This window comes from Musa acuminata, chromosome BXJ3-11 (genome assembly GCF_036884655.1).
Source record: "Musa acuminata AAA Group cultivar baxijiao chromosome BXJ3-11, Cavendish_Baxijiao_AAA, whole genome shotgun sequence".
Classification (NCBI taxonomy): domain Eukaryota; kingdom Viridiplantae; phylum Streptophyta; class Magnoliopsida; order Zingiberales; family Musaceae; genus Musa; species Musa acuminata.
The window spans coordinates 31,731,567-31,969,906 of NC_088359.1; the positions used below are offsets into that span (position 1 = coordinate 31,731,567).

General features: G+C 39.9%; 27 protein-coding genes, 1 long non-coding RNA gene, 1 other non-coding gene and 1 pseudogene across 44 annotated transcripts; 15 read left to right on the plus strand and 15 right to left on the minus strand.

Moving 5' to 3' along the window:
- Positions 1-1,005: 1,005 nt before the first annotated feature.
- Positions 1,006-5,578, minus strand: LOC103972390 (ATP-citrate synthase alpha chain protein 2). The gene is made up of 11 exons (XM_009386715.3): positions 5,420-5,578; positions 4,998-5,174; positions 4,673-4,915; positions 4,475-4,526; positions 4,037-4,151; positions 3,869-3,950; positions 1,987-2,082; positions 1,753-1,854; positions 1,529-1,645; positions 1,339-1,455; positions 1,006-1,253 (listed from the first exon to the last, which is right to left on the minus strand). The coding sequence occupies exons 1-11, from the start codon at positions 5,516-5,518 to the stop codon at positions 1,182-1,184; spliced, it is 1,272 nt and encodes a 423-aa protein (XP_009384990.1). The 5' UTR covers positions 5,519-5,578; the 3' UTR covers positions 1,006-1,181.
- Positions 5,579-8,396: 2,818 nt separating this feature from the next.
- On the plus strand, positions 8,397-13,610 carry LOC103972394 (shaggy-related protein kinase alpha). The gene is made up of 13 exons (XM_009386721.3): positions 8,397-8,538; positions 10,214-10,402; positions 10,537-10,629; positions 10,777-10,836; positions 10,943-11,215; positions 11,480-11,554; positions 11,990-12,046; positions 12,132-12,272; positions 12,510-12,560; positions 12,648-12,743; positions 12,854-12,937; positions 13,031-13,133; positions 13,255-13,610. The coding sequence occupies exons 2-13, from the start codon at positions 10,289-10,291 to the stop codon at positions 13,335-13,337; spliced, it is 1,230 nt and encodes a 409-aa protein (XP_009384996.2). The 5' UTR covers positions 8,397-8,538; positions 10,214-10,288; the 3' UTR covers positions 13,338-13,610.
- A 1,190-nt stretch (positions 13,611-14,800) lies between these two features.
- LOC103972393 (uncharacterized) lies at positions 14,801-20,242 on the plus strand. 2 transcript variants are annotated; one of them, XR_010502108.1, is made up of 7 exons: positions 14,918-15,122; positions 17,252-17,633; positions 18,450-18,646; positions 18,778-18,919; positions 19,475-19,631; positions 19,805-19,919; positions 20,043-20,242. XR_010502108.1 is itself a non-coding variant. In XM_009386720.3 (6 exons), the coding sequence occupies exons 1-6, from the start codon at positions 15,055-15,057 to the stop codon at positions 19,825-19,827; spliced, it is 969 nt and encodes a 322-aa protein (XP_009384995.2). In that variant the 5' UTR covers positions 14,801-15,054; the 3' UTR covers positions 19,828-20,242. The 2 variants fall into 2 exon arrangements, 1 of the variants encoding a protein (XP_009384995.2); XM_009386720.3 differs by having other exon boundaries at positions 14,801-15,122; positions 19,805-20,242.
- A 954-nt stretch (positions 20,243-21,196) lies between these two features.
- LOC103972392 (uncharacterized) lies at positions 21,197-23,918 on the minus strand. The gene is made up of 2 exons (XM_009386719.3): positions 23,402-23,918; positions 21,197-21,691 (listed from the first exon to the last, which is right to left on the minus strand). The coding sequence occupies exons 1-2, from the start codon at positions 23,831-23,833 to the stop codon at positions 21,446-21,448; spliced, it is 678 nt and encodes a 225-aa protein (XP_009384994.2). The 5' UTR covers positions 23,834-23,918; the 3' UTR covers positions 21,197-21,445.
- A 1,103-nt stretch (positions 23,919-25,021) lies between these two features.
- On the minus strand, positions 25,022-37,697 carry LOC135653290 (probable serine/threonine-protein kinase SIS8). The gene is made up of 13 exons (XM_065175111.1): positions 37,041-37,697; positions 35,551-35,971; positions 34,740-35,391; positions 34,380-34,420; positions 33,421-33,489; positions 32,192-32,292; positions 27,903-27,981; positions 26,899-26,997; positions 26,745-26,813; positions 26,586-26,635; positions 26,400-26,481; positions 25,771-25,865; positions 25,022-25,681 (listed from the first exon to the last, which is right to left on the minus strand). Exons 1-13 carry the CDS (start codon positions 37,409-37,411, stop codon positions 25,522-25,524), a joined length of 2,289 nt encoding a protein of 762 aa, XP_065031183.1. The 5' UTR covers positions 37,412-37,697; the 3' UTR covers positions 25,022-25,521.
- A 6,374-nt stretch (positions 37,698-44,071) lies between these two features.
- Positions 44,072-46,111, minus strand: LOC135585320 (uncharacterized). 2 transcript variants are annotated; one of them, XM_065172931.1, is made up of 2 exons: positions 46,031-46,111; positions 44,072-45,123 (listed from the first exon to the last, which is right to left on the minus strand). In XM_065172931.1, the coding sequence occupies exon 2, from the start codon at positions 45,078-45,080 to the stop codon at positions 44,283-44,285; it is 798 nt and encodes a 265-aa protein (XP_065029003.1). In that variant the 5' UTR covers positions 45,081-45,123; positions 46,031-46,111; the 3' UTR covers positions 44,072-44,282. The 2 variants fall into 2 exon arrangements, with proteins under 2 accessions (XP_065029003.1, XP_065029004.1); XM_065172932.1 differs by lacking the exon at positions 46,031-46,111 and adding an exon at positions 45,252-45,598.
- A 535-nt stretch (positions 46,112-46,646) lies between these two features.
- Positions 46,647-74,786, minus strand: LOC135585328 (uncharacterized). 3 transcript variants are annotated; one of them, XM_065172929.1, is made up of 26 exons: positions 74,513-74,786; positions 71,541-71,621; positions 70,686-70,785; positions 70,496-70,580; positions 70,339-70,388; positions 70,195-70,260; positions 68,271-68,350; positions 66,671-66,730; positions 64,596-64,695; positions 64,425-64,502; positions 60,473-60,540; positions 60,328-60,396; positions 60,171-60,248; positions 59,983-60,078; positions 57,036-57,106; positions 56,067-56,144; positions 55,839-55,932; positions 52,238-52,336; positions 51,432-51,631; positions 51,228-51,342; positions 48,603-48,734; positions 48,396-48,503; positions 48,129-48,238; positions 47,967-48,062; positions 47,408-47,664; positions 46,647-47,292 (listed from the first exon to the last, which is right to left on the minus strand). In XM_065172929.1, exons 1-26 carry the CDS (start codon positions 74,552-74,554, stop codon positions 47,213-47,215), a joined length of 2,493 nt encoding a protein of 830 aa, XP_065029001.1. In that variant the 5' UTR covers positions 74,555-74,786; the 3' UTR covers positions 46,647-47,212. The 3 variants fall into 3 exon arrangements, with proteins under 3 accessions (XP_065029001.1, XP_065029000.1, XP_065029002.1); XM_065172928.1 differs by having other exon boundaries at positions 46,647-47,298; XM_065172930.1 differs by having other exon boundaries at positions 47,177-47,315; positions 74,513-74,700.
- Positions 74,787-83,635: 8,849 nt separating this feature from the next.
- LOC135653337 (calreticulin-like) lies at positions 83,636-88,990 on the plus strand. Of its 2 annotated transcripts, XR_010502394.1 has the most exons (15): positions 83,636-83,808; positions 84,469-84,576; positions 84,727-84,919; positions 85,030-85,288; positions 85,380-85,436; positions 85,981-86,028; positions 86,115-86,201; positions 86,285-86,342; positions 86,422-86,489; positions 86,562-86,657; positions 86,737-86,784; positions 88,421-88,450; positions 88,538-88,615; positions 88,714-88,797; positions 88,831-88,990. XR_010502394.1 is itself a non-coding variant. In XM_065175217.1 (14 exons), exons 1-14 carry the CDS (start codon positions 83,706-83,708, stop codon positions 88,723-88,725), a joined length of 1,245 nt encoding a protein of 414 aa, XP_065031289.1. In that variant the 5' UTR covers positions 83,636-83,705; the 3' UTR covers positions 88,726-88,990. The 2 variants fall into 2 exon arrangements, 1 of the variants encoding a protein (XP_065031289.1); XM_065175217.1 differs by having other exon boundaries at positions 88,714-88,990.
- A 553-nt stretch (positions 88,991-89,543) lies between these two features.
- Positions 89,544-93,428, plus strand: LOC135652423 (GTP-binding protein SAR1A-like). The gene is made up of 3 exons (XM_065173339.1): positions 89,544-89,904; positions 90,021-90,152; positions 92,841-93,428. The coding sequence occupies exons 1-3, from the start codon at positions 89,776-89,778 to the stop codon at positions 93,159-93,161; spliced, it is 582 nt and encodes a 193-aa protein (XP_065029411.1). The 5' UTR covers positions 89,544-89,775; the 3' UTR covers positions 93,162-93,428.
- A 714-nt stretch (positions 93,429-94,142) lies between these two features.
- LOC103972400 (uncharacterized) lies at positions 94,143-100,857 on the minus strand. Of its 6 annotated transcripts, none has more exons than XM_065175206.1 (12): positions 100,778-100,849; positions 100,536-100,655; positions 100,307-100,410; positions 100,143-100,226; positions 100,023-100,047; positions 99,840-99,922; positions 98,069-98,101; positions 96,091-96,169; positions 95,943-95,995; positions 95,430-95,490; positions 95,150-95,232; positions 94,143-94,511 (listed from the first exon to the last, which is right to left on the minus strand). In XM_065175206.1, exons 3-12 carry the CDS (start codon positions 100,325-100,327, stop codon positions 94,419-94,421), a joined length of 615 nt encoding a protein of 204 aa, XP_065031278.1. In that variant the 5' UTR covers positions 100,328-100,410; positions 100,536-100,655; positions 100,778-100,849; the 3' UTR covers positions 94,143-94,418. The 6 variants fall into 6 exon arrangements, with proteins under 6 accessions (XP_065031278.1, XP_065031277.1, XP_009385007.1 ...); XM_065175205.1 differs by having other exon boundaries at positions 100,502-100,597; positions 100,778-100,824; XM_009386732.3 differs by having other exon boundaries at positions 100,502-100,597; positions 100,687-100,788.
- Positions 100,858-100,947: 90 nt separating this feature from the next.
- Positions 100,948-101,019, plus strand: TRNAP-CGG (transfer RNA proline (anticodon CGG)). The gene has a single exon. It is a non-coding gene; the product is annotated as a tRNA-Pro (tRNA).
- A 595-nt stretch (positions 101,020-101,614) lies between these two features.
- LOC103972401 (uncharacterized) lies at positions 101,615-106,976 on the minus strand. Of its 5 annotated transcripts, none has more exons than XM_065173670.1 (6): positions 106,671-106,976; positions 106,270-106,436; positions 106,131-106,192; positions 104,399-106,048; positions 102,599-102,740; positions 101,615-102,505 (listed from the first exon to the last, which is right to left on the minus strand). In XM_065173670.1, the coding sequence occupies exons 2-6, from the start codon at positions 106,379-106,381 to the stop codon at positions 101,808-101,810; spliced, it is 2,664 nt and encodes an 887-aa protein (XP_065029742.1). In that variant the 5' UTR covers positions 106,382-106,436; positions 106,671-106,976; the 3' UTR covers positions 101,615-101,807. The 5 variants fall into 5 exon arrangements, with proteins under 5 accessions (XP_065029742.1, XP_065029741.1, XP_065029740.1 ...); XM_065173669.1 differs by having other exon boundaries at positions 101,616-102,505; positions 102,599-102,746; positions 106,691-106,976; XM_065173668.1 differs by having other exon boundaries at positions 101,616-102,505; positions 102,599-102,746.
- A 1,984-nt stretch (positions 106,977-108,960) lies between these two features.
- Positions 108,961-112,125, plus strand: LOC135652390 (phosphoribosylformylglycinamidine cyclo-ligase, chloroplastic/mitochondrial-like). Its single transcript, XM_065173266.1, has 8 exons — positions 108,961-109,323; positions 110,359-110,453; positions 110,534-110,635; positions 110,789-110,848; positions 110,947-111,119; positions 111,238-111,349; positions 111,435-111,593; positions 111,785-112,125. Exons 1-8 carry the CDS (start codon positions 109,026-109,028, stop codon positions 111,953-111,955), a joined length of 1,170 nt encoding a protein of 389 aa, XP_065029338.1. The 5' UTR covers positions 108,961-109,025; the 3' UTR covers positions 111,956-112,125.
- Positions 112,126-113,936: 1,811 nt separating this feature from the next.
- Positions 113,937-114,604, minus strand: LOC103972403 (uncharacterized). The gene is made up of 2 exons (XR_670786.3): positions 114,276-114,604; positions 113,937-114,106 (listed from the first exon to the last, which is right to left on the minus strand). It is a non-coding gene; the product is annotated as an uncharacterized LOC103972403 (long non-coding RNA).
- Positions 114,605-115,178: 574 nt separating this feature from the next.
- LOC135653028 (putative pectinesterase/pectinesterase inhibitor 28) lies at positions 115,179-116,988 on the plus strand. Its single transcript, XM_065174437.1, has 2 exons — positions 115,179-116,217; positions 116,297-116,988. The coding sequence occupies exons 1-2, from the start codon at positions 115,179-115,181 to the stop codon at positions 116,986-116,988; spliced, it is 1,731 nt and encodes a 576-aa protein (XP_065030509.1).
- A 1,112-nt stretch (positions 116,989-118,100) lies between these two features.
- Positions 118,101-118,523, minus strand: LOC135653029 (uncharacterized). Its single transcript, XM_065174439.1, has one exon. The coding sequence runs from the start codon at positions 118,521-118,523 to the stop codon at positions 118,101-118,103; it is 423 nt and encodes a 140-aa protein (XP_065030511.1).
- Positions 118,524-121,338: 2,815 nt separating this feature from the next.
- Positions 121,339-125,077, minus strand: LOC135652731 (serine/threonine-protein phosphatase PP1-like). 2 transcript variants are annotated; one of them, XM_065173922.1, is made up of 4 exons: positions 124,801-125,077; positions 122,194-122,753; positions 121,909-122,112; positions 121,339-121,745 (listed from the first exon to the last, which is right to left on the minus strand). In XM_065173922.1, the coding sequence occupies exons 1-4, from the start codon at positions 125,000-125,002 to the stop codon at positions 121,725-121,727; spliced, it is 987 nt and encodes a 328-aa protein (XP_065029994.1). In that variant the 5' UTR covers positions 125,003-125,077; the 3' UTR covers positions 121,339-121,724. The 2 variants fall into 2 exon arrangements, with proteins under 2 accessions (XP_065029994.1, XP_065029995.1); XM_065173923.1 differs by having other exon boundaries at positions 124,059-125,004.
- An 837-nt stretch (positions 125,078-125,914) lies between these two features.
- On the minus strand, positions 125,915-130,496 carry LOC135652447 (NADH dehydrogenase [ubiquinone] iron-sulfur protein 5-B-like). The gene is made up of 2 exons (XM_065173378.1): positions 130,271-130,496; positions 125,915-126,266 (listed from the first exon to the last, which is right to left on the minus strand). Exons 1-2 carry the CDS (start codon positions 130,418-130,420, stop codon positions 126,162-126,164), a joined length of 255 nt encoding a protein of 84 aa, XP_065029450.1. The 5' UTR covers positions 130,421-130,496; the 3' UTR covers positions 125,915-126,161.
- A 415-nt stretch (positions 130,497-130,911) lies between these two features.
- On the plus strand, positions 130,912-133,078 carry LOC135652541 (large ribosomal subunit protein eL22z-like). Its single transcript, XM_065173537.1, has 2 exons — positions 130,912-131,231; positions 132,662-133,078. Exons 1-2 carry the CDS (start codon positions 130,990-130,992, stop codon positions 132,804-132,806), a joined length of 387 nt encoding a protein of 128 aa, XP_065029609.1. The 5' UTR covers positions 130,912-130,989; the 3' UTR covers positions 132,807-133,078.
- A 987-nt stretch (positions 133,079-134,065) lies between these two features.
- LOC135652123 (dormancy-associated protein homolog 3-like) lies at positions 134,066-135,031 on the plus strand. The gene is made up of 3 exons (XM_065172840.1): positions 134,066-134,264; positions 134,365-134,547; positions 134,665-135,031. The coding sequence occupies exons 1-3, from the start codon at positions 134,129-134,131 to the stop codon at positions 134,769-134,771; spliced, it is 426 nt and encodes a 141-aa protein (XP_065028912.1). The 5' UTR covers positions 134,066-134,128; the 3' UTR covers positions 134,772-135,031.
- A 2,236-nt stretch (positions 135,032-137,267) lies between these two features.
- On the plus strand, positions 137,268-140,847 carry LOC103972703 (leucine-rich repeat extensin-like protein 3). Its single transcript, XM_065174440.1, has one exon. It carries the CDS (start codon positions 137,317-137,319, stop codon positions 140,653-140,655), a length of 3,339 nt encoding a protein of 1,112 aa, XP_065030512.1. The 5' UTR covers positions 137,268-137,316; the 3' UTR covers positions 140,656-140,847.
- Positions 140,848-144,882: 4,035 nt separating this feature from the next.
- Positions 144,883-145,678, minus strand: LOC103972409 (protein RALF-like 33). The gene has a single exon (XM_009386743.3). The coding sequence runs from the start codon at positions 145,441-145,443 to the stop codon at positions 145,084-145,086; it is 360 nt and encodes a 119-aa protein (XP_009385018.2). The 5' UTR covers positions 145,444-145,678; the 3' UTR covers positions 144,883-145,083.
- A 1,061-nt stretch (positions 145,679-146,739) lies between these two features.
- On the plus strand, positions 146,740-149,372 carry LOC135585356 (small ribosomal subunit protein eS21-like). Its single transcript, XM_065173578.1, has 4 exons — positions 146,740-146,810; positions 147,098-147,199; positions 147,297-147,429; positions 148,982-149,372. The coding sequence occupies exons 2-4, from the start codon at positions 147,150-147,152 to the stop codon at positions 149,045-149,047; spliced, it is 249 nt and encodes an 82-aa protein (XP_065029650.1). The 5' UTR covers positions 146,740-146,810; positions 147,098-147,149; the 3' UTR covers positions 149,048-149,372.
- A 4,462-nt stretch (positions 149,373-153,834) lies between these two features.
- On the plus strand, positions 153,835-156,296 carry LOC103972411 (small ribosomal subunit protein eS4z). The gene is made up of 5 exons (XM_009386747.3): positions 153,835-153,950; positions 154,682-154,759; positions 154,841-155,021; positions 155,234-155,331; positions 155,649-156,296. Exons 1-5 carry the CDS (start codon positions 153,948-153,950, stop codon positions 156,084-156,086), a joined length of 798 nt encoding a protein of 265 aa, XP_009385022.1. The 5' UTR covers positions 153,835-153,947; the 3' UTR covers positions 156,087-156,296.
- Positions 156,297-157,128: 832 nt separating this feature from the next.
- LOC103972412 (polyprotein of EF-Ts, chloroplastic-like) lies at positions 157,129-167,558 on the minus strand (annotated as a pseudogene).
- Positions 167,559-168,473: 915 nt separating this feature from the next.
- On the plus strand, positions 168,474-169,331 carry LOC135653030 (DNA (cytosine-5)-methyltransferase DRM2-like). The gene is made up of 4 exons (XM_065174441.1): positions 168,474-168,608; positions 168,777-168,873; positions 168,944-168,990; positions 169,143-169,331. The coding sequence occupies exons 1-4, from the start codon at positions 168,474-168,476 to the stop codon at positions 169,329-169,331; spliced, it is 468 nt and encodes a 155-aa protein (XP_065030513.1).
- Positions 169,332-169,530: 199 nt separating this feature from the next.
- LOC135653031 (DNA (cytosine-5)-methyltransferase DRM2-like) lies at positions 169,531-171,153 on the plus strand. The gene is made up of 3 exons (XM_065174442.1): positions 169,531-169,576; positions 169,806-169,909; positions 169,993-171,153. The coding sequence occupies exons 1-3, from the start codon at positions 169,531-169,533 to the stop codon at positions 171,151-171,153; spliced, it is 1,311 nt and encodes a 436-aa protein (XP_065030514.1).
- A 3,372-nt stretch (positions 171,154-174,525) lies between these two features.
- On the plus strand, positions 174,526-176,043 carry LOC135653032 (uncharacterized). Its single transcript, XM_065174443.1, has one exon. The coding sequence runs from the start codon at positions 174,526-174,528 to the stop codon at positions 176,041-176,043; it is 1,518 nt and encodes a 505-aa protein (XP_065030515.1).
- A 24,911-nt stretch (positions 176,044-200,954) lies between these two features.
- On the minus strand, positions 200,955-208,170 carry LOC135653393 (probable serine/threonine-protein kinase At1g54610). The gene is made up of 7 exons (XM_065175318.1): positions 207,452-208,170; positions 207,077-207,361; positions 206,683-207,000; positions 205,773-206,000; positions 204,167-204,264; positions 203,486-203,606; positions 200,955-201,636 (listed from the first exon to the last, which is right to left on the minus strand). The coding sequence occupies exons 1-7, from the start codon at positions 207,833-207,835 to the stop codon at positions 201,301-201,303; spliced, it is 1,770 nt and encodes a 589-aa protein (XP_065031390.1). The 5' UTR covers positions 207,836-208,170; the 3' UTR covers positions 200,955-201,300.
- A 6,160-nt stretch (positions 208,171-214,330) lies between these two features.
- On the minus strand, positions 214,331-233,552 carry LOC103972414 (phytyl ester synthase 1, chloroplastic). Its single transcript, XM_018820623.2, has 13 exons — positions 233,107-233,552; positions 232,904-232,955; positions 232,598-232,653; positions 230,545-230,703; positions 230,343-230,447; positions 227,144-227,250; positions 224,447-224,568; positions 223,804-223,912; positions 223,258-223,388; positions 222,802-223,171; positions 221,152-221,265; positions 215,056-215,141; positions 214,331-214,922 (listed from the first exon to the last, which is right to left on the minus strand). The coding sequence occupies exons 1-13, from the start codon at positions 233,474-233,476 to the stop codon at positions 214,625-214,627; spliced, it is 2,079 nt and encodes a 692-aa protein (XP_018676168.2). The 5' UTR covers positions 233,477-233,552; the 3' UTR covers positions 214,331-214,624.
- Between the last annotated feature and the right edge of the window lie 4,788 nt (positions 233,553-238,340).

Sequence of the window (238,340 nt, forward strand, 5' to 3'; positions counted from 1 at the left end):
CGACGTGGATGAGCTCTGGTTAGTGCCCAACGCCATGCCACAGAAGGTAGCGCCCATCGTGTGGGAGGCCATTGGAGCAATTTAGTCGACAATGGACATTGTTCTCTATGGCACACTGTCCATCGTGTAGGAGGTCATTATAACAATTGGGTTGGCAATGGACGTGATGCCATAAAGGGCAACATCCATCATACGAGAGGCCATTGGAGCAACTGGGTTGGCGATGATTGTTGCCCTCTATCGCATGTCATCCATCGTGTGAGAGGTTAATGGAGCAATTGGGCCGACGATGGACGTCACCCTCTGTGGTGACGCATTGGGCACTAACCAGAGCTCATTCATTTCATCCCTCGACGTGGATGAGTCGAGGGAGGCGATGGAGAGTTCGAAGTGGGAGCGTACCAGGGGAGAGAGGGGAAGGAGGGGGTAGGCAGAGACATTCTTAACGGCAATAGGATGAGAGAGAGATTTGAGGATTCCGGGATACTGCTCCTAAGAGAATGAGACTGCGAAAAAGTCGAAGGATGGGGAGCGACCCCCACCATATACGTTAGGTAGAGCGGGAAATGATGAGGTTAGCAATGTGTTCCTCGTGGAGGCATATGACATCACAATGAGAGACGACCTTATTATCGTCAGAGGTAGCCAAGTAACTGCATCGTCATCGATGCTAGTGACATTGTTGTGCGCAACCACTAACATCGTCCGAGATGTTTTACTTCCATAATAATAAAAATGCCAATGTAAAAATCAAAACACAAACTACAAAGGATAACATGTAATTAACCAGTTTTATCCGGCTGATGACTGCTGTACCTGTGCAGACTAAGTTCTGCTCTTTTGGTCGGTGGCTAGAATACTGATCGGTAAGACTCGGTTCTTCTCGATAGGAGCGTTTGGCGACGACTGTTAGAAGCAGCAGCAGCAGCAGGTACCACGCACCTTATCTTTTTTCCTATGCAGATAGGCACCTTCATGAATCACACAAGCTTTCACATCAGACACTTCAAAAAGGAACCTTAATTTATTTCCATGATCAAATTAACTTTGAAGCTCAACAATCATGTATTCTAATGTTCACATGTCAAATTTCTCACTGAAGCTACACATTGTTCCTGAAGCATGGTTTTGATTAGCAAGACAATGAAGGGTAGTAAAAGAAATGATCGATGCAATGGTAGTTATGCAGCAGACATGACACAGTCAATAGCTTCTTTGCAAATTCCTGTCATCGTGGCCTCCGGTCCATATACCTGCAACAGAAAGTCATTGGATGAGCATATGGCCATCGAATTCGATAAGCGTCTCCCCTCATAGAGAAGATGTGCATCGAGTTACCTCCAGAGGAACTCCGAGCTCCTCGCCCACTTTCCTCATTTTTGCCAGACCAGTCTGATAATTTGGTCCCCCTCTTCTAACATAGATGTGCATCCTTGCTGCCTTCAGCTTTGATTCCTGTGAATAAATATGGAAGAAGTACATCATGAGTTGGAGAAGATACAAAACGGCTGTAATTTGGTGAACTAACCTTCTCTTTCAGTGCCCTGATGATGCCATTGAATGTAGCAGCAACGTCAGTAAAGTTTGCTATACCTCCTCCAATGAGAAGAGCTCTCTTTCGGCCATCTGGATCGGCGGTTGCACACTGATACAGAGAAAAACATCGTGTTCAATGTCGATGCTAAGGAGAAGTCGAACAAAGAATGAACCCAAAAGAAGAGAAACAAGAAGGATGAGGGAGGGAATTCATACATCAAGAACGACTCTGGCATATTGAAGAACCTCTTCCTCATTTGGAGCACCACTGTACTCCGCATAGTTTCCAAGTTCAGATGCATAGCCCAGATCTCCGACCTAATAAACGATGAATTCAAATTTCAAGGTAGAAATTTCTGTCATAAGGCTTAACAGACTGAAGCAATCTAATGTGATCAAAGTCCTACATAAATTTTGCGAAAAACTGAGATGTGATGGAAGCAAGCTAACCGTATCAGCATAAATGACACTAGCACCACCACCAGCTACCATTGTCCATATGCGTCCTTTTGGATTTAGAACAGTGAACTTCAAGGAGGCACTGGTCTGCAACAAAGTAATCAAAATCATTTAGTTTGCTCAAAACGGAACGGAAAAACATCATGATTACAACTCCAACACACAAAATTGGTTGGTTTGTTAGAACAGGATAGGATTTGTACAGCCAGAAGAAAATTAAATGATATATGCAATCTCCGATCCTGTGCAAGGTCTAGCATATTCTAAAAAAACTACGTTATCTATATAAAGAAAACAGTATCAAATCAAGCATAAAGAATTCTCATGACCTCTTGCACATGTCCTGCATCTTCTGACAAGAAGATGCTAGATGTCACCAGAAAAGCTCCATAAGGCAGTATCAGTTGGTCAATGAGTAATTACCGATTGAGTTGAGACAGCTTATAGAGGTATCTCAAAGTAACAATAATGGATTGGCAAAAAGAAATGTAAATGCTTTACTGGATATCAGAAACCCTCAGTCCTGCAGCTGTTCCTTTAAAGGTAATGGTGAATTCCTAAACCTTACAGCCGATGGCTCATTGAACAGATCTATCTTTACATTGTAGCATGCTGGTTCACCATTAGTATCATATATAGAAAAGTTAATCCGTATGATTGCAATTATAAATTGTTGCAGATTTTACAGCAAAAGAAGAGAAGCAACTAAACAGATACAGCATGGAAACATACACAGAATATCAACAAAGAAAGCTTAAACTACATAACAGTTGTCATGCACAGATTAACAATTAATGTTTAAAACCATTCTCACTAATATTTTATGGTCAATATACCATAAAGGTTGAATGTAGAAAGAAAAATATCAAAATGCAAATCCTTTTTCATCATCATTATTGTGTTCAAAATATACTTGAATAGCATAAGAAAGAAGCTGTTGTATGACTGGAAAAAGATATCCAAATCAAAAATCACCATCTCCTTCCTTTTTTTAAAGGACAAAGAAAAAAAAACCAAAGATCCCCTCCAGACGTCTTAAGCCCATAGTCATAGCATCAAATAAGTGACCATCAAAGGCTGCAAAGAATTACAAATAAGACCTCTTAGACTTCCCCCAAAACTCTCATATACCTAAGCCACACGAGTTCACGATATTTTCATAATCAGATGCCTCCAAAAACATACATGTCCACAAGTAACTCACTGCACTACAGTAGCTGATAGATATAATTTGTTCTTACTGCACTACAGTAGCTCATAGATATAATTTACTTTTATATCATCCAGAAAGTGAAAACCAAACTTCAAAATGTCCAGGAACAAGAAGAAACAATGGGGATGGATCAAAGCACAACAAACCAAATACAATTCAAACAGCAGGCAAGCTAGTTAGCTTTAGAAAAGTTCAAGTAACATTATCAATCCAATTAATATCATTTCCAGCATTTTCATGTCTGATAAAAACCAAAACTACTGATAATTCTTTTCTAAGATTTATATCTGCACTCAAATTCAGTTTTGATTCAACAGATGGCATGATTTGGTTTGGAGGTCTCCAAAAAATTTAAAAAGCTCGTTGCATAAAGTTTATTACGAGTAAACTGTTGGACCAGCTAAAATGTCAACAACATCCATCATAATGCTAAATACAAATGATAAGCTAGAGCACAATGAAGTTGGATCTCAAAAGAGGTGAAACAATAAGGAAAATGAAAGAGTACAAAGCAATGCGCCAAACTGTAGAGTATACATGACCACACAAAATTAAGATGTTTCTAATAACATGGGCTATTATAAATACAAAACTTGTCAACTTCCTGTAAAAGGTACCAATTAAATAGAAATGAAAAGATGCAATCATCAATGCTGCTACCTTCTCATCGAGTTCATGAACAAATTTTTCTGTAGGGCTCAGGACTCTTCCAAAAGGAAGTGGGAAGTCAATGCCTCCCCACCTACACAGCGTGTTAAATTTCATCGAGAAGTTAGTCAAAGAATGTCTTCCATAAGCCAATCTTCAAGTGAAAGAATTATAGCCTACTTTTTGAAGTTCTTGAAAGCAGCTGTATCATCCAATTCTCCTCGCATATCCAGTGGGTATGGTTCACCATTTACCAAAGTAAATGGGTTCATCTCTATAAAACTGAAATCCAAATCTGTAAAAGATGCAAGGGACCAAATCAATGCTAACTATGAATCATGAGCACAAAAATGAAACAAGGGGTGAACCAAAAAACATATCTACAGATTAAGGACACTAAGTAGCAAATAGAAAGATCTATTTAAATATGTCATCAAGAAGAAGACTTCTGTAATAACCTATGAACAGTCTACTTCTTAACATATGTGCATTACCACCTTCTATATCTATATATTGCATATAACATATTTGGAGACAAGAACATAGAAAACAGTATTGTGTGGGAATCTATTATTAGGTGAGCATATACAGTCAGAGATGTTTAATTTCCTGGCTTACCTTGGAACACAGTAAAAACTCCCTTAATAAAGTCCCCTATCTTCCCTCGTACCTGAGCCAATTAATGCAACAAGGCATCCTAGTTATAGCAACAATGAAGTATATCACCATAGTATATAATTTCTGATGGTTACTAGTATAATAAGAAAAGCAAGCAAGCGATAATTTGATGTATAGCTACGAACGAGTGCACCTCACCTCCAATGGAAGCGTTGCGATCAAAGGAGCACATGCCTCGCCTGTCATAGGCTTCTCTGTAGGAAGATATACCGTCTTGACCTTGTCCCAGTTCTCCTCTATTTCAATGCCTCCACACTCTGAGAAGCTGACGGTGCAACCCAGCCTCTCGGACACAATAGAGAGGTAGTATTCTTGATCGTGGGGAACAAATGGCTCGATTATGAACGTGGTGATCGGAGCCTTGCACCCTCCCATCTCAACCTTTGAGCAAAAAGAAAGTATATTAGATTCCATCACACGGTTATCTCATTGCATAAGAAGATCATAAAACATCATAGATCACCTCCACTCCCAGACGTTCCTTGACAAACTGAGCCGCCTGAGCCAGATCTAGGTTGAGAGCCACCAAACCGCTCTTTCCACGCTTGCCGAACAGCATGTCGGGCTTCACGACCAACTTCATGGACGAAAGCCATGGTTCCTTGTTCACCAACTCATTGAAGTCCGTCGATTCCGTCACCTACATCAACTCAACGATCACGAAAAATAGTCTGAAACCCCTCATTTTGAGGAGCAATTTCGACCGACGCGCGACAACTAGAACGCGTTCATCATCCCGTCCAAAGAAATCAGATTCAAACTTCACAGGAAACCATACGAATCGATCATCGAGAACATAAAACGACCAAACAACCCCGGAAACGGACGATCGTAAGAGATCGATAGACCGAGGCTCTGTTATCGATTGGGGACGGATGAGAGCACCTGGACGGATCGGATCTGGAGATCGATGCCGGCGAGACGCTTGAGGTGCTCCTTGAGGAGACGCTTGGAATCGTACTCCCGGATCTTCTTCCTGGCCATCGCCTCCCTTCTTCGGTTCTTCCGCCCGTGGCTCCAACGGACACGATCACCACGCCCCTAAGCAACGCTAGACATCGCTTTAAATAACGTTCGGAGATGATCAACTTGGAGTATTGGACGGCCCAGATTCGTTTGGCGGGTAGGTGGGCGCTTCGCATCGATGGGAAAAGACGGGTTTGCTTTGGCGGACGGTGGCCAATGCATCCACCTACCCCTCGGCGGTCGCTAATTGCCGCCGCATAGTTTAATTAATAGTGGAAACTTTATGCGAGATCCGACATCCACCGTCGGTATCGTTCAGGAAAACTATATGAACCGTAGGATTCGGGTGCGCAAATATTGTGCAGGTTATGTATGTCCCACTTTTTTCTTTGTTTTAATCGAACCGTTCATCTGACGTGATCGAATTAATTTGGAAAAGATAGACGGTGGAGATTAGAAAGTAAGGTGGGAGTACCGTTTTGGAGGGATTACTTAGTAACTCTTTAAATCATGTGTTGGGAGGGTTAGGTGGCCTGTTAGTGGTGGTTGGGAACTGGATCCTCTCCAGTTATGTTTTAAAATAGGATCTTCCAGTTGTATCGTGGCGATGGCACAGGACACTGTCCGCTGCGTTGGTAGGCGCACGTGCTGTGATGGAAGTTCTCGATTGGGCCGCAAGAAAGCATCTGAGCCAATTTGTAGATCCGAATTAAAAGTGGCTAAACTGATTACTTTTTCTATTTATTTCATCATTTGCTTATTTGGCATTTGAGTAATGGATTATTGATGGTGTTAAAAGAAAAAAAAATCATTAACGTCTTGAGACATGCTCCAGACCCATATACATAAAGTTATCCAACGTGAAAATATTAAACTCCTGAAATGTCACTTGCATGAAGACTGAAATCGAGAAAGGTATTCCGATCCGATCTTCTTGACGTTAAGTTAATAACATGAAGTATATGAGTGTAGATGTGAGTGGTTGAAAAAATAATCTCTTTTTTCATTGTGTTGAAAATCATATTTTATATCTAGTCATAAAGAATAAAATATTTTATGAACGATTCCACGAAGAAGTAGCATTTAATAATCTCCAACGACCTTCCTAACCTATAACCATTTATATTAGACTATTGTTCACATGGGCAAACGGGTGAAAAGTGACATTCGTCTTCTTCTTTTACCATGGACATCACGTGAAGATTATATATTAGATGATGATTAACCGGTAATATACTTTCTATATGACCAATATAATAAAGAAATCGATACGTTTAAGAATCTTATATTTTAATGATATAAACTAATGTGGACCTCATGAAAACTAATCAAACTACATCCTTGTTCCTTCTACAAATTGTCACCATATTTTCTAAACACCTTTGTTCTCTTTTGTAGATGCAAAATATCTCCCTGCTAATAAAGAAAGTCAATAGTATCAAACTTTAACCAGCATTTGATAAATGTAAGAATATCTTCAAATAAAATTTGCATTATCTTCTAGCAGTCAGCATGACACAATTAATTAGTTGATACATTAGAAGTCAACTTTTTGTTATCTAGATATTACTTTCTTGCACTTGTCCAACTTTTATTTATTACCCTTACCCCTTCCTCTTTCTTCTATCCCTTGGTTTCACTGTTTTTTTTTTTTTTTCTCTTACCGTCTGTTATTTTATTCGTGCTCTGGATGGAGAATCAACACGATTATCTTTGAGATATGAGCTTATCTATATAAGATGATCGGAGTCGAAGAAGATTCGATTGGGGGAGATTCCGATGTACTGCTTGTATGTTCGAGATGGGACTTTGATGATCGATCATATTTCTGAGTCTCTTAGGGATTCTAATATGTCAGGATACATCTTGGTTTCATTAGAGATCGTGTATAAGCGGTCAATAATAGAGAAAGTTCTCCATCTAACCTTTCCTATGATATGAAACAACAAAAGTTTTCGGTCCAAGATTTTCATATAAATTTAGGGAATTAGCCTTTATACGTGAATAGTCAATGAAGGGAGGCTAATGATTGATCCAAATAGACTTGTATATTCTTTCGAGATTTATTCATGTCAATGACGGAGAAAATTCTCGATCTAACCCTTTCGATAAAATTAATAGAAGTTTTCGATCCAAGATTTTCATTTAAGCTCGGGAGATTAATCTTTATACTTGAATGACTAGTGAAGGGAGACTAATGATTGATCCGAGTGGATTTTTATGTCCTTCAAAAGTTTATTCCGCATCATTAGCGAAGGACGATTGCAAGTACATCACTCATCAGAGCGTAAGATAAGCGGATAATAATCGTTGCACTAAGCGAAAAGAGAGAAATAGGCTTTGCCATCAGGAGTTCTCTTCCCACGATGAGTTACCAAGTGAGTTAGCATATCACTGCTTATGTCGGAGAACGTTCTTTGGCGTTCCCATGAATCGTTTCTGCAGAAGTCGTACATCTACGTAGATTCCAGTGGATGCGTGTCTTGGCACAAGCTTCATCTTTATAGGATAGGAGACATTAATTTGATGCTTTGAGATGCGTGAGACGAACTCGTGATTCGTATCTCTCGACCGATCGGACAATTTTATGGGCGATTTTATGAAAAAGTCCTTTGAACTTTCACTTATTCTCACTTATAACCGTGACAGCCAAATGTTGCATAGAGAGAGGCCTTAAGTGGGAATAAAACCCAAAGGGAGCCTTAATTGTGAATATATAGTAGCAGAAGAGGTGAAATGTCACCGGGATCTGTAAATTAAGTTTATACGAAGGTTTCAATTGAAAATTTTAAACCCCGACGTTCACACCCTCAGTAAATAAAAAGCCCGTAAAGGTTTAAAGCGAAAAAATACTAGAAAAAGACAAATGAAAGTTCGACCTCGTGTTCACACGAGTCTCATTTCTCTCCTCAACCCCCGAGGCGAGAGTGCGAAGGTCGAGAGAGAGAGAGAGAGGGGGGAACGTCAAGTCTTCGATCTCTTGATGATCTGTTTCCCAGTGATTCTCGTTGCCTGATCGGTGGCTGAATTTCTCGTCGGTGAGAATCGCAGCCCGAACTCTTCTTTCTTATTCTGTTTAACAGGTTTTTAGGTTTGAGCTTGCTATGATCTTCTCCCAGTTGTTGATCTTATGGATCCGTGCTCTCTCGACCTTTTGTGGTACTTTCTATCCGTCTTTGTGTTCAGATCTGTAACGATTTCGACTGTCAGAGCAGATCGAAGGAGATCTTATTAGGGTTTGACGCTTTACATTTTTTGGTCCTTTGTTGCCTATGGAAGCTCGTTGCTTAAACCTTGTTTTTTTCCTTCTAGGTCCAGGGTCTGTGTTATGATCTGAATCAGTTGCTCTTGTTCTTCTAGCTCTTAGATTTTTTTTTTTTTTTTCTGTTTTCTCCTAATATAGAGTATTTCGTTATAGTTGCTGCAGATATGAGTTAGATATGCTTGAGCTTCCCTAGTGATCATGGAGCTCTATTTCGTTATAGTTGCCGCAGATATGAGTTAGACATGCTTGAGCTTCCCTAGTGATCATGGAGCTCTTTGTTTGACTGACGTTCGAACGTTGTTTGAGGATAGCATAATTACATGTTTGTGTTTCATGATGAAGAAGTGAAATGATTGCTGCAGAGGTCATGGATGATCTTTTATGGGAATCTTAGTTTGAGAAGACCAGTTACGTGGTTGAGAAGTTTCACAATGGATTCCCTTTTCAGTGGTATTCACGGATGGCAAGTTTGGTAAAACTGGAACCTAGATCAACCGAAATGTCTAAGATGATGCCCATTAATTAAGTGGTTGACGATTTCGTTTGTTAGTCTTTTTAAGTTGCTAAAATTAGGTGAAGCTGTAGACTGGGGATTTGGTCCTTTATGATCTGGGAGATCAGGGTTCAAGTCTTGGAAATAATCTTTCTAAATATAGAAGGAAGACTGCATACATTGATCATCCCCACACCTGATATTAACAAGAGCCTCATGAACTGGGTATGCCTCTTTTATGGGCTGGGTATTTCTGTGTGATTGTCATCTGATATTGCTTTTAGGGATATGTTTTCAAGAATGGGTTTGTTATGATGGGGACCAGTAAGTTAATTTCTGTGGCTGATTAATGATGCTGGAAATTAATGACAGTTAATTTGGTCAAAGGCAACACACATTGACTCGTCGCATGAAATTTAGTGTTCCTTTGCTAGCTTTTGCTGCACTTCATTAATTTCTGTGGATGATTAATGATGCTGGAAATTAATGACAGTTAACTTGGTCAAAGGCACCATACATTGACTCGTTGCATGAAATTTAGTGTTCCTTTGCTAGCTTCTGCTGCACTTTACTGCTGTGTTGTATCTAAATGGAAAAGATATAAGACGTAACGTTGTACTTATTTTAGCTGTTTTATTCTGTTGTTTGGTAGCTATTATCAATTCGATGTAATGTGAGCAAAGTTGAGAGTTGGTTAAACATTTTGTTGGCCTCCTCTGTTGATCTATATAAACAAGTTCTATCTTTTACATGCCTTCGGATATAAATTTGTTACTCTTTATCTGTTTGAGTATCTGCTTTGATGTAGATGTTTGTAAGCACTGTATGTTTATGAGAGCCTAATTCTCAATTATTTGTACAACATTGATCATTGCATGAGGTTCTTTTGAATTTGCATTCCAGAAATTATGCCTCAAGGCTCGTCTTAATGACATGAATTCTGGTTTCTTTATAGGTACTTGTTCTCGGGATCCGTTTCTTTTACATGAGGAACTGGTTACTGAGATCATTAAATTACCTTCTGTACTGAATGGCTTCAATTAGCTTGCCACCCTCATCAGGGCTGAAAGATACCACTGGTAGTAGTGTTTCTGTGGACACTTTGCCACATGCAATGAATGTTATGAAAATAAAAGATGATAAGGTAAGTAAATACACTGAGTGATGAATTGAACCAATACTGCTTTATCTATTTCCCATTATTGTAAGTGGAAAAAATGCTGCAATTATTTGAGAAGCAAACATGTGGATCAGTAATTATTTATACGGTAATTGTAGGAAGTGGAAGCTACTGTAGTTGATGGCAACGGGACAGAGACAGGCCATATAATTGTGACAACTATAGGTGGCAGAAATGGCCAGCCAAAACAGGTAAATCTGCTAGCTCTGTGAATATTTCCAAGTGAATTGATTCTAAAAATACCTGTTACCTGATGTTGCTCATCCAATTCATCATCATTGTTTTGCATTTGTCAGTTTCTACTCCTCCTTTGTTAACTTATTTTGGATGCCTGGCAGACTATAAGCTACATGGCTGAGCGTGTTGTCGGGCATGGATCATTTGGAGTCGTATTCCAGGTGAGTTTAGCAGTTTCCTTGTCTGCTAGAATAGTAACTTAGGATTACCTGTAGCTCTGCAATATTTTGTATTTATCTGTTCTACTAATCATTTTTCTACCTTTAGGCAAAATGTCTAGAGACGGTTGAGACAGTAGCTATAAAGAAGGTTCTTCAAGACAAGAGGTACAAGAACCGTGAGTTGCAAACCATGCGTCTTCTTGATCATCCAAATGTTGTTTGCTTAAAACATTGCTTCTTTTCAACAACTGAAAAAGAAGAGCTCTATCTTAACTTGGTTCTTGAGTACGTACCTGAGACTCTTCATCGAGTAATCAAGCACTATAACAAGATGAATCAGCGTATGCCATTGATATACGTGAAACTTTATATGTATCAGGTAAATTTAAACTTCTTTTGTCAGGCTTCATTTGACAAATCGTTTTATTGGGAAAGTTCATTTGAAACAAACTTTTTCCATTTACCGTGTTTACTTTCAAGTTTCAACATTAGATTTGTGCTCGTTTGAGTCATTCTCAGAGGCTGCTCTTGTTATTTTCTTAAAGTGCTATGATGTTATTATTGCCATCCAGTTATTAATTGAATGAACCAACTCTGGAAAGTACCAATGGAACATGCCCTGATTCTTCCTTTGTATTGACAGATTTGTAGAGCATTGGCTTATATTCATCGAAGCATTGGAGTGTGCCACAGAGACATCAAACCACAAAATCTTTTGGTATATATTTTACCATTTTCTTGTGTCCATCTTTCTGGATAGAAAATTGAGCTTCATAACCATTTCCCTGTCTTCAAGGACAAGGAAAATAGATGTATTTGATTTGATGTTCATAATGTTGTTCAAATAAGGATTACTTGGAATCTTTAATTTGTGTCAAACTAACACATGGAAGTTAGTTTCCATATGAAAAGATGTATGTGTATTTGTTTGAGATGTTGAAGTGCATATATAATTGTTTTAGTTGTTCTACATGGTATTTATTGTATATTTACACAGTATCTTTTGCCTATACCTTTCCCAGGTTAATTTATATAATGATGCATATAGCTATATATGTTGATGTGCTTTTGATATGTATTGTTATACTTCTGTAATTATATTAGGTTTTTGTGTTTAAGTAATATAATTTCTTTTAACTTTTTCCTGTAACAGGTCAACCCACATACACATCAGTTGAAACTATGTGACTTTGGGAGTGCCAAAGTTTTGGTACATCTTCATCCTTTCTGTCGATCCATCAATATTTTTCTTGAATACCTGTGTCTGGATATAGATGACTTTTTTGTTTTAACAGGTGAAAGGGGAAACAAATATATCATACATATGTTCCAGATATTATCGAGCTCCTGAGCTTATATTTGGTGCCACTGAGTATACAACAGCAATTGACATCTGGTCAGCTGGTTGTGTTCTTGCTGAACTTCTTCTAGGACAGGTATTACTGCCTTGTAGCATGTTTTGAATACCATTTTGGTATCAGTTTCAATGTGTTGTTGAAGTTGACACTGACATGTACCACCATCTGGTGTCATTTGGTTCTATACTGATTATTGGTTGGCCTGGTACAGACCAATCAATCTGTACTCGGTTCAACCTGTATCCTAAACCATGTTTTGTAGTACTCTAGAAGAATATGAAAAAATGCAAATGATTTCTTTGGACATGTCAACAGCCTTTGTTTCCTGGTGAGAGTGGAGTCGACCAACTCGTTGAAATTATCAAGGTGCCATTCGCAGTTTGCATTTATTCTTTTTAGATGTATCATTGGTACCACGATTTTTATTTCATCTGTTCTTTTGGCATGGTGCAGATTTTGGGTACCCCAACAAGAGAAGAAATCAAATGCATGAATCCAAATTACACTGAGTTTAAGTTTCCACACATCAAAACTCACCCATGGCACAAGGTAAATTTAGTTAGCATTTCATCATCTTATTTGTTTTCAATTTCAAATCACTTCTATTTTCTTTTATCTCTCCTGTCTACAGTTTTAACCAGATATTGTACTCTTGTCAGATTTTTCATAAAAGAACACCACGTGAAGCAGTAGATCTTGTCTCTAGGCTTCTTCAATATTCTCCAAACTTAAGGAGCACGGCTGTGAGTTGGCACACTTTTTAACTACTGTAGCCAAGGACTTAAATTAATCCACGTAGAAATTTGGGATGTCTTAGTAAGTTGCTATTCGTGCAGTTGGAAGCACTGATCCATCCATTCTTTGATGAGCTTCGAGATCCAAGTGCTCGATTACCAAATGGTCGTTATCTACCTCCACTCTTCAACTTCAAGCCTAATGGTAAGTCAGGGATGGAACATCCCTTCTGCATAACATTATTCTTTTGCTACCCTCTTTTCATTCATCCTTTCGCCCTCTTGAAAATCATGTTTCTTTATTGGCAATGCATGATTATAAACAGAGTTAAAGGGTGTTCCGACGGAGATTGTATCAAAATTGATTCCGGAGCACGCAAGAAAGCAATGCGCCTTCTTAGGGCTGTGATTTGTTGAATCATGTCACTAGAAAATAGTTTGTGTATCTATATACGGTAGAAAGGAAAAATACTTATTTCTTAATTATTAGCATCGTGTGTGACCTCTTAAGTCTCTTTCTTGTTGTTATTGTCATTGACATCTCTGTCCTTCTCCTTGTCTTTGTTTAGTCTACTTTGTATTACTGTATTGTGGAGTATCAGCACTGCAGATTGTAAGGTATGCTCTTGGGTCCTTGAACATTGTTCAGTATCTTTGCTAACCTATGCTTTTTCTCACACTATATTTGGGTATTGTTAGAGAAATCTTGTTGTTTGCTTAAGACTTCAATCAAAACAAATCCTTGCCTCTGTTGTCTCTATATATTTGTATTCAAGTTGATCGCGGAGGTATTGTATTGGTAAAAGGATCACACTCTAACCACTATGAAAGACCCATTTCCTGTTGTATAATTATGTCATGGATTTGGTTAATAATGTGAATCCAATTAAAGTTTGGCTTTGGTATGATATTTTGCAGAGTCTACTGTATTACTTCCTTTCCTAGTTTTTTCCATAAAGTAGCAGACTATAAATCATTATTGGATATAAATGCCTCCTTTTCAGCAAGTTTGTTTTTTCTTTACTTGGTAATTAAATATGTTCCTTGTTCTCTTACCAAGTGCTCATTCTCAGTGCTGTATTGTCTTGATTCTCAGCAGTATCACTGTAACCTTTGGATAAGATTTTAGATTTCAAGAAATCTCAAAAATGTCCATTGAACTCTTTTTTTTTCTTCTATAATATCTTAAATAAATGTACTTTTTAAGGATTTATTGATTCTAGCTGTTCTTGTGTTTGTTGGTAGAATTTGCAGTCTCTTTCGTGGTTGTCTGCATCTTGGCAAATGAATCCAGTTGTAGTTGGATTTCTAGGTTCTTAGTGCTATATATTTCTCCAGAGAGCAGCTGCTTCTTTTCTGTGCCACGTTGTTCTGGCTCGATACTTGGCTGATTCATTTCTTGTTAGTTGAAGCTTGCTTCGACACCTTCACTGGTTTCCTACAAAATTTGCACTCGAGAACCTAATTAACAGGTGGGTACTCGCCTGCTGCCTTCCTTTTTGACCTTCTAGTGGTCCTTGAAATGAATGGTTGACACCTTTGGCTCGAACACAAAAAGAGGAATGCTTCGCGTCCACACGTGACACAATTTCTAGATGTTTGATCGGTTGTTCAACATATATTACGGGGAAATTATTATAAAAACTCCTTTTTGAATAAATAATACTTGTCTTCATTAAAATTCAACGACTCACACGAGTAGTGTAATGTCTTTTTTCTTATTGTTCCCATTAGTTGACCAACAAAGTGACACAATCGTCGCTACAGCACATCACCCAATTGCTGAGCTCAGAGATCCGCAGCTGCATGGCGCCCGCGATTGCGACCTATGAGAACACTCTGACGAACCTCCACGCAATCACCCACGAAAAGTCATCCGGGCGGTGTTTCCTCCACGGAGCCAGATCAGCAGCGGGGCGTCTCGTCTCTCGCCCCTATTCTGGAAGCTTCTCCATCCTACCCTCGTGACTCCGTTTTGTAGAAGGTGTCCATTCCCAACAAAGCAGGGAAGAGACGAGTCCGGTACGAGGCGCTCCTTTGCTTGGCCACCAACACGAAGCAAGCAAGCGCCAAGAAACAGCCCCCGTGAGGGCAGCTGCTGCGGTGGCGGCGGAAGAAGGTGACCGATGGCGGTGGAAGCAGAGGCTTCGGCCGCGGACTTCGCCCTTTCCGAGACCAATATCAACTGGGACAGGTCCGCTCCGCTTCTTCCTTTCATCCTTGTCTCCAAGGTTCACATTCTTTTTCTTTCGACTTCTTTTGGAGGATATCTTGATCGTATACTCGAGCCAAGGAGTCTGTAGTTCGTTACCCGGATTTCTTGATCGTGTATTCTAGACAAGTAGTCTATAGTTGTTCGTTTTATTTCTTGATCGTATACTTGAGCTAAGTAGCATGTACTCCGTTTCTTGGATTTCTTGATCTTGTTTTTGAGACAAGGAGTCCGTAGTTCGTTTCTTGGATTCCTTGATCGTGTATTCATGTAGTGTATAGTTGGTTCCTTCTTTTTCTTGATCGTATACTTGAGCCACATAGCATGTAGTTCGTTTCCTGGATTTCTTCATCGTATAATTTGAGCCTAGTAGTATATAGTTCGTTTCTTGGATATCTTGCTCGTGTACTTGACCAAGTAGTCTACAGCGCTTGGCGGATGGGGAACAAAAAGGAAGTTAAAACCTAATAAGGTCTCGTCGTACGAGCCAGGATTATTTACACAACTTCACTTAAAACATCCTAGCTAGCGATCACATATCCATTTACGAATTTTTGGAGTTCAAACAAACATCATCAATTTTCTTTTTACCGTTCAGTAGTATTAGGCAACAATGTAGCCATTCTAGCATAGATTGGTTGAGATAATTACTTTTACAAAGATGCGATCATTCTCTCTAGATCAATTGACTAATAGCAGAACCCTAAAACCTCAAACTGAAAGTAAGAATGTCGCTCTGCTGCCTTTAAAATGCAGGAGATTTTGAAAATAAATCGCTTTCAACAATCGAGTCTTAGATCTCATATGATTTCTTGTAACTGCTGTTTCCAATTGGATCAAAGATCACACTGATTAGTATGCAACAGTTCTGTTAATAAGTTGTAAATGTTGTCCGGTAGCAAAATTCACAAAGCATTATTATGAGAATCACCTGTCATATCATCATTGACAACATCTGATCCCTTTTATATCACATTCAGGTTATTGACAGCATAACTCCTCGAGTTGGGAACGCCTCACAGAGGGTTTTTAGGAGAAGTGACTATGAAAATTAGGCGTTCAGATAATGACGTTTTTGCTGTTGAAGAAATAATTTCTGTGGGATAAAAGATTACTTCTAAGGCTATATATATATATATATGTATATATATTTATATATATATGTATACATATATATATGTATACATATACATATATATGTATACATACATGTACATGTATGTGTATGTATACATACATGTACATGTATGTGTATGTATACATACATGTACATGTATGTGTATGTATACATATACATATATATGTATATCTGGCTTTTTCAGTGAATCTTGTCCTGTCATAATATATCTAAATGCTGCTGATTTGTGCTGTGTGCTTTTTTACTCATGATATACCTAAAGGCTAACACTTTCTTCTCCAAATCAAGATCTTAGATCAGCTAAGGCAGGACTAATAAAGTGACCCAGGGGATTGCATTAGATGTATCCTAGATTTGTGTCTTAAAAGTTCAAATTTAATCCAGACTTGAGACCATGTGATGTACATGGAAAATATATTACCCAAATTGAATTTGGCTCATAAAAACCTAATTATGTTAACCAATCAATGCAATTGGAATTATCCAGTTTGTTGGGTGCTCTAAGAGCTAATTTATATAATGTGTTGAATGATTTAAAATGACCCTTAAAAGGTCAGTGTAGACTTATCTAAGAGCTAATTTATATAATGTGTTGAATGAGTTTCTGCTTTATTGCTGATCTGTGTTGTTAGTATAGAGCACTTCATTCTGATAAATATGTACATCTTCAACTCCACTCACTGAAAAGTGGGAGGTCTAGAATGTTTCTGCTTATCTATTTCTGGTTTTAGAAGTCACTTCTCAAAGCGTATGTCTCATGTAGATGGAAGTATTACTCTGCTTAACTATGTGTGTGTGCATGGAGCCACAGACATCTGTGTTTTTTTCTCTTTTTCCCTCAAACATAGTTCTTTTGATGTTGTTCATTGACATATCATTAATCTCTTTTGAATTTATAAGAAATGTCAGTTTGTCTGGAAGCTTCTGACAGTCCAAAGATCTAACTAATTTTTTGTTTTACTTTGGTGTTAAGGTTGGACAAGACAAAGTTTCATGTCATTGGTGCTGTCCTCTTTACGTTTCAGTCTGGGTTATTACATCCAACAGCCGTTGTTAAGACTAGAATGCAAGTTACTGAAGCTGGGTTATCGCACATGCGTGGAATCTCTGTGTTTAAAAGAATACTGAGACATGATGGAATTCCTGGACTTTATAGAGGTTTTGCTACCTCTGCCATTGGATCATTGCCAGGTCGAGTGCTGGCTCTTACATCACTTGAAGTATCTAAAGATATAATTTTCAAAAACACAGAGGGTCTGAATGTCTCCGAGGCAACACGTATTGCTTTGTCTAATGGAGTGGCAGGATTGGTCTCAAACATAGTTTCATGTATTTATTTTGTACCCTTGGATGTGGTAGGTTCTCTTCATTCCACTCATTAATTGTTTTGCAATTTGGAACTCCAAACATCCAATTTACCTTTACATGTTTTTAAACGTACTAAAATTGATTCCCTGATTAGGGACCATGAATTCACATTCTTCCAGCTTGTCATAGATGATAACAAAGGGGATAATAATTAATTTGTGCTTGGGCACATCGTTGATGTTGTTATAGTTGTTACCTATTTGCTGTTGAAGTTGAATCAACAAAAATATGATCATATGTTGCATGATCTGGACTCCCTCAATCCTTCCTTTGTTAGAGCTTAGACTCTTCATGTTGTTGTCCCATTCAAAAATGTTAGGATTGACCACTTTGGCATAGATATAGTATGTGATCCTTCTTTTAGGGGAAACTGGAAAGAGCAGTGTAGTATCCTTGTCTTCAAAATTTCTAATAATTAATTAAGAGTCAACATCGTTTAGGGTTGTAGAGGAAAAGGTTGAATTTGTGCCTTGTTAAAAATGTCCTGGTTTCATAAGTGTTATTTGTGCACAGCCTTTCTTCTCTCTACATGAAACCAGAATCTAAGTAATTTGGTTTGTTGCATTGCTTTGTTTATTCTTGGTAAAATCAAAGTCAGTTTGCAAATTAGATTAGTGCTATTTCAAGGGTGTTCCTTTTTTGGGGGAGGGATGGAATGGTTGGTGCACCTCAAAAGGGACAAAAAAATTTATGAAAAGCATAGGTGTCATGGGGGGCAGTTGTGATCAACACAAGCTTACTAGATTTACCTGAGGATTCTGCACATTCTTGTACTTAAACCTAGGTTCTGTTGGTGTTTCTAGATTTCCCAGAGACTGATGGTCCAAGGCCTACCTGAAATGACTACATATAATGGCCCTTTTGATGTCATCCGCAAAGTGATGAAGAAAGAAGGAATTCGTGGTCTTTATAGAGGGTTTGGGATAACAGTAGCAACCCAGTCACCTGCAACTGCTCTTTGGTGGGGTGCTTATGGTGCTGCTCAACATGTTATTTGGAGGTACATTTATCACAATATGTTCCCTTTATTTATTTAGGTTGGATTTGTTCAGAAATTACATGCAGCATGTATATCTTAGGTTGGCTCATAATGTGTATGCACAAACATCTGTTATCATTTTTCTTGGACAGGAGCCTGGGCTATGGAAATGATGTGGAGCAAAAACCATCTCAGTTACAGCTAGTAACTGTTCAGGCAACAGCCGGAACACTGGCTAGTGCTTGTTCATCAGTTATCACTACTCCGATAGATACAGTCAAGACACGGCTGCAGGTATATTTAGTCCTATCTTGTTCAAATACTCACTGATAGTGCCAAACTTTATTCTTTTGAAGAAAATAATGTACAGATAGGTGTCATAAAACATGTTTGCTACTCTGCTGCAGTCACTTTGACATTCATAATATCAGAAACTAAGAGGCTGATGATCTTGGTTGTTCAAGAGAGTCATCATGTCTCAGTCAAGAATACGGATATCTTCTTTTCTCTTAAAATAACAGCTTGTTTCCCTTAGAGGTAATCATTCGACATAAATTTTCACTGAATCCTCTAATGGAACCCAAAGTGCACAGTTTTGAAGGGCACTTAGCTCCAAGTCTTTTAACATGGTGCTTTGGAGGGGAAAAATTGAACTTTTATTGTATTTCATCAGAATATTGTCTCTGTCATCTAATGGTTCAGAATCCCCTTTGTACAACAAGATTAGTTGCTACAGTTTCTTGTTATAGAAGTAGATGGAGAAGTGAAATAAAAAGAGACTTTTGACCTTAGAAAATCATAGCATCATCATAGTTGCTCGAAGCTGAAGATTTTCTTCCTATGACCTAGGTCATGAACGATTATGCGGGAAGGCCATCAGTTATGAAGACAACAAGGAGGCTCCTCGAGGACGATGGTTGGAGAGGGTTCTACAGAGGATTCGGACCCAGGTTCTTAAACATGTCACTTTGGGGCACCTCAATGATCGTGACGTACGAACTAATAAGTGAGACTTAAAATTCCCACTGATAAATCTGTTGCAATTACACTTTCGGAATCGTTACTTATGAATTTGGCTCTGTATAGTTGCATCTATAGTTTTTTGTTTTCTTTTTTATTTTTGATTTGCAGTGAGAAATCTTCTGAACTTATCTTTTGTTTTCGATGCTGTGCTGCCAGAGCGGCTGTCCTTGAAACACTGAGTAATAATTGCAACTGGCTGAGATATGAGGCCACATGGACAATGCTGTTCAAGGGAGAGGTGTGCTGATGGGCTGCTGCTTTTGAAGTTGTGGTAAGCTGATGTTGAAAAATGCCTTGCTCTCTGCACTTTGGAGGTCACACGGGGGGATGCCACTTGTGCCATGCTTCTGTTGATGAGGGCAGTAAGCTGACCTGTTGTGGCCAAATGATCCAGGGTGGTTGATGGCCTTAGGTGCAGCTCGCGCTGACTGGAACTCCTGCTAATCCCCGACGACTTTGTGCGTGCCTGGTCGATCAATTACAAATTATTCGAGTAGAGGTTTCTGTAAGAAAATCCAGAGGTAACCGGATTACAATGCTGAACTGGAGTTTCCCTTGAAAAATAGTTAAGAAAAAGGAAGCAGTTTCTTTTGATGGCTCCAACTTTGTTTGGATGTTACTAATACACTTGAAGCTGAGGGTTCCGAAGAAAAAAGAAATACAAAAATAATATTTGCTAGAAATATGCATAATGGATAGGGGTATTGACAAACACTCGAAGCTCAAGTAGCGTTGATCTCCTTTGTGAAGGGACTTTTGTTGCCTCTTCTTTGTCAAACACTCGGAAGCTCTTTCGATGCCTCTTCTTTGTCTTGCTTAGTAGATTTGCTCTTTGGATGAACCATCCAATCTCTTGAAACATGGGTTGCAACACTCATCAATGGATCTCCATTCTCTCCATTTGGGATGGACGACCAAAATCTGATCGAGTAAAGTTACTCATGAATAGCGAGCAGTCGAGTTCAAGAGAAGCATGTTTCAACAATAGGAAATTTTAGTCCCAAGGTCGACCTACCATCGACTGTGTTCCAACCAGTTGATATTTGAGTTTCTGTTTCATATTTATTCATTGATATATTCTCAAAATACCTCGTTATGTCTGAAATATTTTTAAGCATTCTTAGGCCTTTGATATACAGTAAGTACAATCCATTTGCATCGCCAATTCACTGTGAACATCGTTTCAGAATCAAATCCTCGATTTATGTTCATATCACACAGTATCAGCACTCAAAATAGATGGTGAAAAGAAAGACTAGTGTACTGCATAAGACGAGGACGATGATAGAAAGGGTCAGAGATAAACGAATAGATCAAGCCATAGTAGCAGCACGTCAGCTGGACTGATTCATCAACGAAGACTAAGACGAAGACCTACAAAGAATCGGTGCTTTTAGATATCCCTTCGCAGCGTCAGGTGCCTTAGGATCGGTGCAAGCATGATGTGAGTTGCAAACCGTCGGATCACGGGCACGCTTGGATCAATGTTCATCCAAAAATCATCAGTAAAACTTGGAAACAGAAAGGTCAATCAAAAGATTCCAAGGGTCACGAGGAATGCAAACATAGATTTAAGATGTGATCTTAGTGAAACAACTGCCACCTATCACCAACACATGAAAGTTCCTAACTTGTACAAAGCCTAACTAACACACTGTCAAACAATGCATGCAGATCCAATCTATCATCCCCAATCAGGCTATCTAAAACCCTAATAAACACCAAGTAATGGGGGGCTTTGCTCTTATAAAAAGTTCAAACAAAAGTCATTTGGACAACAGGTAGATCACCAATGTACTATCGCTTTGGTGGCCTCTCGTCATCATCGTCGTCGTCGCCTTTGCTGTCGCCATCTGAATCATCCTTGGTTGATCTTTTCCTCTTTGATGAGGTACCATCCTTGATGGAACCACCACCACCGTGACCCTGATGATCATCTTCATCATTGTCGTCGGTTTCTTCACCCGGCTCAAAGTCGCTTGCATCTTCCTCTTCCTCTGCACGACCCACTGGCGGCACAAGGTACTTGGTTCCCAGTTCCTCCTAGTGTTAGATGGCATAGAAGATGTGAGCAAGAGGAGCATCGAGTACAAAAGACCAATCATGTGTTGGAACATGAAATAGAGCCAAACATGTGCCAATTCATCAGGTTACTAAAATAATGCAACATTCAGAAGGCACAGAAACTACTAAGATCTAACACAGCAATGATTTTAGGTGATTTTGCGCTTTAGAAAAAGAGAGTAAATCAAAGCACATGACATGCTTGGTAACGCTGGTTTAGTCTAATCTCAACTCTGAAGGTGAAGTGTTCACTGCCAAAATTTTTTTGAAGATTATCATGATGGAAGCTACTTTTTGTCCGGGTTCATGTGCTGTGCTTTTCTCAAACAAATAATTCTCCAGCCTCCTTTTGTTACCAAACTTGCTTTTACTTCAAGAAACAACAAAAAAAAAAGGGGGGGAGGAGAAATCGATGTTTCTGTTTCACTATAACCAGATAAGGAGCTTAGGTAACTTTCGAAGCATCATAAAATGAGCCAAGATAAAAGGAAATAGTAGCTTAATATGTACCATGGAGAATCCATATAAAGATGGCGGTAGTGCTGAATATTTCACAAAGCATCGGCATCACTTTGGAAAATTTCTCTTTAGAATCGATTCTTATGCGAAAAGAAAATGAGAAAAGAACAAGTAAACATCAGGACACAGGACAAAATTGCCAACCATGCAAAATATGGCAAATGAAAAAAAAGAGAGGAAATAATCAGACATGTTTAATGCTTGAAAACTTGAAGTTTCAATAGGATCATCGATGAGCCCTAATTTTTTTTTGTCTCAATATGCAATAAGATGATGGGCAGCAGCATCCCTCAAGGGAGAAAGAGAAGATGAATGGCAGCAGAGGAAGATTGTATTATGATGTGTACATGCAGGCAAAGAGGTTCTGACATAAAGAACGTAAAAGAACCAAGTCTTACTTTGGAAATTAAAAAAAATAAGAATGTAAAGAACAATAAGTGGGAAAGTTTTCCAGAGAAATTAAAGGTTCATCATATTAACCAATGAACAGACCAAATTAGAGTATCCATAGTCGAAAACAAATTTGTATGTCAGTGCACTGAAGGAGAGAGAGCTTTCCACAAACTAAAAGAGACTCAGTTATCTGTGGTTACTGCTTAAGATCGATCTATAACTACGCTAGATATGATTCAGCAGAGCAAATCGACATATAGGAGGAAGCAACATAAAAATTGAGATATTACAAGATATGACTACAAAGATGCAAAGAAATTTTTGGCAGGATTGTTGTAATGATCTATTTGGTTCACAAAAGAAATCACACCAAGGAGGGCATCATTAAGGAATACGAAAAGAAGCACAAATACATGATCATACCAACTGATTTATCATTGTGAGTCCAAAAAGTTGATGTATGAACAATCAGAGACTTCGATGGATAATAGTACACAGTACCAATTTGGACTTAGATACAACCCAAATTAGGCTAATTGCAGGATGATCTCCGTGCAGCATCAGCTAATTTTGCGTCGAAAGGCATAGTTTTGTTTCACCAATAACACATTCCAAGAACAAAACTAAGATCTTTATGTATACAAATGTCTAGATCTACAAGAACTAAACGCAGCTGAGCAGAATCCAAGCACGGTAATTAGATCGAGTAATTAATGAGCAAAACAAGCAAATATGAAGTAGATAAGAGAGATTTATACGAAATAGGCAGAGAGATACCTCCTCTTCCTCACCCCCGCCATCGTCCTCGTCGTCGTCGCTGTCATCGTCGTCGTCATCTCCGTCACCGCCTTCGTCCTCATCCTCATCTTCCTCCTCGTCATCATCCGCCGCCTGCACTTGGGGGCGATGCCCCTGCGGTGTGACTTCCTCCACATCGTCATCTTCTTCTTCTTCCTCGTCATCATCATCATCAGCATCGTCGTCATCATCATCGGACCCCTCACCATCGTCGTCGTCGTCATCCAACTCCACGATCTCCTCCGGCTCCTCGTCGTCCTCCCCATCCTCCTCCACCTCATCGTCATCGACTTCATACACGTCGGCTTTCCCGTTAACGCCTTTGATCTCTTCCTCCCTCTTCTTCTTTCCCGCGTCCATCTCCCTTTTCTCCTCCTTCTCAGCCGCCCCCTCCGTCGCTGCTCCCTTCATCTCCTCCTCCTCCTCGGATGCAGAACGAAATTAATCGAAAAAAAATCAAGGGAAAAAGGGAATCAAAATCGATCGAGAAATAGAGGAGGAAGACGGCGGGAGGAAGGGTTTGGGATCCCACGAGCGACCGGCTTCAGGGACGGACGATCTCCACCGTCCACTGCTCGCATCGCTACGCGGATCGATGACGTGGAGGCCGATCCGCTGAAGACGACGAGCGCGGAGTTGTGCTTCGCGGCTCACGTGATCTGGTCGCCTCCCTCAGTTCTCCCTGCGGGAGTGTGCTGCCGCTCACGTGAGCCCATCCTAGGGCTCACGTCACCAAGGATAATTCTCGCATAAAATGAAGTAAAAAAGAGGTATTCTCACTCGCGGGTATAATCGTGTTCCGTGTGAACCATCGACACTGTAAAGAAATGGATCTCCAATGGAAAGACGACGCGTGGACCTAAATAAGGCAATGGAGGATGTCCACACAGTCAAATCATCAGCTCATTTGCCACGTCATTACAACCAAATCAAAAGGAATAATATTCTTCACAATTATCTAAATTAGAAAAAATTCTTCCCACTAATTAAAAATCTCCTATTTCTAAGATACATATTTTTCCCACTAATTAGAATCTCAATTATAGTAATTAAACATACATATTTTTCTAGTTATAAATTTATAATTGATTTTCACGTTTTTTTTTATTTGAATATTGGAGGAGAAGTTGTCGAACATATTTCTAACACTCATCTCCTTTTGCATGTTTTTTGGTTTGAATTATTCACTCCAATATATTATCATCTCGTGTCCTCCACTTCGGCATACATGTAAATGTGTTTCATATAAGAAAATCATATAAAGTTATACAACATCAATATACAACAAAATCATAATATCATAATTATTTGAGACTGATATTTTGTCATTATTAAAATTTTAAATTGATTATGATTCTTGTTCATCACAACTATAGTTTTAGTTTTGTACGAGTTTTGTGATGATGTTGGATAACGTCAATCCATCTTCATTATATATATATACATATATATATATGTATATATATTTATGTATATATATACATATATGTATATATGTATGTATATATATATATGTATGTATATATATACATATATATATATACATATATATATATATATACATATATATAGAGAGAGAGAGAGAGAGAGAGAGAGAGAGAGAGAGAGAGAGAGATTTTGTTCTCTTTTATTTTGAAAAGAACATAGCAGTTACAAAGTGGAGCCTTTCTCTTCATAGTACAAAATCTTGGAAAGGTTCAATGCAGTCTCTCCTCTATTTAGAGCTGATAGATATATGCTGCCAGTGGCACAAGGAAAACACTCCTCAGTAGACGAAGCTCAAGGCTTAACCCCCCATTAGCTATCCTCCTGTCATTTACTGTACATATTCAAGGCCCTAAATTTTCCTGAATTATAGCAAACCCGACACCCTCCTTATCGATATCCATTTTCTTTCACACAGAAGAATCTCAGATGGCCACCGCAAATATTTCTGAACTCACAATGCTTGCATGGCTTAAGCAGAATAACATGTAGCTGAAGCTACATTCTTGTTGGAGGATCTAAAACCAATTCCTAAATTCTTAGAATGCACTCCTAAAGAGACAAAAGCAGCTTGATTCCCCATCTCAGGTTGGTATGGAAATATAGATCATGATCTAGTCAAAATCATTACTCTCCTGAGAGCTCATTTTTGCGGTGGTTTGTGTGGTTTCACTCGGTGTGGCACGCTGCAGGTGAGACTGGATGGCATGTTGTCTCTGCAAATCTTTAAACCTTTCTATAAGTTCTTGGAACGTTGGTCGACATTTTGGTTCACTGTACGAAAAAAATATAGAATCAACCAGGGATGATTAAGAAAATAAGGGCAGGAACTGTTTTAAACTATTTATGGGTGATGAAACAACCTGTGCCAACAACTCTCAATTATCGAGACCCACTGTGGATCCAAATCCTTTGGGAGATGCAACCTTTGGTTCATGAATCCTACAGCTGCAACGACCTGGATAAACAAAAATCATTATGTGAGATATCTGTGGAGGGTAATAGGAAATCAGTCCAAGACCAGAGGCAAACTTGTTAAGAACAGCAAAATTGTCAAGCAACGATCACTTTCAAAATAAATGAAGGTGATATGAATGATTGAAACTACTATCAGTGAATTTAGTAGATGCAAACATACCAGGAAACTTGAAAAGCTGGATAACCAAACATATTTTTTGTCAAAAGTTAATCTGCAATCCCTGACTCTCATGAGTTTAAATAATAATTTATAATAGACAAATGATGATACTAACAAAACTTCATGGCAAGGTGGCTCAGAGAAAATGGAGATCTAGCTCATTGATTGGTTATGCTAGAAATGTCAAGCCATCGTAATGCATCGGGCTTCGGCCATCCACTAAGAAGTAGCTAAGAATGCTAGAAATGTCATATTCCATAATGATATACCAAAGTTTCAAGCATTCGGAACATAAAACATTGTAGAGCATCAACAGTTGAAAATAACTTGTACTTAGTTGAAGCGGTGCATTACCTGCATTGAATTGAGATTATCCCAAGGGATTTTCTCGGTGACAAGTTCCCACAGTATTACGCCATAGCTATACACATCCGACCTATTTTTCCATAGACCAAAAAGAAGTGTTTCATTCTTTTTGAAGCAGCAAGTAAAATAACAATGTAAATCGTGTGCTAAAATAAAATTAACATCTGCATGTACTTTTCATCTGAAGGTTCATTTCGAAGAACTTCCGGTGCCATCCATTGTGGCTAAGAAACCATATAAACATAACATTCTTAGTATCACAAATAATCAAATACTCAAGAAGCCATCAATGACTGCTATGGGTTAAAAGGGAACATAAGAAAATGTTAATACCGTTCCTTTCCCAGTTTTGGTAATCAAATAAGTTTCGTGCTTCAAACGCGAAAGACCAAAATCACCAACCTGCTAGTCATAAAGAAATTAATAAAGGATAAAATGTTTCTGTTCGGTTGGCATAGGCCACTGATATTTATAAATAGAATGCAACCTTGACTGTCCAATTCTTATCGACCAACAAATTCGATGATTTCAAATCACGATGGATGATAGGAGGGCTGCTATGATGAAGATAATTTATCCCCCTTGCCTGTCGAAAAAGTAAGAACTTCACAATAAACTAAAATCATCTGCAACAATCACAACATTAAGGGTCTAAGATGCATTTCATTCATTTCAAAGGTCATATACACAAAAGCTGTAATACAAATTAACAAAAAAAGCTTGAGTTCAATTCCGTCTAACCTATAGCTCTTCTGAGCTACACAAACCAATAAAACATCTTCTCTTGCCTAAAAAAATTACTACTTTTGGAAGAACCAATTGCTAAGACTCATCCTTGCCAACCAACTCCTCCCTTCTCTGTGAATGCTGTTGGTGCAACCTACCACTGGAACACCTTAGGATATTAACATCTACAGCCCAATAGCAAAAAATAAAAAATAAAAAGCACCCATAATGACACCATCAATTTGTCAGCAACATTTCCTGCCTCCAAAATCCTGCAGTATAAGCTTTCCACCAAAACACTCCTAAAGCCTTTCTCTTACTTTTTCAGTCTGGCAGATCATCAACTTTGCACCAATTCTCTCTCTGCAATTTGCCCACTTTGCTATATTCTACTAACCACTATCCACCTTCAGTCCAAAGAGTCCTACATAACATTTGCCCTATGCTCCCAAACTCCCACACTATCTCAGATGTCCAATTCAAGATGAATAGCATTGACCGAGATACTTCTTTTTTGTAACATGATTCCCAAAAAAATGAAAATAGTTAACCATATGGACTTGGATGATGCGCTGTTTCCTGGATCTGATTTGGTGCTTATACAGTACATTCCTTTCCGTACTTCAATTCATGTAGAACCAACATACTACCACTTTTAATGTCCCTAGGAATGTGTGCACTTTGGGTTGTTGTATGTGAATTACTAGATTTGAACAGATATGAAAAAGAGTAAGCGTCCATTTTGGATTGAGGAACTATACTTACAATGTCTAGAGCCATGTGAATCCGCCGTCTCCAGTCCATCCTCCCTGTGTTTTTTTGCAGTAAATGGAACAAACTCCCACTGCATTCAAGTTATGTCCATGTAAAGTGAATGGATATCTAAAAGTCTCAAAAATGTATATCACACTCCCATATAACTAAAAAATGGATTCCATAAGTGGGACATATATATGAAATTGATGAACATTTTTCTATATGCACTTATACAGTAAATTTATATTGTTTTACTTGTAACTTTGAGTGCAACTTTAAACAAATGGTTGAGCATTTACAAGTTTCACCTATAGCACATGATATAGAGTTGTGTTGTACTTCAACTTTCCACCAGCAACAGAGTTTTTCCTTTTGCTATATCCCAAAGGTGCAGCTCAAGGAAATTAAAATGTAATCATCTTCTATAATCATACAATTATTGCAAAGTTCAAGTCAAGGAAAAAGAAGTATTGGATGTACCACCAAGGTTTGCAATTTTGTATCGTATCGGAGTATCGAGCTCAACTCGGTATGATATGGTACGAGTTTATCGAGTGGTACGCTCTAGCTTACTGCTCGGTATATATATATATATATATATATATATATATATATATATATATATATGTATATATATGTATATATGTATGTATATGTATATATATATATATGCTATATATATATATATGTATATATATAATAAAAAGTTAAAAAAAAAAGGAAAAAAGGGCAACTTCGCTTCGTTTCTTCTCCCCACGTGGGGAGAAGCAGCCTCGTTGTCTTCTCCTTACGAAGCCTCGGCGGCGTCGCTGAGGCTTCTTGTCCCCGCGTAGATGAGGAGAAGTCGCCGACGACACCGAGGCCTCGTCGCCTCAGACAAGGAGGCGACATCTCATCTACGACATCCGGCGAAGGAGGGCGGCCATGGACCAGGATCGTCAAGGGAGAGCGACACCGGATCTCTAGGTTCTCCCTTTTCTTCTCCCTCTTTTTCCTTCTTCGGCTAATACCACCCCATAGCGGGCGGCGACGGTCGAAATCGACTGTCACCGACCGATTTTGTGTGATAACGGGGCAGAAACAGCCCTAATCAATGGTACCACTCGGTAGCGGGCGGTCCGCGTATCGATCTGCTGGCAGACTGGGTGGTATCATTCGAAATTAAAAACCTTGGTAGCAACATTTATCACACACCATGAAAGTTTTATAAATCAGCTCCATAGAGGGCTTCAATATGTTGCCAGCATGATCCAGCTGACACAACTCATTGCCAAACAAAACAAGCCAAAATTGACCTGGCAATAACATAAAATATCCTGCGTTGGCAAGGCTCAGCAAGAACCTTATGCCAGCCAAAATTTTAATTCGTGCATAAGCGGAACAAAAAGTGGCACCTTTGCGCCATGATGATGTTGTTCATCTGAAACCTGGCATCTAAGGGTAGAACCATGGAGATTTCTCTAATTACGAGCATAAGAGTGTGTATCTAAATGCTGCATTGGCACAAGCTTTGTGCCTTCCTATGGCTCATTCATCAGGTGAAGCCATACTGAGAGACTAATTGATTTCCCACACTGCACTTATGGTGGAATTCCATTGAAAATCAACAGGAAAGGCATCGCTTGATGCTACAATTGAGGTATTTTCTGTGGATTGACTAATTTCAGGTGGTGCAAGAATATCCCTCCCAAATACTTTAATACTAACAAATTGATCTTATTTGGATTCCAAGTGCCAAATGTTCTGGATGATTTGATTTATGATTTTAGAATCTAAAATGTACTTCTTTGCATTCCACGTTTGACTAGAAATTAATTGAAGAATTCCTCATAATATTGGCTAACTTGAAACTTAAAGTTCATTAAGGTTATTCATATTTCTAGTCAAGGTTTATTACCTAAATATGCTACAGATCATGGTCTGCAATACCGGACCGTACCGCCCGGTACAGGCGGTACGTACCGGTCCGACAGACTTCCGGTACGCGGACCATATGTTACCAGTCCGATACTGTAACAGTACTGTAGCAGTGTAGCAATACTGTAGACTTCCGGTACGCGGACCATATGTTACCGGTCCGACACTGTAGCACTGTAGCAGTGCTCGGCACACCTAAATATACCGAGCGGTACACCTGGGTGTACCGCTCGGTATACCGTACCATACCGGTACCGAGCCCAGGTCGAAACTCTGGTATGGTACGGTATTGCGGACCTTGCTACAGATACCAATCCACAGACCGACTGGTAGGTTATCCATTCTGATCGGCATACCAACACTCAGTATGGGCCAGTATCGCCTGAACAAGAGAGAGAGAGAGAGGGAAAGAAGAGGGGGATAGGAGGAGAAAGAGGAGGTAGCAATGCTGTGGGGAAGAGGAAGAAGCCATGCTACAGGGGGGAGCAGAGGGTGAGTTCGTGAGAGAAAAGTGAAAGAACCAGATAAAAAATCACATGAGAGGAGAGAAATAAAGAAAAAAGGAAAAAAAGTCAACATATGGCCGTCACCTATCACAAAAAATAAAAGATGTTGATACAGGCAATAAATCAAACAAAGAAAAAAAATATATATAGTAGCAACTGGTCACAATAAAAAAGGGATATTGATACTAAGCAATAGACTTATCACCTGATACCACCAGTTCCAAGAGAAATTATATAAGATGCACTAATTAATCCCTCACTAGGAGATGTTGAATCTAATTTAAGCATAAGATTTCCTATCTTTTTAATAATTTAAGCTTAAATATTCGAGCCATATGGTCAAAGATTCATCCTACCCAAATTAATGGCCCAGTGGGTCTATCAGGCTGGGTCATGACAATTGATAAGAAAATAACTTTAGGGACTCTGCATATAGGCTAACACCTTCTAAGAGTTGGATTTTCACGATTTTGACCTAAGATCAGGGTTTGCAATACTGTATCGTACCACTCGGTATGCGCAGTACGTACTAGTCCGCTAGCAGACCAACACGTGGACCTCCTGCTACGGGGCTGTACCGGGCCGAATGGTAATAGTGCCTCCTTAAGAGTTTTTAAACCACTTCCTCCCTCTTATTTCAGTTCATTTCACTCTCACACTCTCTTAAACTCTTTCAACCTAATTTTTTCTCACTCTCTCTTATTATCACATTTTCACTCTCCTAAACTTAACAAAGCAACTATTTATGGATTAACTCAAATTTAGGAGGCTAATTTAGGAGGATTAAGAGGAAGAACTTTTTAATCAAGAGATATGTATTCTCTTTCTAGATTTATTGATTTATGAGATGATTAAACCTATTATGATAGTTGGTCATACTTCTCCGAGTAACAGTATGATATGGAGCAGCAGATTAGTAGCGAAAGTAGAAATTATGACATTCACCAATACATACCTTAGGAGCTGTCTCGAACACATGTGATTCACGATGATCAACCTACAACCATCACCACATTGATGCGCCAATGATATATGATGTATCAATACACTTTATCGTGGGATCAATTTCAGGATTGGGTCCGACAAACATATTGGATTGATATATAGATACATAGAATCGAGGACCCCGATCGACCACTCGTGGAGGCCGATCGTTTGTTTCGGTGGTAGAATCATGTATATCTACACATGTGATTACTTAATTCATTTAAATTTTAAAGTTTAAGTTGTATGCAAAATAATCTAACAATTTAAATAATTTTCCTGTAGACAATTCAATATTAATGGAAGGACAATCCAAAATTGCGAACCTTGCACAAGGCTACTCCTCAAAAATATGTGACACTATTCTTACCTAATTTATATTAGTTTAGCTAAAACTATACTGAATGTATATTTATTTCTAACTTAAAAACCCTATCTTAACTTTGTTTTTTTTTTTTTCAGGTATTTTTGGAGATTTTTATGCCTATTTTAGGCATACCGCTCAGTACGCCATATCGAACAAAGCTCAGTACATCGATACGATATGAGATTAAAAACCTTACCTAAGATTACTGTTTACTTATTAGTTACACATAGATGTATATACTACCAGTAACCTTGATATTTTGGCTTATGTGGTTGAAGGCTTCCCAATCCAAATTATTAGGCTAGTGTTTTATTGAGCCAGGTCCTAACATCATCTTGTCCGGTTACCTTTTATGCAAGAGTGTCTCTGTGGATATCAAACCCAGAAGATTGTTGTTCTTAACAGGATGCAAATACCCTGCTAACTTCCAGACTACATGATGGGTTTATGGAAAAACGCATTCACACAAAAATAATGCTCACATTGTTTTACTCTAATTCAAAAAGAAAAGGTCAAGACCCAACCGTGGAAGAAATTCTGTCACAATGCAAAGATGACAGGGAGAAGTAACTGCACCCATAAAAAGTAGTATGTTTGGATGTCGTAGCCTCTTCACCAATGACACCTTGTAAAGCAAAGCAATGTTTAGATTGTATACAATGTGAAACATTCAAAAGAAATTCGATGACATCATGCCAAAGACATCTGAATAGTAAAAGCAGACGATAAATAGAAATCAATAATACAATCTGGAAAAGAGGGACTCTTTTCTACCATGTCAACAGAAAACATAGATAATCTTCAAGCTATCAATTTAAAGAAACAAAAACATCAAACCTTTAAAAACTGTAACTTTATAATGATAAAATAATGGGCAGATATTCAGTGGAACTTAAAACAAGTATATGAAAATCAGTATTCAATGGCAAGGTAAAATATAAACTCCAACAGGAAAAACAAGCATTCACAAGTATTCTTTGATTAGCAAATTATTAAATTTGGCTTAGCTAGTATTACATACATATGCATATCTCTGTGGAGCTTCAACAGCACACATTAGTTTTGAGATCTTAGAAGTCTGGGATAGCTAATGAAAAGCCATATGGGGCTGTCAAGCATGATAATTTGCCAATAAAAGTATAGAAATTAGGCAGGTCGTAAGCCCCATGAGATTATGAAAGCCAACAAGGTTACACATGTTATTGTAGCAGATTATAAAGAGAATTAAGATCAGATAAGCTCTAAAACCTCATGTCACGACAACTATAAATCATTGATCAAGTACCTTTCTAGTGCATACTTATTTTAACTTGTATTAGCTAATATGACTCGGTTGAAGTGACAATGCTGTCAAGACTCAGAACCATGAAGTGAAAACCTTCAAAAGGTGAAGAAGCACAGTAAAAAAAGAAATATAAGAGAGAGACATTTTTCTAAGATCTGTAATTTCTAATCTTATGAACTTCTGAATAAATTTCTCAAACAAGATAGTTGATGAAGAAGTCGAACACTTGTAACTTGTTAGAAGATGTGATAGCTAAAATTTCAACAGCTGAAAAGATAGAGGAGTGATGCGATTGAAAGTCTTGAAGTAAACATAGTCTACAACAATGATACTATTATTTAAAAGATAATAATAGAACTACTAAATTAATAATAAATAATCAATGTGAACCACAAATTCATGAGAAGAGGTTTGGGAGCTTCTCAAATCTCAATATGCCATATACATGAGTCTATAAGAGATCACTACCTCTTGTCTAAATGAAAGAATCACCTCATCAGAATATTCCTGCTTTGAGAATACTTTAACTGCCACATCCTACAAGAAAAAGTACATAAGTTTAACTCCATAACAATAGGGACAAGGCAGTTTGAACATCAGATTGATCCATTAGACGTCCATGCTCATGTAGAAAAAGATCTATGGTATGAAATTGAAAGTCCACATATGAGATTAGACAAGATAGAACATGCCTAATTTCATCCATGCTTTTCAATGGTTCCTTATTTTAGAGTGGGGGAATAATATGTGACAAGGCAGATGGCCCTAAGCTAAGTACTAGCAGATCATTCATCTCTGTGCAACCTGCTGGCCAGTCAAGATTCAATTCTAAACTGCAAGAATATATCATGCACATTTAGATATTTAAGATGTTGCACCATTATCTGGCTAATGGCCAAAAAGAAACTATTAGTATCCAGCATTAGGAACATCAAATGTTCAGATAATCATTTCATAGGCAGCTTAAAGAAAACCAACAAGTGAAAAATCTTTTGACTTATTAAGAAAAATTCATGACTACCGGAGATGAACTGATACATTAGTTTTATTTTTTTCACAGAACATCACAATCGACTATAGCATACTACTTCATTTGAGCATCAATCCAAGGAAAAATAATTTTATTCCTATGAACAACTCTTTCATTGAATATCAAAATATATATGCATGCATTTGCATTATATATCACAAAGTTCATATTACATAGATTCTGAAGATACTACCTACGTCAAAAGAAAAACATCAGCTTATTTTATGCATTTAAAAATCTATTTAAATCAGCCTGCAAGGTCAGATTTATGTCTCTCCACCATAGATCACAACTACAAGACTTGTAGGCATGGAATACGGAAACATAATGTATGAAAAGCAAGCTATGCTGAAAACACCTTTCTTGGGTCACATTATATGAAATGAGAGAACCTTACCGAGCCATACCATAAAGCATGATATACAGTTCCACAAGAACCTGCAGGAACAGAAGATATTCAAAGTTAGAGAATGGCATTTAATCAAGAAAAAAAGGTGATAACATTATTAGCCTCTGCCTTTTCAGTGCTATAGGTTGGATCAATTAGGTAACCAATCCAATTAGGCAGTAAGCGGAGAATAATGTTGTCGGTACTTGTTAAAAAGGTTCCTCGGCAATCATCGCATAGACATACATGCACATGCAAAAGAAGATAATTGGTCCAATTTGTGATTATTGCATTAAGACATCTGATCTCATTAGAGGGATTTCCGAAGCAAATGCCATCTTGTTATTGCACAAGAAAGAAGATGACTACCTTGACCTATTTGTTCTCCAATTGTGAGATCTTCCCATAAGATCTCATAGTCTAAGCAATCAGTATCTATATCCACTTTGTGAACAACAGTGCTGCTGGTGCTCCCGCAGCTGCTAATGCTACTTGTGCTATTAATGTTAAGAGAGGACCAGGAGCCTGAAGCTTCATTATTTCCTGTCCGGTTGTTTTCAGTTGCTTGATTTTCTGTTTTTGTGCCAGACTCGGATGACTTTGGATAACTGTAGTCATTTTCTTGATCACCATGCAACCATGGCCAGACCAAGCGATTCTTTGCATCATTACCATCCTGGTTGTGCCCTTTCCAGGGCGATAATATCCCCCTATTGGCAAATAATGCCTCGGTCTTGCTTATGATCTTGAAGATGCTTGTCTTTCCGTCATCTTCATCATTCTTTACTTTGGTTGCTTTGCCAGGAGATATTTCCTCCACTACAGCAGAGGGCTTACCAGAAGCAGAGGGTGGCACCTCACCTCTAGATGTGCTAGATCCACTGGAAGCACCATCCTCCTTATGGTCTGATGACATTGCATCATGATCAGAAGACTGGCTATCTCTGTTTCCAATTTCACGTTCCAGGTTATTTTCACCTGGCTTTATTCGACAGCGAACTTTGTTTGTAACTTTAGTAGCCTGTTTTGGTGATTCTAAAAATCAAGAAAGAATAAACTAGAAAATAAATTAACAATATATGCCAGACTCATCTAAAATGAAGAATGCTCCCAAGAACTTCTATGACATGAGATTCTATTGCATTCTTCTGGTCATGAAATTACAACAAGTAACACTCACCGGGTTGGTAATTTTGGATGCAATAACAATTTGGATGGGCTGTTGAGAAATAGAACCACCATTGCTTGTAGAACCTTTTCTTGGGCGACTTGCAGTGTGGCCGACAGAAGCTTGTGACTCGGTAGAAGTTGGAGAGGATGGCAAGTCCTGAAAGGACCTTGAATCACTTGAGACACAAATGATGCCAGCCAAACTACCATCATCATCATCATAAAAGGGGGTGTTTGTGGAAATAACTAAGAAACATTCCCCAGACTTGTTCTTCACAGGAAACTTTCCTGTCCAGCTCTCCCCCGTAGTTACACATTGAACTATGTGACCAGCAATGTTGAAATTACGGGCATCAACAAGCAGCTCGATTGCATTCTGACCAAGAGCTTCTGATGCAGCATAACCAAAAAGATTTTCTGCTGATCGGTTCCTTAAACATCAAAAAAGATCATCCTTGAAGAGTCTTTGTGTTAATCATGTGAATAAACTAGAACAACTACCTAGTTTAACATTTAGAAGCCAGAACGATCAAGTCTTTGTGTGTTGACCAAAATAAAACACTTGCCAGCACAATATTATAAGCATAAGATAAACATAAGATAAAATTTTCCAAATATCACATGGAGAGGATTATGTGGCACCTTTCATTATAAAGAATGAAAAAAACAGATATAGCACCAACGCATAATAAGACACCTAAATGGATAAGAAATGACCACAGAAAATGCAAACCACCGAGGGTTTGCTTTATATACACCAACTAACCAGAAGCAATCATAAGATCAAGTTCCATCTAGATCTCCTTTGCAGTTCAGCTATGTGAACTTGCTAGAAAGCAAAGACAATATAGTAAACAAGTAATATTGGTTATGCCCATTCAGCGTATTCTTCAATAATTGACCAAATTTTAGTCATAAAATTCTCTAGTTCCCAAACCTTACAAATCGATGATGGCTAAGCATATTTGTCTTGACATTCTCCTCTGATTGCAATATCAAAGCTTTCAAGAAGAATGTCAATGAGAATACCTGATCACATAACAATTAAATTATTTCTTTTTATAGTGAGTGCCACCTGCTGACCAACCCATTAAATCGATGTGCTGAAGCACTATAGTGCTTGTCGAGGTGCTCTCAGTTTGTTCTGCCTATAAATTGCTTTCACTTACAAAATCTGAAACAGTAGCAGACCATAAAGATGACCTTTCCCGACCAACAATTTTCTTGCAAGGTTCCATATGAGCATTCACCGAATCAGTATCTATATAAATTTTATCAGAAAAGGGTGATAGCAGAATTAAATCACACCCATTGCCAAAGTTTTGAATATTATCATGCAAATCGTCAAAACATCATAGATAATAAGACACCTGACCAGATTAGTAGACTGTCAACAACACATTACCTAAGGATCCAAAAAGAAAACAAAAACATTTGATAAATAAGAGAAGGGAAAGGCGATGATCAAAGAAGAGAGAAAAGCAAGCATAGGCAACTGACCAATAAATGATCCTGCCATCAAGATCGAATATATGGACCGATTGCCCCATCGACTGCAAAATGTTCAGGTACTGCCTTTCCGAGAGCCCGATCCCAGCGGCGCCGTCGGCAGAGCTGCTCGCCCCCGGGCTCTCCCGCTGCAGACTCGACGAGTGCCGGAAGAAGCGTGAGCCCTCGAAGCCTCCGCTGTTCCTCCTCTGCGGCGAGGCCACCGTCCTCTGCGGCGACACCGAGTGGGACCGGCCGCGGTTCGGTCGGCGTGCGCCGCCCTCGTTCACGTGCATCAGCTTCGACATCTCCTGCTTCAGGCGGGCATGTCCGGCCTCCAGCTCCTTGATCTTCTTCAGCAGCTCTTCCGCCGGGGTTTCCATGCACCAAAGACGGCTCCTTTTCGCCTCACAGTGGGAGTAGCAGCAGCAACGCAGGCAGTGATGCGAGAAGGAGGGCGTTCATCACCTGTCCTCGAATTCCCGGGCGGTGGAGAATGGGTGTTCTGCTGAAAGAAGCCTCCTTTTATGGATCAATGATGCCCTCTCTCTATCTCTATCTCTCTCTCTCTCTCTCTCGGTAGGCTGTGGCTTGTGTGGGGGGCATTTCTTTTCTTTCTTTAATCAAGAACAACTCCTCCCATTGCCTTCTGAGACTGCTGCTGCCATTACAAGTGGGTGAAGCTTTTTGGCATTACTGGTTCAGCATGTTTGACACTTCACTTCACTCCAAATTACCACCTTTGGGTTTCCAACAGTTAATTTTGGAGTCTGATGCTGATGCATTGTGCAGAACAAAAGAAATTGTGACTTGCTAATTCACAATGGATAGACCTTTTTTAAGGTAGTGGATTAACCTTTTTTTTTAATAGATAGACAATGAAGATAAAATTCAATCTCAGAATTTTATTATTAATCATTATTTTTTTTTACCAAACTAGCTAATTCAATGTAAGAGATTTTATCATTTAAATTAATATTTTTTCTAAAATAATCTTTTTAAGATATCGAAGAATTCAATACTCATACAAAGGTTTATACACAGATGATGGATTATCTATAGTCATCCTAAGATGATTAAAATGTAGTATCATAGAACTTGAAAACTTTTTTCTACGTTAGAAGAAAATGTCTATAAAAGACTGAAGTTTGCAATAAGGTCTTGAGAGATACAATAAGGGCTATATCGACGAAGTTGCAATCTAGTAAGTACGTTCGTGATGACAGAATAGTATACGGTTTGTTCATCAAAGCAAAATAGTTCAAGAGAATGATAGTCTTTGAAACTTTCAGAGTGAATGATGTAAAGAGAAAAATTACCTCAATCGGATGGATATCTAGGAATGATAAGTCTCGATTCTCTAGATGAAGAATTGTATACAACAAATCATACATATTGAGGGGGTAACTCAAAACGATAACTCCATAAAGCTCAATAGAATGAGTATAGAATGAATGAGCAAGCAACGGTGAGTCATCATATGATCTCGCATAAGATAATACATTGGTGGGCACATTGTAAGATTATTAAGTGAGAGACCAACCTTATGCAACACTAAACGAAGGCACACTTAAAGCTAATGTGAAGATTAAACTCAACGGAGGGCTAACCTATAGAATAATAGGTATGAAAGTCATCATCAACTCAATGCAAACCGAGAAGAAAAATAATTTAGGTGAAACTTATGAAGTGTATAAACCGCACAAGAGAATCGACATAAATGACAAATAGAGCCATGAAACTTTCATGGAGAAAAAGTCAAGAACATGAAGTCAATACGATTGGATAAACCTTTGAGACAATATCCAACATTGATTTTGTCTTATTTGACTTGTGCAAGATGTCTCGTGTGTATCTCTCTTAGAAAAATTGCCTTTTTCATCTTTTGTCTTCTCTTCAACTTTTATCTGCTTGTATTTTATTTCTCCTTTGGTTATCCTTATCCTTTGAGGTTTTTTGTTTGCTTGCAAGCAAGTTGGTGGTAGTGTGGTCCACCCACTTGCAAGGAGAGAATGCCAGTTCCTTTGTTTAACTTCCTATACTCTCCAATTCATATTTCCACATCAACCATGAGTCAATTGCAGCAGCTATGAAAAGAGTCAATGTTCTTTTAACATGCACATTTCTCAAGTTTACATCAGATTTAACTGCCATTAGATGAAGAATGCAATCTTATTGTTCATGATATATTTGACAGAACTCATGAGAACATTGTCCCAAATTTCATTCTTCATATGGGTTAGGATTTTTTATTTTCGCTCGATCGAATCGTAGATTAATACATGATGATCTATCAAAATCTAATGATAAGTCTTAACGAACTCTCCTATATTTTTTTTATTTTAACTTTTGGTCATTGTTATTGTCTTCTTATTAATTTTTTTTGCTCAATTACTCTTTCATATATTGCTCTTGCAAATATTTACGATTACTTGGTTACAGCTCATAATGACATATATTAATTACATCAAGAATTTTTTTTGAGATTTTCTTTACTATGTAAATTAAACATCTTTACATAGTGACATCTCATAATGACATATATTGCATCAAGATTTCTTTACAAAAGATAAGAGGTGAATATGAGAATTTATAATCAAACATCTTTATCAACCAAATAAGCTGATATCTAGTACTATCACCATTTGGTTATTGCTCATGATAGTTAAACATTTTAATTTAATCTCATATTGGATATGAAAAAATAAATTATTTATATAGCTAAATTGATTGATTGATTATTATTAATTTAATTTTAAGTATTTATTTAGACTCATCAAATTAATGGATTAATTTTTTGTTTTCGATGATGGATAAAAATAATGATAATAATAGAAATAGTGATGGATAAAAAGAATGATCGAAATTGCTTCCTAAATAATCAAGAAGAATAGTTCCTTTTCTTATAATTTTCATTTTCATTTACAATTCAACATAGACATTTCCAATTCATGGAAGAAATAGACAATGCCACAGCTAACTGCAAGACATCCTCCTCATCAACTTGTGTGCATCATAAATGCATTTGGAACATGCTTTGAAAGCCTACTCTTCTGACTGCAATCCTGCCTGCACAGGTCCCTATCAACTCTTATGGCATGCTCATGCATTTTGAACTTTCTTTCTACACAGAATTTGATGAACTAAAAGCCCTTCTGACTGCATAAACCCTTTTATAGCCTTCTTTCAGTCTTTTTTTTTTCTTTTTCAAGATAGAGCTTAATATAGGAATTCTTAATATTGTGACTGCAGAATACACCACTTGCAAATATATCAATCTGAATTATGTCTACTCTATAGAATATTTCTTCCTAATCTTTGTTAGTGATTCTCATAAGCTGACTCAAGTTTGCAAGGAATTGAGTATGACTATCTATTAGGGAGTCTGCTAACTATTCCCTTTTCTCTAAATACATGTAAAGCTCATCAGCTCACTGGTAGTAGCAATCTAAGTCCAAGTCCTATCCTCATTACTTATCCTTCAATAAAAAGACTCCATATTAGTCACTAAGACTGAGCCTCAAAATATCATATTAAAGGTTTAAATTTTTATCCTAAATAGTTTAAGAGTTGATAGGGAAAGACCATAGAATTTGACCAGTCTAATGTCCAACTTGTGTTATGAGTCTTTGGATTTAGACTCATGATATGATTCATTTGACAATCAAATTAAATTCTCAAAATTGATTAGGTGTAAATTAAATGACACATACTTCCCTTTCAAGAATTATTATCATTAATACTTATTTATTCAGCATATTGACATTTGTTATTTTTAGATATACTCCTACTTTCTATTGGACATTAGTGCAGATATATATATATATATATATATTAATGGTCTTTAGATTCAAGTTGGTTGAAGAGAGAGAATATGTCAACAAGGTCAACTTTGTGAAATCAACGAAACCTATCTCGAGTACTAACTGCACTCAGAAATGGAAGAGAGGATCGATAAAGACAATCCAAAGTAAGCTCAGCAGCACTCAAACACGTCCGCCGAGACCAAGATGGGCACGCCCGGGCGAGGGGACTGCCCAGGAACAGGCGGCGGGATCTCCGACACGTCCTCCATGTCCGCCCCGCGGACGTCGTCTACCAGGCGGAGCACCGAGCTCAGCGACTGCAGCCTCTCGGCGAACTCCACCGCCTGCGCCCTGAGCGCGCTGTTCTCTGACTCCAGCAGCCACCGCTGCTGGGTCACCCCGGCGGCCAGCGCGACCATCCGCGTCTTCTCGTTCCTCATCTGCACCACCGTGCTGGTCAGGTACTCCAACCGCTGCTGCTTCCTCGTGCGCGACCGCCTCGCCGACTCCCGGTTCGACAGCTTCCGCTTCTGCCTCCTCTCCGCCGCCGCCGGGTTCTGTGTCATCCTGATGATGAGTGAGCAAGCTACGAGGAACACCACATAGAAGACGAACAAGAGCAGCGGCGTTGATATAGGTAAGAGGGAGTGGGCTCGAATGGAAACTGACCACACACCATTAGGACAACGAACGGGGATCCGGGAAAGAAAGCGAATCATGCGACGAGGACGAGGATGGCGTCTTCGGGGGTCGGGGGGTTATGAAAACCCACCGAAAGGAGAGATTTGGGAACAGGGACGAGAAATCGAGGTGGCAGAGGCTTGGATATGGGAACAGGGATTTGCTTGCTTCCCCCCGGATAAGACAGCAAACCGATGTCTTTGTTGGGTGAAGAAACAAGAAGTCGAGCTATGCTGTTGGACCAATATCCAAGGAAGGTGCTCCCAACTTTAGCAATAAATAGCTTATACCTATAAAATAATTAATATATATATATATTATATTGTTATATATATATTATAACAATAATTAAAAAAAAATTTTACTCACCTCATTTGTTCTCCTCTTAGATCCTATTAGTGTAAACAACCTTAAGCCGTGGTCTCGGGACCGACGCGGCTTAGTTCGGGTCCGGATGATGGGAATCTCCCTGGGACGTTCCTCGAGACTGCTGAGGTGGCCGATTACGATGGTCCGATCGGGACGGGGTCGTCGTTTCCTCCGAGCAAGAACTCCTTGCCTGCGTGTCCAGTCGAGACCTTCGACTTTGCACCTGCACAAAGGTCGGGTCGAGGTGCTCGATCCGACCCCTTCGACGATCAAGTCGATGGATAGTAAAGGGAGTTTCTTTAGCTAAGTTCTCTCTCTCTCTCTCTCTCTCTCTCTCTCTCTCGTGCGCGAGGGTTTTTATAGTGAGAATTACCGTTGTATGATGTGCCTGCCCGCAGGAAGTAGGATCGTACTTCTGGTTGCGTCTGACATTGTCGTTAGCGTAGCGTGAAGGATCGAGCCTGATAAAGGTGTTAATGTGCCTCGGCAGGCGTTCCGATCGACGTTGACCGGGTGCCTCATCAAGTTGACAGAGACGTGATATGTCACCCGGAGCAGTTGACGTCACGTGAGTCTTATCGTAATTATAACCCTCATCAGATCCCTTTCGATTGGATCATCAATCATCTAATCAAAAATAGACACCTATTATAACAATTCAAATCTCCTCTTCTAATAAAAATTTTAGATACAGTAATTTCATCTTTCTTTATCTCTAAGATATTGCTTTGCCATCTTTATTTATAATAATAATAATATCTATACCTTTTCTATATGTAATATCTTAATTAACATCAAATCAGTATTCGATATGATTAATATTCCTAAATTTTCATCCTAGTCTCCAATTAATTATGTTAAATACCTATATTGTAAGTTGCCAACATAATTTATGATCTTAAAACTGCTTTCGATCCAAGACAACACTGTCTCTTATTTTGCACATCATCAGGACACCAATGTGACGAGTTAGCTTCCATCTACTCTTCACACCTGTGGACAATTACAACTGTGAAGATGACTCGTTACTTTCGGCCGACAATCGAACTAAATTATGACAGTTTTACACGTGACAAAAAATATAATTATTCATCTCTTTCATCTGAACTCAAAACAAATAGTGGGAGTTTTACTATTTTAGCAATCAAAAACAAATTATAACATCATCGAAAAAATTAGTTGCACAGCATCAACCGAAAAAAACACACGACATTTAAGTATCCATCATCAAGCTGGACCAAATGGAGAAGGAAAATTATTGAGACGATAAATACATCGAGAAAACATAGGTAAAAACAAGAAAATCAGCAACATTATGGAAAGATTAAAAAGAAAAAAAGAGTACCGTAAGAACTTTAAAATAACATAAAATAAGAACGCCAATAAGAAAAAGAAAAACTTTAAAATAACACAAGCAGCAGTAGTAAGGATACCGATAGAAACATCAACATAAACAAAAACAAGAAAGTCAACAACATTACAAAAATATTGAACAGTAATGTTTAAATGCAGATGGAAAAAATGATTGAGCATTCAATAAAGACATAGACAAGATCAAGAAAAAAAAATTAGACAGATGGAAAATGATTGGGCGGATAAGAAAATCACTTGAAACATAGACAAATCATGAAAAGATTACAATAACAATGGGGAAAAAAACAACAATTACAATAATAAAACTTTTAAAAATTTCAGAAAAACTTTAAAAGAACATAAGCAGCAGCAGCAGTAAGAACATCCATGAAAACAGACAACAAAAAGAAAATCAGTGACATTGCGAGACAATTGAGCAGTAATGTTTAAACGAAAATGGAAAAAAAAAAGATTAAGTAGGTAAGAACATCGATAATAACATAGTAGACAAGAACAAGAAAATCATCAGTAAGAAAAGAATTTAAACGGAGATGTAAAATGATTGAGCAGATAAGAACATTAACCAAAAAAAAAAACTAAAACAAGAAAATGAAACACTATGAAAAGACTCGAAAAAGTGCAAAGAAAAAAATAGAGAAACAAGGATATGGATGGGAATGTGGATCTCATTTTCTTCATAATGCTTTCAGCAGTAAGTTAGCTCAAGTACACTACTAAATAGTCTAACATTGCCCAATATATCAACTACCATCATCAAAATGCTACTAGAAGCATAATTTAAGTACATTCCTTATTTTCCACATATTTCTCAAATTAACAAGCAAATAAGCAGATGAAATTCATATATTTAATTATGTAGCCACACATGAAAAGTATTAAACATTTGCTCAGACGATACTGCTGTAATACAAAACAAGCATAATTTGGACACTACATTATCACCATTAAAGGTCAGAATAAGTAACAGAACAACCACAACAAACATTAATAAAAAGAGTTAACTTACCATTCCTATGAAATCAGCCTAATGCCTACGGCTGTGTCGCCTGCTCTTCCTCCGGCTGATTTTCTCATCAGAGTCACTGTCCGAAGCAGATTCGGTCTCAGACGAATCAGAAGACGAACTGCACCTTCTATGTCTCCTTTTCTTATGCTTCTTTCTCCGCCTCCTCCTTTCCTCTGAATCAGATGAACTGGAGCTATAGCTAGACTCACAGGATGAGTCTTCAGAACCAGTCACTGAAGACTCACTATCTGTTTCAAACACGGAGGCCTCACTGCTGTCCTCATCCGAATCAGTACCAGATCGGTGTTTTCTTTTGCTCTTTGTGCCATTCTTTCCCCCGATCTCTTTCTTATCACGCCCTTCATCCCTTACTTCCTTCCCAATGTCAGGGTTGTCCAATTCATACGACACCGAGAGGGTCATCTTCAGCTTCGGGTTCTTGAGCTGCTGAGTTCTTGACGGCCGGGAAATATAGACTCGTTCGTTCTTGCATTCATAAGTCCAATGACCAGCTTGATAACACTTCTGGCACTGGGAGGTGACACCAGCAGAGGAAACGGAAGATTTGATATCCTTCCTTTCACCCAATTTGACAGCTTTCTCTGTGCTCATCAGATACATTTGGCGCTTTGCTTCCTTCCTTTCCTGCCATCGGCTAGGTCCTTCTTCCTTCTGCCCATAGGCATTCACATTTCGGGCTGCTGCAGCAGCAGCCCGCTCGGCTTGAGCCCGACTAAGACCCTTGGCAGCTGACAGTGCCGCTGCCTTGATCCGTTCAGCTGCAGCCTGCGCTTTCTCTTCCTTCTTGCTCGACATATCTATGACTGTATAATTAGAACGATCTGTAACTCCTAATATCCTGGAAAAAAGAAAGACGTAAATGGATTAAGAGGTCCACTCCATGGTGACCTAAATTTATGGCTGGAAAAAAACAAACAAAACCTAGTCCTAATTTTATTGGGAGGAAACACATCCGAGCTATGAAACCTTGATTTCGAATGGGAAGCCAACCAAACATAGTAGAAAGTAGAAACCAAGGCATCAGTATCTTTTAATCCTACAAGTCATAGAAATGCACATCAACACACATCTAGACTAGCGGAACAAGGCTCCGAAAGCAAATAAAACAAAGAGAAGGCACAACTGCGAGCCCCAGAAAACAACAATAGCAAGCGAATAAGTCCCGTCGAGAAAAGTTGTACTTTCGAAAGCCGGATTCTTAGGAGAGAGGAACCCCTCGACTCCTCATCCAGTCTAGTCGACCAGATCTTTCATATCGTTCGTCAAGAACCAAAACATGAACGACCGACTTCAGAAAGCAAACGTGCGAAGGGGTGAACGAGATGCACCCATCTCTTGGTACAGATCTTCCAAATCGACCATCAATAAGCAAAAAAAAAAAAAAAAAACGAAATCGATCAATTTCGGAAAGCAAACGCGCAAAGAGACGAACAGAGAGGTAATCATCTTCTTGTCCAGATCTTTCAGATCGATCATCAACAAGCATAAAAGGTAATCATCTTCTTGTCCAGATCTTTCAGATCGATCATCAACAAGCATAAAAGGTAATCATCTTCTTGTCTAGATCTTTCAGATCGATCATCGACAAGCATAAAAGAAGGATCGATTTCAGAAAACAAACACGCGAAGAGACGAACGGAGAGGTAATCTCAGATCTTTCAGATCGATCGCCAAGAAGAAAGCAAACACCGAAAGAAACGGATGGAGAGGTAAGACAGGAATGCGAGAGGATCGAATCGAGGTACCTGTGAGACGAGAAGGGCAGGGCCAAACCCTAGACGATGCAGAGGGACGGAAGGAAGCGCGTGTCGGAAAACCGTGTAATACTACTAATAGTATGAATAATTACCATTAGATAATTATTTTTAATGATAATAAATATAACGATAAAAGAGAAAACCATTTCAATATTTGTAATTTGAGGTCTTAAGACTAAAAATTTCAGCATGTAAATTCGAAAAGGTTATTCATGCCACTGTAGAATAAACCAAATTTACGCTTTTAAAAATATTAAATTCTTTTTTGGCGTTGTCGGATGTACGTCGTCACAGTGTTGTTAGTGCCGCCGTACGCAGTTCGATCGATTGGCCGGCCGTCATCCGATGGCATTGTCATAATCGTTCTCGAACTAACATGTTGGCATAACGCCTCAGAACGAAGCCCTTGCAATCACATCTAATCACCCTCCCACTGCCCTGACACCTCTCTAATATCGTGTCCTTGTTCTCCGACCCATCATGGTTTGGACCAGCCTAGCACAGCACGCCAATACCCAAGTACAAAACCATCAAAATAAATTTCACAGTGGTCTGTCAATGAAGAAAAGACTTGATAAGAACCAGGACAATACACAGGTTAAAATGGAGAAAAAGAAGCCTTAGTAAGGTTTATTCTACTCTTTAAATACAAGGAAAAGAAAGAAACTAGTGTCACCCGTACATAATTGAATATTACCTCTGAACTGAGAGACACTCCACACCAGTTCAAAAAGCTAGTGCAGAGAACTGGTCTCCTTACAGTAGTTATATTTTTAAGTTGTACCCACAATTTTCTTTTTTTTTTCTGATAAACAAGTGATGGTCTCTTTCATCGTTCACAAGATGTATTGAAGTTCTGACTGTTCTACAAGTGAACAAGAATAAATACATGCTGATGCTAATGGCCCATCGCTCCGCCAGCAAGAAAATAATTCATGCTGCTCCAAAGAAGACCTATGCTTCAAATATACAGTTTACAGACTTGTTTCACCCCTTCCAGATCCAGCCATGGTTCGACCATTCTTCTTGTCCATCTTCCTCCTTGAAACGAGATTTAAAAATGTCTACTGCAACCTTTGTTGACTTCTTGTGCAATGAGAGTTCATTGCTTGATAATTAAGCCAAAACTATGACTTCATCATACTCAACATGGCTTCAAACCATGAACGGTTAGCCATTCACAACACCCGCTGATGAAGAATTATTGACAGGTGCTGACGGACAATCCTCTCCACTTGACTGTCTGGTATCTACAGCTTCAGACAGATACCACCTTAGGGACACAAAGAATCTTTTCCTAATAATTAATTCATCCATTTCATTTTGTATACAATCCATAGAAGGTAAGGGGTGACCTCATATTACCTGTATTGCTGTCACTGCAGGTTGAACTTGCAGCAAAGATGGCAGCCTTAGCATCATTTACACGTAGATCCATCTTTGGTTTCTTCACTAGCTCAGGCTTCTCATCTTTGCAGTCAGGCGAAGTGGTGGACTTGCGCTTGATTCTGGAAAAAGCCACACCGTCCTCATCCTCTGCAGAAGCTTCAGATTTTTTAGATGGTGGATTATAGTCATCGTCGTCATCATCGTCATAGTCAACAAGTCCAACAGATCCAGACCTACAACATACATTAGTGATCCATATACATTAGCTATAAATGAAGATTGTTGAACAACCAAATGCAGAACACAGTTTCATTAGAAAACAAACTGATAACTAAAGTATCAGCAGCTTTCTCATTCTCCATTGTGAAATGAATTATACGAGTCTTTTAGAACAATTTATCTGACATAATCACAAAATTTATGTATAAAGACTCCTACAGCATCTTACCTGTATTAATTGACTGAAAAGTGACAAGCTATGGAAGTATTCAGCAATAGAATGATTTAAAGGTAATAACACTGTGCTAAAGGATACCTTGAAGATGGGTGGTCCTTGGTTCCATTAGGCAGCTTTGATCGTACATTTTGGTTTCGAACATGCAATGAATGAGCAACGGAGTCTTCTTCATCACTGGATTACACACCAATTAAACTCTTATGTTACACACGCAACATTACTATTATTAGCATAACATACCTGTCCTCATTAAAATAGTCTTCTTCCTCCTTTTCAAGAGCACGGTCCTCGGTTTTTCTTCGAGGGTCTACAGTGATAGTAGCATTTTTATTCTCAGGATTCTCCAGCAGCTGACACAAGATAAAGGGACCAGAATAAACCAATGCAAAAGTAGAAGTAATATCTAAACAATCAAAAGTAGTAGCATGATTTTCCTTCCATTATTAATTTAATTGACATCAACCTAAAAAATGCATCAAAAAATCAGTCTGAGAAACAGAATCACACCTGCTCATATTTGACCTTTAGGGCCTGGACAGTCCCCAAGTGCTGAAACTCCAGCAGTTGATCCCAAAAGGAATCAACTACATACAAGACAAGAACTTTTACATTCTCCTGCATATATTTCGGATAGCCATGAAAACGAAATTATAAAATAAAATATATAAACATCCTCAAAAACACTATCAGAGAAGAAACCAGAAGGAAGATCACCTTCCGGATATACTCCAAAAGTTCAAGAACTCCTGAATGCAGCATATTGTAGCGATCACCATTCTCAATGAATGCCTCGATGATTGGTTTTAATAGATTGTTTTTAACAATGTGACGAAGAAGATGTTCATCCTGTAAGACATCCAGATTCACTAGTCATTCAACATTTATCTGATGTCACTAGTAATGGACTAATGCATACAGTTGGTTTAAGTAACAGTACTGTGACTTAGAGCATGCAATGGACACAATTAGCGCAGAAAAAGAAAGCCAATAAAAACAATTTAGTTATCCACCATAAGACCGGAGGACTAGACCCAACCTATTCTACAGTCAGAGGCGCAAGCATAATCTAATCCTAAATGTCTACCAGGGGGATTGTTTTTGACCAGGGAGTATGTATTGAAGATAGCTCATCCTTTCCATGCATTACAATATGATCAAGAGATGTTGGAAATTCATGGAATGACATTTCACCTAGAATGGTATGAAACAAGTGAGACATACCAGTTACATTAACCAGTCCATGGACCACTCTCGTTTCCAGTGATTGAACCAAGACCCATTAAAAAAGTTATAAAGGAAACCTTATAGTTTACCCCTCCAATTACATGGGGAGCACAAAGTCACTACTAACGCCCAATGCTGCTTACCTCCCCACCACCCACCACATGTTACTAACTACGTAAGCTTCCTCCTCTTCCTCCACTGCTTCTTCTTAGTTTTTCCTCCTCCCTCCTCTTTCTCCATTGTCTCCTTTTCTTCCTTCCTCTTCCTTCCTCCTTCCTCTTACTCCTCTTCCGCCACTGTCATATGTTCCTTCCTCTTCTTCATCTTTGAGTCACCAGTAGGTATCAATGTACCATGTATCAGTATATAACAATACCAACCGATACATACCGGACGCAGCAAGGACCAATATGGGTCCATACCTGAAATGGCATTCCTTGGGTGGGATTTCAAACAAACTTTTTGTCATGTCTATCCCAGCATGATGTAGCAGCCTAAAAAACAACCCATATATCGAAAAAGTTGTTTGAAATTTAAAATAATTAGTTGTGTATGGGCAAAAGAATAAAATGACAAATGGAGTCCAAGAATAAGTCTGGGTCCTAAGGTCTAAATTATCTGCCTCCAATCTTCAGCAATTAATGGTATTCATCAAGCTTATAGGTTTAGTTTGGATTTTGTTGGCTTTAAGTTTTTAGCTTGACCGGAGATTAGACCAAGAACAATCAATTTTACTGTTATCAGTCCTGAAGCTCAACAATTCTCAACATGATTAGAAATGGATATTGTTTCTCATCCCAAAGATTACTGACTTACCTGTAACACATATAGTGAGAGGCAGCAAAATAGCCCCATTAGTGGATTTTGGTTGGGTTGCATTTAGCATAGGTCCTCAGTAGAAAAACTATTGGAGTCCCATCCTACTCCAGGAATCTGCCTCCTACACAGTTCACACTTAGTGGTCGAATTGGCTGACATATAAGTTGCCTCATGGTTTAGTAGGCATATGCTCACAACTTGATAATCCAGAATTACTAGGAGTGTACACTTTTATCCAAGTAGCACTTCAATCTGAGAAATAACCCACAGCTATGAAACTTCATGCTGTTTATCCAACATCGCCTTCTAATATGTTATTATTTATTCTAGGCCTAGATCCAGTTTAAATAGAAAGCCAAGATACTTCAATGTTCTCAAATAACATTTTTTCCAAGATCCATAAACAAATACCAGCATATTAATGACCATGGGACAAACAGCATGTTGAATTTTGATCTTCAGAAGGAACAATGACACTCCAACATTGTTTTAGAACAGACAAGGTAATCAGCGTAGAGTTCTCAAAGTCATTACTTCTTCAAGAAACCATGTTAACAACCAATTTTCAGAACTATGTTAACCAACTAGACTAAAGTTACTGGTTAGTGCATCTTAAGGCCCAAAAGATACTTGGCAAGTATCACATTGCAAAATTTTAGTGACTAAAACCTAAAAGCACCTTAAGCAGCCAGTAGGCTCCCCAGAAGTCGAGTCCTAATAGTCCAAATCGAGCAACCCCAATCGTTATTGGGCTCATGAACACATAGGAGGCACACTAACAGATTAGAATCCATACCAAACTAGAAGATGATGAAACTGAAGTAGATCCAAGAAACATCCCAAGTCAAAATCTGTAATAAGACCTGATTGAATCTCAACTAGCTCTCCTGCCTAAGGGATGCCATAGTCCTACTTGATTTAAGAATATGATATTTTCAATCTTATTGTTAGAGACAATTTTGGAGAACCTCTAGGGTCTTATTTACAATCAATTTAATGTATAAAATTCCAATACGGTATATTAAAAGCTAGAGTGTTTATTTATCTTGTTAGACTAATATTATAAGTCTACAACAGTAACCAGAAGAAGCCGTGGGAGGCAACTTGATAAACAAGTCTTGATTTCCTTGTTAGTATATCAACATCTTGCAATGTTTGTTATGCTTAACAAACAAGCAACTAGTCAATATTATCTGCACTTGTGATAGAGCACAAATATGAGGATATGCAGATAATATATTTGTTCAATATCTGAATGATGGAAAACAGTTACTAATGCAAAACTGGAAGACACACCTTGTAGGAGACAATAGTACGCATGAAACGGATAGCAGCCACCACTAGAAACTTTTCTCTTCTGCGTGTTAGACACAAGACCTTCTCTATGGCATTATTCACAAGAAAACTACACCTGTATATACAAGAAAAGCAAGCACCTCTAATCTGAGAAGATTATCAAGCAATATAGTTAGCAACATAGAGATTTGATCATATTCTCACCTTGTTCTATAGGGGTGATGAATCACACAGAAACACAGCAGCTCACAGATGTTTGATAAAATTTCTGGTTTCGTTAAAGTAATGGTTGCAGATGATTTAGCAATTGACCGGGAAGTGTTCTGTGGGGGACACGCTGATGCTATGACATCTACTAACTGAGGCAGATGAGTTTCATAGAAGATCTCTACAATTGTGTCTCGCTGCAGCGAACAGAATAATAATCAAATATTATGAAAGCATTAGCATATGAACTCAGTGATCAAAGAAGTTCCTTGCAAGATAATATAAAAAGAAGATTTTCAAACAGTTTCTAGAAGGGAAAGATAGTCAGAAGCAAGCAAACAGTAAAAAGCATCAAACAAGATAAATGATTAAAGAAAGCTTATTGCAAGTTAATATAAAGGGAAAATTTTCAGAGTCTATACCAGGAATGATTGCTTAAAGCAAGCAAACATTAAAAAAATCCTTGTCAAGATTGGATACGACTCATGAATCAGTTTAATTCTGTCATTTCCCTTAAAGATATTTATTAATTATGAGAAGATAGTACCAAGAAAACATGATTTGGAAATTGTTGCAAGAACATAACGCTTTGTACACTGATGAAGCGACCACTGCCGGTATATATTTAATGTTTCTGATAAGCTCATGTTTAAAAACAGGGAATAAATGAACATTCAAAGAAACTCAAAAATCAACTGACATGATATGTGTGAAAAATGATGTTTTAGATGTTCACACAAGCAACAGGTAGGGCAACAAAGAAATAAGACAATATAAAATCATAATTTTTTTTACTCGAGTACCTGTGAACCAGATGTAGTGTAGGAGTCAACCAATATTCGAATAACTTCAAGGAACTGACAATGCATATCCTCCCCAATATCAGTAACTATACCCTTGACCTGGAAAATTTTTCATCAGTAAAATCTATTTTTACAACAAAAAATAACATAGATTTATCCATCCAGGTCAAGACACAAATAAGTAAAACAATAATTAGCTAACCTTGCAATATAAAGATGAACACAACAAACATAATTGTAAAAGGAATATATATAAGGATTACTATACTGCCCGAAATGGTACGGTTTTGGTGGTACATACCGGTCCAAGCGTGGACCGATACTCGGACCACCCCGTTTTCCGGCGATCTGCATTAAAATAATAAAAAATCAAAAAGTGGTGGGCCCAATCCATTTCAGCGTTAAAAAAAACATATTAGGGCTCTTCTCGCGCACAAAGCTGTGGCACTGCCTCTTCACCGCTGCGATGTTTCAGCGGCGCTGCCTCTTCACCGCTGCAGCGACGCTACATCTTCACTGATTCGCCACTGCAATGCTGTAGCAGCACTGCCTCTTCGCCGCTGCGATGCTACAACAACACTGCCTCTTCAACATTGCGATGCAGTAGCAGCACTGTCTCTTTGCCCCTGTGAAGCTACTGCTTCCCTTCGACACTACCGCTGCTTCCCAAGTATCGCTGCACTTCTTCTCCTCTTCCTTTTCTTTATTCTTCTTCCTTTCTCCTTCCTCTTCTGTTCCTCCACCAGACCTTCCTCTTCAACCTCTTTTTCTTTCTCATCGAAACATTGGTACGCATCGGCATACCATGTGCCGATACACTGGTACGGAGCAAGACATGTCCTGCCATCGACCGGCCGACACACTGGCTCGGACCGGTAAGTCAAACTTTATATATATATATATATATATATATATATATATCTTGAAACAAAACAAAAAGTTCAATCCATCCACATATGATATTATAATGTTACCACTACAAATGTCTAGAGGCATCATTGTTGATGTTCCTGTTAATTAGTTGACTCTAACATGAAAGATATAAAATTCACCACTAATTTGCATGAAAACATCAAAGGTAGGATATAGATACTCATCAAAGTTCGTTTAAAAATTAAGTACAATGAACAGTGTTGTACCACTAATTTGGTGCAAGAAACATATGCTGCAGAAATCTATTTTAGATTATATTAGCTAGTAAGCATGAATGAACAGTATTGTACCCCTGCTGATTCATGTAATATCATGGAGCCTCTGAGTCCCTTTTGACATGTAAGAGAGATTAGGGTCCACGATATCCTTTTAACTCTTCTACAGTTCTACTTATCTAGATGTATACAAGGGAAAATCAGCTTTAAGCCACAATTGTTGTTTTAAAATGTGGCACCATATATGTAAGTTGTACAACAATATGTAAGTTGTACTCTTAGATGTCATAATGTGGCACCATATATGTAAGTTGTACAACAATCAAGTTTATCTGCTTCACTCGATGTCGGTGGCAATATAAAAGCTAAAGTTGTCGGTGACAGTAGACGTGATGCCCAATAGTCCCAAACTAAGAGTTTATATGTTTCTGCCATGGGTAAACATGCACTACCAATAAACATTGGACTTAGAAGACTATTGATTCCAGGTGTAACAAGTCGAGACTGCTCAAAACAAAATAACAAGCTCACCATGTCCCAACTTAGCTTTATCAGAAATATAAGATCCCCAATATATTGACCCAGATTTTAGCGCATGCATTAGATAATGTGTTATGCTTAACTTTTCCAGCTAAATTCAACCATGATTGATAACTTTAGCCTATAACTAATCTCTTTGTTAATCTTGTGCCTCTAGAACTTATTCTTTCCTTATCTCCATCTGTTCAAGAAAAGAAATGGTAACTCTTTGCTTAAATGATCAATTTACAAATGAACATAGCATAAGTTGCATTAATTAATAATTTTCTGTATATTATGTCAACAACTTTGCTCTTATAGTCTCAAAATTTGAACACTGTGGAACTGGACCTTAACCAAGATAACAACGCCAGAGGCAATCCAGATAGAACCACAAAGTGACCAGGTGTCAGATTTGAAAGGTTCGAACATAGTAGCATCCCCAATTCATTAAGATCTCTTTACTATCACATAATATGATCGGTCAATCATTACAGCCAATAAGATCTAAAGCCAATAAGATCTAACAATTTTTTTATCCAAAAACAACATAATCACATGATAGGATGTTACAAAACCTACATGAAGATCAACCAAATCTAAGGCAATCCTGATTAAAAGATTGAAAGGTAGATCATAGAAAAAATGCACGTAATGTCTAGGTTTATTAAATGTAATCTCTTGCTACGGCCAATAAAAGCTATAAAATTCTAAAAACATGTTGTAACCATGAAGGTGCAATAGTGCCGATTACATGCATCTAGTCAAAGAATGTAATATAGGTCAAAAGTACATGTAAATGCAAATATCTTGCTGAGGATATGGTGGCACATCCATATCTAGTATGCATTCCACATGAATCATGCAGCGCCTAGTACATGATATAATGTACTTGAGTTGTCCAAACTTTGGCACAGTTTGGACACTATTCATGCCATTTTCCGGTTCCATGGACAAAAAATGTAATTGATGGTACTATATTAGTTCTGACAATTACAAAAATGATTGGCTAGGAAACCCAAGGTCTAATATGAAACTTTTTATTTGTTACACATGTAATTGTAAAATACATCGAGCACAAACAGAACTAACAAACAGGCTTATGATGTTTGTGGAATGAAGCATATACCTCTTCCCCTATAGGGATATCACAGAAAAACATCAGAGAAGCCATTATACATACCAAATACATTAATGAAAAAATATGTCTAAGCCTTTCAAGAAAATTAACTAATGAAATTCAAAGTACTTAGTAATTTATCTTGCATAAAAAAACAAATTTAGTTACTATTTATGGGACAAGGCCAATCAAGGTTTTATTGAGCCAAAATCATAAGAATTCAAATTATCATCAATCAAATAAACAAAATCCTCAATGACAAATAGGCGCTTAGGTCTAAATAACAATAGAAAGTCAGGTCATTTAGGAAGGCCTTTCCGGTTACTTATACCACTCTGGTTGCTGATCCCACTGGTGCTGTGCACAAGTACGTTAAAAAACTGATAAGAAAAGAAACACAAGAAAACAGCAAACTTTCTCTTCCTAATCTTCTCCCTATTCAATTGATCAAATCGACACATTTATTAAACTAGAAGCCCAGTTCACATAATGAACTGAACTGATGCTTTTAAAAGAAACTGATCAAAATTCAACGATTTTCGACCAGCATTGGTTAAGTTTTGATGTTTCACCAAGTTCAGCCAATACCAGGCAGTTCCAACGAAATCAGGGCAGTCCATGTTTAAGTCTGGACTAGGACCAACACCAACATTTTAGTCTCACAAGTCACAACTAATTGTGTCTCACGTTAAGATATTAAGATATTACTGACATCCTTGACATTTTTCAAGAACGAAAAGTGCTCACTAGAGATAAATAAATATAAAAAAAATGTGCATTTTAAGACAGACCATATAGCTATCAACTTGCTTACCAATAGTCCAAGAAGAGAATTTCCCTCTTGTTGGATGACATAGGATCTAACAAGGTTAGGATCTTGGTTAAGAAAAAGGATAAGAATCTCTGTCCTGCATTACAAATAGATAGCTGCACAATTTAGCATATGCCAATAAAAATTAAAACAACTGACATAGATCCCTACAATTTGGCTCAGCTAGAAATAGCTTAAAAGAATATTAACAGACATAAGGCTACTTATTACCCAGCAGAAACAAGCTTTTTGTCCTGACTCTGCAACACATCTGTAATGATGTCAAATAAGCCTTCAGCAGCAAGATCCCTGTTGGTAAAAATATCATTGGACTACAGAAGACTATCAAAAAGGCATTTACAAGGATAAATGTAGACTTTTGTTTCTTAAATAAATTTGATTCTAAACCTATATAATTAACTATTATCTCAGTTAAAATCATTTTAACGATTATGTATCAGAAGGTAACCAATAGTTTCATATGTATGAGGATCCTTTTATGTTTGGCTTCCTCAAAACTGCAATGATTACAAGAATTCAAAATCCTAAATTTACAACAATTTTAAATTGCTCCAAGAAAGATACCAAGTCTCTCTTGTGGTACACAAAACCAAACATCTATAGTTGCAGCCAAAGAGGGGATCTCGAAACATGCAACAATTCACATGCAACGTATGGTTGCTGAAAACTCAAATGTTGCTAAATAATTTTAACTTCCAAATATAATTCAATTCAATCAACACGAATTATCATGCATAGATACAAATTGTTTCTTGAACACAGTTGCTTATACACTACCACTACTGTAACTGCATTTGCAAGAAACCTCAAGCTTTGTGGTTTTCTTATGTCAACCAACTTACAAGAGATGGCTATTTTCTATTAGAATAATAAAGCACACTTAATGATAATGAGACTTCAATTTCTTAATCAAACTTCAGGACTTGGAACAATTAGATATTTTATTCCAAAACATGTATGGCATCCCATCCATTTCATTGTTTAGCACAACATTACATACTCAGATATCCATTAAACGTTTTTGTTACACCTCCCCATTATAAAATTAACAAATATTTCAGCCAAACGTTATTTGAAAGAACCATAACAAAGCTATATGGCAATCAGTAGACTGGTTGCTTCAAAGCTATACTGCAACATAAAAAAAAAACATCTCTATAGCTACAAACATGAACTTACCGAAATAACCGCAATTGCTGAACCTGTTGCAAGCTTTTACTCAGAGAACAAAATTCATGCAAGAATAAAACCTGGTACATGGAGGAAAAAAATAATGTCACATTGGTCTCTCAAGTCAAGGCACAAAGACTGTGAACTACAGACATCCAAATTCCACAATGCATCTTACAGAAACACTTCAGGAAACATACCGATGAGAAAAAAATTAAAATCTGATGAAAAGAGTTATTTCTATTTATAGATGGAAACTTATGAGTCTATAATAGACACATACTCAAAGTTGATATTCACCAAGAATAAGAATCACCAACTCAACCACCAATCATGGATACTTCAAATTGTTTGCCATACAAGATAAAACGAGGAACAATTCCCTAAAATGGTAATTGACATATTTTAAGAAGATCTATAGATAAAGTTAGGATAAGTAAATTGGTACCTATGGTGTAATAAGAGACACGAGGAGACCTAAGAAAACTGTGAAACAATAAAAAGATATTTGAATGATCTTGATTTAACTAAAGATATTGTCTTATAAAGTGCACAACCACAGAAAAAAAAAATCCCTGTAGCCAACGTTGTTGCTGCATCAATGTCGTTCTGTTTCCTTTTATCTTAAAGATTATATATATATATATATATATATATATATATATATATATATATATATATATATATGTCATCACATCCATATCCAAATCTATGCCCGTGCTTCATAGTTAATTTAACTAAATAAAAAACTAAAGTTTCCTCAGCATGAATTTTTTTATTAACCAAAAAGCAATAAGAAGGATTGAGACATCATTTTCATTAGGGGTAGGATGAAGTAAGAAAAGAATCATACAAATTATCATTCAAGAGGATAGTACCCTTCATGATCAACACAATCAAATTCAATTGACACCAAAAGGAGCTATTGCTGAAACAACATGTTTCCAGAAAAGCTAGAACACTTTGGCGTAAAAGTTCAATGTCTTTAGATTATATGGCTATTCCACCAATAAAACCAAGATAGATAGGTGAGAAGAGGGGAGGAAGAAGATGATGCAGATCTTTCCCCATTTTCTGTTAACACTTTCTTGAGTTATTTTTTTGTAAAAACTTTAAATAAAAATATAAAAATAAATTATATGCTGCAATAATTATTATTTTTTCTATTTTTTATACAATTAGCTTTATCATTTTTTATGTTCTCTTTTTTGGCCAATTTCAATGAGCCAGTCCAAACGATAGGATTTTAAACTAAATCCCAAGACTCTCTTATGCCCAACAAACCTTGAATTATGAAGATCATCTCAAATGGCTACTCATTCGGCAACAAAAAACCATCCCGTTTCCACATATTCCGACACAAAAAATTATGTCACAAACTTGGAATTCAAACAACACAATTGCTGAAACTAATTGGACTCTGGATTCTAGAGCATAGTAACATGTCCAAATATTTGGGCTCAGCAGCGTGGATCTTCACCCACCATCATTAGGGGTGTTCAAACCAAACAGAACCGGTTTGGTTTGAACCAATTCATCAATAGTTCAATTTTGAAAAAGATAAGCGATCTCAGTTCGGGAGAGTACTCTTCCGCAGTTTGGTTAACTAGTTCGGACCGAACCAAACCGATTTCAAATATGGAAGATAACAACCAATTACATATTATCAACCTCTCCAGAATCAAATTAAAAATAAACGTTCATGGAATTGTGCAAAATCGATATGGACAAGGCTTCTAAGCTTTTTGTCATGTGCATGAGGCATCAAAACTAGTATTACTAAACTGCAGAAAGATCTGATGTAACCACTAGTATTACTAATCTACTAATGAACCGCACAATTTACATGATAAAAAATCAATAAGCAACACACTTGTCACAAGCATATGGGACAACAATTTAACAAAATACATTCTTACATTAGGAATCAATGGATTATTGAAATTAATTTTTTGCATTTGTAGAAGAAGGCATCTAGCTTATTTTCTCTCATTTTTTCTTATCTATGTTGTCATCTTTCCCTCACCTTAATCAACAAGAAATTCTGCATTGGATTGGGTGCTAGATAGAAACCTTTTTTTAGAATATTTAGAAAAAATATTTTTTTTTTTTAATTGCTTGAAATTAGAAACCAATTAACCAGTTAACGGAACCAGATTAACCAATTTTGAACCAGTTTAGTTAGGTAGGTCCGAACTGGTTCTGATTCAAACTACCTTATTTTAACCAAACCGAATTGGTTGTATGGCTCTGTTCGGTTCAGCCCATAACAGTTCGGTTCGAACCGATTTTAACATCCCTAACCATCATGCTATGTTGAGGGCAAGCATCACTAGTCAAATTAGGATCCACCAAATCACAATTTAAAGTTTCTAATTACATTTTTCTAGGCCTTCTATTACCCTTTAAACAAGTAAACTTAATTGACTTACCTCAGTCACTGACTCATCAACACACTTCTTCAAACATGTATATACCACCTTAAAATGACTTCCTCTTCATTTTATCCTAAATTAAAACTATTCCCACTTGTTCGTAAGTATTTATTATTCTGTTTTTTTCTAATAACCTCACTATCTACGTAAACATCTTCATTTGGCATTGTGTTATCAAAATACTTCAGCAATATATAGCTTTAAACAGCATGACACTTGGAATTTAGTAAAATAAAAGGATAACTAAATAAGTTACATGGTAAAACAAGTATATTATGGCTCTCGGAGGACAATATCATACACAATGAATTATTCCCAATTCAGCTCAGAAGAAGTCAAACTAAAAAAGAACAAATGTATTCCATAAGTAAAGACCAAGTGCTGCTAGGATCCTAATGCAAATTCATATAACAGATACCCAGTTAAATGCAGAAATTACTTGATTCATATCAAATTAAACATTATTAAAAGTATGCTTGTATAACAGTTAGATAAAGTATTTGGGAATAATTCTGTGTTACCAGGTCCCTCTTTGATTCGACTGAGGTGGAGGTCGACCTCATCCTTGCAAATATTTCTTGAATAAAAGATGCATCATCTTTCAACAAGGAAATGACCTCAAAGAATCATATAACAAAAAATAAATGTCAGAGAAAAAGTTTAAATGAAATAAACAAAGACCAAAAGGTTGAGATGTTGAGATCCTCACAACACCATTATTAGCATGAATCATTGTGTTGAGACTTGCCATTACAGCATCATCTAAAACCCGTGGTAGAATCACATCCTAAAATTGTCACAACAATAGTGAGATGTCACTTAATGCAAATTAAGCCAATAGCTTGAATTTAGGCAGCGTTATTGACCTTGAGATAACCAATTCTGTAAGTTTGATGTATTTTTGAAAGTACAGAAGAGTCTTTGATGGGGATGGCCTGCAGAGGACCAAATCTTTGAAACACAATCAAAAGATAAGATTATCAGTTTGGTGGTGACTTTCAACTAACTGACCTCCTTAAAAACAACATGCTCCTTAAGAAATGCACGGTGATGCTGCACTTGAGGGACCTCAGGATCATCTACACGAAGTTTATAGAGAATGAAGTTTATATAGAAAATAAATTATGACAAATATATCATTTTGCAAAAGAAGTTTATATAGAAAATAATACTCCAACTAAAAACCTTCCTGTGTTACAAACATCAAGTCACAATTATCATGAAAAATATTCATCACAACCATTGCATGATATATTGAAGAACATCGATGTAATAAGGACAAGATCTTGATATCTGATCATTTATACAAAAGAGGAGTTACAACAAAGTCATTGCCTAATCCAAATACATGTGTAATAACATGATCAAAGCTATCCTGACCATCTCAGAAATCAATCAGAGAAAATGTCAATCAGCAGTGAACAGAGACACACAAAGGCTAAAAGTGAAAAATGAAAACATGCAGAGAGGTTCTCTTTAAAACCAGAAACATAGTCACCCAAGCCACAGAGGAGCAACATCACCAAATTAACCTCGATTATGTCTTAAAAAATATGCAGGCCTATAATATTAGAGACATCCCTTCCAATGAAAAAATAACAAACACCGAATATGTTTGTGAACATCACACACTCAATCCATAATATGATTAAAAAATAATCCATATCTTTTCTATCAGTCCTTGCTTATTTATTTCTTTTCTTATTCCTCGAAAGCATCATCAGATCTTGTATTATTTTCTCTTCCATCCGCTCAGTTTTACTAAGCAACAATTATACAACAAATTTTAGCACCTTCACCAAGATATTTTTTACCCTTCCTCCCCTTCCTTTTGATCTCGTGTAAATAATGAGCAAAAACCTTTATTTTCATTTAATTAAATAGATGATTCTGTCCTTTTGTCTTCTTGACATCAGGTCTACCAAGGGGGAGAGCATATGGTGGCACTGACAGTTCCACAAATCACTAGTTCGATTATCACCATTGCAGAGAACGGCAGACCAAAATACCACCAACACCTTCAGCAAAGGGGGTGTGGTGAGACCATGATTCCCTGGGATCTGCCAGCATTACCTCTCATCAACTAGTCAGTCCCTTGCCACCTCCTGCTCTGGCTGGATCATGCAGGTACTCATGACTTCATAGAAATCATTATTCTACAAACCCGTAATTATCACCAACCACAGATTTCTCAGTGTCCTCTAACTCTAAGGCGGTCATGTGAAATGACTTGATCTTCCAAGGCCCAACCACAACTCGATGGGCAATGATGGACATCCCAAAGGCAGTAAAGAGGTGGGAACTCACCTAATCATATTGCTCATTATACTCTGCATTGGAGGTTGCCCCACCATCTTCTAGTGTTGTGATGGAGATGAGTGACAGATAAAAGCAGGAGCATAAATCACATATCATAAACAGAATAAGAGTGTGTTAAGTTGCATGCAAAAATATTTTTCCTGGAGAACTTTTTCATGTTTATTAGGTAGGAAAACTGTATAAAAATCAGCAACTGAGTACCCAAGTAAGCAGGAAAGCTAACCATTTTTCCGAGCAATTCCTTAGGAAAACAAAAAGAAACTTCTTTTAGACCAGAATCCTACGACTTTTCAAGATGTCTTTCCATTAAAAAGAGCATGTTTTAGAATTTTTCCTATATCCTATACACCAGGAAAGAAAAAGGAAAGAGGTTTTGGTTTCCTATATCCTATACACCAGGAAAGAAAAAGGAAACAACTTGCTGTTATTTTTTATGTATTTCTTTTTCAGTCAAACCCAATTTGTGTCCTTTTCCTTGCAACCAATGAACCATAATAATAATAATAATAATAATAATAATAATAATAATAATAATAATAATAATAATAATAATAATAATAATAATAATAATAATAATAATAATACTAATTTATATCAAGGCCAAAAGCAACAAAATCAATATTAGTATAACACAATAGGTATTAAGAACTGTAGTAATATCCCTCAGTGTGGATAATATATATTTGTAACACCTATGTAATTTTACCAGAATTCCCAACATTTGGACAAAAACTACAGCTTCCGAACAAGATGACCATGAAATAGGGTTCTAGCTGCAAAACATGTACCAGCAGCGATTGCCTTAAAAAGCAGATATGAATAAACTTGATTGTAAATAGAGATATAAATGTTCAGGTCCAGAAAACAATGACTTCAAAACAGTTGATAAGTCAACATGCCAGATAGCTAATTATTAAATGTTTAAAACTTCATTAAAACAAAGAATAACGAAAAGTCTGTGAGAAAAGTATCGATTTTATACATTATATCCAATACTCTAGAAAGCACGGCAGTTAGGTATGCTGCCAAAAAAACCAAAAACTTAACTAGGTTTATGTACTTCATGGCTACCATTTAAGATAATTATATACGGTCCAATGACAATGGATTTTTCAATCCGAAGCAAATTGTATCACCAAACATCATATTGACTATTACACAGTACAAATGCCGAATGCTTAGTACTCGTATCACCAGTTTCACCAGATTCCCATCTTGTTCCCTTGGTGAATAAAGTCATAAGCACAGGATACAGGAACAACTGTTGTGTCCACATGTTAGCAACAAAGATACATGATCCAAAACTGAAAAACTTCACATGATCTTCCTAGTGCAAGAGGAATTCAGCAATGGCTGAAATGCATGAGTATATCCTACTCCATGTTGGAGCATGCACATCAAACAGCACCAATATCGACCCCTCAGGCATACATCAATTTTATGCGCAGATCACAGTAACAAAGTCATGCAGGGCATGCAGTCATATGCCATGATAGCTTCAAGAATGAGAGAGACTACCATGGGCTGGCGTAGCAAAACATGTTGAATAGTATGGCTGGAGGACTTTTTTTCATTTAATCAATCTAAAATGAAAAGGAACAATGCAAATGTGGCAATACATTAGAAAACATGGTCATTAAAATGCTTAAAAAAGAAGGCATTTCACCTTTCAAAGCATCAGAAGGCATTACTTCAGAAAACATGATGCTATTGGACGAAAGCATCCTACTTCTACCTAAGCATTTGAGAGGCCAAGACCAGCTAAAAAGCCAGTGTGCCAAGCTCAGTTATCAAGATCAGGAACCTATGTTCCTGCATGGACTAGGATACCGCATCATTAATACCCATGACCATATTAGACCACAAATACGGGCAAGCTGGCAAATGTTTACTGCCATTTTTTTCTCTCTTATATCAACTACTAACAAGTTAAACTGATGAACCTGAAATAATTAAAATGAAGGCCTAATAGAAGTTCTCTTGGCATTTCCTTCCAATTAGATCTGGATGCGTATTGGTAGGTTACCACCACAAGGAGGCCTCACTAAAAATTCATCAAAGATGATCCACAGGTGTCTAGAGATTGTCAAAGATCACTGGAGGTCTCCTCTCGTTGGAGGTTTATTCTTCCATGTCGACATTTTTTAACTGTTATTTCCCTCTCTCATCCTCTTTATTAAATTTTCCACCACCTACCGGCATTATGTCATAATGTCAGAACAGCAACATGCCTGACCATATGTGGCTACAGAGCCATTAATCAAGACTCCTACTGTATACCGCATACGCTTCTTGTGCATTTTATTACATAGAAGGATCATCTTAAGTGCTGTAATGAAATTATGAAAATAGAAACAAACAAAATCAATAGCAGTTTTTAGGGTACATATCCAAAAAGCAGGGTTAAATGCACAAGTATGAACTTTATGCCAGCTAAATTGGGAACAAAGGAACCCAAAGCATGGAGTAATAAGGAGTTAAATAAATGACAGCTATCATTTAGCTAACCCAGATTTAACCAGCAAGCAATATTAGATAACATATTAAGAAGCATATATACAATCAAATTCCATTCATCTAAAAACATATACACTTCTAAAAACAATAGTAAGAGAGAAAACAGGAGCTGAAAAGGAGAACCTACATTCTAGGGAACCAATAATGTCCAAAATGTATTCTTCCACAAAAATTCTATCGAAGATCTGAGGGTTGTTTAGTAAAACTACAGATCACCAAAAAAAAACTATCGTTAGCATAAGAAACAAATTGAACATAAAAAATGTATTGATATAAAGCAGAGGTTCTCAGTACTCACAAATACCCTTGACCAATTTAAAGATCATGTAGAGGCCATCCATGTTTTCCAAGTCTTCGCACATTCTGAAAAGATCTACTAGCTTGGAAAAAAAATCTTGCTGCACCACACAAGTGGAAAAAAACTGATTAAATTTTTCAATGTAGATCTGGTTAATGCAAGTATAGCTTCGATGCATTCCTTGCTAAACATGAACATATATTTTTTGTCTTACCTTGTGATAAATCTAGGTACTGTTTCTTTAAGTTAGGATTATATAAACACTACCCACCATAAACATGTTTTATTAAAGATAAAGTGCAGTTCTCATAACTCTAGCAAACTTGTCAAGACCTCTTGAAAGAATAAATTTTGTTATTTAACACAGAATGTTGCTAGATGTCTCAATGATCTATGACCCCTCGTTGAACATAATTTTCATACTTCCACATCCTTTACAAGGAAGGAATTCTCGAATCTTAAGCCAGTTTCAGCTGCTGCAGCTTCATTGATCAAAGTAATGCTTCTTTTTTCATCACCTTGTTCTGTATATTCCTTAGCTTCCGAAGGCACAAATTCCTCTTCAGCCCAATTTCTTAAGGCTCCCGCTCTGGTCAGAGTGCTTCTTCGAGCAGCCAATAATCAGGAAAGAAATCCATAAAGAAGACATCCTTGAAGCCATGGAATGGACCTATACTAAAATGAGATTGAGACAATGTACCATCTTGTTAACTGCTTCTATGCCTAGACAGTCTGATATCTCATCCTCACCTTAATTTACATCTAAAAAGCTTGAACTAAGTGGAGAAATAAGCAAGCTTTGATGGCCTATCGTACACAATTTGCCAGAATGCATGAAGTAAAGAACCACCATGATCATTAAACTAGATCATTCCTCCCAGTGAATGACAGACATGGATAAGGATATGAATTTAAAAATGAAACACTTACAACATTGTAAAATATGGCATATGTTAAATCTTGGAAAAGTAGAACATGGAATGACATGTATAGTTGTATACAACAACAAAAATTATAATAAACAAATTTGTGCTAAAAAAAAAGCTAGGAATTTGAACATTAGAATACGTAATACAAACCATAGCAAAATATAATGAGCAAATTTAATAGCATTCATGACTTATTCATTATGAAGAAATTATAGAATAAAACAGTTCTTCTAAAATGTGAAGAAGATAACAAGAACCTCTGATAATCAAACTAAGATAAATCATTAATTTTATTTATTATCTCAAATTCAGTTTAAAGGTGATCCCTGGATCACAATAAGATTTGTCCCTTTGCAGTTTGAGGTCACAAAAACAACTTCTTTGCTTGCAAAGGGAAATCAACATATATTGACCCTTCATAGACCTTGCATTGATAGGAGCCTCACTCATGTCCCTATATATCTCAAATTCAACTCCACATAAAACAGAGTATCTCAATTAATATCTAACATGCACATAATCAAAATACAAACATCCCAAAAAATGAGATTTAATTGAGAGAATTTTTCATTTTGCACGTCGTGTTGTCAATATATTACAAACACACAACCTCCCTTACCAAAAAATCACATGATGAAACCACATGTTTGACCATTCAATTATTTTGTACCCCTACGGTCCTACCCTCTAATGTCAGGCATCAAACAGAATCAAAAGTGAAAATTGCTAGGACAAGCCAACTCCAAGATTTTTGTTGATATAAGCAAATACAACAAACAGCACGTTGACAAAATGTGCACATTTTTTACAAGTTGAACAAACACAAATTATACCAGTGGACAACTGACACAAATTCCCAATAGCAATCAACAGAACAAGAAGATGTAGACCATGAATAAATTTTTCACTTAAATTAAAATCTTGAGTTTCATGTTCCCCATAAACAGTATTTAACAACCATTCCAGGTATACACATAAATCCAAAACATGCCAACATAAATTAAGATTCTATAGCATAATAGGAAAAATTGCATCAAAATAGCAACCAATACAAGAAGAACATTTCAAAGCTATACTTCCAGCTAAAAACTCTCATGTTCATAAGCTTAAGTATATTACTTTGGGTAAGGTTAGCAGTAAGCTTACATCTTTTAATATCAATTCTCCAACACGCATCTGATCCATGATACCGCATTCCATTACAGTCTGCGCATGTGATAAACCATCAGTTTTAAGGTTTTAATAATTGTGTGGCACACCAAAGACAAAATGTAGAAAATCAAAACAAAACAAAGAAGAACAATAATATGATCCCAACCAATTATCTCACTTAGCACATCAATGAAGCTAAAAAGTGAAATTCCAAGGGCACAGGAGCACAATAAAGACACAGAAAAAAGTAAGAGATTAATATACAAGTTTAATCAAAATGCTAAGAGAAAAGGGTTTGCCAGGCATTTAAAGAACGCATCCACATTGATCAATCTTGGAAGTTACAGCACCATGAAATCCCTATCAAGTTTTGTCCAGTTTCAGCCATTTTCAGGAGTTCCAATCAAGCTTCTATCAGTTTTAAATAAATTGTATAGATATAATTCAGAAGAACTCGCATCAAGTTATTTCCTTAATATTTCACAATAAAATTTGCTTCCAGGAAATAGATAAAGCAACTACAAAAAATTATCGCAAACTAAACTTGGATCTAAAATCATGTACCAGACAATCAGAAGTGTTAGAAGAGTTAATAAAACATGTTTAAGATTATCAAACTATTTGCCATTTATTTTAGTGCAACAATGAATTTCTGTTGATGACTATATAAGTATTCATATTTTGAATTTATACAAAGAAAAAATTGGTTGTTTAACACATCTGAGCATTATTCTTTTGGTATAGCAGTAAGCCAGTAACTCAATATTTCATCAAGAAAAGAGCCAGATCACAGTAAATAATCTGGTTAAGTATTATCCAAGGAATCAAATCTCAGTTATACCAGACTCTTCTTTTTTGAGGTTATCGTTTTCTGATGATATCAAGCAATACAAGTCAGTATACCAATACCATATTGATCTGACCGGTAACTGAAAGTGGTACCAGACCAAAATTTAAGTCCTTTCTCTAGTACCAGTTAAAAATTTAAGTCCTTTCTCTAAGTTGGGAGTGTATTCGAAGAAGAAAGAGAATCGTAGCTGTCGAACCATGTACATCAAACACAATTCCATAAACCAAGCTTTATCTACTGTCAGCTTAAAAATAGGTTAAGACAGTCACAAATTGATAAATAACAAAAGCCAAACAAGATAACAACAATGCACAGAAGAGCAATAATATATATATTCATGAACAAAGACTGACTGCAAAATTTGACAACCGAATATCCAAATAAAGACAGAAATTTGTAAATCAATATCTTTTTTCAATAAACTATGCACACAGAGCACAAATTGGGTATTTAAAACCCCAATCTATGGGAAACCTTGGGCACAAGTGAAGATTGAAATCTTCATTCTGTGGGAGAGCTTTTCAGATGCACAACCATCCAGATAGTTGGATTTCGGTGCAAATTAGTGTTCGACAGAGAAGGATACACAACAATCCTCCAAAGCTATGAAAAAAAAGTAGCAGCATAGGATGTTAGTGACACAGCATATCGCAACATGACTTCTATTTTTTGTGCGTGCACAGGGACAATCACAAGTAGCACAAAAGTGTAAAAGAATGAGTGGGAATTCTGGACATTCCATACCTTCAAAATTAATGGAAGACTGGATAATGAAATGGATGGAAGATCTCTTAGTTCACTATTAACAGTACGAAGTGACTCATCTGCAAAAGATAACCAAAAAATGATTAAGAAAATGACTAGAATAAGGTACACAAACTGAATATTCTGCAAGAACAAGTATATTTGATACAATATGTAGAAATGCATTGACAAAGCCTAAAAGGAAAGTACATAAGCTTTAAAAGGTAAAGCAAGGGACAAGAATATTACAACAATTTGGTGCTGATACAAAGTTTAATAAAATATAAGATTTTGCAAGGAAATATTCCTGCTGAAATTTTTCATAAAGGAAAATGCATCCAACTATATGTTGTGCCTTCAACACGTGGTCACAACCTCAGTTTTATTACCATTACCAGAATTTTCAGAAATTTTGGATACTCAGATGCTCCAAATAATTCAGACACACCAAATTCCCCATGGGATCCTGAACTAAATCTAGGGCAGCATTCTGCTATCAGCAATTTCGGACACTACCATCAGAAGATTCAGTAAACATTGTTTCAAGTTCATTAACACAGACAATATTGTAAATCTGGTCATTGCTTGACACAATAAGAAAGAATTCTGATGAACCCAAATCACTCGACCAAAATTTGCCTCTCTTTGTCAAGGTCTCATGCTGACCGACAGTCAGATACCTGACATCAACACAGCTCATAGATGGCCATACTGATATAGGCTTCCAGCAGCACAAGGGGGAAAAGGAGGAAAAGGATCAAAAAGAGAAGGAATCATAGAATACTAATCAGCAGCATCAAAGATGGAAAAGAAAGAAGGACAAAAGAAAAACTTAACCTTATTTATAATGATGGATAGAAATTTTGCAACCAGTGAGAAGGCTCTTGTTTCTTGAACAATTTCCAAGAGGCATGGGATCAAGAAAGGCATGAATGGTAGAGAGGACATCGACAAGTGTCAGGGAACTGGATGATCAAGCTAAGGGAAACTTAAAAACTTAAAATAGGTCTTCTGGAAAGAAAGTCAGAGCATTCAGGGAAAAAATGCTCCAGTTGAAGTTAGATTCCCTGCTTCACACAGCTCAACCCAAAGGTTTGAATATAGTTGGCCTAATCTACTAAAAAAATGTTAAGATCAATCTTTAGATGAACTGAGCTAGTCTTTACCAAATTGAGATAAGTATAATACGTGGACCTGTTTCTGTAATTACTCTTGTATTGGAATCATATACCACTCCTGCAAATGATAAGTACAAATTGCATGGAGCAATAAAGTTGAAATGGAAATCCTATATATTCACAACTCCTTTAAGGGCTTTCAAACTATTACGATTGACTTCTCTATTTTAGATATTTTCAGATTAATTTCACCATTAATTTCAGCAGCTGTTTTAGGAACCATTTAGTGTATCAGAATTCTAATATGGTTATAATATATGCTAAACAAGTTGTTTAGCTGGTAGGAGCTCTATATGAATTATGAAGAATTTGACGTTAAAGGATGATGACAAGATTACTTTAAAAAAAAGTTTTCCCAGGCAAAACCTATATATATTGATGATGTAAGGCTACAAGGTTCAAACTTAGCTGTTACATCTCTTTTACGAAATTGAAATAATAATTTAGATTAATAGCTTACTTCTCTAGTAGATAATTTGTAGATCGGTCCCCTACTTGAATTAAAGAAAGCCCTGATAAGAGCATCTTATCTTGATCATGTCAAAACCAATTAGAATAAATGGAATACAAGCCATTATGAATTTGTAAAGCAAGTTAGTCATGATCAGTTTACATTTGATGAATTTCAGACGTCTGAAAAACTTAAACTTCAGTAAAACAACAAAACAATTCAAACAAAAAAGGTAATGAATCTTTGCAAAAAAAATATAAAAAAGGCTATAACGCATATGAATGAGAAAATCTACCATTGGATAATAAAGAGCTAGTAGCTTCAAGATCTTCCATCGCTGGACGAGGGCCAACCTCAAGATCTACAAAATCTCATGTTTGGAATTATAAGCAAGCTTGATGTCTTAAAGTATTTAAAAAGATTGCAAAAATCAACTTACCACCAAGACTACTAAAATGGAGGTTTCTCTGAATTTCGCATATCTGGTCCCTAAAAACATCAGCACAATATTGGTGTATTTTTCAAGTTATACAAATGAAAGTGAAAACTTCAGTAAACTGACTGCAAAAGAGGACAACAATACCAAAATGAACTACCATATATAGCAGCAGCCTGGAGCCTCCTGAAAACTAAGTGCCAATTCCGCTTCTGCTTCTGGATCTTTCCATGAGATTATGGTATCTTAAGTTCACAAGAAACATGACATTTCAGGAACACATAAATAAACAACTTAGGGATCATTTGCCAGCCCAAATATTTAAAAAGAATAAAAAAAAGAGCATACACCTTCTTGCCTTGTGTAGATATCATTTGAGGAGACCGAATGTTTGAGTAAAAAGTCATCCTCTTCTTCGTCAACCACAATCAAGCCAAGATCCTCGGTCCCCTGAAGACATGATGATGCAATAACGAAAAAGAGCTATGTTTAAACATGTATATTAAGTTATTAACTGGTGAAGAGTATGATCACAGAACTAGTTGTTGGGCTAAATACCGTTAAAAGAACCATTATGTTTTTTTATAATTCGGTACTTTTAATTAAAAAATTTATTGATCTCCTATTTTTATGGTAAGGATTCAGGAAAAGTCTCCAATAACTTGTTTTCAAACTCAACTAAAACTATGGATGAGATGTTATGATCTGATAGCTACTATCAGATCACTGGTATATGAAAAGCCTACAACCGCTGCAATGCATTACCATATGAATGGTACCTATTCTTGATCCCTCAGCAAATAACTAAGTGTTGCAATTGAGATGGCTTCAGTACACAGTTTGCATGACCGATCACCAATCAAAAAATTCCCATATTTCTCGTTATCAAGCCAAAAAGGATTCATACATAATGTTCTAAAGCAATGGAATTGTGCATGCATGAACTATGTCCATATCCCATATTAAAAATCAACAGCACCATAAGCAGCTTTAGTTTACAAGTCTAAGCCAATCCCTATTTTTAAATATCTACTTTCTTTTTTTTGGATCATCATTAATCAGAAAAGGCAAACAATCATTAAAAAAAGGATACAAATATCCGTGACAAATAAAATTACGAATTTCATAATAATAAGCTACAAATATTATTAAATAAACAAAATATTTATAGATATTACATGAAGGTCACAGGAGAGAGACAAAACCTCTAAATAATCAATTCTGACATGCCCTGTGCCCTGATCATCCCAATTACCTTCATCGTTCAACCGGTAAACCTTAACTCGCTGAACCATTTATAAACCAATTAGTTAGTAATTCATCATAAGCTGCAGTGTAAACAAATCAACTAGGAGATAATAAACAAAAACGGATGATGTTGACTTCAAAAGAAGGAAAAATGAACAAAAAAATCCATAAAATGTGTGAAAAATCATTTTCCGAAATCACATTAGATAATATAGACGACCAATCTCAACTATTATATGACGGTTCATCAGATTGACAGGTTTAACATCAGCCAATTCCTCGGCCGTATCACCAAAAACCAGCTGGAGCCAGTGAAGGGAAAGTTGGAGGACAGAAGACAGCACAGCCAGTAGGCATAAGAAAGAGAAAGGCAGGAGAAAAGAAAAGCATGACTGTGAAGCAAAAAGCATATACAATTGTGTTCGCATTCACCGTCAGTTCTCACCATGTTTGTCATCCAATCACCACTATATTTGCAATTCACTGCCATGTGAGACAGCAAAAAAAAATAGTAATAAGATAGGGAGGGCAAAGAGGATAAAGTAGCTCTGTCTCTCGAGGTACGAAGGATTAATTACAAAGAAGGGACTTCATGTAACTGGATTCAGAACTAAAACTGAATCTTGCCAGTGCTCTCTTCAGAAGAAGTCTCTTTGGAGGTGCATAAGGCACCTCGAAGTACCCTAGGCTAAAAGTCTTAAACTAGGCAACTTCTGGGCAAGCACCTCGGTCGAGGTGTTAGACAATTAGAGGCTCACCTAGGCCTCACCTTAACTGCCAACCCAATAAGTTTTTCCCTACTTGCCACTCGCACATTGACCCTTTCTATGCCGTTTATTCTATAAATACTAATTCAATCTTAAATTAATATAAAATTCATATAAAGTAGATAAACAAACTAAAATATCAAAGATATTACTACCAATAGCATATTAAGTAAAATCAAGCACTCAAGTCTTAATTTGTGGAATCCAATTGATCCTAATTCTTGAAATAGTACCAATGAGTTAAATAAATAATTAATTGAAAGATGAATGTTAACATGTCAAATGCAAAAGATGATGTGGTTTTTTTACGATCAAAATTTGATAATGGGTGACATAACAAGGGCATTTGCGTTTCGAAAAACAAGACTATACTAGACAACAACCAAGATTACAAACAAGCGCCAAAGCGTCAAGTTCAAGCATAATAAATATTGAAGAAGAAAAGGTTAATTCTGATAAAATAGAAGATGATATTAAGAAATATAAACTAAGTGGTGAGGAGCATAGGCAAACAGATAATGTTGATGATGTGGGCGGACCTTGATTATCATTAGAGGTCTTGAATGATAAATGTTTGAATTTTCTAGTTTTGATAATAACAAATGAAGCAATGTGATTATAATTTTGTTGATTGAGCACTCTATAGACAGCTCAGCTTATGTAATTTGGTGCTTTGATGATAATCATCTTACATATGTAATGATATAGAACTCATTTTGATTAAATTCTTGTTTGAATGAAATAATGAACTTGGATATATTTTCATAATTTTCATGAGGTGAGTGCATTACTTTACTCAGGTGAGCACCTAAACAAACATCTAAAGCCTCCAGCAATAAGGCACCTTGTTGCCGTAGTGCCTGGCGCTTTTGATAACACTAGTCCAAAGTTACAAAAAAAGTTTATCTATATTTTAGCACAGCGAGAGCTAAGAATTTTGACAAGAATTAGAATTGAAATTAAATATGACTAGATGCCACATAAAGTAAGAATCAATGAAATAGTTTAAGTCACAACACAAGTAAAAGAAGATGCAACAATGTGATATAATTAATATACCATTCCTGACATCACAGTCACTGATTCATGTGCAGGGCTCAGGGTGTTACTAAGGCTCTTTCCAAAATGATCCAACAGGAAGCAAAATAATTAAAACAAATAACAAAAAATTTACAGTTGATGCAAAAAAAATGGCATCAACAGCATTGTATAAGCACCACATGGACAATGAATGCCAAATGTTATTGAGTGAACTATCCAGCAACTAGCTTATGTTAATTTTCTGGCAAATTAAAATCCTTGATCCATGTCATTTAACCAAATACTTTGATATGCTTTCAAGAGTTCAAATCCAACTGCAAACTAAGAGGCACAATGTTTTTCAGGAATGTGTGCCATATGCTCCACTTTTATATGTTTGGTTATATATTCATTAAGGCTAAAATATTTATTGTTTTGTTTTGAGACTTCAGCTTTTGATTTAATGCGAACATTAGAAGAGCACAGTCAAGACTATGCAATTCTAAGATACATGTCATACACCACCACTGCAGCCTCACTTTTTTGCTGTTATGTCAGTATATCAGTTTGTTGATGAGGAAATTGACTTTCTTATGCTGCCTAAAAAAAAAGTGTATCATTCTGTAACGTGAAACAACAGAATCCAGGTTATTACCATATATCAAATGTGTAGGTAACGTGAAACAGCAGAATACGAAAAGAATGACAGCTAACAAAAATAAACCACAGGGAAAATAATGCTGTAAAAATAAACTATAGCAAAACCAAATAAGCCATGTCTCCTGAACTAAATGAAGGCAGGCAAACCGGGACACATGACGATATAAAATGGGCTAGTCACTGACGGAAGTGATTCCCTGGACGAATCAAAAACAGAAACAAAAACCCGAAAGGTAAAGAAATTGGTACAGGCGAGATGAGCGCCTAAGCTGATAACAAGGGCCCATAACCACAGTGGCAGAACCAGTGGATTACTAAACAAGAAGGGAACACGAGACCCTAAGATAGCAAGAACAGTGCAAAAATCAAAAGGATTCAAGAAGACAAGCACCGATCACAAAAACTAGGGCACCCAAGAAAAAAGAACCCAAGATCTTTCCCTAACGGGAAACGAATTTTCAGAAACCCTAGAAAGAACTGACCAAAGAACTCGAGGAATTGGACGTCTTGCCCTGGGCGCCCATCACCAGCCCGCCGCCACCGCAGCTCTTCCCGCGACAATTCAAGGGGGAAGGTACCCAAGATTCCGAGGACGAGGAAGAGGAACAGGGGAAGAGATGGAGAAACGGGCGGGTTTAGGGCGACGAATGGAAAACCCTAACCGCCATTAACGACGCAGGAGAAGCCCACCCTTTTCCCCTTTCTCGTTCTTCCCCCCCTCTCTATCTCCTTTTCTTTATCCCTCTCTTTCTTTGCTCTCCCTACTCTTTATTCAGACAATGTAGGAATAGTGAGACGGAATGAGGCGACCTAATAGTTTGCTTTGCGTCGTCCAATATTACGGAAACGCCCTCCGTCCTCGTAGGGGCTCCGAGGCTAGTGCGCCACGGCTGTCCCTCTCCAGACAGGATCTAGGAAAAGAAAGCGTGCGTGGGTCCCACTGAGGTCGTGGCTTGTTCGTGAGTTGGTCAGTGAGGAGCTGATTTGAGGTAGGTTCCCTGAACTCTGCATCGTTATAGACAGCTGATCTGTTGCTATGTCTCGCTTTCCCTTTTTGACGGTGGGACGGGGTGGGCTTCGCCCTGCCTGGCTGACGCAGCCGAGCCGGAACGCGCCGAGGCGGCCCAATAGGTGACTCACGCGTGACGCATCGCGCAATTGGTCAAAGGCATGGGCCTCGGAAGGACGGTGGGGCATACGTGGCAGGTGACGTGGGTCCGTGCATTTTGTGCGCAGAGCCTGAAAAGTTGGATTTATAATGGTCATATACATTATCCTGTGGAATTTTATGTGATGATATCGTTACAATTGTTTGATGTTACTCATGAACTCATGTCATTGTCGATCCGCCATCAAACATGCATATTCTATATATATTTATCTTGTAATTATTTATTGCCTACGAATGACATTGAGGTATAGATTTAGATGTGGTGGGATATAACGACTGAAAACTTACCTATCAGCCAATCCGATCCAAATCTAGTTGCAGGACTAAAACCTCGACTTTGGATGCGTACAATCATGGAATATAGACCTACAATGACATGCTAATAAAAAAATATTATCCACATTGTTACCTTGAATAATAATTATATTTTTAAAAAAATTTAACATAAAAGTTACATAGTTATTACTTAGCGATAAAACTTAATTCCTTATCATGTCAAAAGTAAATAATTATAGATTGCCTCTTAAAGATAATTAAACGTTATCCTCCCGAAAAATATTCTACATAATATTATATCTTTTTACTATCATGTATAAATGTTTATTTTTAACATAATCAATATATTATTTTTTTAATTATTGATGATCGTACTCATCTATCTTGGATTATTAACTCAAGCACCGAAAGAACTAACTCGAGAAACTTTTCCCAACATATCCTTATGTAAGTGGTACTTCGGACAATCTTCTTGGGAGCTTAACATTTTCATCTCGAAGGCCCCTCAAATAATCATGTGTACATAGTCTAAACCACATCGGGTTGATTCAGACATCAATGATATTTTTACGTGATATTTTTACTATTAAAAAAAGGACCCAATGTTCCACAAACACCCGCCCGTCGATCCTCTAAATGAGCACTCGACCGAAGAGACATTGTACCTAACTTATAATATTTTCACCTAAAGGAGGCAGTAGCCACCCTTTCTAGACATTGATGCATCCATCTCAGTGTAGACTCTAATACAATATTGGTTCGTATTCAATGTCCTAGGTCTCTCACCTCCAAGGATGACTTTGGGCTGCCTCCTCATCCTCATTGATGTGTTCTTAAATCTCATTCACCAAGTACAGATATTACCAAGAATAATATAGGTCGTTGATCCACTTTTTCTCAACTAGTCCACAGTCCCCGAATCCATGGCCAACGGTGCCCATCGAGATTCCTTGACTCGACGCGATGTTGACATCTCAAGAGCACCCATGGCCAACGATGCACTTTAGTCCCAAATCATGAAATTCAATGAATCATACCGCCCTCACTTTGCCCTACTTGAATTTGAGACGAGTCGATCATCATTCACTTAGTAAATCCAAGATGAACTAATTTCAACAAATATTCATCTCCCACCTATGGAAGCATTCAATTGTATTATCAACCCGATGGAGTATATTATAGTGTTCTATGCCTAAATGTCGTTATATGATATCTCGGATGTCCTAATGTGTCATACCTTCTCGATCACATTAAGAGGCCATATACAAGAATGATACACTTGCTTAAAGTCACTTTTCATATACTATTTCACTCAAACTAGCATTGGAGTTTGAATATCACTTCAAAAGGAAAGTATGCCCTTGGTCTTCAGTGACAATAATCCTTATACTTAGGCACAAGGAGAAAGAAAAACTTGTAAATTTTATCGCTCAGTTTACAAATAAGATCGAGGTATAGTAGTTATTCATCATTACTCATAATGCAGACCTTTATAATGGGGCTCAAGCCTTCTCATCTTTTTTGTTATTGATAGGAAGGACACTTCAAAGGGTCAATCAAGGCATTGCTAAGACAATGGTCTCAACCAAGTATGAGGAATCATGCAAGAGGCCAAAGCAGGAGCAGCCACTATTAGTCTCGACCCCAAGGTCATCATAGTAGAGCAACCAAAGTTTCCTGTCTAAGGTCAAAACTAACATATCTAAATATGACAAATCAAAGTTTTCCTACATATAAAGAAGGGGCTCTTAAGAGACCCCTATCTAATGAAAACCCCGTTAGTGAAATGAGATAAGTTCAAGTTTTCCTACAAATTATCTTACTTTATGGAAACTAGATTCTTATCCAATAACCACTCTAAGCCCTATCGAGTCTCACCCAATTGACAAGTCGTATTGTCTATCATATGTGTATGACCCTTTATGCTCAATATCGAGCTAGCCTGAGTTGCACCTATCAAAACTCTTTCTAACTCAGAGAATTATTATCCCCATAATAATTCACTCAACATATCAACTATATACTAGAGCACTATGCTATAGTCCTCAAATGGTATAGAGAGATCTAATACATTGGACCTATCTACTCTCAATTACCATGTATATAAAGTTCATCATTGATCTATTATTCTAGAGACTATATACCGAGCCTGGTACTGTCAAACCCATATAGAATTTATCCAAGTCTTACTCTCATCATATTCTCCTAGAAAACTTATCTCTCAATCTGAGTCTCACGCTTATTGGATTCATCATGATCTGATCGACCCTAGCTAGGAATTTATTTGAGAGTACTTAGGGTATTCCTCTCATTATACTAATAGTGGATGATCATTTATTGACACTCAATTACATTCGTAAGTTTGACTACTACTCTCAATGATCGATTTTGTTAGATGTGAAACTTTCAGATATATGAGTCCAGTATTAAAGAATGAAGTACTCAAAGAAAGCATCATTCGTATTTCAAGTCTAATGACTACATACATAACTAAGACCATAAAATCGTTGTCTGACAATGAGATATCATTAACCATCCAACATTTTGTAAGCGGAACATTCAGTGAACTCATTCTCTCCAATGAGTACGTATATTATATCCATAGTGTCCTTACACAAGCAGCTATAAGATCAACTATCTCTATCATATAGATGTTATATAGCATACCAGTTTGTCTAATTATTCAAAGTCGTCCAAGACGAAACCGATTGCCTCCAAACAATAAAGAGAGTGGTGTTGCTAAAGGCACGACACATTAAAAATTTAAAAAAGTTATACCACTAAGACATCCCTTAGTGTCAGATTGGGATGACTATGCCTTGAGCATCAAACATTGGTCTTACATGTCTTTGGTGTTATTTATAAAAAAAAAAAATATTTTCATTCAATTAAAGGAAAGAAAGTTTTAATATTTTGAAATAATATACCAACTCGACTAAACCTCTATATATAAAATGAGATATTAACCTATGAAGTAGAAGATTAATTAAGTAGACAAGCCCAATGATGCAACAAAATAAAGATATAAGGACTAAGTTAGGTAGACATACTCGACAACTTAGAGAATGTCAACATAACGTGATAATACAACAGACTAAGTATTAGAGAGAGGTGATGAATTAGGGTCATCGTTAAAGAGGACATAGGTAGCTATCAGAATATTTTAATATTTGAGATACTCGATGAATGGATCTTCTTCGATCTCTACCCCAGGGTACCTCATCTTAAAACAGGCTAAGACGACATAGTACCTGTACTGATACAGTTGGGAAATCACCTATGACTAGCAGATATGAGGTGATCCCTGACCTCTCAAATTGCTTCTTGAACCCAATAAAAGTCTTATAATCAATTATTGTCTCCTCCTAATATTATGTCGATAGAATGATGGTCAGACCGAGTTAGGCCAATGTCGTGGGTGATGGCTCGCAAAAAGACGAAGGAGTCGAAGAAGCTACCATTGTCCCCGAAAAGGAACCAATTCCCCTTCTCCTCAATGCTCAATGATCCATACTTATAGGAGACCAAAGTCATGAGATTGCATAGGTTAGTTTATCAAAGTGTAAAAATATCTATACCCCAAGGAACCAAGTTGAGACCCATATCAATCAACCAATCATCATTTATTTTCTTGATAGCCTAAAAAAAAGAGAGTACATCTTTCAACTAAAACACTTGATCCACATCCTCATCAAATAGGAAGGAAAATGTGTTATATATAGAGCATATAGACCAGGTGAGATTGAACTCATAATCTTAACCAATACCTATAAGGAATAAGCATTCATTCCAATCCTTATTATTAAAAAGGGAACCACTCATCTTAAAGCTCTCATGAGCAGTTGGATAGTGCCACTTTTTTTATCTTGCATAACTAAAGTAGGCAATAAAGAGTTTACGGGTTGAGATAGTACTAACATGACAGCACTCTCTAATGAACACTACCAAATAGCACTAGAAGTTGGGCATTATTTGTGAGGCTAATATTCTCTATAAGTAGAGGCAAGATATGATTATTATGTAGAGGAGAATATGAAGTATAACTTCTAGAGTATTATAAGACAAACAAAAATACCTAAACATTAGGTCATATAGACAATGACTGAGCTTAGGAACTTGTAGCTTGAACTTGACTTAGATGGAGTTCCTAGTCTGCAAGTGGTTTAGGAGTCGTGTATTCATCGTTGAGTTCCTATTATACAAGCTTTTCATAAGGAATATTCGAGTTCATTGGGATCGACTCTCTTGATAAAGTAGAGGTCAGAACTTCCTCCGCCCTTGGGCTATCCGAGGATGGAGTAGTAACCTCCTCGGTCATTCGATGGCTATGAGATCGAAAGAATCTTGCATACCAAAGGAATATATCTTGACCTATAAATGTGGAAGAAGTTCTTAGAGATCAAGGTGTTAGAAAGTTGAGGTGCTAAAGAGATGATGCACCTTAAGGATGAGATACTTAGAAACCAATATGCCTTCAAAAAGAGAACCAACAACCAACTCATCTTGAAGAAAAAAAATCAAGGCTAGAAAGAAGAAGCTCCTAAAGGAGACAAAAAAGGCTCGAATGAGGGAATGAGTCTCACCCTATGGCTAAGAGGGATTTATTATGAGGGAATCAATCTCTCTCCTCTTATATTTGGGTCAAATATAAAAATATACTGATTAATGAATGGGTATCTTAAAAAGTATAAAAATAATCGACGTACAAATTAGAAAATATGAAAAAAAAATACTATAACGAGAGGCATAAGACAAAAGTGTGTATGAGACATGTGAGTTGGCAAAATCTGACCCGCATAAGAAGAAATCTATTATAGTGGGAGGCACATGATAAAAGATAATTGAGGTGTATGAATTGACAAACTCAAATCGGTATAGGAAGAAACCTACCATGATAGGAGGTATAAGGTAATATGTACTTGAGGCATATAAATCAGAAAAATCAATCACACCTAAAGAAAGCATTCAAAGGCACAGATCAAGTCAAGAAACATGATCAACCTAAAGTGAGGCTTGTCCAAGACATTGATATTGAAAAAGCTCAACCCCCTCGAGGCTAACCTAAGGTAGAGAGGTCGGGCGCCAACCTCCTCATTGCTCGAGGTGGGTAGGTCAAGCGCCCGCCTCCCTTTTTGTTTAGGGGGTGAGGTTGGGTGTCAACCTCCTCGGATTGAGGTGGAGGAGTTAAGCATTGACTCTCTCTCCACCTAAGGTGGGTTGGTCAGACTCTGACCTCCTTCTTTGACTAAAGTGGAGTGGTTGGGTTTCAACCCCCTCTTCGCTTGAGATGGGCTAGTTAAGTGAAGACCTCCTCCAACTATGGTGGAGGGGTTGGGTGTTGGCCCCCTATTTACCTGAGGTGGGTTAGTTGGGACTCGATGATCGACTTACTACTTGAAATTAGAGGATAAGCTCCCACCCCTCTTTTCTTAGATGTGCCCGAGGTACATTGGTCGAGCACCCTTGCTCCACCTCAAAGAAGTGATCAAATGAGCATAAGGACCCTTGCATCTAAAGCATATAGTTACGAGTTATCTTTGGTTGTCACCTATATGGATAAAAGATCAAATTAAGATTAGTAAGACCGATTAAAAGCCACCACAGAAAAATAATCTACATAACATGACGTTCCTTCACTACCAGGTATAAAAGATTAATTTTAACATAGTAAAGATATCACTTTTTTTTTTTTCATTGGTGACTGTAATCATCTACCTCGAGTTACTAACTCGAACATCAAAGGGACTGACTTAATCTCTTTCGATTTTGGTATTTGTACAAGTGGTACCTTAGACAACCTTCTCGAGAGTTCTGTTTTCACCTTAGAGGCGTAACAAATAACACTACACGCACAAGTCTAAACTATGTTTGGTTGATCTAGACATCAATGACATCTTTTGTAATACTACCTAGGCCATATGATATGATCAATTTTAATTATGAATCCGATATGATGAAAATAATTTGATAAGTTCATCTTTCTATATTATCTATCATATCTAAAAGAACAAAATATTGTGTGATTGGTTAAAAAAATCATTTAAGAGCGAAAAAATATATATTTTTCTTATATCTCTTATTTTTCTTTTAGTTTAAAAATAAAAAAAAAATTATATTTATATATTATATTCCACTTTAATTCTAAGTGAAAAACTATCTGATATTCAGTTCATTGATATAAAAAAACTACACTTGGTGGTTGTGAGAACAAATATTTATTAGTAATACAAAGCTCAACTTTAGTTTAGTAGATTCAAATTAAACATATGCTTGGAGAGGTTGATTTACATAGTATTTCTTTATATTGTTAGTTTAATATAGATATATTCTCTTTAGGTATCGATATTATATGTCTATTATATTTTTTTATTTTTTTTAAAACTACTATTGCGTAAGCAATGAATAGAATAGATATGTCTAAGTTGATAAAAAATATTGATGGCTCCTCGTTGTGCTTCAGGGAAACAATTTGTTTTGTCTAAAAGCACATTAACACTTATTTTAGAATTTTGATTATCGTTACATATATAAAAATAATTAAATATTATATTTATTACTTTATTATTGTGAGTTGATGTATTAAGCAGAAAATATGTTTTTAGTCATGTTACGTGCAATATTTTTTTATTATTATTAGTGAGATGCATAAGGGTATATTCTAATTGAGTTGAGATGTTCTACTCAAATGTTTTTTATCCATGACATATATATTCTCTTTAAAACAGTGATTTTGGGATACTTTAAGCATGAGAAAGCAAGTTAAATTATAAAGCTAATTATATATTTTTACATTTAATTAATTATTATTAATATCTCGATCTTTATATTTTCAAAAATTATATTAGGATCCCTATATTTACGAAAGTGAAGCATTGAGATCGAGTTAAAAAGATACTTTCACATATTAAAAAAATTAAGAGAGAGAGGTTTTATCGAAGTAACAAAGTTAAATATTTTACTTTCAGTACTATAAAAATCTCAATATAACTTTTAAAAATATAAATATCATAATATAAAATATAACTAATTACATGAGATAATATGTAATTAGTCATAAAATAATGACTTGTTTTGTATTATAACTAAGTTAGAATATATTTAGTTATTATAGCTAACACGAAGGTGTGACAAGGATATGATCAACTTAAGACATTGTTCAACCTATATAGATTGCTTAATCACATAAATAGCAAAACTAATTACGGATTATCTATTTTACTTGGATTCTATTAGCATCACATGATTTTTGTACTTAGAAAATTTAAATTTAAATTTTTATAGTTTTAAAAATAAAACAAATAATTCTATTTGTTCTGACATTCTCAATTACATTGATAGAAAACATAACACAAAACATCATGTGTTTGATCGATATAAAAGTAAAAGTTAAAAAATTAATTTTAATACCTCTTCTATTTATAATAATTTTAATATCCCATGTTAAAAATAGAATTGACGTTAAAATTATCTTTTTTATATAACTTTCGTATCAAACCAATAAATGATGTCACATGTTATATTTTTCGTTAATATAATTGACAACAACAAGATAAATAAAATTATTTTATTTTATTTTTAAAATTATAAAAATTTTATTATAAAATATTTTAAAATAAAAATCATGATACAAGTTGAGATGGGTCAAACTGAGGGCAGAGCTTGTGGAACGCCCACTAAATACTGCTCGATTCGACCATGCTCTCGTGCTTGGTCGAGCCTAGTCACACTGACATGTTGACGAAATGCCACGTAACCATCCATCGTCAGCAAGAAATCAAGTTCCATTTCTTACTTATTATTCGAATTCAATGTCCAACATGCCCCTCTCGTTAGCCATAAATTTCATTTTTGTTCTCGAAAATACAGTTAATAAACCATCTTAGGGATAATGATAGTGGCACTGACGTAAATATTTGACAATCGTAGGTCTAATATTTAGGTGTAAATTCCACATTAGTCTTTGGTAATTAAAAGAAAAAAAATCCGTGGAGCAGCCCTACCGCCGTCTGTCATATGTCCTCCACAGAAGGCCAGACACGTCGATTTGCCACGTGGCAACGATCGATTGGGTGTTCAACCTTTTGGCCGAGCATAGTTGAGGGTGAGGTAAGACCACCGGATGGATTCTGTACTACTCTATCTCTTCTTCTATTTATCTTTTAACCTCGACTCCTCCGTCTCGATCCAAGAAGTAAAGCTCGATAGACAGACAATAGGGGGAGCTCAAAATGGCGATACGGAGGAGGTCTCCCCTCGCCGCCGCCATCGCGGTCACGCTTGCCGTCATGTCGATCGCTTCCGCTGAGGTCTACTTCGAGGAGCGATTCGGAGGTATGTGCGCCTTCCCGATCGCACTTGAGATCTGCGATCTGAACTACACTTTCTACGCTCGGTAGCAGCCATTACTTCGATCTCTCGTTGGATATCCTTCTTCTCTGATATGATCTCCCTACTTCTCTGTTAACGATCTGTAGTTTGGCGGCCATCCGCCGACGATGATGCATATGATTTTTCGATCATTTTGCTTGTACAAGCTATGATTCATTAAATAGATCGATGCATTACATCTGACGCGTGATTTATAGTGAAGTTGATGGAGCGGTGGATAGAAATCTTTCTTTCTTTGCGTTGACCTTTTTCATTCTTGGACAGGAAGCGGCGGGAAAATACTGATATATTCTTTCACCTGGACTTTGTTGATTTACAGCTTTATCCTCGCTATTGTGAAAGATAGTGTTTTAGACGTTTCTGTTTATTTTAATTGTTTGCTCATCGAGGCTTCACGATCGTCGTGGCTGTTAGTTTGATGGTTCTGACAATATTTGCCAAACGTGTGATGTGTTAAATCTTCCTATCAAATGCTGTGACATGCCAGATTGCAGTACAGGATTTATTTAGAATAAGGAGTTAATTTATATTGTACAACGATCACAAATAATTTATATTATACTCGATTGATTCTTTTCTCTGCATTTCTTTTGTTATTTGAAGATGGATGGGAGAATCGGTGGGTCAAATCTGATTGGAAGAAGGATGAGAATATGGTTGGCGACTGGAACCATACCTCTGGCAAATGGACTGGTGATCCCGAAGATAAAGGTACTCCTCTATAGATTGTAAAGATCATTGTATGATCTTTGTTGTAAAGCTGCCGTCCAAAGCTTAATATCGAATAATTCCACTATGAAAAATTTGGATGCCTTTTGTTGATATGGTGATCTCTTGGTTTAATGAATTCCTTTACTGCAGGCATCCAGACCACTGAAGACTACAGATTCTATGCTATTTCAGCTGAGTTTCCTGAGTTCAGCAACAAGGATAAGACATTAGTCTTGCAATTCTCAGTTAAACATGAACAGAAACTTGACTGCGGAGGTGGCTACATTAAGCTGCTAAGTGGTGAAATTGATCAGAAGAAATTTGGTGGAGAGACCCCCTATAGGTACTTTTTACCTTCGTTGATTCCCTTCCATATAGCAACTGACACTGTACCTTCTTATTTATTTTCCTTTTTAGTAATCCAAATTGATTGTCTGCATTTTGAAATTGCAGTATCATGTTTGGGCCTGATATCTGTGGGTTCAGCACCAAAAAGGTTCATGCTATCTTCACACGTGATGGAAAGAACCACTTGATCAAGAAAGAAGTTACTTGCGAGACTGACCAGCTAACTCATGTTTACACTTTCGTTGTCCGCCCTGATGCTACGTATACTATTCTTATCGATAACAATGAGAAGCAAACGGGTAGCCTATATAATGATTGGGATATCCTTCCCCCAAAGCAAATTAAGGATCCTGATGCAAAAAAGGTAAGCACCTTCTAGTAATTAATCTTAACTAGCTGAGGATTGTGTTCTTTGATTGTATGCATTTATTTGATTGAATTGTCTGTTGTCATAGCCAGAAGATTGGGATGACAAGGAATACATCCCTGATCCCGAGGACAAGAAACCAGAGGTAATCTTGACTTTATTATCATACCTTTTCCCGTTTTGGTTTGGTTTTTTGCTCAGGCAATGAGGTGGCACTGTGCCAGAGTTTGTAGTTCTTTACTGTTTGTTTTGGGGAGATGTCAATGTAATATTTTGTATTTACCCCTTGTATAATAGAGCTGTTGAATGACTTTGCACTCTGTTGTGTTTTGGCTTGCAAAAAGGCTGCAATTTTCTGTTCTGTATCAAATTCAGTGCTGCCATGTTCAGTATTTTGATAGGAAAAAAGTGGATCATATACATCGTGCATGTGCGTGTGTGTGCATATATATATATATATATTTGCGATTATATATAATGGATTTTTGCTTGTGCATGAATTTTTGTGTGTATATGTATTGTATATTTTGCTATTATTGATCATTTTAATTTTCATCTTATATTTCTTTGCATGACAATAAGAAACATACATCTATGCTTTTTGTTGCTTACACGCTATTCCTATTTATTTTATCTTGATGTATGGTACCTTTTGATGACATGAAACTAACTTAACCTTATTGATGCAGGGGTATGATGACATTCCTAAGGAGATCCCTGATCCTCATGCGACAAAGGTATAATTTTCTTAGTACTGCTTCTAGGAAGTGTTGTTCTTGTGTCATGTACTCTCACCATCTTTTGCTATTGTGTAATTGTCCAGCCAGAAGATTGGGATGAAGAAGAAGATGGTGAATGGACAGCCCCAACCATTCCAAACCCTGAATATAAGGGACCCTGGAAGCAAAAGGTCTATATAGCTAGTCTTTCTAACCAGCATCAGCATTAGAGCTTGATTGAAAATCCTGATTATTTGCTTTGCTCTCTTTACAGAAAATCAAGAATCCTAATTATAAGGGGAAGTGGAAGGCACCAATGATTGACAATCCAGGTACTTCTTTTTTGTCACTTTGAAGTTAGTATGTTCTTCCTTTTCTGTCAGTTGACTTTGACCTTTAATCTCCATGCAGATTTCAAGGACGATCCCTACATTTATGCTTACCCCAACTTGAGATATGTAGGCATTGAGTTGTGGCAGGTAAAGCTACAATTCCCTCCGCTTGAGTCTAATTTACATATTGAGTGTATGACAACCTTATGTGCTTTTCAGGTCAAAGCTGGGTCACTATTTGACAACATTTTGGTCTGTGATGACCCTGAGTATGCTAAGAAAATTGCCGAAGAAACATGGGGCAAGCTTAAGGATGTAGGTGTTTCAAAATTCCAATTGTTGACAGTATCTCATAGAATAATCAACTACTAAATTCTTTTATTTTATTTTTCAGGCTGAAAAGGCTGTATTTGATGAGGCCGAGAAAAAGAAAGAAGAAGAGGTATGCTGGCATTTTTCTCACCTCAGTAGTTCTTATATCCTGTTGTTTTTTCAGTGACATATGCATATCCTTCCATGCTATTTTTCTTTAAAAACTATTGCATTTTCTTTCAAAGATTATACAATAGATAAAGATTGCTGGGGTTTGAAGAGATTCTCTTCTTATATAACCAATTGATGACAAAATGTCTTTCTACTCATTTCTTAACATAGATTCCTGAAATATTGAGTTGTGTTACAAGTGCAATGCCTTTGGTGCTGTGTGAGTTAATTTAGATCTTCATATAGATTACTTTTCCAATTAGGTAGACTTCTATACATAATGATTGCATGGATTTGATTTGACATAAATATGTTATGATAAATTAGGTGGTTTCTTCAGATATGTAAATTAAGAAAGCAACCAAGTTATCTAGATTTAAATATATTATCCAACACACTATTTTCTGAAGATTTTACAAGTTTCTGGGTTCCTAGGGTCTGTGAGGGAAATTCTGAGATTTAAGAGAGAGCTTTTTGGACTTTACGTCATATCATGATCATAAGGTTTGCTATATCGGATCGTACCACCCGGTACGGGCGGTACGTATTGGTCCGAAGGGCCAGCGGTACGTGGACCGTTCTGTATCGGTCTGTACTGTAGCAGTAATACTGTAGTACTGAAGCAGTGCTACAGTGCTCGATACACCTGAGTGTACCGCTCGGTACACTGGGTGTACCGAGCGGTATACCGTACCATACCGGTATCGAGCTCGGGTCGAAACGTTGGTATGGTACGGTACGGCAGACCTTGTGACCATTTTAGAAAGTGCATTAAAATCTGGTTGTAATTTTCACAAGTGGTTGATCCACTGTCCTCCATTTGGTGTTGAACTTATGAATTGAGAATCACATAGGGGGCCTTCTTCTACTCTAGGCTCCTTCCATACGCTGTCTTATTTAAATGCTACAAAACCATGGTTGTTGGATGGGGAAGGAGGTTAAGAGCGGAATATTTATGTCGCTTTCTAGCGAGAGTTTTCTTCCCTTGGTGTTATTAGCATTTGGCCCCAATGGTGCATAAATACCAAAAGGCCTTGCAAGACCTAATTTGCACTCTAGGAGATACCCTTTCAAGTTGTTTCCCTGCTTAGTATAGTCTTTCTTCCAAACCACCGAGTTTTCCTTTCAATGGGACTCCAGAAGTTTGCCCCTTGACACACTTGCCTGCGTCCGTAAAGCCCATATAGAGTCCCCATCAGCGATAAGATTTCAGTCATTTCAGATTTGCGGCTTCACTGATATAGATAGTTTGGGATGTATACACCCCTTACCAAGTGTTTTTCTCCCTTTTTATATTGTGTTGAAAATTTGATTGTGGTTAATGGTAACTTGGTCTCGATCATTAGATATATATTCCGATTGATAGATTGCATTGCTTAATCCACAACATATGTGCATGTTTGGGTGCCTACCTCCCTCAATGATCTAGAGGCAATGTGGATGACATTTCATCTGCCATTTGTTTTCCCTTTTGGCTCAACGGAAGCTCTTTATTTAACTGGTTCTATGCTTAGATTAATTTCCATGGTTCTATTGACCTTTTCGGGGGTGTAGAGTATCTTTCTAAACAAGTTCTCTTGTTCCTCTTATAACAGGAAGCCAAGGATGATGAATCAGATTTAGATGTAAGCTTCAAAATGATATTTCTTTGTGCATCTTCTTTTTCCCATATTTTAATAATTGTTTTGGCACCCTTTGCATTTTGTGGGTAGAACGAAGATGAGGATGATGCAGAAGATGCTGATTCAAAGTCTGATTCAGATGCAGAAGAGGACAATGAAACTCCCCATGTAATATTCTCTTAGCTCTGATGTCTCCCTGTTTTTCCCAGAGATTTTGTGCAATTATAGTTGTTGGATCTGTAAAATTATTCTCCTGATGGTTTCAGGATGAGCTATAGAGGAAGAAGCTGACAGAGTCTGCTACAATTTTCGCCAGCAGTCTACAGACAAATTGATGGCTTAGTCCTTGAATTTTAATTTTATTTTGAGAATTTATCACTTGGAGAGAACAATTTGAGCACACAGCAGCATGGTTGCTTCTGTCACACTATGTTTCTGGACCTCAACTTTTAGCTTCATTTAGTTCTTCAGGATGCAGTAGCTTTTAAATGAACTAACAACAACTTTCATTTGTCATTTATTTCTGGTGTTTTGATTGTGATATATCCGGTGTTGTGGTTGTGTCATGCAAATGTGCAAGTTAAGATGAAAAGTAGCAGGCATTTGCTGCTACTTTTGCCCTCATGGAATCCAACAGTAGCTCTCCCTTAATACGAAGTGCATATATTTTTTTCCTCTGCTGCAATATGGCTTGATTAGGTAACCTACAACACTCCGATCTTTCTAGATGCCTAATGTTATTGAACAGATAACATTCATATACAAAAGTTGGTATAGATGCTTACACGTATAATGACTATTTTGGCTGTACAATCGAGTCCGTAAACAGAAGAGAAAGGAGGAGGCATATGCAAATCAAAATGTGACGAGGAGCATTTTTGTATCTCGAGTTCATTTATAGCTTTCCATAATTTAGTTTTAAATGCATACGTTACAAATATGGTTGATCGATATCCCTAAATAGCCATAAAGCTCTTTTCCCTGATGCAATAGCTATCATCATCACGTAATATAGAAACAGGAAATCGATCGAGAGAGGCTTTTAGTATATAAAAAAGTATTTGGAGTCGCATCCAACTCAACGGAGGAAGTAAAGGAAAGACAGCTTTGACTACCGTGGAATAATACATACCACCCTCACGCCTCATTTTATTTTCCTTTTATTATTTTTCCGGTTTGCGTTAGGGTTTCCCGTCTTCCGTTGTCTCGTTCCCATTTGACGAGCAGATCGGGGACTCACGGCCCCGGAATCGATTCCGGTCGCCGGATCCGATCCTGATCGTGCGTTTAGTTGGTCGTCCGTCTTGTGGAACTTCTCTCCGCCCGCGATGTTCCTGATAGATTGGTTCTACGGAGTCCTCGCCTCTCTGGGTCTGTGGCAGAAGGAGGCCAAGATCTTGTTCTTGGGCCTTGACAATGCCGGCAAGACCACGCTGCTCCATATGCTCAAGGACGAGGTCGGATCCCTCGTCCTTCGTTAGATTTCTCGTCGGTCATTGATAAGAGAGTTGTGTCGGTTTAGTTTTCTTCGATTTAAGGATGCGTTGGTTGTAATTAGTTTGTTCGAATGCAGAGATTGGTCCAGCACCAGCCGACGCAGCACCCCACGTCGGAGGAGCTGAGCATCGGGAAAATCAAGTTCAAGGCTTTTGATCTGGGAGGGCACCAGATTGCACGACGTGTCTGGAAGGATTACTATGCTAAGGTCTCTCAACATTCTACACTCTGTTTGCTTTTCGGTTAGGAGTTTACTGCATTTTGCTTGTACTTATCCTCCGTTTGAAGCCTATAATCTTCATTATGGTTATTTTGAGAATTGAATTTTACTCGTTTCACCCAAAGGTAATCTTTCAATGGCCTATATGCATTCGTTCCTTGATATTGTTTCAGTCCACATACAGATTTTTTTTATGATTTCGGTGATCATCAGGTCATGTGTTGGATCACATATCTTTTAGCTGTGGTTTAGTTTTCGTTTTCATATGTCTCGTGGCGTTGAATTGAGAAACCAGAATATTATGCTGTTATGTATTTTCTGTTCCGTGATATTTGACGTTTGAACTTTGTTCACCCACGGCAATGCTCAATTTCTGACTTCAGCCATAAGATCTTATCTATTTTGTGTCCATCTTTTTTGGGCATATCACAGATCTAGGAAGCAAATAGATAACCTTGGCTGTGTTCAGTCCAACTCTGAGTATCATACTCTTTAGGAGCATATTCTCGAATTCTAGTATTGTTGAAATTTGGCTTGATTCTAATGTGACTCTGCATCTATAAGCCTGAACCAACTGAAATAAAAAGTCATTTTGGAAGCAAATCCCACAATTACCTAACTTTAGGAAGAACTTAGTTGTTTTCACATAAAAAATCATTGTTCTGAAATAAAGAAGCATGGCGCATGATGAGTGTTGTGAGGATAGTCCACACGAGAGCATGATGAGGGTGCATCAATATGACGTCTTTGAGAAAAAGAAATGCAATAAGGATTGTAAATGATGCAGCCATTTTAGAATTTAACATATTACTTGTGCCCGCAAGGCATACGATACATAAGCTAATTAAATTGTTTGGAAAGCATGCTCATAGCTAGTCCTTAATTATCTTGTTAGCCTACCAACTGGTCTGGAGGAGTCTAGTTTGGGATGCCCATTGGCAGTATGACCTGAGTTGTTATAGTACTCTGCCACAGTCTTGCCCAGGGCTTGATCCTGCTCATGCCATACTTTGGTTTTGCAACACACACCGTGTAGCTGATCTGACCTGGCAACATGTCATGCTAGCCCACCGACACAGGTGGGCCTGCAATGGCTCTCGTCTATCCATCACAAGAAGAAATTAGGGGTGTGCTTGTCTAACAATTTGACTGTCTGAACCCCTCTATCCGATCCGATCCTCCCTGATTGCCTCACTTACCTGTTTTCCTTGTTTTCTCCAACTCCCCCTGATTTCTTCCTTTCTTGTTCTCCGTTTCTCCATTTCCACTGCCATTGCTGCAAAAATACATGCACAAGAGCGGCATGTAGAATGGTGTCCTCACTCTCTTCTCATATTTTACAATCAAGTATGTACATTTGAGGGTCGTGTTGTGCCAGGCATGTAGAATGGTATCCTCACTCCTCATTTTTTACAATCAAGTATGTGCATTTGAGGGTCGTGTTGTGCCAGATCACCTCCGTGCATGGGCTGGGCCGGATACCAGATCTTACCAAGTAATCAAGAGATTCAAGACTGTTGTTTTAGTATAAAAATGACAATAGGTGAAGCAGCCTATAATCCAACAGCAAGCCCAATCTATAAGATGTGCAATAAGTTGAGCTCGAAGCTTTTGGCATAAGCCTGTATGCCTTACCTGTTTTCCTTGTTTTCTCCAACTCCCCCTGATTTCTTCCTTTCTTGTTCTCCGTTTCTCCATTTCCACTGCCATTGCTGCAAAAATACATGCACAAGAGCGGCATGTAGAATGGTGTCCTCACTCTCTTCTCATATTTTACAATCAAGTATGTACATTTGAGGGTCGTGTTGTGCCAGGCATGTAGAATGGTATCCTCACTCCTCATTTTTTACAATCAAGTATGTGCATTTGAGGGTCGTGTTGTGCCAGATCACCTCCGTGCATGGGCTGGGCCGGATACCAGATCTTACCAAGTAATCAAGAGATTCAAGACTGTTGTTTTAGTATAAAAATGACAATAGGTGAAGCAGCCTATAATCCAACAGCAAGCCCAATCTATAAGATGTGCAATAAGTTGAGCTCGAAGCTTTTGGCATAAGCCTGTATGCCTTACCTGTATGGTTGGTTTTGGAAAAAGTTTCTCTGATAAGTTGAGTTATAAGTTTACTTATGAACTTTTGGCATAAGCCCGTATAATAAGATGAGTTATATGTTTAGTTGGTTTTGGAATACATTACCTAACACTGCTTTGCATAGTTGGTTTTGGAAGAAAAAAAAAGGTAATCCGGTACATCACCTGACAATGCTTTGCATGGCAGTGGTCTCCTTTTACTGTAAAGATCACCACATCTATTCACCCTTAAATGAGTTATTTCTTTGTTATGGATGCCACTCAAGGAACTTGGTTCACTTTGGATCTCTTGATGCTTTTTTAGGTGCCTGTGCCTGCAACTTTAGATTTCTTTCTCATGGAGTACCATTAAATCTTTTAGGTTCTTGTTACAGTTTTTGGTATGTTTTAATCTTCTTATCTAATCAGCAAACTACATATTATCAGCCAAGCTATCAATGCTGTAGTTTTTCAGCCAAAATATGTCCAATTACTTTGTGCATTTATAGTGTAAGCCTCTGCCTCTCCAGATCATTGTATTCGTTTGTATGATAGATGTGATTTTGTAAACCTTCTAAAAGGCTGTGTTTTACTTGCTGTTTAAATAGGTGGATGCGGTGGTATATCTGGTGGATGCATATGACAAGGAGAGATTAGCAGAGTCAAAGAAGGAACTGGATGCACTTTTATCAGATGATGCCCTGGTCAATGTCCCGTTCCTCATTCTAGGGAACAAGATTGACATTCCATATGCAGCATCAGAGGAAGAGCTATGCTTCCACCTAGGTCTGAACAACTTTGCAACCGGCAAGGGCAAGGTGAACCTAACAGACTCCAATGTCCGCCCCATTGAGATCTTCATGTGCAGCATCGTACGTAAGATGGGTTATGGTGATGGTTTCAAGTGGCTTTCCCAGTACATCAAGTAGGGTCGAGTCTTTGGCGTCTCATGGCCTGAGATCGTATATGGAAACTTAAAAACTTTGCAAGCCAAATGATCCTCGTTGGTCTGTCAGTTTTGATATGGAACTCCTTTGGTTCTCTCATAGTGGGTCGGTCCATGGAAATTTTGATTTGCAACATTAAAATCCGATCGGAGTCTGGGTTTCGATTGAGGCAGGCTGCTCATGCCTTTCATCCAGATATGTCCATTTGTTTCGTGGAGCACTTAAAAGAGGTTTCAGAGGTTTTGCTTATGGTGTTGGTTTACTTTTAGCCATAATTTCTCGTCGGGTATACCTTTTGTTGGGCTTCTTCAGCTATCAGGTTGTGGGGGGAACATGTTCAGGATTGATGTGGCTTGCACAAAGAAGATTCAGAACCGTGTTTCTCTAGTATTTATTTTCGTACCAAACATGGCGTATGTGCCTGTCGCGAGAATTTGAGGACGCAATAGTTGGTCCAACCACCTCCTATCTTCTGTCCCCCAAGCAGCAAAGAGCTCGAGGACAGTAGTATTTTATGGTGGTGATACGTTTGCTAACCTTTTCCTAATTAACCATGCTATTTATTGTGTCTGCAATGCTAGTCTTTTTTTTTTCATTTTTATTTTTTTTAGAAATATACTTTTAAGCTACGATAAATCTTATGATTTTATTTTTAATATCTATTTGCACACTTCAGAAATTTTGGATGTAAACATGCATCCCTATTTTAAATATTATATATATATATATATTAATTCATTACATTACATTATGCTTATAACTATCTCTTATGCAGCTCAAACTTTGAAAAAATTTCATTAAAAAAATTAACTCAAACCTAAAGCCTATTGCTTGAGCAACAATTAATTAATCAATAATTCCATGTCTCAACAGTCACTATTTCGAAGGGCTGCTGGTGGCAGAAACAAATAGCATTCATTACCGACAAGCATACTCAGATCACTGCCCACTTCGATAATGGTGTCATCAAACAAACCCAATCCTGCCGTGCACCGCCACTATGATTTTAGCAAACCAAAACTGGTTTTAGATGTCAACTGATACTGTTTTGGCATTGGTGGATAAACCCAACATTTTCTGCACAATTTAGGAATTCAAAAAACTCTAGCATCAATCATGACATTACAGACAGGTTTGCAGTTCAAAGAGAGTGAGATCGAGAGGACTTCCAGCCGATGATGATAATAAGCCATTACAAGTGTTTCAGGTTGGAAGATCCATGCAGCCAATGCCTACGTATCACTTTTTCGATGATCGGAAACCTCCAAAGCCCATCATCGCAGCAACATCGGGATCGACATCGTCGACTTCTTCTTGGGCAGCCTTCTCTTTCTAAAACCCAAAGCTGAGCTGGTTAGTAATCAGAGCAGGAGATACAATGAATGCAGGCATACACAGTATATGTGCGAAAAAATGTTTTCCATAATCAAATGTTGCCTCGGATCAATAAAGAAAGGAATAAAGAAAATCTTGCCACAATGTTTTGCTACTTTTTCATGTGTTTGTAGGTTCACATGCAAAACTTCCAAAGTTCTTGCTGTGCTGGGCCAAACCATCAACAGCATTGATACTGATAGCAAAAGCTGCCAAAACCTACTAAATTTATCTATCTATCTATCCTTTCATGTAATTATTTACTTGTGAGTGGAGAAATAAGCACCTGTTCCATGATGATTAACTCCTTTATAAGCAATTTAAATTAGTCTGGAAAATCAGAAGTGCAAGCAATGGTATACTTTTATCAATGATAAAATTAAGTTTGATTTTCTTGGTTCTCATCTCACAAAGTTCCAAAAAGAAGCCAACCATCAGATGAAGTGGTGGTATCTATATTTTATCTTCACATATCCAAACAGAGTCATATTATTTGCCAAGTCTAGAAAATCTGGCAAGATGACAAAAAAGGTAGAAAACAAATAGCAACAGGAAAAAGATTCCCAGTCCAAACCATAAGCATGAGAACTGCTCACCTTCTTCTCCTTTTTCTTTTCTCGACGCAGACGCTTCCGCTCCTCCTCCTCTTCCTGCTGTTTTCTTATCCTCTCGTCCAAATCTGAAGCAAGCACATTAAAGTTTATAAAGCTAGCCGGTATGAGAACCAGCAATTAGTTCCCACTCATTTTTATACAAAGATGTGGACATTGGCCTATAGCTCCCATTTTAAATTCACCACGCTGCATAACTGTAATAATGATTGACGAAACCAAACAAGACAACTATAAGGCTATAACAATCCACTCAATTTCTTACCTTGCTCAGTGAAGCCCTCTGGAGCTTTCCGCTTCTTAAGCACTTCAAATCGTTCTTGGACCTGCAAAAAAAGATAGAATAAGAATATATAAATAATATTAGGGAAATCAATAGCATGAAAATTTAAACAATTATTTCATAGAGGTCCTTATATTGGCATATGATCTGTAAGTTTCGGCACAAGGAACACTCTGATCCTCGCATAGCGGTATGCCAAGATTACATGAACAAACTGCAATCAAGCCACATCGTAGATACAGCAATGCATCATATACGTCAGCTGTTTCACATCTGAGCCAGTCTTCATCTATTCATTTTTCTTCGAACCCATATAAGATAACAACTATCTCGATAAAAATATCCCAACACAGATTAAAAATCTACAAAGCATAGATCACTGTTGTTTCACTAAAAAGTAACAGAATAAGCCCTTCAAAATAATTGGTTACTTTATTCAAATGGCGATAAATGTTCAGAACTTTTGCTCTTAATCAACTAAGAATAAAGTCATACCTGTTGAAGAGTCGCCCTTTCCACCCGCATAGACATGCCCAAAGCTCTCTGATCTGGGTAGAACAAGAAGTCAATAACCGCCAGCATCAGTGAACCTTCCAAGTCAGGTCATGCCCAACAATAGTAAAAAAGGGCATAAGTCACATACGTTTCTTGCCATTGATGTGATCCAGGTAATTAGCTGAATCTTTTACAACACATTCGCAGACTGCACAGTAGTATCCAGCCTGCAAAATACAAACCCATTATATTGAAGACCAAAACCTACAAGGCATCTATCTATTCACTAGCAAATTGAATGACATGGACTTCATGACTAAGATATCACTTGAAGAAGTCTCAGCCGTCATGTTTCTAATACTTAAAGCATCTCGGGCTTTCCAATAAGAGGAATTTCAATAAAGAGGGACTGCTTTATATATGGTAACTTCTGAGTTTTCAAGGAAAACGTCTGGGTGTCCAATAACTTTTGCCTCCTTCCTTACTTTTTTTCTTGTGCTTTTGTGTGTGTGTGTGTGTTTTTGGAGAGGGTGAGTGATAGTGCAATATGATTATACTAAATGCAGTATAGCTGCATATTTTTTGTAGGGTGATGGAGCAGAAATTAAATGAAAATCAAACATAAGGTGGAAAAAAAACATTGTCAACCAAAGAGGCGATGATTAAGTTTCCTTTCTAGAAGGATACCAAACATTTCTTTATTATTTTTTCTTTGAAAGCAATGCTCCTTTGAAACATCCACCAACAATTGGAATACAACATGATATGTAGTAGATGAAATTATGATGGGCAAGGATGCAGAACCATTGAAATGATATAGTAACACAATGAAAGAGCTGAGTTATGGCTTGCAGTCAAGTCATCCACCATCTTTTCAAATCAAATAAGCAGTAATCACGACTGATAATAACTATGGCAATAGAGATATATAAGAGGCTTAGTGCCTTCAACAATATTTTCTCACATAATAGTATTAAAAGCCATCAATTGAACCCATTAGGTACCAACATCTATCTCTCATTGGTTGCCATGTAAGAACTAAGGGCAGTGACATGACACATCCTTTAACTTGGAATGGCTATAACCATAAATCTTTTTGCATAGTTTCTGATTCTTCTACCCTTCCACGGCTTCAAAAATTATCAGCCAAGAGCACAAATATGTAAGTTTATTCTCCCTCTAATGGGATAGTACTCAATTCAATTTGCGCACTTGATCCATGTAATGGCTTACTACATCTTCACCATCAGCATAATTCGTCTCCTAATTTATTTAAGTCTACTAGCCTTCTCCTCATCTAGTGATTTTCATAAATAGATACCATCTAAATGTATTCACTTATACCATCCTTCAGTTGACAATATACACAAGGAGGATATTGACACGTTCAAACAGAGAATAAACATACACACAGATGTTAATACAGAAACTATAAATTTCAATATGATTTCATATCATGCAAAATAGAAACTCTATTACTAATTCTTTGCATCCTAAAAAAACATCTTTTCAAAAAAAATAAAAGCTTCAAAAGAGGTTTCTTAGTGATCATGCTTAATGCTGTACTTATTGCAAAGGCTAAATTATGTCATCCTAAGCTTAACAAACATGGCAGTCTATGGTGCCTAAAGATATCACTAGATTAGCTTAATTATATATTGAATCATCTTATCATGAATATACAAGGAAAATACAAGTTCAAATGCCAATAAGATGTAAAACCAATAAGGAATACTTCTACAAGTACAAGTGTTAATCTCAAAGATATGGAAGGATTCACTTTTACAATAGCTATAGAAATAATTAAAGCAAATTAATCTCGAATATATGCAGTTTAGGCTGTTTTGTGATGTTAGGAAGAATTGTTTCAATCAAAGTCGAGCCATGCTTTAATTATCATCGACATTAGTAAGATATCTTTTTGATTCACCCTCCCATATCAGACATAAACAAACTTTCAAATTAAATTTAAAGCATGCTTTCATGTAGCACCAAAGTGGTAAATTTAAATCATACTTTCATGTAGCACCAAAGTTGTGCAATCTGCTAAAAAACGTCATAGATTCCAATAAAACACAAAACCACATTCGCGTAATTATAAACAGTTTAATGTCCATAAAAAATACCTGCTGGCTTAGTGGTGCTATTGGGGTAACAACCTGCAAAAATGAAAGAATGTAAATTATGAGCAACAATAAAAAAATTTGTTGTTTTTCTTGGACAACCTAGACAATAAAGATCCGTCATAAATAGAACACCAGCAATTACATGTTTTCAAGTTTTGTTGATCTATTATAATAACATACAAACATGAAGTCAGACAAGTAACTTATAGATGTTGGGCCATGAATATTCTAAAGATTTTAGATAAAATAGAAGTGATAATGATAGGAACCATAAATTTGCCCCAAAAATTATGAGTATTGTAAAGCATGCTTTCAAAGAGAATGAATGTGGGCAAGAGTGTACGGTAACCCCATTGATGTGGAGTTAATGATATCAAGAAATAGTCAAGCTAACTAATTATTTAGCAAATTCTGCAAACTAAAAAAATCCCTACCAACCGGATGATAACTTTGTTTTATACCAAGATATAACTAAAGAGAGAGATTTAAAATCACTCAACTTAGAGGGGAATTATCGCAACACTATGATGCTTTTGAAAAGAATTTTTAAGTAAATGCCAACGTATGAAGCATTTATTCCCAAAATATAAACTTGGTTTTATGTTTAACAATTATCTTTGAAAGCAATTTATGTATTATTACAATTAATGAACAAATATTGAGGACAAACAAAGACTTGCATAATTATCATTAAGCAAATGACAAAATTTGATGAGGATATTATAAATAGAGTTAAGTAACAAAATTAAAGAAGCAAGGGGTGTCAAGATTGTTGTATGAATGTTTTTTGAACCTTGGACTAGAAGAAAAGTTCAACAAGGCAGTTGGGTGACCAACTATATTCCATGTGTTAGATTTTTGAAAAATTAAGAAACAATATGTGCAAAAAGTTAGCATCAATGAGATAAGGATATCAAAATGTGTGGGATTACTAGAAAATATAAAAATAAAAAGAATGAATGATCAGGAAAAGTCCTAATTGAGTATAAAATTCAAGAAACCATTCGTGTAGCATGCACATGTCCAAAGGAAATCCATAAATGCATCATATGGACAAGTGACCTAGGATTAGTGGTGTAATGAGAACTAGATGAAAGAATTAAAGAACTTCATTAAGGAAAACAATGGGTGGCCTGATGTCTGGAGTGATATTGCCCGTACCTATATCCATGTAACTGACTCCACAGAATCATTTTTCACTTTGGAGGTACACATCTTAGCCTCTTAAGAGTGAATCTTTTCCACAAACAAATAATTAATAATGTTTAAAAATTTAAAAGTATCTATACGCTCCAATGCCTGGACTGAGACTTCATCTAAAAGCCCATCTCACAAAACCCACGCATATCCCCAACACATGAAGATCAAAAGCTAGGTTGAATGCTAAAGAATCTTGCAATGAGCTTCGATTTATGTTGAATGCTAAAGACACTGAATAGAGAAGATACATAATGATGATGGTGGTGGTGATTTTTTTTCTTTCTTCTCTAAAAAGTTTGGTAGATGTAGTCCGTAACTGCCATTATTGCTAACAGATTTACAAATCTGGTTATATATTTATAAAATGACCATGATCCTAGACAAATAAAAAAAGACGATGCATGTCCAGAAAACAACAGTAAGTAAATTAATCACCAAAGAAAGCTCATACATTTAAACACCCTTTGTTGCACAAATTCTTCCACATCGTCAAATGAGTATTTATCATGGAACCATCATAAATTTCTGTGAAAAGAATAATCGTAAGCAACTAAGTGGTGTCATAACAAACCTGAGTTTTCCCCAAGCGGGATTCAAGGTCGACTTCATAATCCCTGTGCTTCAGGGGTTTCCTTTGGACAGGAGGGGCTTTTTCTGAGATACAGACATCAAATAGGGGTATAAGATTGACTAAAAAGCCATCAATATGAAACAATGAACCCATACAGAAGGCCAGCATCCTTATAGAGTTTACCTTTGGATTTAAATCTGCCCTCCTCCTGCTTGACAAAACAAAAACACAGAAATAAACAAATGATGAGATCAAATTGCCCAACAAGTCCTTGATACGTTTATTGCTGGTAAATGCAATCACCTCTTGCCTTTCTCGTTCTCTGGCTTTCTGAAGAAACTCTTCCCGATCCCACTTCCTTCGAAAAGTGTTGTCAACTCCAACAGCCTATGCGTACAACAGGTAGCAGACATGTAAACGGCAGCATAACCCGCTTCCACAAAAAGGCACTTACGAAAAAAACTCACATTAGTGCGAGGCTGAGCCATCACAATGCGTCGTCAAGACAGGTTCCTCGGGGCCAAGCAAACAGCAAAAGTTCCCTTATCTTCAATTCCAATGACCACAATCACTGCAAAATTAATATGAGATATCACGATTCTGGATCAGCTAGAGAACCTAAGAATAAGGGCATGGAGTCGAAGAAAGTCGGGATTTGATACGTATTTTAGCTAGAACTTGACGAATCACTAGCACCCGTTCACTCTAGGGAAACACTTCGATCGAAAAGCCAAGACCGCGTATACCAATCCGCATCCCTGATCCGGGAAAAAGCAAATAGAGCAAAGATTTGGACCTAATCGCAGGAGACTCTAGCTGAAAAAAAACAAAAGGGGAAAACACAAACATATCAAAGATTTTGACTTAATCCAAGGATTCTCTTCTCCGAAAGATAGGACGTCGAATCCCGACTAGGGTTCCTCGCTACCAAATCGTACCGTGCATTCGTGAGCCAAGAAAAGGGGAGCAAGGATCAGAGGAAGAGAGAAACGTACCTCCGCGAAGAGAATTCACATGGCGAAATGGAACCCTAATAACGGTTTATAGAATGCGTTCTTATATTGATTTCATAGAATAGATATAGGTAAAGTGTTGGGTGTACTGTACAGGGCGTTTGGTCTAGTGGTATGATTCTCGCTTCGGGTGCGAGAGGTCGCGAGTTCGATTCTCGCAACGCCCCAAATATTAAGCTCAAATTTTTTAGCCTTGTTCTTAATGTGAACTTTGAATTATGTGTGTCGACGCAGGTTTAGAGGTTCGCATCGAACCGGACCAAAATCGCAAGAATTTTTGTGGGAGTCAGGCTCGACAAGCTAGCAAAATTTGAGCCGAAATCAAATTGGACCGGATCAGGTTCAAATGCAAGTCGAATCGAACTCGACGTGAGGTCGCGAGTTCGATTCTCGCAACGCCCCAAATAATAAACTCAAAGTTTTTAGTATTGTTCTTAATGTGAACTCCGAATTATGTGTGTCGACGCGGGTTTAGAGGTTTGCATCAAACCGGACCGAAATCGTGAGAATTTTCGTGGGAGTCAGGCTCGACAAGCTAGCAAAATTTGAGCCGGAATCAAATTGGATCGGACCGGGTTCAAATGCTGGCCGATTCTCTGTGAACACTTTAAACTCTTTAAGAAACTAATCTTTTAATCTCGTCAAGATATTTATAACATCAGTTTAATTAGTTTAGTTTAATCTCGTTATTTTTTGAAGAATCAATTTCATATTCTCTTTTGGAACTTTCAGAAACAAAATAATGAAATCTTCTAACAAAAACCTTCACCAACCATGAATTTTGCTCATCTTCTGATGAAAAACTCACCATAAATCCATGAAAATTTTGGCTACAGAAAAAGAAAGAACAATCTCAGATATGAGTGATCCAAAGAATCAGAATTTGTCGTGACAACATTAGTTGCAAGGATGTAGAGGAAGGAATCTACAGTGAGATACTTAAGAGGAGAAACAATTAGATATCTTGTGGGTGACTGATTTGGAAATCAGCAACAACTTCATCAACCAAGGTATCCAATAACCACCTCTGAATCTCTACTCCTGCTTGGAATGCTTCGATTTCGAAATCAATCCACCTCCCAAGATAAGTACTCATGTCTTTGGCCACAAGCTCATCCACCATCAAGTCTTCAATGCTATTCCATCCCGATATCTCATCGTAGAGTTCGTGTGACAAGTCTTTGGCAGCAAGCACAACACCTTTCGACCACATTCGGAAACCTGCTCGGAAATAGTGACTATATTTAGTTTCCAAGCACTCGTTCACTGAATCAAAAATTATCTTCCTCCTCATCCTTCTGTGCCTTTCCTCTACTTCACAAGCAGTCAAGCTTTGATTCTCCTCTAATTTTTCAAAGAGAAGGGGATCAAAGATCTCATCAGATTGGTCCATAAAGTAAAGTATTAGATCATCAAAAATAAACTCTGAGATGGTTAATATTTCCTTCACGTACTCCAGTCCACCCCACAGAGTTTCAGCACGATCGCTTATGCCGATTTCTGAGACTAGACCCAAGTCTAAGATCTGCTTATTTGAGGATGCTAAATAAGATAATTCCATCTCACATTCTGCTGACAAAGTTTTGTCGATGCAATCCATCACGGCAATGTCTTCATCCAGAATGGAAGAATAAGACGAATCTGTCCTGCTACCTGGAAAAGCACCATCAAGTTTTAGAAGCAATAAAACTTTTATAAAAACATCAAATGAAGAATCATGTAACGTCTTAACAAATCTGTTATTACCATCGGCATTTTCAAAGCTCTCAGAGTAGCAGCAGCTTTCATTTGAAAATGAATTCTCAAGAATGGAAAGGGGACTCTGATCTTGACAACCAGGTTCCCTTGGGTCTGCTGTGCTACAACAGCAATCGATCCTATTTACTTCCTGATACTGGTTGCATAAGAAATAATCAATGGGTTAAAGTATCCATGGAGCAACTTACTGCTTACAGTGAAATAATATTTCACCATCAACTGTTCTTTTTACAAGAAAAAAAAATTGACTCAAGAAAGAACTAGTATTTCTAAGTTTTACAGCACTACCCAATTGCATCAGTGAAACCAATGAATCTATTATAAGCATTAACTTCCAGACAAAGTTGCCCTTTGAAAGAAAGCACAACCAAGTACAGAAAACAGGAAAGGCCCAGCAGACCAGAAAATAGAAAATCCACATCTAAATAAAGCTCTTCTTCTAACATGTTTTTCATGCTAACCCTGACTTTGTTACATAACTGATGCATGGAAGAGCCGTAAATGCTATAGTTCTGGAGTGCAGGTGATCCTAGTAAGTCAATTGATCAAGATAGCCCACCACAAATATTTGGACAAAGGGATATCTTCCTGTATGATGGGTAAAGTCAATGGGATGCTCTAAGATGTTTCCTTTACATTAATGCTCTAAGCCATAAAACTCATAATAGCAGTTCTAGGACTGTCTGCTTGACAGTAATGAACCAGCATATTAACAATATGTTCAAATGTGCATCTACTGTGGAAACCTAGTTCAAGCAATAAGGTGACGCATAAACATAATGTAAGCCACTATGCATCATCTTTCCACTTAAAGTATTCCACAGTATTTGATTTATCCATAAATAGTAATACTACCTTACTATTATAAAAGATACCTAAAAAACTAAAAATAGTACCAACAAAGGGATTACTAATAGCAATTATGCTCTATCAGACTATCAAGTGTTCATCAAATTGATAATCCACCTTCTTTTGGACAGTCACATATATGTAACCATTATGGTATATGAAATCCTCTAAAATGTGGTTGTCAAACTCCATCATTGCTCCAGTATAACTCTCTGTATCTGTCTCTGTTTCTACTTGGTATTTCAAGTTTGATACTGGTTTACTTCCAACAAACAGACGTCTATTTATTTAATTCTCAGTTTTCCACCAACCCAGTAGTTGTATTCTTGCACTCGAGCTCCTAAGTTTCTCATGGTTACCTCAACTTATAGGCTGACATATTCTGTACCATATTTCAATTCGATTACCATCTAACTGGCTCTTCCCCATTCTATTTTGTGTATGTTGAAATCTGGCATTGTAAGAAAATAGTTTTGCTTATATTTGAAATGCTACACATGATGTTGCTTGAGTACATCAGTAGCACTCGGCATATCTTGCAAATTGTGCGATGTAAATACTAGGTCACAGAGTAAACTATAGAGATGTTACATATATGATATCACTATTTAGATGGTCAAGTAGTTAGAAATTAATTGATGAACAACAGAAGAAAATGTTGGCCTTGTGAAAGAAAATAGCAGATACACTCTTATGAATGGCTTTGACCAAACAGTCTACATAATATACAGCTAACCATAGGTCAGTATGATGCCCTAATGGCAAGCATGGAAAAGAGGTGAACTAAAATTCCACAATACAAGTTATACAAGTATGCATAAGAACAAGAATGATAACTGCATTTCTTGTGCTGCATTAATGCCACTATAATTATAGAAAAAACCAAAGAAAAGAGGTAAACTGACACAAATTATACTACTATTCATAAGAACAATGTACCTGCAGCTTATGTCTGACACAAGGCACCTGAGAACTAGCAACTGAACAGTTTGGATTGCTACTGCTTAATTCATCTTCAATAGACTGGACGAAAGACTCATCAAAAGTGGATGCTGAATCTCTTGAGTCAGGCAAAGAAGCTGCAGTACCACGACCTTCGGTTGATTTACAGCAAGTTGACTGAGTCTCGGATGCTAATTCTCTCAATTTCAGCTCCAAAAGGAAACCTAAATGATCACCTTTTATCGTATTCAATTTGCGAGAGGACAAATTTTTGCACTCTGAACCTGAAGCAGCTTCAGAAAAAGGATAAACGTAAGCCCTCTTTTCGACAATCTTTTCTTCCTCGTGATTGTTTGAATGAGATCCATGCACTGGCTTTATTAAAGGGGATGTGAATGTGAAAGACACAACATCTGCGGCATTACTTGTGTTATCATCAGGCTGTCTCAAATGATTGCGTATCGCAACATTATGCTGAATATGTTTTTTTGGTTTATCTACTGGCATATTGTCAACAGAATCACGTATCTTAGAATAGGATCCCTGCTCCAGCAATTTCTTCTTGCCGGTGTTCTTGTTATTCAGTATAAATCTATCCTTACCAGTACCAGCAGTCTTTGAACCCTTCCTTATTTTGTAACAAACTTTACTGTTCCCTGGAAGATCATTTACCACTTTGTCCTGTCCAGGATAAGCATCCTCAGAGTGTAATTTTCTGTCTCTCTGGTTAGATACCGATGGTTTTGGAGCAAGCTTTCTTTCACTTGCCATGTACTTCTGTATCTTCTGTTGTGGTGCATTAAAAGAATCACCACCTCCTTTATTCTGGTTACTTGTTTGGTCAATTGACCGAAATTTCAAGGTTCTGTTGATATGATGTTCATCATTTTCCTCCACAATCAACTTATTTTTATTGTTTGCACTTGAGCCTTCCCTTCTTTGGACATTCAACTTTGCTTGAATAGCAAGTGAAACTGATTTGCCTTTATCTTTTGCACCAGCTTGTGTGGTTTCTTTTATACCTGGTAAGGACTTGCTATTTTCTAAAGCATTCTGACACCTACCCAAATATTGTGACCTAGAAGACTTGAAAGGAACTGACTGAGCAGATGATCCAGATGACTCTGAAGGCTTTGATGTCTTCTTAGAGTTCGCCGTGATCTTTCTTGAATCAGAAACTTTTAAGGGACTTGAAGATGAACTAGAAGACTGAAGTTCATCCTTGGTAGCCTTAGCAGAGATTAATCCAGGAGTTCTAACTGGTGAAATTAACTCGTGGCTGGTAGGCTTTGCCAATCTAGGAGGCAATGCTTCTACTTGGGACCTCTCGATTGGGCTGTTTAGCATCCTTTCGGGCCTTGACACTAGTGTTTTCCTTGAATAAGCACCATCTTTTAGGATGGCATTGCTGGAACGACATTTTCTGTTTCCACCAAAGTTAGCTCGAAGCACTTGTGAATCATTGATTGAAGTTGAATGTGGCTTAGAACTAACTGATGAGGGCATCGAATCCAAACCCATAAGTCTTGCTACAACTCCTGGAGCCCTAATCCTGCTTCCCTCTCCATCTGTGACTGAATAAGTATGACTGTGGTCATCACTGCTGGCCCTTGCAATCGAAATTCCTGACTTCTCATCTTCATCAATCTGGCAAAAAAACAACAAAATGAAAAGAACAAGTTAAGAAACAGGTACAAGTCATGTGAGCAACTAAACAACCAAATCCCACCTGATGGAGTTGTGATGCTAGCGTATTATCATTACCAGTCACCTTCCCCTGAATTCCTTCCTCTACAGAGATAAATGCTATGGCTTGTTGATGCCAAAAAGAATGGCTTTATCATGTAAAACCAAGAAGATAGACTTACCCATGGAAGCATTTCCATGGCCGAATGACTTCTTCTGCGATTTCCCAGTCCAGTCAATTAAATGAAAGAAACCGATACCACTCTTTGAATCCAACTTTTCCCCCGTCCTCATCTTTCTCTAGCATCGAAAACCATACAAGGAGTAAACGATTGCCCGAGTAAACCACCTACATTCACCAAACCAACACCGCATCGAAGTAATTCAAGCTAAACCAACTCAAAGAAATGAAGAAAAATATCAAAATCGTACAACAAAATCAAGCTATGGCTATTCATATAAACACATGCATTGAAGATTATCTCTCGCATCTAAAAAATTCACAGATAATTATGCTTACGCACTCGATCTATTGTGAATAAACGAAACATATGATGAAATGGCTCAAAGGGATTGACTTTACACTAGAGCTACTCGACTCACGCCAATCAAACGACGTTGCTCCATCCAGATTCTCCCACGTCTTCAGAAAGAAGGAACCGTTGCGCGGAACAGCTACGAACAAGCCCCAGATCGAGGAGGAGGAGGAGGAGGAGGGGGCGGAGAAAGGAAGCTGATCGCCTGCTCGTGGCGGATCATCGGGGACGAACAACTTCTTGGGGACGTGGTGGATTCATAGCGGGTAGGGGCTTCAAGGTGAGGAGTGGAGGAAGATGACGAAGAGAACGGCAGAGAAGTTGGAAGCCATTAATGGAGCTACGAGGGAGACGCAGAGGGACGGAGTGGAAATAAATAAATAAATAAATAGCAGATAACTTTATTTATTTTATATTAATAGGGAAATAATAATTGATAATAATTATAAAATAAAAAAAGAGAAAATGATAGCCGATAGGTCAGACGTGGAAGAAGCACGTGGTGGACCCCACTATTTCCCTTGATAGGTGTAATTTGAATGAAAATGGAAATGAACTTAATGATTTATTATCGACTCCAAACCGAATAAAAAATAACCTTAAATAATTTGATTCTGATATCTAAGTTTGGAAATCGAAATCTTTTGTTCCGATTCAAATAATAAATTTCATAATTTATTAAAAATAATTTTAAAATTTTATATAATTATGTTCATTATAGTTGCACATCAATTTTTAAATATTAAAAATAAAATTATAATTTTTTAAATATTTTTTATGCTTTTATTTATAAAATTGATTCTAATTTTTTATTTTAAAAATCAAAATCTAATAAGGTTACCTTTCATTATCAAGCACTTTGTGAAAAAAATAAGAAAGTAAAATGATAGATCGGAATGAAAAATGATTATCTTATAAACACATAAATTGTTTTCTTGACTCATTTTGGGAGGAGTCAATGCATGTATTTTTTTTTCTTAACTAGTGGATAAATTATTTTCATGACTTGTACCTTAATTCTAATGGAATAAAAATATAATTTTTTTTTATTTTTATTATGTTTTTAATTATCGCTCGTGATTAGGCTAACGATCATTGAAAGCTATCGTCCTCATCAATATTATCATTGATAATAAATTATTAACGATAGTTTATCAATCAAATATAATAAACTTTGCATTGCCCGTAAGTAGATAATAGGATAAACTAAATATAAAAGTAGATCGATAATATATATAAATTATTCGAACATCATAAATAAAAATGAAATAACACATTTGTCATAGGCAAATGGTGATCAGCAATAGATCTAAAATATTGAATTTAGAAAAATTATAATTATACTACTATTATACGAAAAATTTTAAAGTTAGAAAATAAAATCTAATAATGATATATTAGAGTTACAATGCATATCTTTTGATATCATTTGGAATGTTTTTATTTGATTTATAGGTGTATCATCATCGGATATGAAACCCACAACAATGTCGATCTATAATGAGAACTAGACTTACCTTATCTTCTCTTACTATATTTCAGAAGCCTACTAAGAGAGATAAATTAGGGATTAAGAAAGATCGAGAATATTTGTAATCTCAATAATCGGTGTATCGTTCCTATGAAGTCCTGTCTTCTTATATATGACGACAAAGGGTTCATGATGATAATTAGGATAGTCTCTTCTATTAATGTGATATCCAAAGGAATTCTATTATAATTAGATTTTATTTTTATTGATCAATAATTATCATTAGAATATAATCAGATATATATTATATATTATATAATAGATATGGAGAGGGAAGAGAGACGACAGAAAAAGGAGAAGGAGAGAAAGGGTAAGCAACGAGGAAGGAGAAGAAGAGGGTGGGCGACATAGAAGAAGGGGAGAGGATAGGGCGGATTGTGAGGAAAAACAAAAGGATGCATGATGGGAAAAGATGGGAGAGGAGGAGGTGACCAATAATACGGTGGAGGTGATCAAGGGATGGTGGAGGGCATGGTTTAAGAAAAATAAAAAATAGGGATAATTATCTAAAAAAATTTAAAATGAGAGTATCTTTTAATAAAATCAGTCATTATTATATTCATATATTTATTATAAATATAAATATAAATAAATATATATATATATATATATATATATATATATATATATATATACTTTTTTTTTGAAATGAGAAGTGACGAAGTGATTTGAGACTGCGGATTTCGATAATATGTACATAAAATTCCTCACATCCAACCGTCCAATTCTTGCTGTAGCAAATCTCAACAGCGTATCCGCACACATTTCGGCAGAAAGTTTAGCCCTATAAGATCGATCTAAAGGTCCGCTACTTCACTCATCCAAAGCCCTATACCTCTCTCGCCTGCTCTCTTTCTTCTCCTCGGTCACCATGAGTGCCAACTTGGGAACGGCGGCCGAGCCGATCCTCCGTAGCATGGCGGGGAGGAAGGTTTCGTCTCCGGTGACCAATCGCGCGAGCCCGATGGGGCGGCCTCTGCGGCTGCCGCCGGTGGCGAGGTCGAGGCTGATAGAGAGACTGAGGATTTCGTGCTCAGGTGTCGGATCCGGGAGCCGGGGTCTCACGTACAAGGACGCCGGCGTCGACATCGATGCCGGGTCCGAGTTGGTTCGCAGGATCGCAAAGCTGGCGCCCGGAATCGGAGGGTTTGGTGGCCTCTTCCCTTTGGGTATTTCCGATTCCTTGTGTTGAGTTCCAGTTTACTTCTTTTATGAATTCGATCTTGGTGCTTCGTGATAGTGTATTGATCTACGATACTTTTAGGGTGGTTTGCATATAGTGTTTTGCCCTGTAAGCCTATCCATATATAAGTATAGAACTGCAATTTTTTGTTTCTTTGTCTAAGATGGGACTTGAATCACGCTTTTAAGTCAATTTGGAAAAAAATATAAAAGGAGCATCTTTTGCTATCAAGGTACTTCAGGTAAAGAAGATGTATCAAGAGAAACCATTTTGTCTCTGTACAACTGTTGTGTTAGGTTTACTTCGCTATCGATGTGAATTTGGATGGATGATTTAGTAGGAGCTTCTAAGATACACCATTATCTTTGTTTGGATGCGCACTACAGTGGTGATGATATAAAAGGTTGTAATTTGTTATTCATGGGGAATCTGATATCTTTATGAACTGTGGATAGGCCTTGCATCACTACATTCTTTCTCCACATGTATTATGATACGATCAAAAGCAGCATTTTGTTGATCAATTAGCACTCACTTGAATCAATCATAGGATAAATTTCGGGGATTTTATTTTCATTTGAATGTGAAATTTTAATGAAAGTTGTTGTCAGAAGTTTCGGTTTTATTTTCTCTTTCTTTCCTCTTTTTGGCTTGCAATTGGGACGAACAATGCTGTAGGAGTTGTGAAGACTGTTTTTCCCTTCCTTTCTTCTTTTTTGGCTTTCAATTATGAGGAACATGGTGTAAGGGCTCTGAAGAGTGTTGAAAATTTTTGTGGAACTCATTTTTGTTAACTAGAAGAAATTTTATTGAAACTATTGGCTTGCGGTTAATGTTTGACTGAACGACTAAAGGGTTTTGCACACCTTGTCATTTGTTTGTAGTTAATGTTACGTCGCTGAACATGTGGAAGCAATATCATGGAGTGCTTTGCAAGCAGAAATGCTAATTGAAATTAGCATGTATGGTAGTCCTTTTTAACAAAAGTTTACCTGTTGATCCAACCTCATCTTTTGAACAGGTGACTCATACCTTGTTGCTGGTACCGATGGTGTTGGTACCAAGCTGAAGCTCGCATTTGAAACTGGCATCCATGACACAATCGGGATTGATCTGGTATAAAATGTATACTATATTGTTTAGTTCGTTCCCTTGATTTTTAAGTTTAGTTGATGATTTATCATACTTCTTGATAGGTGGCTATGAGCGTGAATGACATAGTTACCTCAGGAGCAAAACCATTGTTCTTCCTAGATTACTTTGCAACGAGTAATCTTGATGTTGATCTTGCTGAAAAGGTATCAGTAGTCATCTTCATGGTTTGGCCATTAATAGCACCAGCATTTAGGTTTTACATTCGCTCGTACTTTGTTAATCTTTTAGCATCTCTAAATAATCTTCATGATTATATAAGATTAGCAACTTTATGACTTCTCATTAAATCAATGTAGGTGATAAAGGGGATTGTTGATGGATGCCAACAATCTGATTGTGTTCTCTTAGGTGGCGAGGTAATTTTTCGAGACTCGCCTGTAAATTTTTTTTTTCAATTCAAATTTAGTCCATGTTATACCTGGTAGTAATAGATCACAAAATTTTACCACTTCAGACAGCGGAGATGCCCGATTTTTATGCCAAGGGAGAATATGACTTGAGTGGGTTTGCTGTTGGCATTGTCAAAAGGGATGAGGTCATCAATGGGAAGGACATTGAGGCTGGAGATGTCCTCATTGGTCTTCCATCCAGTGGTGTGCACTCTAATGGCTTTTCCCTCGTGAGAAGGTTAGTAATCTTGTGCCAGAAGACCTGCACTGTCGGGTTCTGACATATAGATGGATTGTCTTTCTATTTAAGTTCATCAATATATTAAAATCTTGCTGCACCACTCTTGTTTCTGCAGGGTTTTGGCTCAAAGTGGCCTTTCTTTAAATGATCAGCTTCCAAATAACAATGGTAAACCCATTAGATTGGGTAAAGCTTTAATGGCACCCACCATCATCTATGTCAAGCAGGTTAGTCTCCAGTTTATACATGTATTTTGCTTGTGATAATTTAGACACCAAATATGGATATTTCTTCACTTGTACATGTATGCAGGTGTTAGACATTATCAGCAAGGGGGGTGTAAAAGGAATAGCTCACATCACAGGTGGTGGTTTTACGGACAACATTCCAAGAGTATTTCCTTCAGGCCTTGGAGCTAAAATTTTTACAGATTCATGGGAAATTCCTGCTGTATTTAAATGGCTAAAAGAGGTACCCACAAGTTTGATTTACAAATTTTCCCACATTAGTTCTCTGTCTATTTCTTGTATAGTTTAAATGAATATTTAGATCTTGAGATATATGAATTCAGGTGTGAGCTTCGTGGGTAGTAGTCTGTTTATATTATTTCAACATTATTTGCCGATAACAACATCAAAGTTGACAAAGGTGACTTGGTGCAGGCGGGAGGAGTTGAGGATGCTGAGATGAGGCGAACATTTAATATGGGCATTGGGATGGTTCTTGTTGTAAGAAGCGATGCAACCGCCCGAATACTATCGGAATGCCAGGGTTCATCTGGAGCTTATCGCATTGGTGAGGTCATAGTGGGCGAAGGGGTCGAGTATGTATGAGCAAGAAGATACCTTGTCGCTTGTGGATGTGAATAAGGGTTCCATTTTTGTGATAGGAGGTCACAAATGTGGTAGAAAATTAACATGAATCCATAAACGTAGGATTTGACTCCAGGAGGCTGGCTATATATGCATTCTGGGATATATATATATATATATATTTTTGATAATTACTATTATTTTCCTATGGTTTTCATGGATGTGTAACGGACTATATTGATGTTAACATACCGAGGAGTAACCCCAAGACGTTATTTGTTAGTTTTTAGGGCATATAAAAAACTTTTGGATAAAAAGATGACTTTAAAATTAAGTTTTGAATTAGTAGATGCTGCAGGAGCAGTGATGCAGTATGCCAAAAAGGAAGAGACAAATGGATTCACAAATCTCAATCGGAACAGAATCAATAAAAAAAATGGTATCTTTATATCATTAAGATTACATAACAAATATAAAAAGTAAAGATAATAATATCTTTGATCGGAGTGATAAATATTAATTAGTTTGTTTGTCTGATTGGTAATTTTTTATCATTAAAGGGATCTAATTATTCTTTTTTCAATTACCACTCGACCAGATCCTCATTTGGGGGAAATAGATAGGTAAAAAATTAATGGATTCACATCGCGCACTAATGAGGGTTCGAAAAGATCGGGATAAGTATTTTTGTTGTTGAAGGGATCTAATAATTACTTCTTTTCTCAAATACCATTGTCCCACATGGGAGAAGTAGATGGACAAGAATGTGATGAATTCACACGGTTTCATGACGAGAATTCATACTCTCAATCTAAGGATGCTTGATCTGAGTGTATCTCACTTGGGAGACGTGGATGTGCAAATCGATAATGAATTCACATGATGTTATGATGGAGACATTGTTCTCGGGGAGTGTTGCCTGGATCAACGGTTGAGATGCGGGCGATGGTTCCAATTTAAGATACAAATGGCAGAGCACATTAGCACCACCGACCGCATCGTCGTCGTATCCGAAGATAGTAGGAAATAATTACCATCTGTTAATCGCTACTGACATTTCTCCTAAAATAACAATTGCCAGCTCCAATCCACTCTTCCGCCATCCTTAAATCCCTCCTCCTCGATCTCTCCCTCACATCTAAGCCACGCAAAAACCCGCAAGACAAACCTTCGAATCGATCCCCTAGATTCTACAAGGGCCGACGGATGGAACACCGGGCCGACAGCCCGCCGCGGTTGAAACCTCGGCGGGGGAGCGGGGCCACGTCCTCCTCGTCGGCGAGGCCGTGGTGGTCCAGCGACCCGGAGGCGGCACAGCGGAGGAGGATGGCGAGGTACAAGGCGTATGCCGTGGAGAGCAAGGTGAGGGCCTCCCTCCGCCGGGGGCTCCACTGGCTCAAGTCCCGCTGCTCCTACCTCGTCCACGGCCGATGAGCCGCTGCCCTCCGCCCTCCTCCCTCCGCCCGCTTTCGTGCGAACCATATGCCATTTATGAGGTCTCCCCGTGGTCAGCCACGTTGTGTGTGTATCGTTGCAGATCTCTATCAGTTAAGCTGACAATTATGTACCTTTGAGACCTCATCCCCATATTCATCTATTGATCATCAAAAAGATTTTATGTAATGTTTTGTTTAGCCAATCCCTATTTGTCTTCCTTAAAGATCTATTATTATTATTACTACTACTAATACTACTGCTTTCAAATAAATCGAAATTTATGTGTCCCAATCTATTCTTCCAATTAAAGACTTAATTAATTGACTGTTATAAGAGTTAGGCCATTTTATCGAAAAAAAAGTGGCCACCATTTGTACCACCATCGACTTGCTTCCAAAAACACATAAAAAAAAGCTATGATAACGGGAAAGCTGATATCTAAAACGATCAGTGATTGCAGCAATCATACCTGACTGTAGCTTTCCTCGATCGGAGGACTTCGTTCTGATACAAACAACAAGCAAAGTGTATGAACGACTCATTGAACAATTCAGAATGGCCAAGATTCAAAAAGAAACGAATAATAGCTTGAATTAACAGCTATATGTTGCAGATTCATTGATCGAAAGAGTAATCTGTGGAACTGCATGATAGCTTCAAATTGCATAGTGTTCCCATCAGAAAGAACATTCCCATCAGAAAGAACATGATAGCTTCAAATTGCATAGTGTTCAACTGCAATCACCAAATCAAACGGCAAAGTGAGTGTGCCAAGGTGCCCGAATCCAAAACCCTAACCCTATCACCAGGAATCCTACCGAAACCCAAGCGAAACTGATCCGGTCGACCCGACCCAGCAATCAAAACCACAAGAATAATCAAAGAATCATCGGTGTGTGATTACCTTCTTCCCTATGGCAGAAGCGTGGATCATCTCGGTGAGGGGCTGGGCCTGGATCCCCTCACGTTGCTCCTCTGGAGGCTTTCCCTCCCGCCGGTTGTTGCAGATCTCGACCGTGTTGGCCTCCCTCCGCCTCCGCGTCTACGATCACCTGTACTTGCTTCGGCGCGGTCTCAGCTGCATGCTCCCCCTCCGGCAAGTGATTTAGCGGACCGTAGTCAGCAGAGGAGGAGCGGAAAACCATCAAAGCCCCAACGGAGCGACAGAAGAAACCGGACGACGGGAATTCTTTTATAGGGTCGGAAAGGCGGTGGGAGAACAGAGAAGTGATGCGGGACGACAAGACCCCGATGTGAGACATGAATTCGTAAGCAACCCACCTTCGCACCTGACGCTAACGCTATGGGCCCCATTACAAACTTTGTTCCACTCATTACAAAGCGAGTTTCTGAGCAAAACTTGGAATCTAAAAAGCGAAGGGAGCAGGTGGGGCAGCGCATCCCGTTAAATATAAGTGAACCATTTACGTGGCGATCTATGAGTGCACCATACTGGAGGAGTTGATGACTAGGAGAGCGTTAGTACGGCTTAATCAATAGCGTTCCGAGGAGCAGGGGATGCGACGACAGCTATGCTGAGCCATTGACCAGCAAAGTGGACCAAATGCTTCCTTCTTCTCTTGCTCCTAAAAATTAGGGCGTATAACGACCCCCTATTTTGTCCGATGGCTCTCCAGTCTGTCCGCCACTTCTTCCCGGAGCCAATTCCAACCATCCTTTGTTTTGTCCTCTTCTTCCCCTATATATCCTCGTTCCCGCATCCGTCTCTCTCGAACTCCCTCCACACTAGCCTTTCCAACTTTTCCCGCCCTACCGTAATCTCAAACCAGCGACGACAAGGACGAGGATGACCTCCGGCTATGGGCAGGTATCGAACCTCAACCAGCCTGCGCAGGGGAATAAGAAGAAGCTTGTCCTCGTCGCGGGCTCTGCGATAGTCCTCTTGGCCATGGTGGTCGCGGTGGCCGTCGGGGTCTCGCGACGCAATAATAGCAGCAGCTCATCTAGCGATGCCGAGCTCACAACCACGTCGAAGGCCATTCGGGCCATCTGCCATCCCACCGACTATGCGGAAGAATGCCAGAGCTCCCTCGCTGCCAGGGCGGCCAACGTTACCGATCCCAAGAAGCTCGTAGAGCTGTCGTTCACCTCGGCGATGGACAGCCTACGTGAAGCCTTCAACCACTCATCCGTCCTGCAGGAGGCCGCGAAAGACCCGAGGACGAGCGAAGCCCTCGAGAACTGCAAGGAGCTGCTCGATTACGCCATCGACGACCTCAAGAACTCGGTGGCCAGGTTCGGAGGGGTCGATATGGCGAAGATGAGCGACGTGGTCGACGACCTCAAGGTCTGGCTGAGCGCCACGATCACCTACCAGCAGACATGCCTCGACGGGTTCGATAACACCACGGGGGACGCTGCCGACAACATGAGCAAGGCGTTGAACAGCTCGTCCGCCCTGACGAGCAACGCTCTCGCAATCATCGATGGGATATCTTCCGTCCTGGCCTCTTTCCAGCTCTCCTCCCTCGGCAGGCGGCTGCTGTCGGATGACGAAGGGGAGCGCGGCGAGTTCCCCTCCTGGGTCAGCAACGACAAGCGGAAGCTTCTGGCGCTCTCAACGAAGGATATAAAGCCGGACGTGACGGTGGCTCAGGACGGGAGTGGAAAGTACAAGACCATCACCCAAGCTCTTAGCGCGGTGCCCAAGAAGGGCAATGCCACCTTCGTGATCTACATCAAGGAAGGCGTGTACAAGGAGAACGTGATGGTGGAGCGAAGCATGACCAATGTCATGATGTTCGGCGACGGCCCGACCAAGACGAAGATCACCGGAAGCTTAAACTACGTCGATGGCACGTCAACCTTCAAGACAGCAACCCTCGGTATCTACTTGCCTCAGTTCACGAATCCTGTGTACTCGGTGCGTTTCTAAACGTTCATTTTACATGATCGAAACTACAGCGGTGGTCGGCGACGGGTTCATCGGCAAGAACCTGGGAGTGGAGAACACGGCGGGCGCGGCGAAGCACCAGGCGGTGGCCCTGCGGGTGCAGTCGGACAAGTCGGTCTTCTATCTGTGTCAGATGGACGGCTACCAGGACACGCTTTACACCCACACCAAGCGGCAGTTCTACAGGGAGTGCACCATCTCCGGCACCATCGACTTCCTGTTCGGCGACGCCGCCGTCGTGTTCCAGAACTGCCTGATGCTCGTGAGGAAGCCCATGGCAAACCAGCAGTGCATCGTCACCGCGCAGGGCCGCAAGGACCGGCACGAGGCAACCGGCATCGTCCTCCACAACTGCACCATCAGCGCGGACCCGACGCTCTCGTCGGCCAGCACCACGACAGTGAGCTACCTCGGCCGGCCGTGGAAGGAGTACTCGAGGACCATAATCATGCAATCGCAGATCGACGGCCTCATCAACGAGGACGGGTGGCAGCCATGGGTGGGGGACTTCGGCCTGAAAACCTGCTTCTACACCGAAATCGGCAACCGTGGCCCAGGGGCGGCGACGGCGAAGAGGGTGACATGGAAAGGGTACAAGAAGGTCGACCTGACGCACGCGCACAAGTACACAGTGCAGCAGTTCATCCAAGGGAAGACATGGCTTCCGAAAACCGGCGTTCCATTTACTCCTGGATTGATGTAGGAGGAGACCGGAGAAGCTGAATAGGTTTCAGACATTGGCATGCATTCAGTCGGTACTGGAGGACTAGAAAGGAGGTTTATATATAGACATGTCTCTTTAAACTAGGCATCCATCCCGGTCCATGGAAGACATGGATCGAGTGATAGGTCGAATGATATAAAATTTAATGATAATAAATTATGATTTTTTTTTATAGAAAAAATGATGAAGAGATTTGATCCTCAAACTTAATCTGTGATGAGGGTAATAATTAGGGTAAGACTCGCATGACATCAGCTGGCCCAGATAACGCCCCACGAACCGACAGCACCTGGTCAACACGGACCGGAACGCCTACCAAGGCACATTAACACTCCCCTCCGGCTCGATCCCTCACGTCACGCCAACGGCGATGTCAAACGCCACCAAGAGTACGATCCTGATCCTTGCGGGCAAGCACACCAGGTAATGGTAATTCTCACTATAAAAACCCTCGCGCCCCGAAAAAGGAAAGAGAGGAACAAAAAAATCCCCTACTACTCTTCACTAACTGGATCATTGGAGGGGTCGGGTCGAGGCTCCCGACTCGACCTGTGTGCAGGGACGAAGACGGGGCACCTCCCATCGCGTGCCCATGCTAGGAGTCCCCTCCCAGAGGGAACGACCGACCCGCCCCGATCGGACCACTGCAGCAGTCTCAAAGGTCGCTCTCGAAAGATCCCCAATCATTCGGACCCGAATCCAATCGCATCGATCCCGAGGCCACGACTTAAGGTTGTTAACCCTAACAGTTTGTAACTTAGCTTAGATTAGCTTACCTTATTTTTATTTTAAGAGACTTAAAAAATAATATCTTTTTTTCTAGAAATGATTTTATAGATGATGTGGTCCTATTTAATTAGGTAAAATATGTTATAGATAACGAGGATAGTAACTTATCTTAAAACTTTTGCTCTGGTCTATAAATACACAGGGCTAAAGGGCTAAAGTGAGGGCGATCTTTGTTCTCAATTATTACAAATTTATGCTAACATTAATTATACAAATATAAGAAAAAAAATCTATCTTTTGGTTGAATAATTAATTGTTCGAACCACTAGAGAGAGAGAGAGAGATGGGGGGTTGGTTTGAAATCAGCTCGCCGACGCTGGCGACTTTAAAGGTAGCGTCGTCCTCCTCGCCACGAGAAGCTGCGCCATCTTCTTAAGAGCGAAGTGGGTGCATCTGGAAAGGGCAATCCAGCAGAGGACCTGGTAAATGAGAAGGAATGCCGGATGCAACGACGAAGACGGTGTCGAGGCCCCGTCGCCGCCGCTGCCGAGGTTCCAGCCCTTTCCGCCGTCGCCTCCGCGGCCGAAAGGAGGGTCGGAAGAGGAGCCGACGCCCTCGGGCCCGCGGCGGGTGCGGCGCCAGGTACGGTGGACGAGAGCGCGGGATGTGGCGGCGGAGCGAAAGGGGTGTGATCTGACGGCGGAGAGGGAGAGGGTGGCGGCGAAGAGGAGGGGCTTGGCGGATAAGCCGAGGCCGCAGGTGGCGGCCGCCGAGGACGTCTCCATGCGTGCGTCCGTTCCTCCTCCTGGCTATCAATGGGAGGTAGGCAGACGAGGAAGAAGCACAAATTTAATGAAACAAAGAACAAATGAAGGGGGTTTCATCGGCTCGTGTTTGTTGTCGTTTCATTTCGGTGCTGTGCGTGGCAAGGAAGAGAAAGGGGCGCACTGCACTGCACGGCACGGCATCGCCTTGCACGCAGCCGTGCCACGGGAGCGGGTCGGATATACGGGACACCCGCCTTCATCCGACCCGTTTAAGTCGAATCATCCACTTACTCCGAGCAACTTAACCCATTCATGATCCATACTTGTCATACTTTGAGATGCGTGCATAAATTCGGTCGCTGTCTTTAAGATTCGTGCCATTACCTCGCCCACGAGTGATAAATCCATGCAAATGGTGAAAGATTGGATCTTAAATTACAGGCTACAGACATACCCGATAAATCCTTTCCTGATTCCATTTAAGTGGATTCTGCGAATCCGGATTTAAAAGATCCGACCCGGTAATATCCGTAGCTTGGAATCAAGAAAGACCAACTTTATTCTGATGCCGGCCTTACGTAAACTGCCTCTGAAACAACGTCGCCTCCATGCAGAGACAAAGCAGCCGAAGCCATGCAGTGCTATTTGGCCGGCGTTTTTGCTTTGACATGCGTCGAAGAGAGAGATAGAGAGAGATCGGTCACCGAACGTTGGAGGTGAATGGGATCAACATGCACGCAGCGGAGAAGGGAAAGGGGCAGGCGGTGCGGTGCTCCTACTCCACGGCTCTCCGGAACTCTGGTACTCGTGGCACCACCACATACTCGGGCTTTACCGGTGCCCGGCCTCCTTGCCTACGGCGACACCGCCGCCCCTCCCTCCGTCGCCTCCTAGCCTTCCCCATCCCCCAAAAGACCACTCTCCTTCGACCCTGCCCATCTCATCTTGGTGTTTTGGAGCAAATAAGAAGGTAAATAAACACTTTGGGATGATCACGAAAGCAATCCGGTCGTCTTCTGTGAGCCAATATGCAAATTTTCCCTTTCGATGAGGAGATTATAGATCTCTTGCCAACTTGGTTGTAGTTTTCCGACACAGTTGGCTGTTTGCACACCAGGTGGTGTTTGTGCTCTGCGACGCTCTTGCGGCTTGGTACGTATGCATGCTGAGACCAGAGAGAGGGAAGGCACCAGTGAGCCTAAGTGTTGCTTTTCGGGGATTACTTCTTTCGTATGCTCAGCAAGATCCCTTGATACTTGAATCAGCTAAGAGTTCATAGGACTGAGTCTAAATCGGAGACTTTAGAGATGATTGCATGAGGGAAGAGGCCTTCCCTTTATGGGTCATAGTTTAGGTATTAATTTGATGCATGCATCCGTAGACCATGCATATACGTCCTTTGATGCATGCATCCCAAAGCTGCGGCGACCGGAAAACTCGAGCGCAAGGTGCGCATGAATCGGTTCGACTCGTTGACGGTTGCTCACCGACGAGGAAACATAGAGCTTTGAAGGGGTAATAGTTATATATATATATATAACAAAACGACAAATGGGCGACCGGACCGAGGCTAAAAAGATCCGTCCGTCTGTTCCCCGAATTCCCATCAAAGCTGAGACTCCCCCCTTACCATGTTCCTGCGGAGCAGCAGACGCAGGCCTCCCTTCCTCCTTATGTATCGCCCCCATTTGCCACCAGCAGCAGCAGCAGCAGCAGCACAGGGGGGAAGGGAAGAGAGGAAGAGGTCGAAGTTTGTGCGGTAGTAGCAGTAAAATGGCGGGTTTGAGCGTTCTTCTAGAAACCCAAAAGACCTTCCCAAAACACACCCGTGTCATAAGCAAGACTTCCTTCCTCAAGAACTCTACCTTCTCCTTCTCCTCTACATCTGTTTCTGCCCGTCGGAGCACTTTTCTGGAACACTGCTGCCTCTGCAGGGGAAAGCTTCAACAAGGCAAAGATATCTACATGTACAGGTCAGGAACAAACCAGGGAACGAGCATCTCTCTCTCTCTCTCTCTAAAGGACTTTATGCAGCTTGCTTTTGGCTTAGTATATACTATTTCAGAGGAGACCGAGCCTTCTGCAGCGAGGAGTGCCGGTGCAGGCAGATCTTTATGGACGAGGAGAGCGGAACGAGGGACTGCTGCTCCCTCGCCGCAGCAGCAGCAGCAGCGGCGGTGGCGGAAGGGATGTACCCAGCGGAGCGCCGCCGGGGGAGGGCGGCCGCTTGCCGCTGGTTTTGCTGACGCGGGCAGCTGTCGGATTGTTTTGTTTGACGGAAACACCCTCCGTCGTTTTGTTCTTTTTTGATGGGGTCACGAAGGATAAGGCTATTTTGGTCTTTACGGTTTACGTCGTTTTATTTATAGTCCCGATATATATAATATATACACGTATGTGCGCCAGCTCACATATAGTAGATATAATAAATATGAGGTTATTTTGTAGGAACACATCATCGATTGATGAGTCACCTAATTTGGTAATTTACGCGTACATCATCATCATTTCTTTAATATACGTCTTTGTAACAATTATTATAAGAACCATTAAATTCTTATATTTTAAGAAAAGTGAACCATAAATTTCTTTTTACGATCGATTCACGATGAATTATTTTTTTTTACGATTTTAACTTTTCGGGATAAAAATACAAAAAATATAACTCTATAAATTAAGCATTTCAAAGATTAATATTATTTCAATTTAAGAAATACAAAAAAAATAATATTTTATTTTTTTTGAAAAATGTAAGCAATACTCGATGACAAGAAATCCAAATAGGGTTATTATATACAAATTTACATTATTATCACCGAAATAACAACAGTGCTGCACTAAATATGACACAATAGTTGATCAAATATGCATTTGAGTGTCGAGGAAAGATAACCAACACAATGAGAGGATCCGAAAGGAATCGCTTGCAGCTACAAGTAGAAAGTGCAGCCACCAACATGGTGGAGAAGAAAAGAACATGAGTATCCTACATTGCTGCTGTACATGAACAAAAGCTCTTAGTGTTGTTTACACATGGTGTTTCCGGCTTGATAGACAAGCTTGGCTCTCCCGATCATTTAAAACAGAGAGTTAAATTAGTCGTAAGCTCTACCAAAGTACCAGAACTGCAACAGAGTTAGTGCAAGCTCCGGCGGATCCACACCCATTAGATCTCCCCCTTGGAGCCGAGTTAAACTTCGACAACCGATTGAAGACACGTCAAACTTTGCCAGTTTCTGACTGGAATTCACAATAACATATTAGAATCTTCAACAAGCAAAAGGAAACCCTTCAACTAACTTCACAGAATTATGCAAGTTTAGATCATGCATCCTCCAGAATTCAAGGAAAGAGACAGTGGAAGCAAATCAGTAATGAGAAACTGCAGTGGGAAAGGGGATACCTTCTTAGGTGCTGTTTTTAATGCATTGGAGCTGCCTGGAGTAGACATGAAATCATAGGGTTTCAATATCTCAAATGAACAGAATAGGTTTTTGTCTATGCTCAACAATGCACCTGCATTATCAAACTCTCCACAGTAGTTTGGTGCCGAAAATAAAGTAACCAATCGCCGATTTGCAAAAAATTCATAACCATCCTCAACTACCTAAGAGGAAAAATATTGTTAGCAACATTTACAAGTATAGAGAAAAGGAAAGATGACAAAGTAAGCCAAAGCTCTACTGACTTGGTGACCGCGGCATATGAGATCAAGCTCATGCTGGTCCAAAAACTCTGCAAGCTTATCAGCGCCAAATGTAACCGAAACGCCGCGATCGCTCTCACCCCATCCTTGAATCTTAGGATCAGGATCGGACCAAAGCAAATCACAAAGAAGACCATAATCCGGTATTTCAGTGGGCCTTTTGATATCTCTGATTTGGTCCAAGCTATTCAACTCCGGTGAAAGGCCCCCATGCATACACAATATCTTTTTATCAATTAATGCTGCCATTGGTAAATAATTAAAACTATCACAGAATGTCTTCCAGAGACGAACGTTGAATCTCCTTTTACATTCGTCGTAAAATCCATAAACTCGGTTTATTTTTGCATCTTCATGATTTCCACGTAGTAGAAAGATTTTATCAGGGTACTTGACTTTATATGCCAAAAGCAAACATATCGTCTCCAAGCTTTGTTTGCCTCTATCCACATAATCCCCAAGAAATAAATATGTAGAATGAGGAGGAAAGCCACCTTTTTCAAACAACTTCAGAAGGTCAAGATATTGTCCATGTATATCACCTGAAATAGATGTCAAAATTGGTATTTTGGTAGCTATCGGGAACAAGATTTTTTGCTTAGTTATGCCCAGTGGCCTGACCAAGAACTTCACATTTTGATCAATGAAAACTTTGAAGCATTCTGGAAATAAAGGGTTGAGATTGGTATCAATTCACAAAGGGAAAAACATCCTTTATTTGTTGATGCATTTTATACTGATTTTGTTCTCCGTTTCAGTCTGCTGCAACTATGGCCGAGGCAGACTTTCTGGGTCAGTACAAGCAATGAAATAAAACAAGAACCTTGAGCCAAGCAGACAACAATCACCTGATAGAGCAGCCATTGTAACTGAAATAGGTGATTTCATGTATCTTTTCTGCTAATATTATTTTTTGACTTATTATCCTTTTCTATTTTCTCAGTTGGAACACAATTCCTCAGACAAATAACTAATTGCAGTCGTTGTTTGGCATGGTGGTGTACAGAAAAACATGAAGTCCAAGGAATCCGATCAGATGTCTCTATCAGCCATATTATTTGTTTTATTAATAACAAATATTAGGATGTAATTGTTTATAATAGTGGATACTATTCCCAAGAATTCTAATTCAACTCAACTCAACTCAAATATATAATATGTGGATTTATGTAAATTTAGTCAGCTAGTCGCAAATTACAAGCAATGGTGCCACATCGACTCTGTCAAGCATAGCATCACAAAAGAGGCGAAGGACCATGCAGCGCTTTGGACAAAAGCAGGTGGGTGAAAGAGTGTTCATGGAAGTTGCCTATCCAGAATGGTAAAATATTAAGAAATAATTGAATGGAAAGCTATAACCCGTTGTTAATTACATGAGGTAATATAGCTTGCAAGTGATCAATAGGTTGTTTTTTTTGCATCAATAAGATAAGAACATTATTTTAGCTCACCACTTGATGATCCTAAAATCTTCATTTGTCCTATGTTATGTGAACCCTACATCCTTCCAAAGTCTAGCATTGTAATTTGAGCATTATATAAAAAGAACTGCATTAAGAAGCTGACTCTATTTTAGTCACACAGCAAACTGGTCTAGTTAAATGCCATTTGACAATGATCATCTGCCTAAAAGCTATACATAACATAGTGTTAATATGATCTAAGTTTGATGTGGTATCTTGAAGCCAAGGGCTTTTTTTGGATCTTGCACTCGCTTATGCAAAGCAACAAAGTCGATGAATTCATCTATTCAAGTAATTCCCTCATCTAATCAGTCTCAAGTAGCAACCATAGAATACAAACTATCAAATTACCATAACAGAGACTTTGAATATGGTTTAACCCACCAAAGTGCATCCTTTGTAGGTCTGGAAATCTCAGCGTCAATGTCTCCTCTCCTGCATTTTCGAGATGGAGGGGGATCCACGTCCAGAATGATAGGAGGGCCTAAAACTCAACTCGACCACTCACTCCATGATCTCAGCCCCTCGGTAGGATTTGCCTCATAGCACTCTTCTACTCAGTGGAACACTTCGATCTGGAACAACTCTACATCTTGGATTTGTGCCGTATCGGTTCGCTTCAACTCCATCAGGCATCCCGCCTCGACCCACTTTGATACTCCCATAATCAACTACGTGTTGTCTACCTCAGCAAATTAGCAAGGCGACCAAATCTGACCTCATCAAATGGGGAAAAAGATGAAGACGACATTCTAACTTTCATTCCGTGGAAATTCCTCCACTGTTGACCTTGACCTTTCAGCAGCTTTGGATAGAAGAATAAATCACAGATAAATGAAATCTATACATTGACTAGGACATTGATATTTGTGAAGCAAGATTTGTTGATCATGTTAATCACGAGAAAGTTGATACCGATTTCACGGGACATTTGCCTATATGTTTTCCTTAATGCTATTCGCAACATTAGAAGGCCCCAAAAGCATTCTATTCGATAGTATTATTATGCGCCTAACTCGATGAAGATCAAAGCTCTAAATCACAAGCCAGGAAATCGCGAATCTAAAGTAGCGACGTATCGAATGCGACCAATGTCAAGGATGAGATCGGGAATCCGACAACCAACCGCAAATCTTGATGGGGGCGTGGAGTTCGAGGAGGTTGGGCTGGGCGCGGAAGACGTGCTTGGCTTCGATGCAGAGCTGGCGGATCTCCGACTCCGAGAGCTGGACCTGGCGGCCGCCCTGCCTGCCTTCCAACAGCCGGTGGATCACGTCGTCAAGCACGGGCCCTTCCATGGCCCCCATCGAGCTCTTCGTCATCAACATCTCCCCCGCCTCCCGATCTCGATTCGCCTCTCTCCCTCACACGCACACTCTCTCAATCTGTCGATCTGTCGAGGAGGAGACGATCTTTTGATTTCTTTTCTTCGTTGTTTTATTTATATGAAGAAGAATTCAAAAGCGCGTCCATGCGAAATAGCCGTTGATTTCGGGAGATCGGGTGCGTCTCAGCGGTCCGATTAAGCGGGCGGTGGCCCCCGATTGCTGCAAAAATGGATTTCGAGTGATGGGTACCACTTCCACGCGCACATACCACGCGACAATCTTACGCGGAAGACGACAGTAAACACTTTTCTCATCCAACGACAAGGGAGCTGCCACATCAACGCACAGTGTTCCTCCGTGTGAGTGAGTGCTTTGGGGTCCGTTCGGGGGTCATGTCGGCTTTGATTCAATTTTATCTTCCCGATTTATTTAATTGTTACTTGACGTAATCTATACATATACACAACATATGCGTTAAAATTTGTGCAGCGCATGATCGCATCAGGGCCGAGATTAAGGCAGAAAGGTGTTCAAGAACATTAAATAGATGAACTACAATCATGCGACAACAAACACAGACATTTCTGAAGACGTTTTACATCCTGCACTTGTGATAACAATGCCTCATCTTGTTCTAATGATCGATCACATATATTGGATGTGTTTGCCGTTGCAGATCACAAACTTGTTATAGGGTCGATTACATAAATCATTTCCAGCTTCATACAGGATGAGATGTTTATCTCTTCTTATAGTTCCTAGCTAAAACTATACTATTCACAAACAGATGATTCCAACAAACAAGTCCATATTCCACTCGTTCTTGTGGGCAGTCAGAGATCTGTTGAGCAAGGTTCAACTGATGCCTCATAAGACTCCTTTACCCATAGAACAACGGGGGGCCATGAAACATGAAAGAAATCAAAGGCATTGACCAAATAGTTCAGTTTGGTAATAACAATTAACTAGACATTTCCGGATAGAATGATCCCTTTGTTTGGACGAAAGCCACTATTATTAACTTGGTTCTTGCACAAACCAAGTCTACAGATTCGCAAGGAAAACAGGTTATGATGCTTTCACTCATCAAAGCAAACAGTACGAAACCCATCCATGTTGCTGCTCTGGTCAAATTGGGAAGGGATGCTTATGAGAACAGCTAATGGTGACTGCTCTCTTTGCCCCCTTCAGCTTCCTCTGCCTTCTGTGCAGCTGCTCGTATCTGACGCTGCTCCTCCTTGTAAACACGGTTTCTACGTCGGAACTGCACTACGAATTCGCATTTTGTCAAATACAGGATCACAGACTTCTAGCTTGTTATCTTTTCAGAACATGCCATAGGTCAAAAGATGCATGTTTCTTATGATTAAACATTCTAACCAAAAAAAAAGAAAGCTTATATGATACCTTAATCCACTTACATCTAGCATAAACATGAATTACATTAAAGGACATCTTGTAAACCTGTGAATCAGAGAGAACAGAGAAGGACAATCTAATGAAATATTTCCATAGTTCAAAACTCTTTAAGTGTTCGGAAGCACAAACTAAATATAGCTTATTAACCTTTGCCCCAGCGTATCTCAAATTTCTGGTTAAGCAGAGCCTGTGATGGATGAACCAAATGGACATATTTATTTGACCAGGACATATGATAGCAAAGATTTCATTCATTTATGCAAGAAAACCAACACAATTATTGAGAGTTATTTTTTAATGTTAGCCTGCGAATCAGAGAGAATGGAGTGGGACAATCTAATGAAATATTTATCCGCCGTCAACAACTCTGAAAAGTGTTCAGAAGCACAAACTCGATTATTTACCTCACCCACACATATCTCAAATTTCTGGTCAAGCAGTAAGCAATGAATGAACCATGTGCACATATTGATTTGACCGGGACTTGACAGCAAAGTGCTCATTCATTTTATGCAAGAAAACCAACACATTTCTTGAGAGTTATTCTTTAGCTATAAACCTGGAACAAGTGCTAAATCTAGGGTCTAGAAATCATGACCTCATTCATCGAAAATGCACCAATGCTTCGCAAAAAAGCAAAGGAATAACAAAAAAAACCACATGAAAGTCAAAGTCATGTTACATAATGGTGTACTTTCTGTTTACATGATGGTAAACGAAACACAAACATGAATGCAGAAATAGGTTATGTAGCGACACATTTTTAGCAACATTGCAGACTAAGAATCCTCATAAATTGCAAATAAGTTAGTGCAGATCAATGTATATCATAGGTTTCAAACCTGATGATTGCTTTATAAAATAACTTGGAGCAGTGAATCGAAGCTAACAATTGAAAATTCTTGCAATAATTGAAAAGGTACAATTAATGACCAAAAAAAAGGACATGTATCAAGCAAAAAAGAAGCAGGAGTGACAGTGACAGCATTAAATATTTTAAATAGTGAACATGGTGCGAAACTGCCCAAATTATTAATATATGGGGTGGTCTAGAACCACTCATAACGATAGAAATGACATCTTCAATCAAAAGAAAAATGGTACTATGGAGTATGGACAAGAAATAACTAAACAGGTCCTGACACTGTAGATGGAATCACAAACAAGGATTACCTCATAGCTCTTTCTATTTCCGGCAACATAACAAAAAACAACAATAAACTCTAGTACAAAACCAAGAGAACTTCAAAATGCCGATAACTCCTTTATGCCCTAGTCATTTCACAGAAAAATTTGGAAGATCCAGAAAAAAAAAGTTCAAATGTATTTAAGTTTTTTTTTTCCTACCTATAATTTATTGAACCTTGAAGTAGAAAATAAATGAAGGGAAAGAACCAGACTTGCAGTGGCCATTCAAGTGTTCTATTCCTTTTCACCTTCACCAGAAGCAAGGCAGTGGGAACTCCTACAATCCTACAGCAATTTTCTTTTGGCAAACTGAATCTGATGAAATTGCTTGAAGATTCAGGCCTGCTGATGTACTTTTCTGAACTGAAAATATTATGGAACTTTGTGATTTTCTTACGTTAATACTCATCTTCCAGCAGATTACACCAGGTATAGTTCGTTGCATATTCAAAACAAGTCATTTCTCTTCCCAATGCGAAATAAACTGATATAAAGAGGTGCATAAAGATAAGCAATTACTGCAAGTTGCAACCTACGAGACCACATGTCGCTAAAGTCTAAAAAAATCAAGGTCAAGCGTTATGAGCCTGATATGAACAAAATAGATAACGTCTATACTGAACCATAAATTCTTAACTATTGGACTCTGCTACCACTCCTCACTGGCAATATTTTTCACTTTCCCAAGCCACCCATCTGTAGTGACCAACTAGGGGACGGGGGTGGCAGGGGAGAGCAACTGGAGGAATACCTATTTCTAATTGAAACTGAAACTAGAGAATTTATCATACAATGAAATCTAGATTTGGCTTAGTTGTGTAATTGCAAACGTATGTTTACTAGCCTGGTTTGACAGATATACCAGTCAAATGCACAAGACATATTGTGAGATAGTCTACTTGGCCAAGCAACACCTTCACCTACATGTGCTCCGTGGAGAAGAGGTTAAAATTGATTGCTCAAGAAAAAAAAAATCCTCAAAAAACACATTTTTTGTAAATCTTGAAGACATTTTTTTAACAGGCTAAAGAGTTTGTTAGTAATGTACTTTTTCTTCTATAATTTCTGAATGTTGTATATCTTATCTTCCTTTCCTTCGTTGCTCACAGATATCTCTATCAATACAAGAGTCGAAGCATTTGAATTGTTTTTCCATTTGTATTCTTAATTCTTTATTTTTTGCTCACCCTGAAATTCTTATTCTAACAAAAATACAAACGAGAAGTTGCTTTTGGTAAAGATAACTTAGTTTTAGGAGGTAACCATACCATTGTTCTGAGTGGTCAAGAATAAACTTCCTAAAATAGAAAATAATACATGAGAAGTGAACAATATGATTCTGCATTTATAAAATAAATTGCATGGATCTGCTAAATGTCACTAAGGCCCTAAATAACTCTCAGTTAGTTGGTCAAATTATATAACATATTGATTTACTAAAGGAAAATAAACATAATGCACAGATCAATGCCAAAAACAGAAGGTACATATTGTTTAGTTGCTAGACCTGCATTGAAACATTGCTTTGCTCCAAACTTCTCGATCACCCTAAACTTCTTAATAACCTGACTACAGACCTTCTCAAAACTTGAAGATCAATACCAAAGTGCATTAAGATGTGAAACTACATAAAAATTCTGAGGCATTTCATTTTTGCATTAATTCCACTTCATTTTCTTCCACTACTAACCTTTTGAGTTTTTTTTCTCAGATTGAACTGTTTGCTGATTCCTAGTCGCTAGTACATTAATCATCAGTCTACCAAGTTTCCCGTATCTAATAATTCCTGGAAGCCAATTCAATCAACTTTTGTTGGTTTCTAGGCCCTTAGTTTTGTTTTGTCATTTCTCTAGCAAATTTCCAGCCTCAATCTGTAGATATTTTCATAAAAATATATCTATAAATTCATTATAATTGAAGTTATAATAGGATAAATAAAAACTTAAAAACAAAAACATGAGCAGCACGCCTCCTATCATGCCCAAGTAATTAAATACAAACTTACGCAACAAGTATCCTTCGATTCCCAACACAAAGGAGGGGTCCATAAATAGATCCAAAAATAATTTTCTTATAGCTTCATATCTTAAATAATTACTCTCTAAACCACAAAACACCTAATCTAATATAACTCGCTGCGAGAAAGAGTGCCAAAGCTCGTTGGACTATCTTGTATTTTTGTTCACCAAAATCAAACAGACCCAATTAACACGAAAGATCCTCCTGAAATCAACAAAAAATTCGTGAGCAACTTAGAAGTGAAATTGTTGTGAAGGAGCTTCATGAACTTCCTAACGCACTTCCGTTTATTCCTTAAAGGACGGACGATCACAAGGGGCTAGCCTTGCATAAGAGAACCGCAATCCTGAACTGACTGCCGATCCTGGTACAATTCAAAACTAGGCTAGCCTTGAATGAGAAAAGGATTTGCAATGAATCCAACGCTGTCCTTCCACTCTGTCCTTAGAGATTGAACCCTTGTTCTCTATTCCTCAATTGCGGATTATGCCCAAAACAGAAGTCCGAGTCCTGTTAGATCCGACAGTGAATGATGCAGCGTCGCATGAACGACTTAGCGACATAGGCACGGATTGGAAAGATCTTAAAGAAGAAGAAAAACGAGAGGAAGAGAGTGGAATTTGAGGGTGGGGATGGGATGACCTCTTTGGCGTGATGAAGGCACTCGAAGTAGTCCTCGCGGACGAGGGCGCAGTCTTTGGGCTCCCGGCAGCGGGACATGCACTCGCTGAAGTCGATCCAGAAGTCGTAGCATCGCCCCTTGTTCCCCGTTATCCCCCAGCCCGATGCCATCTCCTCTCCTTCTCCGCCGCTCTGCCGATACTTCTCTTTCCCCTTGCGTTCTCCCCCAAATCTCCGCTTCGATCTGGGCTCGGGCGACAAAAGAGAGAGGACTATAAGCGATTGTGGGAGTACGGCTCATCTCCGCCGTCCGATGGATAATTTGGGATGAGATATTAAGCGTCCGGGTTTTTGATCGGGTCAGGAATGGTCACGTCCAGCAATTCAACACTGACCGGCGATGCACCGATCCGACCCGATTAAATCAGATTGATTTTATTCGATAAATGGAAAATATTGGTTTCGGCTCTGGTTTTAACCCGATCCAGAACCCGCTAACTTCCGTGTAACATGTTCCGCGGAGTACCATAAACTCGAAGTTATTGATCGATCTACTCAACCAAGCTAGCGGCCAAGATCAAGTCACGCGGTCGCGCAGCAAAAGATATATCTTATTCCACGAGATATCCTAACAAGGGCATGCATAAGAGCCGCCGCAGTGGAAACGCTTCAACTCCATCTTTGCGAAAACCCTAACCCTCTGTGCGGCGGTGTCTGTAGCGAGAGCAGAGGAAACCACGATGAGTCGCGGGGGAAGCGCAGCGGCGGCGGCGAAGGGGGGGAAGAAGAAGGGCTCGACCTTCGTGATCGACTGCGCGAAGCCGGTGGAGGACAAGATCATGGACATCGCCTCGCTGGAGAAGTTCCTCCAGGAGCGGATCAAGGTCGCTGGCGGCAAGGCCGGCGCCCTTGGCGACGCCGTGACCGTCACCCGGGACAAGAGCAAGATCACCGTCACCTCGGAGGGCCCGTTCTCCAAGCGGTAACCTTCCTGCCCTGATCTCTTGATGCAGATAGATCTCTGAAGTATCTTCCTTTACTTTTCCTCCATTTCTTCTAAGGCTGAATCGACACATTTCGTTAGCGAATTTATCCTTGTTTATACATCATAATCTGTGGCGTCAATTTTATTTGTGCGGGGAGATGTTGTGTTTCCTTTTTCCTAGTAACCCATCTCAAGCGAAATGTGTGAACTGAGCCCTATTTCGTATGCTAGGTTATGTGCACTTGATTTTGCGGATTAAAATGGTGGATAATCGAAGCGAATTTTAGCTTCTGTGGCACTTTGGATTACAATTTCCATTAAAATTTGGTGTTTGGATATGTGAATTAGATGAATGAGTACCTTCAATATGGATGGAATGTTGTGGACTGCGGTAATCTCATGTTTGTGGCACCTTGTTTTGAGCTATTAATCATTCTTAAGTCGCTGGTAAGCAATTTAGACTTCTATATATTGATGTATATGTTGATTTTTATGTTGTCTGCATATGGTTATTATCTGCTTGATTGTAACATCTCCTACCGAGTACTATAATTCTCAGAGCACACATAGCCATGTTGTTCATAATTTGAGTCAGCCACTTCAAGGATTGTAGTCTGAAGGTTTTGACTACTTGTTCGAACATTGCTTTTCTTGTTGTCATAAATGACGGCAGCATAATGTGTGCTTATATGGAGAACTAATTTACAATACATGCAATTTGTTGTGTTTGTCATTGCTACGGAGAACTAATTAACAATATATGCATTTTGTTGTGGCCATCATTGTCGTCATTCTTTCTTCCAACAAGTCTACAACTGCAATTTCTTTTCTTTTTTTTTTCCTTTGACAACAATAGATCACCATCGACAACCCTTTCGTCACAAGGAATGTAATTGTTGTGTAGAGGAAACTGACATAATGCTTCTTTTCTTTTGGTTTAGGTACTTGAAGTACTTGACAAATTTACAATACATGCAATTTGTTGTGTTTGTCATTGTTACGGAGAACTAATTAACAATATATACATTTTGTTGTGTCCATCATTGTCGTCATTCTTTCTTCCAACAAGTCTGCAACTGCAATTTCTTTTTTTCCCCCTTTGACAACAATAGATCACCATCGACAACCCTTTCGTCACAAGGAATGTAATTGTTGTGTAGAGGAAACTGACATAATGCTCATATGGAGAACTAATTTACAATACATGCAATTTGTTGTGTTTGTCATTGTTACGGAGAACTAATTAACAATATATACATTTTGTTGTGGCCATCATTGTCATCATTCTTTCTTCCAACAAGTCTGCAACTGCAATTTTTTTTTTTCCCTTTGACAACAATAGATCACCATCGACAACCCTTTCATCACAAGGAATGTAATTGTTGTGTAGAGGAAACTGACATAATGCTTCTTTTCTTTTGGTTTAGGTACTTGAAATACTTGACAAAGAAGTACTTAAAGAAACACAATGTGCGGGATTGGTTGCGAGTTATTGCTTCAAACAAAGATCGCACTGTCTACGAACTCAGATACTTCAACATTGCTGAGAATGAAGGCGAGGAGGAAGATTAATTTTTCTCATCAGAAGTTGAGGTTATTAGGAGGTTTTCTCTTAAATCTGGCACGTTATATTTTCCAAATTCCAAGTACTCGATCAACGAGTTTATATTAGTAATCGAACTGTGTGCTGCAAGTTTTACCTATGTGCTGTGGTTGTTTTCAGTGTTCTTATTGCACGAGTCCTCTCTTCTGTGACCTCTAACTGCAGTGTGTTTCTACAAAATCCTGTTAAAATTTATCTTGGAACCATATGCAACTTATCGAGCATCACTATTTCATGTCCATATCGCTTCATTTTCCTAGTTGCATCCTTGTGTTTTGTGTACTGAAAAGGTGCCATGAGGATTTATCCTGGCGTTTTGTAGGCTCCATCTGCTGGTGATAGATGCTGATGAGGAAAGTTACAATGCCATTGCTAACAAGGTTGTTAATTAATTAGTTCCATGTCTGTCAGTGAAGACTTTTTCCTTTGTCTTCCCACCTAAAGCATTTCTAATTGGTTTGATTGGCATCACTGAAGAACAAAAGTTCCCCCAGTTTAGGGCAGCCACACAAGGTGGTAAATCCATCAGCCATAGGTTGCTCCTATGCTAGGATAAAGGAGGGACCATCCTCATCAATCTGATAGAGTCTGATCCCGATCTCCACGCAAATGAATAATATTACAAAGATTTAAGTGGTGCCAATGAAATTTAATACCATTAAATGCTTTCTACATAGTCTTAAAAGTCAAATAACAATTATTCTAGAATTATAAAGAAATAAAATCTCTCATGAACCTAAAAGTTTGGAAAATTACTCCTGAATTATATAGATAGATTGATAGATAGGTAGTCAAATTATGTATAAAAATGTGGTGGAATGCACCACTAACAACGTCATGTTATTTAACATATTTTTACTTGGTGAAATTTGAAAGAAGAAATCAAGTCCAAAGACTTGTATAAAAAATAAGAACTTTGAGGGGCCAATATGCGAAATTACCTGTCATGTAGGACCCGCACAATCCTATCCAACGGGCGCGTGTGGGGACGATGCAATAGACTACTAGTATAAAATTAACGTGAGCGGCACACTCCTTCGAACCCGATCTTATCCTTAGAAGTCGTGGGACCGCCCTCCGTTACCGTCATGATCAAATCCAACGGCTGAAGGAAACCCACTTGGACCGATCGTCGTTGGTCCCACGCCCCACGAGATGGAATCCCCGCCCTTCTTGGACCAGCCTATAAACACATACCCGCTCTCTTACCTTCCTCGGCTCCCCACTCGCAGTGGATAAAGCCGACGCCTTCAGGAAGCTTCAGTGGAGTGCAAACGTGACTCTTTACTCCATGGGGCTCCTCGACAAGCTCTGGGACGACACCCTCGCCGGCCCCCGCCCCGAGTCCGGGCTCGGCCGCCTCCGGAAGTACTCCTCCTTCGCCTTCCGCCCGTCCTCCTCCTCCCCTCTCACCGCCGCCGACAAAGGTACAGCGGAGCAGACCCTCTCTCTCTCTCTCTCCGTCTTCCTTTCTTGAGCTTGTAGTTTGGGAAGGCTTGCGGATCTGGCGTATGAAATCCATGGCAGATGAGGCGGCGACCGGTGGCCTGGGAAGGCCGTACGGCGACGAGGGTTCCGCGGAGGCGGCGGCGGCGCCGAGGGTAACGAGGAGCATCATGATAAAGAGGCCTGCCGGGTGGGCGTCGCCGGGGGGCGGGACGCCGCCGTCATCGCCGGCAGGCTCGACCCCGCCCGTCTCTCCCTTCTCCGGTACGATCTACGGCGTCAGTCGTTCGCCTACGTTCTCAGGGCAGGAGAAACCTCCGCAGGTTTCCTTTTCTTGTTGTGAGTGCTTGTGACGGTTGATTAGTTGGTGTGAACGAGCAGGAGCGAACCGTTTTAGGAGGAAGTCGATGTCGGACGCGCAGGCAACGAAAGCGGACGCGGTCGCGGTGGAATCCACGAGCTCTTCTTGTCCTCCCTTCGAACTCTAACTCATGTTCGCCTGCTGCTGCTGCTTTAGAGAGACTGTTGCTTGGAGAGAAATCGCTGTTCGATGATCAAATAGCTCTATGTGGGTGGTTGTACGTTAGAGAAGGAGGCGATGCTGTTTGTGTTACTCATCGAGGTGTTGTGTGTGTAGTTTGTGTCGAGAGAGAGAGAGAGAGAGGGAGAGATAATCTTTGTTCTTAGGCACCAGCGTGGTGTAATAATGAGCTTTTTAGATATGTACATGGGAAAGTTGGTAGTGCCAGATTAATGCTGTGTTCTCTAAGTAGTTTGTATCAGAGAGAGAGAGAGAGAGAGAGAGAGAGAGAGAGAGAGAGAGAGAGAGAGGAGGGGATAATCTTTGTTCTTGGGCGATAGTTTGGTGTACTAAAGTGCTTTTTAGATATGTACGTGCGAAAGTTTGTAGTGCCAGATTAATGCTGTGTTCTGTAAGTAGTTTGTATCAGAGAGAGAAAGAGAGAGAGAGAGAGAGTTTGTTCTTAGGCGATAGTTTGGTGTAATAATGTGCATTTTAGATTTGTACTTTGTGCTTTTTAGATTGGTAGTGCCAGATTAATGTTTTCTTACCTGATGAGTTCATGCTGGCTAATATTTTTTATTTTATTATTAACAATATAAATATAAATATATTTTATATGATAAATATTTATATTTTTTGTTGTATCATATATTTGGATTTCGTATATATCATCAGGGATACGACACATTTAAGCATCACCCACGTGGTAGCAAACAGAGAACTACTGGATTGACGTGGAGTGAGACAACCACGCGACCTTCGTATTGTTTGACATCGTATAGGTCGGTGTCGGACACTCTAGAGTCGTTCTGTGAAAGTTAGGACGGTGCCAACCCGAACGACAATGCGTGTGGCAACCCGTACGACGTCGGACACCCTAGAGTAGTTTCGTAAAACTCGGGACGGTGCTACACGACACCCCTTAGTGCCAAGCAATACGGGTCGGTCGACGCTTAGTGCCGAACAACCCAGAGCTGCTCCACAAAACTCGAGACGACATCGCACAACGCCAACCCGTGCGATGCCAGACACCTTAGAGTCGTTTTGCAAAACTCAGGATGACACCGACTAGTATGGGTCGGTCGACACACGTCTGTAGAGTACAAGTCATCCTTCCGAGGAGTCGATGATCATTAAAGGATCGCGTACGATCGACCACCCCAGAGCATATATAAAAGCCAATCCTCTAAACAATGAGAGGGTCAAGGAATATTGAACTCTCTATCAATTCACTCCATTCTAATTTAAACTTCGGAGGAATTGAGTCGGGAAATCCTCCTCCCGATCTCGTCCTAAGTGTAGGGGCTTACGATGGAGAAGTGAGCGGTGAGGCTCGCAGCTCAACCCGACTCAGACGTTTGTTTCTTCCACTCGATTCTCCGTCTAGGCAACATTACACATCCAAGATTGGATCATGCCATGTTGACTCCTCGATCACAATGTAAAGATTCATCGATAGTTATATCAATCAATGTTTTAAATATGAAACTAATGTAAAAAATTCAATGCATACAAATTGAGTTTGGGTGAGGGACTTAATTATCAGGAGGAGCGATGATTAGAGCTATGGGCAAGTAAAGATGTGTCTTTTATAATTTTATTGGGTGGGCATAAGATGTGTAAGTATATTTAATTATATCGAATAAAGTTGAAAATTATTTTGCACCTTCAACTTTCACATCAATATTTAAGATATTTAAATATATCGAATGAAATTTTAGATTCTTAATTAAATATCATGATATTTAATTATATGAAATGATGTTTTGAACTCTCAATTTTTCATGAGTGGGTTTGGTATACTCATGTTTAAGGTGTAAAAAAAAAGATTGATTAGTCATAGAGTTTAATATAAATTACATCATGATTAAGATTTTTAACCTTTAATCTTTAATTAGTGGCTTTAATATCTTATGTCGTACTAATATTTAAGGTATTTTTATAAATTATTTTGCTTACAATATCTGTAAACAGCTGCCAACTTCATTATAATTGTGTATACAATCTCGTCTCTGAATCAACATGTTGGTCGGACCAAAAAAATTAGTGACTAGATTAGTTGGTTTGGTCTACTAATCAGACCATTATAATAACGAAAAATACATGTAATCTATGTTTAAATGAGGTATAGCTCAAATGATAAAAATGAAGAATATCAACATAATAAAATATAATTTGAACTTTAAAAATATTAAAATATTCTATTTTTATTATTTATCATAAATTATATTAAAAAATCTAAAAAATTAGGCAATGGGAGCCACAGACGCGGGATTACAACCTTTCCCTCCTTTTTCGCGGGTTAACGGTCACCATCCCACGCCAACCGTCAATTCCTCCGCCCAAAACGAACCTAAAGGAGGCAAACTAACTCCAACAAAGGAGCCTAACCGTTCACGTACCGCTGCTTCAACAGCTATAACAACCCCTTCTTCCTCCTCTTACCTCCCACTCCCCCTTATAGCAGCCTTGGGCTTTCCAGGGCGGGGAAGCCACACCATCTGCCCACCATGGAGGCCTGCCTCCGCTCTCTCCTCCTCCTCTTCCTTCTCTTCTCCTCCTCCTTGTCGTCCGCGTTAGCTCTCTCAAGCGTCGAAGCTGCCCTGATCGCCCGCCGCCAGCTCCTGGCATTGTCCAAGAACGGCGACCTCCCCGACGATTACGAGTTCGACGTCAAGGTCGACCTCAGCTTCCCCAACGCCCGCCTCCGCCGCGCCTACATCGGCCTCCAGGCCTGGCGGCACGCCTTATACTCCGACCCCTCCAACTTCACTGGCAACTGGGTCGGCGCCGACGTGTGCGGCTACCGTGGCGTGTTTTGCGCCCCGGCACTCGACGACCCGAAGCTCACCGTCGTCGCCGGCGTCGACCTGAACGGCGCCGACATCGCTGGCTACCTTCCCGTCGAGCTCGGCCTCCTTACCGAGGTCGCGCTCTTCCATATCAATTCCAACCGCTTCTGCGGCATCATCCCCAAGAGCTTCTCCCGGCTCGTGCTCCTCCACGAGCTCGACGTCAGCAACAACCGCTTCGTCGGGCCGTTTCCGATGGTCGTCGTCGGCCTACCATCTTTAAGGTACCTCGACCTCCGGTTCAATGACTTCGAGGGCGCCCTCCCGCCGGAGCTCTTCGACAAGGGCCTCGACGCCATCTTCCTCAACGACAACCGTTTCAGCTCTCCCATCCCCGACAACTTCGGCAACTCCACGGCGTCGGTGGTGGTTCTGGCCAACAACAAGCTCGGCGGCTGCATTCCCGGTAGCACCGGAAGGATGGGAGCCACCCTGAACGAACTCGTACTGTTGAACAACGGGCTCGTCGGTTGCTTGCCGTCCGAGGTGGGGGAGTTGGGCAACGCGACGGTGTTGGATGCGAGCTGGAACTCGCTCACCGGCGATCTCCCGACGAGCTTTGCGGCGTTGAGCAAGGTGGAGGACCTGGACTTGTCGCATAACGTCCTCACAGGAGTGGTACCGGAGAAGCTCTGTCGCTTGCCGAGCCTCACCAACTTCACGTTCTCCTTCAACTACTTCAAGGGCGAAGCCGCCGAGTGCGTGCCCTCGGCCGGGTCTGATGTCGTTTTCGACGACAAGGGCAATTGCCTTGAGAAGCGGCCCGGGCAGAAGTCGGCGAAGACCTGTTATCGGGTGTTGAGTCGCCCTGTGGACTGCAGCAAAGATAAATGTGGGTCTTCTCCGAGCTCTTCCACTCCCTCTTCGGCGACACCGACATCTCCGAAGTCTTCACCTAAGCCGGCTACGCCGTCTCCGAAACCTTCAACAAAGCCGGCGACGCCAACATCTCCGAAGGCATCACCTAACCCGGTGACACCGCCACCTCAGGAGCCATCGCCTGCGCCGGTGGTAGCAACCCCTCCAAAATCATCACCGAAGCCTCCAACGCCCAGGCCACCGGCGAAGTCACCGCCGCCACCTCAGCATTCCGAGTCGCCAGTGACACCGGTGCACTCACCGCCACCAGCTCCGCATTCCGAGTCACCCGTGACACGAGTGCATTCTCCTCCTCCACCTGTAAGCACACCACCGCCACAGGCATTCGCCTCTCCGCCTCTTGCTCAGTCGCCATCCCAACCAGAGCTCCGCTCTCCACCTCCACCAGTAGTATTACCACCTCCACCGTTCTATTCTCCACCTCCTCCAGTCAACTCACCACCACCTCCAGTTCATTCATCACAACCTCCACCCTACTCACCACCCCCACCATCTGGATCATCATCTCAACCCCCACCTTCAATCAATTCACCACCACCACCACCCGTAGCATCATCCCAAACATCACGACCACCACCACCTCCCCATTCCGAGTCACCCGTGACACGAGTGCATTCTCCTCCACCACCACCTGTAAGCACACCCCCGCCTCAGTCATTCGCCTCTCCGCCTCTTGCTCCGTCGCCATCCCAACCAGAGCTCCGATCTCCACCTCCACAAGTAGTAATACCACCTCCACCGGTTTCTTCTCCACCTCCTACAGTCAACTCACCACCACCCCCACCGTCTGGATCATCATCTCAACCACCACCTTCAATCAATTCACCACCACCACCACCCATAGCGTCATCTCAATCATCACCACCAGTGCACTCTCCTTCATCCCCTGTATACTCACCACCACCACCACCCACAGCATCATCCCCATCACCAGCTCCGTCGGTAGCATCACCTCCAGTGCCCGTGGCATCATCTCCACAACTACCCACAGCATCATCCCCATCACCAGCTCCGTTGGTAGCACCACCTCCACCGCCCGTGGCATCATCTCCACCACCACCCACAGCATCATCCCCATCACCGGCTCCGTCGGTAGCGCCACCTCCACAGCCCTTGGCATCATCTCCACCACCACCCACAGCATCATCCCCATCACCAGCTCCGTCGGTAGCATCACCTCCACAGCCCGTGGCATCATCTCCACCAACCCCCACAGCATCATCCCCATCACCGGCTCCGTGGGTAGCATCACCTCCACCGCCCGTGGCATCATCTCCACCACCACCCACAGCATCATCCCCGTCACCGGCTCCGTCGGTAGCATCACCTCCACAGCCCGTGGCATCATCTCCACTACCACCCACAGCATCATCCCCATCACCAGCTCCGTCGGTAGCATCACTTCCACCGCCCGTGGCATCATCTCCACCACCACCCACAGCATCATCCCCGTCACCGGCTCCGTCGGTAGCATCACCTCCACAGCCCGTGGCATCATCTCCACTACCACCCACAGCATCATCCCCATCACCAGCTCCGTCGGTAGCATCACCTCCACCGCCCGTGGCATCATCCCCACCACCACCTGTGTACTCACCACCGCCACCACCAGTGCAAACACCATCACCACCGCCTACGGTGCAAACACCACCACCGCCCACAGCATCATCCCCATCACCATCTCCATCGGCAGCATCAACTCCACCGCCCGTGGCATCATCCCCATCACCATCCCCAACGGTAGTGTCAACTCCACCGCCCGTGGCATCATCCCCATCACCATCTCCAACGGTAGTATCAACTCCACCGCCCGTGGCATCATCTCCACCACCGGACGTAGCATCAACCCCACCACCGACAATGCACTCTCCACCACCGCCGGTGGCATCACCACCAGTGCAAACACCTCCACCACCCGTAGCATCGCCACCGCCACCAGTGCAAACACCAGCATCGGCCCCGGGATCTTCATCCCCTCCTCTTGTCTCCTCTCCGCCACCATCGACTTCATATCCTCCGGTCGTCTCCCCTGCTTCACTTCCTGAGCCCGAGACGTTACCGCCGGTCGGCGGATTGAGCTACGCATCTCCACCTCCACCCATCTACAAAGGCTATTAAGCTCGAGTGGTCTCGTTCCCATTTCGACCATCCGTGCACTCGTTGGGGAAGAAATCATCTCGCTCAGGCTAAAGAGCATACCTTATTCCTTTTGGATGCATGCAATCCATCTTCTGCTCTGTAATGGATCTCCAATTCTTCATCTTTTATGTATCTTGATGATTATATGACAGTCTTTTCATTGCATTTTCACGGTGGAGCAATTTTTCACAGACAAATAATTGTTCTCGGGCTTGTCGATTGATGAAGTTTCATGCATAGGACTTTTACCTGACCACTAATAATTTACATCAATAAGGATCATATTATGCTACGTGTATTAATGTTGGGTATGATTTCATATATTTCATGACATGATTGATAATGTTTGGAGGATGATGTCATGCCAATCGTATCACTTAGTGCTTAGTTGTCGACTGCCTAACGCTTAGACGTTGTTGATTATCACAGTATTTCTCTATCAAAACACAAATCAACCAATTAGTATGCACCCTAATGAGCCTTATTCTAATTTTTAAATTAAATATTCTTGATAAAATTTGATTAATATTAGCAATGCTCGACTCAATCCTTGATAAAATTTGATTAATTTCAAAAGGGTGCTTGCTACGATACTAATAACCATGATATGTAATTTTGAATAGTATCATCTAGTACAGGTGGTACGTATCGATCCGATGATATATCGGTACACGGACCATCTGCTATCAGACGGAATGTGCTACAGTAAAAGAAAGAAATATTTAAAATCATTCGGTACGTTCTGGTGTATCGAACGGTACACGGTATCGTATCGTATCGAGCCAACCTCGAAACATCGGTACGGTATGGTATTACATACCTTATTAATAACATGTGAGAAATTGCTGAGGCTGTATAACATTAATAAGCAGTTTTTTTTTTTTTTTTTCTAGTCAGTATACAATGCACTATGGATGGAAACTAACCACAGAATCTGCAGATGTGTGCAAAGCCAAGAGGGAGGACTCAGTTTTCAATCAATGAAATTGTTCTCCTAAACTTTCCATGGCTCAGTTGTGAGCCTGCAGGTTGCTCTAGATTTAAGTTCAGTCTGAGGCAAAGCTTGCCAGAGGAAACAAGTTATCTGATGCTGTGCTTGGGAATTCTGCGGAAGCTTGCCAGAGGAAACAAGTTATCTGATGCTGTGCTTGGGAATTCTGCGGTTACTGTTTATGAATGAGTTGCAGATGTTTTGCCAGTTGGCTGCAACTGTAGTCTGCTGATGCGGGCAAAGAGAGATTTCCCTTGCATTATTTCTGACACTAACATCCCTCCTCCCACTTCATGAAGCCTTCATATTATTACTTCAGATGTAGCTCACTTTACCAATGTTTCCTTACCACAACATATTGTCCATCAAATCTTTCTTTCTATCAATATATTTTATCCGTTGTGCATGCATTGGTAGCAGAAGCAGAGAGATTACACCACCAACTGCTACTGTGTGATGTCTGCATCACTTTCATTCACTTGCACTAGCTCAGACTGGGGGTTGTTGGCAACTCCATCCTTGATGGATAGCAGATGATGGAACTCGAATGTGCTGCTGAGCTTGTAGATCTGATTTCTGCATCACAGCACAGCATGTCTCTTGATGGACTTTTTTTCAGCAGTGGAAATCACCTTAATTTGGATCTGACACAGATCAGAGACACACATGAGGTGTTTACCAGCCAAATTCTCAGATCTAACAACATTGAATAGCACCCACTTGCTTCAGCATTCCAGGGTAGATCTAAAGCATCAGGGTAGAAGCATGAGCTGGATCCAAACCACAAAGTACCAACTGATGTCTATGTTCTCTGTTTCAAGGAACAACAGCTTCATATTAGGGTGACATGTTAACGTTTTATGTCACTCCAGAGTTTCTTGTCCTGTTTCGAAAACTTTCAGCTTACACTCTTCAGAAACAAGAAAACAAGTTCCCATGAAACCATTCCTTATGATAAGAACAAAGCTTTATTCATTCTGTTCTAAAAAACCAAAAGCAAAAACCAAGAACAAAGATTCTTTTGCTCCTCTTGTTAGCAACTACGACATAAAACCTTGACAGTAAATCCAGAAAAACAAGCCAAACCAGTGTGGACCTGAGAGGACAGTTTCTCGATGCAATGCCACTATTGGCAGCTGTTGAAACATCAAATTGGCTGGTTCATCTGGTTGCCACTGTTAGATTGGGTGAGTGTACCATTATTCATGTGCTCCAGGTCTGATGATTGTCTGAGTCAAGTCTACCGACTTTGGTTGGCCATGACTACTGCAGTTAGATTCTAGGTAATTAGTACCTATCAGAAATGTCATACTTTGAGGGTCACAGCATAATATTGACTCGACTTATCACTTCTCATAACTTAAAGGTACATAGAACATGTTTTATCTTCATAGAACTAACATAGATACAGAAACAAAAATTTGTTAAGGTCTGCTTTCAAGGTTTTTCTTCCTTCAAGCTAAATATGAATCGATATTCCTGACCTTGGAACTCCAGTAGCATGTGTGAATTCACTTATAGCAGAAATCAGATGTTTACGTTCAAACTGACGAGGCAAACATTGCAAGATGGGGACATAATTTACAAGAACATCGATCCCCTACAGAGTCTCCAGCTGGCTATGACTGGTCTTGTGCTCACACAATTGTTTGAGATATGAAAATAAGAACAGGAACCATTAACTTGAAAGTCGATAGCTGGGTCAGCAAGTTTTCCTTTTCATTTTTCGATTAAGGTAATCTTCTTTCTTTTGAAAACACTAGGTTCTCTAGGGAAGAACCTCCTTGAGTCTCCATGTTCAAGTCCAGGTAGACGTGGCCTCAAGGTAGCTATCGGTGGACAAAGAACATGAGAGTTGAAAATGATGTTGCAACCACTTAAAAACCAAGACAGAATCTTTCTACGCAAATATACATAACTTCCCTGGTTCCCAGTCTATATTTTCCACTAAGCCCATGAAAAGCAATATTCATCTCTTCCTTGTATCAAAACCAAACAAGGTAAAAAGATATGTTTTATATCTCTTTTGTCATCTGAAACATATTTATCATAGCTTTTTATCAATGCTTGCTATTCAAACATGTTCTTAAAATCAAGGATGGCAAAAATCTATTTTTCAAACCATGCAAAGAAAAAAAATATAAAGTTGATGTATGGTAGCTCTTTTAGAAGGAATACATGAGCAATCACAAAGATGATGGTAGCTCTTTTAGAAGGCATCCTAAACCCCTGACTTTTAAGTTGGCAGCTAAATAAGATAAATACTAACACAAGATAACCCATCATTAGTCAGGAGTAAGAATCAAAACCTTGTAGACTAAAGTCTCTCTATGATGTTCTTGTCAAATCTCCTTAGAACAAAAGCCCATCTTAGGAAGACATACCTGTAAAAGACATGGCTAAACTTCACCAATTTACTGAAACTTGCAAGAGTAGATCATAGAAACTGGGGTCCTCTTTCTTTAAATAAATGCCAGTCACAAGCACTATGGAACATATGGTCAACACCTCGAAATCCCAACCTAAATAAAAGAGAATAAAGTAACATAAGCATCAAAACTTAGAGAAGGCAAGAGTTCCAAGTTATCCTTTTGGGATTCTGGGGTGGAGGGTGTGCTCTTCTGAGGTTTCACCTTTCTCTCTGTAAAACATAGACCCCCCCTACCTTAGCCATCCTTGTTCACACATCATCTTCACTGACTTCAAAACAAACCAATCATAAATTTTACCTATCTAAAGCAGTTACACAGTAAGTGCTGCCACACTAATATATTAAACTGACCTTTGGATGCCCTGTCCCTCACCTTTTGGTTTCTAGTGGCTAACAAGAGATCTTGCTGATCCATTTCCAATCTGCAATTTTAACTTCTCTTGCATCCAAACAACAACAATAAGCACTAGAAACCAATAGCACCATCTCAGTTCTAATAATTCAACTCCATTACCCTTAAACCAAACCCACTGTGTTACCAATTACTAAAGCTCTTTAATCATGCTTATATTTTTATTTTCTCATGAACAGGAAATCTAGAACAAGACGAAGAAGATCTCAATTATGGCAAAGAATCACATTTTCGTTACAGACATTCTAGTAGCTCGAAGTATCAAGAAGTGCAAGAATGTTTGAGCATCAAAACTTGGAAATAACATCTGCGCCTAAATCATGTTCCTTTTTCTAAAAGGAGACCTTTTTTTGGAGAGGAAATGCATAGAAGGAAACGGAAGCGAGCCATGATCAACTAAATTAAGCTTTTTTTTACACGAATCACATGAAAGCGCTGTTTACAACGCCGAAACAACAATAGCGTCATCAAGAACGACACCATTTATTTGAAACTGGAGCGAAGCAACCAAATCACATACCAAATTCGTGCTTGTTCTTCCTAAAAATTGGCGTATTTTTATATGGAAGCTTTTCAACCGCGGCACTGGGCGATGGAGGAACAGCTGCGGGAGTAGGGGTTGGCCTGGGCGCCGGGGCGGCAGTTGTAGTAAGAGGCGCCGCGGCTGGAGCAGGGGACGGTGTCGCGCTTGAGGGCGTCGTAACTGACGTAGTTGGAGGTGGCGAGCATCCGGCGGGTCACCTCGGCTCCGAGGTCGAACTGCTCGCCGGCGAGGCACTCCGCGACGGTGCCGCGGCACCCGGAGAGGGAGGGGATCCAGGCGAGCGGGACCTCGCCCCCTCCTCCTCCTCCACTGGCGGCCGCTGCGGCGGCAAGGAGGAGGAGGAGGAGGGCGACCGAAAGGAGGGAGCTTTGCGTCGGCCTCATCATCATGTGGTGCTTGCTCTTTCGCCCTCTTCCTCGGTGGAGAGAACAAATACCTCTCTCTTGCTCTCTCTCGGAAGAAAGGAACTCTTGGTATTCCAGTATTGCTTTCTCCTTCCTTGTCCTACCAACAAAGAGAAGAAGAGAGGATCTTGGTGGTGTAGAGATCTTCCAATGGATGCGTTCGCATTTGACTGGGGATTTTTACTCTTTGAGTTTTCATTCTAAGCTTAGCCGCAGATGAAAAATTACATGGAATATATAATTGCCTTCTACTACGGCACTAAGATCATCCTAAACCTGACATGGGATCCAAGACAGAAGACCAATCTTACTTGGACAAAACAAAATGTGACATTGATTTGGTGTTTAGCAATGGAATCACTTGGGATTTTAATTTTAATGCCGATATTTAGATCAATAACAAAATAATATAGATTAGTTATCGAATTTTTACACTGTGACTGAGGTGTTAGCACGGCTCGATCCAATCCTGGATATACAAGGTTGCCCACGTGGATGCTCGGGTGGTGAGGGCGAGCATCGGGTCTGGTTGAGTTCGAGCATCATCCCTCGAGCACACGGTCTTCTCTATTGACAAGTGGCCTCCTTCTTTGTTGCTGGACTCTTGCACGTAGGTCGAGGTCGAGAGGAGGATTTCTCAACTCGACTCATCCTAAGCTTAAGTTAGCTTTTGGTGAAATAAAATAGAGTTGAGTGTTCGAAGTCCTCCCCCCTCCTGATTAAGGAGGGTTAGCTTTTATACTTGCGAGAATGAGTTGATCGTACGGGGTCAATTAACTGTGATAGACTCCTCGGACGATCGACTTTAGCTTCTGTACCAGCACTGATCGACCTGCACGGATCGACGCTGCACGACGCCACCCTTAGCTTTCCAAGATGGCTGTACTGTGATGATGTCGTTCGTAAGGGGGAGCGGTAGATTGCCCGTCACGTGTGTACTGTGTACCACATCGTACTTGAGGTTTCACATCTGCATCGTCGTGTTTGCTTGTCTGGTGCAATGCCAAAATATGTTATATCAATTACTAATAATTTATATGATATTATTTATCGACTCAGCCTCGGCTCAGTTTCCATATGTGATTAGCGAAACCGGTTCAAGATTCGATTTCATTAAAGCTTGGATTGGTCAATCCTGAGAACCAAATAACACATTTGGTCCATCATCTAAGGTTGGACCGGCTCTCGCTCGGTCATTTCACCGGTTCCACTCCTGAACCGGTTCGTCTCACGTGCGAGTAGAACTAGCACGTGCAGAAACTAGGGCTGGCGACTGGCTATATATATCATCTCGAAGACGCCCTCCGCCCCGCGTCGGCGCTGCTTCCCGTTGGTCGCATCTGTTTCTTCCGGTGCGACTCGTACATGCAAAACTACTCTTCGATTCTTCGTGCTATGATTTCTGTGGTTGATATTGTTTCTTTTGCCTCAGCATTTCTGTTTATTGGCTCGTGGAAAGATTTCGTGCTATGATTTGATTACTTTGACGTTCTGCGGCTGTTCTGTTGTTCCTTTCGAAACAGAAATTTTTTCCCCTTTAGAGCATGTTTCCTTGTAATTGTGGTGCCCAGAAGAAGGCGCAGGTTGTTTGGAATTGGTTGCCTCGATCTGATTTATGATTCAAATCTTTGTTATTTAGGTGATTTTGTGATCGTTGTGCACGTATTTCGGCAAGAGAATCGACTGACAAGATGCAGAACGAAGCGGGTGAGATGACGGATCTCTACATCCCAAGGAAATGGTAATCGTCCTATAATTTCGTGGAGAGCTTCTATCTTTTTTGTGGTAAAGCGTGATTTTACATCTTATGATGATCAACCTCGATGTTGTTGTTGTAGTTCTGCTACCAATAGGCTCATTACAGCCAAGGATCATGCCTCGGTCCAGATCAATATTGGGCACTTGGATGAGAGTGGCGTTTACACCGGCCAGTTTTCCACTTTTGCACTTTCTGGCTTTATCCGAGCTCAGGTCTGCTGCCACTTTTGGATTTTCTGATGTACTTACTCATGCTTTCTGGAATCATTTGTTCTTTATGTCGTGGTTGATATGCTACTGTTTTTTAAGGAAAATATGACGCCATTTTTACTATTTTCTTCTTTTAATATCGCTGCTTATTGAAGGCTTATTTGAAAATGAGCACATTGCCCCATATATTAATGTTGTTATGGTTGCTGATCTAAGTTTCTGACCTTTTTTCTCTCACGAAAAGATGTCCTCCAACGGTTTGTAATCCAGGTTTGAAGTATGAGAGACTAGGATTGATTTCGGGATTAGTATTGGAATCTTGTCTTAGGGACAATCAAATTATTTTGCTGGATTAGTGTGGTAGCTTAATAAGTATAAGACTTACAAAAACGAGGAAAGTCATCTACATCACAGAAACCATAAGGTTGCAGAAAATAAAGAGATTAAATTTATAATACTCTTGAGATTAAAGGATTCTTGTTAGTTGGGCATAAATACAACAAAACTTATTGGGAATAGTGAATAAAATCACATTCCTTTCTTCTACAATGGCCTTTTATTTTATGTATCCAAAGGTTACTAGAAGGGGGAGGGGGAGCTGTTGTGAGTGGAAAGCTCATGTAACATGAAAATTCACCATCCTTAGGGGTATGTTGTTGTGCTCATGTCACTTGTATTTGTGTTCACCAAGTCTCCTTTATTTGTATGACAAAGGGGCTTGTCCTAATTGTCAGTTTCTGGCATTACATAGTTTTTATGCTGTATTTGGGAAAAAAATTGTGACAATTTTTCTATTGTAGTTTGTCATTATGTTACCCAATTAGCTGTTTGATTGTGGTTTGCATGGTATTTGATTTACAAAATAGGATACTTTTGTTATCAACATCTGATTGAAGGATCAGTTTAGCTACCTTGTTTTAGGTCTCTAAGTTCTGTCTGGATTTTGAGACTATGGGTACGGTTGCCAACCTAATTGACACAACACACTAAATCCTAAACACTTATTTCCTTGATAAGGCGTTGCACTTCCTCAAAGTCACAACAAAGCTTATGACTGATAATGATAACAAGATTTACATGAATGTTATGTTGGTGCATCATCGTAGCTTTTCCCTTCGGAGAGTCCATTTGAGTTGTTTATCTGTGTTATTAATTAACATGTCAGTAATCATCATAAACTTGAACCAAACAAGGGGTTTTTTTAACAATTATATTATCTGTAATAAAACAAGCTAGCTCAGATGGCCTCTCTCATTGGAATATTATTTCACCAGTCGAGAGTTATTTACATGATCATTGTAATGCTTCTACATACTAACCACTGATAGACCGAAATTTGTTTATAAGATCAGTAGGCTGAACGGTTGTTTGACATGGAAATGTGCCACTCATTATCAAACACATTTGTCTGATCAAATAGCATTACTTACATCTAGTGATGACATGTTGGATAATAAAATGGTTCTTAGCTCGACCATAGGGCATGACTGAGTACCTGTCTGTACGACTTCTATGCTCCTGACAAGTTCATCTTGTTCCACAACTTTTCCCGCAGGGTGATGCTGATGGTTCTTTGGATAGACTTTGGCAGAAGAAAAAGGTCGAAGTGAAGCAGCAGTAGAAGTCAATTGTTCGAAGCAATGCTTGATTAAAACCCTTAACGAAGGGATTAACTACTGTTAAGCTCACTTAGCTTTGCGCGAAGCCTAAATTTTGTGCTCTATGATGACGATGACATACTGGTGCTGCTTGGTCTTTTTAAACCCCATTCGAACTCTTTGGATTATTACTATTACTTCTATGCAGCGTAGCGTGTTCGAAGCCATGGGATCAAGTTAATGACTGCCTTATTTTTGGCCATAGCTGAGTTTGTGTTTTCTGATGCACTGGAAAATAAATGCTGTTTCATTTCATGATTTCATTGAATGGAAATTTATAAGTAGTCAGTCGTGTGCCAATATCACAGGCCATGATTTCTCGAATCAATCAAATGCTTAACTAGTTCTATGTTCATCTTCTTCGATGGCAAATTTATGGTCCCTCCAACTATTTCCCTCGAGTAGGGTTTTTATGCTATTAATCGGTGCATGAAAAAGAAATTGGATAATAATTTTCTTGGAAACCTAAAATGTAAATTCTCTTAAAATCAAACGCATATAAATAACAAATCGATGCAACTATACAAGTTCTTAGGATCTTCCATGATAAGCAGGGTTCTATGTTCATGCTGCATATTTATAAGCTTAAGAGCCGGTACATGTCATGACTTGGAGAAACTAATTGAAGGTATTTACAGACTATAAATTAGTGGGTTCGTCGATCCAACGTTTAGGTTTCGTCTCTTATGATGGTTTGCTGGGTCGGATCGGACTGCATCAGAAACACTCTTGAATCATATAAATAGTTAACAAAACAATGAAGCAATGCAAGTTTTTGAATTATTTTTTCATGCTGAGTATTTGTATGATTAAACTTTGCTAAAGTTTATCAGTCATGCCCAGATCAATTTAACTGAAGGTTTCAACGCTCGCTTGGGCGCCGAGGAGAGCTCGAATGATTGTTCTACTATTGACTTGATCCGTTTGATGCTTAATAAAATAATGTAAGGATACTCAAATTAGTAATGGAATGAAGGGAAGATATGAGTAAATAGTATTTGGCCTCGATTAGTATAGTCTAATGAGCCTTGTATAATTGATCCATTTAGAGAGAATATTCTTTGAATGTTTTATATTCGATGAATACTTATATGATCTAATTATTGGACGTTAGTTTCCTACTGTTTATTAGATTGCCATATGTTAAGTCATAAGTGGGGTAAACATTTTTCTTATCATTTATCTCATCTGAAAGTGTGCTTCGGGAGCTCTTTCGAAGAGTTCTCGAAGTGCAATCAGGCTTAACAAGTTAGTCATATGTACCTCTATTATAGAGTCATGACTTGCTCATCAAAAAAAATCAACGAGCTTTATTGGATGGCTCGTTGGTAACTTTTGGTGTTTGCCCTAAAGAGAGCCTCCAACAATATTTGATGTTTAACATAAGATGGATGGTTATGACAACTCTGGATGCTTAGTTGAGGAGTGTGTATCAGATAACTTTTGATGCCAAGAAACATGTATCGAGTAACTTTTGATGCTTAGCTAGAGAAGTGCAAATTGAATAGCCTTTAATACTTAGATCAAAAAGGGCACATCAGGCACATCTTATAAGCTCAGCTCGAGGAGGGTTCATTAGATGTGTTTTCAATGCTTAGCTTAAGGAGCACATTTGATACTAGGCTCGAGGAGGGTGCATTAGGTATATCTTCAATGCTTAGCTAGAGGAAGGTCGGATCATGCACATCTTCGATGCTTAGCTTGAGGAGGGTGCATCGGGTATAATTTCGATACTTAGCTTGAGAAGGGTGCATCAAGCATATTTTCAATGCTTAGTAAGAGAAAATGTGTTAGATATAATCATGAAACTAGCACCAACAAGCAATACCTCAATGAGTGAAAAAACTATAGAAGTCTTGAGTCGACAAGTGAAAAAGTCAGTGGGAGATAGCTGATGTAGCACCAGTCATATAGTACATCGTTTGGGCAAGAAATTATTGATGGGATATTTAACAGTTGAGGAGATGCTCTGGGGCTATAAGGACTAATTTTGTTGTAATAGGGCTCATTTTACGCCTTAAGCTCTTTTGAGTTTCTTTTATCTTCTGTCCCTACTTTTAGCTCCTCGAACCTGCATCATCTTTTACTCTCACCTCAGGCTAGAAAGATATATTTCTCTTTCATCCGAATCTCGATCTCTTAATCAACTAGTGGTTGGGGGAGTCAAAGCTTATTCTTGAATAATCTAAAGTTGGGGGGGGGTCTCGACTTCCTCCTCCTTGGGTTACTTGATGATGATAGATCCAAACAACTTAAGAGACTTTTAAGATCATAAAATGTTTCTACGATTATGAGTCTATCTTGACCCCAGAGTACTTGGAGAGTATACATGTTCAATACTTCACATCTCAGTCAAGTACTTGTTGTAGGTATCTCGACTTGGGCAACATCTCTCTTAACCCATTTTGTAGACACCTCTATTGGTATATCAATGTATTCGAGGTTGAGCTTAGATTTTCTTTTTATCTGCTCATCTCAACATGCCTTCAATGGTGGAGTATTTGACTTTTCCAAATGGTACCCAACTTATAGCATTATTTGATTGTCTTTTTTGGGGAGTATTGCCATTCTAGCATTACCACCTCCCGTCTACTTTCAAGTATGCAAGAGAGTCAATGTATTATTATAGCTCGTAAGAAGTTCAAGGTAAAGAGGCCCCTAACATCTAATAAAGGTTAAAAGTGGTATTTCTTTTTTATCGAAATTGGTTAGGATTGAGGTTTCTCTGGACTAGTTGACAAACATCATCAATAGCTCTTCCCCCTTCCTAAACTCCTATAAAGGGGTCATGTGCTTTGGTTAGCAGAGGTTCTATCCTCTTCTTTAGTCATCAAATAGATGAATAAAGATTGAATAGTGTTAGCCTAAGCTAGACCCCTCGAGGTATACTTCAAACTTTGTCCTTTTCTCTTTGCTTTACCTTCTTGATTCATAACTTATTTTCTTTTCTATTTGTAGGGATAAATCTCTTTACAAATAAGAAGAGGGGTGCGACCTTAGTTATCAATGCATCTGTTACCCTAGCTATCTCATTAGTTATGCTAGGGCAACTTGCCCCCTCATTAGTACATGTGACTCTAAGAGTCACCCCTAGTAAAAAGGTCATCATCGAAGAACCTCCCAAGAGAAAGAATGTGGTGGTTAAGAAGAAAATATCCAAGACAGCTTTAGAGAATGAGTATCTTGAGGCGGCATCATCAAGGATGATGCCACACTACTAGTTTATTTATGACTTGTGCAAGAATAAGGTAGCACCTTTTACTGCCCAAAAGATATTCGACTTATCGAATGTGGACAAGAATGAACCCGTTTGGGCTATGTGGGAAAATATGAAGGTTGGTCAATCGACCTAGGAGGATAACAACCTTTCAACTCAATACTACCATGGGGCACTAATCCTTTCTCTAGTGAGGGAGGTGCACACATGGTACTTAGAGAGGTTATGATTGGTGCCACCATGAAGAACAAAATGATGGTAAGTCATGAAGTCACGTAATTACAATTGGATAATTTTTCCTTCCAACTAACTTCTCAATCTTCCTCGTGCAGCATTACTACTATATCATGAGGCTAAGCAATCAAGTGTGAGAAGCATTACCACCCACATAACAGGTGGAGCAACTGCAGGAGTGTGATGACCCATAGGTCATCATTTGCCTTGGAGGCAAAGGTGGTTGATGCACAATAGCATATTACTAGTCAGGCGAAGCAGAGTAGCTGAAGATGATATGAGGGCACAACTAATAGATAGAAGACAAACTCCTAAAGGTTAATGATAAGATCAATAACTTGAATAATCAAATCACTGAGATGGAGTGATAGGAGATCGAGATGGCTTTGGCCTTAAAGTGTGCAACATAAGTAGTCATCGTATACAAAGAGTTTCTAGGCTTTAAGTAAGGGCTGGGGAGAGCGGAGAATGCCTCCTTTAATTTTAGAGATCTTCTCGTCTTGACTCAATTTATGGAAATGTACATGAAGGCCATGGTTGAGGAGAACCCCTATGTTGACTGCCATGAGGGCTTATCGGTGCCTCTCGATGACAATCTTAATTTTTCTATTGGTGCTTACACCTTGGCCTTAGTCACAATTGCTCCTCCCCTGACTATTATTGTTTTAACTCAAGCACTATCAATTGAGGGTGATGGGGCCTGTTATTCTTAGTAGTGGGAGATTGTGGCGCGTCATACACTATACGCTTGGTCAACCATGAGTGTTCCAAGGTGACAAGGGTCGCAATCGATCGAGGCATCTCAATAGGCCTCAAGGGAGCTGTCGACTACTAAGGAGCTAGAGCTATTATAAACCGTATAATCTTAGTCAATGTATACACCACATCTAGTACTTAAGAAGAGTGGTTGAAAACACAGACTATTGGTCAACATAAGTCTCTTATGACATATGGATTCTCTTTATAATGCTAGGACGATGAATCTGATATTAACTTACAAAAAGATCGAGATTAATTAGATCTCTCGATGTGATTCGTTTCGCATTTAAGTTAATAATAAAATAGATAAAAAAACGAGCAAATAATGTTTTACGTGTCGTAACTTAAATGGAATCCGGCAGGAGGCGACTATCCTCACACGGGTGCGCATGCGAATGAAGATATTTACGGCTTAAACCTACGTCCCATAAATTAGTGAGTCCAATCAACGATTGGGTGGTTCGCCGGACCGGGTCGGATCGGACCGCATCAGAAACGCATCCGGGGGTAAGATGGTCATTCAGCTCTTCTTAAGTGGCGATCGCGTCCGTGCGCTAGGGTTTCTCCGTCGGGCTTGTTCGGTATTTAGAGGTGGATTCGGCGCTTCCGAGTGCTAGAGAGGAGGCGGAGGAAGGAACCGGAGATCCGAAAATATGGTTTGTTCCAGTCCAAGTTTACGATGTATACCATGAATATTGTTTTGTTTCTCGTCGTTTTTGCGATTCGATGAATAGCTTGCTTTTGTTTAAGTGCACATCTTGGATTAGGGTTTATGCATCGCGCATTTATTTCGAATGATGCTGTTCGTTGTTATTTTGGATTTTTTACCCGTTAAATATTTATTTTTCTATGAAAAAGGTCCCGCTCGTGGCGATTGGAATTATGTATTTACTGGATTGTTTTAGATGGATTTATTTGTTTGAATATACTTGCCTATGATGCTTTTTTTTGGGAGATTGGAGTGTTGGATTTGTTTATATTGCTTGAGCGATCAAATTTATGTTATTTTTCTGGATGTTTTCCACTCAAGGTGTCTTTTTTGCCTTCATAGCTTTCTGATATTTTGCAAAGGTAGCAACTTGGTTGATATGGTCGGTGTCTTTTGTTTCTCTGCTGCATATAACAGATGGATCTTGTTTTCCTAACCGGGAAACATGTAGGATATTTGTTTGTGGCTTATGCTTTTGTACTCTCAGAAGGCATGAAACATCACAGTGATTGGTTTATGAGATTGTTGTTGTCAGTCATAATTGTCAAGAACTAGGGAAGATTCTGATGAACTATTTTGTCAAACTAGGTTATAACGTTATCTGCTTCTAATTGCTCGTCACCTCGTCTTTTTTTTTTCTTTTTGCTTGCTTGACTTGTTTTCCTTGATGCGCTTCAGGCAAGGGGATTGAAGAAGCATCTGAAGAGGCTCAATGCCCCAAAGCACTGGATGCTGGATAAGCTTGGTGGAGCATTCGTAAGTTGAAATCTTTTCTTTTGAGCCATCGTTTGGTTTACGCACTTTGTTTCACTTTGCATAGTTTTGGTCATCTGCTAGGCTCCCAAGCCGTCGTCTGGCCCTCATAAAGCCAGGGAATGCTTGCCCTTGATCCTTATTTTAAGGAACAAACTGAAATATGCTCTTACCTACCGTGAAGTCATTGCTATTCTGATGCAACGCCATGTGATGGTGGATGGGAAAGTCAGGACTGACAAGACTTACCCTGCTGGTTTCATGGGTATGCAATTAACCCTTTTCTGATGAGACGTGATATGTTGTTCTTTCTGGTGGAAGGTCTTTTTTTTGCAACAAAACTGTTGAAAATGACGATAATGTTAAAAAATAACAATAATGTTAAGAGTTAAAACTTAAAATTAGCTATCTCTCATTCATGATTTACATCTTTGTTATTTGCTTGATTATTTACCTAACATGGTTTGTAATCTGCAGATGTTGTTTCAATACCTAAGACAAATGAGAACTTTCGACTCCTTTATGACACCAAGGGACGCTTTCGTCTCCACTCAGTTAGGGATGAAGAGGCAAAGGTATGTAGACATTGTGCTTGGTTTCTTTGTGAATATTTGTGGGACTCATGACAATAAAATTTTGATGATAATTTGAGCATAAAAAATATGTATTTGTAGATTTATCTTGATCAATGTTGTGATTTGTCGTAACATTTCGTAGATGTTAGAATTTCCAAGACCAACATGTTTAGTGAACATCGTAATTCATTCTGTTTCCATACACTAAAATGAGTAGTAAATGGTAGAACTAGTTATGTGCAGTTTTGCGGATTGGTTTGCTGTTAAAAATCTTGAAATCTATCAATGTGTTGAAAGTCCATTTTCACCATTTACAGTTCAAGCTCTGCAAGGTTCGCTCCGTGCAGTTTGGACAGAAGGGCATTCCCTACCTGAACACATATGATGGTCGTACCATTCGCTACCCTGATCCTCTTATTAAGGCCAATGACACCATCAAGCTTGACTTGGAAACCAACAAGATCGTCGACTTCATCAAGTTTGATGTTGGAAATGTTGTGATGGTGACTGGTGGGAGAAACACCGGTCGTGTCGGTGTGATTAAGAACAGGGAGAAGCACAAGGGGAGCTTTGACACCATCCACGTCCAAGATGCCACTGGCCATGAGTTTGCGACTCGCATGGGCAACGTCTTCACAATCGGCAAGGGGACAAAGCCATGGGTGTCTCTTCCAAAGGGCAAGGGAATCAAGCTCAGCATCATTGAGGAGGCACGAAAGCGCTTGGCTGCTGCTGGCGCAACTGCCACTGCTTAGTTCTATGCTCTGCATCCATCTGAATTTTGTTATAGGGCTCTTTGTTTACTGGATTAGAACCTTGCCTCAAATTTTATCACTTGCATGTCAGTTTCTCTTTGGACATAAGTGGAGGATGAAATAATTGCCATAATCATGGTTATAGGATCCTCTACATTTTGCCACTCTATTCTTTCTGCTAATTAACTTAGACATTGTTATTTGGTTTTATTTGTGTTTTCCTTTTATTTTGATGTTGCTTTCTAGGTTTTGGCTTGTGGACAGACTGAGTAGTTGTGTTGGCACAAATAATTGAAAAAATCTTGTGCTTATACATAGCATAGATGAATAAGGCATTAGCACAAAACAAAGTGTCAAATGTCTAATGGTGAAGACAGAATGTAAATATGATGACCAAGTAGGGAATGTTGTGATGACATTCATTGAACGCATATGTTTATGTATTGTTATTGAGAAAAATAAATAATCACTTCTCAATCTTTATTGGCTAAACGGATGAATTCTAGTGGAATATTTCCCTTGCAAAGCACAATGACCCAATAGCTGTAAATCTATCAAAAACAGGTACTGTGGATATCTTGTAAGAGAGCTTAAACTTTCTTAGAAGGAATAACATAGCTAGTTAAGACATTAATAGGGGATTAAGATTGTTTAGAATAATGAGATCTAATAGATATTACATTTTACTCCCAAGTGGCGCATCTCAAATAAGTTGGACGTTAAGACATTACGTCTTACCATAGCTGTGTTGAAAGAGTGCATAGGGTATTATGACACTTACATAATGCATAAGGTGTGATGAGAGAGTGAGTGCATAAGGTATTACGACCTACTCAATGCAGCTTCAGATTCTGGAGGTCTTAACCCACAACTCATCATCTATTGCAATATGGAATCTATCACTCTTCAGTTTAGGATGTGAAGCAATTTGCAGTTGTCTAGCAGTTCAGCAAGTGCAGAAATCTGAAACAGAGACGACAAAGAGTCAACATGACAGCAAATGCAACATGCAACATGCAACATGCAATTCCAGAATTGTGACTTGAAGGCCAAAAAAAAAAATGGTGACTTTGTTGATAAATGATTCGACAAATTAAGCACAAAAGCGGAGCTCTACAGATTAAAGAGTCACAATTGCGTCCAAAAGTCATCTCAACTCTTCATGTGGACAGCCTATTACGATTAAATATTTGCACAGCTCATTTTTCGGTTTTTAGTTTTCTCCAAGAGTGAAGCGAACAAACCTCCTCACTTTGATGTTCTCTCCAAGGGCAGCAACTGTCTGCTTCACCAGATCCTTCACCTTAATGCTATCATCTTTGATGAAGGGCTTCAACTGAAGATCCTCTCTCTGCATCTCTATATCCTTCTCCTTCGCGATAATACTATCTGGGATATCCTCCATAGAGACAAAACTGAACCTGCGGGCAGGCCACTACATGCATAGCAAGGTCATCGACCAGTTCCTTGAACTTTTCATTCCGACCCACAAAATCGGTTTCACAGTTGACCTCGACGAGTGCACTAATGCAGAGTCATGGATATAGGATGAAATCCGACCTTCGGCAGTTGGTCTGGATGATTTCTTGTCAGCAGAAGATAGGCCCTTCTTGCCAAGGTATTCACCACTTTCTGCAATTGCTTTTTTGCAGTCCATCATGCCAGCACCTGTTTCCTCCCTAAGTTGCTTCACCAATACAGCTGACACTGCAATTGTTTCAGGCCTGAAACAGGAAGGTTGTTGGTCAGAATCTTCTAAATGCGAGACTCGATCAAAGTGGATTCACAATCAAATAAACAGGCCTATATCTCATATTGATGTTCAAACTGTTACATAAAAGTATACCACACGCATTTTGGAACAGAGAATGTGAGAAAGAGATGGTAGTAATTAAAGGGATAAAAGTTAGAATCATCGACTAACTATGGTAATTCAACTTCAAAATCCATGTTCTTACTTTTTTATCGGTTTGTTCTTTCTTCTTTATTAGGAAGAAATGATGGCCACCAGCATAATTAACTTCCTCGGTAATCAAAACTGGAGCAGCAGTTAAGAAATGAAAGCTTAAAGGGACGACATATTATTTCACAAGAAACTAAAGGCTCTGGATTCTACATTTCACAGTATGCCTTCCTTGTTGGTCAGCTAGTAAATAAAGCCAAATCTTGTGTCATGTGACAAAATCATGACTAGCCCTAGCCACGACATACAAACTATGTAAGGAATAGAAAGACTTACTTCTCAACAGCTTCCTTGGTTTCAGTAGGTTGATCCATTGGGACTGCAGGTGAAGGTTTAGCCGCAGTTTGTGCAGCCACTTCAGCAGCAAAATCCTGGCTTTTCTTCTCCAACCCTTCTCCAAGATTGTACCGGACAAACCTTTTGACCTTGATATGTTCTCCAAGGGTTGCAATTCTCTGCTTAACCAAATCCTTAACTACCAGCTTATCATTCTTTTTATAAGGTTGCTCAAGCAAAGCAAATTCTTCAAGCCTCTTCTTAATTCGGCCCTCTACTATTTTCGATCTTATGTTCGCAGGTTTTGTCAAAAGATCTTCCTTCTGCATTTCAATTTCTCTCTCCTTCACAATTTCTTCGGGGACATCTACAGAAACCAAATAATGGACCTGAGGGCATGCAGCTACTTGCATGGCAAGGTCATCAACCAAAGATTTCACCTCGAGAGACGAAAGCAGTAATTTCCTCATTCTTGCGGAAAGCCAGCTCAAATGGATTTGTTGCTATATGGACCACACCTTTATTAAGTTTCATGTTTAATCCTTCAATATCTTCTTCTTTTTCCATCATCAAAGTTACCTGTCCTCTGGCAATATGCAGTACCCAAACATTGACCTCTTGACCAACCTGCAAAGATGAACTCCCTAAGATGCCACCAAATCCTTCAGATTCTTCTGACACAGGAAGAATCCCTTCTTCTCCATCAGGGAGTGACACAAAAGCTCCTGATCTTGTAAGTTCTTTACAGTTCCATCTAAAATTTGCCCCTTGACAAACTTTGAGCTCTTTTTGGTCTCCTCTTGCTTCTGATTTGACCTTGAAGCATTTTTTCTACCAGGTCTTGGCTTTTGACTGCTTCTGTCTGTCACTCTATTCGGTTGGATTTTAGCTGTCATCCTTATCATGCATTGTCAGAGAGATCCATCCAGTCTCCTTCTTGGCTTCCACAATTCTCACTTTCACCTCTTCTCCAATAGAAACAACAGAGGCAACATCCTTGACATAACCATCGCTCATCCTGGAAACATGTACCAGACCATCTGTGTAGGCCCCAAAGTCCACAAAACAACCAAATGGTTGTATTGATCTTACTTTCCCTATAAATGAAGCACCGGGAACTAGTTACTCATCCTTAACAGGAGGCATCTCACTCTTCCTCCTGGGTCTAGTGCATTTGACTTTACTAGAAGTGGTAGTTGGATTTGCTGGGGCAGGTCCACCTGATTCATCAGTACTTGGTTGTGCTTGTGAGCTTCCATCAGCAACTTCACCTGATACAGTGGGATTTGGTTCTTCTACAGTTAAATCAGTATCAACAGCTGCTGCAGTTTGGACTCTTGAACAAAAGCGATTTCTGTGTAGCTGAAACAGTCTTGATGATGAATGTGGTAAAAGAAATCTTTGAGATGATTTTAGCCTAGTGTTCGTTTCAGAAGTATCACATCTTGGTAAGTAGATCTCATTCTTTGGTCTGAAAACAATTCGAGGAAGAGAGATATTGCCTATATGGCAATGAATTACAGGTGTCATCTTGAATAAAGTCTTCTATTTAACGGTGTGATCTGTAATTAAAGTTTAAGCTCCAAATTCTCCTGCAACCTGCACAATACGTAGGTTCACTGGATCAATCCTAAAAAAACATTTGGGCCACAAATTGGATGTAGAAAATATGTTGACATCTATTTAGTGCTTGCTGTGAGTAACAATGTGCTACTATCAATGTGCCACGGAATGGTGCTCATATCAATGAGCCCGAGACTTACCCAGAAATGAAGGGCAATCAGGTGATTATAGAAACTATGAATGATAATGCTATCAACTTTACTCAACATGGAAATAAAAAGAAAAAAAGGTTAAAAAAGGGAAAAAAAGAGAAAAAACCTTTACTCAACATGTGAACTGGTGGTGCATTGCTCCTCGATCAACATTGAAATCCAGGGATTTTAATAAACAGTTGTTCAAGCTGTCAAAAGAACTCATGAAATCACTTTTAAATTTGAAGTAAAAATATTTTGAAGGAAAACTGGGCAATTATGTTTGTCTTACATCAAGGCACCAAATCAAATGGAGTTGAATACATGACTTCAAAGAATTAGCTATATTGTGAATAAATATAAGCATTCAATTTCACCTTAACTATAAAGGCGAAGTCCCCATATCGTAATATGTTAATATATTCCTATTCACTTAGAGACCTATGATGCTAGACCATTTATTATCTTTTATTTGAATAAATTTAATTAGTTTAAGAGGTAGGTCCCAACTGACTGATGTTGAAGAATTAGCAGATTTTAGGGGTGAAATGTCACTCGTACCTAGAGCTAGCTGGCATTGAGGTGTTACAGTTGAGTAGACATCCTGGGGTAAAACACTGTGTTAACGCGAGATGCAAGAGTGACACCGAATCGGGACAAACTCTAAACATCAAATATGACCCAAAAATAAGACGGATTAAGTTCAATCAATAAGGCAAAGGGGATAAACTTTATTGTCCAGAGGGAAACAACCCAGATCACCAATTAAGACCCCAAAATGACAGCTCAATGAAAAAGGAGGTGGGGGTGCAAACACAACTAGGAGGTTTGCCCAGAAAGAGTGCAATAACTCAGATATCTAGTGCTCTTATGTTGAAGATGGATAGGGCTAAGCGATTTGCCAAATATATGAGATGTGAAAATGCATTGGTACTCCACCTTAGAGCGAAGCACCCACGTGCAGATTTGGATGAATCAAAAGTGAGAATGTCGACTTGAGTAACATAAACATTGGTGATAATCCAATGCCCTGAAAACCTAAGGGTTCCTCCACAAGGTTCGTCCATGAAGGATGAGTTAGGGCATAAGATCAGGCCGAAAGGCATACTCAATGGTGAATAGGTGAATATTCCTATACTACGCCTTGTTGGTTCGGAGGGAAGGAGAAGGCTAGGTTAATTGAAAGATGATTATTGGTTCAAGGATGCAAGGTGATCTTGCTTTTCCAAGATAAAAAAGGTAGAGGAAATGCCTCGAGCCAATGTTCGAGTATAACCCATGCCATACTCCCATGAAAAGCTCAAATGACCTTCGATAAAAGGGTATTGAGACCTAAAACCGACATAGGTGGGTAGGTAGACAATTCCTAGGGGCATGAGACAACTCTTCTAAGGAACTCGACAAAATAGCCCCTTAACCTCGGGAGAAGGGGTGCCTCCTTATAGAGGGGGTTGTAATGACTAGGCCTAGGTGACTGTTTACCAAAAAGACAGGTCGTTGCAAAGTCAGACCATATATGGGGGCTGATGTTGTCCTAGTGCCATGGAAGATCAAGGGAGTGCCTTAGTGAAGGGCGACTGCAACTATAATAGTCCTAAGGTATTGAAATTCCTTATCAAGTTATGATCCACACAAAAGGCATAACAATCTGGACATTGTCTCTAAGAGAGGTTCAATGACATAATGTCTTTGAAGATGTGGAGTACCCGCACCTCGACAGAAAGACCCTATGAAGCTTTGCTATACCCTAGGATTGGCTTTGGACCTTTCTCATCTAGCTTAGGTGGAAGGCGAAGAAGTTCTCTTTCTGAGGGGCCTAAGCCATTAGTGAGATACCAATTTGGAAGGGCTAGAATTCTAACCTTATACTAAGACCTATGGGTGTAGGCCTCCTATAAGTTAATGGAGGAGTGCAAAAGCTTCCTCGAGCAGCATGGAGATTGGCCCTTGAGTGCAAAGGCAAAGGAGGTCTTGAATGCAAGACCCACCCACTGAGCCAAGACGAAAGTCAGCCTTAGTGATTTGACGATGCCGAGTCGAAGGACAACAGATAAAAGTTGCCCTAGGGCCATCAAGAGGACCAAGAAGGATGCACCTCTAGTGTACTGTTTATCTTGCCCACAATAAATTTGGATAAATTTGAAAGCATCTAAGTAGCATGCTCACCCTAAGATGAGTGCTCTCTTATATCGACCCCAAAGCCTCTAGTAGCACAATCGAGACAATGACGGTTCTCTGTCCTTGTGGGATAGATAAGTGTCAAGTGGAAGTGCAGTGATGTATGCAGTTGAGGCATCCCGATAGACTGAGAGACTTGAACCTTGTTCGTACACTACCTAATCAATTTGATCAGGCACTCACCATATATTTTCATTGTTCAATTGTTTAATCAGACTTGAACCTTGTCCCTTCCAATCAAGAATTGGGGCCTCATAATCACTAGCTAATATTCTTCTCTCATGCCTTTCTCCGTTCATGGCTTGGTTCAATATTCTAGTGTTAGCCATAGAGGAATCACATCAATGCATCCCAAACTTTGTGGTTAAACTCTACTATGGTGACAATACTGTAGGGGAGGTCCTACAAAATAATAGCTTGATGGCATAATGCTATATTTAGCTTTTTTTGTGTTTAAAATATATAATAGATAAAAATAAAAAAAATACAGAGGTCATCTTGTTCAAAACCTAGATTGACTTCTCTTCCCTATCACTTGACCTCAAAACACCCTGTTTTATTTCTTACAGATAGAGATATATAGAGAAAAACACACTATCATATCTTCAACCGAAACCAAGGTTCACCGTACCGTGGCATACAACTCGGTATTGGCGATACATACTAGTCCGATAAGAGACCAATATGCGGACTGCCCTATACTGGGCAAGATACATTACATGACCCCGTATCGAGCGATATGGGAGGTCTATACAAGTCGAAATGATCAAAATCCGATCGTTATCACCTGTACTGATCAGTAACGATTTGATTTCGACAGATACCAATCAAGGGCTAAGATTGCTTTGTTTCAAACGATCAATTTGACCTTTTGAACCAAAGGAAAGGGTTTTTAAACCCTTCCCCTCCCCTCCGTTCTTTCAACCCATTTCATTCTCCCAAACTCTTCAGCTCTCTCAAACTCTTTCTTTCTCACTCATATCTCTCTTTCATTCTCACAATTTCATTCTCTTAAACTCAATAAAGCCGCGATTTGTGGATTGGATCAAATTTAGGAGGATTAATACCTAGAGGAAAAACACTCTAATTAAGAGGTACGTATTCTCTTTCTATATTTTTGTTGATTTACGACATCTAGTGGTTGTGAACATAACTGGTCAACGTTCGCATCGATTCACACGAAGGTCTGCAATAGACTATCGTATAGATAGTTGGAGAAACTTATATATGTCCATTACAATATGCAACTAAGGTTGCGATATGTCGAGCTAGATAAGGAGCTAGAGAAACCATAGATTGATCCCATCAACCTCTAATACTATAATGAAAATTCATAACTAATGTTAGAGTGGGTAGAGGTAGCAGAGAACCAAGAGGATCCTCAACTTTATAAGGCGGAAGATCCTCTATGCCCTTCACGTTTTATCACTGAGGCAACAGAAGAAAAACAAGCACATCCCTAGTAGGAGGAAGATACTCCTCGATCAAAACATGACGGAGAGAGCCTGACAATATCAAGTCAAACTATTCGAGGAACTAGAGAAACCCAACCATCACAGTTGTCCGCCCAGCATGCAAAGGCAAAGGCAAAGGCAAAGGGGAAGGCAGTAGCATCAGTCGCACCGCTGGAACGAATCGAATCGAGTGATGAGACACTTTCTCAATCGCATTTAACAACTTGCTCGGCCCAGAGACAAAGTAGCGACGTGGACAACAATGCCTTGACCAATGATGGCAATGACACCGAGGAGTCAATGGTCTCGTTTACACAGTTTGAGTGTGGTGAATGTACCAAGGAGCAGTATTTTACACATATGTCACATAGGATTCAGATCATGGAGCTCAACGAAGTACTGGTTAAGTTTATACACGAAAGGGAAAGGGGGAGACAATAAATGATTTTGAGTAGATATGACAGAGCCTACACGATGTAGAAATAAAATAGAGCCATCATATTATGGAGAATCTTATGACTAACAATAGTACAGTGATAGTTGATCATTCTTCTCTAAGCAACAATACGATAATCGACATTCTCCATGCTCCACACCGATACATGCCACAATCATACTTGTCTAAGGAGCAACCTCGAGCACGTGTGCTTCACAATGATCATACTACAACAATCACCATATTGATGCACCAATGACATACGATGTATCACTATATCATGTCGTGATATCAATTTCAAAATTGGGTTCGACAAACATATCAAATTGATATACAGATACATGGGATTGAGGATCTCGATCCACCGCCCATGGAGTCCCGTCATTCTTTTTGGTGGTAGAACCAATTATATCCATCGATTGATTACTTGAATTGTTTGAATCTTAAAGTTTAAGTTATTTAAAAATAATCTAACAATTCAAATTATTTCTTTATAGATAATTCAATATAATTGAAAGGACAATTTGAAACGTACCACAAAGCTACTCCTCAAATCCCGAAAAAGACATGTGTCAATATTCTTTCCTAATTTAGATTATTTTTGCTAAAATTATACTAAATTTATATTTATTTCCAACTTAAAAATCAAAATCCAATCTTTTTTATTTTTCAGGAATTTTTGGAGCTATTTTCGACCATTTTTTCCTTGCCATCGGTATGCACCACCGTATCGCCACACGGTACATCGATATGGATTGGTACATACCATATCAATGATTAGCTGGTACACCGGTACGGACTAGTAAGACTAACTCTGCTTGAGACCAAGGTTTGTCATCGAAGCGTACCGCCCGTACCGGGCGGTATGTACCGGTCCGACAGGTTACCGATACGCGGACCGCCCGGTACCGCTATAGTGCTACAGTATGAAAAATTATAAAATTATTCGGTACACCAGGGTGTACCGCTCGATACGCCCTGATGTACCGCCCGATACACCAGTACCGTACCATACCGAGCCCGGGTCGAAACGCCGATACGGTACGGTACAACGAACCTTACTTGAAATGACCAAGAGAAAATATACTTTTTAAAGGTACTCCCAGCAGCTTAGAGTATTAGAAACATGACTATGAACCTCATATCGAGGGGTTCAAATCCTCCCTCACCCATAATCTTCCCTTTTTGGAAGGACTTTTCTTTCTAAGGTGGGGGTCGTAAATTCATGATCAAGATAGTGGACACAAAGTATGGTAATATTTTTAATATTTTAATTTCCTAAATTAGTAAAGAACAAGAAAAAGGAAACAAATGAGGAAGAAACTAAAATTTGATTTAAAGATTATAAATCTTGATTGAAGATATAATTTTTATAAGGAAGATTAGTTCTATACAAAGATGAAAATTTGTCAACCCAATATATCACCAAAAAGAAATATCAAATATACAAATATATCTTTTTCAGCAAAGGAAAGATGTAATGATTAAAATAATTTGATTTATGGAATGCTATTGTTTGTATTCTTTCTTATTTGTCGTCTTGTACTTAGCGACTATAAAAGGATAGAGTTAATGAGAAGACAAAATAAATCAATAAATTGAGTTTGTTTCCCATATTATATGTGAATGGAGTGAGACCATATTTATTTTTCCGGTCCACGTGTAAGATGTGTGAATGTCCAAGACCTTCATTATAGGAGTATTCTCCTATGATGCAAATATTCTAATTGTTTTTCTTATATATTTTAGTTATTTTCATTTTCTTTCTTAATTCTTCAATCATTAAAAAAATCTACTACTTGTCCTACATCAACCTGTCACCCATAGAGTTTGGGCTTAGATTCTTCATAGTAAATTAATGGAAAACGAAGCATGTACCAATTGTCATATAATCTCAAACTCTGCAAGCTTACATAATATTTATCCATAACTGATGACGAGATGAAGAAAAAATAAGTGGAAAATGGATGGAAGGGAAGATAACAAGCTCACCACCAAAGTAAAACACTTAAGGGATATAAATATCACGATCCAAAAAGAGTCTATCTAAGAGGGTTTAGGAACTTGCTACTCCAAGAAATTCACCAAAGAGATACATAGTTATATGAGAATGACAATATCTCTCAAGAAACAAGACTTGTATTCAAAACATTTTATACTTTAGACTTCCAAGACGTGGTATATATAGTGGTAAACATAGAACAACCCTCCAAGCATGGGTGATTAATTATTCACCATTTTCAAGATCAAAATAAACGAAAACTAATTAAAGACTTAAAGAATAAATAAAAGTCACCAGGAAAACCCAAAAGTGAAGTGAGAAGAACCTTATTTCGATCTCGATAGAGCAGCCACTATGACCTTTGTAGAAAGAACTGAATATAACTTTCCTTGGAAAACCTCAAATCAAATTCTTCAAAATTCTTTGGATTACTGACTCGATAAGCTTTTCAATGATATATAATTCATCGAATAAATATCTCAGAATTCAATGTGAAATGAGTATTCAAACTCTGATTTATTGCAAAACAAAGACTAATGTGACTATCTGGACTTCTCTTAATCCTAAGTGTGGAGACACTTACGTGTCAACAGCCAACCATCATGCAGCTGCAAGTCCTTCAAACCGTAATCGTGCAATTGAATCATGAATGAGGGTAAAGCTAAAGAACAAATCCAGAAATGGGATTTCTGATGTCTGTTTTCTATGTGGGAGAGACGAAAGGAGGGTACTGTCAGTCCCCAAGAGAGTGGTTGCCAGCATTTTTTCTTTTATATTAACTGATAACAATTCATCAAAATCAAAGTTCAATCTTTTGTCTAATTGGAATAGCAAAAGCCTTCTCACTCACGCCCTGGACTAGTATCAGGCCAAAGCCCAATCACCTAATTCCTGCTAACAGTTGGATCCTCGACGCTAGTAATTCTCCGGGTAAATGCGATGTAAAGTCAGAAACCTAAAGGGGAACGATCACTTTGAGGCATAAATAAGTAAATTGGCATTCTGGCTCTCCCGATGTCATGTTTCACGCACTTGTGATGGCAACGAAGCCAACAAGAACTAGAGCCCATAACTCAATAAAATAAACTCCTTCCTAAATTCTAACAACATCAACCAATTTCTAGAACTCAAATCCCAGTTTGACATGAAATGCACAAAGAAAGAAGAGGAATTTTCGATCAAGAACACAACTTGGCACAACACAACACAAATCGAGCGGATACAGTCGAGGGAAGAGGGCAAGAAGCAACTCGATTGAGAGACGGAAACAGGTGAAAAAGAGCACCTTTACCGGGGCCGATCTCCTTCTACTCCTCCGTCGTCTTCGTCCCTCTTCCGGAAAGAGGAGTGAGAAGTGAGCGGTAAGGGGCCTTCTCTTTGCGGTGAGACGAGGCCCGGGACCGATGTCGGAAGCCACTTTGCTTTAATGTATACGTGGATGAGATAGACAGAACCGGGTCTGTTTAACCGGCCTATCTCGCCCCGAACCGGACCGATGGCGGGTTTGACTACCGTTATGCGGTCAAAGCGCCACCAATTCAACACGGTGCCACTCGCAACGCCCATGGGACGTCTTGTTCCCCTTTCTTTTCCCATGGGACGAACCATCGAACAGCTTACCGGCGTCCTCCGAGGATCAGTGACGATGGCGAAGGCGACGGCATCCAAGTACAGTGACGGAGGGATGGGTTCTCTCGAACTGCTTCGGACGGCAATATCTGCAACGGATTCGGACAGGGAGTAACTGTGTCCGGAGGAGAGACAGTTTACGTAAGAGATGCCATAGTCGTCACCGGACAAACCATCGAACGACTTATCCGCATCTTCTAAGGAGCAGGCGAGATGGATCGGCGAGGGCATCCGAGTTCGATGATAGGAAAATCGTTAGCGTCGAACTGCTTTGGGCAGTAGACACCGTCATATACTTGGAAGGGTGTAATCGTATTCGGAGCACCTTATCAAGCATCACCTTTATCGCTTACCGTTCTTCGTCGACTTGTGGCAACGATGGCAGCCAAAACAGACCATATATATACCACTCCAGAAGTGGCAAGATTCGCTACATCGAACCCAGCCGTACGTGTGATAGGTCAAAGGCCACGCTCGTCCCCGCGTATAAAAGGTGCAACGTGCCGCAGTCTTCTGTGTTCCCGGGCAGGGTTCAACGCGTTTCTCTGTGCACGCTCTGTTCCCCTGAAGCGCTGCTTCTCGCTTGTTATTGTTCTGAGAATTCCTGGCCTTCTCGTCTGTCGATGGTGAGTGAGTTGTCTGTCATCTCTGAAACGTCGGCGTCCATTCTTCTTTCTCTTTGCTTGTTTGACGAAATGAGGTTGCTTGCTGTCCAGTCTCCGAGGAATAAGGGAAAGAAAATCGTGTGGTCCAGCGACGACGAGGAGGAGATGCCTGCAGCAAATCCTCCTCGCTCGCCTGCCAAAGACATTGCAGGCCCATCAAAGAAGGTAAGGACGCTGATATTGTTTTCTTTTTTGCAAGACATAAATGACGAAGGTGAGATCCGTCGAAGTCTTCATTGGCCAAATTAGCTGACAGAGACACTCAAACATTTCTGAATAGCTGACACCTTCAGGACACTCTGACATTTCTGAAACCAACCTTTGTGTTTCAAGGTTTGTGAGGCTGGGCGTGGTCGCTATGCATTGATTCATCATTTTATCGAGATGGGATTTTCTGGAGACTCCGTGATGAAAGCCGTCGAGGAAAATGGTCAGTGTTTTCTGTTGAATGTAGAGATTGCCACAATTGATCCTTGTCTAATCAACTGTTTTGGGTGCAGGAGAAAGTGATCCTAATGCTATACTGGAAACACTTCTTACGTATGCGGTTGGTAGCTCCATTTTGTACCTTTTCTTTTTCATGTCATATTGAGCTGAAAAGCTTTGAGCTTTGAACTTTATTATGGTCATACGTTTTCTCTATTTTCCGCACGTAAAAGCTTTTAGGACAGTGAAGAATATTTATATTCTGCTCAACAGGCTATAGAAAAATCTCCTGCAAGGCTTCATCGTCCCCCTGGTGATGGAAACAGCTCGGGCCATGATCTATCAGATGAAGTTGACTTCAGTGACGAGGTCAACAACTTTGCTAGCCTCTTTGATTTGAGACAGCAGCAGGATGCTCATTGCACACCAATTGTTTGGACGCACTTTGCAATTAATAATTGAATTTTGTCATAGTCAAATGAATCAAATTCTTTTTCAATAGCTATTTGTTGTTCTTTATTTTAACTTGGCATATCAGCATATATTTTGTGTTCTTAGTCTTTGAAGTCAGATAGATATTTGACTACCTTTTCTGCTCTAAAATTATCTACAGGATTCCACGGAGGATGATTCTGAAGATAAGTTGATAACCTTAGTGGAGATGGGTTTTCCCAGCACCGAGGCATCTGCTGCCATTGAGAGATGTGGTATCGTATCTGTTTAATCCATTAAGAAGTGATCATTTTAAGTTGATTTTTAGATGTTTTTTTCGGTGAGACTTGGCAAAGCATTTGCTTGTTTGACAACCCATATAGCGAGCAGTATGCCGTGATCATTTTCGGAAATTTTGCTTCATGCAAACACAATCTTTTGGTCGATTGCTGTCACGTATTATGATAACACTCATCGACTGTTTCTGTTGTTCACCTTCGCCAGGTCCAAATGCTTCCATCTTGGAGCTGGCAGATTCCATACATGCTGCCGAGGTAGCAAAGACGTTCGAGTGTGATCCGGGGGAACCGTCTGGTGTCAACGATGAGGTAACTCGAATCACATCAGTGGAGTTTGCTGGACCAGCTTGATGCAGATTTGACATAGTTTAATTCATCATTTTATCTGACAGCCTGAAAGCCATCAACATAGTCGGGCAAGAGGCAAGAAGAGGAAGCATGCAGAGATACGAAGCAAAAAGAAGCGTTCTTTGACTGGAGATCAATCCTCGATGATCTCCACTTCTAAGCGAATGGTTGGATTTGGGCTTCCAAATGAGGCGACGACTGCAACATGCAGAAGACTCCTCCCGGAGGCAGCCGCAGGTCCTCCATATTTTTACTATGAGAACGACGCATCGGCACCAAAGGAAGTTTGGGCAACCATCTCACACTTACTATACGACGTCGAACCGGAATTCGTGGACTCAAAGTACTTTTGTGCTGCCTCGAGGAAACGGGGGTACGTCCACAACCTCCCGATCCAGAACAGATTTCCTGTGATGCCAATGGCTCCGAAGACTATCCCAGAAGCACTCCCGGAGATGACGAAGTGGTGGCCTTCTTGGGACACCAGGACGCACTTGAACTGCTTTCTGACCAGCACCGCAAGCGCGAGGCTAACTGATAAGATCAGGATAGAGCTCCAAAAGTTTGGAGACCCACCACCTTCGAGGACCCAGCAGTATGTCCTCGACGAATGTCGAAGACGGAATCTGGTTTGGGTGGGGCGGCACAAAGTAGCTCCACTCGAACCGGACGAGATCGAAATGCTTTTGGGATTCCCCAAGGATCACACGAGAGGGGGTGGCATCACCACGACAGAGAGATATAGGTCTCTCGGGAACTCGTTTCAAGTAGATACAGTGGCTTACCATTTGTCAGTTCTGAAGGACATGTTCCCGAATGGTATGACAGTTCTCTCGCTGTTTTCGGGTATCGGAGGAGCCGAAGTCGCTCTCCATCGCTTGGGAATACATCTGAAGGCGGTCGTGTCGCTGGAAAATTCACAGCAAAATAGAAACATACTCAAGAGTTGGTGGGATGAGACCAACCAGACAGGGACGCTGATTGAGCTTCCTGATGTCCGGCAGCTCGATCGCGAGAGACTGGAGCTGTTGATCGCAAGATTCGGGGGATTTGATCTGGTGATCGGTGGAAGTCCTTGTCGTAACCTCGCCGGAAGCGACCGTCACCGTCGGGATGGGCTCCAGGGTGATAATTCTTCTTCTCTGTTCTATGAATACTTACGCATCCTGGAACTTGTTAGATGTATTATGGGGAAGAAGGTTTGATTCCATTGACAAAACACACATTGCTAACTCCTCCTCCGAGTGAGATAGGAGGAAACTGTTGACGAAGTGTCTCTTTGATTTGTTTGTACTCTCGGAAAGAGGGAGTGCTCGTTGCAGTGTATATGTTCATTGTTGCTAAGACGAATTGGGAAGTCCTTCACTGAGTCAATTATGATCAGATAGGTCTCGCATTTGTTGCTGTCATGAAGGACTATTATCCGTTGGTTGACTTGTATGTGTGAGTCAACCCGTTTCGGGTGGTACACAAGGAACAGATCAAGCATCAATCGATACGGTGATGTATAGATCAATACGGTCAAAACTCATGCTATATCAGTCAATACACTTCGATATCCGTCAGAATTTGATCGGTTAAGATCCAATTAGGGGTCATTAGATATAACTCAGGCCCAATTAATAACGGTTGTTAAAAAGATAAAATGTATTTACTCATCCTTATAGACTAGAATTTCTATTCATTTATGCCATATATATACTCTATTTTTATTTAAATATAAAAATCAATAAATTAGGATAAAAATCCTAAAAAATATTTGGATTGATAATAGTTTTTAACATTGATTATCATAATATTATATGTTCAAGTTATAAGGGATGAATGGTATTATATACATGGGTTCAACAGAGAAAATATTATATATATATATATATATAATAATAATAATAATAATAATAATAATAATAATAATAATAATAAACCTATAATATTATGTTGACGTCAAGGAATACCAAATGACATGCAAAACTGAGTTGGCCTGCATGTTGCCATCGAGTTAGTGTCATTATAGGATGACTATTCAGTTGACATGACACATAGTGAGATATGATGTATGGTAAGATCATATACATATTTGAAATTCCATATCACTTGCCCCCATCGTGTTTTACTGTGTAGAGGGCATCGAGATACAATATTCTACTTAATAGGCTATCGACCACATCATATGTGAAGTGTGTAGCTACATTAGCCTCGAGCTACTAGAGAGATGCTTCGCGATAAGTTTGATTGTTTCGTTGTTGAGTGATGCTTCATAACTGGATTCAATTATATTATAATCAAAAGATGTTTAATAGTCAAATTTGATTACGTTATCATCCAATTATATTATAATCAAAAGATGTTTAATAGTCGGATTTGATTACGTTATTATCGTACGATGCTTCATGATCATGTTCTACAACGTCGTAGTTAGGAGATACTTAATGATAAAACTCGAGCAATGCTTTAGGCCAAATTCAATTGGATCATAATCATGATATGTTTTATGATCGATTTTGATTACATCATCAATGAGCAATATTTCATGGCTAGATTTAGTTGCATCATAATCAACATATGCTTCATGGCTAGATTTGTTTGCATCATGACAAGTTGAGTTTTGCTTCATGATCGAGTTGTCCGCACCTCATCGCTCCATGTGTTATGCGTGATATTGGCTTTCGTCACTTTGGGTTTTGATAGGGGTAAAAAACTGACGTGACATAACCCCCCGGATTTGACATAATACACTCCCCCACGTCGGACACCCAGTACGGCGCGCTGCCCCAGAAAGAGCATTAACGACGACGCGACACGCACCCACACCCGTCGTACCCGGACAACCCCCTCGGCTGACCCATCGGGGCCGGCCGAGGCAGGCAAAGGCACCGGTTGACTCCCCCCATACCCTGCGGGAGCTCAGCTCTCCATGCAACGCCCACGACGACGACAGACGCCATCAGAGGTACGGCCCTGCTCTTGCAAGACGGCCCATCAGGTAACATCAAACCCCCTTCATAAATACCCCCCGGCTCTCAACGCAAAAGGGGGGGGGGATATCTCATCCAATACTATACTCTTCCCATCTGACTTGATCGTCGGAGGGGTCGGGCCGAGCTGCCAACCCGACCTGTGTGCAGGTACTCAACCGCCGTTAAGTCACCCCGACGAAGCGGAGTTTTCCAGCCAGGTCCCCCCGCATCTGTCCCCTCAGGATCCCGCAGGGGGCCACGTCTGATCCAGGCCATTTGGAGCCCTAATCCAGCCGCGTCGACCCCGAAGTCACGGCTAAAAAGTTACTTACCGTAACAGATTGGCGCTAGAAGGAGGGCCTCCAAATGTCAGGCGATCAGCAAATCCACCTTGGCGGATCCTCAAATGCGGAGCTCCCCGCTTTAGGGGAACGACGTGACGAGACCCATGACGAGCGCCCCGCAGCGGTGTCAGAGCGCTACTGGCGACTGTTCAATGACCCGGGCTTGTTGCCCCCCGGCAGCGCACCTGCCGACTCGTCGCGAGTGTCGCCCGAAGCCTTTCATGACCTCGCCCACCAGGTCCGAGCTCTCACAAGCATGGTGCAGACCCTCATCCCCCAGCGAACCTCTCCGCATATGGTGCGGCCCTCGCAGCAACAGGAGACCCCCGCCCGGACCCATGTGCCGCCCACGGAGCTTCCGGGCTCGCCTCGAAACACCGCAACTCGGCCGGGGAGCAGGGAAGCGGAGGACACGGCGAGCCGCCCCGAGCCCGAGGCTCCAACTGCCGATTCGACGAACGCCCTACGAGCCCAGCTGCGCCTCGTCAGTCAAAGGCTTGACGAGGTACAACAGGAAGTTCGTAAGTCAAAAGGAGAACTCGGGGCGGACGGACACCAAGGATCTCCGTTCACCCCCGAGATACAGGATCAGGCGATCCCGCCGCACTTCCGCCTCCCCTCCCTGGACGCGTACGACGGCGCAGCCGACCCGGCGGACCACGTGGCCGCTTTTCGGGCCCAGATGGCGCTATTCGGTACTTCAGACGCCCTGATGTGCAGGGCGTTCCCCACGACCCTGCGAGGACCAGCCCGCGCGTGGTACAGCGGCCTGAAGCCAGGGACCATCGCCTCCTTTGACCAGCTCGCCAAAGATTTTGAGCTTAACTTCCTAGCGTACGCCCGGCCGAAGCCGTCCATGGCGTTGCTCTTGGGGCTCAACCAGAAGGAGGACGAGCCCCTTTCTCACTTTGTGAACCGATTTACGATGCAAATCCGTGGATTGTCGGATGCTCACCCCTCTCTCTTGATGCAGGCCTTTATGACTGGCCTGCGGCCCTCCAGGTTCTTCTGGTTGCTCGTGGAGAAACCCCCTGTCGCGGTCCCCGAGATGCTCCAACGGGCCTGTCAGTTCATCGCCGCGGAAACCTGGATGGTCGGAAAGCGGGAGGAGCACAGAAAGGTCAAGTCGGAGCCGCCCCGATAGCAACAACCTACCGCCTCCCGGCGAAAGTTGGACAGGCCTGACCCGAGGCCTCCTCTTCCCGCCTTGAATTCTTCCCGGACTGAGATATTCTTACACGAAAGGGGGAAGGGGCTGCTCAGGGACCCTCACCCGATGAAGAACCCGCGGGAGCTCACAGACCGTTCAAAGTATTGTCGATTCCATCGACAACACGGGCACGACACCGAGCAGTGCTACGAGCTGAAAAGACAAATCGAGGAGCTCATCCTCAGAGGCCATCTCGGCCAGTACCTCCGGCCGAACAAGGAGCAGTCTCCCCGCCCAGAGGGCCCCGTCGAGCGACACATCGATGTCATAGCCGGGGGCCCCGCATCCGGAGGAAGTTCAATGTCGGGCAGGAAGGCGTACGCCCGGGCCTCTCCCGACGAAGCCTCGGGGCACGGACCCGAGCCCGAGATCACCTTCCCAACCGGAGCTGCTGAGCGACCCGACCACGACGACGCCCTAGTGGTGTCGGCCAGGGTAGCCAACGCGCAAATGAGGAGAATCATGGTCGACACGGGGAGCTCGGCCGACATACTCTACTTGGGCGCCTTCCAGAAGCTGGGCCTAGCCAGGAAAAATTTAAGCCCGATGTGCTCGGCGCTCACCGGCTTCATGGGGGATTCAATATCGCCCCTGGGAGCCATTACCCTGCCTCTGACTCTGGGGACCCCGCCGAAATCGAAGACCGTGATGACCACTTTCCTGGTGGTCGACCTTCCCACCGCTTATAATGCCATACTCGGTCGGCCAACCCTCAACAAGGTCAGAGCCGTCGTCTCGACCTACTACCGGACCGTCAAATTCCCGACCCATGAGGGGGTCGGGGAAGTCGCCGGAAGCCCTCAAGAGTCCAGGCGCTGCTACCTTACCTCCGTCTCATTGGGCAAAAGAGCCAGGGGAGGGGCGCCCCTAGAAGATCCCCGGGAAGCAAAGAAGCCGACCCCTCATCCTGAGCCGAGGGGGTCCACCGTTGACGTCCCTTTGCGGGAAGCACGACCGGATCAGACGGTCAAGGTCGGATCAGAGCTGCCCGAGCGGGAACGAGAGCAGCTCGTCGGTCTTCTGCGGGAAAATGCCGACATCTTCGCCTGGTCCCCATTGGACATGAGGGGAGTCGATCCGAAGGTCGCGGAGCATCATCTCAATATCCCGCCTGACGCTCGCCCGGTGAAGCAAAAGCCCCGGCGTCACGCACCTGACCGACAACGCGCCATACAAGAGGAGGTGGACCGACTCTTGGCGGCAGGCTTCATAGAAGAAGCCAAGTATCCCCGGTGGTTGTCCAATGTAGTTCTCGTGAAAAAACACAATGGAAGCTGGAGGATGTGCGTTGACTACACTAGCCTCAACAGTGCATGTCCAAAAGACTGCTATCCCCTCCCGAAGATCGACCAGCTGGTCGACGCGACAGCGGGGCACGCACGCCTCTCTTTCATGGACGCCTATTCAGGGTACAACCAGATCAGAATGGCGCCCGACGACAGAGAACACACGGCTTTCCTCACCGATCAAGGGATATACTTCTACAAAGTCATGCCGTTCGGATTGAAAAATGCGGGAGCCACGTACCAGAGGACGGTAAACAAGATGTTTGCCCATCAAATCGGGAGGAACATGGAAATCTAAGTGGACGATATGATTGTGAAAAGCAGAGAGGCCGGAACGCACCTTGTCGACCTGGCCGAGGCTTTCGCCACGCTACGCAAGTTCGGCATGCGACTCAACCCCGCAAAGTGCGCTTTCAGCGTCACCTCCGGGAAGTTCCTAGGGTTCATTGTACACCAGAGAGGAATCGACGCCAACCCGGAGAAAGTACAGGCAATAATCGATATGCAGTCCCCCCGGACGGTTAAAGACCTGCAGCGACTCAACGGAAGACTTGTCGCCCTGTCTCGCTTCCTCGCCCGATCGGGCGATCGCTGCCTCCCGTTCATCAAGGTGCTCAAAGACCCGAAGAACTTCCAATGGACATCAGAGTGCGAGGAGGCTTTGAAGCAGATGAAGCAGCACCTGGCCAGCCTCCCCTGACTCGCCTCTGTCTCCCCTGGCGAGAAGTTGGGACTCTACTTGGCGGTCTCCCCGCGTGCGGTCAGCTCCATCCTTGTCAAGGAAAGCTCCGATCCACAGCTCCCGATCTACTACGTCAGCCACGTCCTGAGCGGACCTGAGGAACGCTACCCGCCAATAGAAAAGCTCGCACTCGCCCTGGTGCTCTCGGCCCGGAAGTTGCGCCCTTACTTCCAGGCGCACCCGGTGGAAGTCATCACCGACCAGCCTCTTCGGCAGGTCTTAACAAAATTCGATGTTGCAGGTCGGCTCCTCCGATGGGCGGTGGAGCTCGGTGAACATGATATCAGCTACGTTCCCAGAACCGCTATCAAGGCCCAGGCGGTAGCCGACTTCGTCGCGGAGTTGGCCCAAATGGACAGAGATCCCGGACAAACCCCCGAGGTTTGGACCCTATACGTGGACGGCTCGGCCAACTCGAGGGGCGCCGGAGCAGGGCTGGTCCTTCTCGCCCCTAACGGACGCTCGTTCGAGCGTTCCCTGCGCTTCGGGTTCAAAGCCACAAATAACGAGGTGGAATACGAGGCGCTCCTAGCAGGATTGAGGCTGGCCCTCGAGATGCAGGTGGCCGCAATACACGTCCTCACCGACTCGCAGCTTGTGGCCGAACAGCTCAACGGTGGATATGAAGCTCGGGACGCAACCATGGCCAAATACCTGGCACGGGTAAGGGACCTGACCGCGAGATTCCCTTACTTCACATTATCTAATGTTCCGAGGGAGGAAAACGGGAGAGCTGATGCGCTCGCTAAGCTGGCGTCGAGACAAGCCCCCGAAGCGTGGCCGAGGATTAAGGAACTCTCCGCTCGTGCCGTTGAAGTAGCAACTACGGCCCCAGGCGACGCGCCGACCACGTGGGTGCAAGAGCTGCTGCGCTTCAAGCGGGACGGAACTCTCCCCCTCGACGAAGTCGCAGCTCGGCGTCTACGCCGCACACACGCGTGGTACACCGAGGAGAGCGGTCGACTTTACAAACGATCCTTCACCCATCCCCTCCTGCGATGCTTGGAGCCCGACGAAGCGAGGACAGTCCTGGCTGAAACTCACGAGGGGGTTTGTGGCGAGCACATCGGCGGACGAACCTTGGCGCACAAGATACTCCGCCAAGGCTACTACTGGCCAACCATGTGCCGAGACGCGAAAGCTTACGTGCAGCGGTGCGGCTCGTGCCAGCAACACGCCCGCGCACCCCGGCAACCCTCGGTCCCGCTCTGCCCTATCGACTGTGCATGGCCGTTCGCCCAGTGGGGGCTAGACCTCCTCGGCCCCTTCCCACCGGCTCCTGGACAGCGGAAGTACATAATTGTGGGAGTAGACTACTTCACAAAGTGGGTCGAGGCCGAGCCGCTGGCGACAATCACAGAGCATCAAATGGAGAAATTCGTGTGGAAGAATCTAGTAACACGGTTCGGGTTGCCCAAGACCATTATCACCGACAACGGACCTCAATTCGCAGGCACAAGGTTCCGGGAGTTCTGCGCCAGCCATGGCATTCAACTGAGGTTCAGCTCGGTGGCCCACCCACAGACGAATGGATTGGCCGAAGTAACCAACCGTTCCATCCTGGACGGCCTCAAAAGAAGAGTGTCTGCGGCCCGATCGACCTGGACGGACGAGCTCCCCAGTGTGTTATGGTCGCTGCGCACTACCCCCAAGACGGCGACCGGAGAATCCCCGTATAGCTTGACGTTCGGAACCGAGGCCGTCCTACCACCCGAGATGACTATCGCCACGCTTCGGTCAAGGAGCTACGAAGAGGAGGCCTCGGATCAGGGACTTCGCGCCAGCCTCGACATGCTCGAGGAGCGACGCACCGACGCGCACCTAAAGGCCCTCTCTCACCAGAGAGCCATCGCCCGGATTTACAACAGAAAGGTGCGACCCCGACCGATCAAGCTAGGCGATCTAGTCCTACGAAGGGCCGAAGTCAGCGACCCGACCCGAACGAGGGGAAAGCTGGCCCCCAAGTGGGAAGGACCATACCGGGTCGCCGGCGTGGTCCGACCAGGCACCTATCGGCTCACCGCAATGGACGGTGCCCCCTGCCGAGAACGTGGAACATCCAGAACCTCAAAAAGTTCTTTGTCTAAGGTCAGCACCCATGGTAACACCTTCTAAGTCAAAGCTGTGCAGTTTCCGAAGCTCAAAGACATATTGGGAAAAGGACCTCTTCATTTCTGAAGCATGAGAATACAAGACTCAACTTACAAAATGAAAAGGCACACTGGAGGAAGATTCCTTTATTTACGAAACACGGGACTACAACGGCGACCTGACCCGAAGACTGCAAAAATTACAAGCTCGACCGAGCTGACGTCAAGACCGCCCTAAGCCATCGGGGTCCCCGACGCTATCATCGAAAGGAACATCCTCCGGCATGTCTACGTTCAAATCCTCGGGGTGCGAGGTGAAGGGATCCGCCTCGACCCCCAACCCGGGGTGGCACGTCCGGAACCGGCCCAGGGCTATCCGGTACCCGTACTCGTAAGTGACTTGCCCCGACCGAACCAACCCGAGTTGGAAGCCGGGGGATTGCTTGTAGGCTTCAATTATTTCCTTCTCCTTCTCCGGCCGTCGCTCCAGCTCAGCCGCCAAGGCTTCCGAAGCCCCCTTCGCGTTGGCCAAGGCCCCCTCCAATCGCTGGGTAAGGGCGGCCGCCTCGCCCTAGGCCGAGCGAGCCTCGGATTGCGCCCCCTCCAGGAGCCCTCGGAGGTTGTCTTTCTCCTCCTCAGCCGCCCTCGCCTCGGACCTCAGACGCAGAACCTCGGCCTTAGCCGCCCCTGCCGCAGCCCGGAGACGCGCCGCCTCTGCTTCGAGCTCCGAAGAACGCTGCTCGGCCGCCGCGACCGCCTCAGGAGCCACCCCCGCACGAGCCTCCTCGAGTTGCTTGCGTAGCTCGGCGTTACGGTCGCACAAAATACCCAAGGCCCGACCAGAGTCGCGAACTCGATCCGCCAATGCCATAGCATAGTGCTGGCCCTGCAGAAGGAAAAGTTAGAATCCTCGGTTGCACCATGGGCCGGAAGCCAGCAGCGGAGCACTTACCCACAGCAGCGACTTCACGGATTTATCGAGCAGGACGTCGGATGGCAAAGTGTACATTTCGCGGGCCAGGTCAGGGTGCAGCCCCCCTCGGACAAACGCAGCCGCGGTCTCCCCGTCGGCCCACACCCGGGTCCCGCGGGTCAGCCCCCCCCAGCGGGTCAAAAGTTTGGCCCTCGGAGAGTTCGCCCATCAGGCGCGCATGGTAAAAGTCATTCGGCGGCCCCACGGGCAGACGACACAAGTCCCGGATCGAAGGCTCCTGAGGCGCCTTCCCCGCAACCACGCTGCTCGGGCCTGCCTCGCCCCGACCTCGCCCACGCCCGTCGTGCGAGCCCGACTCCGCCACCCCCACGCTCTCCTGAGCTCGAGGGGAGGTTGGCTTCTTCGAGTCAACGACCTTGGCCCTCTTCCGAGGGCGGGCAACCTCGAGTTCCACCGGCGCCTCTCTAGTGCCGACGCCCAGGCCAACCTGGCCCCGCGGGGATGCGACGGACGAGACGCGTCCTCCACACACTACAGCGAGGTTCACCATCTCTGCACAAACATAACGACCTCGGTCAGTATCCCAAGAGAGAATAACAAAACTGGAAGGCCTACCGCCACCTTCTCAAGGCGTACCTCAAGGTACCGAGCTCAAGCCCGCCTCGACCAACCACGCCTCGGTCATCTTTCGGATGACTCTGGAAGACGGGAGGATGTCCTTCAATCTTCGAAGGGCTCGGAGCTCCCCCTCATCCAAGGCCGGGGCAGTGTTATCAACTGCGCGCGCCGCCCACCGGAGCCCGAAGCTCCAACTCTCCGGATGGCAAACATAGAAGAAGCGCTCCTTCCACCCCTTGTTACTGGAGGGAGCCCCGCTGACCCGGAAACCCGGTCGGGCGGACAGGTAATAGCCCCCCGACCCCCTAGACAGGCGAAAGCAGGAAAGAAAAAGGGATCGGCTTGGGGTGATTCGGGCGTAGTGGCATTCCCCGAGAAACGCCACCAGGTAGCGCCAAGAATTCGGTGCCATCTGAGAAGGAGAAATGCGCCACCACGCGACACAGGAGGTTATGACCGGGTGGAACGATAGGCGTAATCCGGCTTCGAAGGCATCTATGGTCAGGGCAAAGCCCCTAGGAATGGGATCATACGCCCGCTGCCCCGGCTCTGGGGCGAGGAGCGTGAACTCCGCCGGGATACCATAACGGTCCCGAAGGAGGCCCAGCGTCGACTCGCTCACAGTGGAATTGAGGTCGTGTGGCCACATCAGCGATTCAAGGGCTTTGGCGGCCCTTTCCTCGGACGACGAGCGAGAGCTCGCCTACGCCACATCCTCACCGGCGACACCGGAGAGAGGAGGCGAAGAAGGAGGGGACGAAGGAGGGGAAGCCATCCTTACCGAGCTTTTGGGAAGGAAGGGCAGCTGAAGAGCACTAAGCTAAGTCGACCAAAGAGAGGGACGAAGCAAATGCAGGCACCAAGAAGTGGAAGAGACCGACGAAACGCTGCTTATAGCCCGTTTCCTGCCGAAACGGCGACCCTTCCTCCCCCGAGATGCGCTGCGGAGACGCAAGGGTCGCATCGCCATAACTTCGGCTGGCTCGGCTCTTAATCACAGCACGATGCGAAGTACGGAGCCACTGATCACGTCAACCTCGAAAACCAGCAACACCCAAAAGGCGTGGCCCTTTGACCTTCCCCAGGCGAAAGGCAACCCGGCTGCCCACGCCCACGCAAACGGTCAAAACAGCCAAACACTGATCGGAAGCCAAGTATTGCCTCGGCCTTCGGCTTTACGCCATCCCGGACACACCTGCGCGGTCACCCCGCCTGCGTTGTGCTCCTCGGCCTTCGGCTTTGCGCCATCCCGGACACACCTGCGCGGTCACCCCGCCTGCGTTGTGCTCCTCGGCCTTCGGCTCTGCGCCATCCCGGACACACCTGCGCGGTCACCCCACCTGCGTTGTGCTCCTCGGCCTTCGGCTTTGCGCCATCCCGGACACACCTGCGCGATCACCCCGCCTGCGTTGTGCTCCTCGGCCTTCGGCTTTACGCCATCCCGGACACACCTGCGCGGTCACCCCGCCTGCGTTGTGCTCCTCGGCCTTCGGCTTTGCGCCATCCCGGACACACCTGCGCGGTCACCCCGCCTGCGTTGTGCTCCTCGGCCTTCGGCTCTGCGCCATCCCGGACACACCTGCGCGGTCACCCCACCTGCGTTGTGCTCCTCGGCCTTCGGCTTTGCGCCATCCCGGACACACCTGCGCGATCACCCCGCCTGCGTTGTGCTCCTCGGCCTTCGGCTTTGCGCCATCCCGGACACACCTGCGCGGTCACCCCGCCTGCGTTGTGCTCCTCGGCCTTCGGCTTTGCGCCATCCCGGACACACCTGCGCGGTCACCCCGCTTGCGTTGTGCTCCTCGGCCTTCGGCCTTCGGCTTTGCGCCATCCCGGACACACCTGCGCGGTCACCCCACCTGCGTTGTGCTCCTCGGCCTTCGGCTTTACGCCATCCCGGACACACCTGCGCGGTCACCCCGCCTGCGTTGTGCTCCTCCGCCTTCGGCTTTGCGCCATCCCGGACACACCTGCGCGGTCACCCCGCCTGCGTTGTGCTCCTCGGCCTTCGGCTTTGCGCCATCCCGGACACACCTACGCGGTCACCCCGCCTGCGTTGTGCTCCTCGGCCTTCGGCTTTGCGCCATCCCGGACACACCTGCGCGGTCACCCCGCCTGCGTTGTGCTCCTCGGCCTTCGGCTTTGCGCCATCCCGGACACACCTGCGCGGTCACCCCGCCTACGTTGTGCTCCTCGGCTTTCGGCTTTACGCCATCCCGGACGCACTTGTGCGGTCACCCCTGCGTGGTGCTTCCTGACTCTCATCGACCCTATTGGCCCCGAGTCCGACCCCGCTCGGCCTCCCGACCGAGTTGCGTGTCCCGACCAAGCGTTGCTCAAAAAGCATTCACGTGACCGATCCATCTACAGCACGCCTCTCAGACCCACCCGAGCAGCACGTCGAAGCAGGGAGCCATGCATCAGACTCCTCACGTGCGAAACCGACGCATAGCTCCTTTTGGGTGGGGCATATGATAGGGGTAAAAAACTGACGTGACATAACCCCCCGGATTTGACATAATACACCCCCCCACGTCGGACGCCCAGTACGGCACGCTGCCCCAGAAAGAGCATTAACGACGACGCGACACGCACCCACACCCGTCGTACCCGGACAACCCCCTCGGCTGACCCATCGGGGCTGGCCGAGGCAGGAAAAGGCACCGGCTGACTCCCCCCATACCCTGCGGGAGCTCGGCTCTCCACGCAACGCCCACGACGACGACAGACGCCATCAGAGGTACGGCCCTGCTCTTGCAAGACGGCCCATCAGGTAACATCAAACCCCCTTCATAAATACCCCCCGGCTCTCAACGCAAAAGGGGGGGGGGATATCTCATCCAATACTATACTCTTCCCATCTGACTTGATCGTCGGAGGGGTCGGGCCGAGCTGCCAACCCGACCTGTGTGCAGGTACTCAACCGCCGTTAAGTCGCCCCGACGAAGCGGAGTTTTCCAGCCAGGTCCCCCCGCATCTGTCCCCTCAGGATCCCACAGCGGGCCACGTCTGATCCAGGCCATTTGGAGCCCTGATCCAGCCGCGTCGACCCCGAAGTCACGGCTAAAAAGTTACTTACCGTAACATGTTTCATCTTGCATAATAAACATTATGATGATTCAGATGTGCTCATGAAATTCCAATGAGGATCCCAACGTTATGAAAATCTCCCAGGTCCTTTATGACCACACAAGTTCGATGGTCTATGGGAATCCCAACGATTGATGCTCCTTTGACAACTAGGTCATATTAGTCGATAATGATGAATTAGAGCACCATGGTGAGTCATCAGCTCTAGTGGCTACTGATCCTGAAGTGGTTGAACTAGGAAAAGATGTTGATGGGACATTGACAGTGTAGGGGGCATTGCTACCTATTATAATCGAAGAAGATCCCATTGCTACCAAGGAGACAATATGTATCAAACCCACCATGGTGTTGGAGACCATGGCGAAAACTAGGGCGATCGTTGGGGATATTAGATGCAATGGGAGAGATAGCTCTCATCAAGGCTCCTATTATAATCGAAGAAGGTCTCATTGCTACCAAAGAGACACTATGTATCAAACCCACCATAGTATTGGAGACCATCACCTTGGTCAATAATATTAAAGTGGTGGAGATGCTTGAGTTTGGAGATTGCTCCTATCGTCTAACTTGTTATTATCTCTCAATTTATTTTTTTTTTTATTTTTTTATTATCAAGAATTTCTTCTTTTATTTGTTCTTATTATGTATAGAAGTTCCCAATAATAATATAAATATTTCTTTTGATGAAGATATATTTTTTATTAAGGCTTGTGTTTGCCTTATACTTGTGCTTGTGTTGGGCTCAAACTTCTATTTATGGGAAATACTTTTTACGATGACTAATATGCCAAGTTTGAGGTATATTTAACCTTTCGAGAGTTTGAAATCAGTATTTCTCTTATCAAGCCTCTTCGAATACTCGATAAGACCTCCATAGTTATGGGATAGTTTATATTCACCTCTTATAATATCAAGTCTTTAATCTTCAATCATTGGTATTAGATCTATTGGTTGTAATGCTTCACCATGGTATGATTACGGGGTAAGTTATATAATTATGTTTTTATCCCTACTTCATCAATTAAGTTGAGATTTAACACTAAGTCCCTCAACCAATACCTTCGTGTTGTACTCATTAGTTTGGTTTGTTGGGATAATGACCTTGGGAGGAGTGACAACCTCATTTCATAGAATGAAACATGTTAATATTAGTTGATGAGGCATAAAGGGGCTTATAAATTGGTACTCTTGAGATGGTATGGTAACTCCATAAAATAAAATCAGAGCATCCCCTTTATGCATGATGTATTCTACCAAGACAAAAGGTATTTAAAATATTCGACATGGTTGACCAAGCCCAAAACATTCCTTTATGTGTAATGTATCCATCCAAAAATAAAACAAGTCATAATCATCTAAGTCCAAAGCATCTCCTTTGTGCATTATATATCTTTGTACAAAAACAAAAAATCTAAGACACATTATATGACTAAAGCATCTCGTTTATATGTAATGCATTTGCCTATCATAAAAATATATTTAAAGTGTTCCCTTTGCATATGATGTGTTTGCCAGAAAAAAGAGCATCTAAAATCTTCAATATGACCAAATCATCCTCTTAGTGCACAATGCATCCATGTCGAGTGAATGCACCTAACCAAATCATCCTAAGGTTAAAAACACATATAAAGCACTTAACATAACCAACACATTCCTTTTATAAATGGTGAGTTCACTTAAGATAAAAAAAATATTTGATTTACTTGACATAATCAAATCATTTCCTTTCCTTCCATTTAATCTATCATGCTAGAAAAGAAATTAACTAAAATACTATTTAACCATCTTTAAATATGAGTAATAAATGTCTAGATCTCAAAATATATATTATGCTTTGGTATGAACTCAGACATACTACATCAATATAATACTTAGTAGAGATACTATTTTGTTAAACTAATAGTTACATAAAACTAAAACTATTTAAGCAACCTATGAAGGTAAATTTTTATTTTGAACTCACTAAATTAGACTTGATTTGTTTACCTACCTACAAATTTTTTTTTATTTATATGAACAAACAAATATTGGGTTAACAATTAAGAGGGTTTTGTTATATATGCCATCGAGTGAAATTCTCCATCTTCTATATACACAACAACGCTCCAAAATATATATGTGTATGTGTATATGTGTTAACTCCAAAGTTAGCTATTAAGTGTGGTATTGAGGATGACACAACTAGGTCTGATCCTAAAGTGGAAGTTGTATCGCATTGGTGTCTACATGTCAAGTTGTAAAAGGATAATTTTGCCCTTACCACTTACCCTCGCCATCAGTGTAGGAGTCTTTCAAGATGAAGTGTAATGTTTATTTTAACTCATCGCTAGATATAATTTTAAATGTGATAGTTTAAGGATTGAGGGTTTTAGGCTTCCTAACATGATCCTTGGGGTGTCTTGGACAATGTGGGCACCTCAAGTGAAAGGGGTACTATATTAGGGAAGTGCCTTCTATTTATAGTGATTACCTTTAGCATATGAGAGAACTCTCTTCTAAATATGTCACTTCAATCATACATGGGAGCTCTCTCTCTCAAGAAGTTATTTCAAGCACATAGTAGAGCTCCCTCTCAAGGTCACATCATGTTGGGAAATCTTACCTATGACTAGCACATCGGGCATAAGAGGAAGTACTCTATCAAGAATATCACTTTGAGCACATAAGGGAGTCATCTCCAAAGGAGGTCATCTTATGCTTATGCAAATCTCTCTATCAAGGAGGTCACCTAGGGCACATGGGGGGGCTCTCTCCTAAGTAGGTCTCCTCGGCATTAAGATGATGTCTACCTATAAGCATTTGATATGATTAAAGTATGTATTTTACATGTGATGTGCTTACTTAGGATAAAAGACATCCAAAATACTCAACATTAATAAAACATATTATTAGTTCACGAGACATTCGATTAACAAAAAAGACATATTAAAAGCATTTGACACAACCAAAGCATTCCTTTTATGCATGATAAGTCTCCTAAAATAAAAAAATATTTACTCGTGATGTGATTAAATTATCTCCTTCCACTTAACACATTTACTTGAGTAAAAAAATAATTAAAATAATATTTAATTATTTTTAAATATAAGTAACTAAGGTCTAAGTCCAAAAATGTGTTCCAAAATAGACAAGTTTATATCTTAAAGCACAATGCGGGAGGGGGTTAAATGATATAACTATTATTTTCAATCAAGATTTGACATATAGAGTCTAGTCAACTTATAATAGACATGACCCATTAGTTTCTAGAATGACAAAGTATCTATTGAATATACTATAGAATAACAAAGCTTCTAGAATAATAATATTATAGTTAAAAGAAATACTCCCTCATTAAACTAATAGTTATATAAAACTAATACTATTTCAAGCAAAGTATTTTTACTTTAAACTCACTAAAGTTGAGTTCTAAAGTACTTACAAATATTTTTCATTTGTATGAACAAATAAAAATTTATTTAAATATTAAGTGATTTTTTTGCATATGTTAATTTTGTTATGTATGGTTATCTGACCTAAAGTGTCGAGAAGCTGAAGTGGAATCGAATCATCAAAGTGATACTAGAGTGTCGAGGAAGAATTTTTGACTTCCCAAAATGTTGCTCTTGATCCCTCAAGGCAAAGCTAAATTAGAACTCCCAATCTATTGTAGATCCTTACACTCCCGATGTACTAATGATAGAAGATTGATGTGGAGCTCTCCTCTTAACAAGGTCACCTCTAGCATTTAAGAGAGCTCCTTCACAATGAATTCACCTTAGTTGATGTGGAGTCTGTCTTGAGGATGACCCCTCAAGTACAAGGAGAAGATCTCTCTCAGATCACCTCAACATAAAGAAAGCTCTCTCCCAATGTCATCTTAGGCTCATATCTCTTTCAAGAAGAACACCTTATATGAAAGGGGCTATCTACTCGAGAAGGACCTCTCTCTAAGGTGGTAACCTCAGGCACATGGAGAAATTCCTCCCATGGAGGTTGCCATGAGCATGTGATGAAGCTCTCTCCTAAGAAGGTCACTTTAGGATGATGAAGAACTCTCTATCATAGAGGTCCCTTTAGATATATGAGAAGATGCCTTTCGAGGATATCACCTATAGCACACGAGGACGTCTATCTTGAGGATGTCACCTCTAGCACAAGGGCAAACTCACTAGCAAGGAGGTACATTAGGTACATTAGAGAGCTCTCTCTTAAGGATGTCACCTCTAGCTCTTAAGGAGCTCTCTTTAAAGAAGGTCATCTAGAGCACATGAGGGAATTCTCTACTGAGATGACCTCCAACACATGGGAAGCTCCCTCCTAAGGTCACTTTGGGCATATGATCGAGCTCTCTCTCAAGAAAGTGATATTGGGCTCATGCGAAGTAGTCTCTAGGAGGTCACCTCGGGATGTGTGGAAGCACTCTTCCCAAGTGGTTATCAATTTCGTTAGTGAAATCTCTCCTAAAGAGGTTAACTTTGGCATGGGGGAGTTCTCTCTCGAATAGGTCACCTCAAGCTCATGCGAAGCTCTCCTTTCATATCACTTAGGGCTCATGAGAAACTTTATCTTGAAGATATCACCTTAAGCTCATGTAGAGCTTTTTTTTAAATAATTACTCTAAGTGCTCAAATATGTTTTTATGCTAGGAGAGTATACTAAAAACTTTTTTTAATATTTGATGTCATGACAAATCTAATATGAATAATTGTGTTAAAAGGTAGATTTTACATGTATCACTTGTCCCCGCACCCATAAAGTGGGCTTGCCATTGATGATATAATTTATCTCTCCATAGGCCCTTTAGGTTATGAAGAGGGCTCCCAAAGTCCACAAAGTTACTTCCCAAGATATCTACATCTCATACGTTTATTAATTCACTTCTTTAGATCATGAACTTTTTCAATATTATAGTCATTGTCCTGATAGAATCTATAGTAGTTGGTTTTGTCATGTCTTATCGACGCTAACCTCATTAGGCTAGGTTCTCTCAACAATCCTTTAAAGACTTCGGTTTAAGAGGTATTAAGGGAATGAAGTCCTCCTTAGCCAAGAGGGTCCTCCACAAGAAGGTTTGGACCTTCAAGTGTTGGGAAATCATGGGGGGCGACATCATATGCGCAGCGGAAGAACAAGAAAACAAAAATCCCCGATTCCCAAAAAGATGTTCGTCGTCGTGCGAAGATTGGTGCGCAAAATCCGCAAAACATAAAACAGCGTATAGAGATTGTGTTACCTAGGGAGATCGTATATCCCTGTTTCCTTGCAGATCCTCAGGAGAGGGTGAAGGAGGTCAAGCGTCCTCCTCTCTAGCGGTGATCCACACAGCAGGGTTGCGACGATGCTCCTCAAAACTCCAGGCCTACTCTGAGGTGGAGAGGGAGAGGAGAATAGGAAGGGCAAGCAAAGACTCTAGCCTATGAGGCTGTGAATCCCTCCTATTTATAGAGATCCCGTGTCAAACCCTAATGGGTCCTTCCCTAGTGGGTATTGGATCTGCATCCAATAAGACAAGGGCTCCGTCGGATATCTCATATCCGAACCTCTACTCATCGCAATGCCTACCATATGTGTGTGACCCTCTAGGCCCAATATCGAGCTGGCCGTGAGTCATACCTGTCAGAACTCCTTCTAACTCAGTGAATTATTATCTCTGTAATAATTCACTCGACTCATCGACTACGGACGTACTAGGCCACTACGCCGTAGTCCCCAGACGATACAGGGGAATCCAATCCATTGGACCTGTCTGTCCTCAGTTACCATGTACCTATAATCCCTCATCCATCTAATATCCCAGAGACCGTATATCGAGCATGGTGCTGTCAGACCCATACGGTTTCTACTTGAGTCTCGCTCTAATCGGATTCTCCCGGAGAACTCTTTCTCTCTCAACCCGAATGACCCTGGCCAGGGATTTGTCTGAGCAAGAACACATGGGATATTCCTCTCATGATACCGAGAGTGGATGATCCTCTATCGACACTCAATAGCCCTCGTAAGGTCGACTACCACTCCCAATGACCAGCTGTACTAGATCTGGGAACAGCCAAACCTATAAGTCTGGTATCAAAGAGTGGAGCACTCATACAGGACATCCTTGGTGTCTCAAGTCTAAGAACCAGATACACCACTAGGACTACGGAATCGTTGTCTGACAATAAGGCATCATCAACCATCCAGCATTCCGTAAGCGGATCAATCAGTGAACTCATTCTCCAATGAGCACCTGTACTGTATCCCTAGTGTCCCTACACGAGCAGCTATGAGACCAGCTGCATCCATCATATGGACGGGTATACAGCACACCAGTCTATCCGGTTATCACGATGTCCCTCTCGAGTAACCTATGACCGGGATTATTTAGGATATGTGTTTAAAGGTGAATCGATCTCATTATCGTGATCTCATCACGATCCGATTCCCATTGCACAAATCCAAGGACATCACAATACATATGCATTTATGCAATAGTTATAAAGTGATATACGCCAAAAATATAATAAGCAAAAAGATTCTGTATCAAGTCACACGTGCCATCACTCACGTGATTGGCTTGCTGGGCACTTATGACTAGCAATCTCCCACTTGACCTAAAGCCAATCACCTATGTGTCTGATCCCCATCAGACCCCTGTGACGCTCAAAGACAATCTGAGACAATGGCTTTGTTAGTGGATCTGCAATGTTATCTTCGGATGGAACTCTTTCCACTGCTACATCTCCTCGGGTCACGATCTCTCTGATAAGGTGGAACCTCCTCAGAACATGCTTAGATTTCTGATGAGACCTAGGTTCCTTCGCTTGAGCAATTGCCCCGTTGTTGTCGCAATATAGGGAAATCGGCTCCTCACTATCCGGCACGACTCCCAAATCTGTGATGAACTTCTTCAACCAGACTCCCTCCTTTGCTGCATCTGATGCAGCAATGTACTCCGCCTCTGTGGTCGAGTCAGCAGTGGTATCTTGCTTGGAACTCTTCCAGCACACTGCTCCTCCATTCAAGGTGTACACATACCCTGAATTCGACTTGCTATCATCGACATCAGACTGAAAACTTGAGTCAGTGAAGCCTTCAACCTTAAGGCTATTACCTCCATATACTAGTAAAAGATCCTTAGTCCTTCTCAAGTACTTAAGGATACACTTTACTGCTTTCCAGTGCTCCAAGCCTGGATCCGCCTGATACTTGCTCGTGACACTCAGAGCATGCGCTATATCAGGCCTAGTACATAGCATGGCATACATGATAGACCCTATTGCTGAGGCATAAGGTATCATATCCATGTTCGCCCTTTCTTCTGGAGTCTTTGGGGACATACTCGTAGAAAGCGATATCCCATGTCTCATCGGTATGAGACCTCTTTTGGAATTTTCCATGCCAAACCTTTTGACAATAGTTTCTATGTACCTGGACTGGGACAAGCCAAGCATCCTTTTGGATCTATCTCTATAGATTCTAATCCCCAAGATATAAGATGCTTCTCCTAAGTCCTTCATGGAGAAGTGTCTAGATAACCAAGCCTTTATTGTGGATAGCATTCCTATGTCATTCCCAATGATGAGGATGTCATCCACATATAACACCAAAAAGCTAATAGCGCTCCCACTTACCTTTCTGTATACACAAGGCTCATCTTCGTTCTTAACGAAGTCATAAGATCTGATTGCCTCATCAAATCTTATGTTCCAACTTCGGGAAGCTTGCTTTAGTCCATAAATGGATCTAAGCAACCTACACACCTTATCTGGGCAGTTCTTGGACACGAATCCCTCAGGTTGCATCATATACACCTCCTCCTCCAGGTTCCCATTGAGGAATGCGGTTTTCACATCCATCTGCCAGATCTCATAATCATAGTGTGCTGCAATAGCCAATAGAATTCTGATGGATTTTAGCATTGCTACGGGTGAGAAAGTTTCGTCGTAGTCAACACCTTGCCTTTGACGATACCCCTTAGCCACTAGCCTTGCTTTATAGGTCTCTACCTTTCCATCTACTCCGATCTTTTTCTTAAAGATCCACTTGCAACCGATGGGTACAATACCTTCGGGCGCATCAACTAGGTTCCAAACCTTATTGGAGTACATAGAATCCATCTCAGAATTCATGGCTTCTTGCCACTTCCCGGAGTCTATACTCATAATAGCCTCCTCGTAGGTTTGAGGATCAATATCCTCTACATCCTCTGCTCTAATATGTCCCACATATCTCTCAGGAGGATGGGATACTCTATCAGACCTGCGTAAAGTTGAAACTTGTGTATTAGATACCTGAATAGACTCGGGCTGTAGAGTGGTGCTTGAGCTTGGTTCTCCAACCTCGCTCAATTCTATCATTCTCCCACTGTCTCTGTCAAGAATGTGTTCCTTCTCAAGGAACACTGCTCTCTTAGCTACAAAGACCTTTTGGTCCTCGAGATGATAGAAGTAATACCCACAAGTTTCCTTGGGGTATCCCACAAATTTACATCGCCATGTCCTTGATTCTAACTTATCGGGGTTGTGTCTTTTAACATGGGCAGAGCAGCCCCAAATCTTAACTACTTTAAGATCAGGCTTCTTCCCTTTCCATATCTCATATGGGGTAGACACCACCGACTTAGTTGGAACTCTGTTCAGAAGGTAAGCTGCGGTTTCTAGGGCATATCCCCAGAATGAGATGGGTAGGTCAGCGAAACTCATCATGGACCGTACCATATCTAATAATGTACGATTTCTCCTTTCAGAGACACCATTGAGCTGAGGTGTATAAGGAGGTGTCCATTGGGATAATATCCCATGGTCCTTGAGGAAGTGAGTAAACTCTGTACTTAAGTACTCACCTCCTCGATCTGATCGAAGAGTTTTGATACTCTTTCCAGTCTGGTTCTCCACCTCATTCTTATACTCTCTGAATTTCTCAAAGGCCTCGGACTTGTACTTCATTAAGTACACATATCCATACCTTGAGAAATCATCAGTAAATGTAATGAAGTAGGAGTAACCTCCAATGGCATGAGTTGACATGGGTCCACATACATCACTATGTATGAGTTCCAACAACTCAGTGGCTCTCTCTCTAGTTCCACTAAATGGAGAGTTGGTCAGTTTTCCACGAATGCAAGGCTCACAAGTTGCATATGACACATAGTCGAATGGATCTAGATATCCATCATTTAGCAACTTTTGAATCCTTCTTTCATGGATGTGACCTAGCCTACAATGCCACAGGTATGCACTGTTCAACTCATCTCGTTTCCTTTTGGACATATTTATATTCATGATATGTGGAGTGGTGTCTAACATAAATAAACCATTATGCAATGTTCCTTTCGTGATGATCTTATCATCTAATAATATCGAACAACCATTGTTCTTAAAAACAAATTTATATCCACTAACTGTTAAACATGAAATGGAGATAATGTTTTTGATAATAGAAGGAACAAAATAACATGCATCTAATGCAATAAAAGCTCCACTAGGCAGATGTAGGGCGACCTCGCCAACAGCTAATACAGCAACTTTTGCTCCATTACCCATCTTGAGGTCCATCTCGCCTCTCTCTAGTCTCCTAGGCCTTGCCAGAACCTGCAACGAATTACATATATGATAAGCACTACCGGTATCTAATACCCATGTGTTATCATAAGAGTCTGACAAATGGAGACTGATCATGAATGTACCTGAAGCTTCATCAAGCTTTTGTTTCACCCTTTCTGCAAGGTACTCTTTGTAGTTTCTCTTCCAGTGCCCATCTTTACCACAGTGGAAGCACTGGCCTTTGTCCTTTGTTGGGTCTTTCTTAGCAACCTTTGCTTTACCTTGTTTGCCCTTGCCCTTTCCCTTCTTAAGGGACCTTTCTGCTTTCCTTTTCTTTCTGGTCTCACCAGTGTAGAGAACTGGCTTCTCTTTCTTAATAGTACTCTCTGCCTCCCTCAACATATTGAGGAGCTCTGGGAGAGTCACCTCAAGCTTGTTCATATTAAAGTTCATTATGAACTGTGAAAAGGAATCTGGTAGGGACTAAAGCACAATGTCCATACACAAGTTATCCTCTAGGACCATTCCTAGACCTGTGAGTTTCTCTATCCACTCAATCATCTTTAGGACATGGTTCTGAACCGGTGTCCCCTCAGTCATCCTAGCGCGGAAAAGGCTCTTGGATATCTCATATCGTTGAGTCCTTCCCTGTTCCTCAAACAATTTACGGACATGTAGGAGAATGGATCTGGCATCCATCTTTTCATGTTGTCTCTGTAACTCTGGAGTCATAGAGCCCAACATATAGCACTGAGCAAGAGTGGAGTCATCAATGTACTTCACGTAGCGAGCGATCTCATCCTCGCTTGCCCCTTCTTCGGGCGTAGGCATCACTGTATCAAGGACGTACACGATTTTCTCCGCTGTGAGAACAATTCTCAAGTTACGGAGCCAATCCGTATAATTTGGACCAGTGAGGCGGTTGACATCAAGTATGCCACGTAAGGGATTTGAAAGCGACATTTTCTGAAAATAAAGATGTAGCAAAAATGAATAACATGCAGATTTTGCAAGAAATAAACTATCAAGATATGGACTTCTATCTTAATATGCTCCCACTATTTTACTAACGAGTCATGCGACACCCTCAGCACGTGAAACGGAAGTCTCCGGCAGACTTCTAGTGGGGATCAGGATCCAATCAGCGTCTTAGTGTAACCTCGAGGGACTCGACCAATCACACTAAGCCTAAAAGGTAGACAACTCTTGCCGATCACAACTCCTTGTGATTCCCGTCCTGTTCGGCCTCCGAATCACCATGGCCTCGAGGGACTCGACCAACCATGATGCTCGGTTAAGTCAACACCTTCGTTACAAGATGAGTCTGATTTGATGATATACCCTCGAGGGACTCGACCAAGCATATCATGCCCTCAGGTCACCGGTGACATCTCTATGTCGTAAGCAAGATAGCGAATCGCGATATAGGTGAGTCTCGAGGGACTCGACCAACTCAACCTACACCGGGATTCGGTTCCTACTCATAACGATGGAAGGCCACGTGGGTCAATCTAATTGCCTCACGTTTACCGACTTAATATTATCGAGAGATGTTTCTATAATTTGGTCTCCTAATATGACATGTCACACATATACATATTTAATATATATCTACATCGCATGCAAATATATATACTTATCTAGTATGTGTATAATCAATTACACCAGATGATCATGGACCACAACCTAATGTGATTAGGCCCGAGCCAGTAGGCCTAATCACTCACATCAAGATCTATGTGTGCAACGGTGCATCTCCATGCCCTGTGATCGTCCATCTCGTCCTCGTCGGTTCCGTCGACATCTTGATGCATCTTCATGCATCGCGATCGTCCGTCTCGTGGGTCCCGCTATCGCATCCACGCTCCCGCTGCGCCTCCTCATGTGATTACAACTTAATCATAGGCACGCAGGCCCGACAATAAACGAGAAATATAATGGAGGTTCGCAGACCTCAATAATAATAATCACAAGTACACACATCACACGGTCCATGATCATCCGTCCACACATCATACATCACATGTATAAATAATCATCATCATGTAGGACTACTAGATAATACAAAATAATAATAATCAACTAAACCTTTTAATTAATTAATATTTTTCTGAAATTAGGGACATGTAGGGAATTTCTCAATTCCTAGGGGTATTTTCGTAATTTGGATAAAAGACAGAAACTGAAATTTCTCAAATTCCGAGGGGTAAAACTGTCTTTTGCCCAGAAAACCCTAATTTCCTACTGCCCTTTGCTGCTGCCGTTGCCGCCGCCACCCTGCTGGCGGCGGCCTGTGCGGCGAGGGGCGGGGCGCTGCCCTCGCCTGCGGGCGGCACGCCCGCTGGCGGCGCTGCCGCTGCAGGTGGGCGCCCCCGCGGGCGTCGCCGCCTCCGCGGGCAGTTCTGCCGGCGAGGCAGCGCCCGCAGGCGGTGCTGCCTCGCTGGCGGCCGCCCCTTCGGGGTTTTTGCCCGTGGGAGCAGCGGCCACAGGCGCCGCTGCCCTGCGGTGCCTCAGCCCGCGCTGCTGCCCCGCGGCGCCTCTGCCCGCGGGCTCAGTGGCCGCAGGCGCTTCTACCGAGCGGGCTCCCAGCCCCGCCGGCCGCAAGCCTGCTGCAAGCAGATCGCCGGCCGGCTACTGCAGGCACAGCGCTTGCGCATGCGCCGGCGCTGTGCTGCCTGGCTGCGGCTGCGGCTGGCTGCAGGCATGCAGATCGAGGGCAGCAACTGTTGCTGCCCTTCCTTGCTTTTGCGTCAACGATTTTGACGTCAATATTCTTCCTAAACACAACACACGCAGTTCAAAAACCAATCATTCGCACGAACAACCTGGCTCTGATACCACTGTTGGGAAATCATGGGGGGCGACATCATATGCGCAGCGGAAGAACAAGAAAACAAAAATCCCCGATTCCCAAAAAGATGTTCGTCGTCGTGCGAAGATTGGTGCGCAAAATCCGCAAAACATAAAACTGCGTATAGAGATTGTGTTACCTAGGGAGATCGTATATCCCTGTTTCCTTGCAGATCCTCAGGAGAGGGTGAAGGAGGTCAAGCGTCCTCCTCTCTAGCGGTGATCCACACAGCAGGGTTGCGACGATGCTCCTCAAAACTCCAGGCCTACTCTGAGGTGGAGAGGGAGAGGAGAATAGGAAGGGCAAGCAAAGACTCTAGCCTATGAGGCTGTGAATCCCTCCTATTTATAGAGATCCCGTGTCAAACCCTAATGGGTCCTTCCCTAGTGGGTATTGGATCTGCATCCAATAAGACAAGGGCTCCGTCGGATATCTCATATCCGAACCTCTACTCATCGCAATGCCTACCATATGTGTGTGACCCTCTAGGCCTAATATCGAGCTGGCCGTGAGTCATACCTGTCAGAACTCCTTCTAACTCAGTGAATTATTATCTCTGTAATAATTCACTCGACTCATCGACTACGGACGTACTAGGCCACTACGCCGTAGTCCCCAGACGATACAGGGGAATCCAATCCATTGGACCTGTCTGTCCTCAGTTACCATGTACCTATAATCCCTCATCCATCTAATATCCCAGAGACCGTATATCGAGCATGGTGCTGTCAGACCCATACGGTTTCTACTTGAGTCTCGCTCTAATCGGATTCTCCCGGAGAACTCTTTCTCTCTCAACCCGAATGACCCTGGCCAGGGATTTGTCTGAGCAAGAACACATGGGATATTCCTCTCATGATACCGAGAGTGGATGATCCTCTATCGACACTCAATAGCCCTCGTAAGGTCGACTACCACTCCCAATGACCAGCTGTACTAGATCTGGGAACAGCCAAACCTATAAGTCTGGTATCAAAGAGTGGAGCACTCATACAGGACATCCTTGGTGTCTCAAGTCTAAGAACCAGATACACCACTAGGACTACGGAATCGTTGTCTGACAATAAGGCATCATCAACCATCCAGCATTCCGTAAGCGGATCAATCAGTGAACTCATTCTCCAATGAGCACCTGTACTGTATCCCTAGTGTCCCTACACGAGCAGCTATGAGACCAGCTGCATCCATCATATGGACGGGTATACAGCACACCAGTCTATCCGGTTATCACGATGTCCCTCTCGAGTAACCTATGACCGGGATTATTTAGGATATGTGTTTAAAGGTGAATCGATCTCATTATCGTGATCTCATCACGATCCGATTCCCATTGTACAAATCCAAGGACATCACAATACATATGCATTTATGCAATAGTTATAAAGTGATATACGCCAAAAATATAATAAGCAAAAAGATTCTGTATCAAGTCACACGTGCCATCACTCACGTGATTGGCTTGCTGGGCACTTATGACTAGCATCAAGGAGGTGGCTATTTAGGTCATGGTGGTCTTTCGTCCCTCTAACACTTTCACTTATCATCTTTCTTCATTTCTACAATAAGGCCCTTAACAAAGATATGTTGATTTGCTCGTTATATTAACTTAGTAAAGTTGCTAAAGATTTCTTTGTAATCATCCATAGAAATTGAGATAATTTTAGATCATTCATAAAATATTGGATAAAGATCGATGAATGTGCATCGATCACCAAAATAAGCTTCATCGATGAATCTTGAGACATAATCAACCAAGGACTCCTCATCTATCTAACAAACCATTATGAGAGAAATCATGGTTTGCTTTAGGCATTGGTTGCTACTGAAGTACAGCTTGAATTGCTTTGCTAATTAGCTAAATCAAGATATTGATGTAAAGGGAGATAAGATTACTGAGCTACTATATGATGTATACTTGGGAATTATTGACATAGTGTTTGATGTCACATAGAGGGTCATTTGCACATAAATTACTATCACATACTCCATAAGGTATGTTAATATATATTTTGATTGTCTGATTAAGATGATAATTTGGAGCCAATTGAGGTCTTATTTCATGCTTATCTCATACTAGTGTTGGAAAATATCATATCTACTTAATTCGCGATATGCCAAACCCATTAAAATTACATCAGGGGTGTGCCAAATAGAGGCCATCTAATACTTATATTAGTCTTGGTCGTAAGGTATCGATCAAAATCGAGTCCTTAAGCATTGAATGTATTAGAGAGTTAGAGACATAATTAAAGAGCTTTTGATAGTGAATTTTTAGGACTGTTAGGTATAAAGATATATATTAATGTTGGGGACTATTACATGCCTTTTTTAATCCTAGATGTCATTATGCTATGTTGAAACTATAGAATATGCAACAATCGTGGATGCAATTATAATAACCATGGAATAATACTAAATTGATCACATGATGTCAAGGTATCAACAATATAGTATTGGGCCATCGATCACGTAGTACCAAGATGTCGATCATATAGCAAGTAGGTGTCAGTCATATTATCATCTTCATATAATTTGCCCCTCCTCTTTATGCCTTAATGAGTGTAGCGACGTCAGTAAACAAAAGGATTTTGGTTTGTTAGCCAACATCAGAAAATGGATCAATTTATAGTCTTATCATCAATGGAAGTGTATTAAGTTAATTCAGAAGTATCATCATTGAGGAGAGCTCTTTGGGTTTTTCTAGCCATGCTATTATTGAGGGAAGTACTTTGGGCCATTTTGGTCATATTGTCATCAAATGGAGTGCTTCATGCTATTTTGATTGTGTTGTCATTGAAAGAAGTGCTTCAGGCCATTTTGATCATGTTGTCATCAAATGGTGTATTCTGGATTATATTAGTAATTTATCATCGAAGGGAGTGCTTCGAGTCATTTCAGTCACATTATCATTGAAGGGAGCGCTTTGACAATAATGACAATAGTAAGTGAAAGTGGAGCGGATTATTGATTAAATGGTAGGTGGTTGATCATCACATTAGAGAATAGGCGACAAAAAGAAATAGATTTAGGAATCAAGAATATATAGTTTTTAGAGGATCCAAAAGTTGGGCTTAGAAAAACTGGGTCCTCTTAGTTTATCCAAGAGGGGCTCGTAAGATTTTCTTAAGACATGTCGAGAAGGCCTTTCCTTTAAGGCTAATATATTAATGTAGATTTTGATTATCCAATCAGGATATTGATTTGGAGCCAACCAATGTCATATTCCACTCTTGTCTCAAACTAGTACGGGGAAGTGTTGAACCCACTTGATTCGTAATACAACGAATCCTATAAAATTGTATCTGGAGTGTGCTTGATAAAATTCCTTTGATACTTCAGTTGTATGTGGTTATGAGGTGCTAACTAAATGTCATGTCCTTTAATATTGAATGTATAGGAACTTGTGTATTAAAGAGTTAGGGAATGCACCTAAGGGATCATTTATAGTGTAATTTTAGGACCATTACACTCAAAGATGTGCATTAATGTTGGGAAGAGTTATTCACCTTTCCTAGTCCTAGGTGAGATCACACAATACGAAGTCTAAAAATATATAGCAATCATGGATGTGATTATAATGCCCAAGGAATAAGATTGTGTTGACCACATAGTATTAAGTGTCGAGCTCTAGCCATATGATGCTAGGTATTAGATAGTAGTGTCAAGGTATTAGCTACGTAGCACTAGGGTGTCAACCATATAGTAAGTAGGTATCAGCCATGTCATCATCTCCATATCATTTGCCCCCATTCATGCCTTGATGGGTGTAGTAGAGTCAAGGCATGAAATGAGTCTTGTCTGCTAGTCAACACTAAAAAAGAGATAAATTCACACTCCTAATAACAATGTGAGTTTATTAAGTTAGATTCGGTAGTATAATCATTAAGAAGAGTTCTTTGGGCTATTTCGACATTGTTATCATCAAAATGAATATTATTATTATTAAAGGGAACACTTTAAGCCATTTTAATCATATTGTCGTTAAAGGGAGAGCTTTAGTTCATTTCGATTGTATTATTGTTAAAGGATATGCTTTAGATCATTTTAGTCATATTATAATCGAAGGAAGCACTTCGAGCCATTTTGATCATGTTTGTCATTGAAGCACATCATAGGAATGATGATAGTAGAAAAAAAGTGGAACGGTTTGTTGATTAAATAGAAAGTAGTTGATTATCTCTATATTAAGGTTGAATTTATCGAATATCTCTAAATTCTATAGCCATAATCTTAGAGAATCAACTCTTCTTAGATTTTCTAGATGAAAATAGACTGGTTATTTGGGTCAACATTGTTACCTCTTTGCCAAGTTAAAATTCCAAACGTATGTCTTTCAATCGTTAGTCAATCTTCTAAAGTTGAGTATCTAATGTAACATTTGATTCACTCATCGATTGTCCATCGGTGAAACAAATTAGGGATGATGTGAGATATATACTTCTTTCGTGGGAGATGATGGGGTGGTTAAATCAATCAATGCTAGTGCTGACATGAAAGTCTCTATCACAGCCATCTAATTTGACTATGATATAATGCATGTGAGACATAATCTAGTAGTGACTTATACCTTAATAGCAATTGTCATGATAATGATTGATCGGATAATTAATATATTAATTTTTTTTAAACCTAACCATAGTTTAAAATGTTTAAGCCTAAGTTAACAATATTACACTATCATACATACTCGTATAAGTCAACCTAAGTTTTTATCTACTTTCAATATTACACTTCAATTTGCAGGCCCTACAACAGATGATGGCATCACCTGGGTAACCATGGCTCTGCCATTTATGAATGCCAAGTAGTAAATGACCCACCAAGAATAACCCAATGAATTATGACAATGGCAGAAGCAGTGGAGTCATTTGATTGAATGACCCAAGAAAACAGCAAAGCCATCTACTTGGAACACCATACAATTCTTACCAACTTAGGAGAGAATGTTAAAGACCATATGAAAGTATTGGAGGAAAGCATAACTGGGAAAGTTGGAGATCTGAAACAAAAGCATCATACTAGATGGCAGATTGATACCTGCTCAACTTGGACCTTAGCTTGCAAATCCTGGGAGTCTCAGAAATCAAGCAAGAAGGGCAAATGATGCTGCATTGATGAAGATGACTTCTTCCTGCCTGAATGCCACAAATATACTATTTTGCCTGTCAAAAACTCAAGAAGCATTATGCCTCAGAAATCTCATGATCAGTATGAAAGTAAAAGAAGTCGGTTATAAGACTGAGAACCTGAGTTATGCAATGAGAAGCCGATACCTGTACAGAGTGAATGAACTCTTGCCACAAATCATATTACAGCTTTTTCCATTACAAAAATAAACATTGGTAAGTCTTTACTAGATTATTGATTACAGAGCTCTCAAATGGCAATGGGACTGGCATGAACCCAGAAGACAAAGCCAGAATATATTCGCATGTTTAAAATACATAATAAGTGGTGAACTCAAATAACCTAGGCCAGTATCTAGCTTGTCAACATGATTAAAAAGAGAAAAAGAAATAAAATATACATGGTAAAAAGAAGCTTCTTCGCCAGCCCTATATATCAGGCTAACCAAGAAAAAAAAATAGTATGATTAAAAAATGAAAGAGGATGAGGGTGCATTCTTTTTTGTCTTCATACATCAAGTGGGCATTCCTGTCCCTTCAGGATCAGTATAATTAAACCTTGTGCTACAAATCCAGGGCATGCTAATTGGCAGGCAATCTATCAAAATCGAGTGCTGCCCTTGTCTTTCTGAGTTTCCTTGGTGGCATGAGCACCAGCTAGCTGTTCTGATTGAGCAGGATTTTGTGCCTTTACTGGAACCTGCTTCTTTCGCTTTAGGTGGCCTACAGCAGCAGGATCGATCAATGGTCCAGACCAAGCAGTCAAAGGCCCCTTCTGGTATGGAAACACTGTGCTGAATGAAGCATCTGAGTGACCGAATGAAGGATCAATACGAAGTGAAGAATCTAATTGGTGTCCAACTGCACCATCTTGATGTGGTGGAGGAAACTTTTCACTCTTGCTCTTTGCATTTGCATGTGTAATAAGACGCCTTCTCTGCTAGAAACAAAGAAACAATTAATATTAATCATGCACAATAAGATATATAGCCATTGTACAACATTGCAGCTAGAGAACATACAGGGTATAAATAGAACCACTTGGAAAATGATCATCCAGGATACCACTGATGTACTACCGTATAATTAAACAAAGCGAGAAAGGCAGTTCAGGAGCAGTATGTTTTGGGCTTGTATTTAACAGTTATAGTAGAAATTAGCTATTATTAGAGCTAACAAAGGTGACAAGCAGTGGGAATGACAAAGAACTTCTAACAAGCTTCCTCGTAATATCTAAAAACCTCAAGCAGTGATCTGGCAACTATGACCAACAAAGCTCAACATACACAATTAGACTGTCACCTTTTCCTTGCAAGTTTTCCCAATAGATATGGTGTTTCCATTTGATGAATAGAACAAAGAAAATTCTTCAGTTCTTTTTAAGGTCCCAGTCACGTATAGAGGTGAATGAGTGAAGCCATAGAGCCTACCAGACAGTCATGCAACTAAAACCAAATTTTTTTATGGTAAGCATGCTATTTATTGATTCCCATGGGCTACTCATTAAGAAACAGCTCTCAATGTTGGTCAAATATAATCTACACAATATCCTAACCAAGTATACATGGTTTAACTGTAGCCTAATAATATAACTGGTACATCAGCCCACACGGAGGGCCCATGGATTGCTGCAACATCAATAATTTGCCTATTAGATAACTAATCTATTGCTTATACCAACATGTTTTTCATTCTAAAGTTGTTTGAGCATGTTGTGTGCAAGGGCTACAGTAGTGTGGGACACAGCTTTCTGCTGACAAATTGGAATGATACAACTCTTGTGTCAATATAATTGAATAAACTCCAATCAAAATTGGGCCTAAATAAGTTGTATAAGGTGACCATTTTTGTGCATTTCCAGTCATAACTAAAAAGAACCAGGATGAGTAATTTAAAAACTCAGGATCTGTGCCTGTTATAGACCAACCACTTTTTGTCGACATAGTTTCTCTTGGATACATACCCAATAATACCTCAATTTCTCCAAGTATGATTTCCATTCTTCGTGTCATTCTCACCTCAGGCAAGTATAGATTTATTTATTATTTATTTTTAAGGCCTTCTTGCACAGGTGTCATGCTGAAATTTGAAACCTTATCATAGAAAATTGCATAGAGGTCTGTTTATGTGGGCCCACTATGTAATGTGCTAGTATTGTACCACCCAACAAGTATTAGTATATTGGAGATCAATTAATAGTAAAAAACAAATTATAATAATTCTTCAGTAGATTCCGTTGTAAATTTCTAAAAAACTGATTTGATGTTGTGGTCACCTGAACTGCCAAACAATAAAGACAATTGCATAGCCCATGGCAACTTCCTGCTTAGGTGGCAGGGTAAGACTGGTTTATCCAAAGGGGACACAGATTATTTACATGCAAGTGAATCATAACAGCCATTAATGGTCACATTTCAGTGATGCAAATGCTTTTTCCATGTCTAAACTGAATCCGATCCCATTAACGAAGCAAGACCAATGTCAGGAAATCTAAGCCAAGGATTATCATACTGGCAACACCAAGGGTTGCTTTGGTGGCAGCACAGGATTTTTGGCACCAAGAGTGTACCCATACTATTAGATTGGCTTGCATCAGTCAGCACAAGGCCCATGCAACACCATGCCAATATGCATGAACCAGTCCACATGAGCCTAAATACCAGTACATGAAATGACAATCCCTGATTAAAGTTAATATTGACACATATAATGCTAACAGTTCAGATGGAGTCGATGGAAAAAATAAATGAATAGTAATAAGTAGCAATCATAAAAGCTTGACATACATCAATGTTTACTTGGAGTTCAGCATTAGCCTCGGGTGCAGGAACTGCTCTAGAAGCTCGATCACGTGAGCGCATCTTCTTTGATTCATTGACATTGGCCTTACCACCAGCGGTCCTCAACCTACATTAGTGGATTTGATTACATAAGAGAAATGTGCCAGAAATAATTGGAAATGCTTTATAGTTGAATGCAATCCATGAGTATTTCCAGTTTCAAACATATACATGTTGAACATGCACCCCAACAGTACCATTATATTAAAAAAAATCCAATAATGTAAAACAATGCACTAGTAAATAAAAAGCTTCTGCTTAAAGAACTACAGTATTCATGCACTTGGCATTTAAGGAAAACAAAAACAACATAAATGATCAGCTTAACATTATTTTAGTACTGCAAAATTTGAGTTCAATGTGATGCTCCACGCACATGTTTCATGAACCAAGCATCACAATCAACCACAGAACACTGAGACTATGTAAAGGTCATAATAACATATTATTGTTCAGAATGACAATGCATCAACGAAACTCCACCTCACCTCTCAAAACACACACACCAACAGGAAAAAAAACCTACCTAAAAGAAAAAAAAAGAGTAACAAAGATGGGTTGCACCAAATTGCTAAAATAGTGACTCTTATGCACATAACACAAACCAATAGGGTATTAATCATATACCTTCTAGCTTCATCCCTCAGTTTAGCATCCATCTCCTTGCTTGGAGGGTATTTTGGAAGGCTTGAAGGATCACATGCGAATGGTGCAGTATTAAAAAACTGCAGAACAAACAAAAGATTAAGTTAGCAAGCTAGATGCCATGTTCATGTCAAGAAAATAGCTTAGCGAGATTTTTTTTAGAAGAAATTAATAAAAGATACAATGTTCATGTCAACAAAGTAGCTTAGCAAGATTTTTTTTAGAACAGATTAATAAGGATTGTTAAAAATTAAAACATCTACAACAAAAATACATGGGACTAATGAACTTATTTGAATTTCGGAGATCTTCACATCTTAATCCCAACATGGAACCATAAACCAAGATGGTGAATAACTTTTACCCATTGCAACTTTCAGTTATGATGTTTGTTCCTCCTATTTAAAAAAAAAAAAACATATACAGCTGCAACTTGCTGAGAAGTTGAAGAACAAACATTGAATTGTGACAAAAAAAGTCTTCTGCAGCATGTAAGTAACATCCCATAAGGTTGTAGGACATATCAGGAGAACTAATTGGTAGTAATTAGTAAATAGACTTTGTACACTTCAATCATGGATACTATCTGATGAGAGCTCTGATAGCTCATTATGGTGCCAGTAGGCGAAAACCAATGCACGGGATCTTGATGGTAATAACATTCATGTCTATGGGGTCGAAAACAAAGGGTAAAACCTATCATTTGCTGCAAGCAAGACAGCAGATATGAGGGACTGGTGAAATATGTAAATGGGCTTGTCAAACTCTAGCACTCTTCAAGGGGGTCTTCTTTAAATAAAGGGAAATTTTCTTGGATATAGGTTACATAACAGAACCAATATGTCTATGTCCAGGAATTTATCTATTAGGTTCTTTAGATAAGAGATATAATAACAGATCATTTCAGATCATCACATTAGACCAAAGCCCAAAAACTATCAGAATACTCTCTATTGACATTTGTCATATCAACTTAACCTAAAATCATTTGAACCAAAAATATGGTGAATATAAGGTAAACCTTTTTTGTTTGCACCTTGTCCTTTGTTAACATGCTATACGAAATTAAGATGAATATCTGAGAAGGATAGAACTGACCAACTGAAAAACATATTAACCTAAAGCCTTGTTGTACATACTTTCAACTGTGAATTAACCAATAATGATATATACAAGGGATTAACACCAAAAAGCTGAAATTATGACTTTATGTAGGTGCAAGTCATCATCCCGATGCAAAAGATAACAAAAATATGAATTGAAAGAATGCAATCAATCAAGATCAACTGAGATGCATGTCACACAGTTAATGCAAAGGTTCCATATAACAGAATTGAGACAATGTTTGGCCAGTAAGCAAAGAAAACCAGGCAAATAACACTCTGGATAACAATATAAAAAATCAGTCATCTGCACAACTATAAGTGGCATAAAACCATAATTATAAAGGCCTAGTTCCTGAAATTAAGATCCATGCAATATCCTCAATATATGTTTAAAAGTCATGCCATCTCTAAGTTGAAAACATAACAGAATCATATTATAAAACTCATTTAATAAGAAAATTGGTTTGAAAAATAAATTTTACCTCACTATTTAAAGCTGCTGTGGCAGTTTGGCGATCAGTCGGTTCAATTGCAAGAAGAGTTTCGATTAATGCCAAGGATGATGGTGAAAAATCTTTAAATGTTTCTCGGAGGCAACGCTTGTAAGGCTGCTGGGGTTTAAAAATTGTAGCATGTGGTAACTTTGACTTCTTCCAGTATTCCTCCGAAGGAGAGCCACATAATTTGAAAATTTTGTGTAGTTGTTCAACCTAATAATCAAAAGAATATTCATTATGTGAAATAAATAAGGCCACAGTATCGATTTTAATTAAATTATGGAATATAAAGCATAAACAATATCTGTAACTTCCTATTAGTATCCATGTGTACATATTCAGTCACACTACCTTGCAGCTAAAAATTATACTGCAGTTCCTCCAATGCATTTATGGCAGAATGGGAACTCATATGTAACAAGGTGCACAGATCTTCCATACATATTCCTTGCGATTTGTCATAACCAAATTTAATATTAATATAAAAAATAATTGTATACCTTATTTTAGTTTCTTATTCTACCGATTGTTGCATAATGGATTCGAGTATCATATCAGGTCGATCACTTATCAGAACACAATCCACCGAATTGTGTTAAAGGACACTGATGCTTCAACAAAATACCTATACATTTTTCAGGATGTACTGCATATACCTTACTGGTAAAAGGGGGCCACTACAAAGTCAGTACCAGAGATATACTTTCTCGGTCCAAAAACTTTGCAACTAATGAGAGGCCACTTCTGATATGGATATGTTCCATCCAGGAATGCTGATACTCAAGATAAGCTTATACCACCAAAAGAACACCGAAGACCCTTGCTGAAAGTATCTAGGAAGCACCACCAATATACGAACACCATAAAGCAACAATTCAGAAGTTCCAAAACCTACCTCGGTCCTGCCAGGCATAATAGGCTTTTTAGCTAACAGTTCTGCTAATATACAGCCAGCACTCCATAGGTCTACGCCCACACTGTAGTCAGTGGCCCCTAATAGCAGTTCCGGTGGTCGATACCAAAGAGTGACCACCCGGCTAGTCATTGGATGCTTGCAGTTAGGATCAAAGAAAGTAGCCAAGCCAAAGTCCGCAATCTTGAGCAACCCCTTGTTGTCAAGTAGGAGATTTGAACCCTTAATATCACGGTGCAGCACACAATTGTTATGACAGTGCTCCAATCCCGACAACAGTTGATGCATGTAACACTTGACCTGATCAAAACAAAAGATTCAGTAAGGATTCTGAAGAGAGGCAACATCTGAACGTTGAAACTAGTAAGAATCTAACCTGGGGCTGTGTAAACTCTATCGTAGAGCCAGCTGCAAGACCAGCAAGATCATGCTCCATGTACTCGAAGACTAAATACAAGCTACAAGACATCCTGGATGTCACCAAACCCTCTAGCTTCACGACATTGGGGTGATCCAAGTGCCGCAATATATTGATCTCCCTTGCCATAAATTTCACACTCTCCGGCTCCATCGTATCAAACCTGACCTTCTTTAACGCAACGATTTTGCCAGTCAAAATGTCCTTAGCCTTGTAAACATTACTATACGTCCCTTGCCCAATCTAAATCAGAACAAGAACCCATCTTTAGTACCAGAACCAACAAAAGATGAAGGAAAAAAGAGATGCTCCAAGCACAAAGACGAATCTTGCCTTATCGATCTTCTCGAACGTATCAGCTCGGCGGGGCGTCCAACCCTTGATGGCCTCCCCGGCGGCGCGGGAGAGCCAGGCGGGCCACCCGGCAGCCACCTGCTCGCCATGGACATGGCCGGGGAGGTTGCTCAGCCTCGGGTCTGGCCTCGGCCGGCGCCGACGTGGCTGCCTCTCCACGGGCGGCCGTTCCGTGTCCTCAACCCGGACGGCGGCGTCGGGCGCATCAGCGACGGTCTCGACCGTAGGTATGGAAGCCTGGGACTTGCGGCCTGAGGCGACGTGGGCGGGTCCGGAGGGCCGCTCCTTCTCCTGGCGGCGAGAGAGGTCAACGGAGGCTGGGCTGGGACGAGCGGAGGCCTGTTTGGCGAAGACGCAACCCATGGCTCAACTCATCGCAACCTTGAGTGAAGGGTGGGTTGGAGCTCGGAGGCGTGATCGGCGGCGTGCGGACCTCCGGTCCGGCAAGGCGGGACGATCGAGGACAGCGGATTTAGGGTTCGCTGTCGTCTTCTCCGAGGCAATTACGGGGTTGGAGAAGAGCAGCAAGCGGTAAAAATAAAAGGACTGCTCAAGTCGGTGACGAGATAGCTGGCGGTAAGGTGTTTCGCGGAGGGTAATAACGACAGGAGAGAGGAGAGCCAAAGGGGGCGGGTTATCGAGGTACCGGGCGGTAAGGTCTTTCGCTCCGAGCAATGACAACAAGAGACAAAGGAGAGGAGAATGGGGAAGCTAAGGATTAATGTAGTGTAGAAAGCTAGAGAGAGAACATGGAGTGGGAAGAAAGGTGAAAGGCAAAGGTGTGTATGATTAGATTAGATTAGATCTTGGTGGTTGAATATTAGATTATTTTAAGGCATACAAATAATATATCATAGATAGATAGATATATGAGGTGGTCAAAGATGGAGTCGGAATGTTGACAACTAGATTGTGGTGGTTGGGCCCCACAAGAGTGTGAGGGACTTGGAGTTGGAAAGTTTGACCAAATCGGTGATTTGGTGAGCGTGAATCTCAAAGTGTTAAATGGGCACATAGGCATGGGGCTAAATTCTTTGTACATGGGCCGTGCATGGACTTAACGAGGACTCACATCCGTCCATGACCATACATACATACACATATACATACATACTCATGCATTTCAACCTTGGAATAATATTTGTAACTTGCTTACTATTGATAATCTCTAAAATAATAATCATGATAATAATATTTTATTATTTTTAATTATAAATATTATCCTTTTTTTTTATTTTTTATAACCCTTTAATATTGATGACGGTTGTTCCCTTAGGAGGAGGAGATAGGGGTAGATATTTATTTATGTTCATTTATAGAGAGATATTTTAGAAATATTAAAATTAGGTTTAAATAGTAAATTATGATTACAAATATAAATCTCCTTTACATAAATATAAAATTTAAATTAGATTGAATGTATTGGTTAGTTTAGTTGATAAAAGCATTGTTGGATCATTACAATATTTTTGGGATCAAATCTCACATTTATTACTTATCCTAAAAAGAAAATCAAATCAGATTGATCAATTGGCATGAAAAAATTGAATATTGATTTTTTTATCAATTCGATTCATTGATTAAATTATTTGAATCTTGAAAAATTCAAATACCCTCAACTTTATCCATTCTAAAAAATTTCAAAGGTATTTAAATCTTTTTTATTATAAGGATAAAAAAAAGTCACTCTCTTATCCCCACAACATATATATGATTTTATCATCATCTATACTACTCTCTATCACTATAAAAATAAAAATTATTAACATATGTTCTATATTTATTAATATACCATATAATTATATATATATATATATATATATATATATATATATATATGTATGTATGTATGTATACATATACGCATACATACATACATACATTGGTCGTCGATCATTTTTAAGAAAAAGATAAAATTTTCATTACATCAAATGATATACATGATGCTCATATATAGATTTAAACAAACTATCAATTGTACAACATCACACCAACCAAATCGGATATCTCAAGATGAGACATCCTAATAATATTTGTCTATACAAAGGCATCATAGTAATTGAAGCATTTTGAATTCCATGACCATCTTCTAGTATGCATGATTTGATTTCAATATAGCAATAAACAAAATAAAAAAAAATCTTTGGTCTTTTTAGCCCAGTTGATAATTGCCCGACTTAACTTGATCAATAGAAAACAAATATGCATCAAGTAATATTCTGAACATTTAACTAAATCATGATTCATCTGCATGGAATTCTTAGCAAAATAATTTGTTTTTTCACTTCCTTCCTGTTGCTTTTTCCATAATATCTCGACGAGCTGATGATAATTTTATCACTTCTCATGTTGAACTTTTACCATGCAGGATGCAGCTTCCCTTTCAGTTGCAGTTATGAAGAAGCTTCAGGTTCAAATTTTCTGCATTTTCGAAGATCAGTTCTTACAATATTTCTCCATATGACGGAATTTTTCTTTCTATCCATTTGTTAAATCAATGATCTGGATCATGATTCTTGTATCATGATGTTGCTTCCATATCCTGATGTCCATCATGCAGGCAAGTGATGATTGCCTTCTGAAGAATAAAACACTGTTTTGTGCATGTAGCTCAGATATTTCGATCAGGAACTGTTGGTCCTCTGGGGAAGAGGATGAGCAACTCAAAAATTCTTGTGCAGAAATTGGATGGCAACCAAACTTCACAAGCTTTGCTCAGTTCCTTCCTCAGGCTACCAGACAGCCTTGGCTTTGTTTTCTTGTCCCCTGGCTTTGCTGAAATTTTCAATCAAGACAAGGTTATGCAAGTGCCCTAATAACAATCTTTTCAGCTAGCCAACAAGAAGAAGAAAGAAACAGTGACTTGCATGTATACTTGTATAGTACAATTTCTCCATTACAAAGGTTGAAGTATTTAGTTCATAATGGCCAAATGACAAGTTTGTGGATCAGTATATTAGTTGAACTTTAATTTAAAAAATGTATCCTACACACAATGGGAGTAAATAAGATCGTCCAAATTCTCTTCACATATTATGCCAAGCAGCGATGATTTCCCAACGTCTAATTTGTTCCTCAAGAAAGAAGATAGTAGTTGCATTTTGTGACATTACATAAAAGATAGTTGATGAAGACCAGATCCTTCAAAGATACTTAGCTGCCCGATGAGCATAAGAGATGTCATTACTGATTATGCCAGAGATCACAAGTCACATCAATCATATAAAATAAACCAGGTTGAAACAGTAACTTGAATAATAATTTGATAAATCCCCCTTTTGTTTAACGATGTGTTCATGCCAAGGTTGAGATCCTGAGGTCAACTACCATGATTGATAGTTGGGATACTGAGGTCAACTATAATGATTTATACAATATCCTCATTTCTAAGACCCACATGAATAATGATTTATACAATATCCTCATCCTGAGTAGTAAAAAATGATTGACAAGTTCCACATGAATCATTTTCAAACTTCAACTACAAAATGCCAAATTCTTATACTTTCCTTTATTTAAAGCATGCAACTAAAGCATGGAAAAACATTTCACAATCAAAACTCAAAATGGAGAGAGAGTCAAACCTTTGGATATATTGTCTTCTCTTTTTCTTCTAACATACGACTATTTGTTGCTTGTGTGGAGGGACATAGTGACATTTAGCCAATTCATAGAAGTTGACCAACAGAAGATTCCTTCATAAAAGAGAGGACAATGAGAAGCCATTAATTCTGCACACCGCAAGCAGCAGTGAGGTCCCAACAACCCATCATTTTCTTCTCTGCCTTCCTCTTCTCCCTTCTTCCCTCCACCACAATGAGGTGTTGCTACTGCCTGGGATCATCTCATAATGGGGTGATGCCGTCACACTCCTTTTGGTTCTGGTCATTGCATTGATGATTATAGCCATCTGCTACAGTTCACCGCCATCACATGCCATCTTAGTGTATCGCTGCTGAATAATGACTTTCTTCACTGCCCATTTCCAACAAGAACTGTTTGTTTGTATCTGAACTCCGTTTTCCTCCCTTCCATTCCTCTGCTTTGTTGTTGTAAAGACTTGTACCTGAGATCACTGTATCTGCATAACTTCATGTTAGCAATGCTATGCCTTTGTAAAACACGATATTCTTACATCAAAAAAGTTTCAACACAGATGAGGAACAGCATAATCACATGATTTCCTGCAGAACGTAAGCAAATTATGAGTGCAGAACAAATTACCTGAGCTGACAATCATACCAGTCTGTTGATCTGAGAAAAGACGAGCTTCACTCTGGAGCAAATTTTGTACAAAACCATCTAAGCTTTCTGACACAAGCATTAGGAATTTAACATTCTGCAAACAAGCATTTTCAAACTGCATATCAGTGCAATGATTGCACCAAGAAAACAAAGCAAGAATCCAAATGTATTACATGATGACTTGGAAGACATGCTGAGGCAATCAAAGTTGGCCTACTGCTACAGATCAGCTGTGTATGCTGATTTCAATAGAATTAGATTGAAGAAAAGATTCCAAGGTTACGATGTGCCACATTAGCTTTAAGGAAAAAATGGGATAGACCAACAAGAGTGTTGTAAGTATATTCTTTTCTTTAGAAACAAGTGCATTTGGAGATAACAACAAAAGAAAGTGCATAGAGAACCAGAAAACAATCAAATTAAAAGGAAAACCTTCTGAGGAAGAGCCACAATTAGGTATGAACAGTTTTTTAACTCACAAAAGCACTAATTAACTTTCTCAAATTTACCTGCATAATGAAGCCAACATAACTTGATTGCTGCAACCAGCAACCAGTTAGCTACTGATGAGAATTTTGACCCAGTCACTTAAAGTTCCAGGCTTCTTAGCAGTCATCAGATAAGAAACAAAGTGCACCCAAACATAGCTCAAGAGGCTTTGAATTCAATTTCCAAAAGCATGATAAAAAGAAAAATCTAGAAAAGCGTTGGCTAAATGGTGAGAAATTCCGACCAAGAGACTTCCTACCTAATATTTGGCATCTTTGCTCATTAAGAATCTAAGTGTTGAGTAGTTAAGAAACAATATATACAAAAAGTTTATCTTTTTGAGATGAATATGTAGAGTTACTAAGAAAGATAGAAAAAGAAATACTTTTATTTGTGAACAACTAGGTATTACCTCGATAGAGGACAAGATGAGAAAAAATCGTTTAAGATGATATGAGCATATGCTTAGGAGACCTCCGAATGTAATAGTCAGAAGATGTGAAATGATTAATGTTAATGATATGAGGAGATGTGGAGGAAAACCTAAAAAGACTTTAATAGAAACTATAAATAAATATTTAAGTACTCTGAAGTCTAAACTTAACTAAATATATAACTTTTTACATGTCTAAATGACGATAAGAGATACATATGGCCAACCCCACATAGTTGGGGCTTACAGTTTTATTGTTGTTGTTGCTCATTAAGGATCTATAAACAAAATTTTCTAGACATATTTGTATAATGAATTTTATTGTGGTATATTCAAACTCAAACTTTTACTTTCTTAATCATCACATTCACAATCAGTATCAGGCTGATCAAACGTTTGGAGGTATTGATCAATAATATGTCCAATGTCATGATCATCATCTATTTAAATCTATTCATATGGTTGTTCAGACTTCAGAGCACTACTCAGTAGCAAAAGGTAGTAATATAATTGTGCTGGTCCTATAAAAAGTTATGCCTCATTAAATTACATCAGGTACCATCCAGATAAAAAATAAATGCCAGTTTAGATCAGGTTATATATTTGATTATTTTCTCCAAAGATTGTCTTTAACTTTGCTATGCACAGAGTTTGGGCTTTCACCATTTTTTATTTTCAGTTTGTACTGGTGTTCCATAAGTTCAACTAGTTAGACTGGATGCTATTCAAATTTTAAAGGATGCCCTGGTAGAGTTTGTAAACAGCAACATGAGATTGCAATTAAGGGAGAAAAATTAAACATTCAGTAATTCTTGGGTCATATATGTACTCACAAGCAAGAGAGTTAAAGTTTCCTATTTGCTGAATGTCCATGCACCAGTCTTCAATCTATTTTCCTAACTAATATGTGAAGACTGACTATCCAATATAAATACAGAAATCTAAACACTAATGAAACTAGCTGTAACTAGAGCAAACTGCAAATCTCAAGTATTTTTTGAGTTCATAGCAATTATAGTTTGGCAGGTCCATGAAAAGCAAATTTTAATGTAATTACTTAAACAACTATAATCATTAATGATCCATTATAGTTTATGATATTATCTGGCAAACTAAAATTACATGAAAAGATATATCAGAACCTTCTACATGCATAAGATGGAACTGAGATGCTCTAAAATTAGACCCTATCAATTTGAAAATCTACTTTCTAAGCAATTCCTTCTAAAACCTTGGAAAAGTTGTAGTGATAGGAGGGAGGTCTGTCAAGTGGTTTATAAAATATAACAATAACCAATATATATGGCAACTTGTCAAATAGGAACATAAAGGCCTCACTTGGCATCAACCAGCATAATAAAAAAATTGAGTTGAGAAGTTTCTATTCTGTATCAGCAGTCTTGGGTGAAACATATCTATATGTAAGACGAGGATGTGAACTTATGTACTGCAAGACAGAAATTATCTGCTGATCATTCCCAATATCAATAGTTAACTGTTGTTCATTCAAATCACTGGCCCTCCAAATTTGGTTCAGACAATTGTCATTTATTACTTAATATCCCCACACTGCCTGTTGGGACTAATGAGAAACTGTTGTAATGCAATTACTGATTGAAACTCTGAATTGTCACTATATTAATGCTTCAGTTAGCTATCAGAAGCAGTCACCAGCAGTGGAATCACCAAAATTTACTCAAAATAATAAAATGTATCATAATAGTTGTAGCCAAAATAGTGACATCTCTAGGACAGACTTTTATCATTGAAATATAGCAAATCAATTCTCAAAACCTTCAGTTTTATGAAGGCAGAAAAATTAGCTTTATTATCAAACTTCTCCTATAATTGATCAAAACCTTCAAATTTTTTAACATGGTCGATGCTTCTTGATTTACACAGTTTGCAACCCTGTAACCTATGCAGTTGAAGATCTGAGTAAAAATGTCTCTGTATTGCATATTGGTTTAGGAAAGTCATCTTTATCATGGATCAAATGTGGGGACTTTAGCGGAATAACCCCAAGAAGCTTGATAGAGAGTCCGCTGTATGATGTTCCTGTATGGATCTTCCTCCCTTTTTCTCTTCAAGTATGAGATTATGCGCTCAATCTCTGACTTGATCTGCAGATATAGAACATTTGCATTCTTTCTATGCTTCAGAATGTCCATTCCTCGTGTTTCAATTGGTTTTCCGAATAGATAATATAAACGACCAGGTAATTTTGGAAGAAGTCCAGGAAAATACAATTGCTGGTTTGAAATCTCGTCATCAACACCAACCCTACAAGCATAAGTAACCCCTCGAGCATGAAACTCTCTATTATATAAGCAGCCACATCTATAGGCTATGTTTCACGAGAATAAGACTATATACAAAATGTAAACATTCTCATTATGTGAATTAGAAAATGTACCTTATCTTCCCAACATCTTGATTCATTTCTTCTATCCGCTCTTTGATGAATGGAATGTTCTTCTGATCATCATAATCAAGAACCAACTACCAAGTGCAATACGCAAGTCATTATTTAACCAGCACATGAAGAACCATGATAACAATACAAAAATCGGAATGTTTGCAAGGCATACAAAGGCAAAAGAGGGAAAATTGCCAAACGAAAATAGCAAAGAGTAGTCTGGAGAGAATCCCAATAAAGAAAACTAGATTAAGAATGGTTGCTGATATGAAATGTTGAAAATGTTGAACCCCCTATCCAAAAATAGCACATATTTTCCACAATAACATATGAAAACCACTATATCATAATCAAAACTTGAAGGAGGTTTCTAGAATTACTAGGAAATTTTAAAGATAATTCTAGTAAGTTAATAGCCAACAGAACATTAGTTAGCCAATAACCATTTTGCTTAAGCAAGGCCATCATACCTTGTGAAGCAACACAAGACGAAGGTAGGCAAATTACTTCCTCTGTCATAGGAAAAAGTCAAGAGTGTTAACAGAAAGAAATTAGATGCTACAATGGCCAGAAGATTATTGGGCCAATTTATTTTTTCTATTGATCAAACTCATGAAGCAGTTTTTATGACCATGGTTCCAAATACCACCCAAACCGATATATACAAGCCCAGACTAATTGGTCTAAGGCTGAATTGCCTATGTGAGCCAAGGTTTTCAAACACTATGGTCTAGTTAGTAGATCACCGCTTGGTAACCTACATAAACCGAATAGTAAGCCTGGTCTAGAATTATTATTATTTGTTTAATTTAGGGTTAGAGTTTAATAGTGTTATCAAAGGCTAGGCACTAAAAGACATCAAGTTTCGAAATGCCTAAGGCCCCAAGTGCTCGCGTGAATGAAGAAACGTGCTCCCCAATATAAAAATTATAAATTATAATTAAGGAGAAAGATAATCATTAAAATAAAATTCATAAAAAATATATAATTAGGGAGAGCTAAGAGAGGAGAGGAGGTACTACCATTATGGCCTACGAGAGGGAAGGCACCACCATGCTAGGAGAATGTCGATCTTCACTTGCCAACTGGCTTGCACACAAGAGGGTTGCTCAATCTTCCATCAGCCAACTTCCATGCAATGGGGTCGAATGCCTAGAGTTTTCCAATGTGAGGTGGTAACTTATTTACAACGTTTAACCCATTCAATTGAATTGGGTTCAACTCAGGTTGCGACCAGGTTCGAGCGTATGATTGATGCGCCCAACACCCAAGCTCAGTAGCAAACTTAGAATTGCCCTCCTCGGTTGGATCAAAGGTGCTCGGGCCTTGCCTCACCTCATCTGGGCACCTAGGCGAGCACTTAATGATATTTATAGTCTTGAATGCCCCTCTCTCAATTGGAAAGAAAATTTTGCCTTGCATCCTACTACTCATGGCACTTGTTGTCGCCAGCCCATCTGCCCATCACCACCAACTCATCCAATACTTTTCTTCCCTTGCCTCTTCCTTATCCTCTTCCTCCTATTCAAGTCTCCTTCTCCTCCTTTTTGTTTTATCCTTCTCCTTCCCCTCCTCCTCGTTCCTCGGTGCTGGTCAATATGCCAGCGTATCAATACATATTGGACCCACAACAGTTCTACTAGGGACCGGAATGGGTTCAGCAATCCATTGATCTAAGGTTGTAACCAGTTAATCTATTATCTCACATGAAAAGTGAAGCTCAAAGGCAGTTCTCCATGATCTCAAAGTCTAAGATGTTTTTATGCTGCTCAGGATTAATGGTAAGAGATCTCAGTGATAGATAAGTGACCTCACTGGTATATGCTCATCAGGACTAAGAAGCCAGAAAGATAATTGATATACATATTCATACATCAACTAAATTCAAAGATTCTATGAGATTAAGTAACAACAAACATAGGGGGAAGAATCATACAAATGCATATTTTAAGTAGGCTAGTAGTCACCTATCATGAATGAAAAAATAATTGGAAGATGGAACTATGATCTTCAGCACAAGGATGGTGAACTGAATAAATAAATATTTAAATACAGGATACCATGTCACTATTTCTTAAACTTTGGTGCAAATTGTAATTAGGTCAATAATGACTAAACCAATTTGAATCATGATTAAGTCACAATGAAAATTTTCTGCCATATTGATGGAAAAACTCATCTGGTTGCATGATGGACATGACTTGCCAACCTGACAGAACAATTTGTCCAACTCGCCCTTTATATTGCAGAACTGATGTAAAGGCATATTTAACCTGACTTGTTTTAATTTGCCAACCGTTATAGCCTTATAGGCATGTAAGACAACTTTTTCTGTTTACATTTATATTGTGCAACAAGATCAGCCTTTAGTCAAGATAAATGACAAGCTTATTACAAGAACTGATTGAAGCATTAATTCAAATTTAAGAGATATGACTAATCAATATAATAAAGTGCTTCTATGAATCTCTATCCTCAGAAATAGAATTAATAGCTTTTCTAGGATCTAATGTTGCTAGAAAGAATGGGTGAGTGCTCTGTGCCATGCTTATTGTACTATGCTGACCCATATATGCTGATGAACATAGGTCGCAATTATTTTGCTGTCATTGTTATATCAAGAGGCATGATAATTCTTGGCTAAAATAAAGACTATATTTTATCTTTTTCTTTGCTCAACTTTATAAAAACTTGTTCTAAATTCCTAAGCATATTAGGACCCTGACATCCTCACCTGCAAGCCAAATGGACTAATAGGCTTGACATATGAACTCAAGTCGAAGACCTATAGACCTTGTACCAGTGATTTCAATAGGCGCTCGGGCGCTCGCCTAGGCGCTCGGGCGAGGCGAGGCGAGGCGAGGCCCGAGCGCCTCGCTTCATGTCCAAGCGCCTCGCTTCAACGAGGCGCCGCCTAGGTGCTCGCCCGAGCCCAAGCGTCGGGCGCTTCGGGCGAGCGCCCGGGTTAAACCAGGCGACCGAACCAGTGTTTTACGTCTGGTTCGGTCTCCGGTGCTTTAGTTGGTTCAATCGAACCAACTAAATCACCGATAGGCTCCCTCTCACGATTTTCCCGACTTCCCTAACCCTAACACTCGCGATTTTATCGTCGAGATTTCTTCTCCGTTGTCGTTGCTCTTTGCTACCGCTGCCGCTGCCATTGTCGCTACTCGCTGCTGCCACAATCGTCGCTCATCGCTGTTGTCGTAGCTCGCCGCTCGCCGCTCGCTGCTCGCAGCTCCCGCACCCTCTCCCACTCCCGCTATCGCTCGCCGCTCCCGCTCCCACTACTGCTGTCGTTGCCTTAGCAGCCTCGGTCTTCTCACACTCTTCTCACTATACTGTTAACAGCATATTAACAGTATACTGCTAACTGTATACTAATAATAGTATTTTTATTTATTAGATTAATAATATATTATTTTGATTTTAATACTATTAATTTTTATTTATTTAAAATTATTGTTATGTTTCAGAATAAATGACAAGTGTACAGAGCAACTCAATAGATTTGATGTAAAATTTTATTGTTTTAATTTTTGAGACTTTTTATTAATATGACATTGTGATTTTGTACTCGATTTTCTTAATTTAATAACATATTTTTTATTTAAATAATTATATTAATTATATAATATATTTTTATATTTTAACGCCTCGCTTCGCTCGGGCGAGCGCCTAGCGCCTCGGACGTTTTTGGACCTTGGCACCTTTTGGCGCCTAGCGCTTTTTAAATCACTGCCTTGTACAGAGTGGCATACATAATACCCAGCATTTTGGGCAATCCAGTGACTCAATAGATGCACTTAAAATCAGCCAGATAGTTCATACCAACCAGTATTTAGTAGTCCACACATGAACAAGGACACCATCATGTACTTAGCTAGGATTGCTAAGTCATATGACACTCGTGTGACAATTGCTCACAACTCACAAGGGTCAACCTAGATCTTAACCTTGTATAGTCCAAGAAGGACCTATACAGAAAATGGAAAAAATTAAAATTAAAATGATGAATGCAAGGTAAGATCTTTCCATCACCCAAAAAACATGAGAAAACTGAGACCACAAGTAATATAAAGACACTAGATTTTATACGCACACAAAGGGCTTCAAAGGTAGACATAGGCCCAATGTTCAATTAGCACTTTCATCAAATAGAAAACAAGCTCACGAAAGGTGTTGTGTCACCTCTCAAACATATAATCAAGGTCTCATCTCCTGGTATGTTACACAGGGTTCTTCTCAAACATATAATCAGGGCCTCATGTGGAGGCATTTTTTAGGGATTTTGGCTGGTTTCGGCATCATGTGACGACTGCTCAGCTTGCTCCATATTCAAGATTTACAAGCTATAAACCAAAGCAAAATGGGATTGCCAAGACTAATGCAAACCTGTACAAGCTGCCTAATGCATAAACAAACCAAAATACACTGGCAATACATGAATAAGGGTTATCGTTATTGCATGAGCACCTGCACTGCATGACTGCGGCTGTGGTGTAGTGGAGCTGCAGCAACACCCCATGACAACAGAGACCAACTCTATTGTCTTTTTTTTAATCCCCACTCTTAGGGTTTTCATAATCTATTCTCATCTGTCACAAATGTGTGACTTCTTGCGAACCGCCCACCTCAATGTAGGCCTGCCACACATCATTGTCAGATTGATACATCTTTTTGCTCCTCCCCCATCTCCTTCACCACCTCCTCTTCTCCTACATCTCCTCCTTGTTCTTCTTCCCTCTTCCTTCCCTACCCCAAAAACAACAATATGGCACCGTAATGCATGCCAACATAACATGTGTTGGTACACTGGCATGGACTAGACTCATACCAGTTCAATCGGAGATGGGTATGGGTCTGATACACAATTGCATTCCTTGATATGCAAGAGGAACCTGCACAGCTATACCATAAGGCACTTTCTTTATATAAAGTATGGATTCTTGGTTTAAAAATTCCACATAAAAGAGCAGCTCAGTGCATGAAGCAACACCTCTGTGTGTCTGAGCATGAATTTAGAATCCCAAATATTGTACACTAAATACATACAATTATAAGAAAGTCTAGTTTCATTACTAGTCATACCAAGACTGTCAGACAAGTTTTTCATTTGACTTGGTAATCAAAAAGCATGATAGGAAGATAACTTAGCTGCTAAAACCTTTAAAATGCCTCTTGCGGTTTTCTATCATGGAAAAACCAATTCCCTCAAGTAAATAGAAAAGATCTTGTTAGCCAAGTCTGTTATTCATATCATTACTCTTGCTTTTAGTTCTTTTTATTGTTTGTAAAGATTCATAAATGTGAAAAAGGTAGAAAAGAAATAAAAACAGCCAAAATTTTTTGATTAAAAGCCTAAAAGGAAAGGTCACAACTTAAAGTTTGAACGCTTCCTCTTCTCAATAAAAATATAGTAGACAGCTAACATCATATTATTTCCCATGTTCTGTGATATGAAGTTATGGACATCCCTTTCTATTCTCCATCTACCATGCTATAGTCCATCTCAAGAGTAGGAAGTGATGGTCCTTAATGAACATTATAGACTTTAGTAGACCCTCAAAGCGGAAAAGATCATGCAGTCAACAAACAACAAAAAGCAAAATGTCCCAATTATTGGAGACCCTGGATTTTTTTCCAACCATTTAACCACAAAAAAGTTGGAACCAAGTTTTGTCATTGTTGGTTTCAGAATCTTTCCCTTGATGAACCACTAAATTGCCTGACCTGGTAAACATACTCCGTGTAATGAAGCTATAGAAATGAAGCACTCACATCCTTTTCTTGGTGGGGACAAGCACTCTCATAAAGTTTATTGTTTATGAGGAAGTCAGTAATCTCATATTGGTTATTTGTACAGTCATCTCAATGTCTTCTGTTAATCTATAGCAGGAAAATCAGTCAATATGAAGCAGGCAATTCAGACCAGCATAACCATTTGCTCCATATTACATTTAAAAGAAGCAGCACCTCACATATGCATAATTAAGATGACAAAAGTGACAAAGATTACGATATTAAAGAAGATAATAGCCTACACATAATTAATAAACTAGTTTTGCTGAAACAACAAAGTCAACAGGTTACCTCCACTATGTCATCCTCTCCAACAACCCCAAATGGCACAATTGTGGCCCCAAAGCGAGCAGCCATTCTAACAAATTCAGGATTCTTTGGCCAAAATAACTTATGTTCTTCACCCTGTAGGCATCCATGCATCAACTCAAATGTTAATGAAAATTATCAGCCAATGGTAGCATCCATTGAGAGTATAAATGTTAGAATTCAGAAGTATATTCTAATAGAACTTTTTTTTTTATAGTAGACTACAAGAATGTTGTAACTTGTAAGTACTTGAAGCCCCATTGGTGTCTGCTGTTCTTTCTTAGGCTACTGTAAAATAAAACTTAGTTAAAAGGTTGTAGGATGGAAATACTGTTTAGGACTCTAATCATGATGTATTAAGCAGGGTACTCATTGATGAATCCTCATCAAGAAGACAAAAAGATAATTCACACGGTTGGGCATATTTAACTGTAAATGGTAGTTAGAGTGGGAACTCACTACCAAAGTTCGTCATACTGTAGCATACCGCTGAGTATGGGCGGTACACACCGGTTTGATACAAAAACAGTATGGGTGGTAGATAATGGTACGTCAATATGCCCCACCACACCATGTGTCATTACATCTGTACGGACAAGTAAGATGAACCATGCTCACTACAAGTTCTAATAGTGGTAGGAACTAGAAAGTGAGGCGAAGTAATACTATACTTTCTCATAATTGTTTCGTTTGATTGGCATTTAGTGATAATTAAAAGTAGCTCTCTTTTATTACAACTAAAAGTGGCTTTGAATTTCTAGAAAAGGAATTTGAATTTAAAATTTTATTCACTTACCAAAGCACTAAAATCAACTGCCTCTTTTTCTCCATTTGGAAGTTGAGCTTCTCAATTCCTCAATCAATTTTTTTGGACCAAAGACAAGTGTCACACTTCCTCACTTTCAAGTCCTGGTTTCTTGGAACCACACATGCCTTTGGAGGCACAATTCAACCAATGTATTAACATCAGTAATTTTCATTCTCTCTCCATAGGAAGGCCAAGTAACAAGTTTTGACTGGTTAAAATGTTGTATTGAGTTCTAACAATCAAAAGTTAAGCTGATGTGCTATAGATGACTTGCTCCAACAAGCAAGAGGTATTATTATATCTTATAATGCAACAAGCCTTGATGTCTCATATACTCTTGTAGACCATGTATTCCTGCAAAAAAGGGAAAAGCTCTTTCTAATGGGGTATGAACTGTATCAACACTTCTCTGCTTCCCTCTCCCCCATCTCCACCTTTCTCTTCCTTGTCTCCCACTCTCCATCACCTCTCTCCCATTGCTGCTTGTACTTTAGGCATGTATGCAGCGTGGTGAGCTTGTTCGGCAAACTTGTGGCTGGAAGCAGTTCAGTTATTAATATATTATTACTGACATGTCTTGAATATCTCAACCTAATTGTATGGCTTCACTTCATTTAGATCCCATAAATTCACTCACTTAGAAATCCAGATGTGAATGAAAATGATAAAGAACCTCTATGGACCATCAACATAACATGAATTACCATAAAACAAGCAAGTTTGTCTCCATGTTTAAGTGAATTAGAACTTTTAGTGTAAATAGAAAGCTCGCATGATGAATAGGATTCTTTAAAAACAGGTAAAATAAATTTTAGTGTAGCCACCTTACGATGCAAGGCCTCACGAGCACCTCCTGGATAAAGGAGTACAAATGATCCTCTTGAAAACAGCCTATACATGTTCGAAGGAGTCGCAGGCAATGCACCATAGATGCTCATGGTATCAATGGTAGAAATCTCTTTCCGTGAGGTTTCAGTTGCTTTCGAGAACAAAACTGGGTGTCCCATGCCACGTATGATAACTTTTTTCTCCCTCAAAAACTCTTCATAAATGGGACGAAGTTCGAGCCCAATCAGCATATGGTTACCCACTAATAATACAGGACCTTTATCAGGAACCCCAGCAAGATTCCTCACAACCCTTCCATCTTTCAGGGTAGAGAAGATGACTGGACTTGTTGCAACTTTAAACCACCTGTAGTTATTAAGTGTTAGATGTGATTCAGTAAGAAATGTTGATCATCAAACATGATTTGTAAAATAGAATTACAGACAAGTTACCTATCACTTTGATGAATTGTTTTGAAATCACTGACAGATGGAGGAAGGTAATCTGTTACATTATCATGTCGTCTTGACCGACGGTATGTGATAGTGCCTTTAAGTATAGTCAACAGATTAATGCCATCTTCCTGAAAAAGTATGAAAAGTGAGTATTTAGTGTTTCCTATCCAGCCAATTGGTTAGGCTCTGGTATTTTAATTACCAACTATTTCACAATTCAAAAAGAAAGGCTGCTCTACTATAAACAAAGACAGTAGTTCTAACATCTAAGGTTTTATTCAGCTTTCATGTTCAAGTATAAACTGGTTTTTAATAGAAACAATGAAAATTTAGCACATCACAGAGCTAAATTTTTTCAATAAACCCAGAACTTGTTGTCTAGCATTGATTTTTTACCACCCAAGTGCATTGGGCACAAAGCCCTCAATGAAACCAGAAACACAATGCAATCACAAATTCACAAACAAAAGTAAGCTATAAAGAAACAGAATGTTCAAGGATTAGAGAACATAGGTTGTCCCTTGACCAGTAATGGCAACTTACCAGTAGTAAGGTATGACCACTGTCCTTGAAATATCTAACTTTGCAATTCTTTAGTGAAGCCCAAAGTCGGTCTGCTTCATCTCCACTTGGTAGCAGGTTATCCTTGCCGCTAATACATTTTTCACAGCTACAAGTTATATATCTACATTCTGAATCGAACCAGTAGTCATACTGGACAGCAAACAGGAAGTAATACACAAAAGAATCAAGATATGGAAAGCTTCTTTGTACATGTATACATGTTGGATAGCTTCTTTGAAGTATCTAAATATGTTAGTCTTAAAAGTTTATTTCCAAAAATACCCTGAAAGCAAATCAAATGTGTATATATTGAAGGTCCATAAGTCAACCAAAAAGCAACGCATCAAACCTAATTTTTCTCTTGAAAAGTTGGTAAAGTTGGCAGCATTTTTACATGTCTCCAAGATATATGAATTATGCAAATATGCAAGAATAGACACAACAAGAGAAAGTAAAAATTTTGTGACCTAACACGATCCTCAATGCATCTCCTATTTAAATAAAATATCAAACTAGAAAAAAGAGTATGTCAAGAAACTGCAAAAAATAAGTAAAAGAATTCATCCTTTGCATATACACTAATAATCATGCCATAGATTCACACTTATATGGTGAAAAGTACCTAGAAAGAACTAGTACTTCAGCCTTTACAGCATGCAGCCGAGAATTCACATAAGCAGCACCTGATTTTAGCAGATTGAGTTTCCACAGAAGAGTGTCCCGGGGTATGATATCTGCCAAATCCTGTTATATTGTATAAATCATGTATCATGGTATAAACAATCTTTGCCATTAACCCTCTGTGGGGTCCAGACTTTGATGATACACCTATAATTACTATTCACTGAAGGTCATCAATTCTTATGATATACAAGAGAGGGCAAGAGTAAAAGGACAAGCATGTAGCATTATAAGATAAAATGCATGTCAAATATACTTCCCTTAATAGCTAAACAGTACATCTAGTATATCTGGAAAACTTTTCTCTATAGCCTTAAGAAAGAATGTTCATACATAACTTTATTAATCCAACAAATAAAACATTTTGGAAAACAGGGTTTTCTAAAGTTTACAGAAAAAAGAAGAATTTACAATTAACACAATTCATTATGCAGTAATTCAAATCACTTAAAAGTTAAAACAATTAATCAAAACAGCAAATCAAATTGGAAATTTGAAAAAATAAATAGTTACGCACTAATCTTGTCTGATCTATCCAGCTATAAACTACTAAATATTCTAAACATTATTCATTGATTTCATTCTATCTTATATATGTTAGATAATCCTAGAAGGCTAGAACCTAAAAGACTGTTTTCGTGGTTCAACTGCACAAAATAATAGAGGCACGCACTTGAAATGAAAGTTTAGATTTCAAAAAATCATGAGATTGCTATTTCATTTTGCACTTTCCTTGTAACATACAGTCAATAAAAGATATTTCTGATAACACTGGATTCTAATTCAATAATAAAACAGCTGGAAGTCAATCTGTTAGATCTGGTGTCCATTATTCAAACAGGCATCCACCTGACCCATACTTGGTATGACCAAAAGAGAAAGTTAACAATTAAAATATTGATCAGCTGGCTTAAAGATATTTGAGATTAATTTTCTAAAATGAATTAATATCGACTACAGAATTTAGGGTGCTCTTTTTGTAAGCTTAAGAAGTTAATTCATTTGTGGTCCATACCTATTTTTGTTAAAAAAGCATGACTAGAAAAAAGCACCCATATACAGGTGCACGAACACAAAAGATAACAGACCAGTCAACTCTTAAAGATAACAAAGCTAGCTCAGGATTTGGTCCCAGCCACTCAACAACAAATCAAGGTAATTTGTCGTGTTTGAGTTTTTTTATTTCCCTGATTCAAAATATACATATGTAAGAAAGAAATTGAATGCAATGTCCATCTAAAGCTGATCACTGTAGATGATAGAGTAACTGACAGATGCTTACCTTTTCAGTTAATGAAAGATTTGGGCTTAAGCCTTGATGCAATAATAGCCCTGTGTCTTATAAAAATGAGGGGCTTGTTTACTTTTCTTAATGATGATGAAAAATCATTAGATAACAGGTTCATAACCTTGACATAGTAATAGTGCTGTATCTTATGAATAGGGCTGACTAAGCTGATTTGTTCTTCTCAATGATGATGAAATTATGCATGCCCCTTATCCCAAATAGTCAGAAACAAAATCTTGCTGTTGAATAATGAGCTAATGTGATAGTTTCTTGGTTATTGATTACATTTGCACACATGTGAGGTGTGGTAGTGTGACACCATAAGCTCCAGTCAATCCTGTCCCAAGCCTGTTGGATCAGCCAAAACTGACCTGCATCTGACCAATATAAATGAACCATCAGGTACATGGACTGGGTTGGAGTTGAGATTTTGTGGAACACTAGTGGTCAAGTTGACTTCTGCCAAGCCCTATTGGAAAATTGAGTTGTCAATAGGACCCAGTTTTGAGCTCAAATTGAATTTGGTGTATCTTCTCAGTTTAACAGGCTGGACATAGGCTAATTTAAAAAGATGAGCTTGGTCACTGTTCAGTTACTTTGCCTTGACTCGATGGCCCAAGTCAATGCATCACTTTTTGATGAAGGGTCACTACATGTCAATACATCAGTTGTTTCCCTGGTAGTCATTGTTGAGTGTCCGATTTGAGACTTCAGCTGCCATGAGGACATAAAAGGGCACGTCCAAGTTTGGAGGATCCGCATTTATTACTATAAGAGATTGAAGCATGGAAAACCTTCCCATTCTTCTCTCTCGAGCACATGCCACACATAGAAGCTGATGCAGCTATAGAAAGAAGATACTTAGCAGAAACTTCCCAGAAAAAAGATGCCAAACAGAATTAGTCATTAAGTGAGAGTGTAGCAATGGATCAACAAAACCTACACAAGAATTTAAAAGCAGTAGAGCTACAGGTAAAAATATGTGTTGACAAATCAAGACTGGCAGAAAGGATCTCATTAGTGAACATGCTAAGTTCAACTGCCCTCCTGAAACAAAGTGCATATGAACGCAATAACGTAGACCTTGTAAGACTTCAAATTCAGAAATGAGATTTTCTTTAAAGCCTACGCATGAAGAAGAAATAGCACTTATTGAAAAACAAAGCATTGTGTAATTGCACTGGATTGTCCTTAAACCTTTTGCATGGCAGGAACCCATCACAATGCATTGTCCTTCTATAATTGCATTAATAAAGCATTGTGTAAAACACAGTGATTACTGATATCCTTCCATAAATTCTGAACTAGATAGAGGTAGCAAATAGATGAGAATTAATTGAGTAGTCTTACCGAAAGCAAAGGCAATAATGAAGTGAGACTGTTTGACAATTCTTCAAATGTTTGCAGTATAGGAAGGTTATCTTCCACACTCGCCATTGCCATTTTTACAGGATCACCTAGTGCCAATGAGCCAAAACAGTTAGTGGAATACTGCTTCCAAAGAGAATAAGGCAACTAGTACCAAGGTTTGCTGTACCGCCTTAGTCAATATGATATGGGTGGTATGTACCAATCCGGCTCACCACTGAGACATGGCTCACCCAAGTCCCTGTTGGCACCCCCCAGAATTCCATGTGTTGGTACACCTATACAAACAGGTATGTACCGTACTGACAAATCTCCAAGACGGGTCCGGTAACCGAAAAGACGAACCCTGATTAGTACAATAAGAAAACATGCAAGCATCTTTTATGACGTCCAAATTTTGTTGAAAGGAATGATACAACAAGAAGATCTGCATCCCTGCTTATGGCATCAGCCACATATGGACCCTTTTCCAATTCTATCGGATGTCTCCAAAGAGACAAATGGACCCTTTTCTATGATGGAACTCTATCAAAGAGTACAATGTCACTGTTCAAACAAAGGACCAATACGTTATTTAAATCTTCCTCTACCATTTCTCACATTACATCTCAGCTAACTTACCTCAGTCATATTTGAAGGCAAGAATTGATGCTCTGGCCAAAAATTCTCATTCAATGAAAGAACAAGTTCCATAACTGGGGTATTGGACTGGTTTATGTTTAAGTTATACTGGCTGATTTGGATCCATGTCTAATTCAGACCAAATTGATTTATTCTTGCCTCGGATTCCACTTGCCCCTATTCTTTTCAGGTTCAGGTTCAGACTAGTGAAAAGAAAAGAGAATATCACAGGAGAGAAGTTTTCAACTGCCTCCATCACTTCTTTTTCTACTTTTGTGTTCAGTTCCATTGCCACATTGCCACATGCCTTAGTATTGACATAATTCACATGTTGTGCATGATTTGGATCCAAGTCTAATTCTGACCAAATTAATTTATACTTGCCTCTAGGACTCCACTTGCCCCTATTCTTTTCAGGTTCAGGTTCAGACTCTAGTGAAAAGGAAAGAGAATATCACAGGAGAGAAGCTTTCAACCAAGGTTTGAAATTTCGTACCGTACCGGAGTTTCGATGATCTCTCGGTACGGTACGGTACGGTATACCGCTCGGTATACCGAGCGGTATACCGAGTGATATATGTATATATATATATAATATATATTTTTTTTTTATTGGCCGACGTCGCATCGCCTCGGCGACGTCGCCTTTTCCTTCCCCACACGGGGCGACGTCGCCGAGGCGACGTTTATTTAAATTATATATATATATATATATATATAGCGACGTCGCCGAAAAAGGCGACGTCATGTCGCCTCGGCAACGTCGCCGAGAAAGGCGCTGCGTCGCCTCGGCGACGTCGCCGAGAAAGGAGACGTCGTGTCGCCTCGGTGACATCGCCGAGGCGACGCGACATCGCCTCGATTTTATTTAAATTATTAATATATATTTATATATATTTATATATATATATATATATTATTTTATTATTATTATTCGTTCTGCCCGGTAACAGGCGGTCCGCATACCGATATCCCATCGGACCGGTACGTACCGCTCGTACCGGGCGGTACGGGTCGGTATGGCAAACCTTGCTTTCAACTACCTCCATCACTTCTTTTTCTTCTATGTGTTCAGTTCCATTGGCACATTGCCACATGCCTTAGTATTGACATAACTCACATAATGTGCATGATATCCACGCAACCAAATGAAATTATTGGTGTAGGCATCACCGGAACCCTAGTTAATGAATCTGCTTTGACAAGTCCAAAACCATTTTATATGTATTTTGCAAGGTTTATCCTGGTTATATGTATACATCCATCTCAATATTCTCATCTGAGTGATACCTTCTCTTTTAGTGTGTTATTTCTTAAATACCCAATATAAAGGATCACTACTCACTTCCTATGGAACTAAAGGGCACATCACAATTGCACTAGATTCCAAAAGCTTCTGGATGAAATATTAGCAATTTTCATTCTTTAATGTGCAAATATGTAGCAAAGCCTCTTGGATGAACTGAATTCTGTATTATGAAAAAACATTACTCATCATTCCTATATTTTTCATCTTTTTACCAATCCTTAAGATTGCTAGAGCTCTTTGGCACTTCCACAAGTGTGCCTGACTTGAATCCACCCAACACCACCCAAACCTTTGCGTGATACCTCCAAAAGTTAAATTTTAATGTGAATGGAACTCAACAACCACATTCAATCTCGTGAGATCCTAGTAAGAAAAGGATGGTTGGTTGTCCATCTTTAGATCATATCATTTCCCAATCGCCTAGCCACAGATGTGCAGGGATGTATCATGCCTCGTTTCAAAGCTCCACCATTTGTCAACGTGCTTTTGATGTTTTATGGCCGCATGGAGAATTTATTTTATTTCCTGAATGGTAACTTAGCTAAGATAGCTATGTTGGTTGTTTGTCATATGTATATCAGTAACATATCGTACCAGATCCTCTTTTGCTTCTCTAAACATTTCTCACTTTATATTCAACAAACGGTAATCTCAAGATCCTATCAATCACAAAAAAATCATAAATTGGACTAGGACAGCTGGTGGAATGACTTGATCAAGAATACTCGGTTGATGACCATATCAGCACGCTACTTGCATAATTTTCTGATGTTGAATTAGAAGAAAAACATATCACAAAGTAGGGTTTTGAATACCGGTCCGTATCTCGGTACGATACGTACCGGTATATACCATTGGTACGCTAGGGTGTACCATCGGTATGCCTCGATAATGATCGAAATCCAGGGCGGTACCGGTCGGTATGCCTCGATACCAGTCAAAACACTGGTACTGCCCGGTAGAGGATGGTCCGTGTACCAATATGCTCTCGGACCGGTACGTACCGCTCATACCGAGCGGTACACATCGAAATTGAGAACCCTATCACAAAGTACTCATGTCATCTAATCTGATATTATATGCACCATACTATCATAGCTTAGTTACTAAATTTGCAGAAGCTACTTCACTCAACTCCATAGCATCTCATTCCTTTGACCGAAGTTTAACAAAGATCACGCCTGATCAGAAAGTGTAAATCTATTATCTATTATACGAAGTAAAAAACGAGAATGTGATAAAGACACAAACCCATGATAAAGCTAAGAAGGTAAGGAACAGTAACATGAAGGTTGCTAGGTAGAGCCTCCAGGATAGGGATTAAAGGCTGCACTTGAGATTTGCCAAATGATGTTGCTGAAGGAAATGATACGTACATCAGTAACAACTTAGATAATCAAGAATTATTTTAAAAAATTTTGCAAGGACACCAAATAGCATTTGTGCTACAAACCTGGATTGACTAACACTAATACTAAGTCAATGTTAGGATTGCGAGCTGCAACAGCAAGAGCTAAGCATCCACCAAAGGAATCTCCAACAAGATATATAGGCTTATCCGGAGACATAGCATGCTCATTCTTCACTGAGTTCTCCACAAACTTTACAAGTCCTTAGTGCAAAAATACGATCCATTAGGATTAGGAAGACTTGTGCTTTTTAACAGTTTAGCATATACAAAACACCCCACAATCCACCAAAAGAAAAATAAACCACCCACAAAAACAAAAGACGAAAGAGAAAGTAATATGAAACAGTCTTCCACAATCAAGCATCATCTATAAGACAAACAAGTTAACAAGATGCAAACAGAAGCACTTTAAAAATCAGTGGAGGCAGGATGAATGTCACTTTGACTAGTAGTCAGAGAAAAGCTAAGAATTCATTTTTTTATCAAGCCGAGGCTGCACAAAAAGGATAACATTAAGAAGTTTCATATGCTAAAATATGTTCATGCCAGGGCATCAATAGATGATACAGCCAGGCAATGAAGGAGTTTGAAAAAAACAACAATTGACAACAAGACATTGCTTGACTCATTCATACGCACCACTAGGAACAGAAAGAACAACAAGCCATAATGTACTAACAATCTGGGGTTAGTTACATGAATCTTTTTTTTCAAAATTTGGTGTAAATCCATGATCACAAGATCCGACCAAGTAATATACAGTCTGTCAACTGTATATTGCAACGTCCTTCTTCTATGCCTGGGATTGAACAAAAAAAAACACATGCACAGGCATAGTTTAGTTGATTACCACAAAATGAAACATTCTAACATGATCCTTATGCTGTACTTTTAAATGGGAGTAGAAAAAACTTTCTTGGTCAATGACACATACCCCATTACGTACTACCATAATAATAAGTTGATGGACCCTATATTACAACCACAAAAGAATAAATAACAAATATAGGGAAATTAATAATGCCAATTCAACACTCAACTTACTAAAAACAACTCAAAAAGGGTTACTAAATCTATTTTGATACCCCAACTTCAAGGATGAATTCAAAGTACCAAGTGATAGTTTTGCTTATCTGCCTTAAAATTGGATAGTTTTGCTTGCATATATAAAACGAAGCTCAGGAAACATTTCTTTATCACTCACTCCATCTCAAATACAAAGGGATCATCATGTAACCAAGATGAGCTTGGTCCCCAAGGGCACTTCACAATTGTGAGAGCCACCAAAAGCATAATGATCCATTCAGAATAAATATATTTGAAAAACTATGGTGCATGGCCTCTCTCATTGAGGGTTTTATCACCACATACATAATTCTTATGAACTCTAAGCGGCCCATCCATGATCACCTATTTGATCTGTATCAAAAATCCACCATTGCAGTAATGATTAAAAGGGGTTTTCCTAAGGTGGCTAGCTACTAAGTCTCTATGCATCTTTAATCATTATAGGTGTCCGACTTGTTCAATAGGTGTGGTAATTATTCTTAGAGGTGACTTTTGTGGCTTTATGTTAAAAGAGCAACAAATTACTACTGAAGAAGGATCGTTTTCCTTAAAATGTAGATCCTATTTGTCCAAGGTAAGCAAGCATGTCTATATAAGCTTTTGTCTTAGTCGATACCACATAAGGACAGACATTTCTTACAAACACTCCCTAATTGTTTTTAATCTTTTCTTATAAATCACAAAAAAAGTTGTCATTTAAATGAAAACCAGATAAATTATTGTATCCACTATAAGAAATAAAAAATGCTGATGCACAACAAATTCTTTTTAGATAGCTGTAGAAGTAAATTCATCAGATTTTCTTGTAAATCTACTCTAGCTTACAAGACTAATTGAATCAAAAATAGAAAGAAAAAAATTATCTGGCATAATACATTACATTGATTCCAAGAAATATTACATTGCAATTTATCCCATAATCTAGCAATAGATACATCCATAGAGAAACAGTGAAAACATTTGTAGCAGAAGGAATTGCCAAATAGAAGGAAGTGCTCAAACACACAGATTAAAGAATGATCCAAACCTTCGAATGGTGTTCTATCATTTATCGGGATGTGCAAGCACCTTACTTCGAAAACCCTGTAGATCAGAAAAAATGGAAAGAATACCGATCATAAACATAATCAGAAATTGGGAACAAAAATTCACTGGATAAAAAAAAAAACAAAAGTTGTTAAAATCAGGTAATGCAACAATGGCGAAGGTTATTCAACAAAAGACAAATAATAAAGATTTGTAAAATCTTGCGAAGACTTAGTTCCCAATTTCTTGCAGAACTCAACGAGCTAAATTCATAAATCCACTCATTCATACTGCGTAAGCATCTTACTTTCCAAGAGATTTGTGATGCAAAACCAACCCCATTCCAACGCCATCGGTACCTGCACAAAAAGAGTCGGGTCAGAAACGTATCCTAGTAGATATGAATCAATCGCCAATCTCGTAGAGATTGTACAAGTTCATGAACGAAATAATACTTCCGTTCAAAAAACAAACAGAAAAATAAGATCGAGAACCAGAATTAAAGATCACCAGGCAAGAAGAGCAGCAAAGGCGAGTCCCTTATCGGCGCTCCGCATTCGACAGGGCAGAACCAGCGAGGAGGGCCACCGTCGGGCTTATCGATCGCCTTGGCGGCGTCGAAGTAGTCCTTGACGCTGACGGCCCCGAACCCATCATCATAAAGCACGTCCAATCCTCCATTCTCGGCACCGGACACCTTCTTCACCTGTTCAGAGTGACCGAACGACCGCCGAGCCCGGTCCGACTCCAAGCGAGGCGCATCCCTCGCCCGACTCTCGCTTACCGCCGCAAGCCGAAGCCTCGGTCTGGGAGGGCGAGGCCGACACGGCGAGAATGGCAGGGAAGGGAGCGCGGGGAACGGGGACGAAGACAAGGACATGTATGAAGGACGAGGCGACGAGAATACGGGCGAGACGGAAGATGGAAGCGATCCAAAAATGAAAGTTGGCAAAGATGGCCACGATTCGTCAAACTATAAATTAAGCCGGTCAATTTACCGACCGTTATAATTACCAAAAGGTTTAGAAAGAAAGACTAAAAAAAAGCCCCAAACATAATAATAAATCAATTTGTATTTTTTTTTTTCACTTAAATATCCATCCAACCTTTATATAAGGATATTTTTTTTCCTTTAGGAACGATAAAATATATATTAATATCTTAAATCTCAAAATTATATTATAAAATTTAAACCCTCAAAATCGAGTGTCACTTTATTATTATTATTATATATTAAAAATATTATTTTTTTATAAAAAATAAATAACAAAGACGAAATTGAAGCTCAGAACGTTACGATAAACTATCAAACTCTTTATCATCGACTAAAATAGTCGGCGCCTTGGAAGTCCATCTACTATAGTTTTACAAAAATTATCAAGTTATTTATATATATATATAATATGAATTGTTTATACTTGGATGGTGTTCAAAAAGAAAAATGAGGACAAATTAGAAGGATGAAAAGTTGGGATTCCAATAGCTTGTAGCATGGTTTTCTCATCCCAACTACTCGTTTCAAAGCCCCACAAGTCATCGTCGTATTTAGCAGCATGGTTTCTTCTTGATCTTTGTGATTGGATTATGTGGCTGTGGATCGTTAGATGAGGAGAGGTGCACCAAAGCAAGCCTTACCTTCTACTTCGGGAGGAGGTTGACACAGACACACGGCGTCGTAGCGTGAACGAAACGTCTCGAGAACGAAGACCTCATGAAGAAGAAGATAGCAAGAGGGAGGCGACTACTGTGTTCAGATTCTTTGATGCTTGCTTGCTTACAGTTCCAATTGTGAGCAGGTGTGGATCAAAAAGAAAAGGAAATTATTATTATTATTATTATTATTATTATTATTATTATTATTATTATTATTATTATTACAGTTCCAATTGTGAGCAGGTGTGGATCAAAAATACTTTCATCATAAAAATATTTTATGATGAAAGTATTTTTTTCTTTCTTTTGATTCTTTGATTAAAAACAAACCATTCGAAGGATAAAATTACTTTTAAAAATGAAAATATTTAGAAATTAAGGGTTAGTTTATCAATAAAAATGTTTTGTATATTAATATATCTCAATATTAGTTGTGATCTGAAACATCACACTGAAAACCTCCTAAGATTTAGACACCCAAAGTCCTCGATTCGACACCCAGAAAGCTGAATCAAAAGACACTACAGTTGAGATCTTATCATCATCTTGATACTGTACAACAACTGTGAATGCACTCACTCTTCTGGTGGCACACTGAGTCGAGAAGCTGTTTGCAGACTCCACTGCTGTGTCTCTCGTCGGTGCAGCTTCCGTTGTCACTCACTTCCGTTGCCAACCTTTTCTTATCGTATGGGGGAGAACACAAACAGATCATATCATTCTATGAACCTTCAAACACACGATTACTGTAAAACCCATGCACGAGTGAGGTGAGACGGTGCAAAGATGCATTCCGATCGAAATTAGCAATGGAGTGATGCATGGACGATAGATAGCTTGCACGTACAAGAAAGATTGCTGCAATTAATTGAGAGGAGAGGGGAAGGGGGTAGGAAGGTGGAAACATCAACGTCGCTGTTTCTTGTGGAGAGCTTCGCTACGAGATTGCATTTTCCGTGGGCAAGAACAAGTGTGATTTCCATGTCTGAAACCGAAGATCGATCCACAAAAAGTATTCGATTGCTAACGAGCAAAATCCGAAAAAAATTATTTCGATCAATCGACTCAATGGCAACACTGTCCTAACATAATTAAGGTATAGAATAATTTATCTATTTTATTTTATTAAATCTGATATTCAAAATATTTTAAAAAAAATTCATCATCATCTTATATGTCAATTTAAATTATCATCGATATATAATATATTATCATGATATGACATAATAAGATAACTGACTAATTTATTTATTTACGAATCAATTTGATGAGATAATCGATCCGTTAATTTACTGAGCTTATGTCTAATTTAACAAAAGTACTAGAAAAAAATATCGTTGACGTCTTAATTAGCTCGATGTAGCCCGAACCTATATACGTAGGGTTGTTTGAAGTATTCTCATGATATGATATAATGAGATAACTGACTAATTAATTTATTTACGAATCAATTTGATGAGATAATCTATCCGTTAATTTACTGAGCTTATATCTAATTTAACAAAAGTATTAGAAAAAAATATCGTTGACGTCTTAATTAGATTGATGTAATCTAGACCTGTATACGTAGGGTTGTTCGAGATATTCTCGAGAGGAAACATTAAACTTTTTAGGCATCACATCTGTACGAAAAGCAAAGTCAAAAGAGATTTCTTGACCTAGTTGATCCGACAATCAAGTTAATAACCCGAGATATATTAGTACAGACATAAATAGTTAAACGAAATCATCTTTCTCTATGTTAACGACAAGCTTTTATGTCTAATCGTAAAGGGCAAAAAAAAGCTTGCAATTATGTTTTTTTACCATAAATGGTAAGAATAAAGCTCGTAGTTTTCTTTCTTATCATAAATGATAAGTAGAAAGTTTATGATTATTTTTATGATCATAAATAATAAGAACGTTTCTATTCATCTTTTAGCACACATGACGACGATGATGTATTGGATGATTAACCGATAATATATCCCCTATAAATCAATCTAAATCATATTTAACTGACAAGATAATGTAAAAATCTTATTTGGAATCTCTCATTCTTTATTTATCCTTTGTAAAAAAAAAAAAATAATAATAATAATAATAATAATCATATAACTCTAACATTAGCATAACCCAATGATTTCAAATACTCTTTTATCGTTTGAAATATTATCTCGATCCAAATTAATATGTACTCAATTCTAACTTAACAAAAGTATACCCACTACTATAAGTCAATCAATGGAGTTTAGAGGATGTAAAAGGTTGTATCGACATCTTTTGTCTCCTTTCTTTCGAGAAGGGGAGGAGATGGGCGTGCACGTGTTACAATGCCACGTCGTTTTCTTCTAGAAGGGCCTGTCCACTAGCGTGGAAGTCAACTCGAACGGGCCAATGAACAGAAGATATAATACTAATAATGGTGACATCATAAGGCAAAGGCATGTGGAGAAATGGTGTCGAACGCACACCACCGCCCGACCACGTTTGACGTCTCGTGGGATCGCCTCTTCCACGGACGGAGCACCGTTCATCCTCGGTGCGTGTGGTGGGCCACCCCACCATTCCTCCACCTCGGCAATCATTTCATTCAGTATTTTGATTTGTTTTTTTTTCCTTTTTCTTTTTTCTATCTCTTGCTAATAATTCAAAAAAATGATAATAAAAGAAAGATAGTTACATCTATTCAGATCAGATCAAAATAAAAAGGTAAGAGTATATATATGTTGTTCAGGAAAAGAGTGATCTGTCACAGTGGATGATAGCAACAGCGTTCCAGCTCAGCCACAGCCACCTTCTCTCCTCTCGCCTCTTCCCGGTATATAGTTGCACCTCGGGAGGCTCTGCTGGTGCCACCACATCCGCACCTCCCATGGAGACCTCAGGAGACTCCGAGGCAGCTTCCGATCCCGTCGCGGAGGACGACGACGACGACGATGACATGGAGTCCTGCTGCTGCATCGACGACGACGACGATGACGACGACGCTGCTCGCGCCAGCTCATGCTTCTCGGAAGGTGAGTCGACCGATCACGACGGCGGCCGTGAAGAAGAAGCCCAAGACGAAGAAGGTGACGGTGATGACGGAGCTCCTGCGGAGGACTGCAGTACGTTAACGCGGTCATCATCGGGGGCGGAGGAGGAGGAACGGGTGGTGGATCCCGGAGAAGAGAACAGGCTATTCTGGGAGACTTGCTTGGCTTCGGGATATCCTTAGAGAAACGGGCTCTCTCTCTCTCTCTCTCTCTCTCTCTCTCTCTCTCTTCTCTCTTCTCTTCTCTTCTCTTCTTCATGTATTGATAGGTTTCTGTGGAAATTAGTGACTTAAAAATAAAGCATCTAATAATTATTTTTCTTTTGTTCTTTGAAGTGCACAGATGTACCAATAAATATCTTTTTGAGGACCAGATGACATGGGACTTGACCTAACCTTCATTGCCTTCTTCTTGTCTTTGGACCAGCAGCAAGCAGATTACAACATTCCAACACCAATACTTCCATCACCAAAACGATGACCAACCAAACCCAGTCAACGTACTATTTTAGAAGCTAATTAATATAATATATATATATATATATAATTATAATTTCAACACAACACGAAACTAAATCTTTATGGAGTCTGGAAAAGCAAATGATTTTGATCATGTTTGGATCAGAAAAATCAGCAATATAGTGGAAGGATAGACCCAAAAAACCCAATGAATTATGCAAACACCAAAGAAAAACTTGCTAATATCTTGTGGTTTTTTACTTTGCTCGTAAAGAGGAAAATATTAGAATTTGAGATTATGGAGGGTTTAGATGGAGATGGAGATGGAGCCTTCAATATGATCCAACTCCACTCAAATGAGACCAATCATATAAAAATTGGATGATAATATCAAAACCCTTTGAGCCATCATCATCAATGAAAGGATGTTGGATAGATAAGTCCATCATCTCCCACATCAAAAACGAGTCGGATTATTGTTTCGGAAAATCTAGTAGTATTCGAAAAATAGAAACCATACATTATAATGATCAAGCAAAGCTTAGATCGTCCTGTTTTCATTGCCTAATTATTTTCCTATATATATATCTTAATGATTGTTTTCATGGGAATTACT

Excerpts from the sequence above, each read along its gene's own strand:
- LOC135585328 (XM_065172928.1), bottom strand. The coding sequence starts at position 74,554 with ATGGGCGCCCAGGGCAAGACGTCCAATTCCTCGAGTTCTTTG. Across the intron at positions 70,786-71,540 it reads TCAGAATTGATTATTTAGAG|GGGACCGAGGATCTTGGCTT; the intron begins GTTTTGTCTCTC and ends TCATGTCTTCAG. Across the intron at positions 55,933-56,066 it reads AAAAAGCTTGTTTCTGCTGG|GACAGAGATTCTTATCCTTT; the intron begins GTAATAAGTAGC and ends TTTGTAATGCAG.
- LOC135653337 (XM_065175217.1), top strand. The coding sequence starts at position 83,706 with ATGGCGATACGGAGGAGGTCTCCCCTCGCCGCCGCCATCGCGGTCACG. Across the intron at positions 84,577-84,726 it reads TGGTGATCCCGAAGATAAAG|GCATCCAGACCACTGAAGAC; the intron begins GTACTCCTCTAT and ends CCTTTACTGCAG. Across the intron at positions 85,437-85,980 it reads CCGAGGACAAGAAACCAGAG|GGGTATGATGACATTCCTAA; the intron begins GTAATCTTGACT and ends TTATTGATGCAG.
- LOC135585320 (XM_065172931.1), bottom strand. The coding sequence starts at position 45,080 with ATGTCGAGCAAGAAGGAAGAGAAAGCGCAGGCTGCAGCTGAACGGATC.
- LOC135653393 (XM_065175318.1), bottom strand. The coding sequence starts at position 207,835 with ATGGGTTGCGTCTTCGCCAAACAGGCCTCCGCTCGTCCCAGCCCAGCC. Across the intron at positions 207,001-207,076 it reads TAGAGTTTACACAGCCCCAG|GTCAAGTGTTACATGCATCA; the intron begins GTTAGATTCTTA and ends TGTTTTGATCAG. Across the intron at positions 201,637-203,485 it reads AACTCCAAGTAAACATTGAT|AGAAGGCGTCTTATTACACA; the intron begins GTATGTCAAGCT and ends TGTTTCTAGCAG.
- LOC135652390 (XM_065173266.1), top strand. The coding sequence starts at position 109,026 with ATGAGTGCCAACTTGGGAACGGCGGCCGAGCCGATCCTCCGTAGCATG. Across the intron at positions 110,454-110,533 it reads ACACAATCGGGATTGATCTG|GTGGCTATGAGCGTGAATGA; the intron begins GTATAAAATGTA and ends ACTTCTTGATAG. Across the intron at positions 111,350-111,434 it reads CCATCATCTATGTCAAGCAG|GTGTTAGACATTATCAGCAA; the intron begins GTTAGTCTCCAG and ends ACATGTATGCAG.
- LOC103972400 (XM_065175208.1), bottom strand. The coding sequence starts at position 100,327 with ATGGCTCAGCCTCGCACTAAT. Across the intron at positions 99,923-100,022 it reads GGGCAGATTTAAATCCAAAG|AAAAAGCCCCTCCTGTCCAA; the intron begins GTAAACTCTATA and ends TCTGTATCTCAG. Across the intron at positions 95,996-96,090 it reads TCACATCAATGGCAAGAAAC|ATCAGAGAGCTTTGGGCATG; the intron begins GTATGTGACTTA and ends TGTTCTACCCAG.
- LOC103972394 (XM_009386721.3), top strand. The coding sequence starts at position 10,289 with ATGGCTTCAATTAGCTTGCCACCCTCATCAGGGCTGAAAGATACCACT. Across the intron at positions 12,047-12,131 it reads TTGGGAGTGCCAAAGTTTTG|GTGAAAGGGGAAACAAATAT; the intron begins GTACATCTTCAT and ends TTGTTTTAACAG. Across the intron at positions 12,938-13,030 it reads CAAACTTAAGGAGCACGGCT|TTGGAAGCACTGATCCATCC; the intron begins GTGAGTTGGCAC and ends CTATTCGTGCAG.
- LOC135653029 (XM_065174439.1), bottom strand. The coding sequence starts at position 118,523 with ATGGAGACGTCCTCGGCGGCCGCCACCTGCGGCCTCGGCTTATCCGCC.
- LOC135652423 (XM_065173339.1), top strand. The coding sequence starts at position 89,776 with ATGTTCCTGATAGATTGGTTCTACGGAGTCCTCGCCTCTCTGGGTCTG. Across the intron at positions 89,905-90,020 it reads TCCATATGCTCAAGGACGAG|AGATTGGTCCAGCACCAGCC; the intron begins GTCGGATCCCTC and ends GTTCGAATGCAG. Across the intron at positions 90,153-92,840 it reads GGAAGGATTACTATGCTAAG|GTGGATGCGGTGGTATATCT; the intron begins GTCTCTCAACAT and ends CTGTTTAAATAG.
- LOC103972401 (XM_065173669.1), bottom strand. The coding sequence starts at position 106,381 with ATGAGGACGGGGGAAAAGTTGGATTCAAAGAGTGGTATCGGTTTCTTT. Across the intron at positions 106,049-106,130 it reads TAGCATCACAACTCCATCAG|ATTGATGAAGATGAGAAGTC; the intron begins GTGGGATTTGGT and ends TTTTTTTGCCAG. Across the intron at positions 102,506-102,598 it reads GAGCTTTGAAAATGCCGATG|GTAGCAGGACAGATTCGTCT; the intron begins GTAATAACAGAT and ends GTGCTTTTCCAG.
- LOC103972411 (XM_009386747.3), top strand. Across the intron at positions 155,022-155,233 it reads TTACCCTGCTGGTTTCATGG|ATGTTGTTTCAATACCTAAG; the intron begins GTATGCAATTAA and ends TGTAATCTGCAG. Across the intron at positions 155,332-155,648 it reads TTAGGGATGAAGAGGCAAAG|TTCAAGCTCTGCAAGGTTCG; the intron begins GTATGTAGACAT and ends CACCATTTACAG.
- LOC135653032 (XM_065174443.1), top strand. The coding sequence starts at position 174,526 with ATGAAGAACCCGCGGGAGCTCACAGACCGTTCAAAGTATTGTCGATTC.
- LOC135652731 (XM_065173922.1), bottom strand. The coding sequence starts at position 125,002 with ATGTTGATGACGAAGAGCTCGATGGGGGCCATGGAAGGGCCCGTGCTT. Across the intron at positions 122,113-122,193 it reads TCATATGCCGCGGTCACCAA|GTAGTTGAGGATGGTTATGA; the intron begins GTCAGTAGAGCT and ends TTTTCCTCTTAG. Across the intron at positions 121,746-121,908 it reads TAAAAACAGCACCTAAGAAG|TCAGAAACTGGCAAAGTTTG; the intron begins GTATCCCCTTTC and ends TGTGAATTCCAG.
- LOC135652541 (XM_065173537.1), top strand. The coding sequence starts at position 130,990 with ATGAGTCGCGGGGGAAGCGCAGCGGCGGCGGCGAAGGGGGGGAAGAAG. Across the intron at positions 131,232-132,661 it reads GAGGGCCCGTTCTCCAAGCG|GTACTTGAAATACTTGACAA; the intron begins GTAACCTTCCTG and ends CTTTTGGTTTAG.
- LOC135653031 (XM_065174442.1), top strand. The coding sequence starts at position 169,531 with ATGGGTTTTCCCAGCACCGAGGCATCTGCTGCCATTGAGAGATGTG. Across the intron at positions 169,577-169,805 it reads TGCTGCCATTGAGAGATGTG|GTCCAAATGCTTCCATCTTG; the intron begins GTATCGTATCTG and ends CACCTTCGCCAG. Across the intron at positions 169,910-169,992 it reads CGTCTGGTGTCAACGATGAG|CCTGAAAGCCATCAACATAG; the intron begins GTAACTCGAATC and ends TTTATCTGACAG.
- LOC103972390 (XM_009386715.3), bottom strand. The coding sequence starts at position 5,518 with ATGGCCAGGAAGAAGATCCGGGAGTACGATTCCAAGCGTCTCCTCAAG. Across the intron at positions 4,152-4,474 it reads AGTTTTTACTGTGTTCCAAG|ATTTGGATTTCAGTTTTATA; the intron begins GTAAGCCAGGAA and ends CATCTTTTACAG. Across the intron at positions 1,855-1,986 it reads GTGTCATTTATGCTGATACG|GTCGGAGATCTGGGCTATGC; the intron begins GTTAGCTTGCTT and ends ATCGTTTATTAG.
- LOC135652447 (XM_065173378.1), bottom strand. The coding sequence starts at position 130,420 with ATGGCATCGGGCTGGGGGATAACGGGGAACAAGGGGCGATGCTACGAC. Across the intron at positions 126,267-130,270 it reads GCCTTCATCACGCCAAAGAG|TTCCGACGTAGAAACCGTGT; the intron begins GTCATCCCATCC and ends TTCGTAGTGCAG.
- LOC135652123 (XM_065172840.1), top strand. The coding sequence starts at position 134,129 with ATGGGGCTCCTCGACAAGCTCTGGGACGACACCCTCGCCGGCCCCCGC. Across the intron at positions 134,265-134,364 it reads TCTCACCGCCGCCGACAAAG|ATGAGGCGGCGACCGGTGGC; the intron begins GTACAGCGGAGC and ends AATCCATGGCAG. Across the intron at positions 134,548-134,664 it reads GCCCGTCTCTCCCTTCTCCG|GAGCGAACCGTTTTAGGAGG; the intron begins GTACGATCTACG and ends GTGAACGAGCAG.
- LOC103972409 (XM_009386743.3), bottom strand. The coding sequence starts at position 145,443 with ATGATGATGAGGCCGACGCAAAGCTCCCTCCTTTCGGTCGCCCTCCTC.
- LOC103972703 (XM_065174440.1), top strand. The coding sequence starts at position 137,317 with ATGGAGGCCTGCCTCCGCTCTCTCCTCCTCCTCTTCCTTCTCTTCTCC.
- LOC103972414 (XM_018820623.2), bottom strand. The coding sequence starts at position 233,476 with ATGTCCTTGTCTTCGTCCCCGTTCCCCGCGCTCCCTTCCCTGCCATTC. Across the intron at positions 230,448-230,544 it reads ATTAGTGTTAGTCAATCCAG|CAACATCATTTGGCAAATCT; the intron begins GTTTGTAGCACA and ends CATTTCCTTCAG. Across the intron at positions 223,389-223,803 it reads GTGGTCATACCTTACTACTG|GAAGATGGCATTAATCTGTT; the intron begins GTAAGTTGCCAT and ends ATACTTTTTCAG.
- LOC135653030 (XM_065174441.1), top strand. The coding sequence starts at position 168,474 with ATGAGGTTGCTTGCTGTCCAGTCTCCGAGGAATAAGGGAAAGAAAATC. Across the intron at positions 168,874-168,943 it reads GAAAGCCGTCGAGGAAAATG|GAGAAAGTGATCCTAATGCT; the intron begins GTCAGTGTTTTC and ends TTTTGGGTGCAG. Across the intron at positions 168,991-169,142 it reads AAACACTTCTTACGTATGCG|GCTATAGAAAAATCTCCTGC; the intron begins GTTGGTAGCTCC and ends TCTGCTCAACAG.
- LOC103972393 (XM_009386720.3), top strand. The coding sequence starts at position 15,055 with ATGGCGGTGGAAGCAGAGGCTTCGGCCGCGGACTTCGCCCTTTCCGAG. Across the intron at positions 18,920-19,474 it reads CAGTCAAGACACGGCTGCAG|GTCATGAACGATTATGCGGG; the intron begins GTATATTTAGTC and ends CCTATGACCTAG. Across the intron at positions 19,632-19,804 it reads CGTGACGTACGAACTAATAA|AGCGGCTGTCCTTGAAACAC; the intron begins GTGAGACTTAAA and ends CTGTGCTGCCAG.
- LOC103972392 (XM_009386719.3), bottom strand. The coding sequence starts at position 23,833 with ATGAAGGGAGCAGCGACGGAGGGGGCGGCTGAGAAGGAGGAGAAAAGG. Across the intron at positions 21,692-23,401 it reads GCGGGGGTGAGGAAGAGGAG|GAGGAACTGGGAACCAAGTA; the intron begins GTATCTCTCTGC and ends ATCTAACACTAG.
- LOC135653290 (XM_065175111.1), bottom strand. The coding sequence starts at position 37,411 with ATGGAAACCCCGGCGGAAGAGCTGCTGAAGAAGATCAAGGAGCTGGAG. Across the intron at positions 33,490-34,379 it reads ATGCTTTATGGTATGGCTCG|GATGTGGCAGTTAAAGTATT; the intron begins GTAAGGTTCTCT and ends TTTTTCTTGTAG. Across the intron at positions 26,998-27,902 it reads TTCACATGGCTCTAGACATT|GCAAGGGGGATAAATTATCT; the intron begins GTAAGTATAGTT and ends CTTTTTCGACAG.
- LOC135653028 (XM_065174437.1), top strand. The coding sequence starts at position 115,179 with ATGACCTCCGGCTATGGGCAGGTATCGAACCTCAACCAGCCTGCGCAG. Across the intron at positions 116,218-116,296 it reads CTTCAAGACAGCAACCCTCG|CGGTGGTCGGCGACGGGTTC; the intron begins GTATCTACTTGC and ends TCGAAACTACAG.
- LOC135585356 (XM_065173578.1), top strand. The coding sequence starts at position 147,150 with ATGCAGAACGAAGCGGGTGAGATGACGGATCTCTACATCCCAAGGAAA. Across the intron at positions 147,200-147,296 it reads CTCTACATCCCAAGGAAATG|TTCTGCTACCAATAGGCTCA; the intron begins GTAATCGTCCTA and ends TTGTTGTTGTAG. Across the intron at positions 147,430-148,981 it reads CTGGCTTTATCCGAGCTCAG|GGTGATGCTGATGGTTCTTT; the intron begins GTCTGCTGCCAC and ends CTTTTCCCGCAG.